Source organism: Labrus mixtus, chromosome 12 (genome assembly GCF_963584025.1).
Source record: "Labrus mixtus chromosome 12, fLabMix1.1, whole genome shotgun sequence".
NCBI lineage: Eukaryota > Metazoa > Chordata > Actinopteri > Labriformes > Labridae > Labrus > Labrus mixtus.
In genome coordinates, this window is record NC_083623.1 from 6,153,348 (window position 1) to 6,424,816 (window position 271,469).

General features: G+C 40.8%; 9 protein-coding genes and 2 long non-coding RNA genes across 21 annotated transcripts; 4 read left to right on the top strand and 7 right to left on the bottom strand.

Annotated features, from left to right (window-relative positions):
- Positions 1-4,867: 4,867 nt before the first annotated feature.
- On the bottom strand, positions 4,868-33,747 carry dtnba (dystrobrevin, beta a). Of its 8 annotated transcripts, none has more exons than XR_009675004.1 (23): positions 33,480-33,747; positions 26,720-26,770; positions 23,210-23,298; positions 21,958-22,038; positions 21,423-21,636; positions 21,170-21,255; positions 20,154-20,308; positions 19,841-19,940; positions 19,381-19,547; positions 17,888-18,012; positions 16,275-16,346; positions 15,652-15,729; positions 15,194-15,278; positions 14,899-14,978; positions 14,100-14,213; positions 11,323-11,419; positions 11,045-11,065; positions 10,600-10,753; positions 9,253-9,342; positions 9,067-9,114; positions 8,567-8,624; positions 6,978-7,021; positions 4,868-6,041 (listed from the first exon to the last, which is right to left on the bottom strand). XR_009675004.1 is itself a non-coding variant. In XM_061051686.1 (22 exons), the coding sequence occupies exons 3-21, from the start codon at positions 23,295-23,297 to the stop codon at positions 7,014-7,016; spliced, it is 1,863 nt and encodes a 620-aa protein (XP_060907669.1). In that variant the 5' UTR covers position 23,298; positions 26,720-26,770; positions 33,480-33,747; the 3' UTR covers positions 4,868-6,041; positions 6,978-7,013. The 8 variants fall into 8 exon arrangements, 2 of the variants coding, with proteins under 2 accessions (XP_060907669.1, XP_060907668.1); XR_009675001.1 differs by having other exon boundaries at positions 6,978-7,018; positions 15,194-15,281; XR_009675000.1 differs by having other exon boundaries at positions 15,194-15,281.
- Positions 33,748-37,193: 3,446 nt separating this feature from the next.
- On the top strand, positions 37,194-40,336 carry LOC132984748 (toll-like receptor 5). Its single transcript, XM_061051684.1, has 2 exons — positions 37,194-37,352; positions 37,843-40,336. Exons 1-2 carry the CDS (start codon positions 37,305-37,307, stop codon positions 39,724-39,726), a joined length of 1,932 nt encoding a protein of 643 aa, XP_060907667.1. The 5' UTR covers positions 37,194-37,304; the 3' UTR covers positions 39,727-40,336.
- Positions 40,337-45,715: 5,379 nt separating this feature from the next.
- On the bottom strand, positions 45,716-68,728 carry LOC132984734 (kinesin-like protein KIF3C). Its single transcript, XM_061051650.1, has 8 exons — positions 66,677-68,728; positions 54,774-54,875; positions 54,344-54,466; positions 51,854-51,972; positions 51,503-51,619; positions 50,068-50,176; positions 49,781-49,926; positions 45,716-48,851 (listed from the first exon to the last, which is right to left on the bottom strand). The coding sequence occupies exons 1-8, from the start codon at positions 68,096-68,098 to the stop codon at positions 48,764-48,766; spliced, it is 2,226 nt and encodes a 741-aa protein (XP_060907633.1). The 5' UTR covers positions 68,099-68,728; the 3' UTR covers positions 45,716-48,763.
- Positions 68,729-72,962: 4,234 nt separating this feature from the next.
- Positions 72,963-90,617, top strand: rab10 (RAB10, member RAS oncogene family). The gene is made up of 6 exons (XM_061051693.1): positions 72,963-73,232; positions 80,562-80,622; positions 83,112-83,250; positions 87,165-87,254; positions 88,270-88,371; positions 89,356-90,617. The coding sequence occupies exons 1-6, from the start codon at positions 73,106-73,108 to the stop codon at positions 89,440-89,442; spliced, it is 606 nt and encodes a 201-aa protein (XP_060907676.1). The 5' UTR covers positions 72,963-73,105; the 3' UTR covers positions 89,443-90,617.
- Positions 90,618-93,645: 3,028 nt separating this feature from the next.
- Positions 93,646-103,244, bottom strand: lats1 (large tumor suppressor kinase 1). The gene is made up of 8 exons (XM_061051651.1): positions 103,049-103,244; positions 102,098-102,533; positions 100,416-100,524; positions 98,559-99,985; positions 97,304-97,886; positions 96,833-97,015; positions 96,516-96,622; positions 93,646-96,403 (listed from the first exon to the last, which is right to left on the bottom strand). Exons 2-8 carry the CDS (start codon positions 102,428-102,430, stop codon positions 95,891-95,893), a joined length of 3,255 nt encoding a protein of 1,084 aa, XP_060907634.1. The 5' UTR covers positions 102,431-102,533; positions 103,049-103,244; the 3' UTR covers positions 93,646-95,890.
- Positions 103,245-103,514: 270 nt separating this feature from the next.
- Positions 103,515-104,259, bottom strand: LOC132984738 (uncharacterized). The gene is made up of 2 exons (XR_009674999.1): positions 103,607-104,259; positions 103,515-103,570 (listed from the first exon to the last, which is right to left on the bottom strand). It is a non-coding gene; the product is annotated as an uncharacterized LOC132984738 (long non-coding RNA).
- An 852-nt stretch (positions 104,260-105,111) lies between these two features.
- nup43 (nucleoporin 43) lies at positions 105,112-109,574 on the bottom strand. Its single transcript, XM_061051652.1, has 8 exons — positions 109,357-109,574; positions 108,679-108,792; positions 108,397-108,474; positions 107,146-107,308; positions 106,912-107,047; positions 106,140-106,291; positions 105,870-105,986; positions 105,112-105,462 (listed from the first exon to the last, which is right to left on the bottom strand). Exons 1-8 carry the CDS (start codon positions 109,474-109,476, stop codon positions 105,233-105,235), a joined length of 1,110 nt encoding a protein of 369 aa, XP_060907635.1. The 5' UTR covers positions 109,477-109,574; the 3' UTR covers positions 105,112-105,232.
- Positions 109,575-109,843: 269 nt separating this feature from the next.
- pcmt (protein-L-isoaspartate (D-aspartate) O-methyltransferase) lies at positions 109,844-117,446 on the top strand. Of its 2 annotated transcripts, none has more exons than XM_061051656.1 (8): positions 109,844-110,002; positions 112,822-112,926; positions 113,039-113,070; positions 113,891-113,995; positions 114,187-114,307; positions 115,055-115,140; positions 115,341-115,568; positions 116,771-117,446. In XM_061051656.1, exons 1-7 carry the CDS (start codon positions 109,948-109,950, stop codon positions 115,518-115,520), a joined length of 684 nt encoding a protein of 227 aa, XP_060907639.1. In that variant the 5' UTR covers positions 109,844-109,947; the 3' UTR covers positions 115,521-115,568; positions 116,771-117,446. The 2 variants fall into 2 exon arrangements, with proteins under 2 accessions (XP_060907639.1, XP_060907638.1); XM_061051655.1 differs by having other exon boundaries at positions 115,341-115,510.
- A 339-nt stretch (positions 117,447-117,785) lies between these two features.
- On the bottom strand, positions 117,786-125,434 carry lrp11 (low density lipoprotein receptor-related protein 11). The gene is made up of 9 exons (XM_061051653.1): positions 124,627-125,434; positions 123,627-123,784; positions 121,770-121,911; positions 121,434-121,559; positions 121,133-121,336; positions 119,432-119,599; positions 119,275-119,331; positions 118,880-118,972; positions 117,786-118,677 (listed from the first exon to the last, which is right to left on the bottom strand). Exons 1-9 carry the CDS (start codon positions 125,207-125,209, stop codon positions 118,523-118,525), a joined length of 1,686 nt encoding a protein of 561 aa, XP_060907636.1. The 5' UTR covers positions 125,210-125,434; the 3' UTR covers positions 117,786-118,522.
- A 696-nt stretch (positions 125,435-126,130) lies between these two features.
- Positions 126,131-207,865, bottom strand: map3k5 (mitogen-activated protein kinase kinase kinase 5). The gene is made up of 30 exons (XM_061051662.1): positions 206,933-207,865; positions 181,778-181,917; positions 178,374-178,397; positions 171,718-171,911; positions 169,130-169,298; positions 167,518-167,624; positions 160,126-160,296; positions 157,838-157,950; positions 155,149-155,308; positions 153,599-153,752; positions 153,399-153,506; positions 151,447-151,499; positions 149,937-150,032; positions 146,359-146,440; positions 144,307-144,440; positions 142,226-142,353; positions 141,386-141,522; positions 140,077-140,182; positions 137,196-137,353; positions 134,897-135,074; positions 133,540-133,557; positions 132,026-132,203; positions 131,310-131,478; positions 131,026-131,211; positions 130,158-130,263; positions 129,508-129,751; positions 129,289-129,401; positions 127,983-128,104; positions 127,668-127,744; positions 126,131-127,336 (listed from the first exon to the last, which is right to left on the bottom strand). The coding sequence occupies exons 1-30, from the start codon at positions 207,354-207,356 to the stop codon at positions 127,276-127,278; spliced, it is 4,110 nt and encodes a 1,369-aa protein (XP_060907645.1). The 5' UTR covers positions 207,357-207,865; the 3' UTR covers positions 126,131-127,275.
- Positions 207,866-231,310: 23,445 nt separating this feature from the next.
- LOC132984552 (uncharacterized) lies at positions 231,311-233,545 on the top strand. 3 transcript variants are annotated; one of them, XR_009674967.1, is made up of 3 exons: positions 231,311-231,487; positions 231,892-233,190; positions 233,285-233,545. It is a non-coding gene; the product is annotated as an uncharacterized LOC132984552 (long non-coding RNA). The 3 variants fall into 3 exon arrangements; XR_009674965.1 differs by having other exon boundaries at positions 231,313-231,487; positions 233,015-233,190; XR_009674966.1 differs by lacking the exon at positions 231,311-231,487 and adding an exon at positions 231,549-231,789 and having other exon boundaries at positions 231,856-233,190.
- Positions 233,546-271,469: the final 37,924 nt, after the last annotated feature.

A 271,469-nucleotide genomic window follows, 5' to 3' on the forward strand; every position in this document is an offset into this window, starting at 1 on the left:
ATGAAATGGAAATCCTCACATTTAAAAGTGTAAAATGTCGCATTCCTACATGAAAAGACAGCAAGAACTTAAAATAAAACCCTTTTTGAATTGTGTAACTTACATTATAGAATATGTACTGTAACGTTCAAATGCAGAGAAACTATTTCATTAAAGGTAACCATACAAAGTATTTGTTCGCCTGTTTTCCAGGCAAGTGTGGGAAATCCTAGACATTATGTCAGAGTGAGCTAAAGTTTCTGTGTGTGTGTGTGTGTGTGTGTGTGTGTGTGTGTGTGTGTGTGTGTGTGTGTTTATGTGAAACCTGTGCTGTTTATTTAATGATCCAGTCTTGCATGTTTCAACAACACAGTAACTCAGTGTAACATCACACATTAGGGCACCAATAATGCGCATGTTTGAGGTTGAATGTAAAAGCACAAAAGCATCTCAGCGTTAAAAAAAAACATTTCCGTTCCCACCCTGAGGGCGATGTCATAAAAAAATGTCTCCTCTCTTGACATGGGGATTACTGAACTGAGATTGAGAGACTCCTAGCAGCAGAACATTACAAACTATATTTAAAGGTGTAAACACGCAAACATTTCAAAGTTCACCTTGCTCCCTGACTTAAACGTTTAGTTGATTCTAAAAGTCCTCAGCGGTGCCTCAGTGTCAATCTGATCAAAAGGACTTTTACTGCATTATGACAAGCTAATGCTCCAGTGGAGAAGGTTCAACTCAGTTTGACCTCCGAGCAGAAGAAGAAAGTGTAAAGAATCCAGACTAAAAAAGGGTCATAACTGTTTGTGTGAGTGAGTATGGGAGATGGTGGGTGGGGGGTGGGGGGTTATTTATAGCAGCCAGTGAGGTCACCAACAACAGACACCCTCAATGAGCTTCATTCAGTGTATAGGTTACACCCCCTCCCCGCGCTTATACACACCCTCACAAACGCACATATACAACACACACACACACACACACAGAGGCGTGACCTCTGAGGGGAGCTCATGGGAAAAGTGAAAACTGTTCATCCATACTAATGAGGACACTAAATCAAGGAGGAAGTTTAAAAGTCTCACTCGGAAGAGGAAAACAAGGTGTATTTTTGGAGTCTAAGCTGGAGTGTTTATTAATAGAAACTGGGTTATGTAAAAACTCTGGCCTACAGGAAGAAGTAAAAATAAAAGTGTGTCTCCCCCTTGACTAGTGTGATCAGTAAGGGGGTAAATACTTCCTTCACATCCCTTATGTTCCTAAAATGGTTACATTATGCAGGCTTTCTACATCTACTTCAAAGCTGCTGTCAAGGTCTTACATTTAAACTCTACGTCTTTAATCTTTGCTGATCTTGTCCTGCACATGCAAAAGTAGTTTTTCCCTGATAACTAAATGAAAAAACTCTTCTCCTGCTTACTTCTAAAGATCAAAAGAATCACTCTCTGTGAATCTTGGAGCTGAAAAATGTAAATAAAAGCTGTTTCTGTAAGGTGCCGCTTGCCTTGTCTAACACCTTCTCTGTGGCAGCAGAAACGGGCTTTAAAAATAAAACTGTGCAGAAATAATCAATCTCCCATCTGAGTGACTCCTTTATTAATGAAGGTCATTAAGGTGTTCACCGGTATTCATTTTTGTCTGTTTTACAACTACAAACTCTTCACATAGAAGTCTTGTGACATTCTGCCACCTAACTACAAATCAGGGGGAAATGTTGTACTTTTTACACCACATTTAAAAAAAAAAATAGTTTCAATTGGGGCGCATGGTGGCACAGTGGTTAGTGCGTGCGCCCCATGTATGGAGGCTGTAGTCTTCCAAGCATGCGGCCCGGGTTCAAATCCAGCCTGTGGCTCCTTTCCCGCATGTCATTCCCCCCCCTCTCTCTCTCTCAACTCTATCCAATGTCCTATCTCTCAATTAAAGGCACAAAAAGCCCCAAAAAATAATCTAAAAAAAAAAATAGTTTCAATTTCAGCAAACATTTCAGAGCAAGATATGACGAGCAAAACACTCGTACACTTGTCAGGTGTTTAAAATTAAAGTAATTTTAAAAACACCAAACCGTAAATGAGGCTAACATTAGCTCCACGCTAAAACGATAAAGTGTAATAAGTAATGTTCAAGTTGTATGACGTATTATTTACGACTCTGAGTGAGTGCTCGTCTTTAAAATGTGCTGATGTGTCAGCAATGAATCATGTTCTGTCACATGCTTCACATTAAACACAACTTCAGTGAAAAACAAACCTGCAGTTGTGATTAATTAATTTATATTCTAAAGCAGAACAAGTACAGGATAGCATTTCACTGTGATGTATTTTAAATGATTATATATTATATACAAAATGTAACTGATTGTTCTCAGTCACTACAGTGGGACAAACCATTGGTCCTGAGGGGGGGGGGGGCTTTCTCCATTGCCGCTCCCACCCTCTGGAAATCACTCCCAATAAACATTAGAGACTCCCCGACACTCACTTCAAGAAACCCTTAAAAAACCTCTTCAACATCGCCTACAACCACAACTCTCATCCTCCTGCTTTTACATTACATCTGCATTGTATTGTTTTCATCATTTTGTTTTTGTTGTTATTCAGTGTTAAAGCGTCTTTGAATATTAAGAAAAGTGCTTTATACAGTAAGTCTAATTTACTATTGTTATAAATATTATTATTATTATTATACAGTTTGATGTTGGATGTTTTTTATGCCTCCAGCCTGGGTGAAGAGCCCAAGACAGATTATTCACTTTGTGAGAGGATTAAGTTCATCTTGAATTTTGGCCACATTTCAGAAAAAATGAAAGACTACTTTACATTTCACAACATTGATTTAACATCAGGAGTCTTTTGAGTTTTAGTTTAAATTTAACGCATCCTCTCCAGCTGTTATATTGATCACACAAAGTCTACAAAAGAGGAACATTTGTGATGTTTTGTTTTGTTCTGTTCATGTAAGTTAATAAAAAAAAACCCACTTCCTGTTCAGCGATGCTCGATCTCTTAAATTCCCTGCAGGGTTCACAGAGGCTCTTTGAGTTGTTGCATGAGCCTGGGACTTGATTGTTCTTTTCTCACAAAGAAGTCAATGATTTTTTTTTTTTTTTTTTTTTTTTTACAAATGGGTTACTTTACGGGATTGTAGCAGCGTGAAGTTTCCAGCTCGTTTCACAGATGAATTACATTCGATGTTTGTCTTGCCAAACTGTAGTGGGAAACAGACCTTGAAGAAACACGAGCGAACCAGGAGGGAATACAATGTTGAGGTCATGACTATGACGTCGTACTGGAAAGTCATGGAAGAGCCTTTGAATCATACTTCACATACTCCTTTATTATGTTGCTGCCCGGCCAGTTGTTTTCTGGGGAGTCACACACAAAGGCTAAACTCAGGAGGTTGACGTTAAATATTATTTATTGCAGATGAAACACAGATACATCAATACTTTTCACTCAGTCAGCTCTGTCAGAGTCAGAGCTGAAGTTGTTAACAGCTTCATGTTCGGACACGTCTGTGCTGTCAGTCTTGATTTTTTTTTTTTTTCCCCCACTCTTTCTTTCACGCAAACACACCCAAACACGAGCTCAGTCACTTATGAAATCACTCACACAGCCTGTCAATCATACGCTAACGTTTAATGTCATGAGCAGTCAAATCACGTGAAGGGCTGGTGGAGTCTTAGAGATGAAAAAAAATTATGTCCAACTGATTCAAATGGACAAAACAGTAAAGTACAGCTTCTGATAAGAACCAAACAAAACTCAGAAATAAAAAACTAAATTTGAATTTAATTATCTCACGCCTGGTGCATGAAAATATAAATCAACCTCACCTGACGCGGGCTCAGCTAGTCACTTTGGGTCATATTTGATTTGCATACGGAGCATCAGCCTGAAGGGGTTTCGGGGACGCTACGTGTGGTCGACATTCACAGAGAATTTTGGCTCCAGCTATTTTAACAGAAAGCTTTTTAAGGCATCAAAGATCAGCAGAGTGTGAGGAGTGATATGATGCAGGCAGGGTTTAGAAACAACAACAAAACTATACTTTTATTTTCCGTTATTTAATGAAAAATGAAAACTAAACACTTTTGGTTGAATTTCCTTTGCGCAAAACTTGTAATCATAAAAAAGGTCAAATGACGACTCCAAAAGAATCCTGCAGTAAGAAAAACATCCAGTCACAAAGCTTCAAATTCTGCTTCAGTGTGAACACAACCAAGAAGTTTGATTTGTCTTTTCTGGCTCTTCTCCATACGTCAGACTAACTCATACAGGTAGGGCACAAAACTTTAAAGCCACACTCCTTTGTGGGCAGTGTGAAAGCAAAATGACAGTTTTGGCATTTTTATGTATTAGTTTCCATCATTTATGATCCTCCCAGATCCTGAGCTTTAAAGATGCCTTGATTAATGAAGGTTATTATTTTACCACTGTTATTATTGTTTCTAAGACTGTTTCTTTAATTAACACGGTGATCATAGGAAAGAGATTTTTTCTTTCAAAGAAGTTTAACATTTTGAATCTATACTGTAAACTGTGAGCACTACAGTATTTTATCGGTGACAGATCAGTGATTTTTAAATGAAGCTCATTCACTGTGAACTAAAGCTGTGGCCCTTATCCCTGATGTCATCTCTCCGATACAGTTTTGCTACGATTAGCCCTGATCTGCATGTCGGGATGGAAACAAGACAAAAGAAATAATCTTGTGAAAATGTCAATGAATCTGGACTTGTTTGAAAATGTTTGTGTTGTTTTCTATCTTTGGTACTCTCGATCATTAATCTTGTTTTTGGTTTTTTTTAGGATTATTGTGTTAACACTGAACTGAAGCCCAACCTGCCTACTAAAAGTTGAGATTGCTCTTTTGCAGGGTTTTGAAGTTTCTTAACATGTTTGTGTTTCTCTTTAAATTCAATCTAACATTTATGTTTTTGAGTCCTGAAGATGTGAAAGTTTAAAAAAAAAAAAACGCTGACAACAAAAGGGTTCAAATGGAGTGAATTCAGAGGAAAATAAAAACCTTTTTGGGAAACAAATGTTTTTGCTTTTTTTTTTATTTCTAATGTTTTATCTTGGGAGACTCGGGTTGGGACATTTTTGGTAAACTGACCATTAAAAAATGTCAATAAATACTTTTGGAGCCCCTTTTTCCATCTACTGTGCTACAATGACCCTGTTTGAAGCCAACTGTTTTATATTCTCTCTCTCTCTCTCTCTCTCTCTCTTACAAACACACACACACACACACACACACACACACACACACAAAGCAATCAAATAACTTCTCTGACGGGAGTCCCGCTGCAGTACCAAGATACACAGAAAAGCCTGGACAACCTGAGCTGTGATCATAACAGCACCAAATGAGCTAATCTAATCTCATCCAGGTTTCAGAAACGTGGAGCACGACTGGGACTTCAACTCTCCACCCTTGCATCGCTGCAGCCCGAGTGAGGAGCCAGGAAACGTCCCATTAAAGCTTATCATCTCAGCAGGGCCCGACCACACTCACATAAACATTTAAACCAAAAAGAATAAACAGCCAAAGTCAAATCAAAGCAATAAATACGAAGCACACAGTGCCGAAACTTAAAACGTTAAAACTCACTCCTCGTCCTTTTGACTCTCCCTCGTTCGTTCCTCACTTTTCTTTTCAATCCGGCAACATCCCGTATCCCTCTGAAACCTTCCCGCTCCTTTTACTTCACACGCTTTCCTAAATGCACCTTTCTGTCTCTTCACAACATCCCCTCTCACCTACTGGAACTTTGAAAATGCAGAGCGCACACAAAACACACGCACATGCTACAGTACAAATCAGTAGGTTTCAGATTTCCCTGTTTAGCTACGACGATCAAATCAAAAGTACAGTGACACGACACACACAGAATCAACAGCTTTACATCAGTAGGGACCCCGCGGTCATTTGGTGTCCAGCATCGTGATTGGTTGATTGGCAGGGGAGCTCTAATCCCCATTGGTTAACTAACTATGCATAAGCTGTCATTTCATCACAGCAGGGTCAGTCTCCTCTCTCCGCGATGAAACTTCACTCTGCCTGAGGAGAGAGAGACAGAACAGTCAAGACAACCAATCAGAAGTTTATTTTTATTTGATAATCTGACAAATAAGATTAAAGAAAATGTTTTATTATTATGAAACACATGAATTACTTTCCCTTCAGAGTTACTCAGATTGATACAAAACCACCAGTTTAAGTTCATAAGATGATATTTATATGATTTAGCATGTTGTTTAATGAGCTTTACAGGTGCTGGTTGGCATACTTTTAAAACTTTGAACTAAGTCTGGCGAACAATTCCGCCATTTCACATCAACCAGTTGCTGTCTCTGGCTTTTAAATGTACCCACTAGACATGAAAATGGTAACAATCCTCTCATCTAACTCCTGGAAAGAAAGCAAATGAGCATTTAACCAAAAACTCCACTAAAAACATGATATCAAGTTGGTAAGAGGCTGCTTTAAAAAGTACATTTGTTCATCTTTTAATACAAAAAAGTAGTATTTAATGGTTAAAAATTAAAAAAAATTAAATTATGAAATGATTGTCTTTAAACATTTTTGAGTTCTAATTTTCAGTTCCTCACTTGAGGAAGCAGCTACTCCTTCCTGCTGTCTGCCTCCGACTGGTTCTGTATTTCCAGTCCGTACATGAACTCAAATAAACTGTCACTAAGTGCTTCTCAACTTAAAGGCGGGGGAACCGAGTACTGGCCATTCGGAGTCCTGTGCAAACAAGTTCACGATGTGCATAAACACATTGTTCTAAATTTACGACTTTAATTCAGACGTCTTGTTTTAAAGCAGAAACATTTAAGAGTCCGTGTTTCTTAGAACTCTGACTGAATGATTTATGAATTACGAACAAAAAGTTGAGTAGTATTCAAGTGGGCTTCACTAGCCTGATCTGGATTTTGTTTTCATGCATTACAGCAGTTTTAGTATAATTTTATTAAAGGGTAATTCACTGGTCACTCACCGTTCTTGTTTGTCCTGCGATCATTTTAGCCTGCTAAAGAAAGACAGAACGTTAGCATTTAAGGCTAAGGTTTCTTTATTAGTACCTCGAAAGGTAAATTAGTTGAGCAGAGAAGTGATTCAGTGTTCCAATAGGTGCATACAACACATAACGGTACATTAAGCAGAAGTTGCAGTGCTAAGTTTAAAGAGCTACGAGTTAATGCCAGAGACAGTAATAAGAACCAGACCAGTTCTTAGCCTAGAACAATCTACCGTAACTGTACTTGGCAGCTGCTACACAAATTGGCTAACTCTAAAGAAAAGAGACTTTATAGTGGGAAGTCTAAAACAGTATTTTATCATCAAACAGTAAAACTTAACTGCATGGAGCGTGTAGCTGAACCCTGGCCTCCTGTCTGTCTGCTCTGGGGTCGGCGGGGTTAGTACAGCAGGTTAGTATTCTACAAAGTGTTTAGTTTGAGCCCCGAGAGCCGACCGGGAAGCCTCGTCTCTGCAGGCGGTCCTCTTGTAAAGAGGAGGGGCTCCATTAAAGCACGGCTAATGAGACGGCATGTTAATGAAGCTTGCTGCGGTGCAGACGAGAGCACCTGGAGAATGAGTGAAGTCGGACGGGGACTTTGCACACGGGAGCACAGACACAGAAAAGCATGCGGGGAAAGCAGCGAGAACAAGTGCATCTAAAGCCAACCCCAGTGGCTGACAATGTAAACCAGAAGAGGACTTTAAATATGCCAAATGTTTCAGTCTGAGATACGTACTTCTTACACACCAAGAGGACCTTAGCTCTGAACAGAAGGAGAAAGGAGATCCAAACCAAACTGGTCTTTCTACAGATTTACTGGGATCAGTGTGAAGGTTTTCTGATAAATACGCTGATATGAAAACAACATTATACACACAGCACAAAGCTTGAGGTGATATAGAAAGGGTGTCATCGCACTGTTTGTCCATCAGACATGATCTGACTTCATAAGGCGTTTTCAGACTGCATTAACTTCTAGTAACTGTTGGAACCCCCCCCCCCCTTTTTTTTTATTGATTCTGCACCACAGGAACTATGAACTATTTTAGTACCTAGGACCCCTTTTTCAGCTCCTGCTTCAGAGTAGGTATCATGGTGGTGCGAACGCAGACAGAAAAAAGTCCCCTTGGTGTGTAGTTCTCAGGAAACTCCCCCAGTGGATAGTACTCTCGGCATCGTCTGCTCTTTACGTAGACGCTGATCTCAACAGAATATCAGTGATCACGTATAGTAAAGTGTTTATCTTGTAAAAAAAAATAAAGCATTTAAGAAAGCAGTGGTCTGAGTACCTTTGCAGTCGTAGCACTGCAGAAATGTATTTTATTTTAATTCCAGGTCAAAAGTGTACTCGATCTTCCACCATATACGTTTTTTAACCTTAAAATCTACATTATTTTTAAACCCTTTAATTAACTACTTCAAAGTCAAAGCAATGCATACTTTCACTTCACAACATTTTAAAAAAAGAGTTCAGATTTTTTATTTTATACACAAAGAATTTACCGGCTTCTAGAATATGATGTTAACATTAAAAGGAGCATCATACTCACACACACACACAGACAGATGTTGGAGTTGTGCACAGCCATGCTGAGGTTTTACTGAGGTTTCTCTGTTAAAATAATGAAGTTTTAACTTGTGAAACAACAAAAGTAACTGCAGAGTAGCTGAATTCCTGAGACATTTTGTCCTACAATATCCTCTTTTTTATTTTGCAATGTGACAATGGGAGTTTAAAGCCCTCGTCAAAGGCATAAAAACTGCCTCACTTTCTTCACCTAAAGAGGATATTGCAGGAACGTTCCCAATGTTCTGTGAAGGCTCCGGAAATATTCACCTTCAGAGAACATCTCGGGAACGTTACGCAAGGTTTGAAGATTATCCTCTCTTATGTTAATAGATATATATAATTAAGCAGTACGGATGCGGCCCATGTTGGTCCCAGAGCATAGGCAGAGCACTAACTGATCCTGTTAGTGCGAGATTGTGTTAGCGTGTCGAGAGGATAATAATTTAAAGGCGGAATGAGAACGGGAGATACTGAAGAGATTTACCTCTGTCCTTCCCATTCAGCAGTCTCTCCTCTTCCTCACGAACATCATCTGTGCAGAAAAGAGGGTCAGAGGTCAACATAAGCAACGAGAACTTGAAAATAATGAGGAGAATGTGTTTGTGCAGATACACAGATGTGCTTAAGTGTTGGTGTGTGTCTGTGTGTGTGTGTGTGTGTGTGTGTGTACCAGAGTGTAGCTCTTTGACCAGGGAGGACACAGTGTTGGTGATGGAGTCGGCTGCTACCAGAAGGTCGTTCCTCAGGTTCCTTCTGGGGCCTGAAATGAAGAGTCAGATTTACACTAATAAAACAGATTTGTGAAGATGAATTATTGAATTACAATGTAAGTGAAATCGGAATGACACTCTTCTACTGTATCACTCGGGCACAGATAATAACAGAATGATAAACACACATTAAAAAAAAACTCATTTGCAAACGATGTGCTACGAATTTTGGAGAAGCTTTTTAAAATGATGACTGCAAAACTACGGTACTTCATCACTTTAAAACAAACACATTTTTCTCAAGAGCGCATCTTTAGCAGAACAGAATTCATTAACACACACACACACACACACACACACACACACACACACACACACACACACACACACACACACACACACACACACACACACACACACACACACACACACACACACACACACACACACACACACACACACACACACACACACACACACACACACACACACACACACACACACACACACACACACACAGCTCAGAGAAGCTGTTTATCCATCCCTTGTGTTTTATTTTGGCAGTATGAATAAACCTTGATTTGATTTATTTGAATGTTTTCTGATCACTTGAATAATTTCTGTTTCAACACAACAGTTCCTTGAGAAATGGGCTTCTCCTTCAACTATTTGTTCCTGTCAGTGGGTTGAGTTTTTTCAGTGGATATTACAGACTGAAGATTTACCGCGCATCATGAACTGCTAATAAGTTTAAACTAATATGAAGCATTGGCTGAAAACTACTGTAGCTGGTTCAATAAATACACGCGGTAAACACATCTATAGTGACACCACAACTGTTGATACAAACATGTTTCATCAAGGTCATCTGTTAACCTGATAAGTCATGTTCTTTTCCAGTTTTATTACATTTTACAAATATAAACACATTCAAATATTTAACAGAGTAACCTAAAAGTATAAAATTCCACCACAACAATAGGCAGACAACAACAAAAAAACAACACAGAACAGAAAAAGACAAACACCCAATTTCTTAAACATACTGCCTTCGTCGTTCATCATTCTACTGATGGCCATTACCCCCCCCCCCAAAAAAAGGACTGCTTAATTTAAAGACTGCCTCAAATGCCTCAGGTGAAACGTTTAGAAGAGCGTACTTCTTTGTATATTTTAAAACTAACAGAAAAATTGCTGAAGTGGTGGAACAACATGTAAACCCTGTTAGGATAGCACCAGAAACATTTGTTCTGTGTGGTGAACAAAACAAATAAATAAAGGAATTATTTTAGAAAAGAAAATCTTACCTTGAGCGAATGCTTCTTGCACGTCGCCCCCCACCCCAGCAAGTGAGTCTTGAGGAGGGTACATGTGAACCTGGGGAGAGGGAGCACCTACAGAGCGGACGGTTGACGGGCTCGGTCTGGAAGGAGAGGCGTGAGAAGAGCCAGCTGCCTGCGCCTGAGAAAGGGATTTATAGGAGTTGTTACAGATATTCTGCGTTAAGTAACATCTAACTTGTCACTTCTGTTGCACATGACATCAATTCAACAATGTAGTAACAGTTCTAGTAACTGCTGGTAAAAAAAAAATAAATAAAGAGCCACAATTCATGTCCCTCATGGAAAAATGAAGCCGTTCCCTCACTGCTTGTAAAGCTGACTGACTTTGACATTACTGCATGACGTCAGAGCTAACTCCCACATCCACACCACTGTGAGACAAACATGAGGGGGGGGGGGGTGAACTTACTGCCTGTCGCTGTTCCTCATCCTACATGGCCACAACATGGATAGTCGGAAACAAAGAGGGAAGAAAAGGATGGAAAGAGAAGAGGTTAGAGACATTCAGCGCTGAGAAAAAGGTGGAATTATTCAGGAGGAAACAGCAGAGGGAACAGTGAGGCGTGTTACTGCAAAGACCGACACATAGAAGTGGGAGGAAAAACAGGAAGCTTTGCCCTCTAGAGTGTGACAGTACACCATGCTGGGGAAAAAAAATAAAAAATAGGCTTTCAGTGTGTGTGTCACCTTGAGCAGCTTCATCAGTCCCTCCAGTTGTACCATCAGCTCCCTCCTGCTTTCTTGCAGAGACGACATCCTCTGCTCCAGCTCATCTTTCCTTTGTCTGCATTAGAAAAGCAAACCTCCATTATTGTTTATGACAGAGTGTATGGAGGCAGCAATTAAAGAACCAAAGGATTCAGAGAAGGCACATGGCACAGCAGTACAAATGACATAATTTGAGGTTACAGAGGCACAAAGACGCAGGATGAGAAAACGACAGAAAGCTGAGTCTCTAAAATGTCTCGGATTAGACTGGCTTGTTTAACACTTCATGCACGTCATGAATCCTAAAATTCGATTACCGGTAGTTAGTACATTGATCATTTGGCAAAGCCACATAAACATTGCTGATCACCATCAGCCGGATCAAAAACTCTGGCTTTAAAGTAGCCCTCTCGGGTTCTGGCTACTTGTGTTTGTACCATGACTGATGAGGAGGTTTACAGGCGGATAAAACACAGGAAAGTGCCAAAACGTTATCTCTCTGGAACAATAAGAAGCTGGTGTTTCTGAAGTAGGATTAAGGTGAAGCCATGTCAGAGCACTGCCAGAAAAAGACCCAAAACTGTCGGAGAAAGAGGATGGAAAACTGTGGTTTGAGATCAAAGACTGGGGAAATGCGTGTTCATAAAACCTTCACATTTTCCTTCTTTGTGTCAGGGTTGAAAGCGAAGACGCAGCGGACATCAAATCTGACAAAGTTAGCTGGCTGTTATTTGAGAGTGTCATGAGAATCTGAGACGACCACAAAGCACTGAAACCAAACATATAATGGTCCTCAGATGGCAGACGCATCAGGGATGTTCATCACACAGGCCGCAAAAGCTTCAAAGTACTGGATCCAAGCTGCAGTGAAAAGATCATTTTGAAGCATTCACTGTGAGTTTGTGGCAAAATGAGGCCAAGATTTAAGAGTCAGCACATGTCACTCACAGCAGAACATAGAAACAAGAATATGGAGGTGTTTACAGTCCTTTTCTTTTCTTTCTTTAAAAAAAAAAAAAAAAAGGTTTTTGGTCTGGATGGGACATTAAAGTAGGAGCCCAACTCTTTCATTCCTGCTTGGCTTCCCTTCACATGGCAGGATTAATGAGTAAATAAACAAGTAAAACAAGAGACTGAGTCATACAGTAACTCCAGATTTGAGTCATTATGATCCAAAAGTGAAGCTTCCAACAGCTCCAGTTACAGATAGTTATTAAGAACACCTAATCTGAAATATTCACAGTAATTTACGAGAGATTTTTTTCAAACATAATTTCTTGTTCTGAATCTCTGTTGACAAACAACATAAACTCTTAAAAAAAGCAGAAACAAGGAAATTATAAAACACGTCTGAGAAACCAACCACGAGGTAATATCTACCGTGAACATCTCCATGGTAACTGGACAGGGTGGAAACGTCATATTAGCGGGGAAAGGGGAAAGATTTTCACGTTGGGAGTGGTAACAATCATGACAAGACGCACCAACAGTAGCAGAATAAACTGATTTGTTTGGCATTTTATTGCCTCTCCATGTCGTCCTGTTGTTAAAGTCCATGTTGATTATAAATTTCTCTTTTTGATGTTGTTATAAATGAAAGGCTGCCATCATGTCCATTACATCCCGTGATGTTGTGATGTTATAAGTACGTTGTCTGTCCTCTTTCCTCCTGTAGTATCACTGATAATAAAGATGAATAAGAGGGGAAATAAGTGCTGCTGGTGCATACATCAAACTGAGCGTAGTGACCTTGACTACTGGTTACAGACACGGCCATAATGTCTTTAATGTATTTGTTTTCAGTTTTCACAACACGTGCAAAAAAAACTTCCCCAGCTAAGATAACCAGAGCCATCAGAAAATTATGATTTTTGTTACGTTAATTTTCCAGTTTGAGATACAAGTTCATCCCAGTCAACATATTGTTCTGAAAAAAAAAAAAAACTTTTGAATGTGGCGCCCCCTTGTGTTTCTAAACAGACGTCAATACTGCATTCGGTGGCAAGAGATCATGAGGTTTAACTGATACAGTCTCAGTTTACTGCAATAACAAGAAAGAAATGCAGCTTTATCAGATGACAGTCTGTACACAGAGGCAGCAGAGCTCCTCTCACAGTATCTTCAAAAAACAAATCTAATTTATCTAAAGGGGAAACAATGCAGATTGATGGACAACAGATACAATCCATAATTGAATGTTCCAGATTCAAACAGTCAGCTTTTCAGCTGCAGTTGATGGCAGCTTGATGGCATTTTAAAAACATTACAAGAAAATAAACAGAGTAAAAACTAACATAAGCTCTTGAAACCGCTAGGATTCTTAGATAGCATTTACTGCAACACACTCACAGGCAGATTTGTTTTATATCAAGTTTCCCTCCTCTTCCTTTGAGGTTTTTTTTTTTTTTTTTACTGAAAAGCATAAATATGTTGGAAGTGAATTTTACATTGGCTTTACACAAAATGCCACCATCTGCCATCACCATCTGCCTTAAAGCACTCTCCCTCTGTGCAGCAAAGCAACAAAGCAGATTCCCCGCCAAATCTGATACTGTGGCACACGGTGAAGCAAACAAAGGGGTAGCAGACAGAGAACTCTGATTGTTTTTTTTAAAAATAGATGTTTGGGTATGATTTCTGTGGGTTCTAGTTAAAACGTAAAAACACAAACAGTGGTGTGAGTATGTGTACATGCAGCAGGGGACCAGACTACACAGCTCCTGAGAAGTCTGGCTGTTGGTGGAGTCCGAGTTTACCTGAGCAGACGGAGCTCGGCGAGCAGCGTCGGGTTGGTGGTGCCCTTCTCTGGGCTGGCCTGGCACGCTGCGTCATGCTGTGCACGGAGACATTTGATCTCTGCCAGAATCTCTCTGGGGAATGAAAAACATAACTGGTCAGCTAAGGTGAAGAAGAGTAACAAGACTGAACAGCCTGAGAGAACACATAAACATACTCAGACACTGGTGCAGGCTTTTGCATATTTTTATTTCACGTGTATATATTGGATTTATTGAATATGCTCAAAAAACAAGTAGAAACTTAAACGTAAGCAGGAACCCATATGAGTTCTGAGGTTGTCGCTCAAACACTTTGAAGCATTTTCCCTTTGGATTTTATTACTCAGGACTCTGTGGACACGTATTAAAAACACCTAAAGACCCATTTTTAACTTGTCATTATTTGATCTTATTGTTTTTGTATCGTAAGCTCTTGAACAAGAGAGAGAGACGCCATTCTCCCTGTTAAAAGTTATTACGGTGCTTTTAAATCAACATCTGAAACTCCTTTTTAAAGGTGATAAAGTTAGATATTGCTGCTTTAAGCAAAAAGAGAGAATACATTGTTGCTCATTGGTACAAAATGAATCAATAGGTTGCAATGAGAATGTGCACATGAGAAACTAAACGCACAGTTCAAGAGTCTTTTGTTAAACAAGGGTACAACATTTAGAAGATCTACGTGTTCCTGAACATTTTATCTTTATTAATGTATCAAAGTTTTTTTCAGACACACAAGAGCAGAAGTCAGAATGAATAACGTTTAACACATTTCTACCTGTTTTTGCACTCCAGCTGAGCGATGAGCTCCCTCTTCTGTTTGTTCACATCGAAGTTGATGCTTCTGTTGGGTATCACCTGAAAGAAAAAAAACACAAGAAGAATGGTCACACATGACCTCTGGGTTGATCATTAATCATATAACAACTGAGAGTAGATTTCAGTTTAGAGCTGCTTCACTGAGATCAGAGAGAGAGACCACAGAGCTTTGTGTGTTTGTAACATAAAGGTACCTGACCAAGTTTTAATACAGTTCACTGTGTAAGTGAAGGAATAAGGTGTAATTGACTCACTCCAGAGCTGTCTGTCTCTGCCAGTCGGGAGGTGTAGCGGGCGATCAGTTTGTGCTCCTCATCCTGCCGGCTGGGACTGTCCACACTACTGTCACGTAGACACACACACACACACACACACACACACACACACACACACACAAAGCAGGACCATTAGCAAATGCTGACCTCTTTTCATGTCTCAGAACCAGTTTTTCTGCAGTTGTCAAATATTCACACTGAATGTGTCAGATGTTATCTGCCAGTAACAATAGGTGTCAGATGGGAAATACAAGTCCCTGTAGCAGGAGAAAGGCAGTATGGGAACAGGCACATATTTACACATAAACAGTTTGTTTGTTTGTTTTCCTCGATCTTAGTTTTCTACTGTGATGATAATAATCTTAATTTGGCTATAGCTTGACTAGGTAGACATCAGACATCAGACCTGACCCCTCCCATGGCCCTGTAGCTCTCACCTTGGGCTGCTTTGGAGACGATTCACATACGCAGCTATCAGAGCGTGTTCCTCATTCATACGCTGAGCAGCTGCCAAACTAGATAAGGGGAAAAAAAGGATCAGATAAGAATGACTGTTTCGTAGTGTTGTTGTTTTTGTTTGGTATGAAAGACGGTCTCTTGTGAAACAATACAAGTCCTGTGGTCTGTTGCACCAGTCTTAAGTCCACACTAAACTTCATGTTTTTAACTTATTCCTACATTGGAATCATCTCACCTTGTGTAACACCGTAAGCGTTAGCAGAGTATATTTATTTAGACAGATATTTGCAGACCGTTGCTCATGATCAACTCTAGGTTAATGCAAACATAGTTTCTTTGCCTCCTCCTTCTGTGCCCCAAAAGCAAAGTTATTCAATGGTAATCAAAAACATAATGCCCTATCATCATAAAATAGTTATCTACCTATAAAGAACAAAAGGAATGATGGAAATCTTTAGAGAAGGCAATTTTATGCTGACTCAAGCAGGTCATTAATGACCTCCAGAAATGTGCAAACCTTTTTTTTTTTTTTTTTTTTAAATCAGAAAGAACAAAACATCCCAAACACTATAAATGTTTTATTTCTATCCTTTAGGTTTACCTTTTGGAGGACTCAGGTGCCGATGAGGACAGCAACATGGCCTCACTGGTGTTTTCAAGGGGACGAGTGGGGCTGCACACACACACACAGAGACATACAGAAGAATTATTTGGGCCCTTTATTGTCAATAACTTTGACAGATTGAGTGAATCCTTAACAACACAATACACAGTTCTTACAGGAAGAGATGTCTTTTCAGTTGTTTTCTGTTGGCATACAGTAAGTGTTTTGCAGGATGCCAAAAAACAGAGTATTTGCAATCGCACTCTGAAAAAACTAAAGCTCAAAAAAGAGAAAAACAGCCAATGTTATTCATTGTTTCTCATGCACTTAGCAGATGAGTCAGAGTTTTCTTTACAGGTAAAACTCAGGTGGTTCGGAGGTCACCGGACAAATATCAATACACTTGATGAGAACAGAAGAGTGTTTTTTGATGAAGCAAACCTTTTTATATTCTTTTGTTTTCATACAGCGGTGTGCTCTGAATACGACTTTCCCATTATTGGATTTGGAATATATTGCCTGAACACAGTTTCTCACAACATAATGAATCAAACCCCCTGCAACCTAATGAATATTGAATTGCACGATTCTTGCTGATGACAAGCCCCACTGGGCTGCAGATACCTGAGGCAGGGGTTGCTCAATGAAGATCATTTTATTGGTGTGAAGATTATTTTATTAATCATTTTCACGATTTAGAAAAAGTCTAGAGGAGCTGACTGCATGTCAGCCTGAGAGGTATAGGGCTGATTTAAAACCGTAAATGGCTTGTTGAGCTAATAAATCAAATCCTGACTTTTATAAATCTTGGTAAGAAATGTAAAAATAAACCCCTGCATCGATGTGTTTCTCTACATTATAGTCAAATCATTAAGTCAACAGCTCAGAAAACAAGTTTAAGAGTGCACAACCTCATTGAAAATCCCAAAGACCTGCCTATCAGAATACACACATTCTTACACTCGCATACTAACACACTCTCACGTGCTTTGGGTGCAATCATGCAACGGTGAATTGTGCTAGTCTGAGCAAACACAGACAGGGCAAAGATCACCAGAGGCAAAAAGAGAAGCAAAGGGAGCGAATGCAGACTAAAGCAAAAGGCAAAAAAACACAAAAAGATATTTTAAAAATATGACAGTTTGGTAAAGGAATACACCTGCCGTAGATCCATTCTGAGCATACTCACATTACGTGCTCAGTGCAGTCTCTCAGAGTGCTGGCCTGAATACGTGCCCAGTGCTCGGAGGTTTGTAGTGTCCCAGTCGACTGATGTTTGGAAAATCAAACTGTGTGACACGCCACGAGGGGCGGAGCCACCAAGGCGGTTGGCTTAAGAGGTGCCAACTGACCTTGCGTGTACATTTAAATGTACTACTGATAACAGACCAAACTGCTCTTTGTAATATTTAACTTAATGTGCATGAGATCTTCTATAACTGAACAGTGAATGGATTTTTCTTTTCTTTTCTACATCCAATCCGTGTTGATGGTAAAAGTTGTCAACTGAATCAATAAAATCCTCAATTTGATGTTCTTTTATAAAAAAATATAAAAGCAGCCGATGTGTCTACGGTACAGTGAGGGTGTAAGATGTTGTGGGGTCTTACACTATGTTGGCAAGGTTGAGGGTCCTTTCGGGCTCCTCGGGGTAAATGGGGTGAGGGGGCTCTCTGGACGACACACAGCCCAGAGTCCTGCTCAGGGCTCGGCCAAGCTTTGTCGCTGGTGACTTCTGCAAACCCACACATCACATGCAGACACACAGAGGTCAGGTGAGCGTTCGTGAACAATGTGACTTTGTTGACATTTGTAACACAGAATGGTTTTTACCGTTTTTCCACTTAAAAACAGTATTTCAGATCAGGGCTGACCACGATGAACAGAATAACTATTACTGCTCTAAATAACTTCTCTTTCCTGATAAAAACCTGGAACCTTGAGCTGACTTTTAATTGAATCCAAATGAGCTGGTAACAGGTGATATCAGCACGGTTAGCGTGATCGGGGAGATTTAGGAAGTCTCACTATGATGCATGTCTGCCACAATGTTTTGAAATGATTATTACGCTGATTAGAGTGAGTTTTATCAAAGTTAGTATGATAATTATAAACAAAGTAATACATGCATGGAAGTAAATGTATCATAAAAATGTGTGTAATGTTCAAACCACCTCATCTACATAATAACGTAACTTGTAATAGACTCAAGGGAAGGCGATCTGTCGTGCTGGTGATTGCTTACGGGGATCAGAATAAATTAGCAGATCAACAGACAGTTTGCTGAGTGGATGATGAGAGTGATGAAAATATTCTTATCTCAAACCAAACATCACATTCGTAGAAAACTAAACCTTTTCAAAGCTAAGAGATTAAAAGATCAGATGATTATCTTCAAATTCTGGTGTCGGATTTTCTTTTTCTGAAATATGCAGCACAGATTAAAGCAGACAGGAGAAGAAACTTTTTGTCCTTAGTCAAAATCAAAGAATTTGTGCAGTAAAACTGAAATAAGGCAGATAAACTGAGAATAGAATAGAGCACAAAACTGACTCGTGTTGGAGATGATATGTAAATGTCTGCAGAGGATTGTTTGGATTATTCGGCCCTGTGATGAGGAAAGTCTGTTGGAGCGGCAGAAGCTGCACTAGTGAAGAGATTTATCTCCGAAACTGAAACATTAATAAACCAAATTATGCCAAGCCGGGGCTATGATGAATAATTCAACAACTATGTTTCCATCTATTAATGCATAATATCTTCATTGAGAACATTCCCCCCTTCAGGCTAGCTTTAAGAATAACACTTAAAATTCAAACATTTCATTCCCTTTAGGAAAGTAAAACAAGAGTTTTCAGAACTTGAGAAGAAATAAATCTGTTTGGCTTCTTGTAAAGATACATTAAGGGATATCCGTGATATGTTGAGATGATGTGTTGTGAGTTGAAATGCCTGTTTTTATTGTAACACCAGTCTTAAGCCAGATTGTTGACCTGTTCTGTCTTTAAACCCCGCCCCCCAGGACCAGAAAAAATGTCTTGTCAACAACAAAGATCGAGGTACACACACACACACACTCACACACACACACACACACACTCACCCAGGAGGAGTGCTCCTTCATCTGATGCTGGCTGCTGTGAGAGCCGCTGGCATTGCCGCGCCAAAAGCAGTCCTGACAGAGCTGGTAACCACGGCAACGTAGGCAGCGATAACGGAAGCCAGTCATGCCATTGCCGCGACAATAGGAGCACGTGACTGGATGACGGACTGATGGAGAAGAGAGACGGGACATGTCAATGGAAACGTTAAAGTATTTTGTTAAGTTATGATGAAGTGCTTTGTTCAACCTTCTGTTTTCATCCTTTGAAGGGTTATTGTAAACAATGGTTATAACACACGTGTACAATATCATAGCACCAAAGGGCAACTATATAACAAACTGCTGACTATCAAAAATGTTTCTTGCAATTAACAGTGCTGTAAGTAAATTAGAGCTGAAGGTGGCTGAAGTTTGTGTGCATGTCTTTGTTGTGTGTGGGTGTACGTATGTGTGCATGTACCATGCTCCACGCTGGCCATGCGGTGCATGAGAGGCAGCCAGACGAGACACTGAGGAGGGTCAGCGATGACGTCCAGGAACATGTTGAGCATCACCCTCTTCTACATTAATGACAAGTTAATAAAATAAAAAAACTTGTTAGGGACAAAAAAAAATCTAATGTTCATAAAAATCTGAAAATGAAAAACTAACATATCTTTTTCATAATATTTTGCTTAAGATGCAAGCTGTTGAAAAAAAACTGTATATAACAAGAAATCAAAGAAGAAATCTATAGATATTAAAGAATGGATGATGATGGTGTGTGAGTGTACCTGTTGAGGGAAGCATGATCGAGCTAAAGTGTGTGCGTAGCCAAAGGACGGTCCTTCATGTACAGCTGTAGGCAGCTTGAGAGCCTCTCTCAGAAATCCATCAAACTTGGACTGTACCAAAACACCACTGGAGTCTGATACCTGAGAAAAAACATCTGCAGAAACACAAAAAGCCTTTCAATTAATTATTAGAAACTAACTCCGACCAAAGCCGGACACCTCAACATTTACTCTGATCATTTTTCCAAAACAAACTTACCTCGTTCTTTTTCGTAGTTAGAAATGACAGACAAACTTTTTCCAAGTCTTCAAATTGTGACTCATGTCAACACATTCTTGTTTTGATAAACAGGGAAGGTAAAATAAATGGGAGCAAACAGCAGCATTGACCTGCATTTTCCACAAGGTGGCACATACGTAGCGTGTATACATTACATACATTCACACTGAAAAAAGAGGGACCATTGAAAATGATTATAAACAATATCAGATAAAATGTGGGAAAGATTTACGACAACATAAATAAAGATCTAAATGAATAACATTTTAAATGATTTGTTATTTAAACTCTTTAATATCAAAAAATGTCATGTAGCCAGTAAAACAATATCAAAGTTTGGTAGTGGAACAGTAGGTAGACTGCATCAAGTTTAGTTTTTTTCAATCTGTTATCCAAGTTTTGAAATGTTAAATTCATATGTATTGTGTCCTTTTGTAATTGACTTAGTTACATTTTTATTTTTGCATGAATGATTTTTGCCCAATGATGCTTTCTTATGTATAATAACATGTTTACTGATGTTGATTGGCAGCTGTAAACATGTGAAAAAAAGACCCTAATAAAAGTAAAAACTATTCTCTTGCACCTGTTATGCTATCAACACTTCTATTTCCATTTCCTTGTTAGCACCCAGAGCCCACATGGGAAATTATTAAGGTTGGGGAAAGTTTGAGTATTTACTGGAAACACAGGATAATTCAGCTTAACGGTTATAATGATATCAACCAGTACTCACAGCGGAGTTTATCAATCAGCTTTCCTCCACATAGTGTGGACAGCATCGCCTTCACAGAGAGCACTGTCAGACGGCTCTCTGGCTCACTGAAACAAAAATAACATAAAGACACGTTAGACTCTATGTCATATGTCACCACTTCTTCTACATTAAACCACACGGGAAGTTATCAAGCGTGGCTTTGTGTTTCATTCTGTAACAACAGGATCTGAAGACTTGAAGATAGAATATCTAGATATACATTTTAAGTTACCTGTCAATGGCAGCCAGTAAGAATTCCACTAACAGGACGGTGCTTTCTCGAGCGTTGATGGTATGTGTGGTGGGCAGGCGCTTGCTGAGCTGGTTGAACAGGGAGGACACCAGGTTCTCCAGTCTGACCACAGAGATGCCAGCGTGGAGCTCCACCGCGTTCAGACCAGCGTCTCGCACTGCCTCGATCACATTGTATATGTCGATCAGGTGCACTGGAATTAAAGGAGGCAGGTTAGGGAGACGTTCACACAGAAGGATTTCAAAAAGTGATTTTAAAAAGCTCATGTAAGTGTCAAATTGTTATTTACTTTACTAACTGCAACTGTAATTAATAAAGTCAATTTATTCTCAATTCTTATATTTGACAGGGAAATCTCCGTATGACACTTTTTGAATACTTGTTAGACAAGACGAGAAATTCAAGATGAAACTTTGAGCGTTTAAGATGACACAGAAATCAACTCATCGTAACACAGTTTTGTCATTCTTACTGAGTGTTGTCACCATGCTGGAAAAGAACAGTGTTGACTTACAGTTGCATCTCTTCTGTATGAATCTGAGCTTGCAGGCTGTTCGATAAGTAGAGAGACAAATGGTATCCAAGTTCTGATCCCCTGTGAGAAAGAAGAAAACGTTCATAAACTCAGTTGGGTCATCATGTCGAATCTCTGGGCTCATGACGCTCTCATCCATCTCAGACCACGACTATTCATAAGATTCTTTTTCTTTATATTGAACTATTTGTAGCTACATACATTAAAATGAGAAAATACAAGATATACAAAATTCTCAAAGTTGTAAATTTTATATTTTTTGTTCTTGTAAAGTTGGATACTAGAAGTGAAATTCATACTAAAAGTGTTAAAAGTGTAGGTGTAATAAGCTCGTGATTAAGCCTACACCTTTCCCGGTCAGCATTTTTAAATTTCACGCAAGTGGAATTCCTCAGTTTAATTTTTTGTGCTTGATATGACTTTTTTATGCATATTAGTTCACTGAGTCAAAAATGTATGTACAGAGTGAAATAAACGACATCAACGACTTGTTTATCTACTATAGCTTTATCAATCACACGGCTGTTCAGGGCATCAACATGTGGACTATCTAACCTAAATGATTGGGATCAATTAAACTACAAGTAAGATGCTTCGGTGATGAAGTATTGAATGATCTAGTGCAGGGGTCTCCAACAGGTAGCTCGGGAGCTACTGGTAGCTCGCGGGCAGGTTTTCAGTAGCTCGCCTATAGGTTGACCGACTGTGTTAAAAATAAAAATAAAAATCTGACGACGGTAAATGCACCTCTTCCCACTATTCATATATTTGGCCCATAAAAACAAGTATGAAGTACTAATGTTTTCTTGGACATTGATGTGAATTTAAGATTATTGATAAGCATTGGCTTATTGCAATTTCACACGTGTACAAACATGTAGCTTAATTCAGCTGAGCTGTGTAAATAAATGCAAGCGATTTGATGCAAGTAGCCCTTGGCCACTTTCATTTTTTGAAAGTAGCTCTCAGATGAAAAAAGGTTGGAGACCCCTGATCTAGTGTAACATGTGTTTTATGTTTTGATCTATTACTTTTGAGTTTGTGTTTTGTACTCTCTCTTATGCATTTGTCTTTTTATAATGCTCATATAACCGCATCTTTGTCATAAACACTGTGATTTTTGGAATTGGTTTACATGCTATATGGGTCTCCTTTTACAAACACACATAAAATATATATATATATATATATATATATATATTTTATATATATGGGCTCAAAAGATACTCACCAAGTTCTTTGAAGATTTGTCTCCCTTCTTCTGCTGTCGCTGGAGTTCCCCTCCCTCTGTCTCTCTGACCCCCCTCCTCCATCACCATCCTGCAACCGACACAAAACAAACAGGAAAACTAAGCAGCTGGGGTTTTATTTAAGTTCATGTTATCTCAATGTGTTAACTTGTACACAAATTAACATTTCTGAAAAGGTAAACGTATGATGAAGTCCTGCTGTACTGTACTTTGCTACTTGATTGTTAGATATGTGATATTTGATTTACTTTATTGGCTTTGTTTAATGCGGCCATGTACAATAATATGTATAACTATTTTTATTTGGTGTATTGCACTAGCTTGAGCTTCATCCCCAGTTTGTTTCTCAAATTTATGCAGCGATCGTATGAGCATTGTTTGGTGATGACGCAGGGCATTTCCGTGTTTGTTATTTCACAGGAAATGTGGTAAGCAAAGACCTCAAACACCAAAAGTTAAAAAAATAAAAACTTTCAGTAATTCTGCTGGAAAGTGGCTTAGATACTGAAAGCCCACAGACAGGAATCTCATGAGTGGGCAAACAGACATAAAGTAGATCAGGTACACTGAAACAGACATAACGTGTAACTGTAAGTTCTATTTTTACTCATAGATCTACATACTGACACACCCACAAACAAGCACAGGACTCAGAGTCAAATTCAAGGCCACCAGAGGATGAGTTGAGTGCTTGTTAAATAAACACATTAATGAGAGCAGCTGATGATATCTGATCTGCAGGCTGGCATTTAAACAACTTAACAAGGGTACTGAGAAAAAGAGAGGGGGAGAGAGAGAGGGAGGGTCGACTGTAAATGAAAGAAAAAGAAAGAAAGAAATAGACGAAGAAAAGAGAAAGATAGGAATAAAGAAAAACTTTGAAGGAAGACGGAGGTCAAAAAGTGAAAAAGAAAGACATAAAATGGTCAAAGAAAAGGAGGAAGAGACAGAATACATAAAAGAAAGACAGGATTAATGGAGGAAGGAGAAATGAAAGAAAAAAGAAAGACAGACAGATAAATGGCAAAAGAAGTTGCAGATTGAGGGAAGGAAGGAAGAAAGGCTGGACTGAGGAAGAAAGGAATCTACTTAGTGAGAGAAAAAAAAAGAAAAAGCTGTCAACCACCGCTGTCAGGTGATACAGCCCAAAGGATATCAGTTGCCATGGTAACAGTTATACTACACTCAGATACCAAAACACACATATAACACAAGTGCACAGACCCACAAATATTTGCATTCCTTGTATAAATGTGGTGACAGGCCAAACCCCCGACACACACATTTTCTAAGAAATTGGCACTTACACACACACACACACACACACACACATTCCAGAGAGGATTTGAAAAGCCTCCCAGGAGACTTCATGCTTCAACCAGACAAAAGAGGGACTCCTCTGCTCTTTCAGTCGCTCTCTGTCTCACTCTCTCTCTCTCTCTCTCTCTCTCTCTCTTTCACACATTCCTATACAGCTTCATACAGCTGTTTCATTGATATTTCTCACTCACTCACACTCTGTCCTCCAGAGAACAGAGCTTTTGTTGCTTTGCATTTTTTTCCCTTTCTTCTTGGATTAATATGACCTGATCAGTATAATATCCCACGAATATCTATGGGTATAATGAGTAGATAGCAACGGGGAAGTCCTTTGGTCAGCTTCCTCGTATGTAGGAATTATCTCCAATTTTAATCTTCTATTATAAATAATTTTTAAACATGTTTTGTGTCGCAGTAACAGACGGTAACTTCTAAAAAAAAAGTGCACTAAAGGCCTTGGAGATGATGCTAAAGTATTGGTGGTGTCAGGAGTAAAGTTTTGAATAAATTGAAAGTATTTCCTGAAGTACTGCTGAATCATGGGAAGCAGCCCCACCTCTTCCTAATCTTGCACACATCTCTGAAAAATGTATCCAGGGTGAAATAAAAGTTTCTGTCTCGATATGTTAATCTATAGGCACAGTCCCCACGGCCTGGACCCCTTGGTACCTGTGTCGGTGTCACTGACTCCCTGTACTTTACAGTAAGCGTGCTCTAAATGATTTGCTAATCAATGAAAAATTGTACCATGGTCTTTTTTTTACTGTTATTGTTTTGATACCAAGTTAGAACTTGGGGCTAAATCTGTCTGAATTTTTGAGCACTTAAGATCTGATGTTGCAAATTTTGATGCTGCTGGATGAAGCCAGGCAAGCCGTTTCCCCATTTCCAGTCTTTACGCTTGCCTAGGCTAACTGTCTGCTAGCTGTTGCTTTGTCTTTAACAAGCAAAATATGAGAGCGGTAATGTCTGGTTCTCTCTACCACAAAGCACAACAACAAGAATAGAATTAGGACAGCCAGTAAAGTAATGCAGATGGACAGATGGAGTGCATGTGAGTCAATGAAAAGCGTCTTGCTGACACTAACTAGGACTTCACTGAAAAGGTGTTGGGTTGTTACATGAGCCAAAAAAAGCTTCCAAAAGTCTCACACACTGGACTTCCGTGGTGAGTAAATTGTTATTTCCAGCCTGGCCTTCGTGATTATACTGTCTGTCTGTCTGTCTGTCTGTCTGTGTATAGTTGACATGCAGGAACATTTGGTCTGTGAGGTTTGCTCCCCATTATAACCCTGAAAGCTTTAAATCATCGTGGATATAATTACCCCTCCCACAATTATCCCCAACTATGTCAGAGGTCCAGGAACAGCTTGGCTGCTGTTTTCCCAATCACTGGGTCTGAGTACAAAGGTTGGTCACAACAAAAAGATCCCAATTTTTTTTTTCAGAAAGCTATGTTGAACTCAAACAGACTGTAATACAGTTATATAATTCATTAACGGATTAACGGATGGTGAACACTGAAGTAAAAATCACTGAAAACCAAAAATCTCAATAAAACAAAATAGATTTTTTGGTTTTATTTGTCAAAGCTTGCAACTAATTTTTTGGTTAATTGTTTTTGTGTCATTAGTGCGTCTCAAGGTTTTACCTATATAATAACTGTGTTTGCAAATTAAAACCTCCACGTCACTCAGTCAAAAATTTGAAGTTAATGCGGCTGACGGCTGATTGAACAGTTACTTAGTGCTTTGTCTCCTCATTAGAAGCTCAGATAAAGAAAGTGTAAAGGGGAGAAGCTGTACATTCAGCTGACTGCTGTGCTTTGTGTTGCTTTCCTAAATTGTGTGGGTGGCGATGCCCTCTGTTGTTACACCATGGTGTTTTATTATGGCTGACATTTGCTGAGCTTTACGGAAACAAACAGCACAAGCTGCTCTGAATACACACACTCCGAAGAAGAGGAAACAGACTCCACTAACTTCTTGAATTCTGGCTTAAGAAAGGTTCGATCAGAAATACAGTTAGAGGCAGCATTTCTCTGATAGCACAGTTCATCTCTATACTGATCATGTGTGTGTGTATGTGTGTGTGTGTGTGTGTGTGTGTGTGTGTGTGTGTGTGTGTGTGTGTGTGTGTGTGTGTGTGTGTGTGTGTGTGTGTGGTCATACCTCTCTGTGTCAGGGGGTCACACAGGACAGAGGAGCTTCAACAATGGACGTCTAGCAGAAAGACAGAAAGAGAAGAGAGAGGACATTTGAAAAGTCTTTTCAGACTCCAGACAATGAGGCCAAAAGGTCTTTGTGGACAGCAGAGGACACACTAACACAGACACACACTATAAACACAAGCACACTCCCTGTCATCCACTGCACTGATAAGACCCTGTGTGAGGGTTTGGGTTATTTAAATCAAAAGCACAATCTCTCTTTAGTATGTCATGAATAAATACGATCAGTTATGAAACACGCAGTCGCTTCCAATATGATAAAGGAACTCAACCTAAAAGCAGCTCAGTCTTCTCAGTGCTCAAAGTGGGACAGTAGTGAGTGGTTGTATATTTTGCTCTTCCATTGCATCAAAACTTTTCCTTTGGCAACAGTATCATTACAAACTGTTCATTCCCTTTCCTAAACCCTTTATCCGATTAAAGGCAATTCATAATGGCCATAAAAACCTACATAACCCAGGGGACCCTAACATTATGCTCACCTTCTTCATCTGGACCCCTCCTGCTTTTCTCAGGTAACCTTCAGCCAAAACACATGGGACAAGGACAAGCTATGGAATGTCTACAGAGCTATTATCAGCTACTTATACGGCTGAAAACATAACATATTCTATGGCTCTAAAAACCTTCATTACTAAGGGGACCCTAATATTATGATCCCCTTCTCCCCTTCTCCCCTTCTCCACCTGTAGCCCTGTATGCCGAATGTATACAGAGCTATGCCAATAGGGACAGAGGCTCATTATGACCAGATACTAATACAGCTGGAAGCAGCCTATTCTATAAGTGAATCTGGCAATATATGCACTGATCCATACAGGCATGGTAGTACCCCAACATCAGGTATCACAACAGATAATTGGGGAGGGAAAAATGTTTGTTAGATCACCTCTACCATCAATAAAAAAAATATTTTGTCCTGACATATGGACTGGTGTGCTGGTCATTGCTCAAATGAGTTATGATCACTGTAAACAACGCCCTCCAGTCATCTGTGAGGAGCTACCTGTGCTTCTTCTTCTCCGTCATTCACCATTTAGCCGAATAAAGCCAAACCACACAGCAAATGCTGAAAAGCTGCACGACACAACAAAATCCTTTCCCAAACAAAAAGATTAAATATCGTGTTCCCACCGTCTCACACACACACTGACACGTCATCAGGCAGCATTAGACAAGCTTTAGCAGTAGCAGGTCAAACAATCTTCCCATGACTCATTATACGGTCCAACAAAATACAGATCTAACTGAACACAAAATATGGGATTATTCAGCAGATCATGAACTGTACATTACATAGGCTTTATTCATACGGGCGACTTTAACAAATGTGTTTGAATAAACAGATGACCTGAATACAGTTGGGTAGGGAGGCACCACATCCAGCCTGCTGAACCTCAATCGTGTAAACTGCAAGAGGCAGAATATGACTTCCTGTCAGCAGGCTACACAGGTGACACAGAAAGATACCACACGGATAACGGATACCCACATTCTGCAAATATTTTATTACCCCAAGCGTGAGAATTGTTAATGAATCAGTAACAAGAACGGGATGTTTCTGTTAGCATCTGGTTACAAACCTCTAATGCCACACGCAATCTTAATGATCACACATCAACATTAAGCTTACTTCACCGGCTGCTGTCTTTTTGTGTGTGATTGACAGGAGTGTTGCATCAGTGCAGACCACCCAACCAGGACACCTGTTCATTAATCACTCACACACACACACACACACACACACTACAGTATCAGAACAGAGGTTACACACATGAAGGCGTAACACCTGAACTAGGGCAAATGGTCCGGAAAAGAAACACACTATCTCTTCTGTTTCTCTCAGTCTTAAACCTGCAAAACTAAAGTTCATGTTTGTAGCCAAAACTCACCTAAAGTTTTGTGGGACAGAAGAAGCAACACAGCAAAGACACCAATGCAGACAGGGGCGTCAGGCAGGCTAGGGGGTACTAAAGAGGGGTAAGAGGGTGTTTACCACCCCACACACACACACACACACACACACACACCACCATGCATGCCACAAGACCACATTCGCATTTGCAGCTGCTGACTTCTCTCACTGTCTGCCCTGACAGGACCTGGCCAGTGCAGGACAGTGGATGTGCGTTACACATGATATACAGTAGGCTGCTACTTTAGACACGGACGTCGCTGGAGTACCTATGTGCTCCATTTATCCTCCATACGACCCTGTGCTATACTGTAGCATATGAGACAGATTAGGTTGATTGACCAGAGGCACAAAATCTCTCTGAAAGCTATGTGGCAACTTTCTAAATAGTTTCTCAAAAGTCGTGTTGTCAGGAAATTAAAAAAAAAAAAAAAAACTTGAAAGTTTGTGGATTTCAAAGAGCTGTCTGGATCACAGATGTTTGCCTCTGTCTCAAAATGTCCTAAAAAGTTTTAGGCATAATGGAGAACAAACAAACAAACTGTAAGAAGGTATTAAACAAAGACCTGGAATATTTTGGCTTTTTTTTTTTTTTTACATGGGCAGGAATGTAGTTAATCTCTGTGCAGGAAAAGCAGATTTGGACCTGGTATGATACCTGTTTGACTGAATGTATTAATTATTACTACAGTAGCTGGTTTTTGGAGGACTTCATAACCTAAATTGATCATAATATGCTTCTGATAGAATGTGGAATAGCAGGGTAAGCATTTCTAGTATCTATAACAATACCTTAGGATAGATTATTGATTACTCAAGTTATTGTTTCAGCACATACACTGGTCTTAAGACAGGCTTTTTGCCATCTATAGTATACAATGAATCAAATGACAGAATATTTTTAAAGTCTCAGCACACGGGATCAACTTTAGAAGTAATAGACAAACCTATATCAAAAATGAAATGTTGACTTTTCTCAGAGCTTTGGTTTCACAGATAAATACTTTCAACACAGGTTGAATCGAAAGCAAAACTCTCTCCAATCCCTCAGTCCTGACCTCTGATCCCTGAGCTGCCAGAGACCACCCGACTGCCCCGGCACGACCCAGGGGTTGTCACCAGGCAGGTAAAAACAGAAGCAACACATCTCTGGTTACACATTTAGGATAGAGCCAGCATGCCAAGGGTGTTTAGAGGACTGGACAAGAAGTTATAGTGTCTACTGTATAAAATGAAAAACCAAACATGAGCTGGCAGGAAGGTCGTATTTTTTAGAAGAACTTTTATCTTACATCCAAACTTGAAAAAAAAAAAAGCTAGACACTTTTACAGTGCTAGTTAGTTAGACTCCAAGAATGTATTTACACAGAAAAAAAAAGTGCATGTTGAAATGAATCTCCTCTTATTCATTTTGGTGGGAAATGACCAAGTGTTGACAGACAAGCACCGAAGCATCCATGCCAAGTTATTCCCTCTTATTTAGCAAAAGCTGCATAGTTTTCTTGCAACAAAAAAAAAAAGGAGGACATGCGGCTCAACCTTTGTCACATGCAATGTCATGTCATGGAGAAAGATTCTGCAACAGACTATCTCACTTACAACCACACATTCTTAGAACATTAATAGTAATCATTTATTGTTTTATGATAATTTACAGAAAAAAGGCGAATACAGCTTCTATGGTAACCTTGCAGAGTTTTAGATTCTGTCTTGGCGTATTTAAACAGTTTTAAATTGAGTTTTCTTTTTGAAAAGTCTCCAAACGTGTGGGTCTCTTGCTTAATCTGGCCTTCCTGAATTGGTTTTTATGGTTTTTATAAGTACCAGGCAACTTCCTTCAAGCCCGTTCTTCACTAACACTTGCAGTGATTAACAGTAACACAGGATATGTTTTGGTGTCAGCATCTGATTGCAGTGCATAGTGGTTCCTGTTATCAGACTCCTCTCATGATCCAGTACAGTAACAGACCCTACAACCAGGATGGAACCAAAGATTATTGTTCTAAAACTGAACTAATCTGGTTTTTGGATAGGGAGGGTACACCAATGTAACTGTAAACCAGACAGGGAGAGAGTGAAAAACTAAATAAGTAACGATAATGTGAAGAGATCCAAACAAAGGTTAAGATGTACTAAGATGAGAGAAGGAAGAACAGAGTGAGAAAGCAATATGCTTAAAGAGACAGGAAGAGGGTACAAGAGAGAAACATGAAGAAATATAGACAGGAAGTGAAAGTGCTGTCTATCTACAGTCCTGAAGAAACCAGTGTGCAGAACAGAGTAGAAATGTTTGACATTGAACCTGCAGCCTTGCATACCAGAAATACTTAGTTGAAATATTATAGGGGATGAAATTCAACTCAACGCTTCATCACAAAAACCTAAAAAAAAAAAATAAATCCTCTGAGAGTCTCTGCATTAAACTTTCCTTTCATCTATCTCTTCGCCCTTGAGCAAAAAAAAAAAATACCACAGTCATATCACTCTTGCAAAGTGGCATCAAAAATGCAAGTATTTCTAGTGGATTATAACAAACTTAGTCACAAACCTCTATGAGCAGATAGGTGGACAGGCTGGTATTTTCAGTGACCTTAGAAAAGCAGTTCAGGAATTCAAAACAAGCTATTAATCAATTATTTCCCACAGGTAAACTAGACATTACACTGGGTTTTTACTGCTGTGCTGCCAGTAACTCGGGGGCATCAAACAATACAGTGAATGTGTAGTGAGCCCAGATATCCCCAGGAGTGTTTGACAGCCATCTAATTGCGCCTACGTGGAAAATGAAGAATACTTAAATTTCACTATAATTAAACACTAGGGAGTTATATAAACCAGGGGGTGGATGTTAATCATAGGTTTCACCCTCACAGCTATTATCTCCCCACTCGCAGTGGAGACAGTAACACTATCAGCACCACTGTAAATCTACAACGGCTCAAGCCTTTCCTTATGTAGAGACACGCTGAGATGAAATGAAAAAGTAAATGTTGATTGGACGAAACCGCGACAGATTATCTGCAGGTATATTTAGATAAAATACTAAGCTCTGATTCAGTGGGGGAGGGAGGAATGTACAGTTTAAAGGACTGTTGTAATGCGCAGGGTTGTGGATGCCTGGAAAAAGTTGGATTTCGCTCTCTCATTTTGCGCCGTTAAATATGCAAACAAATCCTGCACTGCTCAATTAAAGTACACAATTCTTGAACCACTGGAAAAGTGGAAACCCGACAGGGGCAGCCCATCAGGCGATATGTCAACACTCTCTTTTTGGTTTCCTCAGCAGGGAGCAACAGTTCAGAAAAGTCTGTAACCCGACTGGAGAAAAACCAAAAATACACTTTTTATTGATGTCTTTCTGTCTTCAGTTCGTCTTGCTTCAAAAGTACTGCCGTGTATTTCTGCATAATCTTTGATTTCAGTTAATGAACTTGACCTTTAGTTGATTGTTTGAGTTTAACTGCACAATAAACAAATACTATTTGCAATATTTAACTGTAAGAAATAACATTTCAAAAGGGAAAACTATTATGTTTTGAATTCAAATAGGGTACATGGAAAATAGCATCGTATCCAGCTGGTGTATTAGGTTTAGTCACAATATACAAGAATCATTTGAGAGCTCTGACTTTAGAAATTCAATATTTCTAAAGGGAGAGAAAAATGCTAAGAATTAAGAGTTTGCCATATTGCGGCAAACAAAATCAATAATTTTAATGTTTACATAAATATTGTCTCTCAAATTAAAAAAAAAATGTTCTGGCAGGCTAAAAAAAAAAAAAAAGAACAGTCATCTTGTCTTTTCTTCTGCTGCCATACAAATGCAGAAAAACAAACTCTTGGATTAAATAGCTATTCACAGTTTGTATGATCAGGTTTTCACATTTCTACAGAATAAGCCTCCGAAACAGAGTGGTAGGCTACAATCTGGATGGCAGGTAGATCTTTAAATATGCTTATTACTTAAAATATTTTTGGGGGTTGTAAGGGCGGCGGTGTGGCTGTCAATCTCTACCAGAGCCTCCAAAATGCTTCTGCTGTCTCAGATGACACTTTTTTGGCAGCCTGTGGTGAGATAAATCACTTCAGCTGACCACACAGGTCAGATATAATGATTCAGCCAATCATTCAGTTTCAATCTGCAAATCAGATGGAGTTATTAACCCCCCCCATTCAGCCTATAACATGAATGGCACTGAGGCTTATTCAGAATAACTTCACATGGTGTCCCGAATTCCTCAGTAAACACTATAAATGTCTAGTTTAGTAAAGCATAATGTGTGTTTCTTGCTGTAAATTTGGAATAACGTTAAATTGCCACTCTTTTGAATGGAAAAAACGTCCATCCCATTGAAGGAAACGACACTTCTACGTTATAGGTCAAACACCAATAGTTAGTTTTGATTTGAAAAGTGGGCAAGACTTGGGTCTACCACAACACTCATGACAGACAGACAGACAGACAGGCAGGGAGGGAGGGACACTGCAGTCCAAGTACAATATTTCAATGGTCTTCAGTGAAGAGTTTAAGCTGCCATGCATTTTATAGACTTGAGTCAAAGCTCATTTTTAGTTCTGCCTACTTCTGGGAAGCTGTGACATCTGAGCGGCCATATTGCAGAAAAAAGTTTAACTCTCTGTTCACCTTGTTGAGCTTTTAACTCTCAAACCTCGAGTGCATTTGTGCACTGAAAAGTCACAGGTATCGACTTCAAAATTAAAACTTTCTATCTTTGAGACTTTGCTTTATTGCTTTACGGACTTATTTAAGACAAGGTCTACTCACCGGGACTATTTTCGGCAGGTATTCGTGTCCAAATACCGACATCAACACTGAAACGTGTGGCACTGCAACAAAGTGTCTTCTCTCTTGACGTATCCGCTTCCTTCTTTTCACCGTGTTTTTTTTTTTTTTTTTGAGCTTTTCTTTAGTTGAAAATCCTTCGACCCGGTCCCGTTATTTATTTCCGTGGCCAACCATGTTACACACCCTCCATACCCCCTCACCGTGGCTGCTGCTGTACCGGGTTGCTGCCGTGATGAAGTGTACTATTTTTGAAAGAAAGTCACTCCCCTCCTCGCTGCGTCCTGCCCCCTTCCCTGGTGACGGTGAATGGTGAATGCTGCTGACTCAAAACATTGACATTACAGCTGTTTTATATGGAGGACGAGATCTGACAGAAGTATAAATAAATAAATAAATACTGGAATGAATAAATAAAAGAATGAATAAATAAATAATTAATTAAATGCGTGAATAAATAAATAAAAACTGGTAAATAAATGGGACATAAATAATTCAATGTCTTAAATTTATTTCTACATTTATTCATTTCCACATTTATTTATTTAGTGTTGATATAGGATACATTACTGTACTTCCAATGCCCTAAAAAGATGTCGTTATCTTCACATAAAGAGAAAATGAGTCCGGTTACCGTGACAACTTTCAACGGATTACGTATTACGTCACGACGCACCCACAAAGCGTACACCTGACAACAACAAAACGGGTTTGCGTTGCTTATGCTAGTTTTAACTATTCCATTTCATAGGATAGAGACAACATTTTAGGTCGCTTAAGATCCTTTTTTTTTTTTTTTTGCATTCATTTATTTTTATTTATTTGTAAAAATATAACAACAAAAAACAAGGAACCCACATTAAAAAAAAAAAACACACACACAAACCCAAAACAAAACATACCAAAACAAAAAAGTGACACACACATCACCAATGACATAACCATGATTTAATTTCAGTTTTTGCAACCAAAATAATGTTTACATACATCCCCTTTTCATTATATATTTTATTAAATTAAGATATCGCCACATTTTCCCTTGCCAACCTGTATCTAAACATCCGCCATCACGTGTTGCCATGGAAACCATCTGTCAAGGAATTTTGGCATTTTGCAGTCTTATTTTGAAAGTTATCTTTTCCATTATGTAAATTCCTTTGACAAGTAATTTCCAAGACTCGTGGGTTGGGGGGGGGGGTCTCTCTTAAGCCAGTTCAATGTTATCGCCTTCTTGGCTGCTACGAGAAGTACATGTAACAAATAAATCTTATTTCTGCTTTTCATGGTGTCTGGGACTGCCCCGAGGATGGCCAGTAGAGGGACCCTTGGTAGGTGGAGGTTAAATATTCCGTCTAGAGAATCAAAAATCTGTCTCCAAAAGTTTTTTAGGGGAGGACAGTCCCAAAATATTTCAGCAAAGTGAGCAGATTCTTCTCCACAATTCCTCCAACATAAACTTAATTGACTGGAGTCTATTTTTGAAAGGATGTAGGGTGTTCGGAAAAATCTATTCACTATTTTCCACTGGGATTCTCTCCATATGTTTGCACTAGTGACTTCATGAACTTCTGAGGAAATTTTGACCCATGCCTCTCCACTTATTTCCTGAAGATCCTTTTATTGCTTGGTTAAGTACAATTTGGCTAAGTTATTGAAAAAGGGTGTTGTAATTGTTGTAAATTGTAAATGTAATGTTTTAATTCATCTAAGTTTATGAAGTTGGCTTGAATATTGAGGAGATAGTCTAGCCTATGTAAGGAGAATATTTGTAGTTTTGATAGCCTACTTTATCAGAGGGCCTACTTGTTTATTCTAAATTAAAAATGCATCAACCCGGTGACTCTGGACTTAAGTTTTAATAGGAAGTGAATAGTTTTACACGGTTGCCTATAGGTTTCTTCAAATGTGTCCACCACTACTTTATTAATGTTTAAGTGGGCTACATTTAGGCTACCAAAAACATTTTTCACTTCTTATATTTCCATTTTGTGCCATACTTCAGATTTGTATTTATTTCATTTATTTATAGACTGAACAAAACAACTAATTACAAACATTAAATCTCAGATCTTGAATGAAACGGAGCAGAAATAAGAATAATTTAATGTAATCTGCTCCTCTGTCACAAGACTAACAAAGCACACAATTCAATACAACTAAATGAAATAGCTGCAGGCCGACGAAGCCACTCACATCCCACTCTTCATTCATTTCATACCATTTAATTAATTTTATACCATTCAAGATCACAAAATGATTTTACCTGCCACTACAACACAAAACAGAAGACAAACGTAATTAACAAATTTCATCATATTTCCTCAAGATCAAATCTGTAATACATTTCCTGAGACAAAAGTAGGCTACTTCTAATGAACATAAGCAGGTCAAACTGCAGGGCATGGCTTAATGTTGTGGGCTAAATTATGAATTAAAATCATAACTAAATAACACATTTAATACGAGGCTTTTGAGGGCCTTACTAGGAGAGTATAACATTTTTCCACATTGTCTGTCAACCTCTGTTCCTCATTCTCTGTCTTATTTGACAAGCCTTCATTCTCCAGAGGTTGTGAAATTCACCAGCCCTGTGTCAAAAAACTACACGTACACACACACACACACACACACACACACACACACACACACACAGAGATGCTCTACTCTGCAGTGTAATAAGCAGATTAGACTACTATCAAAATTCAGCATAGACCATTGTCAACATCTCATAAACATGTTATGCACTTCACCCTCCTCTGCCTTCAGAGACTTAAAACTGTTGTTCATTTGATTTTTTGTGTTGCAATATTGGAAACTTCTTTTGATTCTATGAGTTTTCAAGCTATTTTACAGTAACATTATTTACAATTTTAACATTATAGAAAAGTGTATACCTCATACATCAAAAATGTATAGTGTTTTTTTTTAACCGGTTGAGAGATGAATGACTCTACCAACTGAGCCACATGCATTTGACCTATTCTTACTTATAATTTTGCGTCGTTTTCTGTGGTAATTACATCCATTAAAACTTCAGTGTCAGTGTATTTACAGAAAACGCTGCATCAAGCAGTCTCCAATCAACCAAATCCTGATCCCACAGTAAGAAATGTTCACAGAAAAATATTTACACTGGGCCAGAATACAAGAAATACGTTTCCAAAAAATTTAAGTTTTATAAACGTTTTTCATCTGGATTTTGACAACAGAAGGATTTAACATTAATTTGTGTTTTTGAAGGCATTTAACAACTTTTGCTTGTTGCGACATTAATCCAAAGATGGATATATGTGTGTAAAGTTGAAACCATTTGATATTTCTTAGAAAACTACACTGGGTATGAGGAAAAAGTCTTACAGGATATAACGTTTTTAATGGACATACATCAGTTTGACACTATTTACAGCTTTTCATATCTGTACTCAACCTTGAACACAAAGCTGGGAAGTAATGTCATGATGCAACTCCTACAACACCTGCCAGTGTGCGATTTTTAAAGCAATCAGTTGTGCAAAAGAATGTCCCCTCCTTACTCCAACACACAGTATCTACACATACAGAAGTTATCGACGTAGGTTAGCAAACATGCAGCTGTACTTCCCATTGTCATGTAAGCCTGGAAAAAAAACGTGACTGAGTGTCCTGTTTGCTGCAGGGTCAATGCAATGCTCTGCACAAATGACTCATATACGTTGACATAAAAAGAGCTCCAGCTGAAATCTCTGCAGACAGGAGCTCAGATTTTAACAGACAGCAAACAGCTGGACCTCTATTTCAACTAATTTAGAGTTTGATTTCTGTGTGGATATGTGGCTGCGGGGTCATCAGGTGGTCATCGTCTGTGTTTTGCTGCAGGTAAGTCAAATTAAAATCGAGAGATACTGTGTTTATGCTGCAGCTGTGATTATGGAAATGAGCCTGAAATCTCAGACAAAGCAACTAGAGAGTGAATTTAAAGTTCTTGCCGGTGTTTGGTACGGCAGAAAAAGAGGAAATGTGTGCCAATGCAGGTTCTTTATGTCAGGGTTTAATCCAAAATGACACAACATTAAACAAATAAGACTGATGATACGTCTATTTTTTTCTACAAGCCAAAACGAGTGATCGCACAACGTCTTCAATAATTAAAATAATGCTGATAAAACTTGTGTTAGAAAAACACGTTGAGCATTAATGACTGTGAAGAAGTAGAAGCTTGATTTCTGCGTCTTGTAAACATTTAGCAGAATGTTTAAACTCTAAAAAATTGAGTTAAGGCAAACCATTTCATTTTATGCAGGAATCAATTTTATCAGGTGAAAATAATCCATGTAACAGCAAATTAAAGAAATCTACCTCCTTGCAGGTGCCGGGATGTTTCCCATCATGCCTCATTCTGGGCTCTGTAGCAAACTGTGCCTCAAAGAACCTCCGCTCGGTTCCTCCCCTCCCCCCACACATCACCCACCTCTACCTGGAGATGAACCGCATCGCTGAGATCAACTCCACCTCCCTGTCCGGCCTGGAGGAGCTGCAGGAGCTGGACCTCGGACAACAGGCCGTACCTCTCGTGATCAGGAACAACTCCTTCGTCGCACAACGACGTCTGCGGAAGCTGGAGCTCGGTTTCAACCTCGGCCTTCGACTGGAGCCTCTTGCTTTCGCGGGACTGTCCGGTTTGAAGGATCTCCGTCTGTATTACTGCTCACTTAAAGGGTCGATACTTGAGGGGAACTTTTTGGAGCCACTGTCCTCCTTAGAGACTCTTGATCTCTTTGGAAACCAGATAAAAAGACTCAAGCCTTCAATGATATTCGCAAACATGAAGAATTTGAAAGTTTTGAATCTCAAGCTGAACCGAATTGACCAAATATGTGAGTCGGATCTGGTTGCTTTTAGGGGAAAGCACTTAGAATATCTGAATTTGAACTCTGTTTATCTGACCGCAATGTCTACTAAAAGTTTCGACTGGAAGAACTGTGGGAATCCTTTTAGAGAAGTGTCCTTCAAGATACTTGACTTGTCCAACAATGTGTTTAGCATTTCAAAAGCAAAGCAGTTTTTCAGAGCCATTGAGGGGACTAAGATCAGTCATCTCAAACTTTCTGGACCAATGGGTAGAGGACTGTCCTTCAACAATTTCAATGATCCTGACGGAAACACATTTGAAGGCCTGAGAAACAGTTCAATCCGCGTTTTGGATATGTCAAAAAACAGGATCTTTACATTGCAACAGGGGGTTTTCGGTCCGCTGAAAGAGGTCGCAATAATCGATGTTTCCCAAAACAAGGTGAACCAGATCCAAAGAAACGCCTTTGAAGGTCTCCAGGAACATTTAACAATGCTCAACCTGTCTCACAACCTGCTGGGGGAAATCTACTCTCACACTTTTTCTTCTCTGACAAACATGCGAGTGTTGGATTTATCTCACAATCACATTGGTGCTCTTGGTTATGACTCATTTGGAGGACTTCCCGATTTGAAAAAATTACTTCTAACAGGAAACTCTTTGCGAAATCTCGGCTTCCCTGCATCTCTGCCACGCTTAGATTTGCTTCTGTTGAACGATAATAAGTTGGAGCCCTCATCTGTGAGCAGTATCACACGCTTTGCCAGTAATATTATATATCTGGACGTTCAGGACAACAGATTGACAGATCTGGGGGATGTTTTCACCTTTCTGACCGAGCTCAGACGCCTCAAGTTACTCTACAGCGGAGGAAACAGAATCAGATTCTGCACGCTCGGTAGAGTTTCAGCGAGTCGTTTGAGTAATGCCACAAACCTGGATCTTCACGGCAGCTCTCTGCGGTCTATCTGGTCTCAGGGGAGATGCTTGAATCTGTTTGACAATCTCCAACATGTGCTTGGTCTTAATTTGAGCTTCAACGCCCTGCAGTCCCTTCCTCAAGGCGTTTTCAAGGGTCTTACCTCAATGGTGGAGCTCGATCTCTCATCCAATTCCTTGACTTACCTCCGATCTGATGTGTTTCCCGAAAGTCTCAAAATTCTCCACCTGACCGACAACTTCATAACCTCCCCAGACCCGGACGCTTTCCGTTTCCTCAGATGCCTCAACCTTGAAGGAAACCGCTTTCACTGCGATCAAAACCTGAAGAACTTCCTGACCTGGCTGAGTGCGACAAACATCACCTTCATAAGTCCAGTTCAGGAGCTCAGGTGTGAGTTCCCCTCCGGTTTCTATAAAGTTCCTCTGTTAGAGTATTCTGTCCAGGTCGTGCAGCAGTAAAAATCACTGCACGCTGTTGATACAACAGGTGTGCCACATATAGAAGCAAACACCTTGGTTGCTGGTTGGACTCTGACCTGAGATCATTTGGTTCATGTCTCCCCCACACTTCCTGTCTCTCTTCAGATGTTCAATCTACAAAGGCAGAGGCCAAAAAAAAAAGTAAAATAAACAAAAATTCAGAACAAAAAAAAAATGTTGATTGCAAAGTTAAAGAAAGTTGATTAATAAAGTTGTTAATAAACATAACTTGATGCATCGTGTTGATTTTAACCTCTTTATATGTTTCCTTGGTTGCTGGATCAATGATTAAATTAATCATAATAACCATCATCATCATTTCTGTAATACATCAATCTACATCTACATCAACAGGTTATGTACATTTCTTGTATAAATCTATTTTTAATTGCACAGTTTAAGTTTGTTTCATCTAGGGGTATTCTTTAAATCTTTTTTCAGGTTAATATATATGTATGAGAGAGGGGGGAGGGGGGCGTTGGTTTTGCGGTTTAATTTGTAACTAATGTTTCATGTCATGCACGTCTTGTAACCTGCTACTGGATGCTTTGAATTTCCCTCGGGATCAATAAAGTATCTATCTATCTATCTATCTATCTATCTATCTATCTACCTACCTAACCATCTATCTATCTATCTATCTATCTATCTATCCATCTATCTATCTATCTATCTATCTATCTATCTATCCATCTATCTATCTATCTATCTACCTACCCATCTATCCATCTATCTATCTATCTATCTATCTACCTATCTATCTATCTACCTACCCATCTATCCATCTATCTATCTATCTATCTATCTATCTATCTATCTACCTACCTAACCATCTATCTATCTATCTATCTATCTATCTATCTATCTATCTATCTATCTATCTACCTACCTAACCATCTATCTATCTATCTATCTATCTATCCATCTATCTATCTATCTATCTATCTATCTATCTATCTATCTATCTATCTATCTATCTATCTACCTACCCATCTATCCATCTATCTATCTATCTATCTATCTATCCATCTATCTATCTATCTATCTATCTATCTATCTATCTATCTATGTTGACCACATTTTCTATTGACAAACTGAGTCTAAATATTTACAGTCTATGTTCTAAATGTATAGTGAAAACATATAAAACATACTTTAGTTTAAGACCTGATGTGTATTTTCCACAATTGATGATTTTGGGTGCTTCAAGAAATCAATTGAAGTGATTTAAAAAAAAAAAACAGGAAACACTATGAGAAGTGTCTGTGCATCATTTCACCAGGAGAGGGCGCTGCAGTATAAGTCTTTCAACGAGTGGCTGTAAAAGAGTGACCTCTTTTCCGGTGAACATTGAATTCTTTTTTTTTTAGATTTTTCTTTGTCTAAATCTGCTCTTTGATTGGTTTTCAAAGGGATTTATATGAATTATCTGCCTCACTGTTTTTTTCCGTTCACAAGTACATTGAAAGTTTGACATAAAGTCTTTTAAAAATGGATGAATAAAATGACCCCTTGTAGATCTGGGGTGCAAAAAAACTGTCTGTGAAAACCATTTCACACGAGTTATTCCCTGATTTTCTTAAGGATGTTTTTTGGGGGGGGCTTTTTTTCCTTTATTAGACAGGACAGCTGAAGAGAGACAGGAAGTGTCGGGAGGAGAGAGTGGGGGGGGTGACCAGTGGGCGATTCTAGAGTCTGCTGAGACCCTATAGGCAAAAATAAATCAGGGTCCCTGCAACCACTATTATATCTAGCAGTGTCACGGCGCTCTTCCTCTTCTAGTCCATTAGGGACGTTTCCTACTGTCATTGCAAAATTTGCGCATTTTGAGCCACTGCTGGGGTTTAACGTTTTTCAGCCCTCGGGGGCCCCTAAGTGGACTTGGGTCCCCGAGCAGTTGCCTGACTTGCCTGTTGACAAGCAGCGCCTCTGGGTATGACATGCAGCAAAGGGCCGAGTTCGGATTCGAGCCCGGCGAGGACTGTAGCCTCTGTACTCCGGGTGCGTGACGTAACCGCTAAGCCACCGCTGCTCTCAGTTTATCCCTCATTTGATGCTGCAGGATTCACATAACTCTAAAATCTCCCAGGGTTCAGACATGATACTTTTAAATGTTTAAATCCTTCATTGTTTTTTTAGATGTGCTTTTACCAAAACATCCAGATTTCACCGTTAAATTCAGAGTTTTCTCTCAACCTACTTTGTTAACCTACACTGTATCAGCAGACGTTCATTCATTCATAATTGATCTCATAAAGTCTACATTAAATTTACAGGGAGAGTAGTTTAGTCACTTTACAGCTGTGTCTGACACGCACACACAATGATGTTTTCACTCCATGTGACCCAAATCAATTTCTTCTGCCCCAATAAATGTCAGCCTGAATTATGTTTAACATGTACATGATACGAGGGGGTAAAAGAGGGCCAACTTTAACAATTTAACAGCTTTACTGAATCATGAAGCGGCTCAATACAACTGTAACCTTTTTTTTTTTTTTGCCTGGCAACAACACTACAAACAGCTTGAAGGACTATTTGAGAGAGTTTAACCAATGGGACAGGGTAAATGACGAAATCAAAGAAAATTGTGAAAAGTTTGTTTCACCTCCTTAATGATGAGGCCTTTAAAACTCGTCGCCCTGCTGGACTTGTCCGTGTTCAGGGGTTAGATAAGTCTATGACCACAGATTCATGGCTTTTAGAAACAAGTGAGAAATTTGGATAATGTGTCAAAATGTTGTAGCAACCCCAAATGGACAGTCGCTCTGAGGTTGTTTGTGGAGCAAAGGCTCATGGGAATGATAATGCACAGGTAGAAAAAGTGTGTTAAAAAACAGTTTAAGTCACTGTTCTGTCATGTGGTTGTTAATAGTTGTGCTTGTTAAATGTCATTTTCACTGTGATAGAGAATGTGAATTTAGCTTGTTACATCATGAGTGTTAGAGATGTTTCTGTTATGGATGTCTGTCTAGTGTTCTGCCTCTGTGTGACAATACAGCTGTCCTCCTCCTGCTGCGGTCAGAACAGCAGCTTTGATTTATACTGAGATCTTTGCGTCTGACCAGCTCACCACGATATGTTTGTAGTTTTCATCGGTATGTCCTTTTTACCTGTGGATCTTTGTTTTGAATCTATTGTTCTTATTTATTGATTCTACTGTTGAGGCAGCTTAACGTGTGCAGCACTTAAATCCAGGACAGATTTCCCCAAGGGGACAGTACCATACTAAAGTATCGTATGGGACAATATGGAACTTTATCATGGTATCGTACCATATTGCTTTATTTCCTTACGTATATTATCGTATATCGTATGGTATCTTATCATTTGGTATTATATGGTTTGGTATGGTTTCCTGGTATCGTACAGTATTGTATCGTTTCTAATGGTATCTTATCGTACGGTATTATACTGTGGTGTGGTATGGTATTGCTTCATATCATATTTTGCGTATCGTTAGGTATCTCTTTTTTTCAGATGTCAAAGCAAAGTGAGTTATTTTGGGAGACTGGTATTGATAAAAACATTATTTTCACACAATCCTATAACCCTTCATAACACGTCACTCTCATCAGCAGCATTATCTTTTATTTAGAGCACATAATGAGGCATGTGGATGTTTCCCTTCTCTACCAGCAGAGGGCAGCACCAGTTCATTCAGGAGCCACTCACTTTGGCCTTCACGCTGTACTGTATAAAGAGGACACCTCTACAACCTAACCAAACAGATGTTCCGCTGCTGGAATAAGCTTTTAGCACTGCAATATGTAAATGCAGAACAAACAACATGGGACATACTGAAGCTAGTGGCCCATGAATACATTGGAAGACACAATGATAGATGAGATGGTTAACTGGGTAGACTTGGTCTGATCAGAGCTGAGGCATGGAAGTTATATCACAATACTCTGTCACCTTATTACTATGGCTAACACAACTTACTGTGATCAATTCTTTTGTTTTTAATTAATTATTTGATTTGGTTTGAAAGGGATCCATTAAGCATTGCTTCATAGGTCAAATACATGCCAGGTTTCTAGCCGTGGCTAATTTGCAAACCCCTGTCGCCGGCTAGTATAGGCTTTAAGGACTGAAACATAAGCATTATAAAAACACAATAAACACAAATGCAGAATTTACAATACAATACAAATAAAAGAAGAAGAAGGGTTACAAGAGGAAGCACAGTCAGAGCTCCCAGACTTGATTCAGTTTCATCCCCTGCTGCACTTGTGTCTTAAAAACCTTGAACTCTGTCAGTTTTTTTTAAATTTCAGATGGTAATATGTTCCAGAGGTGTGTTCCTCTTACCGAGAAGGACCACATGCAGTTCTGTGTTTTGGTGCTTTCCACCGGATGTATCCCTCGTTCTAATTTCTCTGTTTGGTTTGTTTACCAGCTGACAGATTGTTTCTGTAACGAGGCTGTTTCCACTTTTTTATGAAATAAAGTTTACAAATCTGCAAAACTAAGTATATCATATGACTGGCAATGATGACAACGGTACCATCTAACTGATTTTGGATCCATTATTTTCAGTTCCTGTTTATATAATGACCTGACGGGTTGAGTTGTTGTTTGGTTGACCTGGCCCCAAACAGTTTTACATTAAAATAAATGAGAAGATATCATGGCCCTGCTGTGATGCCTTCACAGGTATACAGTGTATTAATGCTGATATGCTGCTGGGCTCTATCTAATTTGAATAAGGTTAATAGTCTGATGTTGAACAAGAGTGCAGCTGAATTAAAAAATGTCCTCGTTCTGTCCTGATAGATCTGCTCTCTGCTCATTAAATATTAAACACCGACAGGAGGAGGAGTGATATAGCTTGTGATAGCTTTAAGTCAGCTGCTGACATGTGCAGGTTGTAACAGTGAATTTATAGACGTGTGCGTGTGTTTGCCAACAGTTTTGTGTGTCACCTGTGACTCATCAGCATAACTCAGTATGTGATTAATGTGTGTGTGTACTTCAGAAATCATAACTCTAAAATCTCAGATCTTTTCTGTGTGTGCACTGATTGAATGATTTAATACAAATGTTCAACATGAAGTATATTACATGTTGAGCCCCTCCCCCCACAGAGCATCCAAACAGGAGCTCTTTACCAGCACATTACAATTTCTCCTTAAAACATGCGGCACCCCAAAGTGGCACATAACTGGTTTTTAATCCTGAACTTCCTGTGTTAGATGCTGAGGTACGTTTTTTTTGTTTGTTGTTGGCTTCTATTTTAAATCTGTTTCCATTTTTTATGTCCATGACTGTTAAATGATCTGAGGAGCGGTTACACTTTGATTTTCTATCATAAATTCTGGACCACAGGAGAAATATTCCTGCTCCAATGATGATGCTCATGGGGCTCGTACACTGAAGCAAATTAAAAAGCGATTCCCTTTGAGGATGATCCTTCTCTCTCTCTCTGTCTCTCACACACACACACACACACACACACACACACACACACACACACACCTCACAAAACATGCACAAACCCAAATACAAAATAATCTAACAGACATCCTCAGTTATTAACCGTTCATTAAAGGTATTTAAAAAATGATTCGTAGAGCAGCAGGAGCCTGTGACAGTGTCTTTATTAGATTTTTTTTTTTTTGTCAGCCAGACTCTGCCAGTCTGGCATACCATGTTACATACATACATATAGATACACAACTCCCCCCCCCCCCCCCCCCCCCCCGTGCCCATTTCAACTCCCTTTACTCACAGGTTACCATAGAAACAGGCTTGATTTTCACCTCCTCCACTTCCTGACTCCACATCCATCCCCCCCTCCAAAACCTCTTCTATTGGCATCCCCCCTCTTGCTCCTCACCACCCCCACAGCCCTCACACACACACACACACACACGCACACACACACACATTTTTACAATATTTTACAAACATGAAAGATTTTTTTTTCCAAACTTATTTGACAAAAAAAAAAACATGGGCAATGTGAGATGCAACACATTTATTTTACTTTGGTTTCAAATAAAATTTAAACCAATCACGTCCATCTTTGCACCACTGTCTGCTCTATTTTTAGACCAAAATTCACGATATCTTCAGGCAGTAGAGAATACTGACTCTGCATTTAATACAGGGAAATAATCAGCATACTATAATAAATATTTGAAGACACTGCTGTCAATTTCTTAAACATCTGATTCAGTCATTTCAATCTTTATCTGATGAATATTGGAAACAATGAGGCCCGAAAGACGAAGTCTCGCTTTAAAAACCTCCAAAATAAATGTACAACCTACTCAGTAATACACTTGTTTTTCTGTTGCTTCATTAAAGGTATGATTGCGTGTATTTGAACCCTCATTTTTACCCTCATCAACACGAAAAATCAACATTTTCATGGAGCCTCAAAGTATCCAAAGCTTTTCTCCATGACAAATTGGGTCAATTATGTACCCGTTTACTGTTGACTAAACACATCCGTGCGCTTCTGCAAATGTCTGACACAGTAAAGGAAGTAGGTTAACACGGATTTGAGGTTCACTGAAAACACAAGACTGTAATTCGTAACAAGAACTGGTTCGGCCGTTCTTCTTGCTGAAGCTCGTCAAAATGTGAGGACTTGCTGATGTTTTCTCTTTTGTTTTTATAATCCTTGTGAAATGGACATTTTTTTGGATTTAGGTTGTTAGTTGGACAGAAATGTTTAACTATCAATTTGTGCATTGGGAACTTGTGTGACATTATTCAATTTTACAAATTTCACAGATCGTATTCTCATCAGTAGAAGCTATTTGCTCTTAATATAAACAATCATTATGCATCTCTAGAAGGAGAAAGGTAACACAAAGGTATGCTGTGATCAAAGCAAACGTTTTACAAGGTGCAAAAGAGACACAAGAAGACATGAACGCATGAAAATATTAGACAGTACTAGTATACATTTTTCATTTTTAAACAAATCTTTGCATGAAACTGTTTTTTGCATTGACCTATCAGTGGTGACATGTTCCTGATGCAACGGAGAATCAGAAGTGGAGGAGTATTTTTATTGTCTGCGGGCCTTTGAATCTCTTTGATTCAACATCATAAATATACAGAGACAGCAAAAAGAGAAGGGCTTGTTGGAAAAGAGTCAAATTTAAGTGTATTTGTGCTTAAGTGAAACATTTTTTTATTTGAATTTGGTCTAAACACTGTAACACTTCAATTTGAATGCCTCAGGACTGATCTCTTAATTAACGTTTGTGGAAACAGAACATCTCCAGACATACATTTCAGTCACTTTAATGTGATCAAAGATATGGTTTAATGTTCGGGTAGTTATCATTTGGTACATGAAGGGGGAAAACTTGATGTAAATGCAGCACATTGCTAAAGCATGTTGTCTACTGCTCTCTTACAGCCTGCAGGGGGATGTATCTGTAACCGGATCTCTATCATCAATAATACAAAGATCATTAGACAGCCTGACCCCCGTCTGCTCCTCTTAACCTCCTGCAGGTAAAGAAACCCAGTGACACTAACATGAACACACCTGAGTGCAGACTGCTGTCCAAACAACAGGCCAATGAGGTCAACTCCAACCAGTAAGGTCAACTCTGACCATGTGCACTTAGATAATGTTAGGTTACCTTTAGTTTATCCGATACAGACAGAACTGTACACTCTAACAACATGGGAATGTCTCAATTACAACTTTAAAGCTCCAGAGAGGGGATTTAGTTTGGGTTGTTTTTGGCGCCCCCTGTGGACAAAATGTTCACTCATTTCTTTTTTTCTTTTTCTCATCTCTCGATTTTTTTAAACCGTGACATTTATAAATAATTGGGAATATTTGCTGTGCAATGAAGGGAAAAACATGTTTCTGCAGCGTGTTGTTAGTCATCTCCTTTGACACCTATCCCGCGGCAGCTGGTTAAAGAATTAAAAATGACTGAATAGAAAGAAACAATCGTTATGCTAAAGGTCTGGGTTGTTTTTGTAGCTCATGACGAGGCATCAATCTTTATTTCAGTCTGTTTCATAACCTGCTGAAAACGCCTTACAGGAGCTTTAAATGTAGGGGACTGTTGGTTTTTTTCAGCAAGAAAACTTTAATGCTTTTTTTAAAAATTATTAAGCAACCCAGCAAATACCATACCAACCGTAACAGATACAACTGCTAATCACGCTAGTGCTGATGTTAGCTGACAACTTAGCTCCTCCCTAGGTCGACCCTCTCGTCTTAATGTGGCCAATTCTTGCTCCAAAACACAACATGGTGACAGTACAACAGTCTCCAAACAAATAGGTAGCAGACGGACACTTTCTTTTTTTTTTTACATACAATGTGTTTTTTTTTGAGAAGGTAGCGTGAAAAAATGTTGACTATTGTGAATCGACAGGCGTGATAAAGGTCATCATTCAGGTTTCCGAGCACCTCATCTGACCAACGTTGACAATTTCAGCTGACACAGACGTAAACTCTCATCTTTGTGAATTAATTTGTCTTCGTTTTTACACAGAAAACAGACAAAACCTGCCCAGAGTCTAACCCCCCCGTAATACATGAAATATCTACACTGGTTATCTTACAGGCGATTCAAGCTGTATTGGTCACATTTAGAAACACAAACAGGCAATCATACAGCCCTGTATGTACACAACAAACACACACACACGCACTCACACGCACACACACACGCACACACACTCTCACACACACACACAGGACAGTCTGGTCGAAGCCAGTTGTTAAAGAGGATGATCCAAGGCTCATGCAGGGAAGAAGGGGTCCTGGTGGGTCTTGACATCCGTACAACAGGATGAAATGCTGTTTTTCCAGAGTTTCTGAGGTCCTTAAAGTTAGTGTCCTGTCAGAAGAATACATCCTCATTCATTTCTTATAATCTGTCAGGATTCAGCAGGAGAGACGATGGTGAAGTGTTCCCAGCCGTAGGCCTCATTGAGAAATCCTCCAGAAGGAAAAAAATAAAAAGGAGAGGATGGGAAGGAATTAAATAAATATCAATAAAAAAAAGTCTCCACTAAAGCTCTACTGAGCTGCCATGGCTGCAGCAGTTTGACATGCCGACAAGGAAACATTAGAAGAAGAGGAGGCCATGGATTTAGGAGTCTGACACCTGCAAAAAAAAACAAAGAAGAAGAAATATTTAAAAATCAAAATGAGCATGCTGCCTTTGTATTTACTGACAGGTTAACACGATTATCCGGTACCATTAAGATGACACCCTGCCGAGCAAATGACAGACAAACCATCAGATTAGGACCGCCTAGAGAGGGAGGGGCTGATCCTGAATAATCTCATTCAGAGAAGCATTGACTCTAAACCTGAAACAGTCAGATACAGTCCAGAGACAGCAGGTTTCTCTATGAACATAATCTACTAAATGTCTTGTTTCTATGGCAACACTGAGGACAACAGTAGCCCAATGGAGAGCATCAATCACAATGAAGTTATCTAATTAAAAAAACAGGTGTTAATGCTTATATTTAATGTTAAAAATTACATTTTAGATGGGCGCCGGGGGGTTAGGGGTTAGGGTGTGTGCCGAGGATGTAGTCCTAGAAGTGGGTGGCCCAGGTTCAAATCCGGCCTGTGGCTTTTTTTACCGCATGTCATTCCCCACTCTCTCCGCCTCTAATTTCCGCCTCAATCCACTGTCCTATCAGGACGTTTCACAGTTGAAACATATGTTCAACACATCTTTGGCATTTCTGAGCTGAAATGTCTCCATTCATAGGCCATCGTAATATAAAAGTTTGCACATGCAGGACTGTATAAAAGCATAGGCTGCGTCAAATTGTTGAACTAAAGTAGGATTAAGTTGAGTTTAATAAAAGCAAGAAAATAAATCTTGAGAGAGAGAGAGAGACACTAAAACATCAAACTGATGTTGAAACAAATAAAAATGAAGTGTGACGCATCATCGTGCATATCTATGAGCAAATCCTGCTGTAGTCTACGAGTGATAAGTACAGGACAAGAAGAGAATATCCGCCTGCTGTCTCATCGTAAATCGGTGTTCTGGTTCGACGGGTTCAGACTCACCAGGAGCGAGACTTGCGGACTCCTCTGTCCTTGGTGGGCGAGCTGTCCACGGAGTGACTTTGGTTTGACTCCGCCTCCCCTGAGCGATCCAGAGAGGTGGTGTTTGGAGGTGTCATGTCGAGCTCCAGAAACATGATGTTCTCAGCCTGCACACACGAACACATGCTCCATGTTAGTTTTTAGTAAATAACAATGTTTACGTTTTAAGTTTAACTTTCTTTTTTAACAGTAACCTTACAAAACACACACACACACACACACACACACACACACACACACACACTTACCCTGTATCTGGAGTTAGCTCCCATCGCTATTGCAACCCTGGCGTACTGGCTGATGGGTCGTTTGTATCCGACTGCAGATGCCGGCCTTTTCTTCATCTGAGAGGATTTACTAAGGAGGGAGATGGAAGAAGAGGGCGATCAATTATAAATCAATCTCATAAAAGGCCGAAAAAGGCATCTGCAGGAAGCTCGCGCTGAAAGAAACAGGATCTAGCTTTTCACTGCGGTGGTGAGTGATGCTACATGGTTATTCTACAGCGCTTTAACCCGATCCGTCCCTGCAGAACACTAACGTGTGCAAACAAACTGCTTACTTTAACTTATCGTCAATCAACAAATCAATATCTCCTGCTCTGAAATCCAAATTAGCAGCACCTTTGTTTTAATCAGTAGTGACTCTTACTTTTGTTTTTTAAGACTTGGATGTTTGTGTTTTTTTTTCTTCATCATGTTTTGTTGTTATGGTATTGCAGCCGGGTGTCTTCATGACCAACACTTTAAAATTGTGTGCAGCATAAACAGCTAAGGTCAACATTGCATAAAGGCAATAGCATAGTTTGCTTTTTGCCTGTCAATTTTAAGAGTTCATTTTTTCAGGTTTGGAAGTGCACAAAAGAAGGAAGTCAGACTGTATCGTATTGTCTTGTATCCTATTGGATTGTATTGTACTGTGTCAAATCATATCGTGTTGTTTTAAATTTGAAAAGTCCAGTTTCAGTCACACTGACACAATAAATTTTGCAGATTTAGTTTTGGGGCTTTTTGTTCCTTTATTGGAGAGATAGGACAGAGGATAGAGTATGAGAATCAGGGAGAGAGAGAGAGAGAGTGGGGAATGACATGCAGGAAAGGAGCCACAGGTCAGATTTGAACCCGGGCTGTCCGCTTGGAGGATTACATATAAGTATTAACCATATACATGGGGCGTGCACACTAACCACTGCGCCACAAGCACCCCTAAATTGACTTTTTTCATCCCTGCAATAATCATTTAATAGATGTTGTATAATAGTGGTGTAAAAAAAAAACCTGCAGAAAAAGAATGACAAATTAGTAGAGACATTGGCATGTAACTGATTTCCCATATTTCTGAGATCTGACTTTTTGTTGTTGTTGTTGTGAAGCTGTTGTGAGCCCATATCTTCTCTTTCCAAAACCTTACAGATGTTACTGATACGTTTTGTTCTGTAGCGAGCTTTGAAATCGGACACTTTCTGAGTTGTAATAAAATACATTTTGATACATTTCATACGTTAGATGAAACCTAACTCATGACAAACACATGACTGAAAAAGCAGGAAACAGGGAACGGGACAACAGAAGAAAGAGCTAATGGATTAGAGGTCATGGAGGTCAAATGGTCGAGATCGTCGGGTCCAATTAAACACATTTTAAATCCATTACGGTGACCTGATGGGAATTTCCAAACACCGACCTTTCAGCAGGAACAAGAGGCTGAAACTTCCACTGATCCTCCTCGGTGTCAAATGTGAGCCTGTTCATGATCTTATTCTTCTCCTCGGGGGGGATGAAGTTCTCGATGATCAGATACCTGCATGAACACAACACACATCCATGCTAAGGTTTGATTTGAGGTCATAATAGCCACACGAAGATAAGAAAGTTCTCCCCATCATTTGATCTTTTTCTCCCCCTCAGCATCTCTCAGCGATTGGAGTTATGAAATTCCTACAAAGCATGTATGTTTCTGATGAGAGAGCACACTGCGTTTGCTGATCAGGGTCGATCACATTCGCCGACTCTTCCTCACGTTTATTCGACTCACTTGAACTTGAGCTCTCTGGTGAGCTCGTTCTGAGTTTGTTCCAGCTCCTGTCGGCTCCTCACGTGCTCGTCGTTCACGTCCTGGATCTCCGCTTTGATGCACTGCAGCTTGGCGTAAAGCTACGAGCAGAAAGAGAGAGAGAGAGAGAGAGAGAGAGAGAGAGAGAGAGAGAGAAAGAGAGAAACAAACAGAGAGAGGGTGAGGAGGGGAGATGTCGCCCAGTGCAGTGCAGTCGCTGATGAACTGGTCTCCAACTCGCTGCAGGTTGGTTGCCAGTAGCAACAGCAATGAAGGCACTGGTGTCTGAGGGAAAGGGTAACCAATCAGAGCACAGCAGCTTTCCTCTCTCAGCAGCTCTTTCCTCCTCTCTTCCTCCTGTGCTCTCGAGATTTCACACTATTAAAACGTTTTCCCAGGGCAGACTGAGTGAGCTTTAAAGAAGTGACTTCAGCCTTCACCATGAATCCGCAGTTCAAGTTTTTTGTTTCTTGAAACCTGGACTTGAGCTGGGTTGTTAAAACTTTGTTTGTATTTCAAGTCAATGTCTCGTTCACTTCGATATAAAACATCAACTCTACCCATTAAACGCACAAGAACAAGTTGCTACGTTATTCTCTAACAAATCAAAAGTTGTGTTGCTTGCGTTCAGACTATGAGAAACTTTTCTTCTTCAGTCATTTATGACGATCCCTTAAAGTAGGGTTAGAGATTTCCCCAAACACTTCCTGTTAGAGACTGTGTAGAGTTTTGAATAAAAGCTTTATTGAACAAAAGCTGGATTTACACTTGAGGGAGAGGCTTCATCACAGTCATGTTACATAAAAATACAGCTTAAGCTTTTATTTATGATTTATTTTTGGGAGTGTATTTGTGAAATCCCAAATGTAAAAAAGTTGACATGTGTATTACACATTATGACTTTTATATTTTTCACTGAAAACTTAATTTAAGTGAATATATTTAAGTGGCTAAAGTTTGTTAACATGTTAAAGATCCTGTAAGGAGTTTTTACATGTTAATTTAACAGACTGAAATTAAAACTGATCTTTCTCTATGGCTTACAAAGCAAGCCAGATTATTGTTCAGAAGATAGATCATTTCTATTTAGTTTCTTTATATGCCCGTCCCCCCTGCCGAGGGGGAAGGCGTCAGGCGAGAGGACTAACAGCACGCTGCATTACAAAAAAGATCAATAAGACAGTTTGTCATGAAACACTATGTACAGGATAAGCTCAGCAAGCAGATAAATTGTCCTGCTTTGACCACAGGGGGCGCCAAACTGAACAAAACACCAAAGTGCCCTAGAGGAGATTTAACCAGATAGCTGACTTTTTATTCACTGCCTTTGCTTGTGCATTAACTCCACCTCAGCATCCGTGAAGTAGTGCCCAAACCAAAATAGAAACCACTCACATCAACAGCTCCATTTCACTACTGGTGGTCAAACAGCTCCAGAGGGAACTTTTAATGTTGTTTTTATTTCCAACAATCCAGTGTCCAAATCCTTCCCTTTGAGTTACGTCTGCAGCTCCAAGTTGCAGCGACACTTGCAACAGCTGTGCACTTTAGCTCCATCGCTCCACAGTTAATGCTTAACCCACTACTTTGTATCTGCAACATGAAATCCCCTCTGACTATTGTTAACCACTCCTGTCAAAGTGCATAAAGATGGATGATTTTTTTCACAGGCAACCAGCTCGTTTTCTGTCTGTAAAAACCTTCTATGGTCTCCGAGCTTCTTTCTGCGACTCTTAAAATCAGTATGACAACGTCTTCACTCAATCCTCTTTTCCTTTCCTCAGAGTGTCGGCACCATGCAGTGAGTGACAGGCGGATGTCACACGTGCCGCGTGAGAGGGCATCATGGGAGCAAAGATCAGCACAGGATCATTAGTCACATTGTCATCCACACTCACACAATGGCCGGTTTTGGCGTTAGTCCTGCTGGCCGTGCAACGAGTTGGGAAGTGAGAGGAGCAGGGGAGGGGTTGGAAAGATTTCAGAGGGTTGTTGTTTTTTTGTTTTGTTTTTTTGGGAGGGGTGGGGTGGGGGGGGGGCTTGCACTGAGGGGATTCATGAGTGAGTTACTGGGATTCTGGTGATTTTTTTGGCGAGGAAGAGGAAACAGATTGAGCAGGTTAGTATGGAAAGCGTGAAGAGGACGAAGATAGAAAGTGTGACGGGGTGAAGCAAAGATCCAGAAGAGAGGAAGGGGACGGCAGGACAAACCTTGAGGTACTGGAATTTAAGTGTGTATGTCCGGACGGAGCGTGCGTCCGAGGCAGGGGGTCATTAGCATCCAGGTCAGGGGTCAGGGGGGGTAAAGAGGGATATACTGATTAGGGACGAAAAGGACGGTGTATTTGTGTCTGAGCATGTAAAAAAACACCAGAATGTCATTATTTCTCTGTTTGTAAAAGTTTGTGCAAATAGCATATAAGAAATGAAGTCTGACTTCTGTGTGTAGAGAAACTTTCTGAGCGTCTTTACCTTCTTGAGTTTCTTTGTCTTGGCCTCCACCTCCTGTTGCAGAGAAGTGAACGTCTCCCTCAGCTCCACCGTCTCTTCATCCTGGACCAACACCTGCTGCTGAATCTCCCTCTCGCTGCGAGACTGCACACATTCAGCAACAATATCAATCCTCTGCAGAAAATATTTCTGTTGCTGTTTGAAACAGCTGCTGTGACACTCTGTTTCTTAAGTCTGTCGCTGCTGCAGATTCACACATTATAAAAATATTGTCTTCAAGTGGAATTGCTTCAAATTGATTTTAAAGCAGGATTACAGTCGCAAAAGTAAACATTGTGCAGGTGTAGTATCAGGGCAAAACAATAAGTAAAAAAGTGCAACTATGAATTTGTAGATACATACCATAATCTCATTATATATAACAAAACAACCAACACTCATATAGGTTTACCTGGTCAGCGATCTCCTGCCTTTTCATCTCCAGCATCTTCTGCTGCTCATTTGTGTGATCGATGATGTTCTTTCCGCCAACCAGCAGCTTACTCTCCATCGCCTGAGAACAACAAAAATGAACAACCTTTCACTTATACCGTTAACATTTGAACTCCACCATCATCATCATGCACAGGCCTGCACAAATGTACAGCTCATCCATCACACCTAATGGATATATTATACATTATGTAGTAGTATATATTTATTTCATTATTACGTTCCTTGACAGTGTGAGAACTCCTGCTTACTGCACAATATAATATGTTATCGTGCAGTTGTGACAGAATCTTTTTGACAATATGAAGGTAGAATAGTTAACATTTAGAAAATGAAAATCTTAAGTAAGCAGTTTTAATTTTACAAGAAAAGGTCAACATGTTTCCTGCAGTGTGCTGAAACTGATTGAAATAGTTTTCAGGGTTTATAAAGTGGATTTCCACCATATTTTCAGCTATTAGATATTTTAGCAAGAATTACTAACATCTGTTTTTAATACTTGCAGATTTGAGATTAAGAGATTGTTTTTATAAATTTAACTGATACCCAGTTACAAAATGTTCTGCAGCTGGAGTTAACAATAGACAGAGATAAAAGCATTAGTGCTTCTACACATTCACGCAAAAGAAAAGGAATAGTCTTTTCACGGGGTCAAACTAAGTTCAGCTGGACGTCTAACAGTCAACCTTTGTGTGTGCTGGAGCTGAAGTCAGTGCACACTGTGTGCTGACGAGGCAGATGGAGCTGGAAGTGGGCAGCTTATCGTCCCCATGATGACACCGTGCCACAACAAGCTGAGCTCGGCTGAAAACACTGCGGGGGTTCAGACCTCAGACGTGAATTCAAAAGAAGACCAGCACAGACTTACATAAGGTGTTGCACTAAAGTAGCTTGTTAGCTTATGTTTGATAACCACCATTTTTAACAGCCAGATGTTAAGTTGAGACTTTTCCTCTGATGAAAGTTCCTCCTGGTTTTATTGAAATGTTTAAACATCATTTGAGACATTATCTAAATACCATAACTGACCTTAAACTGTCAGCTTTGTTCAGTTTCATCATTCAGCATAGGCTAGCTGGACGACGAGCTAGATGGGTTTGTTTCAGCAACAAAGATATTCGTTCAGCCCGCCTCAACTCCACCTCTCTGCATGCATCTCAGTTAGCCTGAAAGTAGCCGGAGTCAGCATTTTCAATATGGCGACCATCACACAGACACCAATGGGTGACGTCACTGAGACTATGTCCATGTTTTATACAGTGTACGGTTTTATATTTGCAGTGACACAGGAAAATGATTTGAATACTTTTCTTTCTACCACTGGTTTTCAAAGATAAAAACAACATGTATTACGTTTGTGTAGATCCTTTGCCTTTGGGGCTCGCGCTCTCTGATTGCTTTCCAGTTTCACCTTTGAATAGTAAAATGTAAGCTGCAGAGTTTTAAAAAATATGTTTAATGAAGAAAAATATAATTGAACGCCTCTGGCTACATCGTCTTTGGTTACCGTGAAATGTACGGCCTCGGGATGGCGGTGATGCAATCTGTGTTGAAAGTGAGTACCTCACACACACACACACACACACACACTTACTTTTGCTTCCTGAGGGCAGAAATCTAACATGACGGATATAAAGAGGGTGGGAAAAAGAAACAGAAAATGGAGAGAAAAGGGAAGAGAAGAAGAAAATGTAAAGAGGAGGAGGGTATAGAGAGAAAAGGGGGCCTAAGAAGGGCAAGCAGGGGCCATGGCTATTTTGTCTGATCCACATTCCAGTCTCAGGACTTTATACAAAAAGACTGAGAGCAGCCTATACATTCTTTATAACTCACACATACCACACTGTCCATTTGATTACATGAGGGAACACAAATACACACACATACACACACACTCAGACTCATGCACAGTACAGTGGAGTCCTTCAGAGGGGATGCATCAGGTCTTTACAGAAAGCCTCTTTGTTTTCGAGCTGTGTCTTTGTGCTCTGTGTGTGTGTGTGTGTGTGTTGTCATATTCTTTCAGCTTCATTAAAGGGCTGATTCATGTCAGGGGTTTTCTCTCTAATGCATCCCATGTCTCTTCATCCAATTACACCGTACAGACACAAAATCCCTTACATGCAGGTTTCGGGAATCAAGGCTGTTACAATGAATTCAATTCAGTCGTGCCGTGATCCCGCACTTAAAATTGTGTTTTCATGTTTTAACTCCAGGAAAGAATAAGAAGATCTACCGCGAGTATCTCTGTGTTCATAATACTGTGTCAAATTCTCCAATTACACCCATTCACAAAAGCAGCAGCATCCAATTAAATGGAGTAATGTTTGTTGAAAGTGTTCGTGTCGCCTGGTAAAACAGCTTTTTAGTATCGAGGTCGAAAGAGGAAACTGGCGAACTCCTCCTGAACTACATGAAGCAAAGCAAAATCTGCAGTGTTATTTTATTCCTTGTGAGACAGGTCGAGGAAGAGCTATGCATCCTTGTCTGAAGAAAGCTTAATATCAGCAGGTTTTTTGGTACATAAGTTGTAAAGAAGACTGGAGTATTCTCTGGAGCTTTTCTACATAACTTGTTTTTTTCTAAAACACTTTGCTATCACGTCACTACAGGAGGATGATCCCATATTTAAAAAAAAAAGTGTATTTTCCCCAATCTGTAGTATATAAGCTATTGTGGTTCAGTTAAATTTACCTAAAACTTTCTGTTGTCAACGTTTCTGTAGTGTATAGGTTTTTTCACAGGCTAATCCTAACCCAAGCCCAACCGTCCACCAGTTCTGGCTTCTTGTGTGTTTTGGAGGAACTCTGGTGCACTGTGTTCAATGGACTAGGCTTTTTCTCTTGTTTTTTGAAGTCTGAACTTGTATGCTAACCAGTGGTTTCCGACTTAGAAGTAATTGTGCACAAACATCCTGTCAATGATTCCTGAATGGTTCGACTTGAGCATGAATAAGCAGAGAGAAGATTTATTAGATATGTACGGAAAGGAATCGTCTGCATATCGTAATGATTCATGATACGTAACACAGCATCCCCATACTTTACAGGATTGAACATTTTTCTTCTGTTACTTGCCCCTTTTCTCTGTTAAATTGTACCTGACACTGTTTTTTTTTTTACTTTGAAGTTGTTGTTCCAAACATTGTTATGTGTGACTTCTCCATGAATAAGCAGAGATACATTTTAATTAGATATGTAGGGAAAGGTATCGTCTGCATATTAAGACACTTTAGTGCCACGTTGCCATTACAACACTTTGTTTTTAACGGTCAGATGAAGTAAATGAAAATCTGAGCTGACATCAAAGGCACAATGATGAAAAGAAGACATGAGAGGAGGAGGACAAGAAGAGGGAGTGATGACTCTGTGCGAAGGCCAAATGACCTTCAATCTCATGAAATACGACTCACTGGTCACTTGATTCATTACTCGGTTTCCTTGCATCTCTGGCGACTGTAGTTTTAGACACACGCGCGCGCGCGCGCACACACACACACACACACACACACACACACACACACACACACACACACCAGATGCAGTCAGAATGTCTGCTGTTCTCTAAAGGTCACAGTAGGGCTTCAGTTTGTCATGTCATATTAAACTCTCCTTTACCTGGCTCTTTCTCTCTCTCTCTCTCTCTCTCTCTCTCTCTCAGCAGATTTTCCATCTCACAATTTGTGCTTCACATAGATTTAAACTCTCAGAATGGTCCTGTGTATATTAAGGCTGTCAATGCTCACACTTGTTTATATATATAACGCACGGATATAAGTAAAATATGACATCTTGTTTGCTGACAAATATTTATAATTTCACATTTTCTGAGCAGCAGGATGGCCACTGTAAAGGTTAAAAAGAAAAAGCTGAAGCGCTCTTTAATGCATCACCATTTTCCTGGAGCTTGTCAGTGCAAACGTTTGCCACTGTGCATATTTGTGTCTGAATGAATAATCTGCCCGTTAGTGCGTTCTGAAATTCCTCTGGCTGTGACTGATCCATTTCCTGATGGGAAAATGAAGAGAGCAGGAAGTGTTGCATATTGAGACGGCTCATCCGCATCAGCCATCCAATCGCAGCGAGGCCCTGGCCTGCTGGGAGCGACCGGGTTATAAATACAAAGTGACGACAACATCTCGAGTGTGTGCATCGGAGAGACAGACAGCTTGCTGGGAACAGACAGAGACACGGAGAAGTAGAACAAGAAGAAGAAGAGGGGAGGAGGGGTGAAAAAGATAAGAGACAGAGTGTAAAAGATGAAGGCAAAGGCCATCTCTGAGAATCTGTTTCACATCAGTCTTGGTCGATGCAAAAAGCACTTAAGAGCCACAACGTAAAGGCTTAAAATCGTATTAGCATCCACTCACTGTCAGTCATCCCCTGCTTCTGTCAAACACACGAGGGAGATCCAGGAAGTGACATGCAAACCCCAGATCACAACATAAGAGCAGAAGCCCACATGAACCTAAAGAACATCCTTTTATCCTGCCACAATGAAACAGACAGCACAGACTTTTTTGTAAATTTTTACTTTTATTCATATGGGCTAACATGTCAATCCAATAAACACGCCTTAGCATGTTCTTCTTAAAGAGTTTGTTCTTTTTCAAATACCGTGGCTTCATCTGTCATGGAAATATATTTTGAAAGATTCAAATCTTCCAAGTGAACTTTTGTGAATTTTCTGAAAAGGTCACTAGTTGAGATACGAGACAACCCAATTTTAGCAAAAACCACCAAATAAATACAGTGTGTTAAATGTTAAGAGACAGATGTTTGTCTGTAAAAAAGCAAAGAAGGAAATACAGACATCTTTTTAGAACTGCAAAGTCTTTAAACAAAGGAGGTCTGTGTTGTTGGATGGATTACGAAAAGGAGGGATTTTGATATGAGAGGCCGACGTTTGATTTATGTCCCCTACAACGCTCAAAATAGGTTTGGACCGAGCTGCAACTTATGCTGTTGAAAAATGAAGCCAATGAGGATGTGCAAAAACCTTCAGTGTCCACCTGAAGCTGGCTGCAAAAGCTCTTCAATGCCTGTTTTTACAATTGAAATAAGTCCTGAGTCATTTCTTTATAGACACATAATAAACAGGGGGTTAATAAGTCATCAGTTTGATAATATTAAGTTTTAGAGTTATTCATGAAAAGGGGCGTGGCTGACCTGACTGAAGGGCGTTTGTATTGTTGCCGTTTGTCAGGAGGCTTAAGGCCCGCCTCAGCTCCAGCTCTTTGCCTGTTACTATTTGACTGAAAGTTAGGTTGAGACAGTCTTTGCAATTTGGCGACCGCCATCAATGAGCTTCAAAAGTCTGCGTCAGAAACCAATGGGTGACGTCGCAGAGCCAGCGTCCATGTTTTATTGATTTACTGTTTGGACAGGGAACAAGAATTTATGGACTGAAAAAAGGCAACACCTCTGATTCAACAGCTGTGATTTTAATGTGTTCTTAAACATCACGATGTCCAGATTTATTTTTAACAGCTTCTATAGAATAACCAACATTTATTGAGTGTTTTCATAAATGTTTTGTAAGACTGCAGTGATAAACAGTAACTAAATATTACATCCGTCATCCATCCCAAATCTCCATTTTCACAGTAATTGCTTCATTTATTTATGAAAGGACTTTTTCTCTGAGTGTTTCTTTATCTGCTAAGAGGAGAGGAGTGTGTATTGTTCAAGAAATGCATCAGCTCTCTTCGCTGTTCACATGACTGAAAGCTTAGTAAACAAACACACACACACACACACACACACACACACACACATACACACACACATACACACACAAAATCATGTAGACACACACACATACAAACAAACACACATGGACCCACACAGAGTCGATTCATCAATATTTTAGTGATGCAGCCTCTCATGCTGAAAGATGGGGAGCAGCAATGAGCTCTCTCTCATTAGACACACACACACACACACACACACACACACACACACACACACACACACACACACACGACTCCATCTTTCTATCCAGACTTTTCCTCCTCTAATTAGGCAGGAAGGCAGCTACATAAACAGGAACAGAGTCATACTATCCATGTCCCTGTGCATGTATTGGAAGAGCCTATATGCATGTAGAAAGCTGGTGTGTGTGTGTGTATGTGTGTGTGTGTGTGTGTGTGTGTGTGTGTGTGTGTGTGTGTGTGTGTGTGTGTGTGTGTGTGTGTGTGTGTGTGTGTGTGTGTGTGTGTGTGTGTGTGTGTACTGCATGTCCGATTCGCTTTGTGTGTTATGCTGACGATATTTCCCATGAGGCAATGGGCATTGTTTTTGTCTCTGATCTGATTGGTTGGGTTTTCAGCAGTAAGGATGTAGGAAAGAATTTAGATTGTGCTTACTTTGTTTGGTCATTTTAATTATCAGCCTAATGCCAGAATGAAAATATTAAACGAACTGGAGAGAAAGAGCTCAGAGTTCCCGACTCCGTCTCTTTGTACGGGCAGCTTCCCCTCAAAAGAGTTTTCATTTTCAGCTTTATATCATTAGATTCACAGTCTTGGGAGCTGTCCGAGCTAATATAACTTGTTCACATAAACTGCACTCACAATTCTGCTGCTTGACACACATATGAAAGTATTTCTATCCATATTTTTTAAACGGTTTCTTCAGACTTTTAATTAAAGATTCATGAAGCTGGCCTATTTACTGTGCTGGTTTTATTCTCTGGGAAGAGATCCTCAGCCTCAGATATGAGGAAAACTGCTAAGAAAACAATGTACTTGGAAAAATCAACATGAGGGAAAGAAGGAAAGGAAATGAAAATTTTTAGAAAAAATAAAAAACATCTTTCGAGCATTTCAATGAGGAGACGAGAGCAAGGAATATGTCAAACGAGCGGCAGAAAGTTGAGAATAAAGGTGTTTCTCCGGGCTCAGATTCATGTTTAAAGCCAATCAGACGACACTCTTTCACATATTTAACATAATAAAAGAATGTTACAGCTTACAGAAATGATACGTCTTCTCACCGGACGTACAGATACTCATACACAAGAGGCAGAAAGAAGAGAATATCGAGAAGGGAGCGACAGTCAGAAGAAAGGAGATGTTGCAGTTGTGACCCAGAAAAGAGGCTCTAAGAATAGTCCGTTGTGGGGACGGACACACGGCAGCCTCATCATGAGAGACTGCTGCTCAGCATGAAGCTCGGGAAAACAGTGACTGTACTCGTACCTGACTGTTTCATAACGAGGCTGCGTATCAGAGACGACCGGATGTGCCACATTACATTTCCCCGGCGGTGAGATGTGACTAAGTTAGTGCATTTCCTGTCAGTATACTGTACATACTGTAAGAATGAAGTTGAGGTACTTTGAGGAATTCTTACCGGCTTAGGGTAGTATAGGGTATAGTAGGGAAGGATGCATTCTTTACTGTAAGTCTTATTCTAATCTTTCACACAGTAACATCAAATAATGAAAATTGTGTCACATGCTTGAGGCTCTGAATACTTCTGCCACCAATGTAAATTGAAGCGGGTTTCACTTCGGTCAGAGCAGACAGCATTTCAACACAGCAGTCCACAGATGGAGCGCCGTACCTCGGAGGCCGGCAGGCTAACAGCACCCTGCAGAAACACCATCTGAACCCAACATAGCTTCACAAGGCTGGTTTCTGACCTACTTACATCTGCTGAGCGAGTCTGTGTGGATGTATCAAGAGGAGGAGGAGGAGAGAGAGAGAGAGAGAGAGAGAGTGGGAGGAAAAGGAGAAGGGTTCTCTATTTCCTTTCAATTTTGATTTTTATCTATAATTGGCTATGTCTGAGCTCTTTTCCTGCATGTCTCTCCAGCCTCCCGCTTCCTGTCTGTGTTCCTGCTTGGCAACCTCTTTCTAATTGGTTGCTGGAGCACAGAGGAAAAATAGAACCTTCAGGGTACACGCCGTGATTGGCTGGGAATCAGGAATCAGCCAATCGGGGGAAAGCTGGGCCAGGGTCTGTTAGGACTGGCTCATTGATCCGACTGTAACTGTTCTAGGATCATAGCAATCAAAAGGCAATAAATATGTAAAAAAAAAAAAAAAAAATCTATATTTTTGTTTTTTAACATAATTGTGTTTAAATTGTATTATTGACAAATTTGGTAAAATAAATAAGAATTAAACATGAGAAATGTTGTTTGGAAAAAAATGTCATGAGCTAAAATAATCGATATACGAATTTGTATATTTAAAAAAAAAATGGTAGCAAGGCCTTCTGTTGTGTGTTTGTCTTCCTGCAGGTCGCAGGTGGACGGTGTTCCACCACACCTGGGCGGTCCTGATCAGTCCCTCAGGTGAACCCATGCTCTCTCTCTCTCTCTCTCTCTCTCATCCTCTCGGTGTTACCTATGCAGCTCCTCGTCACACATGATTGTGTTGTACTTTTCTTTCTTAGTTTAGTTTGACACCATACCACATGACGCACAGCCGACACTCTGATTCACTGACAAACACACCTCACTCCCTCAGTAATTTGTTGTTATTTTTTGTATCTTTTGTAATATTCCTTTGCACCTTTTAGTTAAACAGTACGTTTCCCTTTTTTTTTGTTAGGCCTTACGAGCCGGGTCATGTCAATCTTAACTTCCTCGGCATAAGATCGTCTTATTTTGGGGTTATGAGAGGTAGTTTATCTTCATTTCGACTGAAGAAGATACCTAGAAGAGTCTCTTATATGATCGTATTTTATTCAGAGTAGGCGCTTTTCTGAATTAGCTGAGCCTTGTAATGATTTAGCAAAAACATGACTCAAACATGAGGAAGTACTGCATTTTATTTAGGACTACTTTTAGCAGTGGATTAAGACTGCACATTTGGTGCTCTGGTGAATAATTAGGGCAGCAGCAGCAGCATGGCGTGTGAAGAATTGCCTCAAACTAGACTACAGTGTTCACTGTAATGAAAGTAATGTTATGTAATCCTCTGTATTGTAAGGTCATGTATGTCCTCTTAACTGATTTTGGATAATAATGGAGCTCTATAGAAAATAATATTATACATTGGGTAATACTTGTGAACAGGATCAACTCATTGTTAGTTTTGTTCTTTTAATGGGATTTATTAAAAGAGGAAACATACAAACTAACACACCGTAACTTGAAATATTTACATTTTGAAATAGAAAATGATCCTCTAACACTCAAAAACAAAACCTGTTTTGAAGTCAGGAACAAACGGCGTCAGACTGATGCACACGAGGAACACTTCTCCTCGATCATCTTCCTCCTCGAGGGGGGAGAGGAGGACGGGTTTTTGCTGATTCTCTACACTGACATCACTCAGCAGCCACCCAGTCAGCATCAAACACGGTCACAAACACACACACACACACACACACACACACAGCGGCAAACACCCTCTGAATTGTGCTGTGTGATCACAAAGGATTTTTATACGGTTTAGCAGAAAACACTATTAGCCTCTTGGTGCTTTGGAGGACAACGTGATGGCAAGAAGAAACATGAGCAGCCAGCCTCACACGGAAATGTAGATGAAAGCACTCAGCCTGAAGGACACAGGATCAGGACGTACATTAGCTCCGTCTCCTGGGACTTTCACAGACCTCATACCTGGAAGAAGTGCGAGAATGAAAATATAGAGACTCGCACTGGCTTTTTGTGCCTTTATTGTGGAGATAGGACAGTGGCGCGCACCAACCATCATTCCACCGGCGCCCCTGCTTTTCTTAACGTTTTACCCAACACCTGTGTGTGCAACACCTCACTTCATAATCCTACATACATCTGAAAAGCCTTTTTATTAACTTCTAAATGCTCACCAGTTGATCTCATAATCCAGTTGATGTAACCGTTATACGCAGGCCTCCATCAAATAGGTAAGACGTACAAATGCTGAGTGAGAAAACATTGCTTCTTTATGCAAATTATTATTTTCTTCTTTAATGACACAAATTCAGAATTCTGCTTTTTTTTTTTTTACTGTGAATGCTTAAATCACAAGAACAACAGTAGTGTGATAAAGTGCACAACCCTAAACCTACACATGTACATAACAAACTCGGAGAAATATTCACAGTGGGAAAAATATAAATTTGGTTATGTGTTCCAAAGACTAAAACATCTAAAATGTATTTCAAGTTCTTTTGTAAACCTAATGGGGGATCTGTATTCCAAAGGGGGGGTAGGGGATTAGAAAGTTTGCTGCCAACAGCCTCAGTTGATGCTGTGTTTTAGAAATGAGCCCGGCTATAATGTTTTTAAAGAGAAGGAATCTCTCACTCTCTCTGTTATAACACCTTTCAGTTTGCAGAGGCTCTGTGCACCTGCCCAGACTGTACATTCAATGATCCACAGCTGATTGCAGCAACTTCACACCTCCACTCTGAGAGGTCATCTCCAAAATGATAACAACAACAAAAAAAAGAGTATACTAGCATGGATTTTTCTTTTCCACCTCATCTCACTGTTCCATTGTTCCCACTGAAAAGGTCTCTTTCCTCCTCTCATTTCCTCCTGTCAGAGCCTCTGGCAGTTTTGCTGCAGCTCAGTAAGCTGATCCAGCGATGTCTGGTGTGATGGTCCGAGCTGTAGCCGCGGTATTATGGACTGTAGTCGCTCAGTCATTCTGCACGGATGACTTATTGACTGGATATGCATGAATCAGAGCAAATTAATGCAGCTCTGCACTCAGCGCTCAGTCTTTGATTGCTGACTCTCGGTGTGAAGGAGAGAGAGAGAGAGAGAGAGAGAGAGCTGACATTTTTAAGCTACAGTGGTCACCAGTTCCTGTCCGCACACACGAGACACCTGACCAGACCACGGAGAGAGGAGCAGGGACTAAATCACACGCACCAGTCTCAACAGCTCATCAGAGCTCAGACCAATCAGAATAGTTCTTAAAGCTACTTTTGAGGAGTTTTCAGCTGGTTATGAAAAAACCTTCAACCACAAAATAAAAAAAAATCCTTTAAAGTTATTTTTAATGTCTGAAACCGCTGACAAGGAGGTTGGTGTCAAACAACCTGCCGAAACAGCTTTTTTTTTTTACTTACACTATTGTGTGTTTTTCGCTGATGAGAAGTTTCTCAGAGCAATGAAACATCATGATGTCATAATGATGTCATTGGGTGCAGTCACGATGATATCATCAGGGGTTATATTGGGGCGGGGGGCTTGGAGACTTGGAGAAGGTAAATCAGGGAGGGCTGCTGCGAATGCGATATTGAATGGCATTATGGGAAATGTAGGATTTTGATAACACAGACTTAAACTAAGGACTGGTGTCTGAATATTTCAGCTTTTATTGCATTGATTTTGACCTTTAGTTGTCTTGGTCAGAGCCCAACAAATTAACACAACTTTATGGAAGAACATCACACAATTAGTGGAGGCCCCTTTAATGCAGAGACTCATTTTCACCAGTATCTAAAATCTATTCCTGGTGTGTCAGCTGAGCATGTAGTTTTGGTAAGGCACACATGTAATGTTAGATCTCTTAATTCACTGACACACATATACACACACGCTGAGATGTAATTAGATGGGAAACCCCTCATGTAACTGTCTTTAATGTCACTTAATAAGAGCTCACAGGATTATCACACATTATAATCCCATAGACCACTTGTCCTTAATCTTACCTCCTGGATTGTGTGTGTGTGTGTGTGTGTGTGTGTGTGTGTGTGTGTGTGTGTGTGTGTGTGTGTGTGTGAAAAAGGGAGAGAAATATGGAACCACAAGAGTCTGTGAATATAGAGCTGAGGTTTGTGTGTTTCCTGTTACGTTTGTTTTTTGTGTCCTTATTTGTGTTTTTCTGTGACCTCTATCAAAATTCCTGTGCAGAATTAGTGAACACACAGGTGATGAATGATGTATCTGACTTTGAGTTCTCACCTTGTACTTGGCGGTCAGCTGCTCGGTGGCCTCCTGCTCCTTCCTCAGAACTCCCATCATCCTCTCCTTCTCTCCCAGGAGCCTCTGCTTCTCCTCGGCCAACAGGAACTGATCCCCTCTGATGGCCTCCGTCTCCCTCTCCAGCCTCTGCTCCTCCAGCTTCACGTACTCCTCCGCTTCCTTCTCCACCTCCTCGCCCTCGTCCTCGTCCTCACCCTCCGTCCCTTCGTCCCCGTCCCTCTCCCAGCTCTCGCCATCCTCCTGCCCGTCCTTTTTCTGCTTGCTCCTCCACTTTCGGTGGTTGAGCTGCGCACGGAGCCGGGCGATCTCCATCTGGAACTCGCGCAGCAGAGCATCTTTGGGATCCTCGTTGACCCGCGGTTGGTTCTGGATGTTCTTGGCACGGTTGGCATAGCGGAGGGTTGTCAGGGTCTCGTCGTAGTGCTGCGACGAAGGGCCTAAGGTGGCGACCATGACAGTCTTTGCATTCCCACCTAGAGAGTCCTGCAAAAGCCGGGTCAGCTTGGAGTCCCGATACGGCACATGGCCGCTTCGCCCATCGGCCAAAGCTGAGATCACGTTCCCCAAAGCTGACAAGGAAAGGTTGATCTTGGCCGCTTCTTTCAGGCGCTCACCCTGGACGCCGGTCTTTGCTTGGCGCTCACTTCCAGCCAGATCCACCAGATTGAGTCGTCCAACCCGGATGTGTTTCCTCCCGTCCGGACCTGGCTGGCTGCACTCGACCGTGATCAGGAACAGGGCGTGGGATCGAGAGGAATGCTCGTTCATGTCAGTCGCGCCAACCGCCCTCGCCTGGTTCCCCACGTTCATCACCTCCTCGATCTCCTTGATGCTTTTGCAGACACACGATGTGAGGTCACGCACATACACCCCTGAATCTGGACTCTCCCTGAGCTCCAAGGCTCTGGCGCTGCCATGGTTGGGATCCAGGAGATCCCGGACCTCCTCCAGGTAGATCTCGAGGTAGGACGCCCGCACCAGGTACTGCCTATCAGACTGCGAGCGGGAGATGTGTGTGAAGATGTGGTCGAACGCATTAGGGATCACGCCTCGTTTCTCCGGGTCCAACCAAGCCCCCTGCATTGTGTACGTCTTCCCGGTTCCGGTTTGCCCATACGCGAATATGGTGCCGTTGAACCCGTCGAGAACCGAATCTATCAGCGGCCGAACACTCTCGTCGTAGAGATCTCGCTGTTTGGAGTTTGCATCATAAACTGCATCAAATGTGAAGGTTTTCTGGGGCTCGCTGGATGGTGCTCGAGGGTTTCTGAGGATCACCTGCCCGAGCCGGATGTCCATCTGTATGATGGTCCCCGCAGGCCCGTTGGACTCCTCTTTTCGGTTCAGTGGGCGGCATCGAACTACCACCTTCACCGACTCACTGCTCTTATTTTTAGACATGACTGGCTTTTTTGTTTTCTTTATGAAAACAACAGCAGGATCATTCAGTATAACTATAAAAAAATAAGAAACCTTAAATGGTGCCTTTAATTGGCCTCCTGTCTGCCTGTGAATTGTGTAACCATGGATTCCTCAATCATTAATAATAAATTCAGTATGGCTTCTTGATCATAACAAAAAAGGAAAATAGCTACAGGGTCTGAAAACACGGATTCCTATTAAAGCCAACACAAATAATGAGATGCCAATACATCTAATGGCTAATTTCCATTTCTTATTGTCTGTGATATCAGCTTACAATCAGACAGACGGTCAGCAAATCTCACGCGCTGGATCGACGCTCCATTGCAGGTCCCTCTTCAACATTCAGATTCATTCGGCAAGGGGGGAAAATCCAGCAATGCCGACAATTAAATCAATGATGAATACAGCATTCACAATCATGTCGTCCTCGTTTCCACACGCCCGGTAGTTCCGTTACAGACCGCCGTCCGCATCCTCCTGTCCGCCGCTCATTGATGCTCCGAGCTGGGCTTTTCGTCTCTCGGTCTGTGCGGAGAGACAGGGCTCCCCTCCGGTACGCAACACACACACAGAAACACACACAGAAACACACACACACACACAGACACACACACTCATGCACACCACAATCATTCAACCACCACACCCCACATCACTGCGGAGCGGAACAAAGGACCATGGGAAATTGAGTTTTGTCTCACAGTAGAGCGGATTCTTGTGCAAGGGTGCCACCAACTTCAACTGGTCACACTGGAACATGTGTGAGTGTTTTTATGGTTAGAAACTCACCCTGTTGTTGCCCAATCCAGACCTGAACAATAATCTTAATAATATAAAAAACATTGGGTTTGAGAAATATATTCTGTTATCATTTGTGCTATTTAAAGTCAGTATAAATGCATATGCTATCCAACAATTTACCTACTTGATGATTATAAATATGTTTAATTATTTGTAGATTTTTTGTTACTTTATTTCATTTTTCATATATCTGTACATTTTATTATATTATATTCAGAGCAAATGGAATTGCTTGTATGTACATACTCGTACAATATAAGGTAAGGTAGGGTAACTTTATTTGTACCTGCAGGTAGATTTGGTAATATAGTTGATAATAAATTAAAAATTCAACCTCTTGACTTAAAGTTGCCTTCTTGTTTGCTAAAGCCTGGAAACATATAATGTAACATAGGCCTAAATAAACTAACAGTTTCATTAATATTGTTGTACTTTTTGCAAAATATTGTCTCACCTCTTCAACCGCAGGATCAGTTTCAGGATATGCTTTTATAAAATTTATAATCCAACCGTGGCATTTCTTCCAGATTAAGTAGAAAATACTTTCTTAAAAACATTTTTTTAAGTCTCTACACCAGTGGTTCCCAGGCTTAAAAAGCTCTCAGAACAGGATAAAATAATGACACTTTGGTGGAGTGTAAAATGCATCATAACCTATTTAACAATTCAACGGCACCACCTAGTGGCACAAGTTTGAATTACATTATGACATGCATCTGGTCAATGTCACCAGAAAGGGTGAGTAAACTTTTTCCAGGTTGAAATGTGGGAGTTGACACTTGATGGTTTACTTGGGGATTTCTATCAAAACTACAAACGTTCACACACAGCCACTTTATAAAATGTGTGATTTTATCTGTTCTGTATTTTTCGGCTGGTTTAGGAATGACCGACCTCAAAAGGGAAAGGCCCAGCCACACGGGGAATTCAGCAGCCTTTTATTCCTCTCAGAAGCACTTCAGACAACCTTGAATATGTCACCTCTTGAAGTGGTGTTGGAAAAGGCTACAAAAGCCACAAACTACCTGAATTACTGTATCATGAGTTGTTTGAGATTACTCACATTTGAACTGATAAACCCTTCTGCTCAGGTACTTGTGTAAGGTGTGACTTTGTAAAAAAGTCACACCTTACACAAGTTTTCAGTTTAGATAAACTACTTTCTTTTTTTGAGAACCTGGAGGATGTTAATTATTTGTGTATTAAACAGATATTCAATGAAAAATGTGTAGTTCTTAAGACTGAGACGAGCGGCAGCCTTGCAGCATTCACCTCTTGTTAACCTTTTAAACTATGAGTAAAACACCACAGAGGGATAAAAACAAGCACAAAGTCTAAGAGGGGTTAATATTTTACCCTCACAAAGACAAAAAAAAGAAGACATTTCTCACAAACTGGGAAGATATAGCACGATAGGAATGCTTGACATTTTCCATACACACATTTAATTCATCATCTAAATGTTTAAACTACAACTTATTACAGAGGCAGTATATTATAAAATATTAAGAAAAGCAGCATTTATTGTAAACATTCAGATGGGACGTCCGGCCTCAGTGATAAACATGCATACCAGCGTCTGTGCTCTGTTGCATGTTACCCCCCCCCCCCCCCCCTCTCTTTCTTCCCTTGTTCCCACAGTGGATTAAAGGTAAAACTGTGAAATAAACCCGTCATGTCTTCATGGTGTACCCGTCAAACAGTCCATGTGAAGACTCATCCTCTTTTTAAATGTGTCTATCACTGTAGAGGTTCGAGTGTTCACCGCTTGCTGTTTGTGAGGGAGAGAGACATAAACCCCGGGGCCTCCATGCTGAGAGATACAGGAATGCAATCTGCTCTGGGGAGGATTTCTTGTGTTAAGACATGATTTACTGGCTCAACAAAGATGGCCAAACTGGTGAAAAGACAGAGTGAGGACACAATAAAAAAAAATGTGGGCTGAAATAGAAATCAAGGTAGTTCTAAAAAAAACTGGGTTTAAAGAATCTGTGAGCTTCTGCTCTGTTTTCACCTTTTTGACCTCTGCAGCATCTGTTTTGGACTTTGCGTGGTCTGGTTTTTGTTAGTTAGTGTGAAATTTCCACTTTGGTGTAAAGGACTCACCAACAATACCCCGTGATGTCATGAAGCAAAGACATTTATAAACCTTAGAGGCTATAATAAGTTAATTATCTCTCTCTCCTCTATGTACACATGGCATGAAAAATCAAACTTTATATATTTGACATTCCAGTTTAGTTGTAAGTTTTTTTTCTCCACTGATTTCAAAGCATGGCTAAATGTTGTGAGAGGACTTTCAGGTAAATGTAAGGCTGGAAATGAATCTACACAAGATGTCACAAATCTGGAGGTTTCATGTTACAGTATCGCTTTTAATTGCTTCCTCTTTCAAAGTGCCGTGTTTTTTTTGTTTTTCCAGTTTGTTGTCACACACTGAACTGCTTTTCTGTACTTTCTGTGTTTGAGGTATTTCTATGAATATAGGAAGTTGTTAGCAAAGAGAGTGACTGATGTCTATATATATGTTAAGGGGTATGATGAGGGGTGGGGGGGTCTTGAAAATATTTTTATCTGCCAAAGAGGTGTCCGGCAGAAAGATGCTATGGTATCATTGGTTTCACGATGTAAATAAGCTTCAATATTAGAGTTCTGGTTAAACATGAATAGGCTACATCAATATTTAACATCCAATCATAAATACACAATTCAACAAAAATGGGACCCTGAGAAGCACAAACACTAAGGGATATTTTGGGGTTACAGGATAATGATGCTGATGGGCTATAAGCTATACTCATTTTTGATGCCTGAATTTTACAAGCTGTTAGATTACCAAACTTTCAACTCCTGACTTTTAAGCTAGAACCTGAATGAGGTCAACATTACACCTATTTTCCTTTCTTTCTCTTTCTTTCTGTCTCAGTTTGTGGCAAGTCTATACTCGGCAGTAGAAAGCAGGGCATACTCGGCATTCCTAAAGGAGTGTCTGAGAGTCAAACTACTCTGACAGGCGGAAGAAGGAAACACACACACACACACACACACACACACACACACACACACGTCTAAAGCTAGATAGTGTTTACTGTTATTATAAGACTTAAGAGGATAAATGTCCTTGTTGTTCTCAGGGCAGAGGATGTGGGAAACGCCCGTAACAAGCACAGAAGGGCTTTTTCATAAATGACATCACTTTGCCTGACTCACAACTGGGAAAGTCACCGCATCTAATGCCAGTTTTTGCCATGAAAACTGGAAGGTACGGGGATCCGCATGAAACCGGCCGCCATATTGGCTCATTGGATACATTTCAATGAATTGAGCAATGGGAGGTTTGAGCCTAAATGTCCGAGTAACTTACGCAGTAACGTTTGCCCCGTTCTGTCAATCTAAGAAACGCCCCTTTCAAAGTGTGTTGAGGGAGACAAGCCAATCACACTGGAGTTGCATAGGGAATTGACAGCCGTTGTGACCAATCAGAAGCGAGGAGTTTGACAGAAAGGGGCGGGGTTAAGGCGTGTCTGTGGAGCCTAGGGTGTCGCCGCGGTGGCTCCCATTCGAAGGCGACGGCGGTCGTCTATATTTCGGTTTCTAATCTCTCCCTGAAAAAAAAAAGAAAAAAAAGAAAAGAAGCGAAAGAGACAGCGAATTTGACTTTAACGTCCAGATTTTTTTTTAACAAAGTTCTTCTCGGTCGAGGTAGTGGAAGCAGAAGGGGTATGACGGGGTGTGCCGAGAATTTGAATTAGCTCACCGTTAGTTTGAAGAAAGAGAGAGAGAGAGAGAGAGATACTCGGAGAGAGAGAGAGAGAGCCGTTGAGAGAGAGAGTAGAGAGAGAGACAGGAGAGAGAGAGAGAGAGGAGCCATTTTGTCCCGACTGTGTGGGAGAAAAAGAAAGAGTGGAAAAGAGGAATCACACGGGAGGAAGATCCTATATTTTTTGCTTTCTGTTCTCATTGCTGTGAAGGGGGGGGGGAAACAATCCGGTTTGGGAATAACTAACATAACTTCTTGTCGGACACGGGTTTGTATTTTAGCACAGTTAGCTCACGAACCGCTAACAGGGGCAGCAGTCGGTCGAGCTGGCTTTAGGCTTCACATAGGCGTGTTTAGGTTACCATTTTTTTTTGTTTTTTTGTTGTTGTCTCTGCCTGGTTTGGTCACAAGCTGCTTTTTCAATGGCGAAGAAGACGTACGACTTGCTGTTCAAGCTGCTGCTGATCGGAGACTCGGGCGTGGGGAAGACCTGTGTGCTGTTCCGCTTCTCAGACGACGCCTTCAACACAACCTTCATCTCCACCATAGGTAAGAAGGAGAAGGAGAGCCAGGAGCTGTGGCCTCACACATACTGTTTGTTAAAAACCCTCCTTATCTGTGGAGAGGTTGACAGCTCGCCTCACTCTCCTGCAGCTGGACATATTTGTTCGTTTAGCCCCTCTGCAGGCCTACACACAGGTTAGCTGGAGAAGCTACTTGTGCAGCTTTATTATTATCTGTAACCTCTTTAACATCGGTTACAAAATGACTGTGACTTTAATAACAAAACGCCTTTATCATTTCAGGGGCAAGCCTGCCAGAAGTTGCTAGTATAACCGGTTTTAGGGAGTAGGGGAATTGCTGTCATGTCACTTGACCCAGTGGCTAATAAGCTACCAAAGGCTTGCTCTGGGGTAGGGTTAATATACAGGGCCGTACTGCTGTTACAAAAGCCCTACCTCTACACATAAGTGACAGACATTTCAATGCAAACATATATAACTTAACTTCCTCCCTAACTTTTTTTTTTTTCCTCCCTCTGACCTCTACGCATGCGTCCAGCATAACTTACTACAGGGATGGGCAACTTCACGTTCACAGCAAGGGGCCACATTCATTTAATTCTCACTGCCAGAGGGCCAAATTAAACAATTACAGTCAATTATGTGTCAAATTTAACTCAACATATACCAGTGATCAAATATTATTATGGACATATTTCTGGTTTTCATGATTTCATGGCAGATTTCATCATGTTTTCTTCATGTTTCCAATTAATTGATGTGTAAAAATTGACCTGAGGGCCACGTTGAGGGTTGATGGGGGCCGCCAGTTGCCCACCCCTGACTTACTATGTTACATATTAATTGGAAGGCAGTACTGGGGTACCTGTAATTTTGTACAGGTGGGCAGTTTCCCTCCTTGCCAAATTATTAAATTAAAGTCTTTGTGCTGTTTTAAAGATTTTATAGATTAAAATGTTAGCAACATCCAAATGTATGATTCTAATTGTTAAATACGAGGCTGTTTGAACAAAAGTAACATTGACTAAAGTTGAATAAAAGTGACAGAAACTGCAATTGGAAGGCAGTACTGAGGTACCGGTACCTGTAATTTTGTACATGTGGGCAGTTTCCCTCACTGACTTCTTCAAAGAAATCATAAACAATCCATCATGGTGGCATCATCAGCTTTTTTCCTCCCTCTGACCTCTACGCATGCGTCCAGCATAACTTACTATATTACATATTAATATAAACAGTCCCTGTTGTGAATTAACACTTCAAAGGTAACACATATCTTGATCTGTACAAAATGACAGTAAACCCCCCCAGAAAGCAGTGATAGAAAAACATTCAGAGACTTCACTAAAGTAAAACTAGCAGGACTGTAATGTATGTATTGTGAGTTCCACTCTTTAACATGAATTCATAAGCAATATAATTAAAATGCGAATCACACGATTAATTAGGTATATTATTAAATTAAAGTCTTTGTGCTGTTTTAAAGATTTTATAGATTAAAATGTTAGCAACATCCAAATGTATGATTTATAATTGTTAAATACGAGGCTGTTTGAACAAAAGTAACAGAAACTGCAATTGGAAGGCAGTACTGATGTACCTGTAATTTTGTACATGTGGGCAGTTTCCCTCACTGACTTCTTCAAAGAAATCATAAACAATCCATCATGGTGGCATCATCAGCTTTTTTCCTCCCTCTGACCTCTACGCATGCGTCCAGCATCACGCTCTCATGAGTCAGGTGTCAAACTATCTTGAGTCCTCTCACAGCCCAAGTGACGGATCCGTTTACTCCTGTTGCTTAAGATCAGTGCTGAGTAATAATGTAACATAAAACGCAAAGCTGAATGTTTTCAGTACACTGGCATTACATCCTCGATCTGTCGATTGAACTTTAGTTGAAGCCCAGCTTTAAGTGTGGACAACTCCTCTTGACTGTGTGCCTAAGAACACACCACCATAAAGGGCAACTGTGTTCCCACAGGCATCCAGGCCAGATTAGATTTGTTGAGGTACAGCATGCTGAACAATCACTGTGTTGCAAAGCTCGCTGTCACATGTAAATGTTTTTGTGTTTGTGGTTTGGCTGATGCTGAATTTTGTAATTAGCTGTTTGTGTTGTATTACACTGTGTTTCCTAGTAAGCATCTGTGTTGCCAAATTAATAACAAAATGATGGTGATTATGTTGGCTAATATTTACATTAAAGTTAATGATACGATGACAGAGCTCATCGGTTCAAGGGAAGGTTGTGTGATGATGGTCGAATACAGCGTGACAGGTTCTTCAGCAGTCAAAGCCAGTGACCTTTGCCTCTTTGCATAGGTACTTTCCCGGCCAAGTGTTTCATTCCCTGTTAGCTTTTACAGCAACTGCTGTATACTTATATGAAGTACATTTAACAAGTTATAAGTCAACCCTAAAGCAAATTTCAATATGCTGCAAAAGAACCTGTTTCACATTAGAGTAATGAGCTGGAGCTCTCTAACACTACTGATTGGGTATTCAAATCAACTTGCTGCGTTTGTCTAAATTATCCAAATACTGCTCTTGTGGATCTCAAACTCAAACAAAGTGGATATGTGATATTTTTCATACAGCTCCACCATCAGTTTCAGAGTTACTGAGCAACAATCTAGATATTGAAACACTTTTTGGGAACTCCTGATGTTGACACTAATCCGAAGAATTCAGCTCTGTTACAGTCCTGAGTTTTCTCTTCTTTATTTATGTTTTCAGCTTTATTGATGCCACGTTTCAACCACAAATCCATTTCTTTATTTCTGTCTATTGTTTATGATTTAATCTGTCTTAATGCAAATGTAAAATACTTAACGGACACATGGCAACATCAATATTTGCATTTGTTTCAATAGCTTATGGTAGTTAATGCAGTAAAAAAATGCATTACAGTACGATTATTAGATTTAAAGTGTGTTTCTCAGACCTACATTTACAACTAATATTAATCTAAAAGAATAATACTCCATGCAGGTCGTAATATCCTTTGAATTCTCAGAAATACCTCAAAGGCTACTAGTACACCGTTTTAAAAATCACTGATTTTAGTTTTTCACAATGACAAGGGACCAAGATGATGATAGTGTTTGAGCTGAAACTGTCAGCGGTTGTAATTAATGTCATCCAGTTGAGGAAGTGCTTCCTTGCGGTGTTTACCTGCCTCAGTTGGCCTAAAAACATGGCAGCACACCTGTGGTGGATTTGAGAGAGGCTGTCTGGTACATAAATAAGAAGTCAGAAAACCAATATACTTTTACTCATGTTGAGGTATTTGTTTAAAGGTTTTCAACAGAGATGTCCCCATAAAAACTACAATACGATCAACACTTCAGTATCTGCTTTGCCTTTGTTCTCCATCTCTATTCAAAACAAAGCAGCACACAGTGTGATAGACTGTAAAAACTTCAGATTACAATGAACACAATCTACCAGCACAATCATGTCAGTCCAACTTTTAAGTTCAGGAACCTTGACTGTTAGCAACATGTCCAACTATTGTGGTATTGAATTGTAGATAATGTATGTTTGGCAGGATTTCAGGACAAATGCTGGAGCCCTTTAATACCACGTTTATATTCTGCTTTAATCCCACACAGTAATATGTTTATTAATTGTGCGTTTTCACTCCATAGATTAGTCCGTCAATTTCTCTTTGGGCATATCAAATAATGAAAACGGGCAGACGTACACATCACAATTTTCTATACGTTTAGATAACTTGTTTTGTCAGACCAATTGAGTCCAAGACAAATTTCCCCAAGGGCACAATAAAGTGTATCGTATCGTATCAATGGCTGAAAATGATTAATTTGCCAATGTACAAAACATAAAATAATCGTCATTGAGGGGCTCAAATTGGATACGTTTTTTGTCTTAATTCTTAAAGAATTCCTTAATGATCAATCAGCTGTCAAATGAATAGCTTTTAAATTTATTTTTAGATCAACTCATTTACTTATCAAGTTGTTGTTAGGCTGTAATTATATATAATTAGCGGCCGGCTGCACTGCCATAGAGGAGCGAATGCCCCAGAAAATAGTCACAGTTTAGAGGCTGTAATCACAATTTGAACTTTTTTTAGTTAAAAAATTACTCAAACAGAATTATTATTAATTGTTTCTGTTCCATGGGATATAAACCCAGCTTTTCTTGTTCCATGATCAGCTGTGTCATATTTCTTTCTGTCATTTTTGTGCTAAAAAGTGGTTAATATTTTTGCTTGGAGTACTGTTTGTTTAGTCAACGAAACAAACCCCTGAGGTAGATCCATCATAGCGCTGATGACGTGCAGCAAGTACAAAACGTACAGGATAACTATAATCCAAAATCAAAGCTTGCATAAATCCAACACTTCACCTTATAAGAAGCCTGAGACATAAACAGTTACAGCCCTCATAGTCTGAGCTGGAAAGTCCAGGAGAGTAACAGAGGTTTGTAAAGAACCAGCAGAACCAGGACGTGTGAAACAAGAGTGTGTTCTTCCTCTCTGACACAGCACTCATACCTTTAGAGACACACATACACAGCTGCTCCTCAAAATACCCCCACCGGAAAAACCCCCCTCTCTCTCGCTCTCATCAGCTTCTCATTTCCAATCACTCTCTCCGTCCTTTCTCCTTGTAAATGAGAGGTTATGCATAAATGAAGTGCTGAATATGCATGATGTTGTGATCTGAAATCCCTTTCTCAACAAAACGCCATGAATTTTGCATGGAAACTGGCGACTGGCTGCAGTGGAATTCATACTTGTGGAAGGAATGGTTCCTCTGGGATGGAAAGCAGATCGGGTCCGGCCATAAACCATGTACTCCCTCTTTTTTAAAGCGTCCAATTCAACTTTTGACTGTTATAGAAAGTGTCATTCTCCTCCGGATAAGTGGCCCCATTTTTCCAGTGATTGGCTTTGTGTGTGATTACACAACACACATATTTTCTTGACAACTTGCCAGAGAACCTCATCAGGGAAACATTTTTTTTACTCATCACTTGGAACACACAAATATTATGTCATCCCTGTGGAGTCTGATCCTTTTTTTGATTTCAAGATGAACATTTTGGAGCTTTTTGTGCCTTTTATTGGAGAGGACAGTGGAAATGGAGCCACAGGTCGGATTCGAACCGGGGTCGCCCCCTTACTGTAGTCTGTACATTGGGCGCGCAAACTAACCACTAAACCACCAGCGCCCCAAGTCTGATCTTTGAGAGACGTATCATTTTAACTGTCAAACTGAAACCTCAATCCCTTCATATCTTTGTTTCATCAACAATATTAAAAAGGTGACTCTGTTGTTGGTTTGGAGGTGTTTGTAAACGTAGTAAGCTCGTCTCCACAATCCCCCTTGTCTCTTTTTTGTTAGCTGACTATACATCTTTCTGTCATTCCCTCCCTCCCTCCCTCCCTCCCTCTGGGGAGTGCATAATATCCAGTGAGTCACACCTTGGCAGCCTGTGTTTCATTATTATATGACTGCCCCACCTAGAGAGCACAGCTGTTTCTTTGACTTTTTAACCATCCACAGTTTCTGGCCAGAGCCGAACCGACGGCTCACGATTAAAGTCGAAAACACGGGCCAAAATGTTTCAGTATGAGTCACCCCTTTTTCAACGTGGCCTCCTTTGGGGCTTTGACAATGAGTATTATGAACCTGATTAACATTATTTGTTGTAGTTTCACTTTTGTACCTTGTTTTTTTCTTTCTTTATCGCTCTTGCTAAAAGAAAGTAAAATTCCCTGTTATGTCTTCCTAGGTTTGAAAATTATTGTTTTCATTATGTTTCTAATACATTTTCAAACAAACAACAGAAAAGGGATTTGCAGCTCTTTAGGTAATCGAGTTATATTGGAATATCTTTGACTTTGGGACTGAAAGTCAGAAACAAAAAAGTTGAATACACTGGAAAATGTTAATTGTAATTTTTCCTTTTTATTCAAAATGTTTTTATCAAAAATATTAACTTATTCTACAAAGATATATTAAACATAATTAGCTTAGCATAAGGGTTAATTTTCCTAGTCCTGGAATTTGTTGAGTTTCAGTACATATTTGAATAAAAGTACATCACAGACTTGGGGAGGGACAAAGTATCGATACCTAAAGCAATATATTATCGTCCTGACTCTTGTGGTACAATTATCTAAATGCTGGATCAAATTATTGATATTTTAGTTTTTTGTTTTTTTTAAATGGTGCTCTAAAGAGATTTCCCTGGCAATTTGACCAACTGCAACTGTTCACAGTGATGTTAAAAACTTAAATAATTATAACAAATTACAAGATGAACAGACATTAATCGGCCAAAGATGAAGCTGACAGCGGGATCACTGAAGAAGACAACAGGATAATGTCAGGGGTGAAAAGAAGTTAAAGGATAAAGACCTGATAAGAAACCAAACACCAACTTGCCTGGAATAGAAACATTAATCCTGCACTTTCACCTTTTAGGGGCCTTTTACATTCTTCAGTTAATCAGATATGGTGATGCATCCTTTTGTTATTGCTGTCATTGTATTAAGTATCGCAGAATCACTGTATTGTGAAGTAAAAGCTGTCGTGAGCCACGTATTGCATATCTTATCATGTTGAGTTACCCTGCGACTCCCACTTGTAGCATAGACCTGCTTTTACTGGTGTCGTGTAAAAGTTTTGTTGTGATTTCACTCTCCCTCTAATACACAAAGAAGTTCAGTTTATAATTCAAAGCACAGTGTCCTTATATTTAAAGTAATTTAATAAAACCAAGATAGACATTTCTTAAAGTCTAAGTAAGTTAGTTTCCACTTTGAGAAACATGCACGCATGAAAGCAGAGTTCTCTCTGACCACAGTTTAGCCTCTCCCTGCACTGTAAATCTTTTCCAACCACAAATGAAACCCTGAAGGCATAAACATTGGATATGACTAATACACTTTAAATATGTGCAATATCATGTTTCTAACCAACCGCGTGTCCGCACAGGTTTTTACAGTGACAAGGTCATATCAGTACATTTCAACTCGTTCTCAGCTTTCATGTCTGGACCTGAATTCTCTCGGTAACCTGGTTCTTTTGTGCGTCTGTGCCCATTGTTGCACGGCTGCTCATCCCACAGTCGTGTGCTGATAGGCTCAAGGTCTGGGCATGACACTGCAGAATCAGGAAGAGATACTGTTATTGTCTGTGTGATGAGAAAACTTGTGACTCCCTCATAAATGTCCGTCTTGTGTCTTTTGGTGATATCTCCTTTTTCTCCTCCTTTTTATTTACGTCAGCTGTTATTTTTCTGCTCATCTGCACCTTTAATTGTCTGTACTTTGTGTGCTTTTGTTGATTGTTGTCTTCTTTTTGTGTTACAGGAATAGACTTCAAGATCAAAACTGTTGAATTACAAGGAAAGAAGATCAAACTACAGATCTGGTGAGTGAATGAAATGTTTAAAAAGTTACTTTGTAGTTTGTTTCCCAACTTGACATAAAGAGGTACCGGGCTGTAAAATACACCAATGCTTTAAAAAAGATGTCTTTCCATTCATTTGTCCTCTGCTGATGGGTTGTTACATCATAGGGAAACATCTGTTTGACATGCCTCCCTCAAGCCCAGAAAAATGTTAGAACAGGAAATGGTCATCAGTCCATCAGGAGCTTTGCTGCAGGGTTATTGTTGTAGTCCAAAACAGCCGACTTTCTCAAACGAAATTTTGAGAAAAATATTTTCTGCACCAAAAAAAACATGGTTTAGGTTTAAAGGTGAGAGTTTAGGAGGTTGCATATTGGACTAAAACTTGCAAGCATTTCATAAAATTCCTTAAATGTTAAGCTGATTTATGAATTCATTATTTGGTATGACCTGAAATGATCTAATGGCTTTGTCAACATCAAAGCAATCCTTTTTTTCTGAGGTACATTTTTGCCTTTATTGGATAGTACAGCTGAAGAGAGAGAGGAAATGTTGGGTGGAGAGAGTGAGGGACGACACGCAGCAATGGGGCCGAGTTTGGATTTGAACCCGCGGCCTGCAGAGAGGACTATAGCCTCTGCTGTCAGGGCGCGACATAACCGCTAGGCTATCCGGCACCCCCAACATGCCAATCCTCAACACAAAGATATTCAATGAACTATCATAAAAGACAAGCCGAAATGGCAAACATTCACACATGCAATGCTGAAACAATTACAGTTTGGCAATGTGAGTTTCAAAATAAAACTGGGTATAAAGAATGAGATAATTAGTGTTGTTGTGGTAGAATAAATTCTGAGTGTTTTTGAATGTGAAAGATGATAAATGTGCTGAGAACGTCTCACAATTGTTGGTCAAATTTCCCAAGGTCTGAAGACAAAACTGTTATTGATAAAGCAGCATTTTTAAGATAAAGAGAACAGCTCCTCAGCAGAAAGGAGATTACTCCTTCAAGGCCAATTACAAATCATATCCAGAGGAAGAGACACATCTACACACTCTTCTATGTGAGTGTCTTACAGTTCTATCAGAGGCTCTATAATACATCGGCTGGTTTACAGAAATAAACACATTTTCTGTAAACCTTTGCACTGTGGGTTTGTAATTGGCACGTCTTACTTTAATTAACAAATAAATGATCAATAATTTAGGTAGCATCCTTTGATTAATTGTCGAAGCTCGTTAGCCATTCTGTTGAATTTTTAAAAGTAGTTACGTCGTGTTTGTCTCTGTTTTAATCTTTGTAGCACCAGAACTTCCCCTAAAAGACTTAAATGCCAAATTCGTGCTCAACCTCATTTTTTTCCCAGTTTTCATTTACTTAATTAATGAATGTCATCTGTAATTTACTAGTTTGTACAAGCTTTATTAGAGCCTGTTCTCCAGACTGCACACATGCAATTCTATCCAGGATACGTCTCACATCATTTAGCTTCTCACATCATTTAGCTTCAGAATAAGGTTTCTGGCACTCAGCCATGATTCTGACCGGATCTGAAACTCGATCATATTCATCCTGATACTGTCCATTAAACCTCCTCTGTGTCTGGATGTATCTCGGCCTCACTCCAATTCACATTTTCTCCTTTTCCCGTCCAAGCACATTATGTCTGTGTTTAATCTTCACTGTTTCAACCCGAGCACCCGGAGATGTTTTCATGTTCACCAGATCAATAAAATCCTACTTTTCAACCAGCTATTATTTCAACGTCATAGTGAAACAACTATTCTAAACGTAGGTGCTCTTGCTCCTGGGCTTTCGCTCTTCCTCTTTATCAACACTGATAAATACGTGTTGGCAGGGTTTCCCCTGATAGGCAAAAGTCACGACTGACACTGTTTGCCTGAAGTGGAATTTAACCCTCAGCAGGTTCAACTTTTAATGCTCACAACAACAATGTTTTTCAAATTAAATTTGGCATCAAATGAGATATTCTTCCTGCTCTGAGTAAGAACTGAGCTCATGGCACATTCAATGTTTTCATAATTTTTATCAGCCCCTTTTTTGACCAGCACAGGAATGTCATCACAATGATATTGACTGATTTCTAAACGAAAACTTGCCTGAAGCTGATAGAAATTATTCATTTTACTGTTGGGAGTAAGCATGCCTTGCACAGATAAGACATTTTATTTATAAGCTAAATATGACAATGCAACAGACTCTATTGAGCCAAGAAAGCAATTTAAATGTTTAACATTTGTTGCTGATATGTGTTGTGTGATTTGTCGATGAAAGTGACGAGTCCCAGCATGTTGTGAAGTAATCATCGAGTCACTGCTGTAGACAAACGTCTCTGTGAAACCTGCTGATACTTTCGTTCAATTAATGTTTTGATTAAGTGAAAATCGGAGTTAACTGATGTTATGTTCTTTCTCTGAAGAATCGGCTTGGACTCAAAACAAGATAAAAAATAAAAATAACCTGTTTGTTTTTGTTTGCATTTTAGGGACACAGCGGGCCAGGAACGGTTCCACACCATCACCACCTCCTACTACAGAGGAGCCATGGGCATCATGTTGGTCTACGACATCACCAACGCCAAGAGCTTCGAAAACATCAGCAAATGGCTGCGCAACATTGACGAGGTAAACGACACACACTCACACACTCTGGTTTATGTTTCCTGGGTCTGATGTTATGAGGATGTGTGCGTGAATGTCGAGTGTCGGCACTCCCTTTTTTTCATGCACTGCTTATTGTTGGCATATTGACAGAGTGACATCAATAGTGTGAGGGAACGCAGCCAGCTTTGCTAACTAGCTGGATGATGAGTGTGCAGTGAGCTTTGCAGCAGGCGTGTGTGACTAAACTACAACAGATGAACCAGATGTCTGTGTGCATCTGGCTCATTGCAGGAGAACAGGAGGTTGTGTTGTTTTTACAACCTACATTAGTTTAATCTCCAGTAAACAATAGCAGCTGATAAACTCAACCTGCCCAGTCACATTTAAATTGTTGTTGTTCAATAAAAGCCACATATCAATAATCAGAAAGATTAATCTTGAATTCAGACCATGAGTAATGAGTAAATGAGATTTTATTTGATATAAAAGTGTAAACATTTTATGTGTTGTCCAACTCCTTAGGAAGCTTTATATTCAAAATCATGCAAAAACCAGCCTTTCATTTACTCTCAAGTTACAGTTTGTATAGTTAGACAAATTACCTGTATTAGTAAACCAGTGTACTGGAAGGGCTCCCATGTGCATTATGGGTAGCTGAAAGAGAGGCTATAAGAGGACTGATGACACAGTGATTCACAGTTTGATCTGAGGCCGTGCAGGGTGTCATAATCTGATAAACATACTCACTCATCAATGCCATATATATATTACTTGTGCTTTATTCTTTAAGTCAGTTTAGTGTGTGTAACAAACCACATTAATCTGCTCATCTTACTCTCTTACCTAAACACACACACATTCCTTCACCTCTTCTCTGTTGATACACCCAAGCTTTGTTTTTTTGTGTGTTTCTGCTCTTTTGACAATGTTCCTCAGCTCATTAAGAAGCTCTGTTAATGTTGACTACATATTGAAAAGCTTCATTTGATATTTGGTTATCACATCAGGTGATCTACTCAAGTTTCAAAACTTGAAATTAAAATTTTGGCTTCCCGTTGCGCTTGTTTTTGTCCAAGAAATTTGTCATGTGTGGTAAATGTGTAAAAGTGTTTCTTGTTATATTTTGACCAAATGACTGAGTGTCAGATCTCCATAGTTATCTGATTCTTCCTGGGTTGCTTCACGTCTTATAGCGGGAGTCTTACAGTACTTTATTCTATCCCACAGCTGCTCTCCACGTTTTCTGTCTGTAATACTTTCACATAAAACAAAGTATGATTGTCAAAAACATCAATAATTGGTTGTTTTCAGCACCACTTATCAGGTATTTGTTGGCCTTTTGGGCCTTTTATCAGACAGGACAGCTGAAGAGAGACAGGAAGTTTTGGGAGGAGAGAGTGGGGGATGACATGCAGCGAAGCACCGAGGTCGGATTAGAACCCACGGCCGCTGTGATGAGGACTATAACCTCTGTACATGGGGCCCGCTATCTGGCTCATCTGATACCTATTGTTTTAACAAATCAGTCTATGTTAGTGTTACAATACACGAGATAACACAATAGAAAACAAGTCCTGAAATGCAACATCTTCTTTAAGCCTTCACCTACAGACTGCCAGCTGGGAGCTCCACCCACTGCCCCCAATTTTTCATTTTTCACCCCCAGAAAAATGCTACTAATGTTGTCTTCACTTTTATTAACAGTACGTCAAATGTAGTCATATGTTCAGTGATCTCTTCTGTACCAGCACTGTGTGCAGGTTGTAAGTTTTGCTGCCCTGGAGTTAACTTTTTGTTGCGGTGTTATCGAAACGGATATCGAGATTGTTTTGTTTTTATTGTTATCATATCAAAGTCTGGAAGAATGGCTCCTAAAGCCAGATACTTCATATAGTAGTAAGGTAATTATAAGATAAATATTATCATGAGGTGATTATGAGATAAATCAGACGAGCTGTCGGCTCACCTTTTGGTTGAAGTAGAAAGATCTTTGTGGAGAGTTCTTGCTGTCTCTTAGCTTCTACCTCTCCACTGTGTTGTTTCTTTGTATTGAACTTTGATTTGTGTTTTGTTCTTCCATCAAACCAGTTATTCTTCTATGTGTGTAATCTTCTGGATCTGTGCCAGCCATCAAACACATCACATAAATAACCCACATGATCCGTCTGTTATCTCTGGCTGCACAGTCCAATGTAATAATCTGTCACCTGATCAGTGTGAAGGTGTTGCACATTAAATGAAGCCGATTAGGTGAGACTGCCTGGCTCTGGGTTTAGTCTGGAACGTTTTCTTGTAATTTTCTCTCACCCTCGGTGTTAAAGAGCTTTGAGTCCGGTCGAGGAAAGGAAACACAATGAATTTCCTGCACACTAAGAACTCTCCCCTGCTGATGTCGAAGCGGGTTGTTGATTTCACAGAGGGCTAATAGGACACAGGGAATTCTGTTCCTTGGAGAGTGGCATGCTTGTAGTATGATCAGTGTTGTTTACTGACCTTTTGTTAAGTTTGTGAAAAGGAAAACCAATAAGCCACTACTTTCACAATCAAATAATCATGTTTTTATACAACATTGGAAAACAATCCCTTGTTCAGGTTCTCAAAAATGATTTGATTTGCACTTTATTTGGTTAGGAAGACCTCATCGAGACCAAATCTTTTCACTCGGGGAGTCCTGGAAGGGAGTTAATCAAACAATCATACTTTATGTTATTTGGGTAATTTTTTCAGCCTTTAAATCAAAAGCTACTTAAGAGTGCCGGATAGCCTAGTGCTTATGTCGCGCAACCCATGTACAGACGCAATAGTCCTCATCACAGCGGCCTTGGGTTCGAATCCGGCCTCGGCCCTTTGCTGCATGTCATTCCCCTCTCTCTCCTCCCAACATGACCATTCTCTCTTCAGCTGCCCTACCTAATAATGTCAAAAAGGCCCAAAAAATAACTTCAAAAACAACATACTGTCTCCAGCCCTGTGACAGCGGCTGACACTCTCACACAGAGAAGTCAAGAGACAACAGGTGAAGAGGGAGCAGGTGGAGCGACATGTTTCTTCATAGACTTTATAAATTAGCTTGTTGCTGGTTATTGTATGTTAAGTCGGCAGGTCCAGCCCTGTGATTGTAACTTCTAATTAAGAGAAAGCTCAATGTCTTCAGCTGCCTGTGTTCCCACAATACTTCACTGTGTGAGCTGCAGGTGTATCTGTTCATTGTGAACAATCTGCTGCACATCCACACCATAAATGGTCCGTATAGGTAGCCACAGCATTAACCAACAGCTGTCTAATTTTAGCTAACCGTATTGATTTATGTTTTACTTAATTTGACTCCTTATAATCCTCCATTTTTTTTGGAAGAAATAGCTATCCCTATTTTTATCAAAATTTGTATTAAAATGTATCCCTAAATGACTTGATAAGAATACAGAGTTATTGTACAAGAGTTAGTTAAGTCGCGCCCCATGTACGGAGGCTGAAGTCCTCAAGCAGGCGTTCAAGTCCGACCTGTGACTTAATTTCAACATGTCATTCCCTCTCTCTCTCTCTTTCTCTCCTGGTTTTCCATTGTCCTATCCAAAACAAATATTTAAAAGTTTTACAAACCAATTCTGGCTTTCTTTAAATAGACAGATGCAATGAGTTCTGTATGCAAAGTGCCAAACTAAATACAAAGACTTGAGTTGTTTCTCTGCTCCCTGCAGAATCTTTGAAAACATCCTGCTTACTTCCTCTGTATCTGTTTCTATGTGTGTGTGTCTGTATGTGTGTTTCAGTGTGGTTGACTGATAGACCGGCTTGTGGGAACTTGTTACAGAAGTGACCGTTTCAGAAAAAAACAAAACATGCACCTGTAGCGTGGAACAAAACCTATCTACACAGCCGTGTGTGATGTAACTGTGAAACGTAAAGTAATCATCTTTTATCTGAATCTTTTTCAGCATGCAAATGAAGACGTGGAGAGGATGCTGCTAGGCAACAAGTGTGACATGGAGGACAAGAGGGTTGTCCCAAAAGCCAAGGGAGAGCAGGTGAGATGGTGCAGTCTACCACAGTATACGCTGAACGCCGTTGATGCTGATTGGCTGAGTTGTAGACTTTCAGTTCATAAAAACACTTTGACTTGATAAGTTACATTTCAGTCCTGTTGTTTTTACTTGAATGGACTGAAAACACATTTAAAATACACGGAACAGAACCAGAAGTTGGGCCAGAAACTAGAGAAGTGGGGATTTTAAAGTAATGAATTTCCATTCAAATTAAAATGATAAAGAAAAATCTGTCAGACTAAATAGAGTTTTTAAAAAAGGAGATCAGGCTCGAGTCACCTGGCAGTAAAGGTAATACTCTCGATTTTCAGTGACCACATTTCTCTTTCGTTTATGTAGCGTAGTTTTGTGGCTAACGGGGAACAACCACAGGCATATTCCACATATTAAATTTCACTTTTGATTTTGATTAAATGTGACCATGCAAACAGTCATTTTTTATAACCATGCTGAAATAAAGTCAAGAGTGCAACGCTTTTAAGTAGGATTTTTATTTTTCCTCTATGTGGATGCACCTTGTCCAGATGTGGACGAGTATTTTTCCCCCTCTGGTGTGAGTGACTGTGGGGACTCCTCAGTGATGTCACTTCCTCATCATGACCTTTGTTTAAACCTCAGATTCTGTCACTGTACAATAAAACCTTTAGTAAAGCTGCTCCCATCTTTCATTGGGGATAAATCTACCTCTCCAGTAGTGGAAACATCTTTAGTAGTGTGTGCAGTTCCTTTAAGAATCTGTGTCTCATTTTACCAGAGGGAACGAAGCACTGACAGGTCCATCTGCAGATTTTGCAACATCAGATCCAGATCTGCGTACTCATACAAACACACACCTGCCTCACTAGAATGGAAGTGTGTGTGTGTGTGTGTGTGTGTGTGTGTGTGTGTGTGTGGGGATACCTGATCTGTGTCCTGCGCTGAGGATCAGTCACTTTATTTTTGGACCGGAGCTTCTTCAGCTGAACTCTTCGTTCTGACTCTGATTTCTCCTCCACAGATCGCAAGGGAGCACGGCATTAGGTTTTTTGAGACGAGTGCTAAGGCCAACATCAACATCGAGAAGGCTTTCCTCACGTTAGCAGAAGACATCCTGAGAAAGGTGTGTACACTTTTCATTTAGTAGACTGAACTTCAATATGTGCGTTCAATAAAGGATGCAGCTTGACACTTTGATATGTTTCACTTTGTCATGGCATCATGATTAAACACTTTTTGAAAAGTACATCCCAATCACTTTGATGTCAAAACAACAACACTCATTTCAAGCTGGACAACTGGAGATAACTTTACTGTGTATGGTACTAAGTCAAAAAGCAAACTTTTCTGTTTTGGTTGTGTTACAGCAGTAACTATTATGTGAAAAGATGTACAGTTAACGTATCTGACTTTTTGCTTCACTAACGCTGTTGGAACAAAATCTACCAAACAGTCAGTTTACATGATGTAGAAAAAAATAAAAAAAACTCGACTGATTGTGTAAGTCCGACTAAAACTGGACCGTTACATTTTAATTAAACAAATTAGTCCAACTGAGGTTTCAAACTCATCATTGTGACCTGTATGGATCTGTATGCTGGACCTCGCTGGGCAGCACAGTGTTTTATTTACAGTTCACTTATTGGTCTCTCCTTACCTGACTACTCTTCTGTCTATTAACTAGTGAAGCCTTTCAATATGATCTCAAAACTGGATTACTTTGACAATACTGAGGTTTAGGACTGAACGGGGAAAGAACTGCTTTCAGAGTTGCAGCACCCATAACTACTGAGGGAATTAACTAACTGTTTGAAGATGTGAAATCATTGAAACAGACATTTTTGCCATGCCATTATTTTAAACTGTTTTATATTTGATTTGTTTTTATTTGTATAGCTGCAGGGCATCCCTGGAACAGAGACCACGGTCTCAGTGGTTCCTCACTGCTAAAATATAGGATACATAAAATGATAAAAATCTCTATTCTATACATGCCCTGAATATAGCCAGTATTAAACACATTTTCGTGCCTTTGTGTTTAACAGAGGATGATTTAGTTAAGTTTCATGTGACTTACTAAGTCATATTTTTGTGTTTTCTCTGCCAGACGCCTGTAAAAGAGCCCAACAGTGAAAACGTCGACATCAGCGGTGGAAGTGGAGTCCCAGGCTGGAAGAGCAAGTGCTGCAGTTGAACTACTCCTCTGTTTCACTCACACTAACGCACACACACACACATGCACACAGACACACACATGCACACACACTCTGACACATACTCTCTCTCTCTCTCTAACTGCTAACTCTAACTCTCTCTCTCGCTCTCTAACCTGTCTCATGAGTTTTCTTGCACACTGACACTCTCTGTCTGTCTCTTTATCAGAATAAAAACAATAAACCACTTCACTCGTCTAACCCCCCCTCCCTCCCTCCCTCCCTCCCTCCCTCCCTCCCTCCCTTCCCTTTTCTCCTCCCACACACCCACCCATATTCTTCCAATCCTTCCATCTGATGATCATTTTTATTTCTGATAAAAAGAGAAATCCAGTCACGTTTCTTGTCATTTGTTTTAAAGGTTGTAAAAAAAAAAAAAAGAAAAACAGAAAAAAAAAAAGAAAAGACAAGCTCATATTTTTAATATTTCCTTTGCCTGAGCTCACCTTGTTGGACAGCCTCACCGAACCCTTAAACCCCCCCCCCCCCCCCTCCCCCTCCCATCCCCCACCCCCATCCCCACCCCAGCCACAGCACTCACCTTCAAGTGGGAGGAAATCAAACTCAAAGAAAATCAAAGAAAAAAGACAAATGTAGGATTAACATTTTGTACACTTTAGTGGGGTTTCTGTTGTCTAACCGTATTGGGTCATTTACAATTTGTTACCAAGTGACAGAGGCGTGGCTAGCTCCTTTTGTATGTGGGGGTTTATTTTGTCCTGTGCCTTATATGGAAGACAGGGGCGGGGCTGTGTGGTGGGCGGAGCCACATCCACCCAATGAAATTACAGTTTAATATTCGGTCGGCTCAGGCTCCCGATGTCGAGGAAGCTGAGCCGAAGCAGAAGCGTTTGAATTTCTCCTCCAGCCAAGAGAATGGCATTATACAGTATGTCCTGTTTATTGATGTTTTATTTTTATCTGTATGATTTATTTTACTTTCATTTTTTTTTCTTTTATTTTTTTCCCTCTTTGGGTTTTTTTTGTTTTGTTTTTTGTTTTTTTTTCCTGCATGCAGATTTCTGTGGGTTGGAAGCGTTTCTGTAACGTTGTGTAACGTTTGCCACTGGGTAACTGTGGGCGGGAGGTACAGAAGTTCTCTTTGGAAATTCAAACAGTTTTGCAGATCCATTAAAAATAAGCTTGTTTAAGTTAACTTGTTTTGTCCTCAATGATGTTCAGTGTGGAGTTTCATGTCTCTGTCCACGTTCCCTTTGGCTTTACATCTCAGAGATTCATAACGAGTAGGATTCAGGACGTTTTTCTACACTCAGACTGCAACCCCTAGTGCTCAATTATCTTTTGAAAATCATTCAGATTATTTAGAAGAATTAAAAAAGGTTGTGGTTTATTTTTGTTTGTACTGACAATTTTCCCCTAAAAAATAAAAAAACACATAGTTACACATTATAAACACTGCAGGCAAGAATAGATAAAGAAGAAAAGAAAAACAGGAATCACCATTTTTTTCTAATAAATTGGTGATGCTTATCAAGAGTAGTGTGCAGGATTCTTTCTTTTCAGTGTGACAATGTGATGTCCTACTCACCTACTTCATTTTTTTCATGCTTAGTAGTTTTGGTCACTTTAGGGTCGTTGAATCTTGGAGAACAGAGTTAAGGGAGCAATTCTTAGCTGGCTGCAATCTCTAACTTCACCACTAGAGGGCCCCCAATCCAACACACTGCGTCTTTAACGACCAGTTATTTATAATGAGAATATCTCAGCAAGAAAAGGGTCTAAGAAGGTAGAAATTCAAATGGTCAAAATATGTTGTTAGGCTGCAGCTAATGCTTCTGTCACTGACGACATTATTTCTTATTAATAATGTGAGAAAACTTCTCACTCGTTTTTGTTTTAAGACTCCAAAGTCAGCATAAGTTGATCAAAAAGTGAAGTTGCAGAATGTGAGAAAATTCAAGACCATGAACAATAAGCTTAACAAAATATAGGTTTACCATCTTTACAGATATTAAAGTCACACGAGAGATCTCAAATGTTTTTCAGTCCCCACTTTTCATTGGATCTAGTGTCTGATTAAACCCTGGTGTGAGGTTAAACTCAGAAATCAGTTAATCTATTTAGAAAGAGACCTTTCACTGTCCTGTGATGTCACAGTCTGGACAAATAATCAACTGGAAAACCAAACCGTCCGCCTCAGGAACATTTTCCCATATCTCATAAATAATCCATCCTCTGATCCAAATTCCACTCAAGTCATGATTTTATGACACACTTTCACTGTGGAATAGTAACACAAAAAGACTAAAATCACTAGAGGCACGATTTTCAAATTTTACCAGACACTTTTAAGATATACCAGTACTTCTTTTGTTCACCCACTGAACTTTGTGACCTGGTTGGTTGAGATTCAGCTGAATTAAAGGCAAAGTAAGGCGAATTTATTTCTATAGAACATTTCAGCAACAAGGCATCAAAAGCATCATGACAAATAGAACAAGAAACATGAAAAATTATGCTTCAGAGATCAAATAATTACAGCAAAAAAAGAAGCTCAGAGCAAGACAATAGTAAAAAAAATAAGTTATAGTGCAGTGGTATATAGTTAAATGTATGTTACGTTAACTTAATTTAATAAAAGGCAGATGTGAACAGGTGAGGCAGCTACTCAGAGAGAAGGGTTATACATAAACAAGGATGTAAAATTGATATTTTGATTTAAAAAAAAATGCATTTAGTTGCTTTGCTGTTTGACCACATTTTAATTTAAAACACTAAAGTACATGTCTTCTTTGCTCTGTAAACAGCGTTTAGTTTACTTTATTTAGTTGAAGTACTTTGGGGTCTTTTAAACCTTGCTGCTCACTGGAGAGAGAAGTGTTTTCTCTTCTGTATCACTACGGCTGTGTGGCGCCCCCTGGTGGCCACAGGGTGTAACACCAGCTGCAAGTCATCACGCAGTTTGGTTGCTGCTGAGGGGCATTCATCCTCAAAAAGACCTTCTAAAAAAAAGAAGCAAATCCTAAAAACGTGCATCACATCTGAAGTATGTTTTATTATTAAGGTTAAAATATTGCTCACTTGGACCTTTAAACCCAAATCTGCACTTTTTAAGAGTCCCATGGGGTCGTTTAATTTAAATTTAATAATCAGTCCATGTCCAGATGTTTGAGATTTACAGGCTTAGATAAAAAACCTCACTTTTTCTTTGGGAGGACAGACCCACCCTAAAGAAAAATAAACAGATTTAACATCACAGCAGCCTATGGGGACACATATATACACGTCAGAGTCAGGCTCTTTATTTATTTATAACATCATGGGGATGATAAATATTGTATAGTGTTACAGTTTAGGGAATATTAAATCCATAAACTGATGAATGTAGTCAGAGGCACAGCTGTGGACCATCACGTGTGGGAATCATAAGAACACAATGTTACACGACACTTAGATCAAAATGTTGACCTTTATTTTTCATTAATCACACCAGTAATGATGAAGTGTGTTCCTGTAATTGAACATGTAATGTAACAAAACTGCTAGTTATTTATTTTCCACTTGTTATTTTTGGTATTCAAACTTGATATTTTAGTTTATCTAATATCAGACATCTTAGTTATAAGACACAGGGGAGTCTGTATTGAACTTTTAGACACTTTAGAATTCAGCTTCCTCTCTTGAAGCTCTAGTTGTCGAATAGTTCAGATACAAAATATTAACAACACAGCTCCATCTTAAGAACTTCAAAGATATTTTCACCTACATCCTCACAACAGCAAGCATACATTACATTATTATATTCACTGACACTGAAAAGACAAATAGACTTTTGGTTGTGTTAACTGCATATTTGAAATTTCTATGGTTTTAGTAAATGTTAAGGCTCCTTCTTTTTAATTAAATATCAATCTGAGCCCATTATATAATAATAATCTAAAATATCGGATATAAGATATACATTAATAATCCTGTGAGGGGAAATTTGACATGCTACACACACAGGCACAATAAGTATCCTATGGACAGGCACTGACAGAGAGATGTGAGAGTGAGGTGTTGGATGCCTTTTTCATTGGCAGTACTCAGGAAGAGAACCGGCATCTCTCCAGCTACCAGTGCCAGGACTTGAACCGGCAACCCTCCAGTTCCCAACAGATACTGCCGCCTACTTAATGATACTAATAATAAAACAGGCATGTTGGTGAGGAAACAAGACGTGATTCGTGTCTTACATTCTTTATTTCTCACCCTCTTCCCAACAGTGTACACAAAAATAAAAATTCTCTCTCTTACAATGAAAACACAAAAACCAGTGCAGGATGCCAGTGGTCGCCGATATAAAGTCTGTAACTACATTCAGAGATCTTTTCCTACAAACACAAACTAAAGTACAGCTGTTCTAAAATCCTCATGATACGTGATAGAGAGCGGTTTCCTCTCCTGCGTCAGTCAAACCCCCAGCTTGTGTATGTTTTATTTTTTAAATCAGTACAGAGACATGAGATAACTCATGGATGAACAGGCAGCTGTTGTGTTCCTCAAAGTCAACAAATGAGTTGAAAGTGAAGGATGAAGTGGTTAGGCACCTTGAAGGAAGGCATTACTGATTTATTAAGTGATAGTTAAAAAAATGGTTTTCATGGTTTTGTAAAAAAATAAAAAGAAACAACTATTTAGTGCTTTGGTTTAGTTATAATAAAAATGATAAAATCTACAGAGTGGTGTAAATTAGTGTGTGTGTGTGTGTATTGCATGCTTGAGACACAACACATCAACATTAGGCAGCAACAGTGGACACCGACGAGGGCCTGCCCTAAGAAAATAAAAATAAAAATCAGCAGAGAGGGAGGAGAAAAATATTTACATCAACTGTTTACAACTTCATTTATAAATACATTTTAAGGTATAAATTAGAAAAATAAAACAACAAAAAGCCTACTGTAGTTCAATCAGCTACTGCTACTCTTATTATTATTAACCCTCTTGATATTTGGTGAAAGATGAACAAAACAAAAAGATCAAAAAAAAGGCACAGCATTGAATAATTAGAGCTTTTTTTTTTTTTTTATATCCCTGCACATTTTCTAAGAGTCACAACACTAAATATCCCCAATCGCAACAGACATTAAAATATAAATTAAGATTTTTAAACCGATAAATGTAATTCCCACACTCTATACAGTGTCTATACTACCAGCATCATCAGGTACCGTTCTCTTAAATAAATTAAGGCTTTAAGGGGGTTTACAACAAGTGGTAAAAGAGAGCATGAGCATTTTATTCCACTCTGAAACTCTGCAGCACATCTCCTAAAGTACCGGTAATACTCCAACATTTTGAGTGAACACACCTATTTGCTTTCCTGGACAGAATCAGGAGAGCAGATCAAAACCAATCTCATGGCTGTACAGTACACAAGAGGTCGCGTCGCTTAGCAGAGAGACTGGAAACAGCTAGTTTTGCTTTTTCTAAAGGAAGCAAACTTCACCACCAACACCTCTGAAGCGCATTGATTAACATGTTGTATCCTTGTTTGTTTAATACACATCTTCTTGAATCAAAAAAAATGTTAATACGTTTGAACTGTTATTGTCAGAGGTGGAAAAAAATATATATTTTCAGAGATTTTAAATCGATTCATAACTTATTTTTTTTGGGCTAATCAGTCACTCTCTGTTAAGTGCTAAGGCTTGCTCTTTAACTCAGTACAATTCCAAATGGAGCAGCAAGAAATTCAGCCAGTCTCTCAGATCTCTGGAGTAGATCCTGAAGTATGTACCAATTCAAAAATAGACTTTGAATCCAGAATAGTTTCGAATCGAAAATAGATTCTGAACGGAATCGTGTCCCCAAGAATCGAAATCAATTCGAATCATGAGAAAGATTCCCAGCCCTAGTTATTGTCACCTGATTTCATAGTATGAACGCTCTGCTCAGGTGATGACTGTCAGTGAGTTTGGATAATCAAATTTAATATGGTGAGATTTCTAACTGTGTATGAAGAGGATGCTCATGTTTTCCTTCTCTAACAGAGAGAAACAAGAACATTCAAAGCCTCTTACATGTATCCAAGAGGCCCTAAAGTCTGATGCAAGACCAGAGTCGGGCTAAATCTACTTAAAATGAAAAATCTGAGTTCATTACAAGAGTTATACTAGACTAGGCTCACAGGCTGTACGTTTATAGTCTCTGTGCAAATATGAGAGTGTCTGTTGTTTTCTCATTTTTGCCAATAATACTAAAATGTGTGTTTTCCCAAAATGCCAAATAACTCATGATTCAAAATGTCTGTTAATGTAACGATGTCCTGCAGAGCTTTTCAGACTGTTCCTAAAAACATACTGTCCTATGTTTGAGGATTTAATTGCTGTACAGTTGAAACCCCCTTCACACACACACACACACACACACTCGAACCCCCTCCAACAACCCGCTATGAACAAGCAGCTCAGTGGGCCTCCGACGCTACACGTAGACCAGGTCTCGGCTCTGATTCGCCGAGCTGCCGGCTGCTTCCTGCACCGCGCCCTCAGAGTCCGCCTCGTCCTCGTTAAAGTCCTCGTCCTCGATGGGTTTGGGACAGCTGTACGGGTGCCCGTTGTCGTCAAAGAAGCGGCGGAAGGTGAACTCGTAGAAGGCGTGTTCGGGGTGTTTTCCATTGCGGAACCAGCCGTTGAGGGTGTCGTTGAGGCTGTCCTCGTTGTCACTGTCGCTGCTCCACAGTTTGTCCGGGTCTACAGGGTCGAAATTGGAGGTGTCCGTGGAGTGAGCGATGGTGGGGATGTACGGCGCCACCTGCTGCCTCAAATCGCTGGAGAAGTCGATGCTCCTGAAGAAAGGATGCGCTTTGATTTCGTCGGCGCCGTTCTTGCCGAGGCGGTCTTCGGGGCCGCGGCACAACTTGACTATGAGATCTGACGCCTCGGGGGTGAGCTTGGCCGGCGGGGGAATGTGCAGCATGCTTTTCCAGTTAATCACCTAGTTCAACCGCAGAGAGAGAGAGAGAGAGAGAGAGAGAGAGAGAGAGAGGAAATTAAGACACAAAGAAGTCTAAGGATGCAAAACATTTCAGTGCAGGTGCTTCACATACCTTCAGCTGTGTCTCCAGGGGTGTGGTCGCTAAGAAGGGAGGCTGTCCGACAACCATTTCATACAAGATCACACCGACGCTCCACCAATCACAGAGCTGGGTGTATCCTGCAGGAGATTAACAACACCAACAATAACAACTCAGGAGGGTTTCAAAGTTTGCTTTGTGATCAGTAAAGTGTGTCAAGTGTAGATGAAACAACTTGCTGTTTTATGATGTTTATCATGAAATGAAAGTTTATTTCTCATGGCTTTGGAAGCTCTTTTATATACGGTATATGACGACAACATAAACCTTCTAGTTTTTGGTCACTGTACCTGTTCGCAGCAGCACTTCTGGTGCGATATAGTTAGGCGTTCCCACCAGTGAATGTGCTAAACAGCGCTGGTGCTGCCGGGCTTTCCTCCTCTCCAGCGGCTTTAGACGGTCTGTACAGCGGCAGTTTGTGGGATCTTCCCATTCCTTACTGAAGTCCATGCTGTCCTGCCTCACATGGTCACCTGAGGAAGAACACAAAGTACAATGTTCCTAGGTTGTAAGACATGTTTTACTGCAGAACTTCTTGATACCACTTGTTTTAAAGCGATACAAACTCTGCTTTTAAGGGTTTTTATATATGAAAACTGCAGTGAGAGAGAGAGAGGGAGAGCATCATGTCTTCTCAAATTCACAGGTAGTTTCAACTGGATTACACTGATAACACTGTCTTAATTGCACAGACGTGTTCATAACATTTCAGTACTGAAGGGGGGGAGGGGGGGGTCATGTAAGTTAGATGTGATACTCACCACTCTGGTAATACTTGGAGTCATGTGTCCAGCGGAATCCCGTGCACAGACCGAAGTCGGTCAGCTTTATGTGTCCGTCTCGGTCTATGAGGATGTTATCCGGCTTGATGTCTCTGTGGATGAAGCCCATCTTGTGGACGCTCTCCACGGCACAGGTGAGCTCTGCGATGTAGAACTGAGCCAGCTCCTCTTTGAAGATACCGAGCCGGATGAGAAGGCTCATCATGTCCCCTCCAGGTATGTACTCCATGACAAAGTACAGGTTGTCCTTGTTTTGGAAGGAGTAGTAGAGACGTACCACCCACTCGTTGTCTGCCTCAGCCAGGATGTCCCTCTCTGCCTTCACGTGGGCCACTTGATTCCTGAGCAGCACGTCTTTCTTTCGCAGTGTTTTCATGGCATACAGAGCTCCTGTGTCCTCCTTTCTGGCCAGGCAAACCTCACCGAAGGCTCCGATGCCCAGGGTCTTGATTCGTTTGAACATGGATTTGTCCATCTTGGCCCGCTTTAGCCGGATGTAGTTGGACTCTTTCTGGCAGAGCATCATACGCATCTGCTCCTGAGCTTCTGAAGACAAACCCACCTGAACAAAGGATTTATTGGCTATTTAGTTTTTAAAACTGTACATAAAAAGTGGCATGTAGCCCCTTGTTAGACATATACCAAGATCAAGGTCAGAGGATTAGCACAGGGAGGGGAGGGGTACAAGGCCCTCATGTGAGGAGGGTCCTTGATCAGGAAAATAAACCCAAATCATTTCCAGAGAGTGTGAGAACAAACATTTATAATTATCTGTAAATGTAAACAAACTGTGATTTTCTCACATGCTAATTATTATTTTGGTAAAAACAAAGATGCAAAATCGGTGAGATGAAGGTCATGGAGTGGCATGCGTTTTTCTTCACTAACTTCATGGCAACATGCTGAATGTATCGTATTTAAATACCAACACTAGGCTGCAAACACAAGCTCACAGGACACGTTCAGACTATTTTGTATAACAGCGCAGCAGAGATACCTTTACCTTTTCAGATCAGCTGTTAGTGACAGCAAGGAGGGAAGGAAGGAAGAGAAAGAAGAGCTAAGAAACAAGAGAACAGCATGAAAAAGACAAACTCTAAGACAGATGCTACGATACTGACGAGATAGCAGGAAGAAAAAGTTAAGAAAGTTTGAAAGGAATCCTTTAAAAAGTAAAAAAAAAAAAAAAAAAAAAAAGAGAAAACATAGTGAAAATGGTTGCTATTATCCTCACCCTTTGCATCTCACTTTCCAGCTGCTTTCTCCTGCGAATCCTCTGCTGATGGTTCTTTAGGATGTTCTCCACATGTTGCTCCATAAAGAACTTGAAGGCCTGTGGGGAGTAGAGTGCGATTCTTCCTGATTCCCCTCTCCGTTCTTCGTCTTTCTTGTTACGGCGGACAGGCACAGGGGATGTCGTAATTTGCTTATTCTCCTTCTCCGTCGCTGAGAGGCTTTCAGGGCTTTCTGACGTCTTGTCTCTGGAGCTTTCACCGCCTCCGCTCTCTTCCTCGGCTGGCTCCTCTCTGCCTGTGTTGAGCTTGTTGGCCCCTGGATCGTAGGCAGGGGGGCTTGGTGTGGCCTGCTGCTGGAGGAGATGCTTAGGGTACGGAGGAGGTGGGCCCTGATAGCTGGGGACCTCTGCTACAACAGGGATCTGAGGCACAGGGGCTGGAGGTTCTTGGTAGGCAGGTGCAGCTGGAGGCTGTTGAGCCTGCTGCAGCCATGGGGGGTGTGTGGGAGCGACAGCGGTGTGTAACTCAGGTTTCTGAACTCGCATGCTTTTAACTGGCTGTAGGATGGGCGCCTGAGTGATGGCGGTGACTGTGGTGGCTGAGGGTTGGGAGCTGGCTGGGTGGGTCTGTCTGCCACTCAATTGGTGGTTATTAAAGGAGTTTGAGCGTACTGGGATGTTGTGCTGCCATGACGGGGAGAGATCCTGGTTACTACTGTTGCCAGGGGAAGACTGGGAATGACTGGAGGCCATGGGAACCTGGGACCAGGACTGAGGTGGACCTATGTTGTACATGTCAAGGTTGTGACTGTTTCGGTTCGGAACCAACATGGACTGAGGGATGTTTCCCCCGTTGACATAAGAGGGGGAGGAAGAAGGTCCTCCTGCCTGCATCTGCTGGTCAGTGGGACTGTGCCGGCTGCTCTGGTTGACTGGGTAAGGTGGAGGAGGCTGTCTGCTGCCCCCCGATAAATACTCCTGCTGAGGGGCGCCGTTCTGAGACCAGCTGGAGGGAAATGTGAACTTATTCCCCCCAGAACTTTGCATTATGATGGGCTGGTGGCCGACAGGTACTGGGCTGATCCTATCAGGCCACGCCCCCTGCGGCACAGGAGATATGCGAGGCACGTGGTAATCCATGTTGCCAGAGTAACGCTTGGTTGATGGGTTGCTGTCCCAAGATGGTGGAGGAGGCATTGCTCCTCGGTTTGGTGGGGGTGTGACACTGCGCACCTGTGGCGGCAGAGGAGGATTAACCCTCTGGTTGTTAGCAGGATGACCCTGTGGAAATGCAGGAGGTGGTCCGGGGCTGTCTGAGCGGTACATCATCCCATCCACCATGTGAGCACCATGTCGAGGGGCCAAAGACTCCTTAGACCCTTTCCAGCTAGGCCTCCTCAGGACACCCTGCTGGATATGAGGAGCTCCTGTGGACACATTAAGTGATGAACATATAGTTATACTTCTAGCAAAGCACCCACTATAGTATAGTAAATAAATAAAAACAAAGATGTTAAATATGGGTTGTAACAAGAACACTGTGTTTAGCTTTTTATTTCTGTTAAACGTTTACTAGAAAGTTGTAAAAAAAAAAAAACAACACTTATGTGGAAACTGCCTCAGTGTCTTTCTTTAAATTTACTTATACTGTCATTATGAATTAGAACCAAGTACCTCGTTTCAAGTCAACATCTCACTTTACATGATGTAGTGACTCATTCTCTTTTATGAGCATGCATTGTAATTTCTTTCAGCAAATGTCCCAAATACAGCATACAATATCAAGGCTTAATGAACACGCCTAGACGGATATAAAAGAAAAAATGCAGCATCGAGTCCCAGAGGAGAGTCACGTACCTGGGCCTTTCAGACCTGTAGTGTTGGGCCCAGCCATCTGTTCCCTCGATTCCTGGTAGGTTACTTTACCCATGTAGTCTATAACTGCCCCCATACCGCGAGTGTTACTCTGTTAAAAAGGTTTAAAAATAATAATAAAATTGTTAACATTCAGGGTTTTTGTTATCAATTCTGATTCTTTAAACAAGTGTTGTATAGGATCAATTATTGATCCAAACGGTTTATAAATCCTTCAGTCTACAAAGTCAAATACATTTAAAATCCTTTCATTCATTAATTAATTAATCTGTACATTACTTTCTTGAAAACTCAACCAAATATAATAGTTTGAAACAAGTCAAACAAACACATTTAAAACCACAATTTTAACATCTGGCATGGAGGCACCAGCATCATTGTTTCCAGAAAACTGAGAGACTGCAGTCAGGACCGCACTGCACTTGTTGCTCTACTTCACCAAGATAATCTCACACTAATATGCACATGAGACTTCTTCTGACCTTAAAACCAAGTTACTTCGTTAAGATGATAAAACACACAGAAAATGTGAGGCGCTGGTGGCGCAGTGGTTAGTGTATGGAGGCTGTCGTCTTCAGCGGGCAGCCCGGGTTCACCTCCCACCTGAGGCTTCTTTCCCGCATGTCATTCCCCACTCTCTCTCTCCCTGATTTCCGACTCTATCCACTGTCCTATCTCTCCATTAAAAGGCACAAAAGCCCAAAAATAAATCTTAAAAAAAAAAAAAAAACACAAAGAAAATGTGAAAAGGCCACGTGGATGCTTAAAAAATAACACAAGTAATCATTAGAAAATCTGTTGAAGAATAGTTTCCTGTTGATCATTTTAACTGCCCTGCAGACTGTGTATTGTATACCAGAATTTCAGGCACTGAATCAAAACAAGTGGCTACTGCCAAATGGGAAACTACCTGAGTACTGTCATCCATACAACCTGGTCTTTCCGCTTTGCATACTTTTCATTTTTCAAATTATTCTCCCATACACAAAGTGCTCCTAGTGATTATTCTCTCTTACAGAGTTATGTTTAGAATGAAATTCTTCCACAATCCTTCACAACAACCTGTCTCAGTGAGATAAACACGAAAAACAATTGCTTACAAAACAGCGACAAAAACGGCTCCTCCTTACTTTAACTCTCTCATCCAGGTCTACACTCCCTCCCGCCCACTACGCTCTGCCAATGAAAGGCGTCTGATCCAACCTTCACAACAGGGTCCTAAGTCTCTGACTAGACTCTTCTCCTCTGTCGCCCCCCGGTGGTGGAATGAACTACCAAACTCCATTGGATCTGCAGAGTCCCTCTGCACCTTTAAGAAAAAGCTAAAGACCCAGCTCTTTCATGAATACCTACTAACTTAATGATGATGGTCTCCATATTATTGATGATGATGATGATGGTAATGACGATGGTTTTTGCTTGATAACGATGACTTATAAGATGGTTTCTATACTGATTAGAGCTCTCAAGAACTGCCCTCAATCTTGTGCTTTGCCTCTGGTCACTTCCTGTCAGCACCTGTGTGTCCAATCGGACTCAAAGCTGATCGTTTGCTCTTACTGACATTGTTCCCTTTTTTCTAGATCCTTGCTTGTGTTGTTCTTACTCTCTGATGTACGTCGCTTTGGATAAAAGCGTCTGCTAAGTGAATTGTAGAATCTCACCTCCTCAAATCCAGCAGAGGGTTCCATCATGTGTTTGACGGGGCCTGAAGTTGGCTCGTTTATAAAAGGCAAAAGGGATTTGCGGATCTCCTGTAAAGCCTTGTGGTGGGGGTTTTTGGGGTTGTTGCAGCGCCCCTGTTGCCTCGAGTCCTCGGGTGGCATCTTAACAGGTCCGCTTATTTCCACTTTCGGAGGGTCGGAAGGTTTGGACAAGTTGCGAAGGCTGTTCCTTATTTCCTGCAGCATTTGTTGACTGTTGCCGCTGTAGTTGCTGGTGGGAAACGTTTTGGGTCTCATCTGCCTGTATCCTTCGGGTTTCTCCCCTCTCTTCATGTAAGAGCATGTATGAAGACAGTGAAGGGGATGAAGAGGGTGGCACTCAGTCCAGGGCAGCAGCAGAGGATGACAGACACTGTCTTGACTTCACATCTGCATGCTGTTGACATAAATGCACAAAACACATGGTGAGAAATAAGACAACAAACAGAGTAAATGAGATGTTTGAGGACAAATCACCATATCAGATAATGTGATTATTCTGAGTCAGACTATTAATTATAGGGGTTGATATAAACTTATATGTTAAAGGAAGTTAGATTTAAGTTTTAACATTTTACTTTGAGGTTAAATTCGCTTAAAGTTTAGAAAAACACCATTACAGAAAGATATTCCTTCATAAAAACAAGCACATTTGAACGCGTCGTTAGCAGCTACAGCTAATACAGCGCTACTTTATTGTGTTAAATACGGTGTAGTTTATATCTCAAGTAGTTTGAGCAACAGCAACAGACAGCGACACATGAAGCAGCAAGCTGAGGGGTTTTTCATCCAGAACAAAATAAAACAGCGTAGCAGCTTCTCCGCGGCCCTGCGAGTTAAAAGGCATCCATTTGCTGCTAACGCTAATTCAACAACAGGTAGCTTAGCTTGTTAGCTCAGTTGATAACTTACCAGCCGGCGCGTTTCTCGACACTTTCCCGCTAATTTATACAAGAAACGATATTTTCTTGACCTCTGCCGGCGACAAGGACGCGGGTTTAACTAAAAAAAATGTCCTCGTTGTGCCGAAGTAGTTTGTTCCTCCTAGTCGCGTTGAATTCCTGGGATGTCTGAATGACAAGTACAACAGCAACAAGTCAGTCAAAGAAAACCGGAAACAGTATGGAAAACTCACTTCCGGTAACTACAACAATAAAACGAGCAGAAGAAACTTTATAAAGATAGTTTAAAAACAAGTGTTTAATAACAAATACGGATAAAAAAAAATTATACACTTTCAGAAAAATACATGTAAAATATATATATTTTAAAAGGTGCACTATGGAGAAATGTGAAAGTTGGAGAAATGTACATATTCTGTGGTATTAAGATTTACTTTATTGATTTCTTTATTTGATATCAATTTCTGTTTTTATCAATCAATCAATCAATCAATCACATTTATTTATAAAGCACATTTAAAAACAGCAACAGCTGACCAAACATGTACATGAAACAAGAGAGCAATACAGATTAAAAAACAAAAATAAAAATAACAAGGCAAAACTCACACATAAATATTAGCCTACACACATGCACACAGAATACGAACAATATAATTGGACAATAATATTATAAGACATTTGAAAGAAGTACATTTGAAAGAAGTATAAGCAACCTAACTAGGGCTCAAAGGCCAACGTGTAAAAGTGTGTTTTGAGGCGGGACTTAAAAGATTCCACAGAGGGGGGCAGACCTGACTGAGGGAGGAAGGCTGTTCCACACTCTGTTAACCATGCAACACACACATAGGCTGAAATATACACACATGAACAAACAGGATCCTATGGACATGCACTGATGGAGAGATGTCAGAGTGACGGAGCGGGCGCTCCTGTGGGGGTTTGGTGCCTTGCTCAAGGGCAGTGCTCAGGCACCTCTCCAGCTACCAGACCAACTTCCATATTTGGTCTGCACTGGGACTGGAACCGGCGACCCTCCGGTTCCCAACACAAGTCCCTACAGACTGAGCTACTGCCGCCCGTATATGTTCATAACTCTGCACACAAACTGTCCTCAGAGAAACATTTGGTCCCTGTAACACTTTGAAGATAAAATGCTACAAGAGAAGTTATGGTGGTGGGCCTGCAACAATGAAACCGGCGGGGGGGGGGGGTGTTCATTAAGGGGGACTTTACGCAAATTACCCGGATGAAGTTAGATATTTTTTGTACCTTTCTCCAACCTCCTTCACTTCACCTCTGGACTGTCTATTAACCTAAATATTAATACCTTAATACTTAGAGGGTTAAACCTTAAAACATACAGTCTATGCTATTGACCTGCAAATTATGAAAACTACTGGACTGAACTGGTGGTGTAAATGTTCCATTCTTTAAATTTGAACGTTTTTATTATGAAGTGAGAGCTGATTAGAGTTTGGCAGGTTAATTATGGTAAAAAAAAAAAAATCTCAAAAAACATTGGAGCAAGGGTTTTTTAAATTTATTTATTTAAAAAATGTTGAAATGAAGTGCATACAAAAGTACTACTGTGTTGAAATACTTTGTTTGAAAGACTTAAATCTTAAAGCTCCTGTGATGAACTTTCTGTTTGTGCCCCCTATGGACAAAGCGGTACCTTTTATCCTTCTGCTTAAGTAATATTTTTTTAAACAAATCTCATCCTGCTCTTTTAACAATCAAATTTGTAGCTCACTGTGAATCTTTGCTGTAGAAAATGTAATAAAACGTTGTGTCTATAGCGTTCAGTTAAACATTTTGTCTTGCACTTACTCTGCTGCAGGTATATCATTCTTTAAAAATAACTAAATGCCAAAAAGTAAACCTTTATCCTGATGGTCCTTTTTGCTTTAGTAGCTCATAAGGAGGCAAAATTATTAATTTCAATCTATTTAATAACAAGTACTCCTCACAGGAGCTTTAAGTCATGATAATCCATCACCGCAACAGAACGAGACGGGTGTGTATGCCACATACGACGACAGACAAATACACAAGGTGAGCCAAAACTTCAAAAGCTAAATTTTATTTTTGGCTTCCTGTCTGATCAAAGATGACAATGAATCCTCTGATGTGTCGGAAAATGACACTAAACATCAATGTGCACTTCTTGTCCGCTGCACAAACAGGTCTTTTAAACGGGGACCTGTCTGTTGACAAAAATAGCCTCTCCATCAGTCCCACAGACAAGACATTGTCCAAGTACATCCAAACTGTTGACAGACAGCGTCTGGCTGGGCAGCATGTGAGTCGTCTCCAAGCGACCTTTACTGGAGTCTCCGCTGAGCCAGGCGCTGATCAAGGACTGGTTTCCTCCTGCCGGGGCCATCGCACTGCGGGATATCATGCTGTTGTTCCTGCCACCTGGAAATCAATGATTAAACCATTTCTATTAACACTTTTAGAGGAGTATAGTTATTGCTATAAAATATTCATGTTGCTGTGTTTGCATGTTGTTATTGGTATCATGTTAACTAACTCGAGCTGTTTTCACATAAGCACTTGTACATTTCTATAGATTTTCAGGCAGGCTGCCCCTGACTTTTTATTAAATTTGGAATCAGCGTTGATGGTAAAAATCTGCAAAGGGATACCTAACTTACATGACATCCATTTTTAAATCCAAATTGCTGTTTTTTTTTTTTTTTTTTTTTAGCAATTCTTCAATTCTACAGCAGCTTTTAGCAGCAATGTGTCAACAGTTTCCCCTTTGGAAAATAGTTCTAGCCTCCTCCCTGTGGCTAAATAGAATAATCGCAGACAGAACTTGCCTTGTAAGAATGAGGGCATGTCTGACTGTGACGATGCCTCCCAATGCAGCAGAGAACCGTCCTCTGAGCATGTGAACAGGTGATCTGGGTTGGTCGGGTGGAAGTGGACTTCCCACACTGCAGAAAATTAAAGAAAAGCACAGGAAAGAGTTTAAAATAATTTAAAATCTTATCTTAAAAATTTTATCTCATAATCTTCTGTAAGAACAAAATGTATTTCTTAAATTTAAAGCCGGTAAATTCAATAATCTGCCTGTGATATGATCTTACTTTCAGCAGAGTGGGCCTCCATGAGTGAGAAGGGTGTGTTGCCCTGTCTCACATCCCAGACACACAGCATGCCGTCCTGCCCTCCTGTGGCCACAATGTGCTGCTGGTTCGGGTGTCTGTCCACACAGTGAAGAGGGACTCTATCCCCTGACCTGAATAGGAAACAAATTATTGCATCAATTATAAAAAAAACAAAAAAAAAAACTGCACGATGCATGATTCCCTGTACAAAGACTACAACAATATAGAATGGTCAATATTTATAATACAGTCATCCTTTAGTGTCTGCTAGCTCGCCGTCGACCCTAAAACTGTTCTTAAATGTCAGATGTCATGTTCCATCTAAAAGTAGGAAAGATTAAATAAACCTTGAGGTATAAAAGGTCTCACTTCAGTGAACCTTGTAGCCCTATTATATTATATTTCACTAATATAAGTGGGATAACACATTTGAATGACTCACTGCTCATTTCAGGTTTTTATTGTGTGTGTGTGTTTTCCTTTGTTAGGTTCTTTATATAACTTTCTTTGTTATTTTCATTATTTAACCAAAGCTATTTTTTATTCCAGTCAGCTGTGGACAGTTGTATCCTGGGGGTGTAACAGATTGGAAAGATGAGTAGTAGACCCCGCAGGAACGGGGAAAATGGAGGAGGGTTTTGTATTTTATAAATAAAATATAGATGGATGGATGAATAGATGATTTATAACTTATTATTGTGAAAAAAAGAAAAATATCAGAACATAAAAAATAAACCTGATGAGATCTTACAGCGAGAGAATCTGGGACGGCGAGTTGCTCTGTTGTCTCAAGTCCCACAGCTTCAGCTGGCCGATAGAGTTCACTGTCAGAATCTCCGTCGTCCTCAGGTAAGTCACCGCGTGAATCGTGCTGCTGTCCGCATTCTCTGCAAATAATCAAAAAACAAATAACTAAACAAACAACGTACGAGTCACATTACACCGTCCCCACCTGACCTGAAGATGCTTTTGTTTGCAAACTCACCTATGACCCGGATAACTCCCTCGTGGTCACTTCTGAAGACGATGATTCTGCCGTCTTCACCGACTGAAACAATCTCGGGAGCGCTGCACACGATGCCAGTACATGGAGCGTTATCACAGGGATAATGATGAGCTCTTTCCCAGCGCTGAGAAACTGACATTGTCTGCAGCCAAGAGGGGAAAAAAAGCATGGAATATTTAATGAATCATTTATTTTTAATTTTTTAAAATTTTTATTTAACCTTTATGTAACCAGGTTGGTCCCACTGAGATTAAAAACCTCTATTTCAAGGGAGACCTGGCCAAGACAGGCAGCAGCAAAAACACAAAGTTACAGACAAAGACACAAAGAGAGACAAAGTACAATTTACAAAACACAACATTTTGGATTAAAGTAGAAAAACCATCTATGAGTCAAATCTGAGACTCAGTTGTTCAAGCAGCCGAGCTAAAACATCGACATCCTGTAGAATCTGCTTCCATGTCTTTCATTTTAGATTTAAAAACATTTAAGGACACCATGCTCCTTGAGCTTTAAGTCATTCTGCAACAGATTCCAGGCTGAAGGTGCAGAACACCCAAAAGCCCTTTTCCCCAATTTCTGTCCGAGCGTTTGGTGACAGAGAGCATGAAGAGCTCCTGAGAATGCAAAGAATACTGTGCGGTACTTCTCTGCATGATAAAAACACACAGATATAGAGGAAGCAGACCAAGAATTGCCATAAATATAAGTGCACACAAACGTACATGTACTTTTGACAAGTGAAGCAGAGAGTAAAAAAATATGGTATAACATGAAAAACTTGTCCCAAAGCAGGCTGTGAATGGCTCTTATCTTTCCCTAAATGACAGTTTCATTATTGGTTTTCCCAAACACTTTCTTACATCTTTTTAAATCTTTGGTTCCTCTTGGTCTCAGCTCGTGTTGTTGGGTTCTTGTGTTGCCTGGGTTCTTATCATGGTTCTTGTGATGGTCGGGTTATATATGTCTGTTGGGTATCGTGCACTTTGGGTTCTTTTCTGTTGAATTGTATTGAATTATTTTTAGTATTTTTCATTTGTTATGTTCTTGCTGTTGTTCATGTTCTTCTGTGTTTGGTTTAGTTTGTTCTTGTTTGTCAAAGCACTTTGTAAACCTGTGTTTTTAAAAGGTGCTATATAAATAAAGTTATTATCATTATTATTATACATCAGTCCAATCTGGTGAATCCTTTATTTAAATTTAAAAAAACATCACAGTGAAGGTGTGTACCTGACTGTTTTGGTGGTGGCGGAAGATGGTGACTGCTCCAGTTGATGAAGCTGTGACAATTCTGTCTTGGTCCAAAAACTACAATAACACAAACAAAAAACAAAGTACAAGGTCAGAGGTGAAATTAGACCAATATCTGGAGATAATCTGAGTTCAGATCAGGTACTGAATAACAGATAGGTGTATTCCTTAAAGAAATGTCAGAATGGCTAATGTCAGATTGAAAGCTGAGGACACACTATAATAAAACATGCTGGTGCATAATCTCGGTTAGAGTCTTACTTGCAGGTCCAGAACATCTCCATCGTGCTTGTGTTCACATAACAGCTGTGGGTCTCCTTCAAATCCATCGTCCATGCCAGAACTCCCAATGGACCAAAGAGAAATCTTATTGTCCTGTAAGAGACAGACACTGGGGTTATTTGAGTCCAGTTAAACTTAATGTGTGTGTGTGTGTGTGTGTGGTCTTCATTCATTGTTTTTGAATTAAGTGTTCTGTTTTGTTTTAATTAATGTTTTGTAAAAGAGGGGCAGATATTATAAGATTAATCTTCTTTCTGCTCATTTTCATTCAAAATTTGAGATTTTATGTTTGTTTGTTTTTCTTAACTTTATTGTTTTTTTTTAATGAAATAAAATTAACAAATAAAACAAATTAATTTTTTTTTATACATTTCCATCAGTCTCTTTAATTTAAAAGGAGCTCTGACACAGGTTTTTATGCCTTAATGGTATAAAAGACTTCAGTTTATTGTAAAATTCAATCAGGAAATGTGACATTTGTTCATGCACTGACTGAATCTCGATATAAACACCTTGTGATTTACAAAAAGTCGATTCATGGGTGTAAATCTGCCAATAAGCAAAATCCTAAAACATGCAGAATAGTTTCTTTGAAGTTGTTCATCGGATGCATCATAAATATTATCATTATTATCATTCACACACAACTTTGCCAACCTCGTTATCCCACGAGCCAGTCGCAAACACATCCGCCTGCTGCAAAGAGGAATAAGAAACTGGACGCCATCTGGTCTTACTGATCTTCTGCGACACGTATTTAGCATTTACATTTTCCATTGCAACACAGAGAGAGTTAAACCGAGTCTAAATCACTAAAACAATTATGGATATTAGCTTAGCATTCATGAGAGAAACCCCAAAGTGTACGCGCCTACTGCTTTGTACGTAACTACGGTGGCCCAGAAGTCACACTACCAAATCAGCCGACTTTTCCCCTTCTGTTACTGCGGCAAATCTGATAAGCCACTTACTAAGCAATGTGACTTCTTTCCAAATGCAAACGCAATTAACGTCAGCTGATGCTTTTACTTAAAAAAAAAAAAAAGGGTGTTATGCGGTTTTTTTTGTTGTTGTTTTTTTTTAATGTGAGGGCCGCCCTGCTGCAGTAAAAACGCGTTTCGGATGCCCGGTGACGTATCCGCCGCTCCGCCGTCTGCTCTGGAGGTTTTCAGCTTCCTCGGCAGAACAGTTGGCGCAGGCGCAGCACTGACAGCTGCCGTCTACTTACTCCGCAAAGTCTGCTTAATAATGGCGTGGAAATCCGGAGGAGCCAGCCACGCAGAGCTTGTCAACAACCTCCGCAGTGAGTACGGACGTGTAGACACAAAAAAGGCGACGGCAACCGACGGGTCGCCCGGTTAACGGGGGTTTTAAGTTTGCACTGGAGGGCTGGGGTTTGCACAGCACAGTTAGTTAGCTGGTTGCTAAGCTATGAGCTATGTTGTTGTTGACCTAGGGTTACCTCTCCACCCCCTTTTTCCCCCAAATGCACGTTTACGCCGATGCAGCAGATGTAGGCTTCATTCGCTGCAGAAAGTAATAAACACAAACGACCTTAATTGCACCATAGTTGTGTTGAGACTCAGGTAATATTTGCTGCTTTAGTTTTGCTTAGCCTATGTGCGTCATTTAGCATCGTTGCTAGGAGCCCTGCCCACATTTATTAATGGTAGTATCTCTAAACCGTTCTCGTTGCTGTTGCATGAATGACACTGACAGCTGTGAGTGTGAGGCTGGTTTCTACTGTGCATTTGGTAATGGGGTGATTGAAGTGGCAGTGTGTTGTGCATACTGGGGGTAAATCAAAGAAAGGGCAATGACTCAGTGTACCTACACGGCTGTTATCAGGTGCACAGTCCACAGTGATCAATGCCTCAGGTTCAATCAGATGGTAGTGCATTTCAAGGTTAACATGCAAACATAGGCCATAGGAGCTGTGATTTGACATGCAATGTTTCAAGACTTCTCAAATGTTATGATACCTGCAGACTAGAGTGCAATATAAAGTATCTACCAGGGTTATTTTTATTCTGTGCAATGTCACTGCAAACTGATAGTTAAGCTGCAAGCTTTTGTCAAAAGCTGTGTGTGTCCAGACATGCACAATTTGTATTACTCAAAAGCACAAATTGCATATTAATCTCCTCTCTTGGCTGGGATGTGGATAGAATAAAATAGAATTACTTTATTGATCCCAAACTGGGAAATTGTGGCGTTACAGCAGCAGGTTATCCAAACACACAATATGAGTAAAAAAAACACAATGTTAGCAAATAAACACAATATAATATTAAATACAAAGTAAATAAGCACTAAAAGATATCAAAAATAAGAATGTGAATATATTCAACCAGGATTTAACTAAGCATTACTAGTCTTAAATAGGAAGATTAAATATGGAAGATTAAATGTTAAATTAAATTTATTATCAAAGAGTTTTTTGCAATTATGTTTAGTGAAATTAAATTCCTGTTCCGATGTTTGCAAAGCTCTGAAGTGCAGGAGGATAAAACGCCGAACATCTACAAAAAAGATTTTCCAGTTTTTCATCAAAAGGCTTTTTGATCTCATTCAGAGCTGTGCCAGTTGTGCAAATGCATTATTTATTAACACCAGTAAACAGATGATTGGGTTACTATAAATGTCAAATGTTCTTTTTCTCTTTGATAATGGTCATTCATTTAATTTTCTTTGATAATGGTCCATTTAGTCACACAGAAAGCTTTAAATGTGACCCCTCAGTCTGCTTAAGCTGGATTTAAGCAGGTCACACTCAGGATGCATGCTAATTCATGGCTTTTTTGTATAGTTTGTGTCCTCATGATGAGTTCCCAGGACTGTTCAGCACTGAATAGCTCAACACATTTTTAAAACCTGAGTTTTTTTAAATTCAATAATCATATATGGGTTGTAGAAAAACTAAATGTGCCTCTAAAATGAATATTAAAGTCTGTAGACCAAACTAAGTTTGTTTGCTTATCCTGGAGCGTGCAGAGACAATTTTGGGGAAAATTTAGGATTGGAAAAAAAGAGGGCTTAAAACCAGCCTGTATTTCCATTTGAGAAATCAGTAGTAGGTGTCCATCTGGCATCCTGCATGGGTTATTTGTAATGTATCCTAAAGCAGCACATAGCTCTGAGGGTGAGCGCAGTCGGTAAGGAGAGCAGCGCCGGCTGTCGTTGGCTCTTCCTGCCCTTTGGCACGAGCTGCTACAGGAACCTGTTGTCAGGGATTATTTTGAAGGCACTAATATGTGGACAGCCTTTTCAGTGTCATCCTCTACATGCCTATAAACATTGTCAGTTTTGCCCTCCGGACATGTGTCTATGTCAGTAAAACACACATAGCACCTCTTGTCTGTGTTCTCCTCATTTCATCATGTGTGTCTGATTTTCAGACTGAAGATTTGAAACTTTCATCCTGCAGTTGTTTTTTAACATTTTCAGTCTTCTTGTCACAATCATTTCCACAAGCTCCCTGCAAAAACAATATTATTGTTGTATTTATAAAGTCATTTAACCCCGGATAATTAATATCCACTATAATTACATGCTGACATTTTCTAGAAACATATTCAAATGTTAGGAACAGACTCTAGAATACTCGTTCTTAGTTCATCAGTGGATTGAATACATAAGAATGATCTTTCTTTCTTTCTAATGCCTACGCTTTTGCATGTATTATAGGCAATAAGACACAAGAAATAAGAACGGTTGAAGCAATACAAAGCTAATTTGTTCAAATGAAATGTACTGTATCACATGGACAAATATCACAAACAAATTACATTTGTGGCAATAAGGAAGTCAGGCTCTTTGATTTGGAAAATTGCCCACAATGTTGTAAAACACTCATATTTCTAAAGGGATTGAGAACAGCTCAGGTTGCTTACAAACTGTCAAGGTGAATGTTGTCAAGTCATGCAGCACAGCGTCTGTATTTTTGGCTGAGCAATGCATAAAACCCTCATTTAACTCTGTCCTTGTTCCTTTTTTTCCTCTTCTCTTTTATATATCCCTTTATGCATTTGCTGAAGCATTACGTAACACAGAGCTGCTCAGTGTTTGTAGTTGGTCATGTTTTCATAATATGCGGTGACACAGACTCTTTTACCTCCTCAGAAAATGGCATTATTAAGTCCGACAAGGTCTACGAAGTCATGCTGGCCACAGACCGAGCTCACTTCTCGAGGTGTAATCCCTACATGGACTCTCCTCAGTCAATAGGTAACGTCTGCTCGTGTTTTTACTCCTGCATCACTGCACAGTCTGAAACACAGTCCGTTACCAGAGGGGGGGGGAATAACCAAATATGTGCTTCTTTCTTTTTATCCAAAAGGATACCAAGCTACCATCAGCGCCCCACACATGGTAGGACTCTCTCACACTCTCAGACTTTTCTGTCCCTTGGAAATCATGTTTTTAAAGCTGGTCCTTACTCAGCCGTGTAACAGATATCAAAGAGAAGCAGTCACAAGACACAGTCCTTTGATATTATCTCATAAAGTGCATCATGAATCTAATCAAGGCTGTATCTTATTATACTTTGTGATATCAGCAAACTTTGATCCATGCCAAATAATTTACAAGATATAATTTCTGATTACTTTGTAAATCCAAATCAGATCTCATCCAGTGTTGTATGGGATCACAACTGCAGCTAACTTAAATCTTAATTATTTCAAGAAACTGAAAATTCCCCTGTCATGCTTACAGACACAGAAAGAGACACATAGTGAAGGTGGTTAGCTAGTAAGTAAGGGGAGTATCAAACCACTGATGGGGATCAAAACTGGTTCAGTACAAACCATACAGTGCAATTTCTTTTATTAAAATGATCATATATTTTATAATAAAGACGTCTGAAATAGTCGAGTTATAAAGCTTTTCAATCAAATTTTCTTTGTTTTTGTAAATTTGATATAAATATTACTGATTGTCTTGGATGGACCTTTGATGTTATCTCATAAAATGCATCATGAATCTAATCAAGGCTGTATCTGTATCTGTATCTGTATCTGTATACTTTGTGATATCAGCAAACTTTGATCCATGCCAAATAATTGTTTTGATATCATTTCTGATTGAAACCAGGGATTTACCTTCTACGTCGCAGTCAGTGTTAAACGCGGTATTCATGCACACAGATGAGTTATAATGCAGTTTCCTTGTCGATGTCCGCTCCACGCAGCACGCCTACGCCCTGGAGCTTCTACACGACCAGCTGTACGACGGAGCCAAAGCTCTGGACGTCGGCTCGGGCAGTGGAATCCTGTCCGTTTGCTTCGCACGAATGGTGAGCCACTCATGACGGGTAAACACATCCGATTTCTCTCTGGTGGCATTCTGATCCATTAGATTGATTTGATAGATTTGTTCCTCAATCCAATCGGCGCAAAATGACATTGATAAGGTTTGCAATGTTGTGATATTTGTGTCTGAACTGAGCGTTGATCCTCCTCCTTCTCCTCCCTCTGTGTCTTACAGGTAGGACCTAAAGGGAAAGTTATAGGCATTGATCACATCAAAGAGCTGGTAGATGATTCTGTAACCAACGTAAAGAAAGATGACCCCAGTTTGATAACATCGGGCAGAGTCAAGCTAATAGGTAAGATGTCATTCATCATCTTATAAATACAATACTTTTGAATTATATTGAATAGGAGACATTTTCAGTTGACCCCTTACTTTGAAAACATGACAGTGTGAAGCTCAGACTTTTGGGTTTATATTTAGCAGAGAACCAAACATACCCAGTGGACTGGGTAATGCGCCGCTAAATAATTGAGAAGCAAGTCCCTACTTTCAACCTTCTCTGCAGGAGGTTACTAAAGTTTACGCCACATAGTGATTAATAAAAAGACAGTCAACAAACGTTCTGTTTTTGTTTAGTTATATCTTATTTAAAAAGTGGCAAGTACACCGTTTAGACAGATTGTTAGAGTGGGTGGGAAAGCAAAGCGGTTTCTATCAGGTCCAGTATTTCTCTCTCGTGATCTCTCATGTCGGCCAACAGAAAATACATTCCAGCCGACTACTTCAGGAACTAATCGGGTAAAAAATTCCAAGCTTTTGCCAGATACTGTTGAACAAGTTATGCTTTATATAACGTCTGTTCGGTTTAGGTTCATCTGTAATTAAACAAGGCAGTAACTAATAAAGATGTAAACAATATAACATAAAAGCTGTTTTCACATATGGACTCCTGAAAATATCTATAATGTTTGTGAATACGGGGCCCAGGAGTTTTTCAGGAGATTTCTGCAAGTGTGAAAGCCCTATAAATGACTTTTAAAAAGTCCTGCTACTGCCTATTACAATACTGACAAGAAGTGTGTGTGTGTGTGTGTTTCAGTGGGAGATGGGCGAATGGGCATCCCTGAGGAAGCACCCTATGATGCCATCCACGTTGGTGCAGCAGCACCCACTGTCCCACAAGCTGTGAGTCTTAAAACACTTTCAGAGCTGATGATTGAAGTCACATTGAGCCCATTCACTTACAAATAGGAGTGAATACCAAGGCTTTAAAAAAAAAAGTAACAATTTAATACAAGTTAATGTCTTTTTATAACCGTCCTGCTGAATACTCGTTCTTTGTGTCACCATGACTCACTACATTTTGTACCCTCTCGCTCCCCCAGTTGCTGGACCAGTTGAAGCCTGGCGGCCGGCTCATTCTGCCCGTCGGCCCGGCAGGGGGGAACCAAATGCTCGAGCAGTACGACAAGATGGAGGACGGCAGCACCAAAATGAAGCCCTTGATGGGGGTGATTTATGTGCCTTTAACAGACAGAGACAAGCAGTGGTCCAGGTGGAAGTGACTTCCTTCTCCCCCTTCCTCCCCCTCTCTCCTTCTCACAGTGGCAAAGGTGAAATGGTTTTTGGCTTGGAGCAGGCAATGGATCACAAGAGGCTGCATTTTGCTGCTTGTTGACTTTAGTTGCTTCTTCCATACCATACCAAAAAGCTGCACGTTTCCTTTACCTTTTTTTGTTTTTAACTCCGTAATTCTAATTTGGTTCAATTAAACCTGCCTGACTAATTAAATTTGTGTTCATCGTTGAACCTAAAAAACAAAAAGAGGCAGAAATAGAGCATGACTGCTTTGTCAGTTTGGATTCTCATAATATATTAAAACCCTACAGAAGCCCTGCAAGGCAAGTGAGGAAAACAGTAATCTGGTGATACATTTAATGGCTTCATTACAAGCAGAAAAATATAATTATTTTAGAAAGTACGCTCAATATATTAGAGCACAATGAATTTCATGCATTTATTTATTTCTGATCCCTGCATGCAAAGAGCTGCAATATTATATTGTTTGACAGCAGTGGACATCCTGACATTCCAGTTAGATACATCATCACAAACGTCCCCTGAAGTCGAAACTTCAACTCGGAAATTTCAGCGGAACTTCAGTAGCCTGAGCTAAAATCCAACATGGCTGCTACGTGCATTAACAGTAAAGATAATCTGTACATTTTAGTGTTTATTTGCAAGTTAGTCCTGTTTTGTGTAATTATTTTCATCACACTGATAGTATCGTGCAATTTCTATCTGTGGACGTCAAACATGTTACTTGTGCGTGCAAACTATCACATAGTGTGTTGTTATCATCAGGTATTAAACAAAGGAGGGCGTTCATGTTGCTTTTCTGTTCCCACCTCGTTACTGGAATGCAGTCAATTCCCAGCTCCGACATGCTATTTTCCTAGGTTAATGGAACGCACCATTAGTCCTCCACTGAGAAGTCGTAGGCAGGGAATAGGTCATAGTGAATGAGTTTGATTTGCACAGCCATTGTTTCCCACTTACCACTCAGAGCTTCTGTACAAACCTGCAGTATTCTGATTGGTCACCTAATCTGTGAGACGTAGAAAAAAAAAACCCAACACCTGTTTGCATTTGACTGTGAGAATGCATCTCTTTGCATACATTTTGCACGTTATTCTTTAACTCTCTTTAACATTTTGTTTGCATGACAGAAAGATGGATTCTGTTCTTTTTTTTTTTTTTTTTTTTTTTTTTTTTTTGAATCTCTCCTGACGTTTCGCCTCTTGTTTCCTCACAGGGATGAACTCTGAAGAGGAAGACAGTGCATAATCCACCTTTAAGTTTGAACCTGGAAAAACTGGGATGGGGTCAGACAGCCCATGGCATTCAAACGAAACATGCTCTTTATGATTTGATTCTAACGACGGACTAGAGTATCACATTGATGACGGCCCAGAGGGGCTGGGGAGAAAGACTGCTTGAAGCTCAGCACAGAAATATTTTTGTTTTTGTTTTTCTTTCCAGGCCTGCATCTTTTTGGTCTTGTTTTATTTTCAACTGCTGGATTGAAATTACCCACAAGCACTACGCGGGCTGATCTAACCCACAAACCCTGTTTGATGTGCAGCACTCGCATCATTCTACACATAGAGTAAGAGGTGGATCATACTGAACATACTCCAAAGAGAGCACCGACACACATATGCACATAAACAGAGCTGTGCTTTTCACCTGGTGATGTGTTGCTTTCTGCAGCTGATTGGTTTTCCATTAACAATTTTGCGCAGGCTCTTCTGGTGACTGATGCCCAATGAGATCGTCACTGCTTTGCCAAAATAAACTCCAACAGAACAAAGCAAAACGAATGTCTGTTTTCTTGCAGTAGAAAAAAAGAAGCACATTTTATTTTGGGTGATGGACGATATTTGGCTTTCAGTTTCTGGAACTCGAAAATAAAGAGATGCTTATGTTTTTGTCTGCTTTTTGTTGTTGAATCTAGTGTTCAATAAATATTTTTTTTTTACAATGAAGTCTCACAGGCAGGCATTCAACAAGTCAATTTGCCATATTCAATTAATTCTGTGGTAGAATATTAAATCTTTAATACATTTAAATTTGTTTTTGTCTAAAAATATGAAAATTAAACCAAATCTCAAACTACAAGTGTAAGAATTGAAGTGAGTCTATAATTCTGGGGGGTAAACTCCGAAAATTCTCACATTCCTAAAACCCCCAGAAGTGAAAAACCTCACCTTAGTCAATAAAAATGTGATTATTGAAAACTGCTGTCTCAACAGACCACGAGGGCTTAATGATATATAATAAACTTTAATATGTCACATAAAAGACAGCACTCTGATGGAATACACGTGTGCAATATAATACAACTCTACATAAGTTTGCTTTTTTAAAGAAACGCAACAAAATGTAGACATTAATATCATTTGTTATGGCTTTAAAGTACTGCAAAAAAAACCTTTAAGTTGCACTACAGGAAGTACTCAGATTGTGTTTAATAATATATTTATCTTGGGTGAACTGTACAGTACAAATATGTCACATTAGTGCCACCCAGTGGCAAAAATGCAACATTTTTGTGCCGCCTTAGTCAAAAAAATAAATGTTGATTTAGAATAAAATAACATCAAAGTAACCCGTTTGAAGTACAGGAGACAGAAGGGACTCTTAACTGCATCCAAGAAGTTAATAAGGGAGTTTGACAGCTGTCCATAAGTCTTATGACTTTTACATCATAGATTTACAATCAGATTTTGTTAAGACAACAGTATGAATATGATTTGAATCTGAATATGTGTCATTGGCTTTGAAGGCAGCGTCTATCAGCAGCAAAGGGGGTTCCATGTTAGGATGTTCAGAATTGTTCATGACAGCAGAGCGTTGTGATATTTCCAAAGTGAGGACAAATAAGAGAAACAGGCGGCGAGAAATTCAGAGTGCAAATTCAAAAGCTCCTGTCTCAGTCTCTGGTGACATGATCCGTGTTCCTCTTGTATTTGCTGCCTGCTGTATGTACCAGCAGCCCGCTTGGCTACAGGTACATGCCGTTGATGAGGTAATCTGACTCCTCTGTGGTCAACGGTCGGGCTTTCTTAAGCTTGTGACGAACAAGTCTGAGACGACAGCCAATCATGAGAAGGAGGAGAGCGGTGATGATTATGCCGAGAGCCAGAGGAAGGATTGCACCTTTAGGAGGGGAAAGGGACACAAGAGGTAAACAGAAGAGCTAAGACCAGGCAGCCAGTGTTGAAAAACTCTCGATCCCAGAGTGTCCACTTGAGGCTGACTACAAAATCCAAGGTATCCCAACTAAAGCCCATGTTGAAATGCCCGGTTAAAAAAGTAGCAGTACGATGATAGTCACCAGACATTTCATGTCCACTCTTACCCGACTCTGGTCCTGGATGCCCTCCCATTACTGGGAATGGTTTGGAGATGGGGGCGTCAGTCTCTGGTTGCTTCTGTGAGACTTTAGGGGCAGCTTGAAAAAAATAATACAAACAAACAAAATAAATATGAAATACTCAACAGTAACGTCTTTTTACAGGTATGCCAATCAGGTTTTTTAAAGTTATTTTTGGGCCTTTTTGCCTTTTTTTTTTGGATATTCCTGACGTTAGGCAGGAAATGAGTGAGGGATGACATGCAGCAAAGGGCGAGGGTTGAATTCCATCCCACGGCTGCTCAGATGAGGACTATAGCCTCTCAACATGGTGCGCTTGATATAACCGCCAGGCTATCAGCACCCCACCTATCATGTTTTACTGAAATGTACTCCATTACCTATGTCAGTCTGTTTGGTGATGGGAGGAGCCACAGTCGCTGGTTTGAAAGCTGGACCTGAAAGATGAATCCATGAAAAGTGCAAATTAAAAGTAGTTTGGTGTGATGATGATGTCACGATTACTAAACAAGGAATGGACAAAAAGGAGATGCTCACTCTTCTGTATACATTCACTGACACAGTCAGACTCCTGGAGGAAGTTGTTATGGTTGCCCTGGCAGCCGCCGTACAGGAAGTGTTTGCATTCTCCTGCAATTCGGTCGTAGTACCAGCGAGGGAAGTTTCCTGTGCAGGGTCCAACGACTGGAGCTGCAGCACACGGATCTACAGAGAGAGAGAGAGAGAGTTGTCTACAATCAGCTTCTTGTTTAACTCAGGAAAAAGAAGGATACTGGGTGGTCACCATGACAGCGTGGTAGACTGCAGGTGAACACCAGGTGTTCTTGAAGATTAAAAAATTACTATTGAGGGAAGGAAGTCACAGAACTGTCTTATATACAGAACCTGAAGAAGAGCCTGTGTGGTAGAAATTGGTGGGCGTATTTCCTGATTGTATTTTTTTTACGACATATGCCTTGATTTATTAAAAGTGTCCTCGTCTCGATTGTCTGAAGGTAGCCTCGTGGCTTCCTTCCCTCAGCTTCTTGTCACTTAAAAAAATAAGACTTTTAAAGTCGATCATAAAGATTCTTAATGAAAAATAGTTTACTGTTAAAAAAAAGAAAAAAAAAGGCTAAAATGTATTCATCATTTTAAACAGCAGAGATTGATTCACCTGCAGATTTTGATTAAAGGACAATTAGTTTTTTTGTCTATTCACCATCAAAAGTAAAAAACATCACATTTATTACAGTTTCCTGACACTTAAGGTAAAGTCTTAATATTGGAAAATAGTCCAAACCATACATTTTTTTTTTTTTTAGTTTACTTCATTTTTAGAGTTTTTAATGTCTGCGGAGTTCAAAACAAAGCTTACAGAGAGAGAATATTGGATTTTCATATTACAAGAGGCCAGAATCACGACTCCAAACTAATGTTCAAGTCCAAGCTCTGTTTAATGTCTGCTGGACACAGCAATAGGCGACTAACACCTTTACCATTATGCAATATTCTGTTTAATCCTTTTACAAGGGGCCAAGATATTCACTCATTGTAGATTACAGAGGAAACACTTGATTGATCCTGAAAGTGAATGCTCAGTCAGAAGAGAGAAGAGAAGGTCAGAGTAGGTGTCATTAATCCGCTATTCTCTCTCTCTCTCTCTTTCCTAAACTAAAAGTATTATCTGAGCCTTCCGAGCATTTAGACATGGACCTCAGCATTGGTGACATGAAGAAAAGACTCCTGAGAATGCTCCTCACCCGTGTAATACCTGTGGTAAAACACTGATGGGGGGGGGGGGAGAAGCTCTTTTGGTCGCTCTCAGCCTGATTCAGGGATCAGATGGCAGAGGGGACAGAGGCGCTTTGTTCCAGCAGGCACAGAGCTGCTTTCCCAGGGACTGCAGAGTGGCCCTGTGGCTCTGGCAGCATTCTCAGCTCAGTATGCTGTGACTCAATGGCTGCCTACAAGGGCTCCATCTGCTTCTATGGCCAGAATCACACTAAAAACCCTCTCTGCCTCTTTACAAAGAGAGATACTGCACTAATGACACCGTGATGGAGGATCATATTGTTAAGCAAACATTTGAACAGGTAGAGCTAAAGTAGAATAAATGCTTTTAGATTTCCATCAAACTGTGTATTCTGAAAAATCTCTCTATTTTTTGTATCACCCCGCTGCAGCTATGAAAGCTACTCCGAGTTCAAACAGATGATGTAACAGATTGTGCAAACGCTGCTTCAAACACATCCTTACCTTGACTGGCTGCAGCCTCTGGTTGACTGGGACTCTGTGGAGGAGTGGACTTGCTCCTGTCCTGAGGGGGTACAATGCTCTCTACGGTCTTTCTGGATCCAGTCTGGATCATGGAGAGGTCCTCAGACTCCTCCGTCTGCGCTACAGGTCGACGAGGGTTCGGCGGATCAGCAGTGTGGGTGACTGTCTTCCTGCTGCTGTCGACTAAAGAAATCAAAGAAAGTAGATGAACCATGTGATATTTGTGTGATCACAACACAAGAGAGATAATAACAGGCTATGGGTATGAAGTGTCTCTCACAGTTTGGGCAGAAGTCTTCATCGGAGCGGTCTGGACAGTGTTGCTTCCCATCACAGGCGAAGGTGATGTCGATACAGCAGCCATCATCACACTTGAACTGATAGTTTGAACAGTGACCCGTACAGACTGTGTGCACACAAACGTAAACATCACGAGACAGTTACCACAAAAAACACAGCTTTAAACATGTGAAAATAAGGAAAAGATCACGTTAATCAAAGACTAGACTAACAAGCTTTAAACAAAAAAATTAACATTTGAGGAGAAACCATTATATCACAAAGGAGGTTAAAACAAATTTATATTAAAGATGTGTGTATTTTGTGAATCCATCACCTTCTGCTTGGTGTTTCGGTGCCAGCACGGTGACAGATACGTTGTCGGAGCTCTTCTGCCCCGCTGTGTCAGTGATCGTCATCTGGAAGGTGTAGACGCCCTCCTGCAGACCGCTGACCTTCAGCAGGCCCGGATGAGTCGCCTACAAACATATACAAACAGAAAGTCAACAGATTGATTACTTGATTTTCATTCATTCCATGAGCAAAAATTGAGACGTCCAAACTTGTTCTCTCTTGAACAAATATGTGCAAAAAAGAATCTAATACTGGCTAGTTTTGTTATTTTTTTTACTTGAGAATATACAACACAGCTTTAGTCAGATCATCTAAATCAAAGATCAATCCTTATATTATTAAACCTACCAGCCCCTACTCGCATGCAATCATGAAGATAACCTTTTTTCTGCTGAACTATCGGAAAAAATATATATTAATTTGGTTGCAAAGAATTCACAAATTACATTAAAGGGATAGCATTGCGTCATAAAAAAAGGTGAAATGCACTAAAATATATAAACCTCCAAATTTAACTTTAACAGAATGATCAGTTAAAGTTAATATGACTGTGACTTAGAATTATTTCATTTTTTCCCCTTTTATTCTCATATTTCTGTTAGTTTATAATGAATAATGTTTGATTTATTTTGCCTCACCTGGTTTGTGTCGTTGTTTTGCCTCGTTAGTAATTGTCAAAGCACTCTTTGTAAACTCCGTTTCACAACAGGATAAACAGTTCGGCAAAATCTTCATATTTTATTCCGACAGATCCTGAAATCAATCATCAAAGCGGCACATCTTTTGTGTACTGACAGTAATCGAGAGCCTACGCCTAGCGGTTATTTCTTGGTGTATAAAAAAGGTAAAAGAGTCGTTTAACAGACATAAACGGTGTGAAGAGAACTTTTGAATAAAGGACATGTTGAAAAGATTTTTTCACATGTTGTCACTGAAGGTGTTGACAGAAGGCTGGCTCAGTATTGCTGCTGGCCCTGTGGCAGATTTGAATGCATGCTTTTTTAATTAAATTCTATCTTTGTCGTACATAAAAGTATAACAGAGCTGTGGCCTTAAGCCGCCCTGTAGACCTGACTCAAACATGTAATTTGATGCTGGCGTTCGAGAGAACCATTAGTGACTATTCATACTGAGAATTCAAATGGAACCATCTGACCCGTGAAAGGAGAGAACAAAAGAGCTCTCCCTGTCTATTCTCTTTATTCAGTCTGCGTTTCCTCCACTGTGTGCTACCAGGCTTCCAGTCTCAGATGTACCCAGTTCACTACGAGATGTCCTGGCTGTGAGCCTTCACTCAATAGTCTACATGCAGTAGACTATTGAGTCTACCGAAGGCCATAACTCTGTACAACAGCTCACCTCTTGCGAGCAGAGAACTGTCATCATGATAATATCTGTCTCTCCATACTGTAATGTTAAATCTACAAATTATCCCTGCACTCATGTTCACTTCATTTGTCTGTCTACTCGCCGTTATATTGAATAGTTTCTGCTGATAACATGTCTACACTCATGCACTTTATCTTATGTATCACTGATTGCACATCTCCCTATGTCAATACTGTCCATTTACAACTCTGTTTTTGCACATTTACATTTAATCTTTCATATTTAAGACTAGTAATGCTAAGTTAAATCCTGGTTGTATATATTCACATTCTTAGTTTTGATATTTTTAGTGCTTATTTACTTTGTATTTAATATCATATTGTGTTTAGATTTGCTAACATTGTGTTTTTTACTCATATTGTGTGTTTGGATAACCTGCTGCTGTAACGCCACAATTTCCCAGTTTGGGATCAATAAAGTAATTCTATTCTATTCTATTCTAAACACTGACTTTCATATTGATGGCTGTTTCACCCCTGACGAGGGTCCATTCATAGTGGCTGATCCTGTGGTCGTCCACGCTGTCCCGTCCATCTAGCACGGCCCAGTCTGTGGGCAGCTGGATCACCACATCCTGTCCAGCATCACTGCGAGGAGGCTCATCCACTTCTGCAGAAACACAACCAGCATAAACATCTTGATACAGAGGATGTGAACTACAATCTACTTTTACAACGCCTCTGCACATTTATTCTTGCTTTATTCTACTGCAGGATTAGATTTAAAATACCGTCTCTGTCGTGGTGGAAATGAAGTACTAATAGGTCACTTAAAAACAAACAGAGGAGATAATCATAACAACACCTGCTGCTGGTCTCAGAGTCCTGAGTCTGAATTTGCACGGCTTAAACTCTAAAAAAAGTGAATGATTAACCTTTCCTCCCAGCTTTATCGCCCTGCAGTATGCAGCGGTTGCTATAGATGTTACCGTGAACATGCTGTGAGAGAAAGTGGTTGTTAATTTGATTATCTGTTTTCAGAAACTGCACCCTTTTTTTTACTGAAGAGATTAGTGAGAGAATACAGCTCGGGTGTGGAAACACTGATTCCTTTTGTCAGAATAACAGATCCTCTGTATCCTCCTAAGGCGATGGTGGACCATTATTGAAATCTTAAGGAAAAATAAAGGAGATATACATTTTGTGGTCTCATGTAATAGGCGACCTAATGACTCCTTATGTTGTGTTCAATAAATAAAATATGAGTTAACTATGCTTCAGTCTGTCAAATATCATAAAATCAGTAAATTAGTTTTACACCAGCCTATATAGCAATCATTTTTGTTGACTGCATTAGAAGAATCAACATTTATCTTTATTTTCCTTTTGTTTACTTGATCAGGAACCTGCAGGTTTTTCAAGATGTCAACAAAAAGCTACCAATGCATGTACATGATCAATACATGTTATTTTATTCAGATGGTGGTGTGTGCCACTGCCAGCCTCTCCCACCTTGTGTACCATCCTCATCCGGGTGTCCCCCCTCCCCGGGGCTCCTGGATGAGCCGCCGGATGAAACAGGGAGTTGTCCCAGCGTCGTGTTGGCAGTCCGGCTGTACGTGGAGAAGCCTTGCTGCGGAGCGAAGGAGCAGACATGTTTGTTCCTGTAGGTGCAGTTAAACAGGTAGCAGCTGAGACTGTCCCCGGGCTGGCTCTGGTCCTCCTGGACCACGGCCACGGTGCAGTGCGGCTGGGAGCAGCAGGCGTGCAGGCAGTCCTTCCAGGTGTACACCCTGTCCGGGGCCAGCAGGAAGGTGGCCCCCTGCTCGATGGAGGCCCTGGTCTTGATGATGCGATCCCCTTCGGCGTTAAAGTCGCCCACACAGGAGTCGCTCACCTCGGCGCCCCCCCTGCTGTGCGCCTGGTCCTGCTGCAGCTGCTGGCGGAACTGCTCCAGGAGCTCCTCCACCCCGGATATTTTGGATTTCAGGTCCGATATGGGCAAAGACCGAGTGGCGTGGATGCGTTGAACTGCGCCCAGAAGAACAACAACACAAGCGAGCAGCAACAGCCGGGGATGCTGAGGAAGAGCCATGTTGTTCACGCAGTTAAACAGCGTCTCCCTCTGCCTCCGGCTGTTCTCCGACACATGAGGGCTCCACGCATCAAGTAATATCGCTCCTACATTAAATAAATATCATTGATAATCTATATTAAACACGATATGTTTCATTTAAACCGTCTCTAATTCAGGAGCGAAGAGTCTGTAACGCTCCTCTGACGATGCTCCAAATCTGTGTTGTCATGGTGAGGGGGAGGCGGCTGCTCAGCAGGAATCACTGACGTCACAGGGATGAACAAATATGGCGAGCCAGAAAGCACCTGTAGCAGTCAGTCGTTTCTCTCTCCATCTGTCTTGCATACGGGTGTTTACAAAATTGAGTGTATTTTTTTTTAAATAGGCTACTTGTCTTGCCGAATTTATTTTTATGTTAGGCCTACTTTGAACTTTTACTAGAATTAAGAAGGAAATGTAGCCTATACCCTCATTTGATGAATTGCACATTCAGATTATTCATTAAAAATATCAGCAGCAGTTACTGTAACATAGCCTATATTAAGATACTCTGCAATAGGCCTACATAAAGTAAAAAAACATTTAATGTCCTTTTACCAACTGGGTCAGGGAAATCTGCTTTTTGCAGGGATATAATAAAATGTAACTTTTCTCAGTGTGTAAGTCGGCTGAAATTTATCTCAATGACCTATTCTGTTCTTCTCGACTAGAGTGACATTAACTGTTGTGCAACGCTGATTAAAAAATGACAATATTTCTCAAAAATCTTCTGGTACATTAATGTAAGCACCAAAACTCTTCTGAGCCAGTTTTAATATTATGTCAAACAGCAAATCAACTTTTTAATGTCTCTCCAGTAGTAGATTTCATAAATACAATCACATGTACCCACTCTACTTTAATTTATAACACAATACCTCTCACAAAGCGCTTTCACAATTCCAAGATGAAAAGTTTTATTTGAACAATTTGACACAAGAAAAATCTTGAATAATTTCAGATATGAAACTAAATGGACACACTACTCAGGACTGTTTTCCCCGTTTCTGACATCACGTTTAAAAAGAAAGATAGAAAGAAAAAGGGTAAAGGCTCTTCTGTATGGCATTTTTTTTGCATTTTAAATTCGTATCACAACATAACACATCGGATTGATCATATCTACACAAGCCAGCAAGCACAATTTTGTCAGTGTACAACAATAAAAAACAGATGGTTAATTACTAACTCAATATGATCTCATCTGATATGATCTGATTTGTGACATTACATAAACAATATCATACAATTCATTTCTCAAATGTGTTCATTGTAGACTCGGTCCAATTCACATGGAAACGTATTTATGTTTAACATTGTTTTCAGTACATAAATGTCTTTCATATACACGTCTGTATAACACAATATTTACATGGCAAAATAAAAAAAAAAGGATTAAAAAAGAAAAATTCAAAACATGATTTAAATAAGTCTCAGTATGGATTAAAAAAAACAAACAGGGCATGCATGTCCTTTAGATTACCAAAACAATTAAATTAAAAAATATTTAAATAAAGTAGTGATAAGACGCTCATGATTAAAAATAAAAAAAAGTACAGATGATGGTGAATGTAGTCTTTTGTATCTCAGGCTGGTAATAGAAAACGGTCAGTCTCTAGTTCTGTAAACGGTACGTCTTGTAAGGACAGGCGAAAAAGTTTTGACTGTTTTCAAGATTTCATCAATAAATGTTTACCCTAATTGTCATTTTTAGTAACACACCTGTAACAAAAAAGGCTCGGTAATGTCCATTGGATATAGCAAAACTAGTGGCACTTCTCAGGAACAGTTGTTTTCAAAGTGACCTTTTTATTCTCCCAAAATCTTTTACTCCAAAAATATCAAAATACTCCGACAAGAGCAATCAAAGAGTTTTTTTTTTTCTTTTTCATGTGGGCTGATTTAAGCTCTGGGCGCTCTGTGAACACAGAGTTTCTTCTCCTTAAAGTCTGGCTCCTGTAAATACTGAGGTAACGAGGAGAATACTGAGCAGTCGACGGGACAGAGGTCGGGGCTTCTCTGAGTGGTTATCACCGCGTAAGGCCTCAGGTTGGCTTCTGTCTGTAGTCTGTGATGGCCCTCCATAGTTTACACAGGACCCCACCTCTGACGAGACACAGAGAAAATATATTATGTTAATGTACAGAATACAACCTGTTGTATAAGATCAAAAATAATTCACACTAAATGACATATACTGCAGCTTATCAGTCATATTGTTACTTCAACTTCAAATATTGTATTTATCCGTTAGGAACTTCATGACTGATAGCCAAGAACAGAAACACACCACACACACACACACACACACACACACACACACACACACATATCACATTCACCATCCAATGTCAACCCAAGAATAATGAGGGAGTAAAGAAAGCCTAGAAGCCAAATGATGACTCATCATAAAATAAAAACTGAAAAACGTTGGTACCTCAGTCTTAAACTCTTCATATCGTCTCTCGTTACATCGTGGAGGATGTTGTTCAGTGTGTACTGCTCGTTCAGTATCTAAAGACACAACATGAATATCAACGAGGGCTGAAAACACACTGTTTGACTCCCAAAAGTTACACATTTATAAAGACATTTAAAACACATTTATTTAAAATGATTCAAATTGTCTTTCATTTGATTTTTATTTGACACCTTGTAACATTGTTTTAAAAAAAAAGGCTTCCTCTTGTTGTGGGACTGTAGACAACATCTCTCAAAGAGATTTATAAAACACTCTTTATCAGCCTCTCACTCTGTCTATGGAGTCCTGGTCGGCACCAGAAAGCCTCAGCCAGCTGGTCAGATCCGGGTCCTCATGTCTCTCTGCTGGCTGGCTCGTCTCTCCCTCTGGACCACCTGACGATGCAGGGACATCTGTTGGGGGGACATGGGGACGGGCTCATTTTTAGACACACTGGATCCACTCCCAAAGCATTTGTGCAGGAAAAAAAAAAAATTGTGCTGCAGCGCTCAGTACCACTACTCACGAGGAGTTTTTTTTTAAAGCTGGTTATGAAACAGACTGGAATTAATGTTGACGCCTCTTTAAAAGGAACCAAATCAAACAATCTATATAAAGCTTTTTTTCAAACGTTTCTTTAATGTCAAAAACCTCTGCCATGGGGTCGATGTCAGACAGATTAAAAACACACTGCAAAAATAGTTTTTTTGTGTTTTTTTTCACCCAGCAAATGTTCACAATCGGTGTTGCATTTGACTGTTTAAAAGAAAGCAGGATGAGGTATTAGTCAAAAAGCACTTTCTACATGTGTACATGACAAGATCAGAGAGGTACTGTTTTGTCCACAGGGGGCGCCAAAATCCACACATACTTAAAGTTTCCCACAGGAGCTTTTTAATATAAAAAGCCTGCATTTGAAAATAGAACTTAAGTAAAAGATATAAAAGAACAACATGTGACAGTCAAACGGTTATATTCACAATGAATGGATGATTGCTACCTCTGCTTTCATGTAAATTGCAGGATTTTAATATATTTGCATGGAAGCAGGTGCAGCTTATTTTATATTTCTTTAGGGTGCATCTTAATATTAGAGATCATCATTTGTATATTGGAACCATTAAATAATCTGACAGGGAAAATTTTCTATTCAAATAGACTTCCTAACAAGTCTTGTTTCTGATTTGGCAGTTTGGCGTCACTATGCAACACAAGGAGTACAAAATAGTTGCATATAAATTGCTTTCAAAGTTTAAAGCTATATTTTTTGCTTAAGGATTAAGTACATTTACAGAGACGAATAAATACAACTAAATATTAAGAACGTTTAAGTGAAGAAATCATGGTGCAATCAGCATTTTAATACTCTCAAATCTGAGACCAAATTGGCAAGTGAGAAATTACACGACCAGTTTTGAACTCGTATGAATTATTTTGAACATCATTAATGATGAATTAAAGTGATATATAGTGCACTTCTAAAGACTTCTGATTGTTGTTAGACGAGCCACAGCTGGAGTGGAAACATAAAGACGAACAGCAGAGGGAGCAGAGTGTTGCATACAGGCAGTGTAAAAAGGTAGATTTGTGTCTCGACCTGCGGGCTCAGATCGCAGCTTCAGTAGTCTGATCTCCTGCTCCCTCTCTTCCAGCACTTGTTGCAGGATGGCCTGATACTCTCTCTCCTTCTCCAGGAGCTGCTCCAGCAGCCTGAGGTAAAAAAAAAAAAACAAGAACATACCACAGAAGGATTCAATTATCAGAGCTCCCCAGGCTTCCTGTACTTGATGAAATCACAGTAAGCTTTAGCAGCTACCTGCTGGTCTCCAGCTTCATCCTGCCCAGCTCCATGCTCACAGACCGCTGTGCATTATGGGATTCGTGTGAGACGGTGGAGCTGAGCGTGCTGACTCCGGACGTTGCCACCGTGTCATCGTGAGCGGCGACGGGAGGCGGCCGGCTCTGGTGCGTGGCGCTTCTCTCGGCCTCGGTGTCGTCGTCCACGTCCTCCTGGTCTGCTGGGTCGCTTTCAGACGCCAGACTGAAGTGAGGCCTCAGCTCTGAGAACACACACACACACACACACACACACACACACACACACACACACACACACACACACACACACACACACACACACACACACACACACACACACACACACACACGATTATAATTTACAGGAGTTGTGCTTCCACTGCCCTCTTTTTAAACCTTCTTTTAAACAGTAACGCTCCTGTGTTAAAGAGCCCAGTCGAAGCAGACATTAGTTATCTGTGTGAATATCTGTGGGGCTCTGGTCTTCATCACCTCACATTCTCCAACCTCTCCACTACTGTTCACCAAACCCTCATGTTACTGAGCTTCCAGGGTAAAACCTCTTATATATTAATCAGCCAGCGCCGCCCCGAGGGACGGGCGATAACTCATTTAGGAAAGTTTGGCTCCAGACTGTATTGACGTTACCTGGCACCAGGATGGTGATGGCCGTCTGCACAGCTTTGCGGATGATGTTGTCCAGAGCAAACATCCAGTGAGGCTTGATGTTGTGGTTTCGCAGCACTTTGTTCACCTGCGGACATGATAATGAAAAATTCATTCATTTTAATGACAGATTAATGACATTTTAATTAGTTTATTTTCCCTATGTTTTCTTTAACATTTTAATATTTCACACTCCCTTATTTCCTGCATCCTGCCTCGATTTTATGCCACAGTTTTTCCTTTACCTTTGTATCTGCTGCAGTGACTAAATCTGGGCCCTTTTACAGCAACACATTTAGCATGCAGATATGTCAGTCTTTATTAATGCACAAACTCCATTAATGAATAATCCCAGTTGCATAACTCTACTTTTTTTTAAATCCTGCATTATTATTTCACTGATGACCAGCAGGAGGCATCAGAGCTTCATCTTCTTTCAGGATTACGTAACAGCTCCAGCAAACATGAAAAAAACAAACACTCCAGTCATTTCATCTGCAAAGCTTCATCTTTGAGGAGGGACAATTTGATTTTATGTCTGAAACATATTGTGCATTATCTGCCTGCCATGTTCCTTTTTATCATCTGTTGCAAAGGTTAAAAATGTTTCATAATTATATGTCTGTTCTTTGTGCAGGAGAGACAGCATCATGGCGTCCTGCAGCTCATGTAAGATGACAACAATTACACTGAAGTGTTCTGCAGTAAATGCACGTTTCAGTCGCAGAAGCATTTGCAGATGAAACCTTAAAAGCAAGTGCTTGGCTTTTGTTAGTGCTGCAATTTGAGATTTCCTCATTTTCTTCTTCCTTCTTCCCTTTATGTCTGCGTGTCTGTGTTTGATACGTACTGCATCCTGGAAGCCGAACAGCACAACCTGCAGCTGGCTGATGGCTGTGCTGTCGAAGTCCAGCTCCAGCTTGAGTTGAGACAGCGTGTTGGCGATGATCTTCCTGTCCGCCATGCGAACAAAGTCGGCCAGACTGACCACAAGGGTGGAGATGTGCTGAGGCTTCAGCTTCATCCCCTCAGAGCCCTGCAGGTGTGAATAAGATTGAGGATAGAACTCTTGACTATTCATTTTTGGGGTGTAATGTATCTGATCTGTGTGTCCTTTTTGATTTTTAACCCCACCTGTGTGAGCGCCTCCATCAGGTTGGTCACCACTTTGTCTCGGTCCTCGGTCAGGATGTGGTGAAGGGTAGCTCGCCTCTCGCTGTCCTTCCGCAGCATGAAGAAACCCGAATCCTTCTCATCGGGAGACGGAGGAGCGCTGTGGTCCTCGAAGTTCTCCACCGGGATGCTGAGTAGAAATGCATAAAAAGAGACCTCAAGACATATGTACAACAGGAGATAGTGTTTGCTTTTGTTGAAGATATTGATTTTTGGATCATTCATTGATTGTGATGATTTTTGTTGAAGTTATTAAACAATGTCAGTTTTTTTATATTGGTTTGATTTCAAGGCTCACACGCTGAAAAAGATGTGAACCACTGACTTACAATAAAGTGCAGAGTTTACATTAGAATCAATCAGACTAAGGTATTTTTATTTTTATATTTGTATTTTTTAACACATCTTAACATGTCTACATTTTACTATATAAAAGCGTCTTTTAGAGTAAATGCTTAAAGTTTTTATTGTGAGTCCTCATCTGCATTTCACTGTCCATCTGTACGAGCATGAGACATATACAAACCTTAAATCTTAAATATAAACAATGAACATACGATGCTTCATAATCTGGCATTATGTCAAACTTCCTGTGAGGAAAAAAAATGACAGATCACGTTTAAAACATTTCCCCCTCGACTCTTATGACAAACAAAACCCCCGTCTGAATCCCCCACCTGAGGAAGAGCGACCGGGGCCCCTTGACGTCCCTCTCGCTGTAGCACTTGGAGCTGGGCTTGAAGATGAAGGGGTTGGTGTTGAGGTCATTGTCAGGGGAGACGGAGCCGTACTCGCTGCTGCTGCTCGTGTCCTCCACCACCACCGGCACGGGCAGAGAGATACTCCGCAGATACTCTGAAGGACACAAATTAAAGCCTTTATTTCCCGCCTGTTGCTTCAATTAAGCGCGAAGAGGCCTCATGTTTAATCTGTAGCACAGAGGATGACCAATCAGGACGTAGGAGCTGTTCTTCATTTACAAAGAGGCTTTCAGGAGGAGGAAATTAGTGAAAGTGCTGATGGAAGGTTGTCGTCCTTTTCAGAAGGAAACATCAGATAATTCTCCATAATCATGTTTAGACAGAGAGGAGCTTTATTTGATGTATCAGCCAGTAAATTACATCCATTGTGTATGAAATATGAAAGAGGGGTTATGAAGACGTTCAAGCATTCAGAAAAGAAGTCATGTTGTGCAATGTCTATTTTGAGTTGTTTTTAAAGGGCAGAGTCGTGCAAGGGAGGCCGCGCAGGAAAAAAAAAGAAAAGTCTAACCTAGATACTCTCCAGCTGATGTTTATCACTGATGTACAGATTATACAGCAGTCGACACAGATGAAGAGGAAGAAGAGGAGGAGGAGGAGAGGAAGAAAAAGGAGGAGGGGGAAGAAGAATAGGTAGAGGAAGAAAAAGGAGGAGGGGGAAGAAGAAGAGGTAGAGGAAGAGGAGAAGAAGATGAAGAAAAAGGAGGGGGAGGAAGAAGAGGTAGAGGAAGAGGAAGAGGAGAAGAAGATGAAGAGGAAGAAAAAGGAGGAAGAAGAAGAGGAGGAAGAGGAGAAGAAGATGAAGAGGAAGAAAAAGGAGGAGGGGGAAGAAGAAGAGGTAGAGGAAGAAAAAGGAGGAGGGGGAAGAAGAAGAGGTAGAGGAAGAGGAGAAGAAGATGAAGAAAAAGGAGGGGGAGGAAGAAGAGGTAGAGGAAGAGGAGAAGAAGATGAAGAGGAAGAAAAAGGAGGAAGAAGAAGAAGAGGAGGAAGAGGAAGAAAAAGGAGGAAGAAGAAGAGGAGGAAGAGGAAGAAAAAGGAGGAGGGGGAAGAATAAGAGGTAGAGGAAGAGGAGAAGAAGATGAAGAGGAAGAAAAAGGAGGAGGATGAGGAAGAAGAAGAGGAAGAAAAAGGAGGAAGAAGAAGAGGAGGAAGAAAAAGGAGGAGGAAGAAGAAGAGGTAGAGGAAGAGGAGAAGAAGAGGAAGAGGAAGAAGAAGAGGAAGAAAAAGGAGGAGGATGAGGAAGAAGATGAAGAAAAAGGAGGAAGAAGAAGAAGAGGAGGAAGAGGAAGAAAAAGGAGGAGGAGGAAGAAGAAGAGGTAGAGGAAGAGGAGAAGAAGAAGAAGAGGAAGAAAAAGGAGGAGGAGGAAGAGGATGAAGAGGAAGAAAAAGGAGGAGGAAGAAGAAGAAGTGCAGAAACTGAAGTAACTCACCTGATCCTGGCGACAGAGCTGTGGATGGAAAAACATCAAACATGTGTCAGTATTTAAGAACTAAACTGAACATGATTCCCTGTAAGAGATGCAGAAAAAAATTTCCAAGAAGAAGAGCGAGCGTTTAGGATTTTTTTCTCTGATCCTTCTGTTCTGGTGCCAGGGCACATGACGCTGAAAACCCCAAAGAGAAGAGAATAATGAAATCCTGACAATGAGGATGCATGAGGTGTGTTAAAGCTGCGTGATGAGGTACACAGTGAGCAGGTAGAGCAGGTGACACCGTTCAGGAACATGTACGGACACTTCACACACCAGCCAAAACAAATATTGACTTTTAATGACGAAAGGGAACTCTGTGGGCTGTAAAACTCGACCTGAGTTTCAGTGTGACCACGATCTGCATAGCTTAACGCTATCAGGGAACTGCTCACACTCACTTCCTGGGACAACAAATTAACCACAAGTTATCTTATCAATAAATGAATCAGTCACGTAGTCATCCATTAAAGTGCTTCTTGTTTAACACTGTTTTATCGTCTGTTTTGTTGTTGACTTTGTTTTTTTTCTGTCTCTTCGGTATTCTGCATTTCAAAAGTTCTATCTAGGGACGGGCACTTTGGGATGTTTCAGATGCCCCGCCTGTCAGCACCTGTGTGTCCGATCAAACTTCAAGGTGTTTGTTTGCACTTACTGACGTCGCTTTCCTCCTCTCTAGATCCTTGCTTTTGTTGCCTTACTCTCTGATGTACGTCGCTTTGGATTAAAGAGTCTGCTATGTGAATTGAAGGATTGTACTTTCATGGCAATTTTCCAGAAGTTGTAGGACACTTAAAGTCAGAAATCTTTGAAAACAGTCATGGAAGTTTTTTGGAAACTTTCATCAGAAATTCTTCGAAGCTGTGCTGACATTTTTTTTTTTTTTAATAAAAACTTTCAAGACAATTTTCTGAAACTTTCAGGAATTTTTAAATAGAAAATGACTTTCAGAATCTTTCAACAAAATGTTAGAAACTTTAACAGACAAATGTGGGAATTTCTAGAAACTTGTAGAGAAAGCTTTAAGGACATTTTTGGAAAGGTTTATCAAAATTTGAGGGAATTTTTTTGAAACTTTCATGGACATTTTCCTAAACTATAAACCTTTTGTTGACAAAGGTAAAGATGTATTTGCCTTTGAACAAAAACAGGATAGTGATTCTAAATTGCAGATGTTTTGAATGACCTTATACGGACCCCCATTCAACCCAGCTAATCATTTATGGAACCTATTAGAGATCCATTTTGGTTTACAGGGATTTTAAGTAGAAAACCAACAACAAGGCTGTCGAGCTGACAGGAAATGAACTGAAGCCACCTGTGAAGCTATTCTTGCCCTTCTTCTTGCGGCTTGTGACGGTGAGGAACTCGTCCGTGAGCAGGTCGAAGGCGGTGGCGCGCCGGTCCGGGTCGGGCTCGAAGCAGCGCAGGATGAAGGCTTTGGCCTCCAGAGACATGGACTCAGGGATCTCTGGGTGGATCTTAAACATACCAACCTGCAGAGAGACACACAAGAGAAGGTGGAGCTCTGAAATGAATATTAAATAAAAAAAACATAAGAGTGCATGCCTCTCCCTTTATGGAGGGGGAAAGTTAACCCGGTGCTCTATGAGACATGAGCACCAGACTGTAGCTCCAGGCACCACTTGTGAGCAATAACACTCACAAGTTCAAGACTCCCCTGACGATAAGAAGGTTAGAAATTCCTGCCATTGCTGTTGAGGAATGTTGCCTTAAGATCAGCTTGGAGATGCCCCTCCCTCGAGACATTCCTCGAGGACGAGTGAAGAACCTTTGAGGACCCTTTTACTATTTGTGAAAACCCGGCCCTCCTCACAAAGATGATGGGATTGCATTTGCAGTAGCATGAATTCTGTGGTCTGTGTCGGTTTCTGTTTTATACGTTCTGTTTACTACAGGATCTTTTCCGCACAGCAACATACTCCCTCCTTGTTTGAATTCACAGCCCTTTAATTAAATTACATCTTATGGAAAGTTCCATGATTGAAACTCTGACAGGAGCTTTAATGATTTCCAGACGCTCCATAAACATCTTCACGGTCTTTAATGGGCTGCACATGGCTTACAACAATATTTCATTGGAGCCCCCTTTACATTTCCAACCAGAGCAAACACACAGCGAGTACAATACTTCACACAAAGACACGCACACGCTCAGAAACAGGGGCGAAAGACATGAGGGAGTCTCGGTGAGCTACGCATGTTTGTGTTCAAACAAATGTTCGTGCGTCGTCATCGGGTTTCTGCTGGTCTCGATCACGTTACAGCACACAGGTGGGAACACAAGGCAGGTGCAGAATAGCTGATTCACTGGTTTTGTTTACATAAAAAGGGAACTGATACGCGCAGACGCTACGTAGACCTGCCTATTAATTCTTTCTGTCGGCACTGGAGAAAAAGCATCTATTAAAAACACAGTGAGCATTAAATTATAAATGAAGTAAACACAGTGGAGTGAAGGAGCAGGCTGGAGAAAGACGTTTTAAACAACACGCTACATCAGATTAAAGTCAGCATGCTTTATGTCCATCACTGGTTTATTCCAGTCCAGCTGTCAGTGTGAGGCTCTGTAATGTAAAATCTTTAATTATAATTTAGCAGGAGAAATAAGTTGCCATGTATCTTCATCATGAGGTTTCTCTAACTTAGGTAGAAAGCTCGGACGTGTCTTTCTAGTCTAGTCGTGAGGATAAGTCATTAATTTGATGTTTTTCTGGATGGTGGTTTGGTCAGATACAATCTGCATGACGGATGTGTGAAGACAAAAGAAACATTAAACAGGGACGTGATTGGAAAAACACACATGCACACGACTGATGTACAAAAAGAAGGACAGCTTAATTGTCTAAATTCACAAAAACTGTCCCTGCAAGTTAATCATATTTAAAATATCTGTTTGTCTTTATCTACAACCTTCATTGGTAAATTAAATAGTTAAAGTTAAAGGGAGTAGAAGAGTAGGATGCATGGGTTCATGATTTACTTTGATATGCAATTTAACCTCCATTATTGAAAATAAAAACATTTGATCATGAATAGAAATGTGATCTTATTTTTGCTGTAAACACTCATTTGCATGTTTGTTAGCTTTGGCCTTAGACAGGTTGGATTGTTGCGTGTTAGTGATGGTGACCTGACTGTGGGTCGCTTTCACTATGACGATGTTTGTTTAACAGGATGATGTTCATTAGAGTCCAAACCAGTGAGTGAAAACATGTTCTAAAGGAAAGATTCAGCTCTAATGCATGAAATGTCTTTTGTTGGTTTGCAGAACCAGATCGACAAAATGTTCTGACTTTTGGTGCCAATGTGCAAATTAGCGAAAGCAACAGGAAGCAGATGGTTCACTAAAACAATAAAATAAAACTGGATTAACATATCAGATTATAAATAAAACATCAGGGGAGCAATTATCAGCACTGAGACTTCAAAATTAACCACACTCCCAGCTGCAGCTGTTCTCTGTTGTTTAACACTTTATGGAAGATTTCACCACAGACACAGATGTTCACTTGCCTTGTCGGACCCGTTTGCTAAAATGAAGCTCATCATTACCGAGTGGGAGGAAGGATGAAGTGTGTGCTGGTGTCTCTCACCTTGAACATAGCAGCCTGAGGTTCTCCCAGTTCATAGAAAGGCGGTTTCCCAGTCGCCATCTCTATGATGGTGCAGCCCAGAGACCAGATGTCTGCTGGTTTACCGTATCCACGAGGACCCTTGTCTATGATTTCAGGAGCCATGTACTGTAATGTGCCTAGACGATAAACACACAGACAGACAGACAGCGGGTTATTTTGTATTTAGTTAATGTAGTTAGTTACTGTTTGTGGAGGTGTTATTAATATGATGTTGACAGTTTCAAATCTTTCTAACTTAAAGGAATAGATTGTCATTCATCTTATTTTGCTTCTTTTGTCTTGCAGAAGAAAACAAATCAACCCCACAACACCTTTGTATCTCTAAAATAAACAAATTACATTTACTTTAACCATAACCGACAGATTTTATGATGAAATAGAGGAGATAAGTACGTTGTAAGCTTTTCAGTTACCTTAAGAACGAGCTAGGCTAGCTGTTTCCAGTCTTTATGCTAAGCTAGCCTAGCCTAGCTCGTTGGCTCCAGCTCAATTCTAACATGAGCTGTAGTTTGATAAGAGCTGCATCAATCTTGTCGTCTAAGTCTGTGCAGGAAAGCAAATGAAAACTGAACAGGTCGACTTTCTTAGAGATGCTATCTGAGCTTTGAGTCGCTGTTCTCGTACCGTCTTGCTAAGAGTTAGCTTAGCGCTTAGCTAAATAAAAAACGAAATTCTTCCTTAGCTTGTTAACATGGTTTAGTTGTTGTTTTATTAGTGAGGGGCTCTCAACCATGTAAAACACAGAGCTATAGTTTTTAATACCAAAATGTGTACGAAGAAAACATTTGTGAACTTTTCTGTAACACTAGGCTAACTATTCGGTTAGCGGTCCAACTCCAGCTATACCAATATACAGATATACATTATATACACCAATATATACTGTAAATATTGAGTAGTATTTTTTTAGTAGTCTAACTTTTGCAAGAAAACTGGAGCTTTCCCAAAGAATTCTAAATGTCCTTTTGGATGCTATCTGCAGTGAGCAAGATTATCTGTTTCAAGTCTTTATGCTAAGCTCAAAGTTTTAATTTAGCATAGAATTTTTCAAACTTTAAGAAAAAAAGTTAATTACAATAAGGCCAAAAATATTTAGCTTGTTATTTAAAAGGGAATTCAGTCAGAAAATTCACGTTTGAAATGTTTAATGCAGCAGCCAAACAAAGTTTTGTTTAGCTTCTCGGCTCTGACCTCATCAGTCTAAGCAGATTTGTTTCTGTTTTATTTTCTCACAGGAGCTCTGAACAAATTACTTTGTCATTTATTAACTTAATAACGTGCAGAGGAAGAAAACTCTGACTTCATTATATGCGGCCATAAACGTGGAAATAGCAGAAGAAAAAGGAAGTCAAACCAGCTTCCTGCTTTAACAAACACTTATGCACTTTGGCCCTTTCTGCATTTCATATCTCAGCGCCTGACATCAGTGATCAAATGTGCTCAGGTGTATGAAAAGCACAGCAGAGAGAGAGAGAGAGAGAGAGAGAGAGAGAGAGAGAGTGCAAAAGAACTGCAAACACTTTCAAGGCCACAAAGTGCTCCACAGAGAGTGAAGGTAAAAGTGACATCAACGGCGGATGAATGGAGCAGATGTAAAAGCCAAAAATAGCTCGAATCAAGTCTTTTCACGAGTTACCTCTGTTCTGAGGCGATAACTCAATTCTTACTAATGACCAATCAGGTTCAGAGAGCTTTCTCAGGGCCTCGGAGAGCAGCAGCAAAGAGCCTCTGTTATTGTGTGTGTGTTCTTATAATAACAGCTCCCCATTGAAAAGACTCTTTTGTACTAATAATAGCCGGCTGGGCGGTAGTCGCTGCTTTTAGAAGCTTGTGTACTGAGCTAAAAGCAGGGCAGGGGAGCATTTATAGCAGGCCTGGTCTATAAAAAGGAGTAGCCCAGTTTTCTGAAAGAGCTCCACCTTTCAGGGTAAGTCCCTGCACGTCAGCTGACGGAGGGTGTTATCTGCTGAAGCCTCTCTACTTCACACGGGTGCAAAACGCAGCCCTGACGTGACCGCAGACTCGTGGGCCAAAACAAGCGCCTCTTTATAGAAACAGTCTAGCTATTATCAGTGATGTCATTTAGTGGCCGAGGAGCGGAAAACGGGGGTGACTGCTGTGAAAGAATGACAACAGGAGATGAAGTAGTGTCTGAGTGAGGTTACCTCACCGCTCAGCTCAGGCAAAAGTTTAGCCCATTGTTTCATGAAAAGGGGATTTTGAAGAACTGTAAGGGAGAGTTTTTTTTTTTTGTTTTTTTTTAAAGGTGTATTTTACATCACGCGCACAAATCATCGGTGCAAGTTGCTAAGTAATCGAATTGACAGTCAGGAAAATAGCTAGTTTTTGGATGCACAGTATGAATGTGTCCGAACAAGAGGTCTCTTGCCGATGTCCCGGTAGGTCTAGAGTTCAGGAAAGTGAGACACCATTTGTTGTGATCTGATCTTCGCTCCTATTGGACGCGCACAGGTGTCCATGTGGAGCGCTGAGCCCAAGGTAAACCTTTTGATTTACATCCGCGCAGCGTTCACAGACAGCAAGCTCAGCGCCATGCTTATCTGAAGGGGCCTTTACATGTGATGCAATCCAGGGGAGGAAAATGCAGACCAATCACAGGGCTTGCAGTCTGCGTTGTTTCGGCGCATAGTGACATCAGCACGTCAGGCAACCTGTGCCGTATGCTACGGCCTAGATTCGACGCAGGAGAATAAATCAGGTGTGGTGGGGGGGTGGGGGGGTATAAGGAAAAATGTTTTGTAACCACTTCTTTAAGAGAAATATTTTTGAGCTTGAACAGGAAGCATTGATTTATCAACTCTCTCAGTCTGTGGCGTACCTGTGAACGTCTCAGTGCAGGGGTTGATCCCAGCCAACCTCTTGGATGTGCCGAAATCTGAAATCTTCAGGACACCGCTGTAGGTGTTGATGAGAACGTTATCACCCTGTGGATCACAAAGAAACACCAGTGAGAACAGACCCGCCCGTCACCTCACCGAGGAAGCTGACTCTGCGATGGTTTACAGATTGTATGACATGCTCGCCCAATCCTTGTGTAAGCGGCGGCAAAAACACACGGCAGGTTACAACACGGTGTGTGGGAGGAGGAGGAGCGCGACACACATCCCCGCCAAAACAAGGTGATTAACATTTACTGATGATGCTTATATGACCCTGTTGTTAGTGCAGGTGGATGCAAGAGGAGGGGGGCTGCTGACCCTAATCGCTGTGTGTGGGGGAGGTGTTATCAGTGTCTGTCATAACAGAGAGAAAAACAGACAGGTGATTTTACATAATAAATTACAGGGGGAGAGACAGGATTACTGTTTTAGCAAAAGAGCTGTAACGGAAATGTTAAACAGCAGTGAGCAGCTCAGATTCTGTTTGAATGGATTCACACCGAATCTCATTTATTACACACACAGTTTTCAAACAGAGGGAGTGCTGCAATCAGTGTTTTTCTGAGCCAACACATCGCTCCGTGTCTCGTCGTATCAAGTCGTATTGTATCCTAATCGATCCATCATTTTCTTATCTTAGCATGTTGTACCTATTGGATCTTACCTTCTCTCCAGTGTGCCTGTATGTGTTTAATGGACATGTTTTACTCTTATTTTATCAAATCTGTCCTAACTTTCCCGTATGTTACGTTGTACGAGTCACTCCCCATTAGAAATTGTAACAGACTGCATCGTATTGTCAAAGTTTTTCTGGCAAAAATTGCAGGTTTGTGTCTGAATGACTGAGCACACCTGTACAAAGTCAGGACTTTAAAGAAGGCCCAGCTAGTCCTGGCTGATTGATCTCTTTTGATCAAGGAGTTTTTCGTGCTTCAGATACCATGTATACATACAACAATACATGTTTTTCCCAGCTTGGATTTCCAGTTCAAATAGCTCTTATTTCACAAGCAAACTGCCTGAATCTTCTATCTATTACAGTAAATAGATCATCCCTGTATCATATAAATCGATGTTAATTCATAATTGCCCCTAAACGCAGCTTGGTTGAGCATCCTTATACTGATATATATAATAATAATAATACATTATACATGCGTCAGGTGGACTTAATGGAAACAAGTCTGCAAGAAGCCAGTGCAGCCATAAAAAGTGAAGAAAAAGAATAGTCAGATAACGTCGGTTCACCTTGATGTCTCTGTGAGCGATCTGGTTGTCGTGCAGGTACTTGAGTCCCTCCAGGATCTGTCGGGTGTAGAAGCCGATGGTGGACTCGTTGTTTTTTAGAGGACCCCACTTGGACCTCAGCAGTGCAGACAGACTCCCTTAAAGACCACGGAAATAAGACCAACACATGTGAATATACTCACAGTGCACAGACCTGAAGAGTCTGCAATTCAGGGTGAAACTCTTTGAGTTTTTATGCCTTTATTGAAAAGACAGGACAGTGGATAGAGTCAGAAATCGTACAGGGAGAGAGAACGGGGAATGACTATGAGGACAGGAGCTACAGGTCTGACTGGAACCCAGGCGGCCCGCTTTCAAGGAGTTAAAGCCACATGGGGCGCTCACACTAGGCTACGGTGTACTCCAGTCACTTTGAGTTTTCTTCTGTTTTAATCAAACCATTGAATCATGAAAAATCTTCCTCTTTTATGTTTTAGATCAAGTGGATGTTCAAATAATGAATGTAACCTTTGGTCTTTTGAGATAACAAGATTTATTTCCTCAGCTGATAAAAGAAAAGTCTTTGGCTCTCTTACAACTGATAAAATATATCCAGAGAAAATGCACTTATAAAAACTCACTGACTTTACCTGAGAGCAAAGTGTTTTTTTTATCAGTCGAATGTTTCTTAATGAAGGATCAAATATAAATGATGAAGGAAACGTGACGATAACAAACAACAATCACTGATACTTAAGACTTGTTACATGTAACATCACACCTTGTCGATTTTTTATTATTCTCCTTTCTGTGAATCAAACTTGGTTTTCTTATCCGTCATTTCCTCTTTTGAAGACTCACCTCCAGGGACCTGCTCCATGAAGATCTTAATGAATCCGTTCTCGCTGATGGATCCGAGGTACTGGACGATGTTTTTGTGCTTCAAGTGCTTGTGAAGAGCGATCTCCTCGTGCAGCGGCTGAGAATACCTGTGACAAAGAAACATGTTACACCACGCTGCACTATGAAACGACTGCACTATGAATCATAGAGAGAGAAGTAGTCGTGGTTCTCTGTAGAGAGTCGTATCACTATTTATCTCCTCTTCGGTGAGATTTTTGGAGAATTTTAATTAAAGCTTCCTTTGCGCCAGTACACATCATTCATCCATTAAACATCCCAAGGTCCCTCTTTTTTTTGTGCTGATACATAAAAAAAAACAATTCTGAAAATTGAAAATAACTTAATAAAAATAGCTCAACACACCTTGAGTGTGTCAGACTACAAAAATAACTACATACTCTCCTTACTGTAAAACAATAATTGTATTATTTAAATTGTTGCCTATTTTTTGCGTAATTGATAAACTTTAATTTCAGTAGGAAACTTGGTTGAAAACTACAAAAATAAATTGTAAACACTACTTTAAGTTGATCTTTTTTTTTTTTTTACTCAACTTCTTATGTCACATGGACAAGACAACGAGCGCCCATACATACGAACAAAAAACAAGGTACATGAGTGTAACACATACAAAACAAAACAACGACTCCAGCAGATATTTGTCAAAAATCGACCAAAACCATAAATAAACATCGCACAAAAAGTAAGAGAAGATATGGCATGTTTTTCATGGGTGCAACCCACTTTCTGAGCTCTGCTGCTCATCCCACAAATGCCTGTCCCTTACAAATGTGGCACCCATTTAAAAGGGAAATAAACAGGCTTTCCAACGGTATAAGATTTATTGCCAAGAAGCATTGTTACAACAAAGAAATAATCTACCAAACACAAATTTCTTTACTTCTTGTGATGTTAAATCAGTCAGAACATCTACAGTCTTCATCCTTTTAAACTCAATTTAAAAGTCTCTGATCAGACCAGAGCCTTAAGTTTCAGGTCTTTTTCTAATTCTTTCCATGGATTGACATGAGTGTATTATTCTGTAGAGAGAGAAATCTGACAATGTCATTATCACTGCATCATTGTCTAAAAGACTAAAGCACAGAAACAGCGAGGTTGAGTCTTGATAGGAAGCCTTGCTGTGATTTTCTTTCACATTCAGCTCTCTGCATGAATCACGCCCTCTGTTTCTCTGTCTTCAGATTTTGATCCACTTCTAAATTATTTACCTAAATCCTCTGCATTCTCTGCAGTCGAGCGGCCTGCTGACTAGCTAATGTGTTTACTGGAATAAAGTTTGCAAGTGAAATCCGCTCGTCTGTGAGAAAGTCATGAAATCAGAGAAGAAGGAGGAGGAGGAGGAGACGGTGCGTTGAGCGGAGACAGAGAGGCGGGAATCCATTCACTGGAATCCAGAAAACCCTCAGAGACTCTGCTGCGCTGTGCTCGAAGCAGCACTTTTCTTAATGATGCTCGACGTTAGTGCTGAACATGATGAGGCATTAACAGCTCACACACCTGTTAACACTCGGGCTGTAATTTCAGCTGTGCACAGGAAAACAATTGGGAGATTTGCAAAGATTGCTAAAAATGTAGCAAAGTGTGTCCTGAGGGTGGCTTCAAATTAAACCTGTTCATCCTCCTCAGATCATGAGTGTGCTAAACGTAATCCAAAGCAATCTCCAAAATGAGATTACACAATATCCTGAGTGCAATTATCACAGTTTGGTGTAATGTTTGCACCTCGGTAAAGTTCAGTAAGCTGCCATAAAGTGTTATGATTCATCCTCTGGGGAACATGATTATCCAGGGGAATTGCAGTGTGCTCAGTTTTGTTAGAGCAAGCGATAAGCAAGCTTACAGAGCAAGCAATAGAGGTTCATCTCATTTACCAGTAAAGACGAGGAATTCGATCAGATATTAAATTCCTTACCAAGAAATTTCACTGAGACTTCACGGCAGCACTTCATCCGGCTGAGACTTCTCAAAGTGAAAACTAAAGAGAACACGGCGGCAAACTCTCCTGTGAAGACTCTCACCTGCTGTCTCTCTCGGGGATTTCTTTGATGGCCAGTCGGACCTGGTTGCTGAGGTCTCGGCCCGCGTACACCACTCCAAATGTGCCTTTTCCCAGAACCACCCTATCGCCATGCTCGTCGTACTCGTAGTCGTACTGGGGAGACAAGAGCATGCAACCATCGTTTTATTAGTTATAAAGGATCCTAATGATGTGTAAACAATGACTTTGATTTACAATCACTTTAAAGTCCAATAACACACACTAAGTGATTTATAGACTACAAGTCAAGCAGTTTCACACACAGATTAAACATTTAGAGCTCTTACAACATGTTAATAAATGTTAAAGAAAGGGAGGCAGGAAGGCCACACCAGTAATACTGACAAGGTTGCAAAAAAAGGGATACATCTTTGAGTCTTTGTAATCATAAAGTACGGGACATTTTGAAAGTATTTATGCATATGAAGCACTTGCACTGTTATTTTTTTGTTTGTTTGCACCAAAATATTCTGTTTTTGGTGCAAGCCATCTTCATCCTGCATATTGGACATTTTTGTTTTTCTCTTTTACTGCTTTATGTCTTTGGCGGCATTGATTGATTTTTTTGTGTTGTATAACATTAGTTCTCTCTTCTTTCTCTATCCTGTTCAAACCTCAGTTAAAGAGGATCATTTAATGTACTATTATTTTTAAAACATGTGATATATGTTGACAGGAAACAAGCTAAGACCCTGGTTTGAGGACATGTTTTGTTAAAAAAAAGAGAGTGAAACTGGGGCAGAGAGATAGCTGACATGTTGATTCTTATGTTACATCAAACACAGAAATACATAAAAACCTGTTTGACATTTGATCCCCGCCTCTCAGCTGAGTCAAAGAGGGTGCGGCAGCATTTTGGGATAATTATCTTTTCTTTTCCCGAGGCTCCACTGGGACGACAGGTGAAGACAGCAGCAGGTGTCTGTTCTGTCAGAGCTTACAAAGCAAACCAGCTGAATCCAGGTCTGATCACAGCAGGTTAGTCTGCGTTTATTCAAAGTGTGCAGCTGAGTTTTGATCTACTTCTTCGGAATCCGAACAGGACGAACTGAATTTAGTAAATGCTTGACCGATGTAATGACTAGGACAGCTTTGTGTAAACTGACACGCGCGCTGATGGCTTAGCGGTTAGGTTGCAACCCCATGAACAGAGGCTATGGTCCACCAAACAGGCGGCTCTGTTTCAAGTCCGACCTGTTGCTCCTTCTCAGCGTGTCATTCCTCACTCGCTCTCTCTCTGATTTCCTACTCTATCCAGAGTCCCATATAAATAAATGCAAGAGCCCAAAAATGAAAACTCTGTCATTATGTTATAAAAATGTAGAGACATAAACAGACTCATTGTTTCTGTGTGAAAAACTATTACTGGAGAATTAAAAAAAAAGGTTAGTATTTTGCTAAATCCTCTGTACAGAAATCCAATCCAGGGATTATAAATGGTATTTGTGGTTAAAATGTCTCTGATAAAGTTTAATGTACACATACTGTAAAACTCCAAATAAAAACCCACCCTGATTTAAGGCCCAGTCCCTTTGACTAGCCTTCCATAATGTGCATTATGGCACCTCGGTTGATTATTTGTTATATTTTGCTCCTTTTTTGGGTTTTATATTATTTCCGGTAATTAGCAGTGGGCGTGGTTTACCTTATTTTTACCTGTGCATTGGGGTGGCGGGAGACTAGACTGTAAACAGATCTTAATCAGATGCCCTGATGCTTTTAGTGTTGAAATAGTTTGTGGGGAGAAAAAGCAGCAAGACATAGAAATTGAAGATGAACTTCAACATCTGTCCAAGAAGACAGAATAATGCTCGTATGTGTGCAGTTCATGAAGTTCATTTCAATATCAAGTCTTGAAAATCTCTGTTTAATGATCACCTGTGTTGATAAGCTCGCTTACTGTTTTCAGTTGACTTAACTTTTATTTAAAATGAAAAACTTTGAAATCATTAGTTGGAATAAAGCCAAAGTTTTTACGGCTTGAAAACTATCAGAGCAGATATTGGAGTTAACTATTCCTCAGTCGTCTCACCTCCAAGGCGTCGTTGTCACAGTCCCCCTCCTCTGGACCTTTCCAAGCCTCCTCTGCTATGCTGTTGACCAGATCACAAAACCTGCAGAAAGAAAGAAAATACCTGATCAGTCCAAACAGATTGAAAGATAGATTACTGATTCCGAGGGACATTTAAATATGCATATATATTGCAGTGCACATGTCGTCTGATAGCAGTTTTGCACATGTTGTCTGAGATCAGTTTTACACATGTAGTCTGAGATCAGTTTTGCACATGTAGTCTGAGATCAGTTTTACACATGTAGTCTGAGAACAGTTTTACACATGTAGTCTGAGATCAGTTTTGCACATGTAGTCTGAGATCAGTTTTGCACATGTTGTCTGAGATCAGTTTTGCACATGTAGTCTGAGATCAGTTTTACACATGTTGTCTGAGATCAGTTTTGCACATGTTGTCTGAGATCAGTTTTGCACATGTAGTCTGAGATCAGTTTTGCACATGTAGTCTGAGATCAGTTTTACACATGTTGTCTGAGATCAGTTTTGCATATGTAGTCTGAGATCAGTTTTGCACATGTAGTCTGAGATCAGTTTTGCACATGTTGTCTGAGAGCAGTTTTGCACATGTTGTCTGAGAGCAGTTTTTCACATATTTGCACATGTAGTCTGAGAGCAGTTTTGCACAAGTTGTCTGAGAACAGTTTTGCACATGTAGTCTGACAGCAGTTTTGCACATGTAGTCTGAGAACAGTTTTACACATGTAGTCTGAGATCAGTTTTACACATGTAGTCTGAGATCAGTTTTGCACATGTAGTCTGAGAGCAGTTTTGCACATGTAGTCTGAGAGCAGTTTTGCACATGTAGTCTGAGAGCAGTTTTGCACATGTAGTCTGAGATCAGTTTTGCACATGTAGTCTGAGATCAGTTTTACACATGTTGTCTGAGAGCAGTTTTGCACATGTTGTCTGAGAGCAGTTTTTCACATATTTGCACATGTAGTCTGAGAGCAGTTTTGCACAAGTTGTCTGAGAACAGTTTTGCACATGTAGTCTGAGAGCAGTTTTGCACATGTAGTCTGAGAACAGTTTTACACATGTTGTCTGAGATCAGTTTTACACATGTAGTCTGAGATCAGTTTTGCACATGTAGTCTGAGATCAGTTTTGCACATGTTGTCTGAGAACAGTTTTACACATGTTGTCTGAGATCAGTTTTACACATGTTGTCTGAGAGCAGTTTTTCACATATTTGCACATGTAGTCTGAGATCAGTTTTGCACATGTAGTCTGAGATCAGTTTTACACATGTTGTCTGAGAGCAGTTTTGCACATGTAGTCTGAGAGCAGTTTTGCACAAGTTGTCTGAGATCAGTTTTGCACATGTTGTCTGAGATCAGTTTTGCACATGTAGTCTGAGAGCAGTTTTACACATGTAGTCTGAGATCAGTTTTGCACATGTTGTCTGAGATCAGTTTTACACATGTAGTCTGAGATCAGTTTTGCACATGTTGTCTGAGATCAGTTTTGCACATGTAGTCTGAGATCAGTTTTTCACATATTGTCTGAGAGCAGTTTTGCACATGTAGTCTGAGAGCAGTTTTACACATGTAGTCTGAGAGCAGTTTTTCACATATTTGCACATGTTGTCTGAGAGCAGTTTTGCACATGTAGTCTGAGATCAGTTTTACACATGTTGTCTGAGAGCAGTTTTGCACATGTAGTCTGAGAGCAGTTTTGCACATGTAGTCTGAGAGCAGTTTTGCACATGTTGTCTGAGATCAGTTTTACACATGTTGTCTGAGAGCAGTTTTGCACATGTTGTCTGAGCTCCATTAAGCACATATTGTGATAGTAAGTGTTGGTATTTAGCAGATGGTCTTATCCAGACGAGGTTTCAGTGTGTTTACATGCACACTGCCCACACATAAACATACAGATAATGACCTTCATCACCGTCTACGAACACAAGCTGTGAATTAGCACGTTGCCTTGTCATGCTGTCACACACTGTATGCCTGCAGGTGTTCATACATGTGTGCTTCTGCTCTGCGTGCACACTTACCGATCATGCATATGCACAAACACAATCATGCTGCATCTCTCCCTCTTTCTATCCCCCTTTTATCTACCTTTTTCCTCCTCACCTTTCCTCACCCCTCCCCTCCCCTGCTTTTGCTTTGTATTAAAAGGAGAGCGGCTTCATGACAACAGCAGGCATGACTCACTGACTCTCACACGGCACATAATGGAACTGGAAGTGCTCGGGAGCGTCTGATGTGAGAGTCACAAGTCTGAACACTCTGTGCTTCACTGAGCCGCTAGTGAAGACACGGCGGTGCCGAGAGGAGACAAGGTGTGCTGGTGGTGATAGAAAGTGTGAATGTTGCCACCTGAGAACTGAGCTGACAACAGTGTCTAGGGTTTGGTAATAACAGAGAAGAAGAAAACTCACACCTGAGGGAGGAAGTTTGAAATCACTGATATATATATTTAGGATGAAAATGTGTCTGAAATATCACATGTTGGATTAGTGACGGGCTGTTTTGTTAGGAATAAAACAAGTCTTAGAATCATAAAAATCAGAACTGTTTTCTTTTTAGTATGAATAGTTTGTTAGAACCAGTTCTGAGTTTTACGTTCTTAATCTGCAAAGTTACTGTTCACTTTGTGTCAGGAGGCAAGACATGACGTAAAAAAGAAGCTGCAGAAATCCAAGATGGCCAACGAAAGGACAGAATTCGGCTATTTTTAATTGTAGGTATTCACAGTATCAACTGGTGAACGGAGAAGAACATGAGCTATAAAGAGTATGAAGCTGTTTTGGTACGTGCACAGAGATCGCGCTGGTCTCTCACCAGTCGGGTGATGTGAATGTCATCACCTCAGCTTGCTTGCCTGCTGTGAATTTTCCTGAATATTTTCCAGCTCCATACTTTAATCAGCTCACATCAAGCAGAAATTTCATAAGGGGGCTGGCAGGAAAAAGTCCAGTTAAACCAGGCACCTTATAACTTATCATTTAGTATCTAGTATTTAGCCTACTTGCACATAGCTCTGTATATATATATTTATTTCTCGTTTACTGCACATAGTTCTGGTTACATCTGTTTACATCTGTTAGTCCGATCACTGTCCACTCATATCTACTCCTTTAAGTTAAGTTTAAGCTTTAAGTTGTATTTAAATTGACATTTTATATTTAGGTTAAAATATTTCGTACTTGCACTGTTGTTAATTTACTGCTCTGTGTGCCTTTGAATTGCCCCCCAGGGACAAATAAAGTTTTTTGAATTTGAATTTGAAAGTTGGGGTGAAAGAATTTGGCGTTCACACACGCAGCCCATCATGAAAATGTCATGAGTTTTGTGCATGTGTGAAATCAACAACATTTTCTAAAAAATGATGTGTCATTTTCAGCTAGTTTTTAAGAATTGGCTCATAAAACTCAAAAGCATGAATTTTAAAGTAGTATAAAGAGGCCAGTTAGCCATTTTGATCACTTTAAGGGAGGTTTCATAATGTTTCCAACATCTGTGCTTCATGATGTCAAACAAACACAGACAGACAGACAGACAGACAGGGAACAGACAGACCAACCTTTTACAGTGCATCTCCGTGCAGAAATAAATCTGGAAGTCCTCGGCATTGTGAAGGACGTAGAGGAAGGCACTCCGCTCGTCAAACTTGGAGATGCTGAAGCGAAACGGTTCACGGTTAGATGGACAATCATCACATGAGAACAGACACGACTCAGAGGGAATAAATGAAGCCTTTCAGTCGACTTATGACATCAGCCATCAAGTCTGTGGTAGGAGATAAAGGAGTTTTTGTTCCTGCATGAGGATGGACACTGCATGAAAACCCAGTGAATTAGATTTCACAGCAGTGAAGTTTGCAGTATTACGGGTAAGAATAGTTCTCTTCTGGGCAAAAGACTCAGGACTTTTTTTTTTTTTTTGCTAATTAAATTCTGTTGAATTTTGGCACAAAACATGGAGCGCTTGAGTTCAATAACTAAATGGGAACATCTTTATACGGCGAAATGAGCACTTGTCCAGTTCTAAGCCTTTGTGCCAAGGCCGGAGCTGCCTACCCAGACAACGGAGCGACTGTATGTGTGGCCGTTTTGTTGCTCGCAGAGCTGCTTTTGTGTCCTGCTGACTGTCTGCAGGCTGAGTGGGCACAGAGAATGAGTAGTTCCCTAGCAACATGTGAGCACGGCCCTCCAATTCTCCCTCATCTGACTCTGAATTCCTTTGAGGGCCGTGGAAAAAAAAAAAGAAAGAGGCTCATTGAAGACGTGATGAAAACTGACTGTGGCAGACTGTCTGTGGTATTAATGGAGCAGTCTGAGGCGGTCTGTGAGAGGAGAAGTCGTAGTGATGTACACGTCTGCATGCCTTTTTGATTATATGCATTCAATAAAATCAATGCTTAGATACCTCTGCTTATAACATGTTAGACCAAACTGTTAAAGCATCTACAATAAACTGAAAATGCCTCTTACATTTTTGCTTTTGTCATTAAGTTTTTCATCCATCCTTTAATGAGTCTTGCTAGATTTTGTACACATTTATGTTTTAATTTTTCAGAGTAAAGACAACGCACTATTTAAAAAAGTGGTAACTCCAAGCACAGGTTTGCCCGAGTACAGTGTCAAGAAGCTGCTGGTTGGACTATTATGATTTATTATATATTACTAACTTGTTGTAATAAGACATCACATGCTGTCATGTTGAAAAAGAGATTTTAATATTGATTTGTGCTTTTTTCTGATCATATTTTTATGTCTGCTGTATTGCTGTTATTGCATATTAGCATGCTAACTGCAAATGTTAAACTGAATCCTTTTATTGATGGCATAACTGAACGAGGAGAGAAGTATAAAATCTCTTTAAAAGGAGTCGTGACATCCCTCTCCATGGCAGACGTATTCTGATGTACGGCTCTTGTCACTCTTAGGGACATTGTGGAGCTTGACAATTTTCTCCTAACCCACTGTCCGGAGATACAGTCAAACCAATCAGCCTCTGGAGACAGGTGTGAGGTCTCCGTCTCATCACTCATCTGTATTATGAGCGGGTCATTAACGACTGCAGACACTGACCTGACACCTCGCACTGACGTGGCGCTGAAGTTCCACTCATGGATCCCCTTGTGCTGCAGAGCAGAAAGAAACAGTTATCATGACGGCTGCAGGGAGAGCCTCAATCAAAGTGTCCCCCCCGTGGAAGACAAGGCACTGATTGATAATAGCAGAGTGATGATAGTATTACAGCTGTAGCATGAGTTGATTGAATCCACAGCAATAAGAAGACATTAGTGGTTTTATTACGTTGGCTGTCGAGCTTGAATGAAATGAAAATATGAAGACTGTGTAGCTGATGAAGCAGATTTAAAAGGATCTTTTTCAAATGGCACAATGAATGAATGTATAAAGAAAAGGTTCTGGGAAATTATGAATGTATTGAATTAATCTAACTGATTGTATTTGATTGTTTCTATATTTTTTATCTATTTTTTGTTTTGTGAAAGAAAGAGAAAACAACAGGTTAGCCATCTTATTCTGTTAAACAGTTTCTTGTGTTATTAGGAAAAGGGGCAGGTATTATAAGTTTTCTTCTTCTTCTGCTCCTGTTTGCTCATGAACAGTGTTTCAGCATTATGAGAAAATATTTATGGTGTTGAAACCATACACTGAATTGAGCAAATAAATAAATAAAAATAAATAAATAGGCAGACCCATTTTATTAATAAGCTGCTGAGCCAGAGAGCAAAATGTAGAACAACATGAGAAATCATCAATATGGGTGATGCACGCTCCTTCATGACAGGACACAAGCAAACATAATCACGTCATCTCACGAAAGATAACGAAACAGGAAAACTGATCCTTATAATCCTTCCATTATCCCCAGCTGACAAACACGATGAGTACCTCTCATTCAATCACCCGTGTGTTTACTTAAAGTTACACAATGTAAAGCATCAGTGGTGTTGCTATGGTAACAGTCAGTAGTATACAGAGTACTCCTGAGGGTTAAGCAGCGTATGACTTTGTATAACTCATAGAGTAATTGCCTGCCGGCCAATCGGAAAACAAGTGTTTTCTGTGGCTATAGAGAGCTTTCATCAAACTAATTTGTCATTAAAGAAGCTAAAACATCAGTTTGTTTGAACCAACACATAACATTTCCCCAAAATGTTTATAGGGCTCAGTAGCTCAGGCTTTAAGGACTTGGGTTGGGAACTGGAGGGTTGCCAGTTAAAGTATGGAAGTTTGTCTGGTTTCTGGAGGGGTGCCAGGTCACTTCCAGAGTACTGCCGAGGTGCCCTTGATCAAGGCATCGAACCCCAAACATCTCTGGCCTAATGCCTGTGTAGCAGCCACACTCTGACATCTCTCCATTAAAGGCCACATATTATGCAAAATACACCTTTACCATGTTTTTCTAAAACTCATTTGTCCCTAGCTTGTCTAATAACTCATCTTCTCGGTCTTTTGCCTGCTCCACTTTTCAGAAAATGTGTGCTCAAACAGGCCGTTTGGAGATTTTCCCTTCGTGACATCACAAAGGGCAGTAACCCCTCCCCCAGGTGGGTGACAATCCCACAGCTAGGTGTTTGTTCTGCCCTCTGAGTCTGCATCCTCACCGTAAACAATAAGGCATGGAGAGAGAAAGCCTAATTGACACAAGCCCTTCCAGAGAGGGGGCGTGGTCAGACACAGCTCATTTACATATTTAAAGGTACAGACACAGAAACAGCCTGTTCTGAGCAGGGCTGAAATAGAGGGGTTTCTAGACATGATCAAATACAGGATCAGAGTGGATTTTCAGCAAGAAACTTAAGAGATGTTTTGTGTGTGAGAAGCAATAACTACCAATAACAGAGAGTAAAACTGAATCTCCACTCTGGGATTAATAAAATATATTAAAAAAATGAAATACTAAATAATACTATTTCTCACTCAACTCTCTAACTGTGAGTTATTCAAGCTGTGAAGAAGCAGAACTGGTGAGTCAAGGTTGTTTGAAGATATAAATAACAGACACCCACCTTGTCATCAGGAGCAACATGCCAGATTGACACGGTGTTGTCATCCACGTCTTTGTTTATGGACAAATATGACGGCTGGTACACTTTGGTTGGTTCTAATATCAACACCTGGTGAAGAGATGACTGTGTTAAAAGACATTTTTCTATTTTTACTCACAGCTACAGTTTGAGGTTACTGGAAACTTCGTCTAATGCCTTACAGGAAATCGGACAGAGGAGACGTCTTTTTTTGTGGCCTCCACCAGAAAGTCCATCCAGAAGTCCACCAGCTCCTGTTTGGGCGCCGGCTGCTCCACGCCAGGTTTCTTGAACTGTTTGTAGATTAAGATGGTCTCCACCAGCGAGCGAAGATACCTGAACCAGAGAGAAATACAAGAAAACAATAATGATCCATGGAAATAAATCAGAATCCAAACACAGATGTCAAACTTAACCCTGGCTCAGACTACAGGAGTCTTAAAATCCAAACCCGATTTTGAAATCAGGTAGCATCACACACATAAGGAAAACCTTAACAGATATTATTCTTCATAACCTCAAGCATGCACACAATATAACATATGAAAATTGTTGCACATCACATGCTACAGGATTTTACGTAACCCTTGAGCTCATGTAAACAATGGAGCCAGTCGTTAAATTTGCGATTATAATGCTTTATGCAGAGAGTTCAAAACATTTTATAAAGCGAGTTTGGGGGCAGAAATGTCTGACGAGACGCGGACAACATGGATTGTCTTTTCTTCAGCTAGAGTCAGAGGTCAGATAGTAACTGTCAGATGCATTACAGATGTGCAGCACACCTGTGCGGGTTGCAGCTTGCCGCCGGTCGCCACTACTGCCCTCCTATGTCTCATGAGGTTACTTTAGTCACACGACTTCTGCCAGAACCTTTCATGACGTAATGGTCAAGATTTTAAATCCAAAATATCAAACATGTTTCAAATAAATCGAGGCGTCCCGGACGATAAGATTGGATCTTTATACCGCTCACACTACAAGATAATGTGGGAAGATAATCGGAGCAGACGTGAGTCTGGAACACTACTGTGATTGTCAGGAAGGGGGAATCAGACCTCATATCGGCCCAATTATCCCGCAGTCTGAACCAGGATTTGTTAAAAACTCGATGTGCTTCTCAAAAGAAAAAACCCCATCTGTAAACAAAATAATAATAATAATAATATAATAATAATTTGCATGGTTTCAGATTGATTCCAGAAAACAACAATATCATCTGCTTATGTTTTGATACTGGGGCTCATTTGTCTCTGAGACATTAATGAAAACTTAAAGAGTTTTCACAGCACACAAACAAACAGGGAACAGCAGGGTCTTAAGCACTGCAGAAGAAGCAGCTGTACACTGATTACGCCACATGATGTACATCTGATACAGTCTCATGAAATCTGGAGGACTGGATTTACTAAATGAAGAAAAAAAAAGCTTTTATTTTAGCAGAGTGAAGAAAATGGGTCTAATCTCTGCATTATTTTTTAAGTAATTCGGCTGTTTGTGCCTCCTGTTGAGGGAAAGTCTTTGTTTCAGGAACAGATTATTTGAATTATTGCACATCTGACACTCCTCCCAAAATGTCACAACTCCATCCTTGCAGGAAAAGCAAAGTGCTCGCAACATTTTCCACAGATGTGCCCTGAGGTAACAAGGCAACACAGATGGTGACAGATGCTGTCTTCTTTTTTTTTCTTCTTTGGCAGGCTACTTGAGGACTACTTGACCGTGTTCTCACCAGATGGGGGCCTTGAGTTTGAAGAGTTTCTCGGAGGCCTGGATGACCCGGGTGTTGTCGCAGGCCAGGATGCTGGCGCCCAGGAAGAAGCCCACATCCCAGTAGCTCTGCAGCTTGTCCAGGCTGCCTTTCTTCCCCAGCAGGCTGCTCAGCTTCACCCCTGGAAATAAAGGAAACAGGTAACAGTATTTAATACAACTGGAAGATCATTATTTCCTAGAAATGTTAAAGACTCCTTTCTTATTGTATATACAGATTCCTCACAATGTTCAGTTTTATTTACATTTTTAAAAACATGTATATATATATATTTAATCAAAAGACTTTTTGTCAAATGTGGTGTTGACAGAAGTGTTTCAATCGGTTGTTATTTCCACTTCCACATTACAGTCATTTTAACATCCTGTGTTTTAATGAAAGTGCTACTAAAAATATAGTTGGACTAATATCACTGAGACAACAAAATCAAAACTGGAGATGTCCTAATACAGTACCATTCTTATTTTTCCGTATATCGATTTGAATATCTAAACTTGAGGATTCGCAATTCCAAGGGATCCCTCGGATATTAGTGCAATAAAACCAACAGGTTGATGTAATTATTGTCAGCTGTAAGCTTCATTACTAGCTGTGTATGGATTATCATCATCGATTGTTGTAAAGCCTGGTTCATCACAGTAAAGGAATCATGAATGAAAACAGTAATTCAGAATCAGCCGCTAGCAGCTCAGCTCGCAGCCCATCCTGTCATGTTGTGTCTGCTGAAGAGTCTCATAGAAATACTGTCTTTTAACCAGGTTTCTATTATCTTAAATGTAACTTGTAAACACAAAACATATATTTAAAACATGTCATGGTAAAACACAGATCGCTGACATTATGCTAGCTTTGGCTAACGCTGCACGTTCTGCGAGCAGCCACTGTTGTGCTAGTAGCAGCAATAATACAAAAGATGTGAGCGCTTCAGATGGTTGCATTGATTGACATACTCGATGAAACCTGATACTGTATTCTAGGCCATTTTTCAACACTTAAATCAGCTTGTGAAGAAGTTTTAAGACTGTATTTTCTCAAAAAACACGTTTGCATTCTACTTTTTGCATTACTCTCTTTCTGCTCAAAATACTGAATGTTCAATCTAACTGAGATACTGTTATCGACTCCTGCAAAGGGAAGCTGCTTCTACATGTCCTGCTGTGGTAATAAGTCGTTTAAAGAGGTAGGAGGGGGTCTAGGGATAAACATAGGGGCAATCAGGGTCTGAAGGGAGAGAGGGTTGGGCTAAATTTAAGGAGCTGCAGACTGATTTCCAGGACTGCTCGCTCTGTTTCTCACATTCCTGAGCCCCTCCGAACCTCACGTTTTACTGGACGATTTGGAAAAAAAGAGCTTAACAGCATGCTTCATTGCCAAACAGGAGGACATTTTACTTCATATTATCAGATCATTTAAAAGCAACTAACTAAAAAAATACAAATACATTCTGAGATGTGCTTTAAAACTCTGCAGGCCCCCTCCATTGTTTGGAGCTTTTTCCACTAATGCACTCATGACAATTTCTAGAAAATTTCAGGCAGCCTGCCCCCTGAAATCTTCTTGCCTTGCTTGGTCACACATGCACATGAGAGTGGAAGTCTATCCCTGTCAGACGGGAGGAGGGGGGAGGGGGGAGGGGTCTCATTAGGGAAGACATGACATAAAAAGAACGACGCAGAGGAGGCAAACGAAGCAACAGTCTGACACTATGATGAGAATTGTTTGCCTTTATATTCAAGTTTGACATATTCACAGTACCAACAAAAGGAACACGGTGGCGGACTGAAAAGATAATGAAGCAGTTTTATTACATTACGTTTCGTTACGTGTACGGAGGTCGCACAGGAAGCATTCATACGATCTATTGTCGGGCACCTGTCGCAGGTTAGAAACATTATCATCGTCCCCTGAAGTTAAACGCCAGGAGTTCTGTGTACTGTAAGTGTGAAAGCACCAATAGTTTTGTTTTGGCTGCAGCAGACATCTGCTTTTAGCATCCTCAGATCCAACAGCAGAATTAGCGATAACATAGTGAACACAGCGAAGCTATTAGCTTACCATCCAGATAGTTACCTCATGAATTTGAGAAAAACATTGGATTATTATCCCCTATTGATGTTTTTTACACATTTACCAGGCACTTAACAGAATTATACTGAGCCAAATAAATATTCTCCTTTGAGATCATTTATGTCTCTAATATCTCAAAACCTAGAAGCTAATTGTTACAGCCGCTAGCTGCTAACTTTGCCTGCTGAGTGGTGCTAAACAGATCCCAAACAGCAGAATATGTGGAGCTTTTTATTTTCTCTCAAACAGCTGCCTGTCACTGTCGAGGGAGGTGAACATAAACCGGTATAGTTACATGTCGTAAAACCAAAACAACGAGCTGAAAGACGATAAAATGCTCTTTAGACTTTAGACAGGAAGTCAGCTGATAATTCTCTGTAGGCCTGTTACTCATCCTAACACATCACATACAACCAGTTTTCCAACATATATACGATGTGAAAATATTGATGAGGGTCGCTTTAACCTGCAGATATCCATGCATGAATGCTAATTAACAAATCCCAGCTTCCCTTTCATATTTTCCTCTAAAGTTGAAGTAGTTCTCATAAAAGGACAGACATCCAGCCTGGTGTCCACTCACCCACTTTGCGGAGCTCGAAGGACGAGTCAAATTGGTGTCCGGCCGCCAGGAGCAGAACAGCGTAGTTGATGCCAGAGTGTAGCGTCGGCTCTGACTCAAACCCCTTTTTAAACCTGAGAGGGAGAGAGGAAATGACTCGAATAAACAGTCTCCTCCAACACATGCGTCACATCAAATCCCAAGCACCTCAGAGGTAACGAATGGCTTTCTCGGGGCGCCGCCCGCTTCCTGAGACGCTTCACGTTAGAAAAACACATTAAGAGCCATATTGAGTGGGGACCCCAGAACGACACACCACAACTGCGAGAACCCCTCGCCAAACAAGAAATTTCATTTATTTAATGAACAAGCTGTTGAGCTGAGGAGAGGGGCTGTGAATGTTATTAGGGGTTCCCTTTGCCAAGATGCAACACGCATCTGAAAAGTAATCGCCAGATGGGAGCGAGATAACGTAAGCAGCTTATTTGACGGAGAGATGCGAGAACTAAAGAGCAATTTGCAAGATGAAGGCAATCAGCCGCGTGATATTAATTCAACCTCTGTCTGCTATTGTTAGACTCAGAGTGCCGAAATCACAGCCAGACTCAAACATCAGATCGCAAACTAGCTGCAGCCGAGGGATTTGAACAGCCTGAAGTCCTGGATTGAAGAAGGTGCTGGAAACCCTCCACATGCATCTTATTCTGAGTCATCAGCATCCAGCAGGAGATGCAGGTTTTTATCACGCACTGAATTAAGGTTGTCAAAAAGTACTTTGAAACCTTTCCTCACCACATGTTTTAAAGTCATACAATCTATGTTCTCTTCTTCTGTGGTACAGTGGATAGATGATTTTAGTTTCCTTGAAAGATTTCATTAAATATGAAGCTATCTTAAGGCCTGACTGATACAGAAGACTCAAATATTACCAGAACTCCTGAAACAATCCTTCAAACTAAAGTAATACTCACTAAATTCATTGTATTATGACATGTTTGTCTCTTGCATCACCTATTATTAATCTCACAGAACAAGAGCTTCTGCATTTTGTTCTCATGATTTTGCATGACAGTAATTTGGAGTAACAGGTTGTGCAGTGTTGTTTGCCGTGTTGCACGTCCCTGCTGTAATGAGCTCACATGTGCAGCATTGCGGCCCTCCTTTAAACTTCAATGAGATTTATAATCCTCCTCACTGACAAAAGGATTTCACCTTCATGATAACAGCTATTAACAAGGCATTGATTCAGGGATCAACTCTTCATTCAGTGGCGCCACGATGGCATGAGTCACCTTTAAGGTATTCTCTATTTTCGGATTCTGTACATGCTGCACATGCAGACTCAGAATTCAAATCAGCTTTGTTGGCCAGCTATGTTGTGGCAGTGGGGCGTTTATGTTTAGCCCCGTTTCCACCAAGCGGTCCAGTTCAGTACGGTACCCATTTATTGCTGTTTCCGACGTCAAAAGTTGGGAATGGTACCAAAATAAGGGATCGGTACCGTCCTACTTTTTTGGGTTAATAGCGGGCTACGCTGTGTTCGGCTCCTATGATGTCACACTTTTACATAGCTGACACGGCTATCTCCATCTGGCTTACACTCCGCTTACCAAATAAGGGTACGGTTGGCTGTGGAAACACAACTAACTTTACTGAAACGGGGCTGGCTCATCTGTAGTAGAGATGAGATGTGTGAGAGAGGCTCGGGGGAGCAGTGTCAGAGTTGATTTGCACAGGTGATATCTGTTGGCTGATTGCTCTCCTTCTTTGCTCTCTGCAGGAGCATGCTGGAGCTGACACACACACACACACACACACACACACACACACACACACACACACACACACACACACACACACACACACACACACACACACACACACACACACACACACACACACGAGCCTGAGCCAAGGAGGATATTCTGTTGGGACTTTTGAGAAAAGAGAACTGAACGATCTCTGGAAACACAGGGAGAGTTAGTTGAAGATGTGTTTATGTTGTTGGCTAGAGTGTGTGTGTGTGTGTGTGTGTGTGTGTGTGTGTGAGATCAAAGAGACTAAACTCAGAGTTGCTGCAGCCGTGTGCATCTGTTGCGCTGAAACAGAACCCAGTTATGTGTACACAAACAAGGAATATGAGTCTGATTTCACCATGCTCTCTATGTACACAGACCCAAACACACAATATGTCTACAGTGTAACGATGAGGATGTTGAACTCATACACAGCGTTGGAATAGATTGTTTATAAGGTCAGTGGTAAATGAAACAAACTTTTGTTGCACACGTTAACGTCGACTTCCTCACCACTGTGTGCCGCTGTCTCTGCTCGACGTGTCGGTGAAGTGAGACTCCAGGAACATGTCCTTATAGATCCGTCCCACCAGGCAGTAGATGTCCGAGGCCACCTGCTCCTCTCCCTCCACCAGGGGCAGCATGATGTCCAGAGCCTTCTGCCTGTCGCCCGGCAGGTTCCTCCTAAATGTTCATCAGAAAAAGACAAAGACATCAAACTCACACAAACATGCAAAGTGAGACATGTTTGGCAACACTACTGTCAATGTGACGCCCTGAACTTTGACTAATCACAGATTAAAGTTTGTCTCTCAACACTCCTTTAATTACATTATTCATTAAGTCCAGGGAACAGGTGCACATCTCCACCCATTTAACAACAGTGGGATTAATACAGCAATTAAAGCACAGCAGTGATTACCAAATGATTATTGCACGAACGATGGTGAGTTCAGATGCAGCAGAACCGGTGATAGGGGCCCTTTCTGAAAATCCACAGTTCACTATGGAGTGCAGACTTTTCAGTAGACTGAATCCTCGTGTTCATTCAGTGGACATTTTTTTTGGGTCCACCTCAGTAGACTGAACATTTCAGCATGGATACCAACTTCCTGGTTTTGTGCAGTATGGTTCAGATGCATCCTTTCAGGAAAGGAGTTGTAGTTTAAAGGTCCCATATTCAGCTTTTTCTGGTTTTATATGCCCTTCAGTGTGTTTTCCAAGTGTCCTGTGCATGTTTAAGCACATCTATTTGCAAAAATTCAAAGTCCGCGGAAACGCGGCTTCTCCTACGTCCTCCTGTTAGCTGTAGCATTAGCTGCATGTAACGCTCGGTTCTAGCCCCCCTCCATAAAAATGTGTCAGTGCGGCGTCATTGTCAGTGTGAGATCACTGATCTAAGCCCATTGGCTCGTTGTGACAAGCCCTGCAGCTCATGTTGAAATTTCCGAGACGCGTGCCGAGCAACTGACCAATAACGACAGAGCGGATCGGCAGACCAATCAGAGCAGACTTGGCCCACGTGGGGTCTAACAGTGGGGGCTCAACAGAGTGCAGCTGACGGACTCAGAGCGTAGCGGGAGCAAGGAGGAGCAGTACATGAAAACAGACACTTTTTTCGGACTTTAGCTATTGTGAACGTACAAAAGTAGGTACATAGATTAAATATACGAACCCCAAAAAGGGCATAATATGGGCTCTTTAACACCCAGAATGCTGTGCGAAATTAAATGTAAAATGTCACTTCAAATACGCCTCCAAATCAAAACAAACGAGGATGGTAAAAAACAACAACAAAAAAAACGAGGATGGCCGGTTTGGGTAATGCACCTTTCAAATGTTAAGTTGTTAAATTATTTACATGCAATGTGAAGTTTTGTATTATTTTCTGAGCCATCGTGCAGATCACATCTGAGCGGGCTAATGACGTCACTTCCACACTGAAGGAATCAGACGAAGTAGAACCAAATATCGGCCTACTGAACAGTAGGTCCCAACAGGATACAGCACGGAGAGATGGGACTGTCTAATGTCAGATTGTGTAGGCACTTTGCAATTCAGAAGCACCCACAGTCCTTACTATTCCACATATTCTCCTTCCTCAAATCGAATGTTTGTATGTTAGCATTGTAGCCCTCTGCTCCTGAATCGGCCGTTTCTCTCAGGTTCTGTTTATTGTCTTATTGTGATTTCTTTATTCTTGTAAATGTTGTCAACTCCTGTATAGTGTTTCTTTAATGCATTGAACAGCAATTTGGTGAGCTGCTGCTGGTTTTGTTTTCTTATTATCAAACTTGTAGTCTTTATCCCCAAACAGCTTTTCCTCAGAAAAAAAAAAAGAAGATTTCAATCCTCGATTAACGGGTTGAAAATTAACAGTCGGAAAAAGAGAAATCAAATTTCACACCGCTCCCTCTGGAATAAAAAGTCTTTATTCAACTTTTTCCATGAACGCAGTCGTTCTCCAGAGAGCGTATAAAAACATGTTTTTGTGTTAAATTGCAGGAGTTCTGCTTTAAGTCTTTTCAGTTTCATCAACTAATCGAGTAACATAACAGTCCTCTGTTATCATAGTTGGATTGGGATCATTTGTTTTTATCGATATTGATACCGGTATCGTGTCCTTATTGATACGTCTATCGATGATAATAAGTTCTTAATAGAAGTGGTGTATCTTATTTTTCTCCTCCAAACAACTGGATCTTTTCTCATCAAAACAGAAAAAGTATTTTTATTGACGCCATGTTTGAAAGCATCATGAGGTCATTTTATTTACCTTCACCTTATAGTCCTTTTACTGACCGGAGCTTGAACACATCATGATGTAACGTTTAGTTAGCTCACTCGCTTTTATCCTTCTGATTTGAACACAGATTTCTACATTGGGATAAAATGTTTAACTTAACAGGACTTGATAAAAGTTAGGGTGAGATAAAAGCTAAAAGCAGACACACACAAAAATCTTTAAAAGACGTGACTTGACTCAAAATAAAACGTTATCTTAAAAAAACTCTATGTAGTGTCGATAAGCTCTAACTTTATTGGTTTTTTCGAGTTTTGAAAAATCAGAAACGGGTCTTTGTGGAACTGGATTATTTCAATCCCCACCCCCTAATCATAATAAGTGAAATGATAACTTTTAATTTTGAAAATCTGTATTCATTAACATGCATATAACCCTGGATGTTGAATGGTTTGGACTGAGTGAACAAAATTCACACACACCAGCTGTGTGTGTGTGTGTGTGTGTGTGTGTGTGTGTGTGTGTGTGTGTGTGTGTGTGAGGACAATTATGTGTATGTGTGTGTTTGTGTGTGTAGCTAGGGAACAGTTGCACAGCTTTTGTTGTGGGGCAGTGATACCTGGCACAGAGGAGGATTCTTAAATAACCAAGTTCACTGAGTTCATTTGAAGACTCTGCACTTTTCTTTTCTTTTATTCTGCGAGCTTGAATGTGAAGGGCTCCCTATAATTCATGAGGACCATTCATAAATATAAGAGAGTTCTCACAATAGAAAATCACCTGAAGAGGCCATCAGGAGTTAATGAATCGATTTATTGAATCTCACTTTATAAAAGCCTTTACAGAAAACCCCCAGAGGTTTAGCAGACGCACTCAGTGTGGAACAATAAAGCAAACTCTATCTAATTACCAAGGTTAGTTTACTCTTATTCCCATGGCAACTCTCAATTCACAAGTCGTCTGACTATTTAAAGTATTAAATGAACTTAAGTTTTCATTTTCACACATTTTATCAGTCTTGTAAAACAGCCTGGCAATAAGTTCTACTTTAAACAAAATGAATTATGTTAGAATCAGCAGCTCAGGATGTGGGGACTTGTGTTGGGAAGCGGAGAGTTCACTTCCTAACACTGCCCAGGTGTCCTTAAGCAAGGCACCGAACCCCTTTATTCTAATTCTTGTGTATTGTGAGGAAATGAGTCACTGGCGATAATTCAAATTGTATTTGAATCCCTGGGGATCGACCAGAAGACTTTAAAGCTAGCCAACTTCAGACATTGGTGATAATAGCCGATTGTTAAGTTCATAGAGGTCAGTGGTTCCCAAAGTTGGGGTCGGGAGACAGTAAGAGGGGGGTTGCAAGATGCCTTCCAAAAACCCAAATTAAATGTTTTCAATTATTTAAAAATGTATATCTTTCCAATTATTGTAAAAATATATAATAAAAAGTAGTTCCATTTTAGAAACAATAGAATTCCTCAAGGGACAGAGGGGGTTCTCAGTCTCTAGCACCTTCATTTGGGGGGTCGCGGGCTGAAAAGTTTGTGAACCCCTGTTATAGTTCATAGTTATTTTGAGTGCCTACATTTGCTGGTGTAAGGGAAAGGTCAGAGGAGACGATTTGCAGCACATTTTTTTTCTTTTTACAAGTTCCAATGAGGGATACATACAGTATAACTGTATAAACTGTTTCTCCACACTATCTATACACAAGGTCAAGTGATAAAAAGTTAACCCTCTGTCCACAGGTTGGTCTGAAATCAACTTAAAAAGAGAGTTCCTCACAGGAGCTTCAATTACTGAAAGTGAACAAAAACGATACACAATAAATCAGCAGTCCTTTAACAGTCCAGTGTGGTTTTATCTATGGTCACTATATGTTAGTAAATGACATATGTAGGAGTGAGGATAGAGGCCCTTTAATTAATTAAGAGGATCTTTTCACTTGTACTTGACAGCATACTTGTCCTCACATAACACGTAGGCTATTAATATCAGCCAAAGTCCCTAATATCTTGAGGGAATTAAAGATCCCTCATTAATATGCTGATTCATGCTCATGACCTTTACCTGATAAAGACACATTTTGTGTCCGTCAATTCCTCGGTTTAGACAAATCCCAAAAGCCTCAAGTGTTTTTATGTAAAGAAAAGTCTTGAAAATGCAAAAAAAAAAAAAAACACACCCTGAAAAAACATAGCGCTGCTCCTCTGCAGAGCGTGAAGGTTAAATTAAACATATGAGCTGACAGCTTTGACCGTGCAGAGGGAGGAACTCTGACAGGGACAAGTCCTGCTCTCTTCTCATGCATCTTTTCCTCTCTTTTCCCCAGAGGGCAGCTGATTGGTATTTAGACGGAGGAGATTCTTCTCCCCACTCCTGTCAGGCTCCCAGCAGAGAGAAACCTGCTCTAGACCCCCCCTCTCCCCCCCGACACCCCGAGCAGCTTTCAACACTCACATGCCTGCTGCTGACATGAGGCTGAAGCCAATTAGTCCACTCACACTTCAACGTGGAAGCGTCACCTCAGAGTAATCATCACATGTTTGTAAAGGCTGAATAAAATAATATCTGGGCTCAGAGGGCTGATGGGTAAATGACAAAGGAGTGAAATGAATAAAATATATTAATAACCTACAACCATTGTGTGACTGTGTATTATCAGTATTTAGTCTTCAATGCTGTTCTTTTGTCAGTAAATGGATAGTGCTAGATTCTGCAATTAGCCATTACCACGGCAACGGAGGTAAAATTAGGACATCTAATTGGGCTCTGTGTTTAACGCTTACGGTGTGACAAAAATAATTCCATGGTGCGAAACTGAAAGTGAAAAACATGGACAAATGAGCATTCAAGAGTTTTCGTCACAATTCCTGACACTTGGGAGGTCACGAAGGGAAAATCTCCACACGACCTGTTTGAGCGCACGTTTTCTGAAAAGTGGAGCAGGCAAAAGACCGAGAGGATGGACTTTTCTCATAATTGGGGGGGGGGGGGGGGGGGGGGGGGGGGGGTTTGTAGACAAGCTGGGGACACATATGAGTGTTAGAAAAACATGGTAAAGGTGTATTTTGCATAATATGTGACCTTCAATGGAGCGATGTCTGGTGGGGCTGTTGGAGGTTCATTCCCTTGACCAATGCAGTACTCGGGAAGTGACCTGGCACCTCTCCAACAATAACCTCCATACCTTGGTCCATAATGAGATTTAAACTGGCGACCCTCCGGTTCCCAACCCAAGTCCTTAGATCCTGAGCTACTGATTCCTATTAAACATTTTGCGGCAACCCTAACTATCAAATCAATGATTTCAGTTGTACAAAAACCGCACCAGTTACTAAATCATTCTTCAAACCATCCTATGCATAAAACACTGATTTTAAAGGATCAACTTAACACCATCTGACTGAAACAGCACATCACAGCAGTATCACATGTTACAGCCTTTGGAGTGAAAGTGACCTGAACGACTTTGTTGGACAGACCTCCCGAAGCTTCTCGTCTCCATTCAAGACGTCCTGATTGAAACCTGAGGGAAGCATTTCAAACTCTGATTGGAGGTCGTCTCATCACATCAGTGCTTATTGTGTAAATTTGTCTCACATGATGTCTCAGTGCGCTGCCTTGAGCTCACTAATGTAATATCATGTGTTGGTTATGAGCCCGACAGCAACAGCGAACACACACAGGCTTCCTGGCTTCCTGCAGAAACATTTTTCCAATCTCTGCCATATTACAGAACAGCACGCTACATTTCTGTTTGAGGCTGTCGCACCATGAAAACCGCAGGATGTTTACAAGATCAGCAGCTGGTGTGAAAACAGTCAAAAACCGTACTGTGTTGTACATCAGTGTGTTTCATGAGCAGAGCTGCACACATGTTAAGAACAATATCTCCCTTTTTTCAAGACTTTGTATGACTTCCAGAAACTTCTTCTACCACTGCTGCATATATAACTCTTTGAAAACAAACAGATGATTCAAGAAAAAGTGGGGAAGACGAATCTAGCATCATGAGGAACTGAACACCTCTCTTGATGTTTTGCAAATAAAGGAAAAGATGAAGGATGAACTTTCTCCAGAGAGATTCTGGAAACTCAAAATGTCACCCAAAGGCGACGTCAGCCCACTTCAAACACTGAGGCAAACCAAGAGGCTTAAATATTTTAAACTATTTGACATGTAATCATTTTGAGGCAGGGTCTTCAAGTCTTCAAGCAAAAGTTAAATTTCACTGCCACTCATATTTTAAATTGAAAATACAGAATCTAGCAAAAACAATTGTTTCTGTGTTTACCTGCACTTTAATATGAACTGCAAGTGATTCATATGATAATTTAGGATGGAGAATTCAACTGCACACAATTGGTCAATACCCAGATACATGCTCGATGTGTCCTTGGGCAAGACACTAAACCCCAGAGTTGCTACAGGCTGCTTTGTCGGGAGCCTCTGCCATCAGTGTGTCGATGGGAAGGTGTGACAGACATTTTAGTCAGAAGACAAAAAAAGCGCTAAACAAGCTCAAGTCCATTTACAATTTTTGTGTTGTACCACTTTAACAGACAACTGTAAACCAACCAGACAATATATTTTCCATGGATATGGCATAAATCAATACAGCAGCTCAAGGGGGGATATAAGCTGCAGGTTGCCACCATAGACTGTACTGTAAGAAGCGGTCATAACCCGTGTAATGTTACGTGTTTTGAAGCCAATAACCCAACATTTCAGCAGAGCAAACCTTGATTTCTTGGAGCCAGAAGTGACCGTTATTGGACGAGTGGCTCAAAACACAAGAGGTTAAGTTCAGAGGAGGAGGTAGAGGAGACGCCTCTTAACAGCTGATGGATACAACGTGTCATTCAAAGCAGCCACTCCTTTAAATCTAATCTAATGAAAAGATTATTAAAGCCCAGAAGTTGGCAAATATTCACAATAAGACATGCAGACTAAACTATTTTTGATACCAGGCTCCAAACATGTTTCTTTTTGGGTCCATGAGTTGGGCATTTTTAGTTTTGGCATGTTTGACTCACTTTTGGAATCAGCCTCAAGTGGTCATTCAAGGAACTGCAGTTTAACTCTCATGTCTCCGTGCACAGGTGAGCTGGAAAAAGTGCAAACAGGTGCATATTTTTGCGTCATGCCCGCCAACTTACCGGTTCAGCGCAAAGGCATAGTGGAACTTCACGTGTGGATGCGCCACGGGGTCAAAGGTGGGGAGCTTCTCCAGAGTCTCCACCAGCTTCACGATGGACTCGTAATCCTAGACGACAAGAAGAAGAAGAGCACGCTGATGAGCTCCTGTTGCACTTTAACCCGGTCATTTCTGAGCATTGCCGGACTGTCGACAGTGATCTCCAAACTGTCCTAATCATGAAGGTATTGAGTGGCTTTTAAAGGTGGAGGGTTTTCTGATGTCCTTTTATTCATTCCGTCTCAGACTGAACTCTCTGCGTAACACCAAACGCACTTCAATAATTGAGTGGCGCCCCTTCATCACATTTTGTTGCCCCTACGTCGTTACTATACCCTAAGCATGTTGAATAATTCAGCACGTCCTCAGCGCTTGTTGTTCTACTGAATGATTCATGAGGCTGAGCGGCTGCTGCCTGTGGTGAGTGGGATGAGCTGGACGGTGAGTGCCATCGCAATGCGGAGACTACAGAGAGGAGAAAGAGCGGCAGTTTTGAGATGGGCAGACCAAAAGCTTCGCCTAGAGCGCTCTACAGGCGGTCTGCCACCGCCTCTGTTTGAGCAGGAGAGACAGATACATGCTGAGGCAGTGACCTCTCTCAAACGTGTACAGTAAGGTTTGTACAGTCACTTTCTCGCTCAAGGTCAGAAGCACATGCAGATTATCTGAGTAGTATCATGTGTGGTTAGCTGACTGTCTGATCCTAGAAGCTTTTTGCATTACATTTTTAATGTCCTTGTCTAAAAAGTCTGTTGTCAGGATGTCAGACATGTTGGTGTTTGGACCTAAAGGCTAAAGCTGCATGTTGATTGTTCAGTATTTTTCAAAAGCTGATACATTAGAATTTTTTAAAACATCTTTTAAAAGCAAAAAAACAAACTTTCACACCTCTGCCCTCTTGGAGTTGACGATTTGACTCATCAGGTGAAAAGACAGCCAGTCAACTCATATATTAAAAACTTTCTTTTTTTTCCAGCTGCATCCCCTTACACACATCTTTCAGTAAGTAACTGAATGGCAATAGGACAGCAGAAAGTTGTTTTTATCAGCGTAAAGGGAATTTTTAACTGTTTTGTTTCTGGCAAATGACAAACACTAGGGTTTTTATTTGTATTTTTACTGCGTTTAATACAGATTCTCCCTGCCGATTTGGACTCACTACGTCACTACTTCATGACTCCTCACAGTGACGCTCATGACATTAATGAATTAGTGAACACAACTTAATTCACCAAAGAAGAAGAAGGCAGTGAGATAACGGACAGAGGGGAAAAGAGCTGCACTTTATCTGGTCTTCCTCAGTTTATCAGATATTGTGATGTTTCATTATATGTTTGTCTTCCAATATATTAATTATTGTAGAATTGCAGAATTTTGATATTATTGTTAGTGTGGGCCACATTTCATATTGTATCATAGCATTATGTAAGCAACCCTATGATTCCCACCCCTAAAGAAATCCCCTCTCAGAAGAGCCTGTGGAGGCAACACTGTTCACAGACCGACACAACATCATCCAATTAACCAAGATAACAACATGTTGACGTTCAGAGAGCTACAGGTAGCAGGTGTACCTGGATGTCCCTGTACGTCAGCAGCAGGTTGATGACGATGTCGACTGAAAGGCACTCCACGTTGTCGAGCCGCTGCTGGATGCGGCTCAGCTCTGCAGCCAGCTCCATGCCCGTGTACAACTCCCGGGCCTTACGGATCTCATTCAGGATCGTCTCACGGAAATACTGGCTGTTACAGAAGAGAATAGTAAGAGAGGAGTTATTGTCCAGAACGAAGCATTACATCGAAAATCTTAATAACATAAAAAAAAGCTGTTGTTTCCTGTCACGTCTAATTATTTTTGCACTGATCAAATTGTTTGAGGAAGCTTAGTTATTCCTTGAGGGGCAATTCTAAAACCAATGGGTTTCTAACTCATTTACTGCACTCAGTTTAACATCATTTCAGTGAAAGGAGCTATTTTCTGCTTGATTTAGTTTTGAGCATAATAACTGAAAGATGTAAGGAGCCTAGTTTCCCGTATTTTAGAAATGATATTTAAAAGCTTGGATGGAGGAACGACTCCAAAAACTGAACAGATTTCCCTCTTGAGAGTTTTGATCGCGTGTGAATAAAAGCAGACTTTTGAATGTTGAAGTTCGCAGCCCACGGTGAGAGCCATTTGTTTTACCTTCCCTCACTCCACATGGCTTTAAATCACACATATATGTTTATTCACTGCTTTGTTTCTGAGCTCTTTTAAAAGGTTTTAAATTCATTGCCAATTAATGGTCGATAGAGAACTTAAAATTAATTTTACTGCTTAAAATATGAAGAATATCAACGTCTGAAACTTCTTTGTTACTGCTTTATTTTGGTCGTAGTTTCTATCATAAGGTTGATTAGTTTGCTTCTTGTATTAGATCATTTTCTTGAAACATTTTGCTTTTTTGTTGTAGAATTTGGGGGCTTTTTTTTTTATACCTTTTTATAGAGATAGGAAAGTGGCTAGAGTCAGAAATCAGGGAGAGAGAGAGAGTAGGATAGGACATGCGGGAAAGGAGCCTCAGGTCCGATTCCAACCTGGGGCTGTCCGCTTGGAGGACTACAGCCTCCGTATATGCGGCTTGCACACTAACCACTAGGCTACCTGCGCCCCAACATTTAGCTTTTTTTTTAATAGTAGAAAAAAAACCAAGTCTGACTCGAGTCAAGTCATGTGACCCGAGTCCCCCACCTCTGAGAGATTCTCTAATCACATAATGAACTGCTTCCATGTGAAATCGCTTTGTTAAATTTAATTTGCTTGTTAATTTCCTTCAAAATGAGGTTACAGTTTTGGTTTCAGAACCACACAGTAGCCAAGGATCATGTGCTGCAGGTTGTCGTCACTCCCACGCTCTCCTCCTCTATGCGAGGAGTCGTAAGGTTAAGGCCCGAGTACTAAATAATGACTCACTACGTTCTCTCTATTCACATAACAAATCTGTTCCATGTGAGCTGGCGGAGTTAAATTAAATCAAATTCAATCATACTGGAATTCAGCCACACAGACACTAGTTTATAGTCTGTCTCAAGAAACAATTATGTGAAAATAAACGCTGACGCTGCAATTAATAGCACTGGTCTCAGGCTCCATAGGACAATAAATGGAATCTTGTTATTAATAGCCGTCATAAATAGAAGTCACGCTCCTTCACACAATGTACTGAATGCATTGCTGTAAGATACCAGAGATGGATGAAGTGAAACCTTGGCTGTGCTCACTGGTTATAAAATGTTGTCCAGGAGACAAAAGCATTATCAAAGAGCACATTCTCCTGTTCTGCAAAAAAAAACCAAAAAAAAAAAACCCTGAGTCACTACAGCTAACTGGATGCTGCGTCGTCTCTTGGCAGAAAAGCTGAAAATATTTCTCTAACAGCTGAGGCGTTGATAAATGTTTTTCTCTCTTTTGGAAATGTGGGGCACCACGCATGTCAAAGACGAGGGATGCACTACAGGAAAGTGATCACAGCAGGCGAAAGTAGGAAGAGTGGGACAGTGAAACAAAAGCCTGACCTGCAGGAGAAAACACAGCTCTGCCAAAACATGAACACCTGTGAGCGCAATCGTTCTGTGCAGGAAGTATCATCATAACAGGTTCCTCTGTATATGTTGTGTATCATCTACTTAAATCATACACCTCAGCTTGGATTTTAAAGAACCTCTCTGTCATAATTTTTCATTTGAATCTTGCATTTTAAGAAGGTATTGTAGCCTACAACATGGCCCAGAGATCATTTACAGTACAAGAACTTTTAATTTTTTTAACTTTTGCTTCCTCATCCTCAAACTCACTGACTTATTAAGTTTTTAAATAACTTCCTTCAAAAGTTGCAGAACCGGAAAATCCACGACTGCAGTGAAATACCCTTTTAGCCCTGTTCGTCTAAAAAAAGCAAACATGTAATAATTAGCTTACATATTTGATTAAAAATGGGTTAATACAAAGTTAAGAGATTTTGGCTTCTGTGTGACTTTAAAAAGTGAGAAATTAACATATCATAGACTTTTTCTTTTTCAGATTTGTTTAAGGCTTTTGTCTTTATTTGACAGGACGGTGGAGTATGAAATCAGAGAGAGAGAGGTTTCAGTGCAACCACTTCCCTTCCCTCACTCTACTTACTGGGAGTTCGCCTGCGACACTTTGAGCAGCTGGACGAAGCGGTCGAGCAGGGGCATGCAGATCGGTCCCAGCAGCATCTCGAAGCTGGGCTGCATCAGCTCGGTCAGGCCCTTCATCAGGCTGCTCTCACAGCAGTACACCTTGTTGTGGGGCGTCACCATGTATGGGATGAAGCTGTAGTTTGCTGAGCATGTCTGTGCGGGAACAGGAAATAAAGTTATTCAGTGTAATGAAGCCTCAGATGACTCTTTTTTTATTTCAACTTTTATTTTGGGGCTTTCTTTATCTACATAGGACAGTGGGAAACCGGGACAGCGAGCGGGGAATGTCACGTGGGACAGGTCAGACTTGAACTTGGGCCACCTGCTTGGAGGACCATACATGGGGTGTGCCCTAACCGCTAGGCCATCAGTGCCACCCAGGTGGACTCTTTTTTTTAAGACTCGTTGAGTTTGGAATGGAGGGAAACAGGTAAATATTTAGCCACACTAAAGTACATCATTTGGGAAGTCTACAAGACTAACAGGTTACGTTAATTGTGACCCACAATGGATAAAACTATTAATTCACTATCTTTTTAAGAAATCAGCATATGAACTGTCTCAAAGGCGCCTTAATCTTAATGTTAAAAATTATAAAAAATCTCAGTAGCAGGTCCATTCAGTAACTCTTGTTGGTCTCTCGTCATATCTAAACCAACCTGTTCACTGACTGGAATTGTTCGATTGTCAAGAAGCTTTATGCCTCTCGAGTCTCGACTGTGCTGGCTTTAAATGTATATTTGTGTCCATTTCCAACCGTGTCCATGGTCAAGTAGCCCATAAAACTTCATTTAACTTTTAATGCTAAACATTAAAAATAAAGGGCTAAGAAAACATTACATTTTTCAGCATCTACAGTATAAGTTCCATCGCAACTGGGCATCGCCATCGGCTAAACAAGACTTTGACGTATAAATAGTTTGTAATGGTGTCAAGAAGATAAAAAACTTTTATTGCAAAATGTCACTTTGCCTTTACAGCTTTTAACTACTCTCATTCTGCACATTTCATGTTCATCCTTATGTTCATGAGAAATGATTTCCTGCTTTTCACAAATGGTGAGTAATCTAAGTATGTGAAGTATTTCCAAATCTAACGTACACAGTAAATGCAAAGCTGATTTGATGAAATTTCAACCATTAAGGGAAATCATTCTCATCATTTTGGAAATATGAAGTCATATTTAGTGGCTGCACTTTACGAATTGCATATCATGAAAGGACCATTGGCCTTTGGAGACTTTTGTGGGTAAATAAATGAAGCAGCAGCTTTGTTGTGGTTGTCTATTTGCTAGTGCTGCTGGGTATATTGAGCTCTCAAATGTATAAAGATTATAACTTATATCATAAGCATGCAAAATAACCCTAACAGTACAAGGTGGGCATTTACAGTTAAATACAAATGATCATTAAACAATCACCGTATCTAAATCATACACCAAACACATTTTACAGCCACTTTTATAGACACGTGTAGAGCAAACATTACATTGTTTATGGAGGAAGCAGATTGCCTGGAGGAAGTCTAAGCTGTTTCCCCTGTTTGAGATGGTTTCAGGTAATGCCATGAGACGCTTGCTCCGATCCGTCTGCACTGACAATAGTGTTTATATGTTGCCTTGTCTTCGCTGAACCAGTCTAAACAGTCAGCAGACCGGGCGGGAGATGTGCATCGGTGGTGACAGCCCCATTAGCAGCTGCTGCCTTATAACCACAAACACTTTCACATTCCTCTCGTTTGTTCAGCCTTGTGAAAAACCGTGCAGAAACAGAAGCCTTGCTGCTTACCTACTGCACAGCTCTACCCTGTTATTTCCTCCAGCTGTGGCATTCAGACGTTATTTAGTTTCAGGTCTGTTTCAGTTTTAGCTGCAGATGTAGCACTGAAAGTGTCCCATTGTATTTACTTAGCTCTAATGTCAGACATATGTGTTTTGTCTGGAGGAAGATCTCTGTACTCTGTATCTGTATTTGTTTTAAGTTCATATTATTCTCAAGCAGCGGTCGTGATGCTCCGGTTGCGGTGGCCCACCACTGCTGAATAAACACAGAGGAAACAAGTGCATGTGGTGTTTACAGAGAGATAAAGAGAAAGCAACAGAGAGGGAGAGAGAGAGAGAGAGAGAGAGATAGCGAGAGAGGCAGGCAAAATCCACTACTGCCATCCTCGCAGAAACAGCAGAGATGATTTCAAGCTGCGCTATTCCCAGAATGTCAGATGTGTGGCGAAACAAAAAACACAAGAGCGTCTGAAGGCGGTTGAGCTGCTTCCTCCTGACTGCTTTAATATTCTATCATGGTTTCAGCTTCTCGGCTGCCTCTTTTGAGAAACCACTCTTGACTGCCAGGAGAGAAAAAGGAAGTGACAGGAAGGTGTGGCATTGAAGAAATGAAAGCCATCTGCTGACTTCCTTTTGTGCAACAGTGGTTTCATGACATCACCTGTTGCTGCAGAGTTAATGCATGCCTTTTAAAAATAAACCTGTGTCCCCTAAATTCAGTGAATCCTGGCGCTATTTTAAGCTCTTTTGTGTGCAGACATGATTCACACCGTCGTGCACACGGATCACATGACGGGGTTGATTTCACAGGCTGATGCATATTTCAGAGCGGCTGCAGGTCACCGGAAAGCTAACCTCTGCCCGTCGCTAATAGGTAACAAGCTCCTCAGCTCCGAGTGGAACACGTGCGACTGTTATAGCTCACAGGGATTCTGTTGAATGTGACATGGTGCGGGTCAGTTATTCAGTGAGTGAGTCATCTGGTCTGATGGTCCATCTGTCCATTTGCAGATATAGCAGGATAGTATTGGAGCTGCATGCCCACGCACTCACCTTAACACAGATAAGCACGCGGCTTGATGTGAGCACTCAATTTTTTATTACCGTGACAGCAGTCATTAACCAATTGAGGAAGTAGTCATCACTAACAGCCACCCATGCTCTCCTCCACCCATGCCCTGAACCTGTACGCTGAATGCAGCTGCATGCAATTATCGTGATTGTGTACACACCAACAAAGCCCAATTACCTGGATTTCTTCTATCATGGTGGGTGGTTTAATCCAAACAGTTAAATACCATTACAGTACATTTGAGAATCAGATACATTTATACCTACAGATTATATAAGCATCTCTTAGAATAACAAAATAAACATATCATAGCATCAACATCAACATCAACATCACATAGGTTTGTTTAGTGCAACCTAATGCTGGCTTTCAAAACAACCGTGAAATCTTAGTTTAGCAACGCCAGAATGGCATCGTAGTCCCGTCAATCTTTTCTACACGTATCAAATTAATGTTGGGTAAGTATCAGATGCCCGACCAGGCCCGCAGCGCGGAGACAGGTCTATTATACGCTGCAGAATCGCGTCCTTTTTTTGTCCTGAAAAAGGTACAAACACTTGGGTAGGATTTTTAAGGAACGTACATCAGTTTTTTTTCAGGTTCTCCATAGAAAGACGCAAATCTTGTAGGCCTAAACCTGCCTGGTTTAGCTACAGTTGTTGCCTAGCATCACTTAGCAAGCACATGACCTTAGACTATCCGTTTTGAAATTAAAGATTTTGTGTATACCTACAGTATAGTATATCACAGTAATTTTTAGGGAGGCTTTTAGTCCTATTGTTAGCATGCTATTTTTCTACAATTCTACAATTCACTTAGCAGATGCTTTTATCCAAAGCGACGTACATCAGAGAGTAAGAACAACTCAAACAAGGATCTAGAAAAAAGGGAACAATGTCAGTAAGAGCAAATGATCAGCTTTGAGTCTGATTGGACACACAGGTGCTGACAGGAAGTGACCAGAGGCAAAGCACAACATTGAGGGCAGTTCTTGAGAGCTCTAATCAGTATAGAAACCATCTTATAAGTCGTGGTTATCAAACAAAAACCATCGTCATTACCATCATCATCATCAATAATATGAAGACCATCATCTTTTATGAAAGACAAAGCTAACCTAGCATTGTCTCCAAGCATGTTTTCTTTTGTATCTTGTATCATTTTAAGTAGGCTAGGCTACATTTATATTTTTAATACTGTACTAAAATATGACAGCTTATTAGCTTCATGCTACTGTAAAGCTAAAGTGTAGCTTAAATGCTTTTTTTCACTAATTTGTTTTCCTGCTTTGAATTTATCAGATCATGTAGCTTACTGTATACATTTTTAAGGACCATATTTTTCAGGGTTTTGTTTACATTATTATTATTATTAATAATAATAATAATAATAGTAATCATAATAATAATAATAATAATAATAATAATAATATAATAATAAACCTTATTTGTATATAACCTTTCCAAACCAAATCATTAAGTCATGTACAAGATAATCTAAAAGCCAGCCAAAGCCTCATAAATCTGACATTAGCTTAATTACATCTTTTGTGCTATAAGCTACTAGCACGGTCATTTCAGACGACTAACTAGAAGTCGGCTGCTTTTGTTTACTTCCGTGTAAAACTTGATACCTATTGCTTTGTAATGTACTTCACATTGGACACAGGGAATTTGCCATTGTTTGTCTGAGAACCAAAAGTTTGACAGGCGTAGCAACAGTTAGCTAACTTAGCGGGGGAAGTGTTAGCATGACTGGCATTTTTTATTGTTCCCTGTCTGTCATTACTTAATCACAAGGCAACAGTGATATATTTTACCCTAGCTGGCTAAAAGAAAAGAAGGGGGATCTGATAGTGAGAGCGTATTATGTTTAAATGTAATAATTAATTTTATAAATATACAGCAGGCTGAAGTGTCATGCTTTTGATTGTGTGTTTACTTTACTTGAATATTGCTTGCAAGCCGGTTTGCTATCTGAAATTCACTTGAGAGATTTTTTTGTTAGTTCATGTTTGTAATAAAAAAAGTATTAAAATGTATTTTCCATGTCTAAATGTTTAGTCCTATGAGTATTAAAACTGATATTATTATTTTGGCACTTGAAGAGAAACAAAACATCAATGCCTTCCAAGAAATGGAATATGCTAAAAAAAATGAAAACTCTGCCATCGTGCACTTTTAAGTGCAATTTATTTACCAATGTAGAGTGCTGGGTAAGAGCTCATGCACCAGAGCAGAGGCGGTTAAGTGCCTTAATAGAAAAAAGAAAGAAAGAGAATAAAGACAGTGAGTGCACATACGAGGGATCAGGGTTCAGTGCACTCTGACACAGGGAGAGATAATCAGCTCTCCTCTCACGGTGCAGTGTCAGAGGGTGGCAACTTTCATGCAGCATAGGGCCACCTCCTTTCACTGAAAGGCCACTTATGAGAGCTAAGCCTTTTACATCATCACACATTAACATGGACCGCTGGAGAACCATCAGCTGGCTCCACTGTTTCTAGTCGTGCTTAATCACAACTCATTAGATGTTAAATAAGAAAACTGATCATTATTTTTTTGGGTGTGGATCCATAAACCTATCAGCCATAACAGTATGTCCACTGACAGGTGAAGTGAATAACAGATGTTATCTCTTTACAACGGCACCTGTCAGTGGGTGGGATATGTTACGCAGCAATTGTTCTTGATGTTGATAATGGAGATGATGTGTTTGAAGGAGAAAAAATGTGCAAAGGTAAGGATGTGACGAGGGCCAACGTGATGACTAGACAGCTGGGTACTAATTTCTCCAAAATTGCTGTTCTTGTATGGTGTTCCTGGGCAGCATTGGTCAGTACTTAGTGGTCAAAGGAAGGACTTTTACCAGTGACAGGATCATTGATGCATATGGGAAGCGAAGTCTGGCCAAAGAGCAACTAAAAAGCCAAACACTTGTTTCTTTGTACTTTTTAAATGATGATTTTCTCTGTAAATGTATTTTTTGTAGATTTAACCATTTGTTGGACCAAACAAGCAATTTGATCTGTGGTTTTTAGGTATTACATTGCCTAAACTGCCAAAAACCTGAGGTGGTGGTACTCATTAAATAACGGTTCATGAAAAAAAAAGCTTTTCACTTAGTATCAATAATAGGATCGCTTTGCACCATTTGGTACTGACAGGGTCCCAAAGTGGTAAAAACTGTTATATTTACATAAATTGTACTCAGAGACTCTGCAGCAAAATATGGTTGCACATTTACAAACCGAACAAGCATAACTGTGTTTAATATCTAATGTGTTGCAGGATTACATAACAAATAAAGATAGATAATAACAAAGATTCAGTCAGATTACATTTGGAACTACAGTACAGTATTACGTGTCAGGAAGGAAGAGGATTTCCTCGTTTCACTGCACCATCTTATTTGAATGCTGCAGTTTTTGCAAGTCAAATTTTCAAAGCGCCTGTGCGTCCCTATGCCGATCACGCACATGCAACTCAGTTAACATCTGTGATCAGAGAAAAAACATCTTCTGAAGATGTTTTCATTTCACTGTGAAGTCAAACATTCATCACATGCTTCTCAGCAAAAGTGTGCAGCATAAGAGAAAAGCCTGAATAACACCAAGAGGAGAAACATAAGGTGTAAAGACACTCTGCTCTTTGCACGTTGTATAAAGCATATTTTTTTTCTGCACCACATAATATGTGTGATGAGTGAGTAATGTGTGAAAGGCAAAAGGCGAAGGAGAAAGCAAAGATTGTTGTGTACTTACAGTGTTCTTCTGGCAAATTATCTCCTGAAAGATGGGAAGAGAAAAAAAACATATTAAGAGATTTTACAAGGACATTTTATCTGGAGGGCAATTTTGTTTGGGACACTGTGTTTCTGATTACAACTTAGAGTAATGACAGAAAACTCAAACCCTGCCTCTTCACTGAGTAACAAACATTCAGTCATATAGGGCTTTTTTGGCTGCTTGTCCTATACCTGAAGTGTTTTTCTTTAAACGCTGGGACCAGAATTTGTAAAACGTATGAATGCATAAGTAAAATAAATGAAAAAGACCTCAAAGTGACAGAAGCAATGTAGGTTTTCAAATATTCTGAGAAAGCTTAGCAAATACTTGATCAGGAAGGAAATACATTCAACATGTTTGTTAGGCGTTGTCTTTGTTTGCAAGAAAACTCCAGAGCAAAAATTTCCATCAGGACAGTGCAATGAATAAATGTACACCCTGAGGCTCCATGGGTGTGTACACAAAGATATCATTTCGTTAAAAAATGTACAATGATTAGCAGATTTATGTCCCAATTTGTTTCGTCGTCATTGCTAGTAAAAAGCCAATAACTTGGGGGGTCCTAGCTTCCCTTCCGGGGTAAACAAAGTCACTTAAGGCCTCAGTTTTTTTCAAACAAAATACTTGTAAAAACTATTAATATCTGATGATTTTTTTTTTTTTAATATGGGCTCTAACCTGGTTTTCTTTGCTTTTGGAGCCAGCCTCAAGTGGACACTATAGGAACTGCAGTTTTTTGCACTTCCACATTGGCTGCTTGGGTCTACTGTATTTGCTGCCTGGCCGACAATTTCATTAACAAGCCATTCTTAATCGTAAACAAACACAATCTTCTTCTCACCACATCAGACATTGATGGGCTTCTTGTATATATTTTTTATATAACTGACGTCTGCAGCACACTGAGGATTCAAGGCAGTAATGATGGATTGCACAACATCTATACCCCATGACTCCTGAGTTCATCATATCATGCTGGCATGACCTTTACAATCAGGAGACTTGTCCCCCGTGCTGACTGCGTTTTGAAATGGATTACTAGTGAGAAATCCTAGTATGCAGCCACACGAATACATTAACCTTACATTTAGATTCACTTCAAGCCTGATTATAACACTGGGAAAAACTCTATGTATAACTAATGTATAAAAAAAGCATGACCAGCACGGGTACACAGATTACACAGAGGCTTCTTTAGAGGCTTAAGGGTGTATTTTTAAAAAAAGAGGTCCACAGCATTTTAAGGAAAACCTCCAATGTCAAAAACAGCCCGCTTCCAAACAATTTAGCTGCCCGATGAAGATTATAAGAAACCACCAGAGTAAAGTGGTCTGTGAGGCAGGGTGAGGTGCAGTGAGTCGACCGCCCAGCCAGCCAGGCGGGCGGGCACCACGGCGAACCACAGGATGTGAGAACCCCTATTATAATCAGTTTGCATTAGAGCAGGAAAGAATGGCATGACAAGATAACCTTGTCATGACATAAAAAAGCAGACAGAATGGAGCTCAGAGCGCTAACTAGCTTTTAATGTTGTGTTAAATCTAGAAACTAAAACTCTCCTGGCAGTTTACATTAAACTATATGCTGGATATACATTGTGGTCTTTGGCTGAGGAGCTCTGTCTCCATTAAAAAAAAACTCCCACTACACAAACATCTTACCATGAAGGCCCCAGTGTTCCTCTGCAGGAGTTTTAAAATGTGTTACATTTGAGCCCCAGACTGTGTGAACCACGTCTGGCCTGCTACACAGCAGCTATAAGACTCACACTGTTGTCACATGCTGACTCACTCACAATTTGTAGGACAGTTTTTTTTTAAATTCAAGTCCATTAAAGTCAGAATGTTTGACTCTGTTATTTAACAGTGTTGTGGCTCTTCTAACAGACTGATGCCGTGCAGGAGGGTGTCAATTTCAGTGTTGTAAACACTCATCATATGGAGGATCATTCCTTGGTTAAATATAGTGTTAAGGCCCTGACACACCAAGCAGAGTAAAGGCCGACTGTGGCGCTGCCTCTTGTCTTGGCCAAAAAGTTGCACTAGAACACACCGCAAAGACTACAGCCGACGGCCAACCACCACGTACGTTCTGCACATGGGTGAGAGGAAATAACTCTCCATGCCTGGCGGTGGTGGTCCGTCGTTATTATACAAGAAGACCGTTTTCACACTGCTGTCGCGCACCACTCGTATTATAGGTAGCCTAAAAAGTTGAAAATGGCGCTGGCGATGTCAGTCCTTGGCCTTTTAGTGGAAAAAGAAAAGAAGAGGCGACAAATAAGGAGAAACCGCACTAATGGGTGAAAGCATGGATACTACAGAGGCATGCTAAAGAGACTTTCCTGAACCTGTGTCGAGAGCGCAAGATAAATGAAACCTACGAACAGCCAATCAAAGAGATTCCTCTCGCCGACGCCGATTCAACAGGCCGACGATCTCCTTGGCGTGTCAGGGCCTTTACAGCAACTTTGGTACTAATCACAGACTGTATAAAACATGGACATAGTCTTAGTGATGTAACCCATGGGTAACTGAAGGTGTGTTTTGAAGTCTAAAGATGGTGGTCACCATGTTGAAAATTCTCTCAGTCAACCTAGTTCACACAAAGAGTGGTGGAGCTTCCTGGCAAACGCGCACACTTACAGTCATATCAAACACGCCCTTAAGTGTGCATTACTCGTATCCTTCATGAAATCAAAACAGATGAGTTCTAAAAAAGAAACAATCCTGTTTGCATAGCCGTATAGCATAGCTTCCGTGCCTGCACACTGGCCGCTCTCTCCTTAAAGGAGCCCTGCTGACAGGTATCTTCTAATTAATATACTTACTATTGACAATTACCTCATACAAGGCCATTTCCAAAATACCAAACTATCCCTTTAATACGTAAAGCTAGTTCCCACCACATAACAGCTGCACTATCTTTCAACTGGAAAGTATCACTCCTGAACTGATCCAAGATCTAAATGTTCTTCAGGGTGTTTAAGGACACTGAGAATGAATCCACCAAGTTTCATGAAAATCAGGCAGGAAGATTTTCTGTAATCCAGTTGACAAACAAACAGCATCAGAAACACAACCTCCTCTGCAGATATTACGGAGCGAGCAAAATTGTCTTCCTTCTACTAAACCTTTCCAATCAGAGAATAATTTTGATGAGGCCACCATCAAACGGCTTCATAAATCCATTTCCTTTCATCAAATTATTGATGCATTTCCCTGCCTCTGCAACCAAATTACATTTCCGTCCATCCCCCGTCTATCCTCCTAAATATAGGCTTTAATCAGCACCCTCGGGAGCCTCAGTGGTAGTTTGGTTGATGCCTTAAGGATGATGAGGGCAGGATGTCACGGTTTATGTTTATGATGACAGCTTACCTGCAGGGACTGGAGGGAGTCGGAGTTTGTGTCGCAGTACAGGATGATGTTGTTGGCCATGCTGAAGCTCTCTCTCACTCCCAGGTGATAAAAGAGCGAAGGCTGGCGAAAAGCATCTGTCATCTCCACAACAGCGATGTCTGAGGGTGAGAATTACAGATGACATGTTCAGTGTCAGTGCGAAGCTCTGAGTACAGAAAATAACACAGAAGCTTAGCAAAGTCAGTTATCCATGTCCTACCAGACGAAGAAGGAAAAGCCAAAAGATAAATAACTGTACATTATGAGTATAAACAGTTTTACATTTGGCTTTACGCCTATTGTAGCATGAGAGTTGTGTGGGATCTTGATGTGATGTGTTATTTTCTGAATTAATGCATTTGTCATGTGTTTTATGGGTTTATAGGATTTTGTGCGTTTCATGCAACTTACTGTCCCTTGTGCATTTACTCGTTTGCAATAATTAAACTGTCTTCTAAAATGTGCTTCTTATGGGTTTTATGTAATTTTTGTGCGTTTTTTTAGGTCTGTTTTTTCACTCACTGTGCAGCACTTTGATAAACTTTGTTGTTTTTTTAAATGTTCTTGTATATATAAATACATTGGTTTTGATTGGATTGGATTGGAAACTGTGATACACTTTAAAGAGCGTTGGAAATACAGAATCATTAATAGTCTGAAAGTTTTTTTTCAGTGTCCATTAAACCAATTTGGAAAAGGAAAGGTGGCTGCAGACAGAAAGTGAAGTGAATTCAGCGCTGGGCTGTTCAAGCGCTAAATCAAATAAAACCAATGTAGAGATGCTAAAATGATTTGGAAGTCAATCCTAGTAATTCATCTCAATCCCACACACTTACATTAATACATGACTGATTGAATATATTTGGCGCTTAGGGACTCGCTTAATAAAAATCTGAAACATTTTCCTGAATGTGAGGATTTACTGCTTCATAGTGTGTCTACAGCGGAAACGAACAGTATTGTAATGTTGATTGTTTTCTTGATTTATCGATCAATTGTCGGTCTAATGAAATGTCAGAAAGTGGTGAAAACTGTAGATCAGCGTTCCCAGAGACCATGCTGATGTCATCAAATGGTTAGTTTTGACCAAAATGGAATCGATCTGAAATTTACTATCACAGAGGAATAAAACGAAAAGTCAAATGTTTATTTTTTTCTTTTACAAACTTCTCAAACCAATTCATATGTCTGTCAAGTTGTTATTGATAGCCTATATTGTAATACTCTGCGTCAGTTCTCCTGTAAATAAACTGAAAGCCTGCATTTGATCAATGCTCAATTTCTTTTTTATGAAATATGGACTTCTTTTTTTTTTTCTGTGTGAGAGAGAGACACATCTTCGAGGTCAAACACTGATTGATAACACTAAACCTCAGTATGTTTGTCAGTAATACAAACAGCTTGTTACAGGTGATGTTCGCTCACAGCTTCTATCTCTGCGGTCTGTGTGATGAAGCGGCTGTCAGATATAGATTCTCATGTCAGAGAGACAAGTGGAGTTAATTCAGGAGAACACTCTTGGAAAACAGAACCTTTTTTTCCACAGATGACAGTGATTTAACACACCTCTCCAACCTCTTCAACGCATACAAAAACACTCAATACCACAGTTACTCCACCTGGACTCAAGGATATTATCTTCTGGATCAATAGGTCATTAGGAGTAAATATTGCTGTGTGTCACTCAAGCCAGCAGGGACTTACAGCATGTGGTCGAGAGGTGGAGAGTTCCCAGCTTTGAACAGAGTCTTTGCTAGCATAACAAGACAGTTAGCAGAGCAAATTCACTGTGTGCTAAACCGTAACATACAAATTCCTCTGTGTGCAGCCTAAAACACCGCTATTATTCATCTATTATCTTTTATAAAGGAGAGTACAAATGTTTCTTTTGGCATCAACATGCTAATTAAAGTATAAAATGGGCAATTAAACTGTTTTGATATCAATAAAAATGTCTCTAATAGGCTACGGACTAGCATGCAATATTGAGTACCTACAAGTAAACAGGCTTCTAAAAAAAACAGCTTGCTTATTTTTGGTTCAAAACAGAAGTTTACCCATCAATCATTATATCACAGCCGACACAACACTGTTTTTGAAAGGCTAAAAACAGTGCCCGAGTTAGCAGGAAGCGAAACTAAGCCTAGCTAAAAATTCAGCGAGTAGTTTCTAATCACACATTTTACACTACAAATGGCAACACGTCGGCATTCAGTGGTTTCAAACAACACATTTTACCCTTTAACGTAGCAATCAGGTTTTCACATTTACAGGAAAGCTAGCAACATGTTAGGAACCAGAGGGTTCTGTTAAAAGAAGAGTGTGCTGCTAGCAGAGATCTTACGCTAGAGCTAAAGTTGACAAGATGCTAGCAATTGGTGGTTCTAATCACATATCATGTACTAAAGCAAGCAATGTTATCATTTTGTGTCATTTTGGTTTTTCAGAGAGCACAGTGTACTGCTAGCAGAGTAAAATAATCTGAAGCTAGCAAAAGGCATAGCAGTTGGCGGTTTCTAATTGCACATTATTAGCAATATCTAAGCTATCAGTGGTTTCTGCAAAAAACAGTTTAAGAAACTTAAGCTAAAGCTAGCAAATTTAGCGATAGAAGGACTATTGTCTAACAGCTTAAGACAATTTTTAACAATAAATTAAAGATAATTAAAAATAGGGGAAAACAAAATTAGAGTTTTGTGTTTACGTTAAAGTTCAGCAATTTCATGGCGCTAAGCTTTTTAGTGTTTAGTGTTTCATCAGTGTAATGAGCTAGAAGGTACAACAATGATAGCAAGTGTATCACATGCATAAAGGGTTAGTTAAACCTACAGTTGTCAATAATAATAATACTAAAATGAATATTTATCATCACAAGTGGAGAGGTATTCAGTATCAGCTAATACTCAAGTCTTGGTGGGTATCAATGTCGCAAAGGAAATAAAATACAGGAAAACATCTGTATAAACTCTGACAGTGTTTAGGAGGCCCACGCATGAGGTGGGGAGGTACAAACTGTCCCTGAGGCTGCCGCACGCTACTGATAACAACAAAAACAAATCAGCCCAGGGACTTTTCTCCTGTAATGACAGAGGAGCTCAGAGAGTCACAGAGATAACGCTGCACCCTGGTTTCTCATCTGTTTCAAACTACCCTCCTCTCTGTGTCAACAAACATATCAGACAACGCTTGAGCGGCAGAGAGTCTCTGATCCAGCCGACAGAATATTTTACACATAATGGGTCGTTTCAAGCTGGCTGTAGGAAAGCACCGAGATTCTGGGCGATCACAGTTGTTTGGAGTTAATGGGGCAATGTAAACACTGTTCTCACTGGAGGCAGGTCACACTGTTACAGGTCGCTCTGTTCTGAACACTGACACTGCTGCAAAAGCATATCTGATTGCCTCTGTGTATTGTTCTTGTGTTGTTTTGAAAATGAGATTCATGTTAGGCTGTTATGAGGTCTTAACAGGTCATTTTCCATTTTATACCAGACAGACAGAACAGACTGTGAAACATCTCTTAAGAAGAGAGAAAAGAGAGCCAGTGAGAAAAACAGATTCAAGTTGTTGTTTCCTCTCGTAAATATAATTCTTTTAGTCCAAACTCATCAGTTTGAGCACCCCCAATAAAGTCAGAAACTGTAAAACATTGCCTCAAATTCTTAAGCTACAAATTAAGATTTGAAAGAACTTGAAAAAGAAAAGTGAGACAAAACTTCAGACTGTCATAAATCATAAAGTGAGAACTTCAAAAATGACGTGAATGAAACTTTCTGAGAAGTGAGAAGTGAAAGAACATTGAAGGTTTTATTTCTGAGCAATAAGAAAGTGCAGAATAAAACCATTATAAGGCAATTTGTCACATCTTGCACACGGAGGCGTGTTGCTTACACATGAAAAAAAAAATATGCTCTGTTTTTCTGAATTATTGACAGAATTATCTTCAAATTATAATTTTTATGAAAATAAAAAAACATCTCAGTCTTAATCAACAGTATAATTATCTCTAAATTTCAAGTTCTAAGGAATTTGCATTTCTCAGTACAACACTGATGCTTCATTTGCACTCTGGTATCTATATAGTGTTTTCAGCATTTGTCTTATTGTCTCTTGATGCACCACAGCCAGTCTGAATGCATTTCAGAATGCAGATCAGGAATATCCTGTCGCAAAATGATGCAGAAAAACTAGTTCATGCATTTGTTACCTCCAGGTTGGATTATTGTAATTCTCTTTTGTCAGGGTGCTCTGGTAAGTCTCTAAAGACTCTTCAACTTCAGAACGCTGCAGCTCGTGTACTGACTAGAACTAGGAAAAGGGACCACATTACTCTTGTGTTGGCTTCTCTGCACTGGCTCCCTATACAGTCTAGAATAGAATTCAAGATCCTTCTTCTCACTTACAAAGCTCTAAAGGGTCAGGCACCATCTTATCTTAAGGAGCTACTAGTGCCGTACTGTCCCTCGAGAACATTACGGTCCCAGAATGCAGGCCTACTAGTGGTACCTACAGTCTGTAAATGTACTATGGGAGGTAGAGCCTTCAGTTATCGGGCTCCTCTCCCCTGGAATCGTCTTCCAGCCGGGGGCCGGGAGGCAGACACAGTCTGTATTTTTCAAACTTTCCTTTTTGATAAATCTTATAGTTAGGGCTGGTTCTGGTGTAGACCAGCTCTTAGTTATGCTGCTATAGGCTTAGACTACTGGGGGAACTGGCACCTTGAGCTCCTTTCTCTCTCTCTCTCTCTCTCTCTCTGTGCATATACAGTACATCATATTACTGCATGTATCTATCTGTAAATCTCAGTCACTAACCACCTACTTTCCTGGGAGCTCTTGAGCTCTCTTAGGCTCCTCGAGATCGTTGGTTGAAAAGTTGAGGAAATATTTGAATTAAATATGATGGATTTACAAAAAGAGGATAACAAATTAAGGATAATGTTAGGTCTGCTGGATGTGTAGATAAGTATCAATATTTAAACACATTTGCAATAAACACAACAAGAGTTATATCTGTCAAAGTAGCTTTAAAGTGGACATTTTATCCCCCTTTTCTACCTTTTAAAACAGTCTCCTGTGGTCTAAATGAAACATCTGCGCTGTGCTTTGGTCAAAATATATCATGAATCAAGCACCAGAGGAGGTTTGTGACCCTGTATAAACCAGCTCTCTCAGAACACTCCGTTTTGGTGTGTGTGTCTCTTTAAATGTAATGAGCCCCCCCCCTGAGTTTTCACAGTAGACATCACTCCTTCGCTAGCGAGAATAAAAATGGTGGACCTGCGCAAAAGTTTTGTTATAGGCTGGGGGTGGAGTCCATGGGTGGAGATATCAGGGGAGGGGAGGGGATTTTTTTCAAACCAGAATCCCACTGTGACATCACAAGGAGAGCAAATTTGAAACAGAGCACTTTTCTCTGTGTTGTAAGACTTATGCAGACCACAAACAAAAGGACTGGATGGGTTTATTTCACATTCTGTGGGACGGTAGACACTCAGGTTACCCAAATATATGTTAAAAAATCAAATCTGCATGTTAAAGCAACATGCAATCGAAAGCTTTTGAAACATGATAATCAGAGACGTGACGCAAGCATCCATGTGAATGCTCACAGTTTGAATGCAGAATTGACATCAAGCAGTTTACTTTCATTCACTTGCTGTTGAGTCTGCATGCCAACAAAAACGCTGCACAGAGAAGCCTATCAGAGCCCGGCTGGTTGCTTCTGTCTATAACGAGAGGCCGTGCAGATAGTTGCACTCTTCATCAGAACATGTAAATTCAGCCAGGAAGCAGGTACTTGTTGCTGCCCTCAGAGGTTCTCGTCATCAACCTGTTCCTCCACACAAAAAAAAAAAAGAACAGTGCACAATTTCATTACAGTCAAGCAGGCAGAGGACAGGATATCAGGGATTTTAAGCTCAGCTGCTCTGTGCAGTGACGTGGGATATCAAGAGGGGTTTTTTTGTTCTCCGGATGAACAGTCGGCATCTTCACATCAGGATGCTTTCTTCCTGATAGAGTGCACATTAGGTTTCTCTTTGTGACGTAAAAGGTAGAGGGAAAGAACACCTTAATCCTCACTCCGGCTGACCTCAGCTTAACAAACATTTGCAACTTCCACATCTATGACGCATTTCCATCGATGCAATAGATGTGGAAGGAGTTAGGGGTGAGTGAAAATGAAAGATGTTCTGATAATATGGATTCCTTCCTGATACCTGAATTTGCAATTGGTCATTATCGTACCATAAAATCGTCCAGAGAGCTTATAGACAAACTACACACACAGTATGGACGTTATCATAAAACACAAGACAGAAGACTGCCATTGAACTTTCCTTTTTCATCAATCTGACAGTCTACAGTATTATTACTAACCCATTTTACTTTGCCAGGGAGGGAGTTACTGAGGTGTAGCGGAGCAAGAGGGCGTCCCAATAAACTTCAGAGCTGGCTTTGTGGAACAGCACTGATATGTGTGTGCATGTGCGTGTACATCTGATTGTGTGTGTGTGTGTGTGTGTGTGTGTGGCTCCTGCTGTTTGTCTACATGCAACGATGCAACACAATGTAAAAATCACACACCTGGACAGCTTCTTTTACGGGACGATCAGCAGCATCGGTATCAGGAGAACTTTAATCACAATCATGGAAAAACACTTGTTGAATGTTAAAACAGCTACTTAACTAGCTTGCGCTGAAAGAAATAGGATGTGTGGATATTCTTGTTTCATTTGAGTTTACTGAGCATTAATCAGAAAAATGCTTTGTTGTTCTTCGTTGTTGTTCCGGTCAGTACACGCCAGAGCACATAAATGGACGTTTAGCTTCTTCATCGCTCTTTCTTTATGCATACAAGTAGCGTCTGAATGTCAACATCCAGACAGCACAGGTTTGCTGGTGAATAAAAGATAAGCTTGTCTTGTTTCTCCGCTGGTTTAGAAACAGCATCAATATTACACGTCAACCAGATTTGAATACAAAAAGCTCACAAAAATGCAACATCGTAACAGAGAGCTGTATTTTCTGAGAAAAGAAAGAAAAAAAAAAGGAGGCTGTAGTTGTGGTTTTAAAATGCAGCGCTGACTTGGGTGGGGTGTTTTTTTTTCTGCAATGTTGTGCTTGGAAAGCCTCACCTGCTTCACAGCACTATAACGCCGAGCCAAAGAAAACGTTTGCTGTCACAGGGCAGGGCTAATAAACGAGATGAATAGAACATCCACGATTCAGCGCAAATATGAAAAAGAAAAAAAAAAAAGAATGGTATGACACGAGGGAGTCTCGTTTACCGGGAGTGTTTGAGAGGAGTGATCAGATCTCTGTGTCAACACTCGACTGATCGAGTATGATGTCGTCACTGCCGAGTGTGTGTTCCAGTTTGACGCACAGATACTGAGAATTCATACAAAACCAGGCATGAACGACACGAGAACATTTTAGTAAATGTGGTTTACGCATGTTTGAGCCCTGTAGGAGTTGAAGAAGGGTTGGGATAAAATACAGATACGTCAACACGTCGTCCTGACTCGTGTGGTACAATTATCGAAGCGCTGTTGCCAAATATTGATGTGTTGATTTTAGAAAAATTCCACTCTAACAGATTCACATCCAATTTGACTCACCGTGTATCTACACCGTGATCCTCCTGTCACTCCGTTTGTTTACATGCAGTTATAAAAAGTCGACTTGTTGGGTTAATTTGAATAAAACTGGACTTTTCAAATGCAAACAGCTCGACAGAAATCATCCCAGGTCAAATTTCTCAAAGTCCAACTACCACACCTACTGTATATAATGCTGTTTGGGATTGAATTAATCATGCAGCTATGCTTAAAGGACTTCAGCTTGTTTAGCGCTTTCTAGTCTTCTGACTGTTCAAAGGGCTTTTTACACCGCAGGTCACACCGACCCATGCAGTCACACCACATTCACTCACTGATGGAAGAGGCTGCTCTGTTAAGTTTCCAACTAATCCATTCAAACACATTCACCTGTCGCTGACGCAGCAGCAATTTTGGGATTTAGTTTCTTGCCCAAGGACACTTCAACATGTGGCGACGAGAGACGACCGACTCGACCTCTGAGCCAGACCCAAACTGGCCTAGACGTTCTGCACACGCTTTCAGTTCCCACGCCTGCGGCTTTGACCCGGAAGTCAAACTGCATAACTGCGTAGCAAAGAGGAAGTTGCATTGTCGTCCACCTTCAACTCTCACCATTAGATAGAGGGACAGAGTGCATGGCATTTGCTGGAAGTTTGTACGAAATGTACAGAGCTGTAAAGTTGTCCGTGTTTTCACCACCAGTTTGCCCCTTGCTAACTTGAAAGCATGGTCAACTGGAAGGAGCTCCAATAGTGACTAGCTGAAATAGGAAATATTGCCAACCAGCATAGCGGAGTGTGACAAACTTCTGTCAATAAATCAAGTCTCTCTCTCTCTCTCTGCTTGTACACTGGAACAAAGACAGTAGTCAAATTAAATGGCCTAATCGCGCTATAAACGTAATTGCAACTAAAATGTGCGCAAAAACTTTTTTTGCATGCTGATGTTAGCATTTAGCTCACAGCGCCATCGTGCCCGCTGACATAGCCACTAGCATGTCTTTTCCAACAGACGTCTCTGGTTATGTCATCCCATTTTAAACGACTTGCTGCATTTCTCTTTTTACAATTTGGATAGCTTGTCTGACAGAAGAAACAATTCAGACGATTGATATCTCGGGTATTGAATAATCAAAACTGAGTCAACTGAGTGGATATAAATCTCTACACGGATAAAACTGTATTTTGTTTTTGAGGTTTGCTTTCTTTTTAGATTATTTTTTTTCCCCCCTAAGGATTTACAAATGTGATAATCAAATTAAGAAACCAAAGGAGGAAATCCTGTTTTGAATAACTCCTAGAAAAACAGCACATTTTTAACTGAGGACAGGATAAACCTGTTTCTGTAGAACAGTAGGATCATGAAAGGCTTCTTCAGGATACATTTGTCAAAGTGCTGAAGACAAAGAGCCGAGAAATGCTAAACATCAAACGGACAGGGACTGTTCTTTCGCTTGAATCAACAGCAGAGCGTCTGAATGTTTCTGGAGAGCGTTCAGATGTCCTGATAGCTTACCAACACAACAGCACAGCTGAGCGCGAGCCAACATAGCAGCGGACCTGCCAGCATAGTGTTGACAGCAGGCTGAGAGTGGAGTAACTTGAGACATGGAGCCTCCACCTGACTACATGTGCTCACCTCTGCCGTCGCTGCATTCATTACAATCACCTCAAATCACAAGTAAACCCCGGGCCTGTCTTCAACCAGTGACGGATGAGACAAATTGGGAAAAAACAAGAGCGAGCACATGCATAGAGGAGCCCTGATAATCCTGCTACACCTCCTACGGCTGGACCTGCTGCTGTTCAGCAAAACTAAATTGATTCCCTCGCCTACAGCTCAAAGCAGAGGAGGGAAAATAACTCAATACTCTCGCACAATATCAGGCTTTCAGCTGCACTCGGCCTGCTGCTGCAGGTTCCTCAGGCCCAGCGGTGTTTCTGAGGGGGGAAAAAAAGGAGGAGGGGGAGCAGCTAAGAGAAGGAAGAGCTGCAGGAATTGACTGTGAATTGTTCTGTCGTCTACTGCAGGCTCCTCTTTACAGCTCCTTCTCAGCCGGGACAAGTTCCACATGCACTCTTCTTGGGACGGGGGAATCTGCTGGATATTATAATAAGAGTAGGATCTAAATGGCAGCGCAGACGGTTATGGATTATTTCAGCATCTCAAAGTGTCTGCGCAGGGCTCAGAGCCAAACTGAGAGCACATGTTTGCACACAAAGAGAAATCTATTTTAAAGCATGTGAGCTGTTGAGAAATGTAAACACTCGCTCCCAACAGCCTTCAGCGACGAACAACAAACAGACCGTCTGCATCATCCACTCTATACATCTCTGAAACTACATATAGGTCAAGCAAATAAATAATGCAAGATGATTCCTCCACAGTGAACGTCTGTGTAGGTCTAATAGTTTCATTATTGATAATTGATGAGCTGAGTTTCATCCCAACACATATCTGTTGTTAAATATTCCACAGTCCAGGTTCAATCTTTCTTTTGGGGGCTTTTTGTCTGTAGAAATCTCAGATTATATTAGAGTTTTAAAGAGTTATAGCTCAAGGAAATTACAAGAAACATATAAGAATTCTGGATCAGTCTTTAAATCTGTAATATGTAAGAAAAAACTGGAAAGAAAATTACCCCCAAAAGATTCAAAATTTCTAAAATTAAACTCATTATACACTCACTGTGTTGTCCAATCAGGAAAGGCTTTTCAACCAGCATGTCCTTGTTGTTTCTTTCATCTAACGCAGGCACATTTTTTTTACCAATTCCTGATAAAAAACGACGCAGATAATTCACCTCCAACCTAGGTGATACTCTGCATCCAAAAAATGAAAGTGCAACAATTAAACATTTTAAAAAAAACGATGTATTTGACACAATCAGAAATCAACATGTTGCATAACAATGGACACAGTCGTGTCGCTATTCTTACAGCGTTTAACTAATTATCTGATTTCCCGAGCAGGTTACAGTAAAGGACGATGTGTTTCCATGCAGGTAAGTGCCTTTACTTTGGCATAATGACAGTTCATATTAGTGAAAATGTCACAGTGATTACAGAGGGAAATGTTGTTTACGTTGGTCACGCGGGGTTGCAGCTGTAAAGGCCCGCAGATGATTGTGTTAGAGTGTGCAGGAATGGGACAGGTACGGTAGGTAAATGCAACACTTGTCACAATCAATTACATAACAACCACACATACGATGTTGTAACCATGGACACGGCTGTGAAAGATGTGAGTGAAACCCTGAGTGTGCTGCGCTGGAGGTTTTTCTTCTCCCCCCCCCCCAATATCGCTAATGGAGCAGGAGTGAGGCCGGTGTTAGTGGAGCAGAGTGCAGTGGGAGGATTTCCCTGGAGTCTTTCCCACACAGAGGACAGAAAGAGAGGAAAGAGTGGAATAACTGTCTACTGGCTCCACTGGAAATCATTTCCCACACTCAAGAAAGCTGTACAGTCTGGGCTAGAATTTCCAGGAAGGAGAGGATGGTAACTGTGTCGCTGTGTGCAGCTGTGTGCAGCTCAGTGATTACATCTTGTTCTCGTGCCACAAATGAAGTTTCAGCGGTGTCACGCTGAAGCGACACAAAGGATTACAGAAGTGCAGACTTGAGATGACAGACAAGAAATTAGGCCGACTGTTTTCACACACTCACAGGCACAAAAGCCCAAACAGGACCCACAGACATGCATGAATGGAGAGATGACAGAGTGAGGGGGCTGTACAGGGGCTGCTCGGATTGGGATTCTTTCTCAAGGGTACCTCGACCGTACTCAGGAAGTGAACCAGTCCCAGATTCTACACTAGATCCACACTGAACTTGAACCAGTGACCCTACAGTTCCCAACCCAAGCCCCCACAGGCTGAGCTGCTGCTGCTGTCCCCAATCTTCCCCTTTAAGGATGTTTATTTAATATTTCTTGTTTTTAGTGGCCCAACTATCTGTGTACACAAGGGACAAAAACTATAGCTCAAAATACTGAGTCAAAAATATCCCTATTCTTGTGAAAAACTGGCCTTATTTGTTCACCAGCTGAATAAAAGCAACAGAAAGTGGACATGACTTGGACTCCATGTCTAGCTCTAAAATGGTCACGATTTTGAGACTTTTCCAACGATCCAAAGGTTTCAAACTACTTTGGACGACAGGTCATAATAAGGTCATTATTAACAATTTTAGGGGAAGTTATTTTCTTTCCTGCAAAGAGATGAGTACGATGATTTTCAGAATTTTTTGAAATGTTAAAGTCAAAATCACAAAGCGCGTGGTGCAACTGTTCCAGGTTAAAAACAAGGTGGTGCATGTTTGTCCCTCAGGGAGTCTGCAGAAAAAAACATTTCTTGAAGTCATTTTGATCTTTTAATTTGCCGAATGACCTAACTAACTGTTCCTTTATTATACTCTGTGTAGACAGAAGAGAGGTCAACAACAACAAAAACGTCTCTTAATATACATTCAGGTTAGCCTGGAACATAAACGTTTTGAGGCACAGTAGAAATTGTCTATTGTAGTGGTCAAGTATTTAAAATAGATTCAAAATCAGGTTCAGCTACACATGAGGCCAAAAAGCCTCTCAAGGTCTAAACCTTATTTTCCACCAAACTCACTCTGGGACCGGACGAAAGCACCAAACAAGAGCTTCAATTGAGCGTTTCTAACCATAAACAAATCTGCATTCCCAGAGGACAATAGGGGAAATATGAGACAATGCTTATTCTGTGGTTTAGACGCCCTGCCCAGCACAGAGATTAATACAACCTTTATTTTTAGGTTAAAACAATCCCCCCCGAGTCCTGAAAACACAACGATGCAGGAAATGAGAACAACCTGTCAGTTACACCTTTCTCCTGCCACACCCCCATACCCCCTCACCCCCCCCCCCCCCCCCCCACCCACCCTCCACTTTTTGGATTTTTTTTTTCCCCTGCTCCACTTTGTAAAATCTGTCACTGTGCGAAAAGGCAATGAACTGCAGTGCTGTGTGTCCCCGAGGGGGAGAAGAGCCGAAAACAGAATGGGAATTCATCCACAGCTGACAAACACTCTGAGAGGAACTCGTGCTGTCGTGAAAGTTGCCCTGACTTGCCCTCTAAATTGACTTCCTGCTTGCTGTTTCAGGGAAGAAGAATTTCGCTGAAACAAGAGGTATTTGTTTTCTCTCAACGTGAACAGTGCGTCAGCCTTATCTCTAAAAACTCACATGGTTGGATTCAGGAGAACTGTATGAGGAAACACTGCAGTGACTGCGGTTGTCACAATTACAGAATTCTAAATTTAGAAATGATCGCTGATGGACAAATCACTGAAAATATAAACTACTTTAAGTTAATAGTTATCTACTGTCAAATCGTAACTTAGAAACTAACTGAGTTACTGCTTTATAAAAGTAACTAGTTACTCGGGAAAGTAAGTTCAGCGTTACTTTTATGGCCCATACTCATATTAACGTTCACATTATGTGGTGTTTATGTGGCAGTGTGAGAGGAAACGACTCAACCAAGCAGCAGTAAAAAACAAAGTTGCATAATGTGGTGCTTTTGTGCTGCCAGTTTGACCATTTAAGCACATTTATGTTATAAGAACATTTGAGCTGAAGTTCTTTTTTCCCTCTCTCTCTTATCTGTTAAGTTTGGTTTATGTCCAAAGAGGTGATTCAACAACAGAAGAACTATGTCTGTAACTGCTTAAACTAATAGGGCTTTCACACTTGCAGAAAGATCCTGAAAAACTCCTGATATTTGCCGGAGGAGCCGTATGTGTGAACAGCCAAAGTTTTCATTCAGATTACACCCGGAGTTTCTCCCTAGTATTTTTTTCTGCAGCAAGTCTGAGTGAGCTGATTTGAGAACGCAGCAGGATATTCTCTGGAGAATTCACCTCGAGCCAATAGGAGGGTGGGTGACGTTTCTATACCGTTACTGCCGCACGTTGCATAGAGCGTGTGCATGTGACTGTAAAGATCTCCGTGCAGGTAATTAAACAGCTGCATTACGTTTTCTGTTCATCAGTAAGTTGTTCTCTTTTGATCGTTTTTTTTTTTTTTACATCACGTCTTACCTCAGGAGCCCCCCGTCCCCCGTCCCCCTCCTGTCTGACAGTGATAGTCTCCAGCTGTGAGGTGCATATGTGAAAAGCCAGGTCAGGAAAATATCTAAGCAGGCTCCTGAAAAAAATCTAGATTTTCATGTGTGCATGTGTGAAAACGGCTTAACAGAGCACCTTAAAAGCTCCCATTAGGAGTTTTTCATTGTTATGAAACTGAATGAAACTCATAGTGATGCCTCCACATGACCAACAAAAGCAAAATAAAACTTTTGCTGACAAGATTGACTTTTTCTGTAATGTAATTTCTAATACCTACGAGGGCTGCTTCGGGGTAGGTGTCAGACGAAGTGACTAACTGCACACTGAACAAAGCAACCCTGTTCTGTTTCTGTTTCATGAAAAGGATTCGTCTCCCCCCCCCGCTACAACCGGCCGTACTCTCAGTAAACACAAAGTCTTGCTTCGACTTCACTCGGTGATCTTTGTTGCGCTTTTGGAGCATCAAAACACTGAAAAAAAACCTACATAGGCGAGAGCACTGAGGCCCAGGCAAGTATCACATCTCTGCTATCTGGTAACAATCTTGTTATTAAACAGTGTGCATGTTAGTGTGAAGAAGGATTGATAATGTGTTGCACTTTAAGGATGTGGTTTATGTATGTAGGAGTTAAAAGACTTTACAGTAAGTGTGTTTTATAAGAATGAGCTGTGCACTTCGGGGAGGCCAGCTGCAAGAGAAATCTGCAGCCTCCAACTTGCATTAAAGTGTTTAAGCTTGACATTTCCATTTGGCTTAAAATATATGTAAATGAATCAACCTTGTTTGTATTTCACTGCTTTGATTTTGATACTTTCCACACTTGGGTGCCCATACATGAGAATTATCCCACTGATCTTTTCCCGGTAATGCAAGTGACTGCTTACTGGTATTCCAACATTATACTGATAAATGAGTCCCTGAGGTTCTGAGAGACGCCAGCTTTCCCCTTCAGCTGCCTTTCACCTCACATGAGCCGTGATAAGACCTGCGGGACAGATCTGACACACCACTTCTCCTCCTCCTGTCACTTCTCTTAGAACATCTTTACCTCAGGGGTTTACAGTATACAGCCTCTACAACATGTTCAGCACGTAAGAGGAACGCCCTTTAACTGACTGAGATACTTATGTTGGGGATTATCGTACGAAACATGCAAAGAAACTGACGTCGCTTTACAGTTAGCTTCAGTGAACTTCCTGTTGAGAAATATCTGTATTACGACATTATGACATGGTAGTTTTGTTTACAGTAAGCTCTCCCATCGAGGGTAAGTCACTTTTCTCCAGACGCCAGTGAGTGACCTGTGGACTAATTCCCTCTGACCTTGTGCTCTTTAACCCCTTCATGAGCAGCCAAGCAGTCAGAGTAAACAGGAGGGAGGATAAACAACTTAAGACAGCGCCAGCTGATGGGATTTCTGAGCAGTGAGGCGTCCCTGTCGGGAAAGCTGAGCGTACAGTGTCACGCTGGGGAAGCAAGAGACGCTCTCAACAAGAGGCTGTCAGCTGACAAGCGGCCGTGTTGACACTGAACACAGAAGGACCTCACCTGCTGTGCAAGGATTACATCTGTGTCCTGTTAGGGGCTACTGCTTTTTGTGTTTTTTTCTCCCTCAAAGTACGTCAACCTAAACTCAAACTATGAACTACCCATTAAAAGATTAAAATGGACTGAGATTACATTATTATTTTCTGGTTAAAGGCTTTATATGTGATTTTTTTCATCCAGCAGATGTCGCCCTTGAGCACCAGCATGAAAGCAAAACAACTCGCGCTGCATTGTTGTGTTAGCATGCTAATGCTAGCGATCTTTATTATGCTCGTATCTTCACACTGCATGTAAATTTACCTGAAATGAGCGTGATCTAGAAACACAGTTAAGCAGTGAGTACAGTATGTTATTCTTCTTTTCTCTAGTCCCTCAATTAAACAACTTTTATACGCGAGGGGAGGAGTCAGCCGGCCGTCCGGGCGATGTAAACAAAGTGAAGATAGGACTCTGAAAACTCTGAAAACATCACAGACAGTGGGACTCGGGTGTTACACCCATTGTAGACAGTCATGACTCACAGAGTTATTTTCAGAGGATATACTTGATTTCTATTATATTGAAGTGTGAAAAATCTCATATAAAGCCTTTAAGTCACTCAAATGTAATCATGTAATGTCTGATGGGGGGCACTCACTATCCTCAGAGTCTTGGTCAAATGAAATTTTGTTCGCTAGCTTGTGTGCTATCTTTGAGCGATATATTTTTTTCTATATCTGGGAGTCCCCATTAAAAAAAAAAAAATACAACTTGGAAGACGACGGACGTACATTTTGAAAAAGCACAAACAAAATAAAGAGGCTTTGAAGCTACTAACTGACTGGCTCAAGCACGTTCCCACCTTGCTAGCTTGTTTGTTATCTTTGATGTAGCTTCCCCCCCCCTCTCCATTTTTTGCAGTCATAATAGAATAAAGAAGACATACAACTTCCAGAAGAGGAGGCAAATTGAAGTATTTAAATAGAAAGAGGCTATGGAAGCTATTGTAATCGACTGGCTTGTTAGCATAAAAATCCACAATTTTCCTACCAATCTATGACTTGCAGTTTTTTGTAAGGACGTACCGTTGAATTCTGCTCTGCCACTCTTTTGTTTGACACTAACAGTGCTAACCTTATTGGTAAAAATTCATTAATGAAGCAGACGAGGTGTTTAGCAGCACAGTTACAGAACATTTTACATGACGGCCTCAAACGCTTTAGGATTCATCCCGACTTCATGAGATGAGATGAGATTCAACTTTATTGTCATTACACATATACAAGTATAGAGTAACGAAATGAGGTTTGGCATCTCACCAGAAGTGCAAATAAGCAGAAAGTGCAAGAATCTGTGCTATGTACAAGTAATTACAAAATTTACAGATGTAGACTAAGAAAGTGAATTATTGGGTATACATGTCTGGATTAATGAGATGCTATAAATATAAATAAATGCTATAAATATAAGTATATTCTTCAGATTATAATATACAGATTAAGGTGCAGTGAGCATGTTATACTAGATTACAGATAATATACAGAATATGGACATATTTTACAGGTCGATAACTTTTTGAGGTGATATGAACATACTATAATACAGGTTGTATTGTATACAGGTGTATACATGTATCTATGCAGGTGTAAATTAAAAATCTTAGGATTCTTACTGAATTTTTTTAAGTTCTAGTCCAACAATTAATCAACTTAATTTGACAGTTAAATAATATATAGTGTCACTCATTATTTCTCAGTCAGTTCTGGGATTCAGCGCTGTTTTAACTTCTTCTATCATGTTCTGAATTTAATGTGCGAACAGTTGAGAGCTGCAGCGGGCAATGAAAATATAATGTACCCTGCGAGAAAATGTGTTTACTTAGTCTTCAGTGAAGTTGTTGTTGTGGATGAAACGCTTCAAACTGTCACTTCAGAGCTCAACGAGGTGAACAGCCTGAAAAACAATTTGTGAGTTTTACCTGTGAAGCTCGGCACGGCGATGAGAGCCGGGGTCGAGCTCTCATCACGGAACACGGGGTTAGCGAACACTCAGATCGAGGCAAAGCCGCTTTCAAAGTGCTCAGGAATTGTTCAGAAAGCCATTGTGCTCTCACAGTAACGTAACATAATGTTCAACTAGAGAGATAATGCTCTGCATACCACAGCTCTGACCCAACAACCCTCCCACTAACACAGGAGGGAGCAACACAAGTATGTGGGATTGATCCCTGATGTATTCCAATATTATCTGCATATTTTACATTGCAGGCGCTGCTTTAAACTTACTATCACAGGGAAGTAAATGCAACACAAAACAAAGCCTTAGCAACCAGCTCATAGCGGGTTTCTTTTTCATATTTCAGGTTAAAGACGTTATTTCTTTTAGCTTTAGCTGGAAGGGTTTTGAGCAGTACCAGAATGTCAATATGCACCCAAATGTCTCTCTGTCATCGCTCCTTTACACAATCTCACGTTGACTCCTTGTGAGTTGATTTCTGTTCAGGAGTCAGGTCATCTTGACCTAACAAATCCTTCACTGATGAATCTGATGAAAGGACGTAAACATGACAAACAGCCCAATTTGCTGTTTATCGCTAAATTGCGGCTGTACACAATCAGTCACTCAATCATCAGTGGAACCCTCTCATCTTGTTTTACTGAATCTACCAAGACGATCAATAGGAAAACAACTGTGAGCACTGCTCTCTACCGACTTACTATCTCATGAACCAGAGAGATAGATCTTTATATACAAGAAAAAATAACATCTGTGACTACACAGCGTGGTTCTGAGTTCAGAGATGTTATTTAAACACGATCATTACCAATAGCTTCTAATAGCTGGCGTCTACTTCTCTCACTCTTTAAGTTTTGATACTTTAAATTGGGGATATCTCATTCTACCACCACCAAGTGTGATGTGCGCCCAATGCAATCGCAACATTGCAGGATGAGCAAAAATGACCTAAAACACGTCGATGATGCTCCTTTCTTTTCACAGTAAAGATAGCCTTCTTTTGAAGAAGATTAGATTGTGCAAAAAAGGTCTGTTCACTTGAAGGTTGCAGAGAATATGTTGGCAATATTTACTCTCCGAATGGGGATATTCATCCGTACTAAACAGGTTATGGAAAAGTTTCACTTTTACAAAAGTTCTATCCTGATTCTATTATGAAACTGTGCTATCACTGCTTTCGGGGCTTGGTCCCATCCTTGACAATTTTAAACTGGTAGGATTGATATCTAATCAAATCGTGACCCAAAGAATTGAAATCGAATTGAATTGTGAGGTTGTGTACAATACCCAGCTCTAGTAGGAAGTTAAAAAAAATACAATCCAGATTCCAGAGCGTTGGGAATTTAAAAAATGTGTAGCCAAACTTTGGACCAGTGCAGAAACTCTAAACTTGTAAGACTAGGCTGATTGACAGCCCTCTTCAGGTCACAGTAATATATGGCCTGTTGAGCAGAATGTGTGGGAACGCTTTAAAATAACACCGAACCCATCGTGCATTTTTTCTCAGTCACCGAATGTGCGCAGTCAGATGATGTTTTAGATTCCACAGTCAGGCCTGGATAAACGATCACCATGACTTCCAATGAGTCAGGAGAGATGGAGGAGTGAACCAGCAGCTATGACAGATGCTTTGGAAGTGCATTGCCTTTTTTGCAATCTAGAATAAAAACTTCTCTGTCAGACCTCGGAAAGCAGCCAGCAACAGTGAATCAGCAGCAGGTGGATTAAGTGGAGGGTTTTTTCTTTTTTTTTTGCTTAAATGATTATTACCATTAGACTGCGGAAAGTGTTGTTGCAACCTCACTCGATGTTTAAGTCCTTGGCAAGAATAACTTGAATAGAGAATCTCGATTACTACACATTATAGAGTAACAAAGAAGCCATTAAAACAATGGCATCGTTAAATTGTATTGTGTGGAAGAAACAAGTTGACAGAGAGAGTATTATGGTGTATTCATGTATTTTAAAGTGACATTATTTGGGCGATTTTTGCCTTTATTGGACAGGGCAGCTGAAGAGAGAGAGGAAACGTTGGGAGGAGAGAGAAGGGGGGAAGAGAAGCAGCAAAGGGGCCGAGGACGGATTCAAAACCACGGTCGCTGCGATGAGGACTATAGCCTCCATACATGCGTCACAATCACTAGGCTATCAGTGTATTCATTTCTTTTGCTTGATTAACTGCCTGCCGTGTAGGTCAAAGCTATCTATCTTTATGTTGAACCAGTTGGTGTCGAAGTCAGTGCTACTTTTGCATTTCCATTTGGACCGCTCTATACTGAAACTAGCAGAGACTCAACTCTTTTGCCTTATAATGGTTTCAGTTGAACAACTCAAAAGTCATTCAATACGCTGAAGGACGTTTCGGTCACGACAATGTTCGGTGTGTAAATAATAAATGTGTCTCTCTTCACTGCAGACAGGTGGACGTGGTTTGCGCTTCCTTAAAGTGTGGTCAAGTAACAGAACAATATACACAGTTGCTTAGAAACAGGAGGTAGGTCAACTTACCCACTGGTTCATCCTGTCCCACTTTCCCCCTGATCTAAATTTAAACCTTTCTTCTGTTTTCTTAATCCCTCATGCCTGACTCTTAATAATAAGGACACCTGTAGCTGCAGACTTATAGTCATACATTTCTTTCTGCTGAGAGAATTTATTCCAGCCACATTCATCCCAACATAAAAATCGCCGTTGACTGGCCTCGATGAGTAACACATGCTGGTAATCAGCTCTGGCTGAGTGGTAGAGCGGGTCATCTTTTGATTGGATGGTTGGCAGTTTGATCCCCATTTCCTGTGATCTATATATCAACGTGTCCTTGGGTAATACACTGAACCCCAAACTGCCCCCAAGGCATAACCTGCAGGTGTCAATACGGACGGCCAGACTGGTATTTAGCGTTAAAGCGCTTTGGGTAAGACAGAGACATTAGGGGTCTCATATATAAACCTTGCATCCGCACAAAACAGGGTAGAGGGAAGTGGCGTACATCACTTGCAAAGTTTGAGATCTACAAATAAACCTGAACGGAAAATGCAGGCACTGGTTAACAAACTGTGACTCAGGCATGTGTACATTTTGGAGGAAGGGGAAATTGGCGACACTGACAGTAAGGTAGTAAATAAAATGTTGGCTGTATATTACATATGTTGATTGATAAGAATCTGTCATACCTACTTGGACTGCGGGGGACAAATGTGCTGTTCCGATCGTGTTATCGTAAATTGCTCTGACACTATGTCATTTAACTAGATCGGGTGTCCGTGACAATGGGCCAATTCAAGGGACCCGACTATGAGGCCGATCAATATGATTCAGTTCTACACAGTTCAATGTTTAAGTCAAGCACATGTGCGTACTACATCACTGTGATCAGTGCACTGGACGGCCAGTGATCCAACATAGCATTGAGGGTTCTAACAACAAAGGCTAAAGCAGTCTGGATTCATTACACGCTTGATTACGCCAAAACAACTTCAACAAGTGCATGCAAATGAACGTTTAAAGGGGTCGGCGGTAGAACGACAAGTTCAAACAAACAAAGCAGGAAGGCGACACGAAGCAGATAACTTTGTCGGCTGCATCGCAAACGCACGAGAAACTTCCCTGTGATTGTTTGAAAGTGACCAAACACTTGGAACCAGGATACAGTTTTCCATCGATGTAACTCATTTTCTAAAAGGTCCACCGCCTGAACTCACCGAGAACGTATGAGAACATTTATCAGCGGAGTAAAATGGATGTGAAAAGCTTGAAGCTTCACTGCAGATAATTGTAGCTGTGACGTGACCGCACAGTGCAGCACTAGCGGTTACGAACTCCACACATCACATACCAGAGGACTCGATTTCAACTGTCATCAAGGAAATGCTTCATCAGGTCAGCCTGGATAGATACCGCCAGAGACAACAAAGGAATGTACAGCAAACAATACAGCTCAACAACGGTCCACTGTGACTTGCAAGTGGCACACAGATTGTGATGAAAACGTGTTGGTGATTTATAAAAACGTGTTTTATGAGTTAGGAAGACCTGATGCTGCCTTACACTTAAAGGAAGAATCTGCAACTTTTTGATCCAGTGGGTGTCGCCCTGGAGCACCAGCATGAAACCAAAACAAACTGCTGTTTGGCGACACCTCCGCTACTCTGAAGCCTCCGCTCTCCTCCAGCGACACACCTCCGACCCCCCTCCACTCGCACGAAGGAGGGCAAAATTGTTCTTGACTCACGGTGTTTTCACCTGTGTCCTGTAAAAATACTTACGTTCAAATAAGCAGTGAGTATTTTACCGTTTTCTCTAGTCCAAGGGTAAAACAGCTTTTATACACAAGGGGATTAGCCGGCCGGGACGTCCATGTAAACACAGCTTCGACAACAACACAGCCAGCGGGACTCTCGCTTCTCACTCATCGTAGACAGTCGTGACTCAGAGAGACTTTCACAGAGAATGCACTCAATCTCTGCTGTGTTTATGTGTCGCACATTCTTCCTTTAATGATTACACGTCTCATCCTCACAGTGAGGAAAATGAGTTATTAATTTAACACCGATATCGGGACAGGCTGTTATTGATATGGGCAGATACCCAAAGCCCAGGTATCAGATCGGTATCAGAGCTCAGAAAGTTGGATCTGTGCATCATTGGTAGGGCTTGGAATCTTTGGGTGTCTCACGATCTGATTCGATATCAGTTCTTGGGGTCAGGATTCAGATTTGAGAATCTATTTTCGATTCAATTCTGGATTCAATTCTGGATTCAATTCTGGATTCACGATTCAAAGTCGATTTTTCCATTACACATTTCAGGGTCTACTCCAGTCATCTGTGAGACTAGCTGAAATTGTAGCTGCTCCATTTGCCATTCTACCAAATTAAAGAGCTAACCTTAGCACTTAGCAGGTATGAGTTATGAATCTATTTAAAACTCAGAAGATAAGACATTTTTACATAAATTGATTTTTTTCTCACAACTCTAATAATTAGACAAACCCTCTTAACAATGACATGAGGTTAGTCATTACTGCTGGCTGAAGTGCCGGCTGAATTTTTCCTAGAAAATGTCCCGTGGTTGGAGGCTTTACAATCAGCCTCTGTCATCTCTCTGCCAAACATCCTTTTTAAGGACACTCAGGAACATGATGTACTCCAATCTGGCAAAATTTTCTTTCCAAATTTAACAGAGACCCACAAACTTTCCGTCTGCCTCTCTGAGCTCATTGTTTAAAGTTTTTTTTTGTTGTTGTTGTCTGGCCTTCGTCTCTGGTACACACTTGTGCAGGAAGAGGATGAAAGCAGTGTGTGTTTGAACAGACACAGCCGCGTGTTTCTGGGAAAATACCTCGACCCTCCCTCGTGAATTATGAGAGAATTCCACTGAAGAGGACAAAACAGGGGAAAAAGGAGAATTTGATGTTTGCACAACTAATAACGCGCGATGTTATGACAGGCAACACAAGCCGGTCTCGTGTTGAACAGAAACTGTACAACCGTCTGGTTTCACTGGGATGCTCTTACTGAAAACGCCTGATGCAGGTACTAAAAACATTTTTGTGATTTTTTTTTAACAGTAAACAGTTTTGATGTTTTCTTTTTTCATATTAGTGAATCAAATTAAAACAATTAGAGGAATCTTTTACTTGTTTTTAGTTATTTACTGACAGTATTTTCTACTGACAGTTACCTTTTACACTCTGCTTTGTTGCTTTTGTCTTTACAAGGACACTAAACACAATAAATCTTTAGTTTTACATTCAGGTCAGCACTTTTAAGTGACGTGGAACTTCAGAAACACTGGAATCAAAACTGTCGGTAAATACTGCAGATTCATTATCATTACGTCTACCATTTATTTTCATCATTCATTAAATAGTTTGGGGCTGAACGGTGGAGCAATGTCGCCTCACAGCGAGGAGGTTCCTGGTTCGAATCCCGGTCTGACAGGAGCCTCTCTGAGTGGAGTTTGTATGTTCTCACTTGTGCATGCGTGAAGTCTCTCAGGGCACTCCGGCTTCCTCCCACAGTCCAAAGACATGCTCGTTAGGTTAACTGATTACTCTGAAATTGTCCATGAGTGTGGCTGGTTGTCTGTCTCTACATGTCAGCTCTGTGATTGACTGTCCCGCCTCTCGCCCAATGACAGCTGGGATCGTCTCCAGCCCCCTGCGACCCCAAACGGGACAAAGCGGTGTAGATAATAAATGGATGGATGGATTAAATCGTTTGACAAATAACCAATATGACATTTTAGATTTGACTTTTTCTTTGCATAAAACTTTATCATAAGTGTAGTTTCACATTTAACTTGGAACAAAACAGAAAATCTCCAACTTTCCACAGAATGTTTTATGTATTTTGGATTTGATTTTTGACAGGGACAGTGTACAGCCACTTAGCTATGTGAGCTAATCAACATGTGTCGTCCCTGGACAGGAGACAGACCCTCTACCTCCTTATATCCTGTATGCTGGATTTATTTGTGTTTGTTCTTTGAAAGACTTCATAGACATCCGGGTCATGTTGCTCCTGCGATATCTGCTGAACAAATCCTGACACCAAATATCTGAGTCAAAACAAACACTGGCTGCTGTTCTCGTCTCGTCCGCACACTGACAGAGCCGCTCTGTACATTACAGCTGCTTCTTATTTCACCACAGTCTTCTTTCCACTGAGTTTTTTTTTTTTCTTTTTCATGTTTACTATACAGCTGCACATTTCCAGCAGGATCAGAACCTAACTACTACACATACAGTAGAAACAGGAGGGGAAAGTGGGTTTGTAGATTCCAGTGGAAAGTCCAGCCTCATGGCTCAACCCATGATGACACTCCGGCACAATAAAAAGACGGCGCACAATGGAAGAAGGAAACTATGCACGGAGGAAAACTAAAACAATCCCACTCACATATTTGTGGAGCAAATGAAACAACTGCGACGATGCTCTTCAGCTCGGCACGGTGTGGAAATAAGTGGGACACGAAAAAAAAAAAGCTGCAGCCTCTCAAGCCCTGACATGCAGAGAGAGCTGTGTGATGTGTTCAGGGGACCTCTGGGCATCCAGGCAAAACAGTTACAATAGCACAGAATGCACTCCTGAACATTCCTGGAGAATTTCAGGGAGGCTTCTGGAAACACAATGAAGCCGTTTCATAGAATTCACAGACGACTGAGAAACCTGATCAACCTGTTCAAACGACACCTGATCAATAACCCTCAGTTCTGACTGGCAGGATAAGAATCTGTGATCAGATAAACAGCTTCAAAGAGAGAGGTGAGAGGTTGATACCTCCTGATACCACGTGTTGGTAAACTACAATCTCCGTTATTTCAATAATCGAAGGTACAAAAGCTGTAAAAAAAATTTAAAAGTTTAAAAAAATCTATTAATATTTTGAACCTAAGCTGCCAGAGGAAAAAAGGAGACATGTATTTGTGCACTTTAGACAGTGTGATGGAGTTTTCCTGCAACTTTTAATTAAAAAGAAGAAATCACCCAATATTGGCTGCCTTGGACTTCATTTTTTGTTGTTGTTGCCATGGTATCAAAACAGGTATCAGTGGGCTCTATCGTTTTAGTTTGAAGCATCAAATCAAAGTCATCTGACCTCCTCACTTGAAAGTGAGGCAAGATTTCCTGGGGAACACCATCGTGACGTCATTCCATGTCCAGGGGTGACAGACTCCTGATGGAGACATCTGATTTGATAGGTTCATCATTCTTAAAGGGCCAACTGCGTAAATGCTTGTACAGTGCATTAAATGTTTCATGCAAGATCACAAATATTTTGCATCTTTCATTCATTTGTAGACTACTTCTGATATTTACTTGATGGAGGCAGTTTTGGGAGTTTGCATTTGAAAGGACCATGCACTCTTTTCCTCCCCTGACTCACCTGCATTGTAGAAGCGGTCCAGCACCGCAGTCTCCCCAAAGTCCAGCTTCCCGAAGTTGACGGTCTCCAGCTTGCTCCCCGCCGTGTCACAGGCGTCCTTTAAACACTGCAGCGCCATGCTCTCCGCGTTGCTCTGCTGGCTCGCCTCTCCGTTCACCACATAGGCCACCGTCACCGGCCTGTTCTTGGTCGACTTCCCGGTGGAGAGCAGCCCTCCGCCGTCCATGGGACACCCCACGGTCGTCGGACTCAGCCCTCCTCCGCCAGGCACCACCGAGTCCTGCCAGAAAGTTCCAGCTGCGGGAATGCCGAGGGTGCATCCTCCAACGCTGCTGCTGCTGCTCTCCACGCCGAGGCTCTCTCTGCCGGGACAAGCTCCGAAGCAAGGCACCGGCAAGGATATCCCATCCTGGTATTGACTCATTTTTGATTCGAGTGTCTCTCACTATCTTAAAGTGTCGGGTTCCTCCACCAGTCCTCCATGGAGAGCCAGCGTTACGCGCGGCGGTTTCCCATGGAGCCTCTGCACAGGCACGACGTGCAACCTCTCTCCGACTCAACGCAGGTAAACAGTCTGTTAAAGGTCGGGCTGCAACTACACACCATGCTGCATGTTTACTGACGATGCACGCTTAAACAAACACAAGATAACGTCGAAGTTGGTCCGAAGTCACGACACTGATCCGAAGAGGAGAAAAAAAAAAAACCCCAACAAAACCCAACAAATGCGCGCATTCCTCGTCAGCTCTCACAACAAATCCACATACTTCCAGAAGTTGTGCAACGCCGCCGGTGGCAGCGCAGCAACGCCCACAGGAAACACGACCAACGCGGGAGCAGCAGGGTCCAAGTTAAGCCTCGTATCGGTGCATGCGAGTGCTTTGACATCTACCGAAACAGAAAGCTGTGAGTGCGCACGCATCCACCAGTGCTGCTCTCATGTGAAAACAGACCCTGCCCTGTTTCCAGTGTTATCTCTCTCTCCGTACACACTGACGCGCTGGGCGGGGACACACACACACACAGCGGGAGAGCCTCCTGTCAGCTGGGCGGAGACTTCGTGACCATATGTGGAGCTCGTGGTGGATCTGTGTGGGCTCCAGGAAAAAGAGCAGTCCACCCCAGAAACAAGACTAAAAACAACACAATCAGCAATATTTAATTTATACATTGACTGCTCATTAATCAAATCTGAAATTGTTTTGGACATTAATAAATCAGCTGTTTTTTTTTTTTTTATGAAAGCATTGGCAGGAAATGAAAGAAGGTAACATTTGATCTCCACTATGATTCGTGTGTTTTCAGGGCTTTGAGCTGGAACAATTTCATAATGTTGCAAAACCGATTGCATCATTTCGTCCATTAATCTTTTGTGATCGAAACTAATTACAAACTCATTTTGGAAGGTGGTAATAATTTATGAGTGAAAAGGTTTTTTGGCAGATTATTTTTCCAGCTTGCACGGATCCTATCCAGCATCTGGGTGAAATACTTTGTGAATGTCTTAGAACAATACGAGAGTTCAGTTCAATCAAAAGTGAATGGATACATTAACATACAAGAGAAGATTTGGCCTGTTGTGTGTCACCTGTTGTTACCTGATGGTCCCTTCCTTTCCTGTCACAAGGGGGACCTCTAGTGGTGAGGACAGGTCTGTACAGGATGAAAGAAAAACCCAGATATTTCAAGGCGGTTTGTTGTTATTGCAGAGCATGTAGGTACATGTTCAAGAACGAGTTTTGTTACGCAGGTCTCTGGTTTGAATAATATAAATTACAACAATACAATAAGAATATGAGAATAAACCATGCTGTTTCTGTGTCTGTAGCTTTAAATCATATGCTCTTTTTTTAATCACAGATGACAGATTTTGCACAAACCGTTGTGACCTGTATCACTCTGTAGGCTGGCCCTCGTCGGGTCTACAGAAGCAGCACATTATTCTGTATATTTACAGAATATATGATTTGGTCTGATTTGTAAACTCCCTCCTTACCTGACTCCATTCAACCAGAACTGGGTCACTTTAAAAATCACCTAGAGTTAGGACTGAATGGGGACAGACTGCTGTCAGTGTTTCTGCACCCAATATGTGGAACAATTTTAAAATGAAGGCGTCCCTTGTATCATACCGTGTTTTTACAGAGCTAGTGTCTGAACTACTAACGGAAAATAATTGCAACTGCTTAAAAATATGACTTTTTTCCAGGGCATGGGTTTGCATTCATGTATGTTTTTATTTCAACTGTGTTTTTTTTCTTGTTCTATAATTTATTGTATCGCTGCTGAAAAAAAGAGACCTCGATCTCAGTGGGTTCTCCCCGCTAAAATAAAGGATAAATAAAATAAAATAAAATAATAAATTATGCAAATGAGCTGTGTCTGACCACGCCCCCTCTCTGGAAGGGGATGTGGCTCGGGCTTTCTCGCACCATGCCCTATTGTTTGCGCTGAGAAGGCAGACTCAGAGGGTTAGAACAAACACCAAGCTGTGGGAGTGTCACCCCACCTGGGGGGAGGGGTTACTGCCCTTTGTGATGTCATGAAGGGAAAATATCAAATAAAAAAGACATCCTGTTTGAGGAGAGAGTCTCCGAAAAGTGGAGAACGCTTATCTCGTCTTGTTCATGTGTAAGCATTGTTTTGAGGAAAATCTAAACATTCTATGAGTAAATGTCTAACTTGCAACTCGCAGTGAATCTTTGGCGTAGAATTAAAAAAAATAAAAAAGTCTGTGCCTTCAGTGGGCTGTTTAAAGCCCCCCCTGTTTAAAGCCCCCCCCCCCAGGCAGCATATAGGCATATACAACTAAATTAACAATGTAGAAATAATCTTCTCCCTGATGATCTAGCTTTCTTTTGTACCTCATAAAGAGGCATCAGAATTAATTTAAGACTGTTTCATAACCTTATAAAAACTCCCCACAGGAGCTTTAACTAAAACCTCAAGAATTGGGCGAAAAATAAATTGAGTTATTGTACGTTTTTTTTTCTCCCCATCCTTCGAGCTTTTCACTACAAAAATAAACACAAGTATGATCATGTTTTGCATTAACCTTAAAATACTGTAATCTTGTGTATGGTTAAAAAAGACAAGAAAAGAAAAGCATACACCAACATTTGTATACAGCTGGGTGTATTTCCCCTTTCCACCACTAGATGTCTCACAGTGTCCACACATGAATCCACACATTCTCAGCAGCTCCCAGGGAAAAGGCTGTCAGACCCAACCCGTCCACACGGCTGTGTTATTGTGTCACTTCTCTGCCGCCTGCTCCTGATCGTTTAGCTGAGGGCACATTACACATAATCACAGCCAAACTATTTATGCACCACTGTGTCTCTTATTGACACTGAAATCAAGTGCTGTGAACGTCGGGCTTACATTACTGTGAGTCAAATTACACATTATTGAATGAGATGAACATTTACATTTTTATATGATAATCCAAATTTTAGTCACATCTTTCCTTCTCTCTCTCTCTCACACACACACACACTCATGGAAAAAATATGTAGTTAACGCTGACATTTTAAACTTTATAACATTAAAAACAATTAAGACATAAAAACATAAGCATAAATAGTAGAATTAAAGCAGAAAAAAAGACATTAACATAAATAGTTGTCTTGTCTTTTCTAGCAAACACTGCCTGACACATCTGGCACACAGAGCGGCTGATCTGCTGATCCTCCTCATCCTGCAGTCGATCCTCAAAAACTCTGTGTCTGCAGGCAACAAAGGCTTTTTCCTGCAGCTGTGAACTTCATATATGATCATCTTCTCCAGGTTTCACAGAATGCAACGAATGCTAACAAGGTGCTGCAGTGACCTGTGCTTGAATGAAAAGAATATGATTATTTTATTTACGACGTGGGGGGGGGGGGGGGGGGGGGGGGGGCTTTATAGAAGGACCACAGTCATTCATTAAATCATCACTTTCAGCTTCTGCCTTCAGGACAAAGGTACAGAGTCGCTTTGTGAAGAAAATATTCATAAAATTGACATGAATCCAAACGAGTAAAGACACTTTAAAGTCAGCCTGCCACCTCGCACTGCACATAGCACTTCATATTAACACTGAACACCACATTCAATATTCACCACTAGCAACCTGGTGCTTTCTTTTTACGTACATCTATTGTGTCTATTTTTAGTTTGTATATCTGTATAGGAGTGTTATCTTGTGTTTTAAAGACATACATCACACATACGTCTAAGACAAATGTTTACCTATTGCCTCCAAAAAGACAGCAAAGTCTTCTCTTCTCTTCTAAAATGATCGCACCACAATGTAACGATAAATCTTTACAAGAACAAGTCAAGCTTTCAAAAAGGCATAATAATCTCATCAGTAAAATTAACTTAAAGCTCCTTGGGGAACTTTCAGCATCTGTTGATTTTGGCGCCCCCTGTGGACAAAGCGGGATGATTGTCTCTTTGCTAATCTTCTTGTGGTGTAGTTTTAAATCTTTCATCTTTATTTAAATGTCTAATTTGCGACTGAAGATGACTCCTTGGTGCACAAAAAAATGCTGTTTTTTTAAAGTCAAACAAAATAGTGGGGCTCAGAATAACAAAATCTACCATCATTTATTACGTATACATATCATTTAATATATATTTAATCAACTAATACGTCATTTGAATTTGCAACATCTCTTCACCATTGCAGTGGTTGCTGAGGCTCATGGGTATTGTAGTGTTTAAGATGCCACATTGAAGGACAAAACATGATGTAATTTCATATGCAATGCTGGCAATAGGAATATAGGTTTTCTACATATAGAAAGCACAAAGAAGCTCTGCATGTGGGTATGATAGGGGTGAGAGCACGGGGAGGGGGAGGATGGAGCTAACTCTCAAGGCTTTCCGAGGTGTCATGGGCCCTAACTTGATGTAACACCGGTGAAAGGAGGTGCCCACCTGATGACCCTGGTGGTGTGCTGGCTCTTGTTTCATGTTTGAGTTGAAGGGGCCATCAGGACACACGTGGTAGAGGAGTGGTAGTGTTGGCGTTGGGGCTTGCAGAGGCCACTAAGGGCCATGTGGTAGGTTATGTCATTCATCAGTTGGTCACAGTTATTGAGATGTGGTAGGAAGGGGAGGAGTTCTGTCACTGAGCGCTCATACTTTCCATTAAGTCACAAAATGCTGTAGCTGTGTTTTGATCTCCTCTAACAAAAAACACGATGTATGACTCTTCTAGCTGCTCTGTGGGAAGTGTTTAGTCCAGTCTGTCAGAGATTTGCCTGACGTGACTGGCTGGGTTTTAAAAACGAGTGTTAAGAGAGGAATAACAGCCAATCAAACCAGTAAAGCAGCGAGCTGTTCAACTGAAACAAAGAGCTTAAAGGGTCACAAAGCATTATCAGTAAATCTAGTTTTTTTTCTTTCTGAGCAGTGATCTGATGAACAGGTGTACTGCAGGATGTGGTTTGTAAGCTGTGACTGCACTCAAACTGCTTTCAGGTGAAAGTTTGAGGCTGAATTTGACCCGTGGACATTTCCAACTGGGCTGCATGGGGGTGCAGTTGTACTCGCTGTCGCCCCAACAGCGAGAAGGTTTTATGGTTCGAATCATGAGGTGCAGGGTGCCGTTCAGTGTGCATGTTCTCCCTGTGCAATAAGTGGGTTCTCTTCGGGTGCTCGGGTTTCCTCTCACAGTTAAGAGACATGCTCATTAGAAAAAAATCAATCTATTGTGTTATTCTGACTAAAAACCTTTAAAAGTGCATGGAAACATTTGAGTCTGAATCTGTTGAAGTCGGACTAACACACCTTGATAATGAAGTTGGGGGTCGATTTACATACTCCTCAGTCTGACCTAAACTGGACTAGGCGTTCTGCTCACATCATCTGTGATGTTCGGCTCATTAATAGCCCCTTGTCCCCGCACTGAGCAGTCTTTCTCGGTCTTTAGAATTGTCACAAAGATGAGTTTTTCTCTTACTATAATATTTTACCCAATTTCAGACTCATCACTTCGTTCCTTAAGGTCAAACTCGCTGCATCTGCTGTCCATCCTGCAGACTTTTGACTTGTGGGGAACCTTTGCACGTCTCTGCCTACATCTATATGAACTACTGACTGTGCTGAGTCTTTTAAAAAACAGCTTCAGTTCGCACAGATACATGTTGAATCAATCAACTTACTATGGCAGTTTTGTGCTTTTTATTGGACCTGGTTATGCATCATTTTAGTCTTGCAGGATATTTATTATGTGGCTCAGTTCAGGCTTTAATTTCTGTGTGTTGGATTTTGTTGATGTAAAGCCTGTTGTGATCCTTGTCTGTAAAACCACAATATAAACTTACTTTTATTGCTTCAGCTAGAATAGAAAAAGCCATCCACACTAATATTAGGGTTAACAAAGCCTGGTGGGTCTCACCCCGACCTTCTTCGTGACTATAAGACTCCGAGGGGTGTGGCCCAGCGTCAGTGTTTGATGCCTTGGGAAAGAGAACGAGATGGAAGGTGAGGAGTTTTCAAGTTGTAACGTTTTCTAGCAGGTACATAGTTAGGCCTAATATAGGCTTAAAATGTGACACACACTGAATTGAGTCACTCTTAAACCCTTTTCACACATATGGAAATCTCCTGAAAACACCAGGAGATTAACCAGAGGGGCTGCATGTGTGTGAAGGCAAACAGCCACATTTTTTCGCTTGGACGTCACCCGGAGTTTCTCCTGCCTGACCCCTTTAGTGTTTTATCTGCAGCAAGTCTGAGAGAGCTGATGTGAGAACGCAGCAGGATATTCAGCACGAGCCAATAGGAAGAGAATGACATTTATTTACAGTGACTATTACACGATGTTAAAAGTGTCTGACTTAACGAGTTTTCTGTTTGTCAGTATGTTGTTCTTCTCATTTGTTGATGATGTCATTCCATTGGACTACACATGGCCTTGATATAAAGGCAAATATTGTCATAGCATTGTGTAGCGTCTGCTATTTCCGCGTTGTTTTGTTATGTCACGTCTGATCTTAGGAGACCCCCCCCCCCCTCCCCTCTGACAGGGATAGTCTCCAGCTGTGAGAGGAACATATGTGAACAGCCAGGTCAGGAGAATCTCCGGAGCAGTCCTCCCATAATTATCTAGATATTATCCGGAGTGCATATGTGAAAACGGCTTTACAGTAACTATGACCTCGTTCGGTTCCAACTGGCTCCACTTCTGACTTTTATCATAAAGCCCTGAATGCTAATTGTTCGTAATGTCCAGTAAAACACACGTGCATGCCGATCTTATAGCTGCAAACTATCCTATAGTGTGGAGTGATGGTCGAAGTTTGTTAGGGTTTGGGCGTAGTTAACCATCAATAGTCCGTCCATGCTGCACCCTGCAAATAAAGCTCTCCATTCTGCTCTGCCACAGACCATGAAATAGTCACTCAGCTCTGAAATGGAGGGAATCACTCACACGGCGAAACGGCGAGAAGTTGGGTTAGTTCTGCCGTGCAGGTAGGAGATAGATACTTGGAGGCACAGACTTATTGCAGCCCTCCATAGATATCTGCCAAAGTCTACACAAACATTAGAGGGGAAACGGGGGAAACAAAATTACAGAAATCTGCTAAGTTTGACAAATGGCGGGCCCCGGCTTTGCCACCAGCTATTAGCCTGCAATGATTAATAAGTGGGAAAATAATTGCACTTCATTGAGATTGATGACGCCCCATTTAACCTCCACTCTCATCCCGGCTGCGCCACAGAGCAGCGAGATGAGCCTCGGACACACTGCTGCTCCGCCGGCCTCATTGGCAACAAATAGATCTGTACACACACACATATACACACACATATACACACACACACAGAGGGTCTGTAATGATCCTGCGGGGCTTTTTTTGAAAAGCCTCCCAGCGCTCTGATCATAAGTTCATTGTTAGTAAGTGAAAAACAATGATCTCAGCGCTAGGAGGCCTCTGGGAATCTCTCCCTCCACCAATATAGAAGCATTTAAGTCAAACACCACGGGGAATTAATGACAGCGGAGTCACCATTAGCTCCTACGCTAACGAGTTTGTGAGCCCTGGCCCTCTTGTTAGACACATCTCATGTGTGTGTGTGTGTTTTTGTGTGTACGAGTATCTCGTCGATCTCAAACACAATGTGAATGCGTTTTCACGGGTAAAAAAAAATGCAAACAAAACAGCGGCGGCGGCGATCGCAAAGGAGTGCGGCGGCGTCTTATCCTCTCAGCCTGCAAAGAGACGTGGCCAAGGTTATTAAAGAAGGATGTAGCAGAGCAAGATGGCCGCTGTTGTGACCAGAGGCGGTGTGGAGAGATAAATGGTTGACCCAGCCTGGTGTCAGGTTAGGATTGATGCCACTATCAGCCCCACTGCTTTTCCAATGATTTTCTCAAATCTCTGATAGAGTGTGTTATCTAGTTACTGGCATGAGGGCAACGGCCCGCAGGCACGGAGAAGGTCAATCTATGAGGACAATCTTTGTTGGACTAAATGAGAAAAAAGAGCTCACAAAAAAAAAAAGAATAAAAAGCAGCTGCTAGGTCTCTGGGATAAGATAAGCCAAATTACTTCTCTTTAGTAGGATAGGCCTCGGGCACAACATCAAAAAAAAAAGGGGAGAAAAAAAAGAGGAAAAATTAAGTGAGGTGGCTGGCGTGCTCTCTAACTTCAATGTTGTAGATTTCACCTGGATCCTCTGCTTCTTTAAACTAATGTTGAATCAGAGTACGGGCTTGAAGAATGTGCTAGAGGAGCGTGCGTTTGTCTGCGGTTTAATCTGCATCCGCCTCGTAAATGAACTGAACAGGACGGGAAAAAAAAAAAACTGGAAAAATCCAGAATATAAAACACAATCTGGTGATGACAAAAAAAAAAGGCCTCAGAGATCATAAAACGTCTCCATAATCTCACTCCATCAACCTCTCCCTCCTCTCTGTTCTTTTTCAAAAGCGGGGGGCGAAAAGAGTTTGACTAATAGGTTGTAATTTAGCAGCCGAGGTCCTGATCAATAATTCGGTGTCAATAATGATGTAGAGGTCTGTGCGAGGGGGGAAATGATTCCACTCATTGTCTGAGAAAAATGAAGGTGTGGACATCACCGCCGGCTGTAGGCAGATGTCCACAGGTGCTCGGTTAGTATGATGGTGGAGTTGATGAGCGGGAAGACAAATAACACACACACACACACACACACACACACACACACACACACACACACACACACACACACACACACACACACACACACACACACACACACACACGCACACACACAACGCATAAAGCACAAATAAAGTGTTTCCCTTGTGTTGCTAAGGATCCAAAACTTTTCAAACACACACACACGCGTCCCTGATGGATATATTTTTCAACACCCTTTTTTTTCCGCTGACGTCTGAGGATCCAGGCTCTTTCTCATGACAGTGTCATTATGAAACTATTCTTCTGACAGAATTATTGACCGAACTACCGTCAAAGGAGGAACGATCTGTTTTTTTTTAGTGAGCCAGAAAATTGCTAAAAACGGATCTCAGAATAAAAAAATAATCAATTATACAATCTTTATGATGTGTTGTGACAATTTTGTAACACCCTCTACTCGACGTGCATAAAGAAAAGGAAATACAAAGGTCTGGGTCAAATGATCACAGAAAATGATTTCTTACTAAATCACACAATTACCATAAAAACAAAAAGTCTGTTAATGTTTACAGCATTCAAAATAGATGAAGGATACATTAGCTGTCACAACAAAGGCTCTGTCTGTGTTACTAAAATCCTGCATACCTGCACATATTGCTCCAATTAAAAATGTCACTTTCAACATGATGAACATCCACAATCAAACTAACAATGATTGTACATGAAAGCATTGATAACATGGTCAAACACTGCCATACAAACATCTGTATTAAGAAGTAAAGTGATTCAGTAACTGTATTACACTGACCTAAAGCTGCACCAGTCATACTAAACATGACGTCACACTGATGTGCTGCAGTGCAATCTTAAATCAGAGGATGCAATTTTGTGTATGCAAGAAATGCCCGGATATTTACCAGACAGGACTTTAAAGACAGAAACGGGAGCACACCGGTCATACTGAACCGCCCAAAACGTATATTACACATCTCAGACTAACCAATGGCGGATCACCAGCCGGCATAATAGCTGCGTACAGTTCAGAGTAACCCTACAGTAATTCATTTAATGATTTTGTTGGAATGACTAAATAGTTGATGAACTTATGTGTATTGTTGTTGAATTCTATTTACAGACCGATGCTTGATGCTATCTTATCCAACGTAACTGGAAATGCTTTAAGTGACCAGTCATTTCGTATGTTGCTAATTAGCATACAAACGATCGGATTAGTATGCAGTATTCCCAGTTTGAGTATGTAGTAGGCAGTTCGTTGGTTTGTGGTTCGGACACAGCCATACTGTAGAAGCTGTTCTGGAAGTAACATTTTCAGTCTGTCAGCATTTGCAAACTACTTCCTTTGATGCCGCTTCAGCCGCAGAACAACTTCACCCAATTAACACTGACGAGCCGAGAGGTGATCGGCCCGATGTCGTCGTCACAAACCGACGTAAAGGACGGTCGGATGTCTCTCCAAACACATTTCCTCGTTCCGTCTCTCCTCCGCGTTGTTTCCTCTAACAGTTTTTGTGTTCTGTCTTGGTTCGTGTATTTGGGTGGTCTGGTGTTTCCAGGCTGTAATGGGTCAACAGTGCTCCCAAAATCTACTTTCACATTATTTATCTGACATTTTTATTTTTGAAGTGTGACCACAGTTGCTCAATTATCAAAGCTAAGTATGTTTTATTGAAACCATGATGATGTAGATGTAAATCCTTTTGAGCTAAGTGCTCACTGTAAACCAAACTATGATCTTTACTTTACTCAATTCAAACCTTACTTTAACCAAACTTTATCCCTAGCATTCTCACATCACCAAAACGTTTTATTTTTTGTACAACAGGAATTCAAAAGTGTCTTTGGAAGGAGGAGGGGAATAATGTTAAGTTGCATCAGTTGTGACATATTAAGAGAAAGAATGACAACTTGTTAAGTCCCTTGATTTGGACAAATTGGCATTTTTCTTGCCCACTAATATTCCAAGTAACTCTTGTATCTCTTGCCTGGCTCTCCGACCCTTAACCCGGCCTTCAACCTCCTCTGAGCCGAGCAGAGGTGTGTGTTTTCTGAGCCGACTTTAACGGTTTGAACATTGTGCTGTGAGTGGATTGGGTTCCTGTCAGAGCTGAACGTTTGGACATTGATAAATTTCCTCCTGTGTGGGATCGATAACTCTCACCTCTCAGCCCAGGGCTCCTGCAGAGTGGGACGTCATAATTACTCTGTCAAAGTGAATGCCTGTCTGTGTAAAGACTGACGACCATGGTGTGTGTGTGTGTCTGTGTGTGTGTCTGTGTGTGTCTGTGTGTGTGTGTGAGAATGATATAGAGTCAGTCAGAGAGTGTGCAAAGCAGAAAGTAACGTTTTTATGTGGGATTTTATGTTTCAGGGTGTGTGCATGAAGATTTATGGATTATGTTTGTACGTGTGGGCTTAAAGAGTGTGTGTGTGTGTGTGTGTGTTTGTGTGTGTGTTTCCATGTGTGTGTTTTGGCCCAGGTGATGCTTTGTTGGTTTGAACGGGACTTGAGACAGGCAGTGATTGACAGCTGGGTAGCCCGCCTCCTCCTTTCTCCTCCCACGGCGCTTTTTGATGCCTGTCACATTGGCCAATCAGCGTTGTGATCTGACAGCTGTCCTGACAACAACACGCACACATTACACAGACACACACACACACACACACACACACACACACACATCCACACAGACAAATACTAATAAACTCTAAACTCAACTCCTAACTCAAAATTCACCATTTTAAATTAATTATGCTGAAAAATAAAGTAAACTTATAAGATTTAACTCATTATATGACTATAAAAAGACATTTATCGGGTTGAAAAAGACCAAAATTGCTGTGCTTATTCCGTGATTAGCAACAATGATAACCTCCAAAAAGAACTCAATGGTGATGACAGGGACCCTCGTGTCGTCCATGTTAACTAAATTAACAAACGTTCATCTTATCTGCTCTTTCAGATCTGCTGTGTGTCCAGATGTAATGATGATTTATTCATTCTGTTGAAGGGAAGACAAGGGAATCTCCTTCCTTCATATATAGTGTGGGTTCATACTGGTGCATATGTGTTTGTGCATGGATAACAAAGGGTGTGATTTTTTTTTTATACACTTGTACTTGTGAACTATATTAATGAGAATGTTTGCAAATTGCTCTTAGAATTAAGGGAAAATAAACTATTAATCATGTAGCACTCAGATATATTAAAACATGCACAACTTTTCTAAACAATCACCCAAAGTGAAAAAGAAAAAAACAGATTTATTTACTTCTTTAAAAGTCTGAGCTTGCACATATAATCAAGGCTTTAGCAAAAGTTTTTAAATATTAGTTTATATGCTGGAATTTACAGGTTTAAAAGCGCATAGTTTATTAATTAGTATTATTGTATTTGCAGTATATTTAGAGTAAGTGCATGCATTAAATATATTGTGTATATGTAGTTATTTATGTTTTGACTTGTGCATCTTTGAATGCAAATTGTGGCGTGTAAAAGGCTCGATCAGACAAAGAGACGGCTCTTAAAACATAGCAGAGCAAAGTAGCAGAAAAAAATAAGCCAAATAATCTGACAGCTAAACACCAAGTCAAACATATGTGATGTAAGGAAAAACTAAATCTTTAATTATACTTCAAACAGTCTCATGCTAACAAACAAAAACATCAGTATGGAGAAAACGTGCTTCAATTTAACCATGAAATGCTGTTTTAATTCTCCCTCGTTACGGATGTATATCGAGGATTTCGCAGCCTAATGTGCTGTTATTAAGAACGAATGATAAGAAAATGTCAATGGTCATAACCTGTTTATAAAATGTGAAGAAATGAAAAAGAGAAGACGGTTCAAATACAAATTCTGACTTTAATGAAGACGTCTCTAACATCAGACAAAAGCAGACGTTTAATGCCTTGATATGAGCTTTCATCATCACCTTTAACTTAGATTTCACTCTTTGTCGTGAATGTATTTGTCATTTCTCTGTAGGTTTCTGTAGATCTATAAGCATGTGTGTGTGTCACAGCGACCGTGTGGCACCGCCGTCTGTAGGAGAGGCAGCCTGTGGAATTAAAAGTGAATGAAGCGAGGCTGCCCGTTCCTCATAACGCCGCCACAATAATAAAAATAATAATAATAATCAGGGCAATAATAACCTCAGTGCTCATTTAGACATCAATACTAATCACTCTCATTTGGAGGACAATAATAATAATCAGGCTCATTTAGAGTGCCGCTTCTCCACAGAGGCTTCCACTGCCTTTGGGGTCTGTTGGTGCTTAACCTAATGATAATAGTCATGATTCATGGCTCAACTCTCCCTCTCTGCATGCTGCTGCCACTCCACAGGAACACAGGAAGTGTGTGTGTGTGTGTGTGTGAGAGAGAGAGAGAGAGAGAAAGACAGTGTGAAGGGATGAATCTGTTGTTACACACACAAGCCTGCACGTCTTTTGTCATTTGCAAAAGAAAATGAAGTGAAACACTGCAAGAAAAGTCCATCAAGAGCAAGAAACACAAAACAGTCTGAAGATCACACAGGTACCTGAAGCACACAGCGGACAGACGCAGTTAGCAACTAGCGGGAGAGCGTTTTAGTGGCTAAAGAGCCTGATGATGATCCACCCAGGAGTTGGTGCTGTAGGTATCAGAGAGAAGTGGAAAAAAAACATCACCATATAAAGTTCACCTAAACGACATGCAAGTTTAAGATTAAACAAAACTGAATCATCTTAAAGAGAGCATGAGCAAAGGCAGCATCCTCAGTCAATGCAAAGATACGAGTGCCCTAACCCTTCTGAACCGAGGCTTCATTGATTCAAGTATCAAAATGTTTCAACTTAAAATTAAGAAAGAAAAAAACCTCAGGACATCATCAGTACAAGGATTATTTTTTGAGCTTTTCTCCTTCATTGATACGTAAAGCTCACAGTTTCCCAGACTGGGGAACATGAAGAGACCAAGTGAGCAAAAAGAAACATGACTAGATTTGTATAACTGAAGGGGGGTGGGGTGGGGGGGGGGGGGGGGGGGGGGGCTGTAAAAGGTTTTGGAAACACAGCTGCAGAGAGACAGGGAATGCAGGGAAGACAGAGGGGACGACATTCAGCAAAGAACAAGAAATTGGAATAACTCGGGGCGCTCGCTCTAACAGGTGAGTTAAGCGAATATCTGAACACAAGAGAAGTGTTTTTTTTGGGGGGCTTTTTATGCCTTTATTAGAGGGAGAGGAAAGTAGATCGAGTTGGAAATCAGAATGGGGAAGGACTTGCGTCAAAGGAGCCACAGGTCAGATTCAAACCTGGGCTGCCCGCTTTGAGGACTACGGCCTCTGTAAATGGGCGAACTAACCACGAGGCCACCTTTGCCCCAGTAGCTGTGGCGTTTGTTTAGTTCAGGGATAAAGTCCAAGTTTGATTTGTAACACAATCACAAACAGACGCACTACACACACACTGATGCACCAATGCAAAATGTTAGCCTGAATTAGCTGAGGTGTACAGTCTGTACTGGCTCAATCCCAATCTCCCAGCTCTCTGACTTGTGGACTTTGAGTGCACACTTACTGTATCTGCAGACTGTCCTGTGGGACTTACCCAGAGTTCATTGCATTGTTAATGTCTGTGAGGGTTGGGTCAGTAGGCTTATGGAACAGAGATTGGGATGGGTCCTTGAGGCAGCTCCAACACTCCAGCAGACACTTCTATGACAGGTGGAGGTGAAAGTTTGCTCTGCATTCTTTAAATGCACAATAAGTGCAGTTAACTTTCTTTACCAAAGTCTGGCGTTGGGGTACACTAAATTCTTTAACAATTTGTCAAATAGCGATTGTGCAGGATACCCTAGACCAGTGGTTCTCAACTCGTCTAGCCTCAGGACCCACCACCGACTCCTCCACGAGAAATCGCGACCTACATTTCTGATATTTTACAACCAATCGGATTTACTTAATGAAAAATTGTGCAGTAGACATGTAACGGAGGCAAGAAACTGAACAAAGCGCTTTGTAGACTTTTTGACACCATTTTTATCCACTGAAAACGATGTTGATCTGTACAGTACATGAGTAAAAAGAGCTTTTTATCCACACGAAAATCTCATCCTGCTTTCTTTCAACAGTCGAATGTATCACTCGTAAATACTTGCTGTGAAAGACTGAAACAAAGACTGTTTCTTCTGCACGTTGTAAATCATCTCATCTGACGCCTATACCCCCCCCAACAGCAGCTGTTTCAGGCATTCAAAATAATCATGTAGAAATAATCAATCGTTATGGTGACAGTCTTGTTTGCTTTTGTAGGTCATATAGTTGCATCCATATTTATTTCAGTCTGTTTCATAACCAGGTAAAAAACTCCTCATAGGGGCTTTACATAGCTCCAGATAAATGATGTAGAGTAAGGCAGCATATTAAACATAACAGTATTTTATATTTAATTGTACATAACAGAGAAAGTGATATTGTACATGGTCTCTGATGCTGAAAAAGGAGTATTGCTCATGATATTTTTATATGTTGATGTGGTCAAATTTATATCTGTTAGGCTGCAAAGGTGCGTTATTGCTCCACCTGATCACAGTGCAAGGGCTGCAGGTTATTGCTGCAGGAGTGGAGGTGTTGCAGTGACCCTCTCTTTACAGCTCTATATGGCCATCTTCAATACATGAAAACATTCTCGACTCTTTCTGATGTATTGCGTGCCGGCACACGGGACAGTCAGACTCAAAATGTAATTCCTTGCGAGTGGCGCTCATCTCATCTGGGCTCCAGCTTTGAACTCTCGGGCTCGGCGGCTTTTTCACAACGGCACAGAAAATGGGGACAGTGGGAGAGAATTGTCCGGCACTGATTTGCTGTAAAAAAAAAAAAAAAAAAAAAAAAAAAAAAAAACTCGGACAGAAGATCATTTTTCAGCGCCGCTCGGGAAGATCAAAAGCCGTGCTGGCAGAGAGCGGAGCGCGAGGGGAGATGGTATCGCCGGGCTCTCATTTCATTCACAGACGAGTGTGAAATGACTTCATCTGTTGTGTGGACTCACACTAGACACCATTATACACTACTGTACCCTGACCCTCCCTCCCTCTCTCACTTTCCGCCGCACGCTGGCAGCTACAGGCCAAAAAGTCGCTGCAGCCGGGTGCTAATAATACATCTGTAAGGTGCTGCGTTGTGCTTCCATTAGACACACTGTTTTTGTTTTCCCACGTTCACATGAAGAGCATTAAAGGAAGAACGTGTGACCTTTAGATCCAGTAGATGTCACCCACGAGCACCAGCATGAAACCAAAACAAACATCTGTGAGGCGACACCTCCGCCGTACAGAAACCCACTCTCTCCCCTCCAGCGACACACCGCCAACCCCTCTCCACCTGCGTGTGCACGAAGGAGTCAAGCGCAAGCACAAATCATCCTTTGGCTCGAGCTGCAATTGCGCGTGGCTTGCATTGTTGTGTTAGCACGCTCTAATTAGCTCGTAGCTTCACATTGCATATTGACACGGAATGACCGAATAATCCAAAAACGCCTCTTTCTGCAATATTTTACATTTTATATTTCTGCAATATCTATTTTATATTCTGTTATGCTACTACCTGTAAATAACTCCCACCATACATTGCCCATCTTACCTGAATGAGAGTTCCTTTTTTTTAGTTTCTTCTTCTGTTGTTTTTAGCTGTGGATGCTCGTATGTGTGTGCACTTTTAAGGTGAAGCCAAATCATTTCGTTGTACATATTGTATAATGACAATAAAGACATTCTGTTCCATTCTATTCTTTGACATTCAAAAAAGCAGTGAGTATGTTCTTCTTCTTCTTTTCTGTAGTCCTGGACTTTAACAACTTTTATACACAACGGGAGGCGTCGTCCATCTTGTCCATGTAAACATGATGTAAACACAGCTCCGACAACAACACAGCCATCGGGACTCGCGCTTCTCACTCATTGTCCACTAAATCAGAAAGACATTGACAGGAGGAGGATTTACTTGATTTCTGCTGAATTTATGTGTAAAATATCACACATTCTTTTTTTTTTATATACGTAGCAGATATTATTCATAATAGATTTTTTTTTTTTTTTAAGATTTATTTTTGGGCTTTTGTGCCTTTAATGGAGAGATAGGACAGTGGACTGAGATGGAAATCAGGGAGAGAGAGAGAGCGGGGATTGACATGCGGGAAAGGAGCCACAGGTTGGATTCGAGCCCGGGCCGCCCGCGTTGAGGACCACAGCCTCCATACATGGGACGCGCGCACTAACCACTGCGCCACCAGCGCCCCATGCATAATAGATTTTGACATAACGTTAGGCTCTGTGGTTATCGGTGTCGTCGTTGTCTCGTGCTTAGCAGCTCTACCAGGTGTGGAAAGTCATCTAACCCGAGTTATGTCTCAGGCTACAAATAAATACATAAATAAATAAATAAATCCATCCTGGGCCAAAAGTTGTCTCTTTCCTTATCGATCTTCAAGTTAGCTGTTTAAGTTTGTAACCGTACAAACAAATCTCAACCAGCACAATAAGTTACCCTCTCATGTAGCTTTATGGGGAGTGTGTGGAAGGGGTGTGTGTCGCAGTTTTTCACACACTGCTGTTACACTCGGAGACCTTCGGTGGGCATCAGAGCGCATTAAACCAAATTCCTACGTACTGTAGCTTTAATCACACCAGTCAAGCTCAGATCTGGTGTTAATTGCCTGTTTATAGGAACTGAAGAACTTCGCCCTCAAAAGAGCACTAAAGGGGGAATATCTGAGCGCTAATAAGAGGAGATCAGAACTCAAGACAGGGCCTCCAGTAGCTTGTTTCAGGCCTGGTGGTGCAGATCGTTACCACTCTGCCTCCTGCACATAAACCAGAAGAAAAAAAAAAAAGCGGCAATCTGCTCAAACTTCTGAGCCTTACACACTTGAATAATTTAGCGCAGAATACTATATATCTGCTTGATTATTTCAGGAACAACAACAAACGGGTTTAAACACCACCGTCTTCTCTCTCTCTCTCTCTCTCTCTTTTCGCCCCTTTTAGCATCGCTGCTAATGGAGATCACAGCACACTTTGCAGGCACACACACTTAAAGACAGAGAGGGAGTGGAAAGTATAATGAGATAATAAGAGTCGACTTAACACAAGGCTTTTCCCCCTCCTCTTTCTTCTACTCCCCTTCATCCCTCGTCTTCATTTCCTCCTTCATTAAACGGGGAGTCCGTCGCTGAGCCAGGCTGCGTGTTAGCCGTGAGAGCTTTCTTCTTCTATCTCCGTCTGTGTGGTTTTTTTTTTTTTCTTCCTCACCATTCCCTTCTCCTGTCTTCCTCCTGCTCGCTCCCTTGAACACCCTGTTTAGCTGTTTAAGCTGATGACACAGAGAATATTGCATGTTGAAAGGCACACTCACACACACACACACACACACACACACACACACACACTCTGATTTACACGCTCACACACACTCTCGCCCAGAGCGAAAGGCCCCAGGCAGTCTCTCTCCCGCTAGCCAGGGGCGATCATTCTGCCTCTATGATACTTTAACTGTGAGATGTCAGGAAACATTAGGGCCTTTAAAAACACAGTTAGGATGCAGCGCAGACACACTCTGACAACACACACACACACACACACACACACACACACACACACACACACACCGTAATCCCATCCATCCATGAGGTCTTACGCAATCTTCCTACACATAAAAATGTAGTTTATTTTAATGGTATTTTCGCAGTAAATGTCTCTGATTTATTCTCATTTCTGTTTCCTACCTAATCAAAAGACCAAAAGTAACAACCAGGAATTTAAATCTATAAATGATATTGTTCTCTACCTCTAAAATAACAACACTTGTCTCGATTGCTGGACTTTAGAGGTTTCAAACAGAGTGTTTTCTATCTCATCTGCAGGTGGTTTTGCTGCATGTAGCTCCATCTTAGAGACAATACCCATGTCCCCCTCCTCCTATAAACAAGCTGTTGTTGGGGTAACACTTAATAATTATTATATCAGCAGGGAACAGCTTAAAAAAGGAGGCTCGGGAGACAGAAAAACAAGCTCCTTTGAGTTTTGAATGTAGCAGTCAGAAGCTGATTTCTTGAAGCCTAAAAGAAGACCCCGTGCCTCCGTTAGTTAAACGCATTTATTCTTTTGGGAGCTAAAGCTGAACCAAGCAATCATTGGTTGAAAGGTTGGGTACACCCTGGACAGGTCTCCAATTCATCACATGGCTGACACGATCACAGAGACAGACAGTCACGAGATAGTTTCCAGTCAGCTGCATGTTTTTGGTCAATGAGAAGAAACCACAGTGAGAAACTTCCTATACTGTAGCCACAACCAGTGTGGGACTATAAAAAACAATGGACAACAAGACAGCTCCCCAAAAGTGAAGCCAAAAAATTTGGAGCCGTACCTACTGACTGGCTGCAATATTGATCATAAGCTCCGCCTCCTCCATGTAGACAGATGAGACATGAGTCAAACTATAAACTCAAAATACTTCAAATAAACTTTCTCAAGATTGTTTTTTTAATCGATGTAGTTCGTTCTTATCATGCTGATTTATGTCCAAGTGTTGATTTAAAAAAAAAAAGTTTTGTTTTAATTATTTGTTCGATGCTATAAAAATGTGTTTAACGCCATGATTGACAGCTCTGGTGACAAATGTAGCTCCTGTAGTGCTTTTTGCACCGGATTAACAGAGCAGAGGAGAATCAGCGAGAGGAAGCCTAACGACCACTAACACAAGAGTCACTGAACTTTCCAAAATCGTGAGTGTCTGCTTCGATCGGACACAAGAATCAGTTCTGCTGTGGACTGAGCTGACCACAAGGATCTTTGCTGTTTCATCTGTGAGTGTGTTTTGGGTAGAGGAAGGGGCATGACGGCAATAATGAGGCTCAACCAGCTGATCTCTACTACACAGACTCTGCCTCCAAACACGAATCAGTGCACATCATCAGAGGTATTTAGGCTTCACTTTGGGACAACGGGAAGAGGTCGGGGTGTATCGTCCATCTTTATATGCAGTCAGTGGTAGAGACCTAGTCTTAGTCATTCTTACTGTACATAAACCGAGAGGACGTCTCTCTAAAATTAAGTTTATAAAGGACGAAAAAAGGAAAACATGCATTTTAAAAACTTAGAAATTACTTAAAAATGTGTCTTTTTTTTCATGCACTATTTTGTGACTCCAGACTGAGGTACTTTTGACAGAACTTGGATGATAAAATCCAACCTGCTGGAAGCTTTGACAGCTGAATGTTTAATATGAAGTGTAAGGCAGAAGTGATGTAGGATTCATACCACATTGCCACAAAGTCTGGAAAAGTCAGCGAGCTCATCCCCCTCTCTCTGCTTATTTCCTGTTTCCTTCTGTGCTGAGAACGTTGAGATGAAGAAGAAAAATGTCTAAAATGTTTTCACAGAGATGTCAGGCTCATCACTCTTGGAAACAGTTGTATTTGTTACTCTCTCCTCATAAATGAGTGATAAGTATTGTTGTTGGATGATCAGTTAAGATGTGTCTGTTGTATGTGGCATTATGATCGACTCCAGCCTGTCCGTCTCTCAGACTTTGAGCCTCTGAGAACGGCAAAGAGTGTCCTGAATGTTTCAGAGTTTTAATAATAAAACATCTGACATCAGGATTTAGAGGGCTCTGCGCTGGAATACTTCACGGATCCTTGCAATAACTCTCGTATTTTCCTCCAGAATCGGGCAGGGAGCTCTCTGTGAGCGCGGACACACTCGCAGAGAGCTCCTCTCACATATATTAGCATTTAATGAAATGCACATTTTTCTCATTAAGTCTAAAACGCTTCCAAATCTGGGGGAAATACAGGGATGACCCGTGTTTTGATTTGCTCTTTATTAGTTTGTTTTCTTTTCATTCATTCTCTGTTCTCCACTTAAGGTTTCAATCTGTCCACTTTGAGCCCTGCGTGCCAAGCTGCGGCGAGGACGGGCTGTGTGCGTTTACTGTGTGAATTTGTTGTCTGCTGGAGCCGATTGAAGCTCGAAAGCAATCAGTTGTCTGTACTGTATTACGCCTTGAAATCCATTTTAAATGCACCTCCATGTTTTTCTCCATATTTTTTATTAGGATTAAAAATTATGCATTTGTACGATCAAAAAACAAAACTACGTTACACTTACTCTTCCTCCTAAATACTTTTTATGGATTAGCTCTTACAGGATTTTCTGCTTGCCTCCCTGTGTTTGACCCTGGCAGCTGCGGCTCAGTGATAGAGTCAATCATCTCTCAACAGGAAGGTTGAGGGTTCGATCCCCAGCTCCTGCAGCCACACGTCCCATGTGTCCTTGGGCAAGACACTTAACCCCAAGTTGCTCAGGCTAATTTGTCGGCGGGGTATGAATGTGTGGGATCAGCTAATACTGATGGACACATCACGGGTATTTATGGGTAGGTGATGTAAAATCGCTTTGAGTTGTCAGAAGGTCAGAAAAGCACTCTACAAGTCCATTTACCATTTATCCACAAACATGTAAACAACTTAGGAACTTTGGGGTTATGTTGCTTTTAGCACCCCCGGTGGAAAAGGTGTACGTTTATCTCTCTGCTGATCTAAAGAATCTCCTCCTCCTCTATTTCAAATATTCAATGCGAAACATGAATCCTCAGCATATTTAAAAAGGCTGTCTCCTCAGCACGCTATCACCTCTGGCAGAGGTGACGGGCATGTGAATTAACTAAACAGAAATAATCAACCCTGTTGCTGATGGGTTCCTTTGCTTATGTAGGTCATGAAGAGGCATCTGTGTTAATTTCTAAAAGTTTCCTCGAACATCTCCTATTTAAACTTTGTTGAAACACACGCACACACAGAAGAGGGCTTGTGCATATGTGTGTGTGTGTGTGTGTGTGTGTCTGTGTGTGTGTGTGTGTGTGTGTCTGTGTGTTTGGCCGCGGGCCCACATGCTGTTAATTGGATAATGAGGTACAATGACAAATCCCTGTTGCTGCGACAATAAGGTGCTGCTGTCCAGGTTTAATATCACAGACCCTGCTGTAATGCTGTTTGCACACACACACACACACACACACACACACACACACACACACACACACACACACACACACACACACACACACACACACACACAGCTCAGGTGTCTGTAGCTCCACTTTAGAATTTAATCTGGCTCTTCCTCCCAGCAGCCAATCAGAGGCCACCATTGCTGCCCAAACAACCAATCAATTATCTCTAATACTGGATGAGCTCTCCTCTCCTTTCTTCTCCTCGTCTCCTTTTCATTCTTCTTTCTTCTCCTCTCTTGTTCTTTTTTTGTTTTGTTTTCTTGGCCAACCTCTCTCTCTCTCTTTCCTTTTCCTCGTTTCTTCTTCTTCTTGTTATATTCCCTCCTCTCAATATAGCATTCCCGGGCTGAATGATGGTCTTACTCTACGAGTGATGTTTCACAAAGGCACCGCTTCACAAGCATGACGACACTTCTCGGCTGCTTTTTTTTTTTTTTTTTTTTAAACTCACCAATGCCCAAACTTTAAAACGGTATCATTGCAACACATAGACTGTACATGGGGTTGCAGCGCCCACCGCATCCTATCTGAAAGACCCTTCAAGAGGGACAAACTACTATGAAGAGCAGGCGGTTGTTAGGGATGCTGTTCTTATCACAGACTCTGGAAGTCTCACATAAGTACGGAAAGAAGTTTGGTAAGTTTGACGTCCATCTGTTTGCAGTGGTCCGGTCCATGTGTTACATATTCAAGTAATGCTAAGTTGCATATAGCTGAAGCTGAATCTTTGCTGCACACACCAATGCTCAAACTTAGAAAAACTACAGGAGAAGGTTGTGAATTCACTCCATATTCATTTGCTTTAGAAGTCAAACATTATCAGCCAGTTGCTTAATCTAAAAAATATATTAAAATTTCCTCTTCTCTTATTCTCCTCTTCAAAATGTTCCTGACACTGTGCTTTCTTTTCCCTATCCTTTTCCTTGTTTCTTTTTTCCTTCTCCCCTCCCTTTACTCCTTGTCTCCTGTTTTGTGCATTCCATGTGTCATTTTTTCCCCCCTCCTCTTTTCCCTTACTACTTGTCTATCCACCCTCATTTCCTTCCTTCTCCCCGTTTGCTTTCCTTTTAATATCCTTTCATTTTTCTCCCCGTTCATCCTGCACTCATCTTCTCTACTTCCTGTTTGTATTATCTCCTCCACCTGCTTCTCTTTTTTTCCCCTCCTCTCCTTTCCTATAGTTTCACCTCTCTCTCTTTTTTCTTCTCCTCTTCTCACACTCCTTTCTCTTTCCCTCTCATCCGCTCTCTTCCCGAGCCATAACTGAGGGGATGATGGGCCATAACTCACGGGGATCCAGGCGGCCTCAGACGTGCTCACATTAATTGGATGTCCATATTAAATGGAAAATGAGAGCAGCGCTGAGGGAAAAAGTGAATGACTGACTCTCTTGGCTGCTATTGACCTATGAGGAAGAGATGCTGCCCTTTTCCCCGGCGCTCTCCCTCGCCCAGTTTTCTCTGCTCCCGTCAGCGTGATGGATCTCAAAGCATTCATTTTCTGACCCCTCACCTGGAAGCAGATTAAGCGCTCTGATTCAATAGGGCCGTTAATGGGGGCGCCAAAAGTTTATGAGGATTTCTGGAAAAGGCCAGGGAAATTAGATTGTAAGCTAACAGATTTATTGCTCTGTTTCAACACATTGTAAAAAGATTATAGGACCTCCAGGCAGGTTGGAGGGACGGAGGGGCCGCGGCGTGTCTCTCCGAGTGAGGGAGAAGTATAGAGCAGAGAGAGACAGAGTCGTGCTCTCACGTTTAGCCGCTTTTCCACCCTGACAGGCACAAGGCAAGCGTGTCAGTCAGCAGAGGATAATCTCACGTCTGACCTGAAGGACGGATGTTTAGACAGCATGCCGAGCGATCCTCAGCTGGAGGCCGGCTGGAGGTGACGTGACAGGCAGTGATGCTGTTTTGTCTGAAATTCTGCTTCGAAGTATTCCTCCATTTAGTTTCAACCCATTTTCATTAAGTGTAGAGAAGCTCATGCAACGAGTTATTCTTGAATTTTCCTTATTTTTTTGTTCTGAGTTGTTTTTTCATGTTTTATTTTGAAAGTTCTTTCCTAGTGCTTCGTGTCTGGTTTTACTTCCTGTCTTTGTTTCCCCTCCACTGTGATAATGTGCCCCACCCTGACTGTCTACACCGGTGTCATTAGTCCCACCTGTGTTTGATTACCCCAGAGTGTCTGTAGTCTCTGTACGTTCCCTCCTGTGTCAGTTTGTTACGTCATATTTACTGGTGCTCTCCTCATGTGGATTCATCCTAACACCCATGGTGTATACTTTCCTCTTCCTTATGCATATGTTTAACTAGTTTTTTGTGCGGGCTTAGGTTTCCCTTGACTCCTCATCAGTAAGTCTTTATATTTGATAGTTCAGCCCTTTCTGTCTAACGTTTTTGTAAGATGGATTGGCTAACAATACAGAAGCTCTAAAGCTCCTGTCAGTCTAATGAACCTCAGTGTGTCAGTTCTTTGTGTCAGAGGGTTTGACGTCTTCATATAGATGCTTCAGTGACACTTAAAATTGTTGGGTTTTGAGGGAGGAGATTGTTTGTGAGACACAGAAAGTAGTGGAGGAAAACACCATTCTGCATTTTGGGAGCATTTTGAATTGAAGTGAGCTACGGTTTGATTTCTGATGTTTAGATTTTATGTGACAATGATGATGATTTGACTACAACACGGCTCCTCAGGTGCGGTGCTTCCTGCGCAGGTAAAGTTTCCATACATCAATAACACCTCATCCATGTCGAAGCATCTTCAAGCAAAGCATGATGAAAATCATCCACAGCAGGCCAACAGCACCGAGCCTGTCAATGCTGGATATCTTGACTGCAAGTATTCTTAAATAATAATAAATTATCTGATTATTTTATGATCCAGAAAGAAGTAATCATGGGTTTCAATGATTAAGCTTTAATGTTTATATAAGTGGTCTGCCTTATAATATCCAGAAAACAAAGATTGGATGAGGCCTTGGCGGACTTGACAGTCAAGGATGGCCGAGCATTTTCAGTGGTAGAGGATGAACGCTTTCACAAGTTTGTCAAATCCTTGACTCGAGCACAGTCCCAAGATACGAGAAAACCAGAGAGATGGCCATTGCTGAGGTCAGGCAGACTCTGCAGTTAGTCTTACCGCTGGTATGTGGACAATTTTTAACATGGATGCCTGCAGTGATAGGCCATTTTATATCTGAGAATCTGAGGCCGATCACTTTCCATTTAGGGGTACAAAAGTTTCCCTTGACCCACACAGCAGATCACTTGGCTGTTGCTATCGCTGACAGTTACTGGCATAGAATAAATCAATAAGGTGTCACACACACTTCCTGATTTGCTCATGTTTTGAATTTAGTAGATGAAAAATGATCAGTACAGTACAAACCCCTGAGCTGGAAAACATCCACGTCGATCAAGCCTGCAAAATTGTGGCTTACATTAAGTCGAGCACCTCTGCAGAGGAGAAGCTGTGTGCCATGAAGACAAGTCTGAGGATGACGGTACTAAAACCAATCCCAGAGGTAGACACAATGTGGAACAGCACCAGAGTTAAGAGAACCTCTGGGTGCAGCTCTGACCTCTCTCAGCTCAGACATATGACCTTTCAGTGCTGAGGAGGCCTCCCAGCAGAGTCTTGTTGTGTTGGGTCCCTTCCATCAAGACACTGTGGAGCTGTCAAAGGAGAAAAGTGTCAGGATCCAATTCCAATTCCCTTGATAAAAATGTTAAAGCACGTTATTGCTGGACAGTGCTCAAATGCCTCATGGCATTGGTGCAAAATTGGCCAACAATTTGAAAAAAATAATCTGTCCGACAAATCTAAACTATACTGGAGAAAGTAAGTACCCTGTCTATGCCCACCTTGCTGAACCCAAGAATCAAAGAAGTGGTGTTTCGATCCAAGGAAATAAGCAAGCTGCAGTCAAGAGGCTGAAGAGAGAATGGACAACGGGGGCCTCAGCTCAGCCTCAGGACTACAACCTCTAGGCCTTGCTGGACAGTCATGTAGAAGCACAAAGTCAAGTGAACAATGCCACTGTGGAATTTTGGAGGTAATGCGTTCTGTAGATATGTGCAGTTGAAAGTTTTGAGCTGCATTTGTTCAACCATAAATATTTTTTTTTTATTTTTTTTATGTATTCCCAGGTATTTGAGAGAGCCACCCTGGGCAGGTGCCTGAGGACCCTCTGCAGTACTAAATGACAAGAAACACTCCTTATCACCACCTGTTTAAGTTGGCTTCAAGACGTCTCTGCCACTCGCATCATTGGTGCCATGTGTAATAATCTTTTTTTACAAGGCTGGCTAAATTCTCAGCCAGAAAAGGAGCTGACTTAAACCCAGCTCCAAGGAAAATTATATTTCCAAAAACAAATCTGTAAAATAAATCAAAAGTTTTAGAAAACACTTCTGATTTTAAATATGTATGAAATCTGTTTTAGCCGTAAGAGGAAAAACCTACAAGTGTGTGTCGACATTAAGCCTACAGTATGTACTTTAATCATATACGAGTACTGTTTCACGGCCATTGTCATTTTAAAGATCACTTGATAGCAAATGACTATGAAGTGTGTATTTATCATTGGGGGATAATGGAATCTCAATCCAACCAAGCTGAACATGTAGCTTTAAATTCCTTTTTAATGCAGAAATTTGAGATTGACCCATTGAGGTGTCGTGCCAATGATTCGGCCCCACCTTTAAACGGCTGCTTTAATTTCAGTATGCCGCCAGATGTCTCTGTTCTTCCTGAGGAGGAAACCCTGAAGCGTTGAATCTTCTTAAAAATAAAAACCCAAACTTTATGATCCATCATCTTCCCATCCCTATTAAATACATTTATTACCAGAACCTTTTTAATCAATATCATGACAGGGCTCTTCTTGTATCACCAACCCTTTCTAAACTGGGAAAACTTCCTGGCAACTAGTTTGAGTGGACTAAACCACGAGTGGGGGGAGCTCATTTGAAACAGATTAAAAAAAAAAAAACCCAGACAATTATGGAAATATGAACATTTTTTATTTTAAAAGCAATGAGCATAATTCCCCGTCTAATACCAGTGTAACATAGATGTCACCAGCAACTTCAGAACAAAAAGTTCTTTGTCAAAAAACATACTTAAATCTTCCCCTACCCTTTGGTCTTCAAAAATGGTGGAACCAGGAAGTATAAATAACAAGAAATCCAACTCAAACACTTTTGCTGGACCACTAGAAAATATCTGAGTACCAAGGTGAGAATATTTCTTGCATAAAACAAACACTTACAAATAAAGGTGACGATAATAGCTGCAAGGTCTGTTTTGGTACAAGCTCCATGTTGAAATAAAACAAAGTTTACGTCAACAGGCGGCTTTGGTGTAAAAGCCTCAATAACCCCCAACCAATTGTTTGCTAGCTGCTGAATACCAAACAGCTGACAAGAAAATACCAGCTAGCTACTAGCTTGTGTAGCATAATACAGCTAACAAGCCACATGTGAGAGTTATTGAAGACCAACATGTAGCACCATTATTAAAGGTTTTTAACATTTGTGTCTAACAACAAAACTACTATAAACAATGTGAGTGTTGTTCAGTGTTTAGTGGTTGCATGACTAAGCAAAAAATATGCTAACGTGTTGTAGCAGCTTTTACCACAAGTGGCCAAGATAATCAAATCTTACAGGTCTTATGGCCAATTTGTAGTTAATACAGATCAATTTAACACTAGAAAGCTAGACTTATTACTAACCATGTTGGTCAAATATGAAATTAAGTTACTAATCTTAAATCATTCACACAACATTGCAATTTCCCCTCAGGTCTATCTAACATTTTAGCTTCTTGAAGCTAATTGTTTTTGGTTTTATGGTCCATAACGTTCCTGTTTTACTGTGAAATCCATGTTAAAGAACATGTTATGTTGCTCAGTGGTTGATGGATGACTGATTAAGCAATAGTTAACAAAGATGTAGGGTTAGCAATTTTTTCTGGTCGAGCTACTTTAAGCTAACTCTTTCTATGGATCAAAATGTTACTGTTTATGTTCAAATTAACCGTTCCAGGCAGACATGTTTACAACAGAAGACAACCTGCAGTCAAAATAGCTTCAATAACATCAACCAACTGTTTGATAACTCCTGAATGCCATCGAGCAGAAATTAAAACTTCAGCAACAAGGTAGATACTTGCTTGTGTAGCTTAATACAGCTAACAAGCCAACTATGAGAGGTCTACTGTCGACCACAAGGTAGTCGGGTAGTAGATTTTTAATGGTTACACATATTCAGATGGATGCTAATGTTGCTTAGATCCTGGTTACATTAAGAAAATGTATGCTAACACTAAGCAGACATCTTTTTACTCTACCCCAAAGAGGTCAAAAGGTCAATTTTTACAGGTTACATTTTGGTTTTGGCTAGTAGTACGACGAAACAGAGTAACTCCTGCTTGAGTGGCCCAACTATTAATGTCTATTGCTCTATGATGGGTGATTTCATGGCTGCAAAACCATTACATTTATCAGCCTAACTGAAGTGTCCATTAAAAGCCTGCAGGAAAATTCTCGTCCAACATTTAGAGCTTAAAAGAGGCTTCTCCTGGAAACTTTCACAGTGTCAGTAGTGATTAGCTGAGATGCTAACGCAAACAGATTTGCGACCGTGTGTTCGGTAATCGGCTGCGGAGTCATGTAAAATTCTATCTTGTGTGTTAGCTGGACTGTTTGTGGTGAAGAAGGGGAGACTAAAGCATGGTTTACAGTTTTAGATCAACTCACCGGGGCTGAAGCGTCTGTGGGCTGAGCTGCAGATTTTTTTGAGTTTAACCCTCTGATGTCTGCTGTTGGGTTGCACACCAGCGCCTCGGGATCTCTTTCTGTAGTAAATTAATTTACATTTGGAGGATTTTCTAAAGATGCTGGCTTCCTGTGGAGCCCGGCAGATCAAAGTGTCTCATTCTGTGTGTTTGATGATGTTTGATGTTTGCTTTGAGTGTGAATGTTGCTGACTTTCTGCTGTCTTTTTCTTGCCACAGCAGGAGGTGCTCTTTCCTGCCTTCCTCGCCTTCAAAATACAGTAAGTTGCGTTTAACTTTTTTTTTTTTCCGGCTCTGGTTCAGATTCTCTTTGCTGACATGTTCTTAATCAGCTCGGGATATCTACCCAATAAGCATTTGATGGATGCTGTGGGAGCAGGAGGCCGAGTTCAGTTCTAGCCCAGAGATGCACAAAATCTTTGAAATTTAGAATTAGAGATCAGAAAGAAAACATCTCTAGAAACTTCAGCGCTGACTTTGGAGATATCGAGGATCTGACTTGCTGGTTTTCTGAGAATTAGACTGAATCCTGTCTAATTTACTGGAGTCCTGACTATAAGGACCTTTGAATGGTCTTGGTTTTGATGACTGATGATTTCCTTAATTGAATTGGATGAATCATTACTTTGTAACAGGATTAAGTTTATGCTCATGACATGATTTTTTTATTTCATTCTTTAATATCTCTGAATATTCTTAAAGGAATTGCGTTTTAGTTTCTGTCATACCATCATCAAACTAATGTTAAAATGTATCAGTCACTAAGCTGTGCAAACAACATGGGATACAAAAAAAGCATAATGGTTGTTGAGCATGATCCTGCAGGAGGAGATTTTTCTGTTCATGTTACTAACATTGTTGTTCTGGTTGGCGTTAAAATAAATAAAACACTCCCTGAAAATGTACAATGCATAGATAGCGGTCTTCACCTAGCAGCTGTGATGTGTTGCCTGGCCTCTACACCCACTCTTTTATGTATCTGTGTGTGTGTGTGTGTGTGTGTGTGTGTGTGTGTGGACTCGGCTATTGTTAATAATCAGATTTGGTAAAATGTCTCGAGGGCTCACACAAAGCAGGCCCTCTTCACCTTTAACCTCCTCCTCCTTTTCCTCTCCTCCTCTCTCTTCACGGATGATAATCCCTGAACATTCCCCTCATTGAAGAGGCTAATCAGTGTAAATACTTTTGATACAGATTCCTGTTGTAGGGCAACAAAAGTGTGTAAAGGTCAACTCAGCGAGCCAATCATTTCTTTTAGTTATTAATTGTTTTTTTTTTTGCACTTTTCTTTCCTACATCTGCACGTTAGATTTGGAAACGGGAAACATTTACTATTGAATGTTTGCTATGAATGCTGTAGAGGTTTGAGGGCTTTGTGTTTAAAATGGGAAAACAAGTATACCCAGTTTACTCAAGTACAAGTACTGATTCAGTTTCTTTACTGAAGTAAAAGTGAAAAAGCAGGTTCTGCAGTGTGTGCACGGTGCACAAGTAAAAAGTGTCTCCCTGACGGAAATTTCTCCCAGATTGTTTTCATTCAAAACGGACTGAGGCTTTTATACTCAAATTATTCAAGTTTGATAAAAACAAACTAAATGATACTGAACATTATCTTTGCTTCACATTTCAAATCATAGAGTTTACAAGTAGATGGACAACACAACACCTCCCCTGGACACGTCAGCCTGCCGCACTGAATACAGTTTAATATCAACAGAGCAGATGGGGAAAATGATAATCTGACTACTTTAGGTGGTAGATTTGTTTTTTTAACAGTAATATCACACTCAAGACTGTGAAGGATCTCTGTGTATCAGCATGCTGTGATAATCTATGAACGAGTCACAGCCGTGCTGATATCCAATACATCACAACCTCCAGTGTGCTTAAATATAAAGAGGAGCTGTAGCACACAGTATTCTTGCTCCATTAAGAAACCCAGCAACAAAAAGCTATAAAGGCTGTAATTTGTATGATGATCCAAATTTAGTGTGTAAGCCTCGCCGTCTTGGACAAAATAGCGTTTGATTGATTTGCATTCGCGGTGAACTGACAGCATCTTATTTTCTCACTTTGTCTTCGCGGTGTGTTTGACAGTTCGACTGACAGCGTGCAGACGTGTGTTCAACGTGCACCGAGCGCCTGCTAGACACTTGACGTCAGCTCTGTAGACTTTTCTCTGAGCGAGCTGAGCCGTCGCTCGTGTTGGTTTAGCCTCATTATCCTCACGTTTTTTTTTTCATCAGACGTGTGTTTACTCCTCTCTCTCTCTCTCTCTCTCTCTCTCCATCTGAACTGTGATATTCAGCTGACCTCAAAGCTAACAATCGCCCCCCCCCCCCCCCCCCCCCCCCCTCTCTACCTGGGGCAAAGTCTTATGTAAAACACATTTATTTTTAATAGATTTTTTAATGAATTTTTTAGCTGCCTATTAATAATGCCATTAGTGGTGGCAGAGCGGCGTCAGACAGCAGCCTGGCCTGCTAATCCTGCCCCCCAGCTCTGGCAAACGCGGCTAATCCAGGCCCCTGCTTTTGGCTCAGAGTAGGCCTCACAAACACAAACACACACACAAACACACACACATATACTTAGGTATGTGCAAACACGTACTGTATGTAAAACACTTTGAGACACACACATAAGAGCGTTGTTTAATCCTCATGATGTGTGTGTGTGTGTGTGTGTGTGTTCAAAAAGTCATTTCTTATTCACCATCTTTTTTTTTCTTTTTCACACGCCCCCTTTACACCTCCTCCTCCTCCTTCTCCTCTTCTTCTTCACTCGCTCACCGGTCCTCCACCTCTTTCTAATCCTTCTATCGCTCCCTCTCTACTCCCTCCCTCATTCATGTCTTCTCTTTGCCTCCCACCTTATTTCTCCCTCCCCTCCTCTCCGATCTTGACCTCCCTCCCTCGCACCCCCACCCCCCCACCCCCCCCACCACCACCACCCTCTCTTCGTCTTCGCCTCCCTCCTCTACTGCCTTTCTTCTTCTTCTCCCCTGGGCGCCCAGCAGGCCTGGCCTTGGTGCTCGACTCCTCACGGAGGCTCCTTACCTGGGGCCCTGAGTGTTTGCACACACACACACACACACACACACACACACAAACTCCCACACATACACACACATTTGTGGATGCTGCAAAAAAAAAAAAGTCGGCGCAGAGCGGGGAAAGAGTGAGCCGCTTACAGCCTTAATAGAATTTGAGCCGGGCTCAGAGCGCGCAGGAGAAAAGGTGTTAATTACTGCTGGTTTTAATGCTAATTAAATGTTTCAATTAATGGCCTGTTTGTTGCCAAAGTGTGTGTCGGTAATTGACAAACGGCAATAAGGTGTTTGAAGGCATTAAAGAAAGAGACAAAGAGGGAAAAGAGAGAGAGAGAGAGAGAGAGAGAGAGCTCTACCTCCTACATGTGCCAGAGCCTGGAGCAGTGCAGCATGGGAAATTTCATTCATGAGGTGGAGGAGAAAAAAAAAAGGAGCTGGAACAGATTCAACACAGCTGCTTTCCATAAAAGTGTTCACCACGGCCTCCATCAACTGTTAGTGTGTGTCTACACTCTGCCGCCGCCGCCGCTGCTGCTGCTGGACTATCAGTGTGTGTAATGTTGTGGATGTTTGACAGGAGGACAATGTAAACAGGCAGACAACACACTGCTCTATAGTTTACTGTCAGGGGGAAACTTTAAGGTTTGGAGAAGACGGTAAAAACGCCAAACAGCATGACTCAATCTGACAGAGAAGAAAACGCTCCACACTTCTGATTTGATGGAAGTGGGAGGTTATTATTTTATTGTATTACAGATCATAAACTGGTTTGTGATTTCCTCACATACCTGAAATTTCAGTTTATTGTTGGCGGAAAACAAAAGACTGACACAAATTATGAGAGAAGGAAAAGCATTTAAGTCTTCTTTACCTACAAGAAGAAATGGTTCAAGGGCTGCAGTTGACTTCCTCCTGGGCGTTATTGTAGACTTTACTCAGAGCTACAGAAACCCCCCCCCCCCCACAGTTATCTACATAACTAAGAGATCTATCAGAGCGAGTGACTTGTTGCTTAACAAATAGCCTCACTAGAATACACTGATGTGTTCACAGTGAGTCATCACAAGACCATGGAAAAACACTCCCACTGGAAAGGTTCAATTAAAATCCATAAGCACAGATTTGTGCAGCATCAGCTCAGAGGAAAGGTGAGTAAACTTGTACCTGTAAAAATAAAAGTAGAAGAATGTCACTTCAGGTTGAACATTTTAGATCCCTGTGTTGCTGTTATTGCTGTCTAAGAAGCTTCCATATCCCATGGGTTATTAATTAAGTCAAAAATGGGAGTTTGCCTGTACCAGCTTTATGCTGAATCTGTGCAGGTCTCTGGCGCTCCCCTAGGGGGGACCCGGACCCCAGGTTGGGAACCAAAGCCCCTAGGTGATACACTGCAGACACAGACGGTCCATCACACTGAATTATGACCTCAGTGAGGCGCCGGTAACGCTTCCCACAACTGCTTTGTGTTCACTTTGCACACTGCCTGTGTGTGTGTTTTTGCTTGTGCATACTCTTCTCTGTGTGTGTGTGTGTGTGTGTGTGTGTGTGTGTGTGTGTGTGTGTGTGTGTGTGTGTGTGTGTGTGTGTGTGTGTGTGTGTGTGTGTGTGTGTGTGTGTGTGTGTGTGTGTGTGTGTGTGTGTGTGTGTGTGTGTGTGTGTGTGTGTGTGTCACACTTGCTGCACACTGATATGAATTCCATCTGACTTGGTATGCAAATCAAAAAGACTTTAGGTGGGGTAGTGCTAATCGCCCGGTGGCTCTGTGGGCAGTGAGTGTGTATTGCATCTGTGTGTGTGTGTGTGTGTGTGTGTGTGTGTGTGTGTCTGAACAAGTTTTAGTGCGTGTGTGTGTTACCTAAGGCTTTTGGGATAAGGATGTGAAATTCCAGATCAGCGTTTCGGTGCTGAAGCCCGTGGGCTGCTGTCAATCCTGCTGACACACACACACACACACACACACATACACCGAACACACACACACACACACACACACACACGGCTCAGATTAACATAATTAAGTCATTTGTTGTGGTTGGGGCTGATAAAATCATTGAATTATTCAATACCAACAATAACGCATGATAGATAAATCTGCCCGCGTGTGTGTGTGTTTGTGTGTAAACGTTTGTTTTGCATGTGTGTGCAGGTGTCACTGTGCACCCCATCACCTACTCTCCATCACCCACAATGCACTGCGCTTCCGGCGATGATCCGGCGGGCCTAATCAATTGCTTCTCCAAGCAGCATCACAACAATCCATCAGCAAACGCACGCACACACACACACACCCCACCAAAATGCACCCATTCATTTGTTTCCATGGCAGCAGCATCCACTCACGATTCAGTGATTTAAAAAAAAGATGTTTTGCTTTAATTTGCAAAGCTTTAAGACTTCTGAATTGTCAAGTTTATTACACTTAGATCACGTCTATTTGTGCTCACTCTCCTTAATTCCTTTGTATAGGAAACACAAACGAGCGCTCTTTGTGTTGCTGCAGTAAATTATTGTCAGCATCTTCTGCACGTCTGACAGCAGACGGGAAAGTTGTGGGGAGGATGGAGGAGGAGGAGGAAGAGGAGGAGGAGGAGGAGGGGGGTGGTAAAAGTACTTTGAAGTACAGCAGTTTTGAGCCAAGGACAATAGGCAGAGTAAGATGGTAGAAACGTGTTTTTGTAATTGTGTGGGTGCGGGCTGTTACAGTGAACAATGTTCATGGAGTGAAATTACAGCTCTGTACAGAGGAGGTGTGGGCTTTGTTTACACGCCGTTTGGGGAAAAAAAAGAGATTTAACGGTACAGAGCTTGTAGTTTAAGTTTAGAGTTGTTCCAAAACTAGTTTAATCATTTCTCACTTTGATTCTTCATGTTTCTGTGGCAAATTTGTTGATGTTTTGAACTTTCTTTAACTTGTTGGAGTTTTGAATTTGACTCGACATTTTTTCAATCAACTCGTCATGAGCCCTGTTAATCGATTTGAGAGCCAAAATATCAGGATCATAATGTGGTTCACCAATCGAAGCCTTGTGTAGGTTGGTATTAACTCCAAAAGACAATTCTGGTATTACCACCTGTGTATTCTGTATGTAGAGCAGTAAAGTGTAGACATTATTACTCCAGCCAATGAATAACAAGTCCATGTTTTAAGTCATGTCCAAAGTATCAGAACATAGTTAATGAGTGCTTTCTATAGACTGTAAAAACGTGGACGTAGGCTCAGTGATGTCACTCGTCAGTTTCTGAAGAGCTGTGAAGTCTAGCATGTTTATTTCAAGATGGACATTTTTAATATGGGCTCTTCAGGTGATTCCTTGACTTTTGCAGGAGTCAAAATGCTCCAGAAACACTTCTCAGGGGCGACAGTAGCTCAGTCTGTAGGGACTTGGGTTGGGAATCGGAGGGGCGCCGGTTCAAGTCCCGGCACGTCCCCCCAAGTCTGGAAATTGGTCTGGTAGCTGGAGAGGTGCCAGTCCACTTCCTGAGCACTGCAGAGGTGTCCTTGAGCAAGGCACTGAACCCCAAAAAACTGCTCTGGAGCGCTCGCTGTGGGCAGCCCCCCTCACTGAGTCCATAAGATCCTGTTTGTGCATGTGTGTATTTCGATGTTTGTGTAGCATATTCATTAGAGTGTTAAACTGAATTTAATTATTATTATTATCAACTTTAGAAAGAAATTAGACCGACGCGTTTCAGCTTGTGGCCTTCATCGGGGTCATCCAATGATGACACAGGAGGTTACTGCTAGGTCCTTCACCTATCTCTCTACTGACTTAAGTCTCGTTCACACTTGCACAAATCTCCTGGAAAACGTTTGAACACACATTTTCCACTCAGACTTTATCCAGGGTTTCTCCTGCTAGACCCCGTGTCATTTTCTCTGCATAAAGTCCCGGTGAGATGATGTGATAGGAGGAACAATGAAGCAGTAATTTCTGCCCTGCAGGATGCTAAGGGTGTGTCTGTTGTTTGTGAAGAACCCCCCACCCACTGTCAGGAAAGACACGCCTCACTACTGTACAAAAAGTGCTGTTCCAATTCTTAGCATCCTGCAGGGAAGATGCACTTTACGAAGGAAGGCACAGTTAAGCAAAACTGTCGACTGTAGTTGAAACTCGTCGTAAGCACTAGGGGAGCCAGATTATGTTAAGGACCCATAGTGGGTCATCCTGACCCCAATTTAGACCACCTGAAAACACCTGAACCTCACAGTGATTAAAAACTTTCTGACTATCTAAATTCATAATTCAGTCAAACATAATTGTCAGTCTTTTCACATGTTGTTCACATGCTGTTCACAGCTTCTCTTCTTTCCTTCTTCAGACTTTTAACTTAAACTTTAAGCGACAATAAATGTTAGAGTAAAAAACTATTTGATTTAAACTCCAAAATTGAGACTGACATTTTCAGAATAATATAGTTGATGCAGCTGGCAGGACATGTTTTATCTTCTCTGTATCTTAATATCCCTTTAACATAATATTTTCTTTCATAACAGTGCTACATGTATGACCCTGAGTTCATCCGTTCGGTTCTTTCATTGTTCCTCCTCGGAGCTGGATGGAGCTCTCTGGCAGAGAGGTAAATAAGGAGGGTGATTAAGGGGAATGAAGCGCGAGCCCTCGTTATGTTTACGTCTCTTTTCTTTCTAATCAACATTAGTTCAGACTCATTATTCCTCTGGAGCAATTGAAGCCTCCACACACTCATAACCTCGTCCATTACTCTCTGCTGCCAAGCAGGAGGGAGGAGAGCAGAGGAGGGGGAAGGAGGGCAACGGGGGGGGGGGGGGGGGGGGGGGTGGAGGATGAGATAGAACAAACAGTGACTCTAGCATAATAAAGGCGATATGAAAACTTTATGATTTATGTGAGATTTTCTTATCTTAAAGAATCTAATACTCAAAGGTTCAGCCTTAAGCACGTTAGATAAATTCATCCAGAACAAGAGGGATGGTTTACGCTGTGTGTTATTCTGATCAATATGTGTAAACTTGATCTGGTCGTTACTTCCTGTTTGGGGTAAAACTATTCCTACTGCGCATGTCTGCCTCGCTCTCTCTCTCTCTTCAAGTGTGCATACCTGAAGTCTTCCTGCACTCTCCTCTGTTTGACTGTTGCAGGACAGGTATGCACTGCTGAGCGCGCAGCTTATTTAGGGAGGACAGCAGAATTAAAAAGTATTGCTTGCAGTGGAGCAACATCTGAAAACGTGCAGCGACAGTTTTCTTTGTTTACAACACAGGTGGAAGAAGAAGATAGAAGATTCTTCATTAAGGGGAAATTCAGTTTTACACTCTGTTGTTCAACATGCTACACACACACAGGCTGAAATACACACACACATGCACAAACAGGATCCTTTGGACCGGTACTCATGTAGAGATGTCAGAGAGAGGGGGGGCTGAACATTTTCTGATATATTTTCAACCAATCATATTTATCAAATGAAAAGTAGTGCAGTTTGGACCTCACATGGTACGAAACATGCGACAGAACAAGAAGAATGAACAAAACCAACGTTGTTTTTAAGTCACATTTTCGCGACCCACTGAAAACGGCCCCGCGACCCACTTTTGGGTCCCGACCCACCAGTTGAGAACCACTCATGTAAACAATGTCAAATTCAGTTTGTCACGTAATGCTAGCAGTGCTCCATGTGTTATATGTTGGCTTACCTTTTCTGCTCCTGTAAGATACTTTTTTTATGCTTTTAAGTATAGGAAATGAGGAAACAAATATCAATTTAAAAAAAAACGCACACCTTGTTGAACAATCCAGTTGCTTAGTCAAAATGTTTTGCCCTCTGGAGGATGATTCTACTTCTGCAGCCGACTCAGTGATACTTTAAAAGTAAGTTCAACTGTGAGCAGAGGTCAGTTTCAGCACTTTTCTTTTCCCCCCCAGTCTACTCTCGTACCAAAAAGTTCTGACCTGAGCTGTCCATGTAAACAGAAAGATTTTGAAAAAAGAAAAAAATCCAGTGATGAACACATCAAGACTTTTCTGACAGTGTGAAGAGGTGAAGTCAGAAGTTTACTTCACCTGAAGGTGTGTTTGATCCTGTGAGAGGAAGAAAAGAGACACTATAGGAGAAGAAAAGTTGAATTAAAGACGGATAGAAGCAGGACGAATAATGTTCTGGAGAAAAAGGAAAAATATGGGCACAGAGCAGCGAGCAGAAAAGAAGTGCATGATGACAAAAGTTGAGGATTAGACATCCTTCAGTGTGTGAAATCTGGAGGTCAGGAAATGTATTTTAGTCGAACTTTGGAAAAGACAAATGTTGTAAAACATCGTGTGCATCACAAAGTGAAGTCCAATCTAACTGTTCATCGAGCTGCAGTATCTTTCCATCCGTCGTGCTGATTTTCATCTCAGAAGTCTTCTCTCCACATCACTGAATTTGAAATCTGAAGATCAAATCGCCGTGGAAACCACGTGAAATCAGGCGTCCTATCAGAGCAGCTCTCTAACGGTTGGAGGTGGGATTGCAGCCGCACATACACAACGCACACACACACATGCGTGGAAAAATAAAGCACTGTTGTGAGCTGCCACTTTAAGGAAACAGTAACAGTAAAGTAAAAAAAAAAAAAAAAAAAAAAAAACTTTAGCAGCAAAAACTAATAATTGCAAAGCAGCCAATTAAATTGTGCGGGAGAGATGAAACCGCTCATATTTCCCCTGGTAATTTCATGCTCTAAACTCGCTTCCGTGCGCACATAAAAAGAGGAGAGAAAATATCATTTCAGAAGCTGACAGAACTCATTGTTCGTGGAATTTTAAATTCAAAAAAGTTAATAAAGGCGAGTGCAAGATGAAGGGAATTTGCATTTCTCAGATTAACAGCATGTAGAGCAGCGGCGGCGCGCGCAGCCTCGGGTCATCATTTAAGAAACCTTTGCATATTTTATTTAAGAGTGGCCCGGTTTGGAGCGTAATAAGACAGACAGATAATGATTAGAAGGTCGGGCCTGCAGGGCACAGCCGGGCTGGGCGCTGTAACGCTCTAATACCCAACACACACACACACACACACACACACACACACAAAGCACAGCCTGTGCAGGCTCCTCTAATTGGCTGCTGATGGTTTATGAAATGTTTTCCAAAGGTTTTATTATTGTTGTTGTTGTAGTTGTTGTTGTTGCTTTTATTGCTTTCATTATTTTAATGGAGGGTTCTGCTGCTGAGCATTGGTTTAGCTCGTATTCACCGGGTTCTGCTCACATGTTTCCTTTTGAATGAACGTGAAAGACCCCCAGAATGGTCCAGAGATGTTGGGTTGTGGCTACATGCTAACGTAGATACTCCTTCAGTGCGTGTACGAGAAGTGTTTACTGGCCAAAAAAAAACCATTGTAAATAACTCTGAAGCAAAGATTCAATATGCAGCAGAGAATCTCCTCTTCTCAGAAATGTTCATAATAAATGTTCAAATGACTCAAAACTGTAAGTCAAAGTGACATATAGGCCCCATCAGTGTAGTGGTTGTTGAAAAAAGAGCTGTTAAATTTTTTTTACGAGAGGGAGAAATCTGTAATGATTGTTTTTTTATTGGCTACTTAATTAATTCATTGTGTATTCATTTGTGCATGTATAAGTAAACCTTTTTTATTTTGGCCCCATGACGTCACTGAGTCCAGATAATACACAGCAGCACCTTTCTTTAGGATGGACTGACTCGTGGGAATGTGAAGTCATATATTTACCCTTCATATATGGTTGGAATAAAATGCTTGCACAAACATGATTGGACAGTCAGGCCTTGAAACGCTGCTCATTTCAACCCCTTAAACTCCTTAAAACCCCAGCAGGAGATCCAAGTTTGTTCTTATGTCCAAGGATTGGTAAAAGTTGAATTTGTTACATTTATTTACTTCATTGCTTTGTTAAATACTTGATTCTGTTTGGTCATGTATGTTACTTAGGGTTAGAGGGGCTTATATCACAGACACTGGAACACTAACTGTAATCATATCAATCCCTCGAAAGAAGCCAAGTTATTTTACGTTGGTCTGTTTACTGTGGGGGAAAAAGAGAAAGGAGACAAGAGCAGCAGACAGGATCACTCCCATGATTCCCCGCCAGCCTCAATTTCCATCTCTCTCACAGTAAACAGACTTAAGTCAAACAAACTGGCTCATGTTTTCTGCTTGTCAGGATGTTCCTCTTTGCTCTTTTGGTACCACTAATATGTCAAACTACATGTACCACTGATAAACTTGGATATGGAGCCAAAAATTCTCATCATAGAATTGGACTCTGTTGCTTTGTTTGCCAGTTCCCACTTTTTGCGTTGATCTTTTCACATCATGTTCATCCCCCTGAGCCGGCTGGCCTATACGGAAAATTCTGCATTTGTTCCCAGAGGCATATATCGTCTATCGGATGATGATAGACGAAGATTGGTGATGGTTCTGAGATTGTTACTAACTAGACTGTGGAGCTTTGCAAGTGCAAACCTGACACTAGCACATTAAGTTTGTATTTTGAAGCGTATTTGGTCCTCTAACCAAGATGTGGATAATGTTGGTAAAATGTCAAATCATTGCTTCCTCTTCTTAGTTAAGTGCTTGAAAATGTCACATTTTGCAGCGTTTTCCAATCCCTCCAACGTTTAGAGAAATACCTGGCAGAATGAAGCCGCCTTTTGTTGTTGCTGCTGTTGGCGGCTCGGGAGCCAAAATGAAAAGTAAGTGCGAGCTGTGTTAACGCAACAATAACCTCGACTGTTTCTACAAAGTCAAATCGTCAATTAAGACGAACGTCACCGCTGAAGACTTTGACTTCACAGGTGAGAACAGAAAGCACAGTAATGATCTTCTTGTGTTTTTGTTCTCTCTATCTGGAGTCCTGAATCAATGCATCTTTTTGATCTCCTTTACACGGAGGTGTGTGTGTGTGGAGATGTGTGTGTGTGTGGAGATGTATGTGTGTGTGTGTGTGTGTGTGTGTGTGTGTGTGTGTTGCAGAGCCCCCGGGGTTGCTGGTATAATGATAGTATCTCTGAGGCCCCTCCATGGGTTTGTGGCCTTATTATCAGAGCAGGTAAAGTAATTTCTCAGTTCGACCAAATGTTCCACACTAATTCCTCCTCTATATGTGTGTACGAGTGTGTACGAGTGTGTGTAAGTGTGTGTGTGTGTGTTTTTGTGTGCACACTTCAAAGCAGCACAGAGAGATGAGGCAGATAGTTTTTCTCTGATTAATTTAGTCATTTGGGATACTCTGTTAACTGGATTACACTCCGATGTGTTGATATGACCACACGGCCCTAGGTCCTGTGTGTGTGTGTGTGTGTGTGTGTGTGTGTGTGTGTGTGTGTGTGCGCACTTTCACACATGCTTAACAATTATCAAGTAGCTTTGTGTTTTATTCCACTTGTGAGGTCCAGAGATCCTTCACTGACACATAAAAACACTGGCTGATGAAGGGGAGCTGATTTTAAAGTCACAGTACTTTCAGATGCTGTTGATGGTCTCACCTGTTCATTTATGAGTCTAATGAAGTCCAGCGTGTATCACAGGAAGCCCAGTGAACAAATATAACAGCCTTTTTTAAAACTTTATTTACCGGTATGTAGCTCCACTTTTTGTTTATCTCTTCCAGGACAAGGACTTTACTTAAAGACATGATAAACATGCTGTAGGAGTCATAATGTGTATTTCACCTCTGTTGATTATTTGTTCAGTTTTATTCGCTAAATGGGTTTGATATCATTTCCTGTAATTTGCAGTGGCCGTAGTTTTAACCTTATTTTACCTGTTCAGTTGTGTGGAGGGAGGAAGACAAAGAGGGTGACTGGATCTGAATAATTTCTCTTGACTAGAATAATCGTCATGGAAATTAAAGGCTTAATATGTGATTTTTCACACTTAAATATAATATAAATCAAGTATCTCCTCTGAAAATAACTCTGTGAGTCATGACTGTCTACAATGGGTGTAACACCCGATTCCCACTGTCTGTGATGTTTTCAGAGTTTTCAGAGTCCTATCTTCAGTTTGTTTACATCGCCCGGACGGCCGGCTGACTCCTCCCCTCGAGTATAAAAGTTGTTTAATTGAGGGACTGGAGAAAAGAAGAATAACATACTGTACTCACTGCTTAACTGTGTTTCTAGATCACGCTCATTTCAGGTAAATTTACATGCAGTGTGAAGATACGAGCAGAATAAAGATCGCTAGCAGTAGCATGCATTTTGGTTTCATGCTGGTGCTCAAGGGCGACATCTGCTGGATCAAAAAATCGCATATAAAGCCTTTAACTTTTTTTGGGACACAATCTTTTGTTTAATAAATCAGCAAACTAATCTGGACTATACATTTTATTAGGAATGACTCCCAGTTCCAAGCCCACTGAGTCTCTGAGCGGCATTCTTCAATCTTCGCTGAATTAATTTTTCATTTTTTTCTTGTGAAATACTGAAAGTTGAAGACATTTTAAGGATTTTGATATCAGAGCCAACCTTTTTATATCTTTTATGTAAAAAATATCAAAACCTTCACAACAGGGTCCCAAGTCTTTAACTAGACTCTTCTCCTCTGTCGCCCCCCGGTGGTGGAACGAACTTCCAAACTCCATTCGGTCTGCAGATTCCCTTTGCACCTTTAAGAAAAAGCTAAAGACTCAGCTCTTACATGGATACAGTTTGTTGAAACCCTGATAACGTGCCAATAAAAACCTCATCTCACAGCAGTTCATGAAATAGTTAGAAAGTAAACAACTACTGATTTGAGTAAACTGACATGAATTGACCTCGTCTTCATGTCAGTCATCACAATTTGAAACTGAATAGCAACAAGGCGTATATTTGGTACCTTCGACAAGAGTCAAGTGATATTTAAAGAGTGACAAAATTCCACTGTTCTTATTTTTTTTTTTAATTCTTAGTGCCTAAAAATCTTGTGAAGATGCACTTTTAGCTGAGTGACCAGCGGAGGTGGGTACAGTGAAACTCGAGGCACTTTGGTTGTGGACCACGGGTCTGTATGCATAGAGCTGAACTACTGTACCGGTGGTTAACAGGATTACAAGTCCACATGGTGAAAACAGATGTTACTAGAAAGAACAATTAATTATAGACAAAAAAAAAACACGCTCAACTCTCTTTCAACAAAAAACAACTGGGTGCTGAATCCCAAAACATATTTGGACAAGAAAAAAAAACGATATGGACAGCACTTCAAATTTTGTATTTTAATTGCCACACGAACGTTATGAGCCGACGCTCTTCTTCAGCGTGTGAACAGAAGAACTACAGCTGCACAGAAACTGCTTGTGACTTATGTTCAAGTTGTTATGGTGTTTAAACTAACTCTGAATAATTTTTCATCTGACCGAGTAGATAAGTGGTGTGTAAACATAACCAGTGTTGTGACTGTTTTTAAGAAAGGTTTGCATCAGAACTACTTTGTGAGGTTCACACAGAGAGAGATGAGTTTGGACCTTTAATAATATGATAACCCTGGGGCTGAAGTAGCTTGGGAACCGGAGGGTCACGGGTTCAAGTCCCGTTGCACACCAGAATATGGAAGTTGGTCTGGTGGCTGGAAAGTTGCCAGATCACTTCCCGAGTACTGCCGATGTGCCCTTGAGCAAGGTTTTAAAAATCGTCTTTCCCACATGACACGAACAGCAACCTCCCGAGTTAGAAGAACTTAGCTGTCCATAGAAAGTCCTGAATTCTGTTTAGTGCCAACACATAATGCACAAAATACTTTTGAAGGTGTGTTCAAGGACCCCCAGAATATAAAGCTTTCATTATACAAACTGTGGCACCTGGATTAACATAACCTAAATCTCTATTTTGATTGAATGATATCTTTGGTTTGCACTCTTCTATGACAGTAGATTAATAAATACAAATAGAGCCACAGAAAATCTGACAGGAAACAACAATATGTGCTGCCCACTGTTGCGTTTACAGGTTTTCCAGCCACATTGATTTTCTACATATATATGCTTAGCACTTGACTTTTCTATCTAATATTGCAGGGGAAGTTTAAATTGGTTACTGTCGGGTAACACGCTAGCTCAACTGTGATTGGAGCACAGAGTGAAAAGGGGCGGGGTTTAAAAAAAGGGTTAAGTGTCAGTAAATGTGTGAAAACAAATGTTGTGCGTAGGGTTGAGTTTCTGTGCAGCGTCAAGATTCATCGTGACAGACATGCAGTGAAATGTAAAGAAAGAATGAGGAGGGGGACGAGTGCAGTGTAAGGATAACAGAGAGAGAGAGAGAGAGAGATGGCAGAGTGGCCAGAGGGCAGTGTGCATTAGAGTAAGAGCCTGATTGGCTCTGACCTTCCTCACAGCCAGCTGTCAGCCTCTTAGACACACACACACACACACACACACACACACACACACACACACACAGTGCACAGCCTGTTACGGCCCTGCAGGCCTTGATTACCATATCAGCACCGTCTCATTTGCATAAATCCCAGCACTCTTAATTAGGCTTCATCTCTCTCTTCCTCTCTTTACCTCACCCTCATTTTCATCTCTTCTCCTCTCTCCTCACTCTTCCTCCTCTCTCTCTCTCTCTCTGTCTCTCCTCGCTCACTCTCTCTCTCTCTCCCTCACTCTCCTCTCTCTTTACTTGCAGATACAGGCTGGGGTTTAGGGTTAGAATTAGCAGATAGGAGGGTCCATGACTCCCAATTAGTTTAGCGCTGATTAGCCTAATGACAATTTCTCTTCATCTACATGTATTAGCACGCCATATTCTTTTACTGCTTCTCTTCACATAAACATTCAAAGGAATTATCTCTTTACACTCTCCTCCCCCCCTTCTCTCTCTCTCTCTTCCTCTCTCTCTCTCTTTATTTTACAGGTGTTATGGTCAGAAAGGACAATAAGCTAAGTATGACTTGCAGTAAGCTCTTCTGCCTGCAGTAAATTAGCGGGCATGGTAACACTTCACTACGCAGCAGCGCTGAAGTCAAATAAGTTTTTTGTTTGAAGCAAATGAAGATCGTTAAAGTTTATTTTCCAGATAATCATGATGACACTGTCATCCAACATTATATTGTAACATCATCCAGAGGACTTCTTGGTTCATATGTTGTTGCCTTCATGCTGTCAGAAAACAAATCAATCTTTAGCTCGTTACCAAAAGTCTGATTACGATATAAACTGACTAGATAGGTGTTGCTATAGAAACTAGTGTAAAACAGGTGTGATTTGGTGTTGCATGATTTGTTTAGTTCCTGTATCCGGCCACAGCACTGACACTCTGTGAAAGCAAAAAATGTTAACGTTAAACTAATGTTAAACGACTGTTTGTTTTTGATTACCCGATGAAGACAGTCCTGCAGAAATCAAAAATTGGGAGCGGCGCACCAAATTTAGAGAAGCAACAACATGGAGTAATCTTTGCGTTTTATCCATGCGTACTCAACCGGCTGCGTCATGAACGTTCCTGTTCTTGGCTATGTACTTCTTTTGTTACTGGACGATACCTCAGGCAGTAATCAACGACAACAGAGCAAACCATCTGCATGGTCCCCGGCTCCTTTCTCCAGCATGTTCCTACATTCACTGATGTACTGGTCCCAGACTTATTTCCTTTTAGTTTCGCAGGCCTCGGTGTTGACTTCTAAAATGGAACTTGTTTGTCACCATCTAGTCTGAAAGGCATGTTTGTCACCATGCAGTAGCTATGACACATCATACAGATGTAGGTAACTGCAGACTCGGTTCATCAGCTTTTGCTTTTGTTGTAACTTCCTGCTGCTGTGTTGACTCTGTCACAACCTCTCTGGCTCTACACTGCACCTACTGTTCATGTGCATACTGCATCTTGTGACCGCTTTGTGACAGTTTTGAGGACAGGAAGAGCCGGAAAATCAGCCATCATACACAAGCGAAGGCAAGTAAAGTATTCCTCTGGCCCAAGACTTGGTGTAATGTCCCTGGGTTTGACGCTGACCCTTGACCTCCATCCCCTCTCTCTCCTCCTAAAAGCTCTAGTCTCTGTTCAGCTTTCCTATAAAAGAGAGTTAAACGGCCACAAACATAATCTTAAAAAATGGGATGAATTGTTCATCATTGGATATAAGTAGTAAAATGAAACTTTAAACCACTCGGCGGTTAATCATTTGGAGAAAGATTTACCTCCTTTTTCACTGGGGAGCAGACATCTAAACATATTAAGAAAATATTGGAGACCCCACACATGAAGACAAATAATCCTAGATTAAACAGATTTGTTCCTACTGTGTCAAGAGAGTGATGATGACCGTAACAGCACATCACACACTAACAGATTTATTCACCAACAACCAGAGTCCTGACCCTCAAAACTGGAAATCTTGCAAAATCTCTCGCAGTCAAACTTGACTTTAGAGCGAACCAACATGTTGGGCAAGGGGCCGTGAGGATCTCTCCTAGTTGTTGGAACGTTTTAAATTTTAAATGAAAATTCAGGAAGGAAAAAAAAAAAGAGAAATTATGGATAAAGATGTGTTGACAGCGTGAAGACGGGGACTGTCCATGTTAGAGCGTAAGCTGGAGGTGAAATCGATTATCTGCGGTCGTTGTTCTTCTTCAGTCAGCTCGCCTCCATTTTGGCTATCGATTGGTTCCACAGAGTGCGAGCTGGACCGCCCTCGGGTCTCATCACGAGATAGAATCTTTACTATTTGAAATTGGGGTTTCTGACATTTCCTCCGAGAAGATCAAACCCCGTTTAACACGCCTCACACCAAAGAAATGTGGACTTTGCTGAACATTGTCAGAAGGGGGCAAAATCAGCCCGCTCACATTGTAGTGTGTACCCCACTTAAATGCTAAAATTAGAATCTAAAAGTTGCTTATTTTTGTTGCTATTGTATTGAAACGAGTGTCAATACTGTTAGATTTGATCTAAGTCTAAAATTCTAGTGTTGTGAAAACACTAGTGTGGAGAGCCTCCCAACAGAATGGACGTCTGACGGATTTAGACCAGAAGTATCTTTATGAAATACTTATATTCTTGAGATATGTTAAATTATTTGGACTAAAATGTAGCACAAAAGTTACGTTAGCGTTTGAGCTAACATGCAGTTTACTTTAAACAGTCGAAGCACTATTCCTGAATTTGGTTCGTGGAAGTCGGCGGACAAATGAAACTGGATCGAGGGGAACTAAATCATATTCAGCTTTGGTGCCTCTCTCAGCCTGGGGCGCCTCTGATCTGTGGACTCAAATATGTCTGCCAGAGGGCGTGTTACATCACCTGAAAGCCTGCGAAAAACCTGAAGTGGACTCAGGACCAAGTCGTGATCCTGACTAGGGGTCCTGGAAATGATCTGGAGGGAAGACTGAGACCTGTGCATGTGTTTGAAAGTTCAACTATATCTGAATTTTAAACTATGATTTACAACCAGATGGATTTTTTTTTTTTTTGGGGGGGCGAAACCAGGAGGTGCTGAGGGAGGCTGTTGAACCCCCTAAAAACACTGAATTGTGTGTGTGTGTGTGTGTGTGTGTGTGTGTGTGTGTGTGTGTGTGTGTGTGTGTGTGTGTGTGTGTGTGTGTGTGTGTGTGTGTGTTGTCAGAGGGAGGTGTGTTGGGGGGTTAAACACAGCTATATTCTGTAGATAACAGGATTAGCTGGGAAGCGGATAATAAGTTAGCATTTCCTCCCCGCGGCGCTCTCTCCTCTCTCCTCTCTCTAATCCTGCAGCTTTGATGTCCCTGCTCCCATCAGGTATCTGGGCTGCTCTGGCCCCGGGGCCTCGGGGCCTCCAAATGCTCAGACACTCAGTTGTGTGTGTGTGTGTTGCTGTGGGTGTGGATGTCTGCCTGCGTGTGTGTGTGTGTGTGTGTGTGTGTGTGTGTGTGTGTGTGTGTGTGTGTGTGTGTGTGTGTGTGTGTGTGTGTGTGTGTGTGTGTGTGTGTGTGTGTGTGTGTGTGTGTGTGTGTGTGTGTGTTCAGTGTCCTCATTAGTTCTGCCTGTTTACTAAAGTTGGCTTCTTGGGATGAAATCTGCTGCGCGGACGCTCTGCCAGAGATCTGCTCTCTGTTTACAACCTCCCTCTCTCCCTCTCTCTCTCTCTCTCTCTCTCTCTCTCTCCCCCTCTCTCTCTCCCTCCCTCCCTCTCTCTCTCTCTCTTCCTCCCTCTCTTCCTCTCCCTCCCTCTCTCTCTCTCCCTCCCTCCCTCTCTCTCCTCCTCCCTTCCCTCTCTCTCTCTCTCCCGCCCCTCTCCCTCTCTCTCCCCTCTCTTTCCCTCTCCCCTCCCTCCTCTCTCTCTCTCTCTCTCTCTCTCTCCCTCCCTCCCTCCCTCTCTCTCTCTCCCTCCCTCTCTCTCTCCCGCCCTCTCTCTCCCTCTCTCTCCTCCCTCTCTTCCTCTCCCTCCCTCCCTCTCTCTCTCTCTCTCTCTCTCCCGCCCTCTCTCCCTCCCTCTCTCTCTCTCCCTCTCTTCTTCCCTCTATCTCTCTCTCTCCCTCCCTCCCTCTCTCTCTCTCTCCCTCTCTCTCTCCCTCCCTCCCTCTCTCTCTCTCTCTTCCTCCCTCTCTTCCTCTCCCTCCCTCTCTCTCTCTCCCTCCCTCCCTCTCTCTCTCTCTCCCTCCCTCTCTCTCTCTCCCGCCCTCTCTCTCCCTCTCTCCCTCCCTCTCTCTCTCTCTCCCTCTCTCTCTCTCTCTCCCACCCTCTCTCCCTCCCTCCCTCTCTCTCTCTCTCCCTCTCTTCCTCCCTCTATCTCTCTCTCTCCCTCTCCCTCTCTGCCTCCCTCCCTCCCTCCCTCTCTTCCTCTCTCTCTCTCTCTCTCTCTCCTCTTTTCCTCTTCCTGCCAAGTCTGACCCCACAGAAAGCTGATCAGGCATCTTAACAACAACAATATGTTTGCTGTAACAAAGCAATACAGCAAAGAAAACGCTGCAGCCTAAACCTCATGTTGAGTTGATATATTAATGTATTAATTCATTTGTCATCTATTTATTTCAACCCTCGCTGTAATTTTATGTATTTGTTTCTCCAGTCTTCTCTTTTTTTCAGAGGGGAAAAATAGTTACTGAGACCAAAATAAATGTCTATTTAGAAGAAAAGGGTTTTATACTGCACTACACAAAAGCTATCAAGGATCTTGCAAATGTAGTAATTTTTTATCTAATATCTTACTGAATGTGAGCTTTAACCCCAAGCCTTTTATCGTTTTAAAAAAAATGTTGTTATAGTATTTGGATACAATGTGAATGAGTGTTTCTTCTTCATCTGTGGATGTCTCTGAATCAGACTCTCCAGGAAAATGACAGCTTGTGTTTTTTCTATAAAACGTGCATTGCGCACATGTATTGGTCGGTGACAGTGTAGCGGGCTGTTGCTATTGTGTTTGAAAAAGTCCTAAAGAGGAGGCTGGAGATTCTTCTTCTCACAATGACCACGATTCTGTCTCTGACCCTGAAGTTGCAGATTCAAATCTTCCTGAGTTGCTTTTTCCACACACGTGCACCTCACAGCAGGAGACTGTTCCTGTCAGAGGAGAGGGGGGGGGGGGGGGGGGGGGGGGGGGATCCCAAGATGTGCTCAAAAGTGGCTGATGAAGCAGCAGAGTCCGACACTAAAATGAGAATTTTTTTGCCTTGATATCTATGCTCTGTGTTGTCGAGCACATTCACAACACCAACAGAAGAGCAGGGAAGAAGATATACTACTGTCGAACAGAAAACATAATGAATCAGTTTGATGACGTGCACAGAAATCGTGTCTCTAAATGTGTCACTAGAGCCCTTATCGCACATGCTCTCCTGAAAATTTCAGGACAGCCTGGGAGAATTTCCCTGTCAGACACAGGAGGGTTCAGGATGGCGGGACGTGGTGTTAAAAAGGAAACTGCAGAAGTCTGAAATGTTTGCAAAATATCCAAGATAGTGGGTGAAGTATAAGAGTCAGTGTTTATGACAGTTTTTTTTTAAATCTTTTGATCACTGCTAACATGTAACTAAACGTATTCACAGGATGGACAAAAAGTGTTAAAGAACAAAGTGGCGAGCAGAAAAGAGTATGCGACCTGCATGAAGATCTCAGGTGTCTCTCATTGAATCTAACCTGCTCTGTTCACACACTGACTGACCACCGATCATTTGCAGACCTTCTACAAGGAAGCTAAAAAAAATCAAAACTGTCTGGATAAAGTCAGCGGAAAACGTTTGGCTGTTTCCATTCACACATTAATTTTGGGAAATGTTCAGGTCTTCAGTGCGTTTGTGAATAACGGGTTCTTAACTAAAACTGTGCAGCACACACACAGGGAGGTTATGGTATCAGTGATCCTATATCCTATGGGATGTCCCTACAGTGTAATGAAGAGATAGTGATGATATCCAATCAGCAAATTAGTAAGAACATCCCTCCTCTTCCTCTTCAAACTATCACACGGACTAGTGAATGTAGATTATTTTGAACCTAAGCCTGAAACACTAACTCCTCTTATAGATGGTATAGGGTCTCTATAGTGTTGTCAGGATGTTTACAAAGTGCATACGAGTGTATATCTTTCTCTCTGTGTGTGTGTGTGTGTGTGGTAGGAGGGGAGAAACAGAGTCTAGGAGTGTGTGAGTCTAATTAAAACGATGAAAATAATTACTGATACAGGCTGACAGACAGCCTCGCCCTCAGACATCCTCAGTAATTAGTTAATTAACCAAACGCAAATTAGCAGCAAGAATTAGTCAGCCAGGCTTAACGGAGAAGATGCTGAGCCCTCCTCTCGCTTTCTGCTTTGCTACTCTCTGCTCCGCCTTTGCTATCAGAGTGTGTGTGTGTGTATGTGTGTGTGTGTGTGTGTGTGTGTGTGTGCTTGCTGAACTACATTAAACAGTTTTTAAAAAGTTAGAAATAGGGCACCGCTGCTTTATTACACTTTATCGGCACTTTGCATGACACACTCTCCACGTTATATGTAATATTTTTTTTTTTTTATGCCTGAGTCAATTCATTTAAATTAAAAAGTGATTTCAGGATAATGAGGCTGTAATTTCCCCACTTTTTTTTTTTTTTTTTGCCTAAAATAAGAGGAAGAAACGGAGCGAACGTTAGCATCTGCTCTCCTTCAAATCCCCTCAACTCGTATGTGCTAATCAGCGTTCTAATTAAAAAAAAAAAAAAAAAAAAAAATATGGAGGCATTTTCTTCAACAACTTAAAAGTTTAAGTTCAACAATAAAGTCATCCAGGACCGAGCAGATTCTCTACACGGAAAGAAGACAAAATACACAACAATACTTCCCCCATCCCTCCGGCTCACATGGTCCAAGCGGGCCACTGTAGTTCCTCTGAAGGCCTGCAGGTCATAGGAGCGAAGCCGTTGGATCCAGCACACTCAAGTCAAAATGATTTAGGGAGCCGGGATGAGCATTCGCCCACTGTTGGCTCCGGCGGGCGAGTCGAGGCTCGGCGCTGCGAGCGGCTGGCCTCCCTGTTGTTCACACTCACTTTGACTCGCCTGTGGCTCGTTTTAGGGAAAAAAATCTGAGAGAAAAACAATGCAACAACTACACAAAAAACCCTCAGTCCTGACACGGTTTGGCCAAAGAAATGTGGATAAAGGGTCAGTCTGCTATTCTCTATTATCTCATTAACTTTTATTAGACTAGGCAGAAACTAACAATGAACTGATACTGACATGTACACTACTCAGTTAATTAAATAATCAGGGCCCGAGCACCGACCTTGGAGCGAGGACCCTATTGGAAGAAGGATTGTTTTTGTTCAATGTAAGCCGAGAGAAATATTCTGAAATCACAATCTGTCCAACAAAAACATCAAACTTCATAAAATGTTGCTTCAGTGGTAGACCAGGTGTGTCACTGTTCAAATGTCTTTTTAGCATAACGTCAGTGTATCTAATGATCAGATAAAATGTAGTGTCAGCTTTAAGAGAACTATTTTAAACATCTCATCAGTGAAACACAATTTTACAACAGGTAACAAGTTCTTTCATTACAAGAGATCAAGCAGCAACCTCCAGTGATGAAAATGAAGCCTGAAGTGCAAAACAAAAACTGCAGTTCCTCGAGTGTCCACATGAAAACCAAGCAATCCCTGTTAGAGCTTATGTTGAAATTAACATTTTTTACAACATTAATAAACATGTTTACAGCCTGGTTTAAAAAAACAAACAAATATATGCGGTCTACGGTCATAGAGTACTATAGTTTAAAACTTTTAAAAGTTAACACCAGGTAACAAGTGCTTATAGTGCACTTTTCTGTTACACAATAATGAGTAAACCAAATGTGTATTCATCCACAAGTGAAAATAGTCCCCTACAAACTCTTTCAGTTTAAGTAATGTTTGCTAAAGCTCCAGCTCCCAGCTGTTTAAGGACTTTCCTTACCCCCTCTCCCTCCCCCTCACAATGAATAAGAGAAATCAATTTAAACCAGCTGTTTTACAATTTGATTATTTATTTAAGGAGGAGTGAATGTGCTAAAATGGAAGTTAGACTAACATGTCATTTTTCAGTATTTGATTACTAATGTCAAAAACATTTGTATGTTTTCACGAGCCCAACCCTTTAAAAACTCTCAATGCAAAAACAGCAGATTTCTGTATGCAGCCTAAACATTGATTTTTAGAACAATCATGTGTATGAGAAAACAGAAATGTGTTCACTCCACTGCGTGACAATCTGAATTTTGAGTGATGGTATGACAGAAGTTCATCTCGTGGCTAAGCTGTAAACCGTGTCACACTGCAGAGTGCTTTAAGTGTTAACAGACAGATCCCCGACTTCATATTCACCCAGCAGGTGATTGACTTTTAAAAATGTCAGGAGAGATATAAATGAAAGGTGAGTCTATAGTGTGTGATAATCGACAGGATGTTATAACATGTAAATGAATTCTTTCTAAAAGGCAGACAGGAAGTGACTGAGTCAAACCATACGAGGGAAACTAAGAACAAACTGCAGAAACATGAAGTTTAAACTTTCTGCAGGAACATTTTGATATATGTACCGAGCCATTCAGTGCAGAGTCTTTAAAACAATCACTTTTCTTATCGTGTAATTGCTGGAATTAAGCCAAGTGAGGACAATTCAGGCTGTCAGAGTTAGGTCTTTAACTTTAATGTGTTTAGGCGATTTAACAAAATGAATACAAATAAATAATCAGCATGATATGATCTTCATGTTTGTCAGATTTTACAAGCACAGTGCATATTCTCAGAACAAAGTAAAAGTCATACACTTAAATAAACATTACAAACATCCATACATACTTGCATGCATAATCTAGACTTACATGCACACAGATGGAACAGTTATGTAGTTTTATCACTGGGCATTTGAATGCAAACATGCATGAATATAAGTGTGTGTGTGTGCATGCTTGCTCATAGCTTGAGGGTAAGGAGGCATGTGCACATTCAGGTCAGAGCTGTCAATCATGAACAATCTGTTAGTTGTGTGTGTGTGTGTGTGTGTGTGTGTGTGTGTGTGTGTGTGTGCGTCTATCTGAATGTACCCATAAAACATAACCTGAAACCAGCTTTAGCAGAAACCACTAAGAGTCTGTCTGCTGTCATCGCTTCTGCAGGATCTTTCTCACACTTGCTTTGAGGTGAAGCAGCAAAGAGTCCAGATTTTTAGTCTCTGTGACGGATGGATCGTTCAATTGTTTCCTTCTTTAAATTAAGAGGACTCTTAAAGTGTACACCAAAAATATTTGTGCATTTATGATACGGAGAGTATTTAGGATAAAATCATGTATTTTGCTGTAAAACTTCCGAGGGTAAATACTGATTCCAGCATCAAACGCTCACGCCTTGCAGGCTGCAAAAGCATCTCTCAAGTGTTTGGCTTGCTGCTTTTTTATTTATTTTGCAGGACAGCAGCTGAGGTCAGCATGGAGCTACAATTCAGAGTCTCAGAAAAAAAAAGTGTCAGTAGCTATAACTTCAACAACTCTAGTAACACCCTGCTGTGAACACACAGACTCTGGTTGTGCCAAATGATTTGATAATGTTCTCTGATCGTTGAGGGAAAAAAACGCTTAAAAGACTTATTCGTCGAGATTTTAATGCAGGAGTGTCACATATTACACCTTTAAATGTTTGTTTACAGGCCTTGGTTTTGTTACACTGTATGAACTGTTTGTTTCTATAAATGATGGTGAGCGTATTTGTAGTTGCCCAAACTTCACTAAACTGCAGCTGCATCGATGAGAAAAAGTCACTTCTAGTTCTGGTCTTTTTAAGAATAAACTGACAAATGATGCACTTTATCTAAGAGGTCTGACAACTTTTGGGTCTGAATAATTGATCTGAGAATCATGTTGGTTTAGATTTAGTTTAATATTTTTGTTTCTGCCGTCTTCCTTCTCGTCGTCCCGGTGTTCCTGTCACACTCGGCTCTGTAAACCAGACCTTCTTCAAAACAGTCTGTAAACACTTTCTCTTGTGGGAACGTTCGTCTGCCTGTGTTTCTATTCGCTGAGCAGCCAGCAGCCACAGAGCTGCACAGTGGGATTCAAACTTTTTCTCCAGGGACCCTCACTGGAAGCTCATCTTCCCAAAACACAACACCAACCTCTTTACAAGTAATAATTTTTGACAGCAGCTAAAAATATGAGAAACATCCCCAGGGGAGCATGTGCGTGTCAATATTTTCTTTTGAACAGGAAGAAAATGTTTTCAGTTTCTCTGTTTTAAAATGTTATTTTTTTATTAACATCCTAACAACCAGAGAGACAACTACATCCTTTAGTGGGTACTTTGTTTAGTTACTTAAGACTGAAAACACACAGATTTCAGATAAAACTTTCACCTGTTGAATTCTATGCATCTTTAATGGTAAACCAGATGGTTGCTAAAAAGATTTATTGGCAAGTTAAAAGTTACGTAAAATATACTTCACCATATTTTTCTAACACTAATAAATGTCCCTAATCATGTCTACAAACCCCCCAGTTATGAGAAAAGTCCACCCTCCAGTCTTTTCCCTGCTCCACTTTTCAGAAAATGTGTGCTCAAACAGGCCGTTTGGAGATTTTCCCTTCATGACATCACAAAGGGCAGTAACCCCTCCCCCAGGTGGGTGACACTCCCACAGCTAGGTGTTTGTTCTGCCCTCTGAGTCTGCCTTCTCACCGTAAACAATAGGGCACGGAGCGAGAAAGCCCGAGCCACATCCTCTTCCAGAGAGGGGGCGTGGTCAGACACAGCTCATTTACATATTTAAAGGTACAGACACAGAAACCGCCTGTTCTGAGCAGGACTGAAATGGAGGGGTTTTTAGGCATGATCAAATACAGGATCAGAGTGGATTTAGAACAAGAAACTTCACACATGTATTGGGGACTTTTGAGAGTGAATAAAACCTTCTGATGAGAGAAAGTTGCATTAAAAAAAAAGGATGTTAAGAAAATAGACTTGTTGCAGAAATACAAACTAAAACTGTTGCAGCAATTTATGGATCATGTAGGACACATCTTGGACTGAAGATAGCATGTTGAATAATGGAAAAGGGGAGCAGAAGAGGATAATGAATGATAGGTTGTTGGTAGTGTTGATATCTAGCTTTAAGTAATTAAGAACAGTTTGTGTGAGGAGATTGCGTTGGTGGGAAAGAGTAAGGAGAAGTAGAAAACTTGATTACTGCATGGACTAGTTTTTCTGCATTGTTTTAAGATTGGGTATTCCAAATATTAAGTAATGCCAGATATTTGCAATGTTGTGAATGTGAAAAAAGGCCGTCCTTGAAACTTGTTCTACGTGATCAAATTGAACTCCCAGAAAAGCATGCCTGGAGTTGCAGTTGAGTGATGTCTAAAGAGCAGATTGTTAGCTTTACTCGCTTGCAGAAAGCTGTTTAAAAGCATTAATTAAAGCGTACTAGTTGTTGGATGAATGCTCCCTATGGCAAACAGACGAACGTCAACTTAACTCGTCTTCTTTCTGACGCTTTATATGATTCCAGTTAGTCCTCTAGTGTCTGATGAGAGCAGCGTCCCTCGTGGTCAAACCTCTGAATGCCGTGATTGACCATGAATTAAGAGTTAACCACAGCTGTGAAACAATACATTACAGGGACTCTTTCAGCTGACAAAGTAGCATGGCCTTAACTCCCTTTAACGCTCCTGATTTAAACCTTTGATGATGGTTTAATGAGCTGTGACACACAAATGGAACAGTTTAGGTTTTCATTAGGGCACCTGCTCATGAAGGCTAACCCTGCTCCCTTCCTGTTTACTTCCCTGGATTGTTAACATTAGGACTCTTCTGTACAACTTTCTTGAACTGATACATCTGAAAGTTATTATGTATTCAGGGCTAGTGTGACCATTGAAAGCCAACTTTCTTAATAAGGAACTTCCTGTCGGATCGTATTTCCAGCCAGTGAAAGGAGTTTTTAGTGAAATAATTGACTTGTCCCCTCTTAACCCTTCCTTAGCGTCAAGGAAACATTATGTAAGACAACTTTATTAACTCCACCCTTTTAAGATTCAGCACACATGCTAGACATTTTCATGAAGCTATTTAAAGTCGAAGAACAAACCAGGAGACAAATTCTGAAATAAATGTAGAAAAACTGAGTAACTCAAGGTTTTGTCTTCACCCGCCCGCCCGCCCGCCCGCCCGCCCGCCTGGTTGCTAACTGGCTCCTCTTTGTTTCTGTGGCTTGACTTTGCCCTAATGTCAGAGATATGACGTGGCCTGTAGGCATGTGTTCTCCTTCCCTAGAAGCTCCACACACACACACACAGACACACACACACACACACACTCATCGTAGGCATCACACACACTTCTGCAGCACACACTCCCCACACCCCTGTCTTTTGGTGTTTCTCGGGTATCCTCGCCCTGCGTCCTGTGGTGTGTGTCCTGCAGAGGAGTGTATGTTTTCTTTATGGTCAGTGACATGCACAAGCACTGTGGGGCCTAACTGAATGTGAGCACTGTCACATGAGATTAGAGCCGTGTGTGTGTGTCGGTGTGTGTGTGTGTGTGTTGGTGAGTTGACTGGTGGGGAGACACCAGTACAGATGGGGGCTTCAGATGAGATGATCGTCATGGCCGGGGCCTCCTCCTGTCCTCTTAGGTTAGTGTCAAGAAACGCCCCGCTGCTGCTGTCCAAACTGACCCGAGCAGCCCACCGGCCACTTCGCGTCCCCTTTGTCTCCTTGTGCCTTTCTCATACACACTTTTTTTTGTATCTCACACACACACACATATCTTTCACCAAATACTGACTGGTGTTCAAAAGCAAATTATTTTGGGGGGGTTGATGCTTCTGATGTTCAGTATTTTAAAGTTGTCGTTTAGTTTTTACCCATTTTCACTGTGAAACATAATTTGAAAAAGATGTTCAGACTTTCCATGAATCTATATATTTGAGTCTTCATGTTTAAGATTAGATTCAACACCATGGAAGAGTTATAAAGTTGACGTACTGACGGAGGTGTTGGCACATCCAGCTGTCTCATGAAGTAGACTAGGACATCAGACTTTCACACTCAAATCCTGCACACTACTGTTGCTCAGCATCACCAAGTTGTTGTTTATGTTATATATGATTAATGATTTTTGGCTACACAAATGGTCACACAAAACATCTGAGTATTATGTAGAGATATAATCCACAGGACTACTATGATAGCTGCTAACTATGTCACATGAAGCTGTAACAGTGTTAACGTCACCACACTTTATGTGTAAACACTAAATGCACTTTGATGGAGAGTTGTTACAAGCTGACACAAAAAACACAATAATGATATATAAAACATGATATATGATATGATACGAGGGAAAACTTGACTCTTCCTATGAGAAATAACATAAAAAATACATTTAAAAGGATCAAAACCAGTGAACAGAAACTTTGATTTTCAACCTTTGACTTTTCTAAGTGAAAACTGGAAATGCAAATTGCTTCCAAAAGAAATGTAATGAATCAGATTTATATTCAGTACAATAACAAAAACCCTTCTGCTGTAACATATGACACTTGTTAGTGCACTGAAATCTATTCAAACAAACTGCACATTATACATTATATATCTGAAGTGTCACAGAAAGGCTATCTCTCTCTCTCTCTCTCTCTCTCTCTCTCTCTCGCTCTACTCACACAGTGGTAGACTTTTTGTGGGGGGTGGGCTGGATGCTGTTGCGGTGGAGGTCGGTTCATGGCCTTGCTCACTCGATCAGACTGGGCATTTTGTTCAGACACTGAACAGAGACCTCCATCGCCCTGAGGCTCTCTCTCTCTCTCTCTCTCTCTCTCTCTCTCTCGCTCTCTGAGCTGAAGCTGTATTTTTATCATATCTGTCGATCAGAAATACAGTCTCATCACTCCCTCATCGTAGCCCCTTGGTTTAGACTTGCAAACACTGTTTCTGTTTGAAATACATGAACACATCAGCATGTTGTCTACCTGTTAGATCAGATGTAAACAAGGCTTACATGAGGCTGACGATTATTTCTGTAACAGTGACTCTGCCATGTTGTCCTAACTTTGTCCTGGATTTTGTGTGCGTAAACGGGTGGCCAGCACTGGCATGGCCTTCCCTTGAAATCTGATTGGCCTCAAAAGTATCCTAAATATGATTGGCTATTTGCTTTGTCAGAGGCGGGAATCAATATTCAAATCAGTTATTTTAATGTTGTTGCAAACGGCTGGAAGCTGTATTTGCATGTCCATGTAGTAAATTTTCTTTCACAGGTAACTTTAAATTTTGGCTTTGAACATCTTTTTTGAGCCCTCAAGGAACCAAGGAACCAAGCTAAGGAGATATGTTGCCTCTCTGTTGTGTTACTCTTTAATATAAGACAACTATCCAACGGAACATAACATCCGTATGACCCTTAAAAGTCAAGTGTTTCCACCTGTTTCCCATTTTATGATGGTTGGCTTTTATCACATGACCCAATCTATTTCCTTGTCACAAGTGTATTTTTTCCAAATGTCAAACATACGTGATGTATACTTAAGTGTAGTGGGCTGCAGGTAGATCACCCGCTGTCTGTCATGAAAGTGTAAATCACAGCCAGGTCATGTAACAGGCTCATAGATTAACAGGTCAAACCCTGAGCAGATGCAGCGTCCACATGTAAAAGGCCACACGTCCCCTTGTGACCACCGTATAGGCATGTGTCGGCTAAAGGTATGGAAGCATCAGTCAACATGGACTTGACAACACGGTGAAAGTCACATTGCTGATACACTTCTCACAGCTCAGACTCTAGACTGCAGCGTCTTTAAAGCTGAAATAAGGTTAATAAAGACATCTTGAATCATCGTAGGCAGAAGTTAAGTGTTTGTTTTTTTTCCTTGGAGGGCTTGAAGAAACATTATTATTTTTTTGTATTCCTGAGTTTGTTTGCGTGTGTGTGTGTGTCTGAGTGTGAGTGAGTGTGAGAAGCTCTGCAGCAGAAGTGTGTTCTCCTCTGTGTAACCTTGACCCGTCTGGAGCGGCAGCCTTGCCTCAGCAGCGGCAGCAGCAGCTGTGTCACTTCAACTCAACGTCTTCAGACCAACCTTAAGGGACCAGGACTGCCCGTGTGCCTGCCCACACATCCAAAGGACCCCCCCCGATACAACAACCAGCCAGACCCCCCCCCCCCCCCCCCCCCCTCCTCTCTGTTTTCCTCTCTCCTGCCCTGAGCTAGCAGCAAACACACACCCATGCACACTGTCCGTCATGCATACTGATAAACGTGTTCGCTATCAACAGCAGCAGACAGTATAGCCTGGCTGTGCTGGCTTGCCTCGGCTGCTGACAAAGCCCAGACTCAGCCCGCCTGCCTGCCCGCCTTGCCCGCCTCCTTGGCCCTGTAGACACAAGAACAGCGGTGGAGACAAACACTGGCCCCCAGCCACTTCCAGTCAGCTCTACATATGTCACATGTTAATGACATCAAGTCTGAGGGCCACCCACAGACCCCGCACGCTCGAGAAATGAAGCCATTTCTCCTCGGAACAGCGGTCCTTATCCTTTTCGCTGTGGCATTCAACGCCAAACACTCGGGGGGGCTTTAACCCTTCTCTGTGTTGCAAGGTCTGCTGCTGTCAAGTCTCTGCTCACCTCTCCAGCCACAGACCCGACAGAGTGTCAGTGGCGGCTTTGCTTGCAGAGTGATTTGAAAATAGAATTCATGCAACACAAATAAATCATTACAATATTTATGATACATGTTTTTCTTCCTGTGAAATAATGAATATTTGCAGCCTCGGGGCTTCCTCTGTTAATTAATTAAGTGAACCAGACTGAAAAGGGAAGTAAAAGTCATTATTCTAGTGTGTGAGTTCATCACTTTGTACATATTCAACTGTTTCAAGCAGGAGCTCCAGTAGCTATATCCCTTTTTGTTTTGTGCAGGGATTTGAGCCAAAAAACAAGCAATGCATGAGCCAGAAACACATTCACAGCTTTAATCCTGATCTCATTAGTGGACTCGGGAGTGAAAACAGTAAACAGGAGCCACGCTAAAACTCCTCCATGTGCAGAAAAGGAAAACCGTGCGGCGTCTTTTTTTTTTGTCAGACATGACTGATTCACTTGCTTCTTTTGTGTGTGTGGGAGCGTTCGCCTTTTCATATCGATCACGTTTGTGCCAACTGTTTGTTTTGTCTTTTCATATAATGAACCCTGGGCCCTGGGTGAGGCCCCGGCGGAGCTTTCCCTCCACGCTAAAGGGCTTTTTGTGAGACGGTGTCACGCTCCCTCGTTCCGGCGAGGCTCCGCGTTTCTTATTATTCATGGCTCTCTCCCCGTTTGTTGAGGAGGCCGGGATCAAACAGGCCGATTTGCCACGCCTGACACCCACTTCTATGAGTGTGTGTTTTGTCTGTGTGTGTGTGTGTGTGTGAGAACCGGGCTCGGGCTCTCAGTAATGACAGGATTTGTTAAACAGTAAATTAATGAATAATGAAATATCCAGCACGCGCCTGCCTCGCCTGGAGCACAGTGCCCCGAGCAGGAATTACTCCCGACCGGCACTCTGCTGTCTGCATGCTGGATAACCTGTGTGTGTGTGTGTGTGTGTGTGTGTGTGTGTGTGTGTGTGTGTGTGTGTGTGTGTGAGTGTGAGTGTGTGTGTGTGTTGGATAAGCATTTTTACAGCCCATTGCGTGACAGAACGCTTTGGGGCTTTTGCTGATGGGGGCCTGCTCTCTCACTTTCTGGCAGAAGGACATACAGACGTACAGAGATGCAGACACAACCACATGCAGAACAAGCTGTGTCTCATAGTTTGTACGTCAAATATTACCAGTGAGCCTTCATGAGGCCGGTCCAGGGTCACAACTGCAACACCTTCGACCGCTCCTCTCATTAAAGTAACAACCTGTGACGTTTTCATAAAGACACATTCTGCTTCCCTTTCTCAGCTGATTCATCCAACATGAGCGATTCAATTTATTCCCTCCTCCTGGATGTGTGTTTGTTTCTCAAGCCGTCTGCAGCTCGTGGATGTTTCTACTGGTGAACTGAAGTGCAAGGAATTGTTATTCACTGAAAAGCTAAAAAGAAGTACAACAACTTTTACAAGAGCAGTGCAGAATGACTACTGTGCAGAAAAAAACATAAACCAAAACAAGGGAGATAACAATGATGTAATACCACTCTGTAAAGCACACCTGTAATAGTGTGCAGGTATTGCATCGTGGCTCACTGTTACTTTCCGTACAAGTTTTTAGAAGTGAAGGCATGGGACCTCAACCTGCAACACACCTTTTAGTTTCTGTTCCAAACCCACTAATGTCATATTGTCCGTCTTAAGTTTCTATAAGTTTAGAAAAATGTCTTAAAGGCAGAAGTTCAGAGAAGCTCAGAATTTGGTGGGAAATAGGAAAGAATAGTTGCATTACTATCCCATTGACTATAACATGTTTACATGTAATGCTTTTATTTGTGTTTTTTATTACCTTGTGTTCGTCTGAGAGTTTTCAGGGTTTTTGAGGGGAGCAGGTGGCCGTCCTTGATTTCTTTGTTTGTTATGGTAGAGAAGTGTTCCTGTAGCGTGCATTGATTGCTGGAATAAGTAATCAGTGCCAAGTCATAGGTTTGAAAGGTTTCACAATATTGTATCTGTTCACCTGCAAGTTCTAGAAATGATCCTTTTACCACTATATATAATAAGCGTTATATATAGTGTGAAGCTCTGACGTCCAAGTTTACCCCAAACTGGTGACAAATGATTTATGTCTTTTTAGTATGTTGCAAATTATAAGATTATTAAAACCATATTATATTTGTGAATAAAATCAAAAGCAAGTACTGAAGGTTCAGCCATTACAAGTTTGGTAAAGTAGAAGAGGTTAGTCCAACAAGGAAGGTTCTTTTGTTTGGAATGAACACACATTTATTTTAACTTATCAACTCAAATTCAATCAACTAAAAATGTTATGGGCAGCCTGGACCCTAACTTTGTTCAAACTATTTATTTATTTTACAGTGTAGTGATGTTTCCCCCTGTTGCATTCCAAGCCACATTTGTAACCATCAATCAAGCATCATTGTGGGTTTTTAAAAATCAATCTGTAAACTTCTACTTCACCTGGAAAAGTTAGATATTTTATAAATGACACTGTTGAACATCTGGAGAAGTTTTAAAAAATCTGCTCGACTACTTAGACTTAAGTCTTTCTGAAAATCAGATACTTTCATCAATTCATCCTTTAAAGAACATCTTATAATAATCCATATAGCTCAATACAGACAAGCAAATATGTCAGCAATGAATCCTTTAACCAACTAATAATTGTTTTTTTTTTTACTTTCATCTTGAGAGAATTAAATAGTAGGCTATAGATTTGTGATCGATTCAAGTTCGCCTTCATTTGACATTTTTTCTTTTTCTTTAAATGTTTTGATTTACCTGGTCTGATTGGTCGTTCTTGTTTTTTGTGCGTTGAAAAAATTAAACCTTGCAAATTGAAATACACAAAGCTGCAAAATCTTTTCAAGAGGTTTCAATCAGTCTTTAGAAAACTGGAGATTTTCAAACACGATTTTTTTTCAAACAATTTTCAGACACAGACAGACTAATTACAGGGATCTACTTTTCTCTGCAGACTTTGTTAGGTTAGATATTATAATAAAAAAAACAGTAGCCTATGTGATATAATCCCTTTTTTAAATTTAATTTTACTTTTAGGAATCCCTATTTGAAACATTAATAATCCTTTAACTGTAATCAATTCTAATGTGACAGATTAGGGCTCACATTAAAACTCGATTTTGCTGATTTAATGTTAGAGCTTCTTATTAAGTAAAACGATCATTAACGATTATTTCACATAATGACACTTTTCCTTCTCCTCGTGCTGAGTGTTAATTAGACGCCATGTTTCTCTCCCTGCTTGTTGTTTTGTTGTCTTTACATTGTTTGTTTATTGTTGCAGCCAACCTGTCGTTGTTGTAGCCTCATGATGCTCAGCAGCTTCCTGTCTTTGTTGAGCGGTGGATCGCTCGCGGACATGCGGGTGCTGAACTCTGCACCTGCGTCACGCGGCGTTCCACTCCACGGGTCACGCTGAGCCCGCGGGACACTTTCCTCTCTCTCTCTCTCTCCCCCTTTCTCTCTCTCTCTCCCTATTTTGTCTATCTCTCTCTGCCTCAATTTCTCATTAGCTTTCTTTCTCTGTCTCCCTCTACTTTTTTTTTTTTTTTTCTGTGTGTGTCTCGCGCTCTCCCGGTAGATCCCCACGGGCCCGCGAGGCACGATTCTATTCCCCCTGCGCGTGCGAGAGAGAGAGGGAGAGAATCCTCTCTGAATCGAGGGCCTCACTGTCCGGAAAATACAGCCAATTATCTCTCTGGAATAAGACCGTATCCATCATTGTGTGTGTGTGTGTGTGTGTGTGTGTGTGTGTGTGTGTGTGTTTGTGTGTTGCGAAATAAACTGCAGAATACTGATAGGCTATTTTAGTCCTTCTAAAGCTCGTTAAAGCATAAAGCTCGTTTTATATCCAGCATTTCGCATTTTTCATTCTCGCACCTTTGTACGTTTTATTCTGAAATGTAACTTTCAGAATCTTAAATCTTTGTATCAGCGACAACAGCCAATAATGACAATTCAAAAGAGTGTTGAGTGGTGTTTTTAAACACATGGTAAAGGTTGTAACTGAAAATGTGACTTAACTTTACCTTGAAAAACACTCTTTGATCTGCTTAAGAACTTTTTCTTTTTTAACAAACATTTGTAGGAATAAGAAGATCAATAGACCTGATTGTTATTCTTTCAGCCTGGATGTATTGTCTGCTTAATCAGTGTTGTTGTTAGTCCAGTTTTGTAACTTTTTCATTTACATTCAAGAGCGAATATAATGTATCATATAGTTTAATTTTTTATATAATTTATAAGAAATCTGAGTTAATAAAATCTGCTTTTTTATTGATCAAAATGATCACAAATGATCCACCTGCTGCAACAAATACTTGTTAGCTGATTAGTTTATAGTCTTCAATGTTGTTGTTATCCCACTTGGATGTCAATATATTTTTTTAAATAGTACCTAAACCAGCACATTTATCCTGAATCTATT

Bases quoted from the DNA above. Each gene is read 5' to 3' on its own strand.
- dtnba (XM_061051685.1), bottom strand. From the start codon at position 23,297: ATGGTGATGGAGGAGGGGGGTCAGAGAGACAGAGGGAGGGGAACTCCA. The intron at 19,548-19,840 runs GTACATGCACAC...CTTCTCCATCAG, and splicing joins CATGGCCAGCGTGGAGCATG to TCCGTCATCCAGTCACGTGC. The intron at 18,013-19,380 runs GTGAGTGTGTGT...GTGGGTTTGCAG, and splicing joins TGAAGGAGCACTCCTCCTGG to AAGTCACCAGCGACAAAGCT.
- LOC132984748 (XM_061051684.1), top strand. From the start codon at position 37,305: ATGTGGCTGCGGGGTCATCAGGTGGTCATCGTCTGTGTTTTGCTGCAG. The intron at 37,353-37,842 runs GTAAGTCAAATT...ACCTCCTTGCAG, and splicing joins TCGTCTGTGTTTTGCTGCAG to GTGCCGGGATGTTTCCCATC.
- LOC132984734 (XM_061051650.1), bottom strand. From the start codon at position 68,098: ATGTCTAAAAATAAGAGCAGTGAGTCGGTGAAGGTGGTAGTTCGATGC. The intron at 51,973-54,343 runs GTAAAGACGCTC...TTCTGCTCGTAG, and splicing joins AGACAAAGAAACTCAAGAAG to CTTTACGCCAAGCTGCAGTG. The intron at 48,852-49,780 runs GTGAGTCTGAAC...TTTTTTTTGCAG, and splicing joins GTCCGCAAGTCTCGCTCCTG to GTGTCAGACTCCTAAATCCA.
- rab10 (XM_061051693.1), top strand. From the start codon at position 73,106: ATGGCGAAGAAGACGTACGACTTGCTGTTCAAGCTGCTGCTGATCGGA. The intron at 87,255-88,269 runs GTGAGATGGTGC...TCTCCTCCACAG, and splicing joins CAAAAGCCAAGGGAGAGCAG to ATCGCAAGGGAGCACGGCAT. The intron at 88,372-89,355 runs GTGTGTACACTT...TTTCTCTGCCAG, and splicing joins CAGAAGACATCCTGAGAAAG to ACGCCTGTAAAAGAGCCCAA.
- lats1 (XM_061051651.1), bottom strand. From the start codon at position 102,430: ATGAAGAGAGGGGAGAAACCCGAAGGATACAGGCAGATGAGACCCAAA. The intron at 100,525-102,097 runs GTGAGATTCTAC...CCTTTTTAACAG, and splicing joins CCTCTGCTGGATTTGAGGAG to AGTAACACTCGCGGTATGGG. The intron at 97,887-98,558 runs GTGAGGATAATA...TCCTTTGTTCAG, and splicing joins TGGAAAGTGAGATGCAAAGG to GTGGGTTTGTCTTCAGAAGC.
- nup43 (XM_061051652.1), bottom strand. From the start codon at position 109,476: ATGGAAAATGTAAATGCTAAATACGTGTCGCAGAAGATCAGTAAGACC. The intron at 108,475-108,678 runs GTAAGACTCTAA...GTGTTATTGTAG, and splicing joins GAGATGTTCTGGACCTGCAA to TTTTTGGACCAAGACAGAAT. The intron at 107,309-108,396 runs GTACACACCTTC...TCTTGGCTGCAG, and splicing joins GCCACCACCAAAACAGTCAG to ACAATGTCAGTTTCTCAGCG.
- pcmt (XM_061051655.1), top strand. From the start codon at position 109,948: ATGGCGTGGAAATCCGGAGGAGCCAGCCACGCAGAGCTTGTCAACAAC. The intron at 110,003-112,821 runs GTGAGTACGGAC...TTACCTCCTCAG, and splicing joins GCTTGTCAACAACCTCCGCA to AAAATGGCATTATTAAGTCC. The intron at 115,141-115,340 runs GTGAGTCTTAAA...TCGCTCCCCCAG, and splicing joins CACCCACTGTCCCACAAGCT to TTGCTGGACCAGTTGAAGCC.
- lrp11 (XM_061051653.1), bottom strand. From the start codon at position 125,209: ATGGCTCTTCCTCAGCATCCCCGGCTGTTGCTGCTCGCTTGTGTTGTT. The intron at 119,600-121,132 runs GTAAGGATGTGT...CTCTCTCTGTAG, and splicing joins AGAGGCTGCAGCCAGTCAAG to ATCCGTGTGCTGCAGCTCCA. The intron at 119,332-119,431 runs GTGAGCATCTCC...TTCATCTTTCAG, and splicing joins CAGTGAATGTATACAGAAGA to GTCCAGCTTTCAAACCAGCG.
- map3k5 (XM_061051662.1), bottom strand. From the start codon at position 207,356: ATGAGTCAATACCAGGATGGGATATCCTTGCCGGTGCCTTGCTTCGGA. The intron at 160,297-167,517 runs GTAAGTTGGCGG...ATGAACATTTAG, and splicing joins TATGCCTTTGCGCTGAACCG to GAGGAACCTGCCGGGCGACA. The intron at 142,354-144,306 runs GTGAGAGTCTTC...TCTTTGTCACAG, and splicing joins ATCCCCGAGAGAGACAGCAG to GTATTCTCAGCCGCTGCACG.